At 42.5% G+C, this 288,358-nt stretch overlaps 6 protein-coding genes across 6 annotated transcripts in view; 5 read left to right on the top strand and 1 right to left on the bottom strand.

Moving 5' to 3' along the window:
• Window positions 1-11,764: 11,764 nt before the first annotated feature.
• Window positions 11,765-181,523, top strand: ttn.2 (titin, tandem duplicate 2; the record flags this gene model as incomplete). Its single annotated transcript, XM_080536777.1, is given in 220 exon segments — window positions 11,765-11,855; window positions 12,255-12,458; window positions 13,056-13,343; window positions 13,889-13,977; window positions 14,071-14,291; window positions 14,488-14,752; window positions 16,545-16,766; window positions 16,878-16,986; window positions 17,365-17,612; window positions 17,957-18,022; window positions 18,164-18,422; window positions 18,756-18,825; window positions 19,229-19,444; window positions 19,533-19,675; window positions 19,802-19,974; window positions 20,104-20,334; window positions 20,430-20,674; window positions 20,802-21,034; window positions 21,129-21,293; window positions 21,415-21,583; window positions 21,867-23,563; window positions 23,981-24,262; window positions 24,381-24,647; window positions 24,790-25,062; window positions 25,162-25,425; window positions 25,632-25,892; window positions 28,939-29,199; window positions 29,302-29,565; window positions 29,665-29,925; window positions 30,096-30,356; window positions 30,453-30,713; window positions 30,810-30,951; window positions 31,050-31,218; window positions 31,314-31,545; window positions 31,709-31,993; window positions 32,548-32,673; window positions 32,947-33,135; window positions 34,566-34,616; window positions 50,400-50,678; window positions 50,891-51,454; window positions 51,634-51,915; window positions 52,007-52,285; window positions 52,420-52,701; window positions 52,794-53,072; window positions 53,163-53,450; window positions 53,564-53,842; window positions 53,939-54,220; window positions 54,310-54,588; window positions 54,685-54,963; window positions 55,063-55,341; window positions 55,439-55,726; window positions 55,831-56,109; window positions 56,199-56,480; window positions 56,589-56,867; window positions 56,970-57,248; window positions 57,355-57,633; window positions 57,739-58,026; window positions 58,124-58,402; window positions 58,682-58,963; window positions 59,110-59,388; window positions 59,483-59,764; window positions 59,852-60,130; window positions 60,222-60,509; window positions 60,628-60,906; window positions 61,028-61,309; window positions 61,417-61,695; window positions 61,833-62,120; window positions 62,246-62,533; window positions 62,744-63,034; window positions 63,275-63,562; window positions 63,694-63,822; window positions 63,905-64,190; window positions 64,291-64,474; window positions 64,637-64,720; window positions 64,830-65,097; window positions 65,215-65,475; window positions 65,919-66,128; window positions 66,231-66,308; window positions 69,973-70,371; window positions 70,576-71,556; window positions 72,313-72,423; window positions 72,788-72,880; window positions 78,577-80,337; window positions 80,883-80,942; window positions 81,343-81,738; window positions 82,060-82,329; window positions 82,451-82,726; window positions 82,824-82,963; window positions 83,054-83,180; window positions 83,330-83,596; window positions 83,798-84,064; window positions 84,294-84,557; window positions 85,097-85,236; window positions 85,339-85,465; window positions 85,833-86,099; window positions 86,190-86,456; window positions 88,545-88,811; window positions 88,904-89,043; window positions 89,230-89,356; window positions 90,064-90,206; window positions 91,365-91,488; window positions 92,109-92,375; window positions 92,485-92,582; window positions 92,738-92,906; window positions 93,003-93,269; window positions 93,400-93,666; window positions 93,987-94,265; window positions 94,365-94,773; window positions 94,906-95,038; window positions 95,120-95,384; window positions 97,030-97,299; window positions 97,682-97,981; window positions 98,064-98,366; window positions 98,978-99,165; window positions 99,288-99,402; window positions 99,514-99,798; window positions 99,890-100,041; window positions 100,157-100,304; window positions 100,446-100,623; window positions 101,454-101,575; window positions 101,787-102,074; window positions 102,258-102,554; window positions 102,823-103,009; window positions 103,590-103,705; window positions 103,822-104,121; window positions 104,207-104,506; window positions 104,596-104,701; window positions 104,791-104,987; window positions 105,294-105,599; window positions 105,722-106,000; window positions 106,117-106,416; window positions 106,524-106,826; window positions 106,945-107,114; window positions 107,325-107,538; window positions 107,685-107,987; window positions 108,093-108,392; window positions 108,651-108,947; window positions 109,424-109,708; window positions 110,122-110,415; window positions 110,531-110,830; window positions 110,966-111,274; window positions 111,365-111,555; window positions 112,603-113,032; window positions 113,180-113,485; window positions 113,566-113,747; window positions 113,896-114,025; window positions 114,156-114,455; window positions 114,552-114,869; window positions 114,990-115,286; window positions 115,419-115,718; window positions 115,820-116,134; window positions 116,509-116,723; window positions 116,812-116,962; window positions 117,161-117,442; window positions 118,425-118,727; window positions 118,956-119,258; window positions 119,363-119,644; window positions 119,743-120,042; window positions 120,130-120,432; window positions 120,524-120,832; window positions 120,947-121,228; window positions 121,335-121,634; window positions 121,728-122,021; window positions 122,240-125,188; window positions 125,279-125,605; window positions 125,726-126,010; window positions 126,175-126,474; window positions 126,567-126,869; window positions 126,965-127,240; window positions 127,331-127,630; window positions 127,763-128,065; window positions 128,156-128,452; window positions 128,825-129,112; window positions 129,678-129,980; window positions 130,380-130,682; window positions 130,774-131,103; window positions 131,243-131,530; window positions 131,633-131,923; window positions 132,351-132,638; window positions 132,828-133,415; window positions 133,664-133,768; window positions 133,884-134,081; window positions 134,171-134,467; window positions 134,557-135,144; window positions 135,385-135,687; window positions 135,773-152,869; window positions 153,746-154,042; window positions 154,217-154,804; window positions 154,913-155,221; window positions 155,336-155,632; window positions 155,746-156,033; window positions 156,175-156,474; window positions 156,559-156,861; window positions 156,958-157,263; window positions 157,366-159,132; window positions 159,248-159,541; window positions 159,643-159,930; window positions 160,270-160,569; window positions 160,674-162,740; window positions 162,833-163,135; window positions 163,243-163,554; window positions 163,645-163,935; window positions 164,148-164,447; window positions 164,646-164,951; window positions 165,222-165,524; window positions 165,682-165,963; window positions 166,054-166,647; window positions 166,737-167,027; window positions 167,142-167,441; window positions 167,532-167,834; window positions 167,993-168,295; window positions 168,407-168,991; window positions 169,087-169,392; window positions 169,979-170,278; window positions 170,408-170,983; window positions 171,090-171,395; window positions 171,507-172,100; window positions 175,030-180,744; window positions 180,861-181,136; window positions 181,228-181,523. Coding segments are annotated over 220 exon segments (89,688 nt in total).
• An 11,151-nt stretch (window positions 181,524-192,674) lies between these two features.
• Window positions 192,675-193,787, top strand: LOC308162634 (C-X-C chemokine receptor type 1-like; the record flags this gene model as incomplete). The annotated part of the gene is made up of 1 exon (XM_080536778.1): window positions 192,675-193,787. One exon carries the CDS (start codon window positions 192,675-192,677, stop codon window positions 193,785-193,787), a length of 1,113 nt encoding a protein of 370 aa, XP_080392904.1.
• Window positions 193,788-199,256: 5,469 nt separating this feature from the next.
• ccser2a (coiled-coil serine-rich protein 2a) lies at window positions 199,257-222,031 on the bottom strand (the record flags this gene model as incomplete). The annotated part of the gene is made up of 10 exons (XM_080536779.1): window positions 199,257-199,354; window positions 200,391-200,478; window positions 202,705-202,755; window positions 203,342-203,455; window positions 205,281-205,346; window positions 207,405-207,597; window positions 208,209-208,320; window positions 211,893-211,992; window positions 219,562-219,788; window positions 220,735-222,031. 10 exons carry the CDS (start codon window positions 222,029-222,031, stop codon window positions 199,257-199,259), a joined length of 2,346 nt encoding a protein of 781 aa, XP_080392905.1.
• A 15,952-nt stretch (window positions 222,032-237,983) lies between these two features.
• sparcl2 (SPARC-like 2) lies at window positions 237,984-249,217 on the top strand (the record flags this gene model as incomplete). The annotated part of the gene is made up of 6 exons (XM_080536780.1): window positions 237,984-238,056; window positions 240,050-240,161; window positions 241,326-241,444; window positions 241,806-241,960; window positions 247,335-247,447; window positions 249,115-249,217. 6 exons carry the CDS (start codon window positions 237,984-237,986, stop codon window positions 249,215-249,217), a joined length of 675 nt encoding a protein of 224 aa, XP_080392906.1.
• Window positions 249,218-258,042: 8,825 nt separating this feature from the next.
• Window positions 258,043-269,423, top strand: ndnfl (neuron-derived neurotrophic factor, like; the record flags this gene model as incomplete). Its single annotated transcript, XM_080536781.1, has 3 exons — window positions 258,043-258,212; window positions 265,817-265,941; window positions 267,955-269,423. 3 exons carry the CDS (start codon window positions 258,043-258,045, stop codon window positions 269,421-269,423), a joined length of 1,764 nt encoding a protein of 587 aa, XP_080392907.1.
• An 11,630-nt stretch (window positions 269,424-281,053) lies between these two features.
• esyt3 (extended synaptotagmin-like protein 3) overlaps window positions 281,054-288,358 on the top strand; it is a gene marked incomplete at both ends in the record, with an annotated part of 15,143 nt that continues 7,838 nt past the window's right edge. The window contains 6 exons of the mRNA XM_080536215.1: window positions 281,054-281,284; window positions 282,974-283,015; window positions 283,208-283,342; window positions 286,025-286,101; window positions 286,782-286,851; window positions 288,217-288,306. Of these exons, the coding sequence (XP_080392341.1) occupies window positions 281,054-281,284; window positions 282,974-283,015; window positions 283,208-283,342; window positions 286,025-286,101; window positions 286,782-286,851; window positions 288,217-288,306 (645 nt within the window). The remainder of the gene's footprint in view (window positions 281,285-282,973; window positions 283,016-283,207; window positions 283,343-286,024; window positions 286,102-286,781; window positions 286,852-288,216; window positions 288,307-288,358) is intronic.

The following is a 288,358-nucleotide window of genomic DNA, read 5'->3' on the forward strand; positions in this document are numbered from 1 at the left end:
ATGATGACATTTATGATAATTTTTGGAATCAGTAATGATTAGATTTAGATTAGATTACATTTTGTCACCTTCCTTCTTGCTAGTCTTCACAGCCTAGAATATGACACACCCACTGACGTCATGGTTCTAGTTTTTGGTTTGCGCTGAGAACCACTATTTTCTGGTTCCAGCTGCGAACCAACTTTTCAGGCTCCTAATTTATTTTCGGTCTGAACGCGCCAGCCTGTTCCAGACTGGGTTTGGGAACGTGAACCAGAACGTTTCCTTGGTGGTGTGAAAGCCCTATGATTGGAGCCTCCTGGTCCTGGGAAGAGACTTGGGGCCTCATTTATAGAAAGTACTTTGGATAAAATTTGATCTTACCCGTGTCGTACATAGAAAACCACGTCAAAGTGGTGATTTATAAAATGTCAACGTGAGTCAATTTGACCGTGGAAACGATCCTAGCTCTACGTCAGGTATTAACTTGCGTACGCACATTACCTACTGGTTATGCAGAGTTATTACAGGCATGTGAGCCGCACTCAAACAACACAGCCGTGAAAATGTGTTAAATTCAAGATTTAAAGGGAACTGATGATTGTATTTCAGTCTACAAGGCTATTGTAGGGTGTAATCATTCTAAATTGAGGCGTGATAAAGGTGAGATTCATTGTGATTCCCCAGGATTCCTCTGTATTTAGCATTATAAGCCCTGTTATAAGGTTATTTAAATTACGATCATATGGGTCCATAATATCAACATTTTGACATACACAATGGATCTGGATGGGCGTACAGAAAATCCTTAAAAAAACACCATAGCCCGCAGAGCAGAGCGCATAATATATTATGTCTAATTGAGTCAACTGGTATTATGCTTCCCACATATATTTATCATCATATTTTTCAATATAAAATGGAGGTATGATATGGCATATACAGTATATACAGTATATGGTACATGGCAGTCCCACGTGCCCGTCCCACTCCAGTTCTGCATCCAATTGAATGCATGCAATGATTCAAGTAGATCTATAGACTCGTTTTCAAAGACGGGAAGCTCACCGAGTGGTCACTGGTGTCCGCACTAGTGACAGGGCGTAAATACAAAGCTCATTCACCTGCGTTCAATTTCAAGTATATTTGGTATTTATAGAACGACAGACGTACACAGTTTTAAACAAGCGCAGCCCGTTTTATAAATAATGCTTATGTCCGTTTAGAAAAATCTGCTTACGTGCAAGTCAAAGATGACCTTCAAGTACTTTTTTTTATTTATTATAAATGAGGCCCTTGGTTTGGTCTGTCGAGGTGTTTTCTTTGAGTCAAGTCAGGTTGACCCATCACTTTGGGACACACACTCGTACCCTCGCTGAAAACCCCTATTCAATCTCACCTGGTACATGCCGGTTACACTTGTAAAGGTAGCCAGTGTGGCCCTAGCGTAAGTGGACGTTTCTGTGGAAAGACAGTAACTTTGTATTTACTGCAAAAGTATGTCACAACAGTAGATACGTTCTGCTACTTACCAGAATTCAACACAATTGGTATCAAAAATGGTGTTTGCAATTAGTGGTGATGGTTCAAATGAATCCCAAGGAAACAAACAAAGTAATAGGTTATTGTGTAATGACTATTCAGCCATGTGGTTTCTAAATACTTAAAAATGGCTGTAACTTAAATAACGTGCTACTAATCAAACAGTACCATACACAATGCGGTTTGGTCTCCCCAGTATATGCATCTGCTGCTGCTCACTTCCTCTCGGAGGCTGGAAACCAGGAGGTGGGAGAGGACCTCCAGCTGGAGTGTGTCATGTCAGAGAAGTCTGCTCCGCGGGTCATGTGCTTAGAGGATAGTGTTGTAGCTTGTGGAGAAAGCATGGTGAGTTGTCTAATATATAAATAGCCTCAGCGTTACATGTTCAAAACATATTTATAAATACATGTATGAAGAGCCGAATTCCAAAACACTAAATTGTTGGTCATGTGACATTTATCATAGAAAATCGCAACAATCCAGATGGATACATCTTCAAGAATATTATTATTATGTAAATAAATAGCATGACATGGCGACTGTCCTTTCAAATGTATACTACATGATATACATTTAATAATGATGTTATGTTTTTCCCTCCAACTCAGGTTGAAAGCCAAAGTGACACTCATGTCCTGGTAAAGAGGGCTGTTGTGTCAGACTCTGGGACGTATGTGTGTGCTGGCAAAAACCAGGAGGACGAAGCTTGGTGCTTAGCACAGGTGCTAGTCACTGGTAAATGCCTACCTGGTACTACTGTATAAACTGAGAAAGTTGTGTTTCATCAAACAACAGTGCCTATAGAACTACACAGAACATCTACAGTGCCTGGAATCAAAATACATTCAAGTATGATTTTTTCCTACTGATCGACATCGTTGTTCGACACATCAAAGTGAAAGAAAAATAACAATTATAATAATTTATGAAAAATGCACTCAATAGACTCCATTCAACTTAGAGAAACATGTTGAAGACATTTTTACATTTGAGCCAATTTTAGGAGAGCCACAGCAAGGAGGGTATAGACGTTTGCAAACACGTCTTCCCTGTTTTTCTTTTTTTATTATTTCAAATGTTTAGAATGTTTCTTTCTCATTCAAAGTGTCCAATAGGCTGTATAGATCAGTGCAGAGAAAATCCTAATTTAATGTATTTCGATTCCAGGCTGTGGGGTATCAAAAAGTGAACCTTTTGAAAAAGGTTGTACACTTTCAATAGGCACTGTAGGTAACAATTATTTGTCCTAAACTGTACAATATCAATATAATGATATCTCAACTGACCTGTGTTGTACCTGTGTGCCTTGGTAGAGCTGGAACAAAGGGTTCCAGAGCCATCTGAAGATTTAGAAGAGACAACAACAGGATATTTACCACAACCAACTGTAACATGATCGTAAATCAATATGAGCAAGAAGTGAAATGTCTGGGAGAGAAAATACCCTTATTCAAATAAGGAATGGATTTATCGATTGTGGTTTTACAGTGCACACACAAACTTTGTTATGTCCAAAATTAACAGTAAAGCAAAAATTGTATAATTCACCAATCCATTGCCGCCAACAATCAATAGCTGATTCATTGCTTCTATTTCAGAGTGCTGTTGATTAGTAGAGATCTTTTTCACAAGCAGATGTGGTTTTCACTTACCTCTCCTGTACATTATCTTTGTTCTTTCGTTGAATTATTACAGATGTTGGGCTATATTTTAACAGTGTAAAAACACAGGTGCTGGTGGGGGTGGTGACAGTATGGGATGTGTCTGAAATGTTTGTGCTATTTTCAAAGTGGAATTGATCACCTGATGGCCTTTGACATGCTTGACCTGCCTTTTTAGGGGTGCTTGAGCAATTTCACCTCAGCACCCCTACATTTAAAAAAAAGAAAAAGAAAAAAGAATATTCATTAATCATTAATCATTAATTATTATTATTTTCAGATGTTATTATTATATATTATATTATTATATTATATATTTTTAGCCCCATTACAGGTTCAGTGCTTTATTTAAACTGTTTTAATATCCAGTGTTCTTGATGAATCTCATGATGTTACACACTCCAGTACAGTACCCTACGTACATGCACCTCGTAGGTGACGTCAGTCCGCCTTCTCTGCCTCCACGCTTCGCTTCCCGCTGCCAGCGCTGGAGAGAACTTCTTTTGTTTTTTGCGCGAGTGTGCGCGCGAGAGAGAGTTTTTGCCGGTTGGGATGTCTGCAGATGAAAGTAAGAAAGTTTAAACGTTAGCAAATATAATTGCTGAATGTTCTGACAGAGAAAGTTGGTTCAAATGGGTCGTTACGTGACCTGGCTAGCTAGCTCAGAGGTGATTAGATGAGCTAGTCTGCTAGCACACTTTCCAGCTAAAGAGCTAACTGGATTCACTTTATTATTTTTGTTTAAGTAGTCACAATGTTTCTAATTTGGATAGAATTGGGCTTCATGGTATATTTACAGTACATGGACAGTGGATTGAAGCACCCTCACTCATTGGAAATGTCTGTTTTTCGATAGATGGACATCAAAATGACATTCCCTGACTGCATTGCCCACAGCAACCCAATATTAAATTAGAATAATGTTATACATTGATATGGATACCTCTTATTAGATTATAAATACTCTAGTGAAGTTGTTATGCATGCCTTTTGGGATTTTGAGAGAGAGCAGGATGGAGTCGACACACACACACACACACACACACACACACACACACACACACACACACACACACACACAGGTGTGAAAGTGGACAGGTAGTCAAGACCACTACTGTAGTTATAATGCCAAGGCAGCTTCAGTTTTGCCCACATTCATTGCAGTGGACTCCACAATGATTTCACATAACTATAGCAGTGTATTGATATACTGTTATATCAAATGTGGATTCTCCCCAACCTCCTTACATGTATTTATGTCACAAATACTCTGTTTGCTTTATTTATTGTCAGATTATATGTCATTTTCTATTTGAAAACAATATCTTTGTGTGTGATTGTCAGTGCAAAGAGGGAGAGAGGAGGATGGAAATGACAGAGAGAGAGAGCAGGAAGAACCAGGTGAGAAAGTGGACAGATAGTGAAGTCAAGATTGTTATAGTAGCAAAACAGTAATTAGCTGAGAGAAAAAAACATTGGGGGAATGTATGGATTTGTTGTTGAGTTGTGAAGAAGAAGAATTGCTTAATGGAATTCAGGCGCGCTGTGAGCATGTCTTGAACAGCACCACCCTCTCTCTTGCGCCTCAGATAGTTTTTTGGCAAGCATCACTTCCACTGACAAAAGTTCAATATGGTAATGCAGTGCCAGTTTTGACAAATGTGGCTCAGACAAGAAGTGGACTGAGGTTGGACAGCACGCCTGACTGCCATTAAGCACACCAGAAAAATGCTTTTCAAGTTCAGAGACCATTCTGTCCAGACAAGGAAATAACTTCACTACCTGCCCCACAAGTCAACTCAACAACAAATCCATACATTCCCCCAATGTTTTTTTCTATTATTTGCACACAAACAACACAGACATAAGGGGCCGTATTTTTAGACGCCGCAAAACGGACTCAAGTCCAAACACAGGCAGGCATGTTGGCAATTTGTGTCTGTGGGAACTGGTGAAAATACCACAGCACTGAAGCGCTATCTCGCCTGCGCTCAGATGGGTGGAGTACTGGCAGGGGTTTAAGATCAGACCTTTAGGGGGGCTCAGCCCCTAGAGCACAAACTGATTTGCCAATGTGTACACAACTGCATGTGTGTGTGTGTGTGTGTGTGTGTGTGTGTGTGTGTTACTATGTGTGTTACAGAGTTGTCAATTTGTTCAGCTACTCTGCTGACCATTGTAGACTTGTTAATAAAAGCATTTCCTCTTACATATATTATACAATAAAAAATAAACATATCTTCTTCAACTATTTTGTAAGCTTACAATCAACTTACTTGGGGATCAAAACACCAGCCCCTGTCACAACTAGATACATGTATTACACTTGTATGCTGAACCTTCACATATATTTTGATAGGTTACACAAATTCCGACCTAATACAAGAGGTAATACAGAAGACTGACACTGGACCGATTCTTATCATAAACTGTGGCCAATGTCGGCATTGAGGCACACACGTTTGACAGCCATATACACACCAATCTCAAAGTGATCTCAATGTATGCATTAGTTTAAATATCACAGACTGGTAGTCTTTATTGTGTGCTTTCATAATTATGTTGATTAAGAAATGCATTTGTTACAGTTATAATGTAGGCCTACACAAAACACTTTATCTGAAATGTAGACTTTATGCTGAGCGGTAAAAAGAAGCTTGATCTTTTTTCCCCCTCAATAACATGGACCACAATAAATGAAGACATTCACCGGTGTCCATGTTTATGTAAAAACAATTGTGCACTTTGTAAGTAATGGGACAGTGAAGCATTGTTTTCTTCTTCTTTCTATAGTCCAAATCAAACAATTACTATTGAGGTTAAAGTAGTAGTAGTAATTCTAAGCTTTTATTTGATGATATTAATGTATATATGAACTAATAACACTTTTTGCACTTTTTATACATACCCTATTTCAGCAACGTAACGGGACATATTTTTACCTGAAATGTTGCTATCAGGAAATGTTCTGAGTGGATTTATACAGTGGGGAAAATAAGCATTTCCCAACTTCTTACAACCTCACAAAGAAAAACCTCACAAAACCTCACAAAGAAATGAACAGTCTATATTCATTTTAACAGTGAGAGACAGAATATGAAACAAACAAAACAGAAAATCACATTATATGAATTTTGAAAAATTATTTGTGTTTTATTGAGTAAAATAGGTATTTCACCCCCTAGCAAAACATGACTCAGTACTTGGTGGAGAAACCCTTGTTGGCAAGCACAGTGGTCAGACGTTTCTTGTAGTTGGTCACCAAGTTTGCGCAGATCCCAGGAGGGATTTTGGCCCACTCCTCTTTGCAGATCCTCTCCAAATCCTTAAGGTTTGGAGGTTGTCGCTTGGCAACTTGAAGCTTCAGCTCCCTCCACAGATTTTCTATGGGATTAAGGTCCGGAGACTGACTAGGCCACTCCATGACCTTAATGTGCTTCTTCTTGAACCCCTCCTTTGTTGCCTTAGCCATATGTTTTGGGTCATTGTCATACTGGAACATCCATCCACGACCCATTTTCAGTGTCCTGGCTGAGGGAAGGAGGTTCTCACCCAAAATGTCACAGTACATGGCCCGGTTCATCCTCCCCTCGATGCGGTGAAGTCGTTCTGTCCCCTTAGCAGAGAAACAGCATAATGTTTCCACCATCATGCTTGACGGTGGGGATGGTGTTTTGGGGTCAACGTCAGTATTTTTCCTCCTCCAAACACGGCGAATCGAGTTGATGCCAAAGAGCTCGATTTTGGTCTCATCTGACAACAGCACTTTCTCCCAAGCCTCCTCTGAATCATCCAGGTGTTCATTGGCAAACTTCAGACGGGCCTGTACATGGGCCTTCTTGAGCAGGGGGACCTTGCGGGCACTACAGGATTTCAATCCATTGCGGCGTAGTGTGTTACCAATGGTCATCTTCGTGTCTGTGGTCCCAGCTGCCTTGAGATCATTAACAAGCTCCTCCCGTGTAGTTCTGGGTTGATCCCTCATCTTTCTCACGAGGTGAGATCTTGCGTGGAGCCCCAGACTGAGAGACCGGGAGATTGATGGTCAATTTGTGTTTCTTCCATTTTCAAATAATTGCACCAACAGTATTCTCCTTCTCACCAAGATGTTTGCCAATGGTCTTGTAGCCCATTCCAGTCTTGTGCAGGTCTACAATCTTGTCCCTGATGTCCTAAGACAACTCTTTGGTCTTGCCCATGGTGGAGAGGTTGGAATCTGATTGATTGATTGATTCTGTGGACAGTTGTCTTTTATACAGGTAACCAGTTGAGATTAGGATTACTTTCTTAAAGTGACACTGTGTGCCTCATGGTCACATAACCGGTCTGTGGGAGCCCGAATTCTTGCTAGTTGGTAGGGGGTGAAATACTTATTGTACTCAATAAAAAAAATTCTGGGATCTTAAATGAACCTACCATCAAAGGTTCATTTATTTGTAAAATCAGCAGGGGGTGAAATACTTATATTCCCCACTGTATCTGAAGATTGACTTGGCCAGTCAAGAACCTTCCACTTTTTGTTCCTGAAAAACTCCCTATGCTATAGCAGTATGTTTGGGATCATTGTGTTACTGTATGATGAAGTGCTATCCAATGAATTTGGAGGTATTTGTACTCGAGCAAACAAGATGTTTCTGTACACTTCAGAGTACATTCTAATGCAGCCATCAGCAGTGACGTCATCAATAAAGACAAGTTAGCCAGTTCTAGTTCTAGTTCTACTGTACAAGCCTAACTATAACACCCCTCCCCCATGTTTCACAGACGAGGTGGTATGTTGCAAATCTTGGGCACATCTTGTTTCTCAAAACTTTACTCTTGTAATCACTCATGACAATATTATGAGTGATTGAGTGTGAGTACTTTTCTCACATAATTCACTCAGAAGTAAAAGAAGGAGAAAAAAAGCACCTACAAAAGCCTGGAAAGGCATGTTTTTTTTTTTTTTTTACTTACCTGATCGGATAATTAGTGGTTTTCAAGCTAGCCTAATTGTTCTATTACTTTTGGTGTCCTGAAATAGGGGGACTATGTATACAAAGTGCTTCCATTTGTAAATGGTGAAACCAATGTACACAAATACCATTAAATAAAAAATATTATATATTAACCTCATAGTAATTATTTACTACTAAACCAGTAATTACTACTAAACTAAACTTTTTAGAATAGAGCCAAAAGAATAAAAAAATGTTTACTGTCCCATTACTTGCGCAGGGAAAAGATTTAGCTTTGCTTGCCAAGACCTACTTCTGGTCATCGGTGAGATTAAAACATTTTAGTTCTATGTTTGTGGTCCATTGTCAATCTGTAAAATAAAGCGGGAGGGCTCTGCAGCTCTTGTGAATTCACAAAACAGTTGACGTAGGTGAGCTACAAAGGGTTTCAACAAACGACTTACAAACTATTTCACGAAGTAGACCTACTTGGCGCTACAAAGCTTTAGAGAAACAGCTCCTGCTCGATTATTAGATGAATGTGCAGAATGTAATGTACATGTAATCAAATAAATATAAATGTGAATCAGCACTGAAACATTCTGGATTTTATTGGTTGGTATTGTGTGCAGGGGAAGGAAGGGGATTTTCAAGAACTTAAAGCCTACATTCACATGTAGAACTAAGTTTCATGCAACCCTTTTCTCACATAATTCACTCAGAAGTAAATAGTAATCCAAATCTTTATATGTCACTAAGACATCTACATTTGCATACAATACGTTGGCACAGCAGTTCTTACAATACCTCCACCGGTGTATTTACTGACATTTGTAAACAATGGTCTTTAAAGGCAATCCATTTCCTTCACCGTCTCTGCTGGCATCATTTATCCCTGTCTGGCCACTGATGTGATGATGGGGGTAGTGTAGTCCAACACTTGAGTGACAGCAACAGCTTCTTTCCTTTTGGTCAATCTATAGATGACAACAGAGATTGCCATGGGGATAGTGTTAGGAAAGTAAAGTGTGGATCGTTCTTATACAGAAATGGAATGTCATATAAAAAATGTTTTCTGTGTAAAACAACTGTAGTTGACCCATGCAGTGACAACAGTGCCTGGACAATGTTAAGTAAAGTGAGTGACAGATGTGAGGTTGCATAAAATGGCCACCAACACCCATAATGCCTCTGAGCAGCAGACCAATGGGGTGGGCAGATGCCCTGATGATGCTGAGTTGCCCAGGGGTATATAAAGTAACACAACCATATTGTCACTTCTGAGCAGTTGGAGCATTCCCAGCCTTGCCTCAGGTGTAGGGATTGCATCGGAAGAAAAAGCAAAACTACACGGGTTACACACTGTGTAGTTTTGTTTTTTGGGTTTCGTTAGGCTAAACTGTTCTCACATTTGGATTTTCCAACAACATTTCTGGATAAGGAGATTGTTTTTGAAGACACAAAACTTCTGGGCTTAGTCCCATCAATTCTAGGCACCCTGTGGATACAAGTAAGTAACTTAAGTTCATTAAACTTTGACCCTGTGCCAATGCAGTGTTTCACTATTCATATTTGATTCTTATATGGCTTGAATTGACATAGTTCAAAAGAATGATATGAGACAATGTGTGAACCTAATTTGGGACAAGTGTGTCAATTATGCTATGGGAAACATTAAAGGAGGTTTTCTTTTTAAGTTGTCAACTTTTTAAGACTTTTCATTTTCAAGGTTATTATATGGTGCAATGATTTGAGAACAGCCAAGAATAGCCCCTGATAGCATTAGAGTGGTGTCCCAGATGGGTCATGATGTCTTTTTAAGGGAATCAGCAGCAGGGCTATCAGTTGCACCTCCAGCTATGTGCCACATGGTGACTGTCAGTCAAGCCTCGTCCAGGATATTTTTAGATTCTGCTGTTTGAGTTACATAGACCCACTGTTATATCGGAAGTTTACAGTGCTGAGTGGTTTTGCTATTCAAATCCATTGTTAACATTGTTAATGGATTAGAACAGTGGGTGTTATGGCCTTTTTTTGAAGTGTTTATCCTGTAATGAATGAATGGTCTTTATTGTCATTAATACAGTACAGGTACCATACAACGAAATTTGGGAGGGGGGGCTCCCCTCGTGCTAGGAAAAAAAGAATACTAAAAACAAGAAGGGAAAAGAGCTGGTTTACATAAATAAAGGCTATATACACTATCCACTATACTATACTATACAAATAAAACACTGTGCTGTACTCTATGCTATGCTATAAATATCCTAACATTTCCTATCTCTGAACCTTATGTACCCGAGGGTTGTCATATTGCACATAGTGTTATTGCACATTCATTTAAAGTGTCGCAGTTTGCAGGTTTGAAATGTTCACAGTTGTGTTTCAGTATTGCACTTGATTACAATCTAGTAGCTGCCATCAAATTGTCTAAGTGATGAACTAGATGAATTAGATTGTCAATGAGATGAATGTGGCTGGTCAAAGTTTAAATTGAGTTAAGTCAGTATCTGTCAAGTGATACCTGCTGGCTACTGTATCTATGGATGACGAATTATTGTGCTATGTTATCTTTATTTGTACCATATTTCATTGTGTCCTTGTTCATTGATTAAAGAGTTTTCACACTCTATGGATGTTTGGGGAATCCAAGGGGCCAGTTTTCTGTAAATAGATTAAGCCTAGTCGTGGACTAAACCACACTTTCAATTGATACACCATGCCAGTCCTTTTAGTCTAGGATTTGGCTAAATATAGGTCCCATAAAAAATGCTCCATATGTACTTAGATAAGGATTGAAGTACTGCCCAATTCCTATTATTGTATGGTTGAATAATGCCTGCCAATCTAACTCCTGCTTTGTCAAAATGTTCAATCTATAAATAAGCTCTCAAAGGGTATTTGTAACTTTACTCTTGCAATGTTTGGTATTTACGTACATTGTAATTTGGATTTTCAACTGGTCATCTAAAATGAATGAATGAAATCACGTTTTGGTTCACAAAAATAATCCACCTGCAACTTAAAATTGAATAAATTGTCTTGTAATTTAACCGCAACAAATAGTTTGGAACTTTATGGATTATGGAACTTTATGGATTATGGAACTTTATGGAACTTTATGGATTATGGAACTTTATGGAATATGGCCTATGGATAAGCTTAGTTGTCGTTATATAGCATCTATTATATTTTCACAAATGTACTCATTACATGACATAATATCATTCTGGTTGTGTATGCTAAATGAGTGTTGATGGAAGGCTTGTTGGACAGCTGTTGTTTAATTGAGTGGGGGGGATGATTGTCCTGAGTGGTGAGGCTGGCCAGTTGTTCCAGGCTTGTCTGTGAGCTGTCAGGGGGGAGCAGTGTCCCAGTGTTTGACCTGACACCCAGACCCCGTGGAGCCGCTCATATCTCAAGTGACAGGCTCCTTTAAGCCAGGTGCTGGATGCAACACTGCCATTAGAACTCTCAGCAGCTAAAAATAAAAACTATGAGCGCAGATGGAGATGCTTTGAAACTGAGGTTTTCCTGTAAAATTCAGAGATGAGCTGAGAGGTAGATATCTCTTCTATCTCTTCTATCTCTTTGTTGGTTTGGTGATGTTTTGCTTCTGTTGTGTCTCTCAGGGTGCCTACCAACATGTCAACAACAGCGCCAACGTTTACACAGCCGCTACAAAGCGTCGTGGCACTAGAGGGTAGTGCCGCGACGTTTCAGGCTCAAGTTAGTGGTAAGCAGACCTCTTATGTCCTTAAACTGTATCCCACTCAAGAAATAGCAAACTTAAAGGGACTCCAAAATCAAAGTTTGTGAGATATAATTTCAGATTTCAAAATCTGTCTATTGTCAGGATGATTTAATGTCTCACACCATCTGTTGTGTGGATGCCTCATCATCAAATAATGGAAAAGATCAGCACCAAATAATATCAGGAAATGATGACAAGTTTATGTATCCATACATTGATAACAGATTTACAATAGACTACTTTTGAGGTCTGAAAATATTTCACAAACTAGTTTTTTTGGACTGGAGAGTCCCTTTAAGAATGTCTAAACAGAGGTACTCTATTATGTTTAATGAATCAAGAATTAGTAGCAAAACACATCAAATGTTTCACCATCAACAGGTGCTCCAGTTCCTGAGGTGAGCTGGTTCCGTGATGGCCAGGTTCTTTCTGCTGAGGCTCTGCCCGGCGCACAGATCTCGTTCAGCGATGGCCGCGCTGTTCTGACGATCCCTGCTGTGACCGCCGCACACAGTGGAAGATTTTCTGTGAGAGCCACCAATGGAGCTGGACAAGCCACTAGCACCGCTGAACTTCTTGTTACAGGTGAGAGGGGCCACAGGAGAGCTGGTCTTCTTCTCTCTCTTCTTCTGTTCAGTAACTTGAGTATATGAATGAATGAATGAATGAATGAATGGTCTTTATTATCATTGATATAGTACAGGTACCATACAACACAATTTGGGAGGGGGGGCTCCCCTGGTGCTAGGAAAAAAAATACTAAAAACAAGAAGGGAAAAAGAGCTGGTTTACATAAATAAAGGCTATATACACTATCCACTATACTATACTATACAAATAAAACACTGTGCTGTACTCTATGCTATGCTATAAATATCCTAACATTTCCTATCTCTGAACCTTATGTACCCGAGGGTTGTCATATTGCACATAGTATTATTGCACATTCATTCATATACTGCTGATATAGGACACATTAAGTCAATATAACTTAATGTGGTGAGGTATCATTTTGAAATGACCATGTAATGAGTGCACAAGTTACTATTTGATATAATTGTTGTTTTTAGAAGTAATAACAGTATTATAACACAGCTGCACAGCTATCGTATCACTCCCCCTTTAGCGCTGGGCTACAGCCAAACACTGTACCTTATTCTAAATGTGATTTAAATTTCACAGCGGAGACTGCGCCACCCAACTTTATTCAGAGACTTCAGACTATGACCGTGAGACAAGGAAGCCAAGTGAGACAGGATGTTCGTGTGACAGGAATCCCTACACCTGTGGTAAAGTTCTACAGAGAGGGAGCTGAGATACAGAGCTCCGCTGACTTTCAGATTATTCAAGATGGAGACCTTTACAGTTTGCTAATTGCCGAAGCCTTCCCAGAGGATTCTGGGACATACTCAGTTAATGCTTCAAACACCAGTGGACGGGCTACCTCTACTGCTGAACTACTGGTTCAAGGTGAGTAGAATGGTTAATGCATGCAGTTATGGTGTATGAGTTAGTGTGGTGGTAAGTTTGTGTGTGTGTGCATATAGCCTTGTTTATACACGCGTGATTGAGTGTCCATGTCTAGTATTAAGGCATGGCTACAAGAAACAAGATAAAATAGAACTGTATTGCCACACAACAGAGATAGGTCAAATTAGTTTCCAGTATGGTGGGGAGCTCTACATTCACCGACATACAGCTATGTGACAGGACAGACAATACAGTATACTGTGTACATTATTATGGAGAAATGAGTGTGTAAGGTGCAGTAAGATGTGCAAGACTGAATGTTTCACAGGTTACAGTTTGATGTGGTGTGGTATCATGTTGAAATTACTATCGGCCTACAACATGAGTTACTATTTCATGTAGTTTTGTTGCTAAATTAACAACAGATACAAGGTACAAGACAGTGTTAATACACAGGTATGGAGCTATATAGTGTTAGTGATGGGTTAGAGGGTGGGGTGATGATGGGTGGGGTGATTTCCTGTCAACATATTCATTGTGTCTAGGTGAAGAAGAAGCCGTACCTGCTAAGAAGACTAAAACCGTCATTTCAGCCTCCCAGATTTCTCAGTCTCGCCAGACCAGAGTTGAAAGGGTAAGAGAAGTCTTACTTATGGCGATGTTCATGAGATAAAATGCTTTCAGTTGATTAAAAACGCGCATTCTTATTGTTCGGTTTGGTTTTCAGAGTACTCATATACAGTCCAGCACTTCAGCCATGATGGAAATGCACGTTGAAGCGGGTGTCGTGACCCAGCACCTATCACACAAGACTCCCCCACGTGTGCCTCCAAAGCCAACCTCCCAGTCCCCGAATCAACCATCTCTGGCATCCAAGGTCGGAGGGGGACGTCATCAGTCTCCCTCACCAGTCAGACATGTGAAGGGGCCCACTCCGACCCCAGTCAGGTAACACTTTACTTTCTAATCAGTATTACATTTACCAAAAAGTGAGAGGATGTGCTTAGGTTTTCTTTGAGTGCAATGGTATTATTTAAGAAATAATATTAGTAGAGCATTTCCTTCAGTCCTCAAAAGGAAAAAAGAACATTGTATCGTAGAAGGACAACTTGAGTTTTAATCGCTGATTCATTTTCTCCCTCAGACCTGTGTCCCCCGCCTCGAGACTCGCCTCTGTCTCACCCATCAGACCTGTGAAATCACCCCTGACCACACGTAAACAGACGCCGCAGGGTGCGGACGTCCTTCCGCCTTGGAAGATGGGAGAGTACATGGCAGAGGCAAGCTACACTAGCATGACTTCTGGATCCACCAGCGTCAAGACCTCCGCCACCCATGTCCACATGGAGCAGCACTGGGAGGGCTCCCAATCACAGCAGCAGCAAGTGTCTGGTGGCCCTGTCAGAGAGGTAATAACATCCCCCTTGTGCCACCTCCATTTTGTCAGAGGGCCATCCAGTGGCGTGTCTGTGTATGTGCATGACATTTTCTATGGCTTGAAAGATTGCTCTGTCTCTTTCTTGAGGAAATATGTTTGAGTGAGCATAATGTCAAACATTTAATGGATCTTGAATATAACATGACTTATTGTGTAGTTCAAATGATGTGACGATGCCTGAACATTTTTTATTTCTGACGGTTGGATCCTAATTCCACTAATGTATATATATCAGGAGCAGCATAACCAGGATGATAAAACAGTTGCGGTTGCCACCGTGGTAGCTGCAGTGGACCAGGCACGCAGCCGCAAGCAGCAGTCTGGTTTTACAGAGCTGTCCAGTACACAGACAAGCACCTCTACTGTCCACTCACTGTCCACAGGGGAACAGGTAGAGAAGGTCTACAATCTACTGTACAACCCTGTCACCTCTTCACTTCCATCCAATAGTCCCCTCACTCTTCACTCTTATCCCCGGCAGACCTTGAAAGTTCATCTGAAATCTCAGTTGATAACCTACAGTTGATCATCTTTCATATTTTTATATTTTCCTTTTTTTCCGTTTGCTTGGCTCCCCCACATGTTCATATCTGTACCGTTATCATCCACCTAATTGTATTCTCCTCCCCTCGGCCATGTGTGTCATATAGATTACACCAGACTTGTTTTTTGAGCAAGACCTACAGACACACACTGATGAGACTGTGGTAGAACACAGAGATTTGGAAATCTCCACATCTTCCACATGTACACTGATGACTCAGGAGCAGGTAGTTTAACTTCAGATGACACGTCGAAGTGAACACTTCTTTGATCACGAAACTAAAACCACACTCTTTACCTGTATACTGTATGAGCAGCATTTACGTAGACACCACAACAGTCTCTGTCTTCTCACTAAACAGAGCACTATCTGCACTATCTGCACTTTTCCACGTTTGACAAATAAGGTTGGTGTTGTCAAGCATCAGTGATGTGATCAGACCTGGGTTCAAGTAGTAATTTGTAACAGCAGCTGGTGAAACCGAGAACAAGTCGGTAACCAATCAAATTGTTCTGACTTTTGTTCTGAACAATGTAAATAAATGTCAACGTTGTTGAAAATCAATGACACACTCGCTAGTCAAGCCAAAATAAATATTGCAATGCAATGGATTTGATGAGTAATCCCCACTACTACCTAGTTAACTATAACACTACTTAACATTGTTAGCAGGCTCACAAAACAAGCTGTGTTAGTTGACTAGCGAGTGTGTCATTGATTTTCTACAACCTTACGGTCGAGGACTGTGTAGCTGCCGTACCAGGCGGCTGGTCTGTAAAAGTTTGGAAGGATCTGGGGGTCCATACCGAAAAATAGCACACTGATGTCTTTGAAACAATTTAAAATATTATTTGAACCCAGAACTAGATGTGATTAGAGTGTGCACACGTATAGGTCTTTCCAAGTCTGAACTACATGTGACTGAATTCCCGGTAACTAAATTGAACAACTGGATGCATCATGTTTGACACAACTCAACTCAACAAAACTAACATGATTCCATTTTGATGGTTTCCCAGATACCGACTTCAACTGAGCAATCTAATGGCGGGCATGGCTTCATTTGTGTCATTTGTGTCAGGAAACTGTCCCTACGCTGCTTTACAGTGTTTGTGTCATGTCAATGTCAATCTGTTTGCTGGTTCTGTATCAACTGCCATGGATGAGATGAGATCTATGTGCTGTATATCTATGTACATTCACTGCTTGTTGTCTCCAGGGTGAGGGTGGGAAAAAGGCAGAGGCCGTGGCTACAGTGCTCGCCGCTGTCGACCTAGCACGCGTTCGGAAGCCTGAGCACGCAGAGGTCGGTCTTGCTGAAGAGGAAATGTTAGAATCTGATCTGAAACAGCAGACGATGCTGATCACTGAGCAACAGGTCACTGTGAAAATGCCCACTGCCATTCACACTTCTGATGAACAGCGTATTCATATGGCTCAGGTTTGCTATCTTTCCCCAGAAAGAAATATACCGTTTTTCTCAGAGAACATGATATACCAAGTTATTGAATGAGTTGGTTCTCCTCTCACCATCACCCTCTGTTGAATTTAGATCCCTACCACCCATGTGGACACTGCTCTAGCACCATCCCCAATTCCACATTTCACAGTTTCAAAAGTTACTGTCCCTAAACCTGACCATAGCTATGAGGTAAGCATAGGTACAACTATATAGAGTTTATGTATAGGTAGTAATATTTACTTTCTGTTTCTGTATAAAAAACATAATTTCATCTTTCATCTCCCATATTCAGTTTGCACCGTCGTTTTGCGTAGGGTAAATTGTACATTCTGAATAACTTAATCATCATCTCATGATAATCCATCAAATTCAGTCGGGCAATATTATTTTATTTGATTCAGCTAATATCGCGCATAAACTAATAATCAGAATTAGTACCCATTGTCATTCACAATCTTTCTGAGTTCTCACTTAACCCCAGTGATCATACTCATACAAAGCAAACATTTCATAATGCTTTGTTATGGTTTGTGATGATAATGCTGTTCTCCTTGGGTTGGTCAGGTTTCGACAAGAGCAGGTTCTGCTATTGTCACACTGCAGAAAGAGCTATCCTCTACCTCTGCTGCTCAAAAGATCATCAAGCCAGTCAAGCCTCCATCTCATAAGGTTGTGGAGACAAGAGTGATGGCAGAGTCGACCCCACCGCCATTTAAAGATATCACTGAGAGATATCAGACGCAGTTCGACACGCAGTTACAAAGTCAGATAGGCGCTACATATACAGGGGGCATGGAGCAAATGTATGAGGATTGGGAGCCACAGGTTTGTAGTCTGGACTGTTGTTCTCTCTTCGCCACAATAACATTGTGTGGACTCTCACCTGTGTGTCACTCTCACCTGTGTGTCACTCTCACCTCTTCTTTCACTATAACTCCACAGCCAGCTGTCTGTTCAGACCCCATGGAGGAAACCCACCCTGCACCTCTCTTCCTTTTCTTTTCTTCCTCTCTCTGTTCTCAGCCTGTTGCACCACTGGTCATTGCCTTCAAGGATTCAGTCTAACTTCCTTCCATTTCATCCATCTTACACCGTTACAGAGTTTGAATTGAGATGGTGAGCTTATTGTCTGGGACTTTCTGGGACTGATATGCATTTCTTTTCCACAGGTTGAGGAGACACCAGCAGTTACTTTGCCTGCTAAAGAGCCAGCTGTGCCACCCACTCTATTGGCAGTGAGTATTTATCGTATGGCTATATTCCAGGTCTAACAACTTATTGTTATCTGATTAATAATATATTGTGACTGTATCTTTTCTTTTCCATATCTTTCAAAATGGCAACAATCTCATACAAATATTGCATTTAATTTCCAGGCATTAAAGAACACGACTGTGACTGAGGGTGAGTCTGTGACTCTGGAATGCCAGATCACTGGCCACCCTGCCCCTGGCATCATGTGGTTCAGAGAGGACTACAGAATTGAGAGCTCCATTGACTTCCAGATTACTTATGAGAGCACATATGCTCGTCTGGTGATCCGTGAGGCCTTTGCAGAAGACAGCGGTCGCTTCACTTGCACTGCCACCAGCGAGGCTGGAACAATCAGCACTTCCTGCTACCTGCTGGTCAAAGGTAATAACAGAACAACAAGGTCAATGACTTGTACCCCTGATAGAATAGGCTTTTGCTAGATCAATGGAATGAAACAATAATATTTGACCAAACCTATAGAGGTATAATGGTTGTAAATGGGGAAATTATGCACTCCTGTATTTTGAATGAACAAATGATCAGCTCTCAAATCAAACAAATAGCAGTCAAGTCATATTTCACAATTCAAGTCATGAAAACAACCATTCGACCAACTGTAATTACATGTGTTTAACAATCAAATCAAATGCTGTTTAATTGGGGATGGGGGTTATGAATAAGCTTCTTAAAACGTTATTAATTTCTTCGTTCTAGTATCAGAGGAGATTGAGAGCCGAGAAGAGTTGACAACAGTAACTGAATTTGGAACTACACAAGAGAAACAGTAAGTCATTACATTTCAGTCCACTACATTGAGAATCTTGGCCGATTCACAGAATAGTGTCATTATGTGGACTGAGCAAAAGATAGTCATGTTATATTGCAGATCAAATATGAATTGGTCTTGACAAAGATGTTGCTATACATTTTGCCTGCTAGGCATTTACATATTGGACACTGGTTGGAACTTGAGCCTGACTGCAGAATTAGCTGCTCTGTACACAACAAATTACAAACATTGATGTTGCACCCGACTCTCAATTCAACATTATTACAGACAAGCAAATCATAGTGAAACTATGCGAAGCTAAGCGAAATTCCTTCATTGAGCTATGGAAATGGAAATGCCAAATGAAATAATCTTATTCAAGCACTGTTTAACATTTGCCCTAATTATCTCTTCCAAGCTTTGCCATGGAAGCAAAGGAGGAAACCATGTCGGAGGTGAGTGGCGTTGCAGAGTCTGTGGAAACGACAGCTACCACTCCCTTCTTCATTAAGAAGCCAACAGTACAGAAGTTGGAAGAGGGTGGACGTGTGGTCTTTGAGTGCCAAATCGGAGGCAGCCCCAAGCCTCATATTTTCTGGAAGAAGAGTGGAGTACCCCTTACTACTGGATACAGGTACTGCATTTTTCATTAGTCTTAATTTTCACAACTGAGTGTAATGATAATTGATTGTGCTAACTTGTATTCTATATTCATCTAATAGATACAAAGTTGCCTACAAGAAGGAAACTGGAGAGTGTAAATTGGAGATCTCCATGACATTTGCTGATGATGCGGGAGAGTACTCCATCGTTGTCAAGAACCAGCTTGGAGAAGCCTCTGCCTCAGCCAGCCTGCTTGAGGAAGGTTAGTATTTAATATTGATATGACCACATTATGAAATAAATAATACAATTCAAATTGTACAGTAAATCAAAATGGCAAAACATATATACACCTAGCTCATTTGATCATCTTTATTCTTGTTTACAGAGGAATATGAAGCCTACATTAAGAAACACGAAGAGACATTTAAGACTGAAGTGACTACAAAAGTGGTAGATGTACCACCTGTTGTTGTGAGTGAATATGACCAGGAACAGATGTTCATGCAGAGGAGAATGGCCCAGCAAGCACAGATGAGGCAAACCTTTGTGTCTGAGCAGGTATTTAGATCAAAATAAGTCCAAAATTAGAATTGTGATGTGTTGAAGTTTGGTTGTTCTTAGCCACTTCTATCACCATACAGAAAATGCAAAAAAAGCTTTATTATAATGTGATCACATTTCTTATAGGAATTCCAAATATCTGCATTTGAGGAGAGGATTATCCATGAGATTGAGTTCCGCATCCTGAAGATTACCTACCAGGAACTGGTGACTGAGGATCGGGAAGAGATGGTCATGAATGTGGCAGAACACGAGTCCGTGCAGTCGACATTTGACACACCCGTGAAAAACTACAGGATCATGGAAGGAATGGGGGCCACTTTCCACTGCAAAATGGGAGGAAATCCACTGCCCAAGGTAATGAAGGAATGGTATCAAAATACCATGTAGCAAATGCCACTAACTGTTAATATTGAGTTCTATCAAGCTTATTTCTGTTTTGTCTTTCTCAGATTGCATGGTATAAAGATGGCAAGCGCATCAGGCATGGCGGCCGGTACCAGATGGAGGTTCTTCAGGACGGCAGAGCCAGCCTCCGTCTCCCTGTGGTGCTGCCAGAAGATGAGGGGGTTTACACAGCATTCGCTAGCAACATGAAGGGAAATTCGGTTAGCTCTGGCAAGTTGTATGTGGAGCCCACTGCAGCAGGTGGAGCTCAGCGATACACACCTCAGCCAGAGGCAATGCAGAGAATTAGGTGAGATATTTTGCTACTGTTCCATATGCAACATGTTCTTATGCATTATATTTCAACATATTGTCATCCGAACAACTTAGGAAATACATTACAGAAGCATGACTGATTTTGATATGAATTTGCTCAGGTCTACATCCCCACGATCTCTCAGTCGCTCTCCCGGTCGCTCCTCCAGTCGTTCTCCTGGACGCTCTCCTGCACGTAGGCTTGATGAGACTGATGAGAGTCAGCTGGAGAGGCTGTACAAGCCTGTGTTTGTCTTGAAGCCATCCTCATTCAAGTGCTCTGAGGGGCAGACTGCAAGATTTGACCTGAAGGTGGTTGGTAGACCCATGCCTGACACCTACTGGTTCCACAATGGTAAATGACGTGAAACCATGGCTACCTTGGCAAGATACAAAAAAATGTGTTTTGTTATTTTCTTTAAAACATCTATTTGTTCATTTCCTTACAGGACAACAAGTTGTCAATGACTACACCCATAAGATAGTTATAAAGGAAGATGGAACTCAGTCATTGATTGTAGTTCCAGCCATGCCCCATGACTCTGGAGAGTGGACAGTTGTCGCTCAGAATAGAGCTGGAAAAACCTCTGTTTCCATGACTCTGACAGTTGATGGTAAAGTTTTGTCAAGCAAGCTTTCAAATAATTTCTTACTTGCAAGTGCAAAATCAATTCCTATTATTAATAGCCTACATTATATTGCATATATTTATTTAATGTGTTTCACCATTTACAGCTAAAGAAAACTTGGTTCGACCCCAGTTTATTGAGAAGCTGAAGAACATCAGTGTTAAGCAAGGCACTCTGGTTGAGCTGGCTGTCAAAGCCATCGGAAACCCCCTCCCTGACATTGTCTGGCTGAAAAACAGTGACATCATCTCCCACCATAAGCACCCAAATATAAAGTATGTGTTTTTGCTAACTTATTACTATAATGGGTTTCCCTTTACATTACGTATCAGTGTAGTAATGCTGTAATACAATGTTGTTACTAGAGTAATCACAGGTTAATGCCACAATGCAAGTATTAAGTAAATACCTCTCTAGTCATTTCGAGCCTGTTTCCCATGCACAGATTGAACCACGATTAAGCCTAGTATAGGATTAAATAACATAATCAATAGGAAATATCAATTCATCAATCTCAATTCAATCATGACAATGTATTAATTGACATGTTTGTTATAGGGTTGAAGGTACCAAAGGAGAAGCCAAAGTCCAGATCCCATCAACAGCAGGCTCTGACAGTGCTTGGTACACAGCCACAGCCATCAACAAAGCTGGAAGAGATACCACTCGCTGCAGAGTCAATGTTGAGGTTGACTTTACTGAACCTCAACCAGAAAGGAGGCTAATTATTCCTAAGGGAACTTACAAGGCCAAGGAAATTGCAGCTCCCGAGTTGGAACCCTTGCATCTACGTTATGGCCAAGAGCAGTGGGAGGAGGGTGACCTGTATGACAAGGAGAAGCAGCAGAAACCTCACTTTAAGAAGAAGCTGACCTCCGTCAGACTGAAGCGCTTTGGTCCTGTCCATTTTGAATGCAGGCTGACCCCGATTGGCGACCCCATTATGGTGGTTGAGTGGTTGCATGATGGCAAACCCCTGGCAGCTGCTAACAGGTTGCGCATGGTTAGTGAATTTGGCTACTGTAGTCTTGACTTTGAAGTTGCTTATGCCAGAGACAGTGGTGTCATCACCTGCAGAGCCACTAACAAGTTTGGAGTTGACCAGACCTCGGCCACACTGATTGTTAAGGATGAGAAGAGCCTTGTTGAAGAAAGCCAGTTACCTGAGGGTAGTAGGAAGGGAATACACAGAATTGATGAGATGGAGCGCATAGCTCACGAGGGAGGTCCTGCGGGAGTCACTGTAGAGGAAGGTACTGAGAAGTCAAAGCCTGAAATTGTCCTTCTACCTGAGCCAGCAAGAGTGCAGGAAGGTGACATAGCAAGATTCCGTTGCAGAGTGACCGGTTATCCAACACCTAAGGTCAACTGGTACCTCAATGGACAGCTCATTCGCAAGAGTAAAAGATTCAGACTTCGCTATGATGGCATTTATTATCTTGAGATTGTAGACATCAAGTCGTATGATACAGGAGAAGTCAGAGTGTTGGCTGAGAGCCCGCAGGGTATAGCTGAGCACGTTGTGAAGCTGGAGATCACACAAAGAGAGGACTTCCGGGCCGTCCTTCGCCGTGCACCGGAACCAAAGGCACAAGAGTCAACTGAACATGGGAGAGTTTCCTTTGATGTTGTGAAGGTTGACACACCTAGTGACCCCAGCCAGCCAAAGGAGGTTGTCAAACTGAGGAAGACTGAAAGAGTCATCCATGAGAAATCCACAGAGGAGACAGATGAGTTGAGGAACAAATTCAAGCGCAGGACTGAGGAAGGTTATTATGAAGCTATCACTGCTGTTGAGCTGAAGTCTCGCAGGAAGGATGAGTCCTATGAGGATATGCTTAGGAAGAGAAAGGAGGAACTACTTCATCATATGAAGCAGCTCTCTGAGGCTGAGAAGAGAAAAGAATTGGAAGAGGGCCAACTAACTATTCCCATAATCAAACCAGAGAGAGTACAGCTCTCTCCTAGCATGGAAGCTCCAAAGATCCTGGAACGCATTGCAAGTCAGACAGTGACTGAAACTGAAGAGGTTCGATTCAAGGTCAGAGTTGTTGGTAAACCTGAACCTGAGTGCCAGTGGTTCAAGAATGGAATTCTGCTGGAGAAAACAGAACGTATTTACTGGTTCTGGCCTGAAGACCATGTGTGTGAATTAGTGATCAGAGATGTCACAGCTGACGACTCTGCTAGCATCATGGTCAAAGCCGTCAACATTGCAGGAGAGACTTCAAGCCATGCATTCCTGTTGGTTCAAGGTAAAGTATCTGTTTCTACTTGATTTCATGCAAGGATTATATTAATTCATGTCTCAAGAAACTGACAATTCTGTTTCAATACTAAAACTGGTAAATATGTGCTTAAAGGTGTCGTTCACTCTAAAATCAAATTTCTGCAATGAACCATATGCCCTCACTCCACATCACACACCAAAACATTTAAAATATTAATCCTGGTTACAATGGTACAACTTCCATTGTATTGGAAAATGTGGAACTAAGTTACTAAATAAAGGAGGATGATGACTTGTGTCTCAATGGATTGGACTATAGTATGTGGTTAATCCCAGAAATTAAATTTTAGAGTCAACTGTCCCTTTAATTTTAAGTCAGCCAGTATAGTCCTCCATACGAGTGTAAAGTATATCAACTATGAATTTCTGTATTTCATTTCAGGCAAGCAAGTTATCACATTTACTCAAGAACTGGAGGATTTGAGTGCCAACGAGAAGGACTCCCTGGTTACCTTCGAGTGTGAAACAAATGAGCCTTTCGTTAAAGTCAAATGGATGAAAAACAATGTGGAGGTTTTCTCTGGAGACAAATACAGAATGCACTCAGACAGAAAGGTTCATTTCCTGTCTGTGCTGACCATCAGCATGAGGGATGATGCAGAATACACTTGTGCCGTCATTGACGAGGACCACATCAGGACAAGTGCTAGAATCCATGTTGAAGGTTGGCTATTTTTCTTAGTAAACCGCTTTCACTGGAGTCCAAGTATGATTTATATCATACTAACTTATAACTATGTTAATTATGTAAGTTGTACAATGGCTGATTGTCTTTTGTGCAGGTGCCTCACTCGAAATTGTGAAGAAGCTGGAGAACATTGAGGTGCCTGAGACCTACTCTGGGGAATTTGAGTGTGAAGTGTCTCGGGAAGATGCTGAAGGAACATGGTTTTTCGAGAACAAGGAAATCACTCCCAGCAGCAAATATGTGACCACATCTCGTCGTGGACGACATTCATTATCTGTGAAAGATATCAAGAAAGAAGATCAGGGAAAATATACATTTAAAGTGGGGGATCACAGCACAAGTGCTTCCTTGAAGATGAAATGTAAGTACCTTAGTGATTTGTCTACCTATCTCTGATTCTCAAGTTCACTGTCAAGGCAACTATTACCCTCTTAAGGTGGTGTAAAAAGTTAAACAACGTCTGCATATGGGGTGACTTTATATTAATGTTTCTTTTCCGTAAGTGCGTCCTGTGACACTGATGCAACCCCTCTCTGACCTGACGATCTGTGAGGGTGACATCGCCCAATTGGAAGTGCGGTTTTCTCAAGAGAACGTTGAGGGCACCTGGATGAAAAATGGCCATGCCCTCTCTGCCACAGATCGCATTCACATTGTCATTGATAAACAGATCCACAAGTTACTTGTTGAAAATGTGACCAGAGATGATGCTGGATCTTACTCCTTTGTTGTCCAATCTCATGATATCTCAACTTCTGGAAAATTGACAATTCAAAGTAAGCAACTTAATCAACTTGATTCACAACATTTATTTGAATGGTTTTATTGTCAATGATTTGACTTTTAACATAACCTCTCTTCTTTGTATATCACAGCAATTGATATAGTGACCCCACTCCAAGACGTTACTTCAGTTGAGGGCACCAAGGCTGTTTTGGAGGCAAAAATCTCTGCTGCAGATGTCACCTCAGTGAAATGGTACCACAATGATAAGATTGTGACGCCCAGCGATAGAGTCCAGATGATTGCAAAAGGATCCAAACAGCGTCTGGTGTTCAACAGGACCTTTGCCTCTGATGAAGGACAGTACAAGCTAGCTGTTGGCAAAGTTGACTCCAGCTGTAAATTGACTGTTGAAAGTAAGATTTGTTATTGTGTGTGAGAGCTTGAAAGTGATTGAGTACAGACTTATGCGGGCTCAAATTTATTTTGTTATAATAGCAAATGTGCTTAATTCTTCTCACTATTTGTTGTTTTGGGATATATTTATGTATGTATACTTCACACTGATTTATGGTTAAAAACCTGCTTTGACTAACCTTATTCAACATATTTTGTTCTACAGAAATTCAAATCGTGAAGCATATGGAAGACCGTGTATGCACAGAGACTCAGAATGTAACGTTTGAGGTTGAGGTGTCTCACACTGGCATCGATGCTCTCTGGACCTTCAAGAAACAACACCTTAAAGCCAGTGGAAAGTACAAGATGGAAGCCAAGGGCAAGCGCTACATCCTAACTGTCATTGATGTCATGAAGGATGAAGAGGGCCAGTACACATTTGCCGCTGGTGAAAAGACATCCAGTGCAAAGCTTACTGTGTCAGGTAAGTTTGTTATGTCTGCAAGGAGTATGTATACATACAGTAGGTCAGTGTTAAAGAGGATCATACTGCCATTGCAACGCTGGGCTACCTCAATGCCGCCTCTGTGGCAGACATGAGTTGTAAAGACAGACTATCCTTCACAGCTCTTACCGCCTACTTGTGGTGGCTTTTGTCATTTCTGAAAAAGATCCATTTGATCGTTTGAAAAGATCCATCCTTCTGTTGGTATAAATTACTGACAGAGCTGATATTATTGGTGTTCCCTCCAAATAATCACAAACATATGCAGATCAGATCATAAATGACAGAGGTGAAGAGGATAATGGTTTAAATATCAGATTATCTTAATGAGGACCAAGCAATGGGACCAACTTGTGTTTTTCAAATATCCTTATCATACCGTCATCATGCATTCTCTCAGAGGCCCTACCGTATGCGCAGGCAGCAAGCAACATGCAACAGTCCGGAGAAGCGGAGGAAATGTTTTAGCTCAATTTCACATGAATAATGAATGAGTCAGCTTTTAAAATGCAACCTATGGATTACAGAATATTCATGCAAGACAGGTGTAAGGATTTTGGGTTTCAGTGGGATTCAGTCCACAGTTGATTATAAATGTGCCCACCTGACCTTCCCCCAACTCTGGGCCTATATTCATTGCCCATTACAGACCCATGAAACACTCCCTTTGAAAAGAGATTGTTCTGTCTGTATATACATTTATATATATATATATATAAATGAAGACACCACTCACTGAAGACACCATCCTTTATGGAACAAATACACATATTAAGCAGGCTCAATGATAAAGGAGGATATGGGTCTTTTTTTTTTAATAGGGTGCCATTTGGACTTCATAACTTGTGAAAAATATATTGTAGATTTATCTATTTTAATGTTCTATTATATAAAGGACATATATAGCTTGCTGAAAAACATAGTGGTCGAGCTCAGGCACCTACAATTAAAATTGTATTTAAATTACCCTCTGTTAGTTGAATAGGGCTAACAGAGTGGACATTAACAGGGTGGACACTAACAGGGTGGACATTTTGAGTTAAAGTTAGCCTTTAGCCTGCCTGTGTTAGCATAATGCCTAGAATGACCATGAATACTTGATGAGGAATCTAATTTGCACTAAATACTTAAAAAAAAATAAAAATACATTTGATTGATCTCCTCAATATTTAGGCCTAACAGGGTGGACACGTTATGGTCAACCACATTAAATTCACTTGATAAAAACATCAACATCAGATGGTAAAAGAGGTAGAAAATCACACAGCTTACCACATTTGAAATCCCCTCCACTGATGTGATGTCACCTCATGAGAGTGATGTGATTGAGAAATATGGTTTTCGTTTAAAAGGGACATTAACACAGCTTAACAGGGTGGACAATGACCGCAGGGACAAACATACAACCTTAATTTTTTGTACAAAATATTTTATTTTTTAAAAATAAAAACTATATTAATAGATATAATATAATAATATATTTAATAGATATTGATCAGGAAAATGAAATAATAATAACATATTTGGAAATGTATATGTTTTTAATAGTTATTTTTGGGATTGAAGTTGAATGAACAACACTGGGGACATGGCAAAATCCCATTTACATCTTTAACCAAAGCTTGTAAAATGTAAAAAAACAACAACTTAGAAGCCCAAATCATTGTATTCATAATAAATAACAATTGACTATACATGAAAAAACTAATGGTACTAGTATTTGGCCAGATTTAGACAAAATACAACATGATTTGTACTGGGGACGGAAAAGGAATATATATATTTCCTCCTTTATCATTGAGCCTGCTTAATATTTGTATTTGTTCCATAACGGATGGTGTCTTCAGTGAGTTCTTAGAACTTAAGAAAAATGAGATCTATTTAGGGTTAGGGTTAGGGTTAGAACAAAGGCTTGTTCTATACACTCAGTGGAGACGTTTCAGCTAAACTTGTGGCATAATCATTGACGCTAGCATTCATAATCGTAATCAGGAGGGTCTGGAAATGATTTCAGATTGTTTTCCTCGCACAGGAACTCCAGAGGATGACAGGGTGATCACTTTGACAGACTTGCAATTCCTCCTCTTCATCCTGGTCGCCTTACTTATCACAGCAGAGATACTCATCATGGTTCTGTGATGTGAATAATAATAATAGGAATAAATATTTCATTTACGAACACTGTTTTGGACTGGAAAAAGTGCTTTCTAAAATAACGTGTGGTACTTGACACTCGGTTTGTGTATAAACATGTTGTAACTGCCAGGGGTGTTCTAAGGGGAGTGAACTCATAGATGTTCGCCTGTCTGTCTCTGGTGGCTGTCTTCTCTAATTGTGTGTGCATACAACAGCTAATGTTCGACTACTAAGTACATTTCTGGGGGTTATATTATTATTAGGGAGGATGTTGTTTTTCGGATATTCGCACTGAATCTCGCCACTCCTTTAAATCTGATTGCAATAAATGTTATGATTTTATAAACATTATCATGACTATCATGACTCAAAGTTATCAAAGATAAAGTTGGTTCCTTATTTTCCTAATTTTAAATGTGCAGGATTGCCGTACATCTCCATTATCCTTCAAACGTTCACATTTCTCCATGTTCCTTTCTATATGTGACAGCAGCTGGTGAAAGCGGGAACAAGTCGGAAACTGACCAAATGTTCAGAATCTTATTCTGAAAAATGTAAATAAATGTCAATGTTGTTGAAAATCAATGACACACTCGCTAGTCAAGCCAAAATATTGCAATGCAGTGGATTCGGTGAGTAACCAAAAAACACTCCTACCTAGTTAGTGTAGAGTAGTGGGGATAACTTGACTAGCGTGTGTCATTGATTTTCAACAACATTGACATGTATTTACATTTTTCAGAATACAAGTCAGAACAATTTGGTTGCCGACTTGTTCCTGCTTTCACCAGCTGCTGTCACATATTCAACCTTTCACCTTTTTCCATGTTCATTTATATACGTATATACATTTATATATCATTTATTTATTGTGTCCTCATGTTACCAGGTGGAGCTATAAACCGACCCCTATGTGACCTGACTGTTGCTGAGTCTCAGACAGCTGAATTCGAGTGTGAGGTGGCCAACCCAAGTACTGAGGGCAAATGGCTTAAGGATGGAAAACCTGTGGACTTCAATGACAATGTCAGGAGTGAGAAACTCGATGCAGTGAGACGTCTTGTTATTGTCATAACCAGACCCCAGGACATCGGTGAATACACTTACCAGGTTGCAAACTCAAAGACAACAGCCAACCTGAGAGTTGAAGGTACGTTTTTATCTTCTGAATGGATTTAATACTTTTTTTTCTGAATTGGTGTTATCAATCAAGAATGCTGTGATTTAAAGCCAATGTTGATTTTTTTCGTAGCTGTGAAAATCAAGAAGACCCTGAAGAATCTAACTGTCACTGAGACACAAGAAGCAATTTTCAGTCTGGAGCTCACCCATGAGAACGTGAAGGGCTCGCAATGGATTAAGAATGGAGTAGAGATCCACTCTGGTGATAAATATGACATCACAGTTGTTGGCATGGTCCACACTCTGAAGATCAAGAACTGTTCCACACAAGATGAGTCTGTGTATGGATTCAAACTTGGAAAGCTTTCTGCAAATGCCAGATTGAACGTTGAGTGTAAGTTAAGAGTATTACATTATTTACATTGTCATTCCAAAACACCAAAAATATGAAATCATGTGCATCTTTATGACCTCTTCTTAATCTCTCTTTCAGCAATTAAAATTGTGAAGAAGCCTAAAGATGTGACATCACTGTTGGATGCCACTGCCTCTTTTGAGCTGAGCCTGTCCCATGACGACATCCCTGTGAAATGGATGTTCAATAATGTTGAGCTTAAACCAAGTGAAAACATTAAAATGTTGTCTGAGAGAAAAGCTCATAAGCTGATCATCCAGAATGTGAACACTCACCATGCTGGAGAGTATACTGCTGTCGTCGGACATCTGCAGTGCAGCTCATCTTTATATGTTGAAGGTACTGTATAGACAGCTAGAGCATCATATGATGGTTTTATGCAGTATATAATGGAGTAGCCTACATCAAGACACATAATTACATGATTTAGTTATATCGTTGTGTTCTATATTCATTCATTCATTACACCATTGCCTTATTGACTACATATTTGCATTTGATTTCTCCAGCCCTGCGTGTCACAAAACCCATGAAGAGCATTGCAGTCCCAGAGACTCAGGTGGCCACCTTTGAATGTGAAGTGTCACATTTCAATGTTCCATCCACCTGGCTGAAAGATGGAGTGGAGATTGAAATGAGTGAGAAGTTCAGGATCGTGGTGCAGGGCAAACTTCACCAGCTCAAGATCATGAACACTAGCAGAAACGATTCTGCGGAATACACCTTTATCTGTGGAAATGACAAAGTCTCGGCAACTCTGACCATTAGCCGTAAGTTCACTCTTTACTATTATTCAATTACACAATTACAATAACAAAATAAATATTCTATAATGATTTCCTGTAACACTTTCCTTTGTTTCTTAGCTATTTTGATCACCTCCATGTTGAAAGACCTCAATGCCAAGGAGAAAGACACCATCACATTTGAAGTGAATGTCAACTATGAGGGCATCACCTACAAGTGGCTCAAGAATGGTGTTGAGATTCGGTCTACTGACAGATGTCAAAGTCGCACTAAACAGCTAAACCACTCGCTTACCATCCGAAATGTTAATTTCGGTGATGGTGGAGACTACAAGTTTGTGGCTGGTGCTGCAGCGACATCAGCTAACCTTTTTGTTGAGGGTAAGTTACTCTTCTGATTTGAGGATGGATTTTAGGAAGGTGTCAATACATTTAAAAACGTTTTAATTCCGTTTGTTCCCTGTTTCTGTGCTCTAGCTCGTGTGATTGAATTCACCAAGCATATCAAAGATATCAAGATAACAGAGAAGAAGAAGGCCACTTTTGAATGTGAAGTTTCTGAGCCCAACATCCAAGTGACATGGATGAAAGATGGACAGGAGCTAGAACTGTCTGAAAGGTATTTCTAATTAGTATTATTATTTTTTGCATAATTAGAGACCCCTTCAAAATACTCCAGTCTAATGACCCTCTGATATCTCTAAAACACCTTTACAGATTCACAGCCTCCACTGAGAAGTTTCTGCACCGTTTGATGATTCAGACAGTTCGCATGTCTGATGCCGGTGAGTATTCTGTGGTGGCCGGTGCAAGCGTGTCCAAGGGCAGTCTCACTGTGGAGGGACGTGATGTCCGGATCGCAGAGCCAGTGGAGAAGGAAATCACGGTGAATATCAATTGACATGCTTCTTTAGAATACCAAATACAGCAATGATTTTTCTATTTGTATTTGAAATATTAAAATCGAAACTTGTGTTCTAGGTTGTTGAGAAACAAAAATCAACATTTGAGTTTGAAGTTAATGAGGATGACATTGAAGGCCGTTGGCTTAAGAATGGCGTTGAAATCCAATTTGAAGTTGAAGACAGATTCAGCTATGCTGCCATCAGAAAAATCCATCGTATGACAATTACTGAGACCTTCAGAAGTGACGCTGCAGAATACACTTTCATAGCTGGGAGGAACAGAAGTGTTGTGACACTTCATGTCAACAGTAAGTGAAACTTAATGGTCTTGTTGTTATGACAAAACTTTCAACTGGGTTGTTACTTATGTTTTCTTGGTTACCTGAACACAATCTAACAGTAATGTATAGCTACAGGTATACTGTACACCAAACAGCAGGTCAGGAAGTTTTCCTTCATTCTCTCCTTTAGTCCCAGAGCCACCTCAGATCATCCAGCACATGCAGCCTCTGTCTGTGGAGGCCGGCAAACCTGCTCGCTTCTCAGTGGAAGTGACAGGCGTCCCTGAGCCCAAAGTGTTCTGGTACAAGAACTCCCAGGCTCTCTCCGCTGGGTTCAAGTGCAAGATCCAGCGTGAAGGAAACGTCCACACACTGCTCCTTATTGAGGTGTTCCCAGAGGACGCAGCTGTCTACAACTGTGAGGCCAAGAGTGACTGCGGTGTTGCCACCAGCTCAGCTGCACTGAATGTGGAAGGTAACAATTAGATTTGATCTCTTTTTATTTGTTATCAAAAAAGTAGAGTGGAAACTTTTCTTATTTAAAAAAAGAAACCAACAACTTTATTGAGATGGTAAGAATGGAGGAGAGAGACGGGTGAAGAGGGAGCGCAAATTGTAAAAGGAGGGCATACTACACGTATTGGAGGTTTTGCTTGGCCAGCACGTATTTAATGATAATGCAACATGGATTGGATAATGGAAAACAACTTCATATACAGACAGAACGTTTTGAATATATGTTTAGCTGACGCTTTTATCCAAAGCAACTTGCACTGCAATGCATACATTTTTCGGCATATATGGCCCCAGCGGGAATCAAACCCACAACCTAAGCACTGTTAGTGCCATGCTCTACCAACTGAGCCACAGAGGACCACACTGAAAAAAAGTGTACATGGTGAAGGTTACATCCTGTTATGAGTCCTGATGATAAATGGTCAATTCTGTTGAATGTGGGGAAATGTCTGATAGCTATTAATGGGGTTACTCAGTTCAAGGGGGTTAAATGACCTTACTGTGTTTGTCTAGTTCCAGAGGTGGTTTCTCCTGATACCGGAGCTCCTCTGTCTCCTCCTGTGATTGTGTCACGCATCAGCAACACCTCAGCCGGCGAGGGCGAGTCTGCGAGGTTCCAGTGCCGGGTTTCTGGAGAGGGTATGTTTCTTATCACATTGTTGGGTGAAATTGTGATTGAAATGACAATATCTTTATTGGTTTCCTGTGGATATTTGTATGGTTATTGATGTTTATCATATATAGAGTACCAGTCAAAGGTTTGGACACGCTTTCCCATTCAATTGAATGGGGAAGTGTGTCCAAACTTTTGACTGGTATTGTGTATGTATATATATATATATATATATATATATATATTATTATTATTTATTATATTTTTTTTACAACAATTCTGTCTTTTCCATTCCACAGATATAAAGATAACTTGGTACTGTGGTGAAAAGGAGATCAAACAGTCCGACTTCTTCAAGATGTCACAGTATGATGATAACTGCCAACTGGAGATTGCCAGAGTTTACCCTGAAGATGAGGGGGAATACACTTGTGTAGCCAGGAACTCAGCAGGAATGGTCTCTTGCTCTGGAACTTTGAAACTTGATGGTGAGTTTGAAAACCTTTCTGTACCAACAAAGTTTCCTATTAAGTGAATTTGTGCATATATACGCTTTGGTTGGCCACATGTGTTGTCGCTGTTACTTTTAATATATTCACTAGGGACCAAAGACAACTGATTTCCTTTTCTTTCTTTTTTTTATTTTTACTTACCTTACTTCATATGCAGTCGTGTTTATATCCACAACATGCTACAAATCATTAAACATGCTTCCTTGCAGGGCAAAAACAAAGTGTGGATAATGCATCAAAATCTCAGAAGCATGTCTCAACCAGCTTGTCAAGTGTAAGCTTGTCAGGTGTAAAAAAAGAGCCTAGTGGCCAGAGACCCGCTTTTATTCATCCAATAGTGAGCTGCACAGTATCACATGGGGAAGTGGCGAGGTTCCATGCTTGTGTGTCCGGCATGCCAAAGCCAGAGATAAGCTGGTTTCATAATCAGCAGCCAATTAAGCCTACAAAAGATATTGTCTTTCATTTCGATGAGATGACAAATACTGCCACGCTAATCATAGTTGATGCTTTCTCTGAGCATGCTGGACAATACACTTGCAAAGCAACCAATTACGCAGGAGAAGCGGTGTGCACAGCTACCCTTGCAGTAACTAAAGAAGGTAACTTATTATTTAGCTATTAATTAGCTTGTTGTCACACCTTATTCATCTTTTAATCACACTTTTCCTTTCAACCCAAGCTTTACATGAAATCAACATGCGTCTTTTCCATATTTACTTATACTAACCTCACCAAAAAAAGACTATAGTGCTTATATACACCGAATGTACAGTAATCAGCTTTAGTAGAACACCTCCTAATTTTGCCATTTAGCAGACCTCCTCTTGTCATTCTCCTCACTCTGTCACCCCCTGTACTCCTTGGTTGTGAAATCACTTTCAGGGAAAACTATGTGCTTTGCATGCTGTATGTATGCCATCTCCTTACCTTGGCTTGAGTGAAACTGGCATGCCATAAACTTTACATTATTGTAACATGTGTATTTGACAGTAATATATCAGATACAGTGATATTTGTTGCCATAACATTGTATCATCACAGTGATATACATAATACTTCACATTGCTCTTATACAGTATCTGTGTAGTACTATATAACAACATTGTATGCACATGTTATACAATACTGTAGTAATTGCTTTGTATATGGCATAGTAATGGAGTTGAGCATTTTTGTTATTAAATTAATGATAAATGGTTCTTATGTGACATCTGGGAAGCAGCATATGAGATTTAAGTCTGCTAGTCACATCCAGATTCGATGGGCAGTATTGAGTCCTGAGAATAGAAGGCTTTCACAAACAGAGAGGCTGAGATGAAACCATCATGGAGGAGCATTGTTCTCCATAATTATCTTACAAAACGTGCCTTGGCTGACAGCAAGTATCCTCATTCCCTTTACAGTAACACATGTGAGAGAGGAAATTGAAGCCAGAATTGAGGAAGAAGTAAAAGGTAAGATTAATAAATATTTCATTAATTCCATATATTTTCGAGTCTTCAGATGATTGACATGTATACCAGCATATTGTTGAATTACTTCAGAATTGTTACAATGCATGCAAGCAATACACATGTTTTGATGTTTTTAAAAATGTTCAATGTATGTGTTCCTCAGTATTGACTGTTCTGTCCTCATATAATGAATGTTCTTCATTGCAAGCACTGATTAAAATGCTTGCTGTTAGTCGTCTTTAAAAAGTGAGGTTTGCATCTATCAGTCTTATCTGAATGCATGAAGGTTATTACTGGATTGTTCCCCCAAGAGGTGCAGGATGTGTATCTTTTAAAGTTTCCAGACCACAGGAAATTGTTCTTTAAAAGATATGGAGTAGCCACATCTTTTTATTGCTTATGTTTCTTGCATCTGGAACTCCTTCCTCCTGTAAATATTCCCTAGACTGGCTTGCAGATAGTGGTATGTGATTAATGTTGTTTGCTTTTTAAATAACATGATTACACCTGTAAACTATATTAGTTCGAATAAACGCCTTCTCGCCTTCAATTCTAGAGCGACTTTTACAAGTTTGACTTATTTGTATCATTGGAGAGCCATGTTTCTCATCAATGTCTGAATAATTTACCCCCTATCAAAGGATTAGAAAGGGCGTTTATTCATCTTTCTGCAAGTCAGGTAAGGAATATTTTAGCATACACATAAAAGCAGATCAGTTTATTTTGGAAACATTTATGCTTTTTAAGAAATTTATGTTTTGAAGAAATGTCCACAGAAGAAGGAACAAAACATCCAGCAATTTTCGTGTCAGAATCTTTAAAAAAGAATCAAGTCTTGCGTTTATTCGAACAAATATGGTGAGTGAATTTTTTTTTTGGCTTTGTGACTTGCTGCATGTATTTAATATTACCATTAATATTCATTTCAAATATTGGTATTTTTCCTTTTTTTTTATCAAAAGGGAATTTTTTAAATGTAGTTTAGTTTAGTTTAGTTTATTAGTTTATGATGTCGTGGACAGTCCCCATTAATTAACTGTAACAACAGTAAATGGAGCAGCTTTAGCCTACATGGCTAATTTCCAGCTGTAGTCCCCGGGCCAGTTGACAATAGGCTCCCTAAAATAAAATACATTAGTTTAAAAAATTACAATTGCAGCAAACACAAACAAATGGAGCAGGACATACAAACATATCAAGCACAATTGGAGCAAGCACAAACATGCCGGGGAGACAAGACATTCAAGCACAAATGGCAGCAACATCAATACAGTACATGAGATAAGAACAGTACAAAGGGGACAAAGGAAGAGCAAATAGTCATAGCAATATACAGACATAGCAGCATACAGACACAGCAACATACAGGCACAGCAGCATTCAGACATTGAAGCACACACAGACATATGCAGGCGGGTAGAAAAGATAGAGGTGTACATACAACACACACGTCACATCTGATAGAAATTAATGTATGCAGTTATAGTTATTGCAAAGCCATGCCTTAAGGTGTGTTGTGAAGGTGGAGTATGTATGTATATTTTTTATGTAGGTAGGTAGTGAGTTCCAGTTTTGTATTGCTATAACAGAGAATGATAATTGACCAAATGTACTTTTCCTAAATGGGACTAGAAATTGAATAGTTATTTCCTTTCTTTTTCAGAGTTGTTTTATACGGAAAGAACTGAGTACATGGAGAACAGAGGACATCTCCGTGGGGCTTTTTCAGACACAGAGGACTGCTTGGATCATGGTCTAATTTCAGCAAACAGGTGTTCCAGCAGAACATCATCTATCAGTTCATGGACTGAAAACATTAAGCCATCTTTTACTAAAAAGCTGAAGTTTCAGTCTGTTTTAGAGGGGGATCCGGCTGCTTTGAAATGCAAATTAGTAGCATCCCCACCCCCGACTATATTATGGTTTCATAACAATAGACCAATCCAGAAAGAACATCGTCGTAAAATATGCACAGACAGTAAGATGCATATGCACACATCAAGTTTAATAATTGATAGTATAAAAGACAAAGACTCCGGCAGTTACAAAGTAATGGCTATTAATCCAGAGGGATCCGCAGAATCCACAGCATCACTTCTGGTTTCATTAAGGGAAGAACAAGATGCCAATTATTTGAGCTTTGTGAGACGGTCAACAAAAACACATGAAAGCATAGATTCAATGGTTGAGCAAAGACGAGACAGAAAGTTCAGGGTAGACCTCAGATGTGTTGGATCTCCATTTGATAAAATGTCAAAAGTACAAAAGGGGAGATCCAAGTCTAAGAACGCACTAGTGCGCACTGTGTATTTCGGAACCTCTTCACAATCAAAGGTGCCAGAGAGTCAAACCCTTGAAACAGCATCTGAACGTGCTCGCTCGCCACCTCCCATGTTTGACAGGTCTGAAAAGTTTAATGACAGATTAAGTGATATTTACTGTGACAGATACACTGGTCGTGACAGATTTAGTGACCGATTTAGTGACAGGTGCAGTGATAGATACAGTGACAGATTCAGTGACACAGAGAGTCTTCATGGGGAGGTAAAAGCCAAGCTCAGCATGTTACAAAAAGCGGTCAAACGAAAAAAGAGGCTGTCTATCTCCACAATGTCATCATCTGAGTTTGACTTAGAATCAGTTGCAAGTGAACCCAGCTATGCAGATTACGTTGACCGATTACGGGTCAAACCAGCCTCCTTACCTGAGATGCAGCATGCTGCTCGGCCCTTTGATCATGGGGAAATTAGAGGTAAAGGCTCTTCAGAATTTCAAGGTAGATTTGATAGAATTACTGGACTTGCTACTCACCGTGCAGAAACGGTGGAGCCACGTGTAAGGCATTCTTTTGAACCTCAGTCTCGAACTAGGGCCATTAAAATGATGAAAGGCGAGCTAACGGAGAAAGCAAAAGAAGAGGAAGAATCTTTGGAAACACATAAGGGTGTAAAGGTCATGACTCTGGAGGAACCCGAGAATGTAGTTGGATTCAAACATAACAGGGCTGAGGACTTAAGAAGTCAAACTGCGTTGTCTGGAAACATGAAGACTAAGTTAGAGGAGACCTCTGAAACAAGAGAATCTGTAAGAATAGCTGCTAAAGAGAACTCTTCAGTTGATGAAGCTCATAGACCCAAGCCAATCAAATCAGCAAAGGCAACGTTTCTGAGCAAGAGTATTAAACAAGAGGATACTGTGACAAGTTCAGAGGAACAATTTGAACAAAAGCCTGTCTCTGTAGAACCGTTTTATGAGAAGAGCCTGGACGCTGAACGTATGGAGTGTGAGGATAAACTTCTAGCCTTGCGCATTAGAAAATGGCAGAAAGGAATGCAGATGGAGCAAGATGAAGAGTTTGAACTTGAACCTGGTCTAACAAAGGGAGAGGAAACACAGTATATGCAATCTGAAGGTCATATTCACCTCGAAGAGGTAGAGCAAAAAACAACAGAAGAAATGCTGACGCCGTCATCCCAAAAATCACCTCGATCCAACACCAAAGAGAGGCATGTCAGTGAGAAAAAAACACAAGAGGAAAATGAGCTTCACTTATCTCGGGAAAATATCTCTGAATTGAAGAGTGAAAGTGAACAGTTTGTGAGTGAAGAAGAGGCCCTGGCACATCGAATCATGAAATGGCAACAAGAGGTTTTGACTGAGCACGAGGGTGCTGTAGATCCGGAGTCTGACTGGGTCGACTGGGATAAAAAAACGGACAAATCAAAAATGGGTGCAGAGGGGGCTACGCTTAGATCAACAGCACACACAGAAGCAGAGTCAACGAAAAAAAGGAAGTCTTCGCCAGAAAAGACAACAAAGGAAATGTTCTCGGGTAAGGATATAGCCCATGACTACAAAGATGAAAGTTTTCATTGGCACTCTCATCAACACATCATTCCCGAGGGGCGTGAAACAAGGCTGCAGACCGACAGTGAGTATTTTGTGAATGAAGAGGAAGCTTTGGCTCAACGCATCTTAATATGGCAGCAAGATGTTCTAACTGAACAAGAAGAAGCTGTTGAATTAGAGTCCAATTGGGCTGTGGCTGATCCTTCACAACACCCAAATAGGAAAACTGATGCCAGCGTGCCACAGGATGTTAGTGTACTACGTGATGCCAGCTTACCACACGATGCCGCTCCATCTCATGGTGCTAGGGCACCTCATGATGTCAGTGTACCCCATGGTGCTAGGGCACCTTATGATGTCAGTGTACCCCATGGTGCTAGGGCACCTCATGATGTCAGTGTACCCCATGGTGCTAGGGCACCTTATGATGTCAGTGTACCCCATGGTGCTAGGGCACCTCATGATGTCAGTGTACCTCATGGTGCTAGGGCACCTTATGATATCAGTGTACCTCATGATGTCAGTGTACCCCGTGGTGCTAGGGCACCTTATGATATCAGTGTACCTCATGATGTCAGTGTACCCCATGGTGCTAGGGCACCTCATGATGTCAGTGTACCCCATGGTGCTAGGGCACCTTATGATGTCAGTGTACCTCATGATGTCAGTGTACCTCGTGGTGCTAGGGCACCTTATGATATCAATGTACCTCATGATGTCAGTGTACCCCATGGTGCTAGGGCACCTCATGATGTCAGTGTACCCCATGGTGCTAGGGCACCTCATGATGTCAGTGTACCTCGTGGTGCTAGGGCACCTTATGATATCAGTGTACCTCATGATGTCAGTGTACCTCGTGGTGCTAGGGCACCTTATGATATCAGTGTACCTCATGATGTCAGTGTACCCCATGGTGCTAGGGCACCTCATGATGTCAGTGTACCTCATGATGTCAGTGTACCCCATGGTGCTAGGGCACCTCATGATGTCAATGTACCTCATGATGTCAGTGTACCCCATGGTGCTAGGGCACCTCATGATGTCAGTGTACCCCATGGTGCTAGGGCACCTTATGATATCAGTGTACCTCATGATGTCAGTGTACCCCATGGTGCTAGGGCACCTTATGATGTCAGTGTACCCCAAGGTGCTAGGGCACCGTATGAAGTCAGTGTACCCCATGGTGCTAGGGCACCTTATGATGTCAGAGCATCTCACCTTGACACTGCACCTTATGGAGCCCATGCACCTTATGATGCTAGTGAACAGATGTCTGATGCAAGGGCACCTTATGATGTAAACAAGGAGGCTTATGCCAGTGTACCTTATGAAGGTTCCTCCTATGAACCTGTCTCTCCTCAAAGAGAGGAGTCTAGTAAAATGTCCTGTGAGTCCTCCCCTGTGAAAGAACATTTACAAAGTCATCAAGGCTCTCAGGAAGTTGTAGTGAAAAGTAAGACAAAGGGTGATGTTTCTATGCTCAAGGATCAAAGTAGCAGTCAGCGGCTCCAAGCAGAACTAAGCAAGGAAGGGTCCATCAGAAAAGTATCTGACTTGAGTGGACAGGATGAAAAACACCTGGTAACTGTAAAAGCAGTAGAGAGGAGAACAGGATCAAAAGAATTACAATTAAAAGATGGCAAACAATCAACTGTGAGTTCAAAAGAAGACCTCCCCCAAATGGAGGTGCCTCACAACATAAAAGAAGGGTCCCTACCAATCTTTGTGAGAGAAATGTTATCCATGAAAGTAAAGATAGGTGAGATGACTGAATTCATATGCCGTTTCCGAGGAGAGCCTCGTCCAACTGTCAGTTGGTTCAAAGATCACCAACTTATCACTCGTCATCCAGATTATGATATTCTTATCAAATCTAATGAATCCAAGCTAACTATCTACTATCCCACCATGGACCATGTGGGGACATTTGATTGCGTTATAACCAATAAATATGGAAAATCAACTTGCTCAGGCACACTGGAAGTAACTGAGAGTGAACAATTAGGTGCATCGCAAGCGACCTCACAGGAAGTGATAGTCACAGAGGAGTTGGAAATGAGTGATGATCATCTCGAAAAATTGATTGAGGAGGAACTTGAATCATATTTGGATGGGAAGTCCACATTGCAAGTGCCTCAGGCTGTGTTGCACAGACCGCGTACATCTAACTCATCTTTTAACTCTTCACCTGTGGAGATCAGGATCACTGCTGCAACTCCGGTCCCGGAGATGATGGAGGAAACCAAAGATACATTGGAACCTATTGACAACACCTCAGAGACATCAACTGATGACAGCAGCTCTCAGTCTATGAAACACAAATTCACTTTCTCCTTTGATGTTGTGGCTCATGCCCCTCAGGTAGTCAGTGAGTTGGGGAACATCAGTTGTTCAGAAGGCCAGACAGCCCTGCTTGAATGTGTTGCCACAGGTGAACCTGCTCCCAATGTCAAATGGTACCATGATGATTCACGCTTAAATATCACCAAGGGAAAGTATAGATTTGAGGAGCATGACAAAATGTTCAGATTATACATCGACAACTTCACACATGCTGATGCTGGGATATATACATTCACTGCTAGTAACACAATGGGAAAGGTAGAAAGCATTTCTGATGTGTCCTTCCAACTTGCAATGCCTATTGCTCGATTTTCAGAGGATGACATGGTAGGAGATAGTGAACAACAATACATACCATACAGCACTTTTGGAGATTTGACACAGTTTCCTCTATGCGATACTGCTGATATTACTGGTGCTACATCCATGAAAAGGTTGGATGCATTTGCAGGTTCCCACAGCCCTCAACAGAATTGTCCAAAAGTATCAAGATCAAGAGAAGCACCCACCATAAGTGGTTGTGGTCTGCAGTCATCAGCTGCAGTAGTCAAAGTGTCAGCAATAAAGCAAGCTTTTGAGGTACCAGCATCACCAGTCACCTCTTCTCCCAATGAGGTGAAACAGTCTGCAGAGTCATATTTCCCCGAGGAGGATATCCCAGATTTTGCAATCCATCCTGATCAGTATGAACAGCCATTGGCTAAAGACATTGTCAGGGAGCCTCCACTGCAGCCCAAACAAGTCACCGTGTTAACAGAATGTTCCCCCAAACCTATTCCAAATACTGTCCAGAGTTTTTCTTGTCAGGAGGAAGTTGAATTTTCAAGCACAGCTGTGGTGGAAGCTGGCACAATTGAGACCCGCAGTCACTTAAAACATTCTACTTCTCTCTCAAATGTGGAGGAGATGCAGCAGTCACCACAGCTGGTCACACCAGAGGCAGTTATGGCAACAAAGACTAGACAGTCACCAGAAAGTGTGGAAACAGGTTTAGTAGATGATAGGATGAAAGAGGACAGTGGCCGTACATTCATCAGGACAGGTAGCAGCTTCATTCCTCCTCAGAATGTCTCTATGGACAAGGCATTGGCCAATGTTTCAGCATCAGTTAGTGAAGATGTGAAGCCAAAAAGAATATCTGAATCATATACAGCTCCTGACATCCAGAGACCAGACACAATGTCCTCTCCTGTTAGGCATAATGTGAAAGATGTCAATGAGGACATTTCTATAACTGAACCCTCAAAGAGTACAGCGGTTATCAGTGCTAGCGGGACACTGAGTGAAATTGAAGAGGCAACAGGAGAAATCAGAGCACAACCTGTGGCTGAGAGTGATGTCCTTCAAAAACAGTCAAAAACAGTGAGAGTCAAGCCCAAAGTAGAGAGTGATCAAACATTTGCTGTCTCAGATTATCTTGCAGCACATGATTCACAACAGCAACCCGTTTCTAAACCTGATAGCACTACTCAGGTGAAGGCTGTTGGTCATCTTGGTGCAGCTGGAGTGACTTCACTAGAGGTGGAGGAGGTGACATTCAGTGCTGTTTATGACTACTACAACCCCCCAGCAGAATGGGCAAGACCTCTATCACCAGAGTCTGAGATGTCCATTGAGATGGGTAGCACATTTAGTGATGATATAGCTGAAATTGAGCGGTTCTATACCCCAGCTTCTTCTACTGAAATTTCCCAGCTCCAATTTCACAAATCTCCTGAATCCTTTCACACTCCGACTGAAACTCCTGGTGGTTTTATGACGCCTCCTGAATATCCATTTTCTCCTGCTGAGCCTAAGAGGCTATCGGTTGATTCCAGTGAGAGATTCTTTTCTCCTGATAAGTTTTTGAGGTCACCTGATGACGAGGGTATCGAGACAACCCCGCCAGCATTTGGTTTAGATGAAGGAAGCTTCCTCACAGAGGGTTGTAGTTCCCTTGGCCTCGGTGCACTTCAAGAAAAGGTCCAGGGTATACCTCCTGCTTTCCTTAAACCTCTCACTAAAAAGAGAGTTTTTGAAAATGACTCTCTATTCTTTTATGCTGAGGTGTTTGGGTTACCCTCTCCTGGGGTAAAATGGTTTAGAAACAAAACCCAACTGGTTGGAGATGAAAGGATTAAAATGGAAAGAGATGGTGACAATATCACGCTTGAAATTCAGAACATTATAAAAGCTGATCAGGGCGAATATATTTGTGAGGCTGTGAATTATGTGGGAGAGGCTAAAAGTGTTGCGCTAGTTGTAGTTATATCTCAAGAGGCCAGGTATATGCCAGCACCACCAGCAGTGACCCACCAGCATGTGATAGAGTTTGATGTTGAGGATGATGACTCATCAAGGTCTACCTCCCCACAAGAGATCTTACTCGAGGTGGAACTGGATGAGCATGAGGTGAGAGAGTTTGAGAGACAAGTGAAGATAATCACAATACCAGAATACACGGCTGACAATAAAAGCATGATCATCTCACTCGATGTTCTTCCAAGTATGTATGAGGATAGTGCAGTTGACTTCATCACTCAGGAAAACGACAATTTAAAAATTGCTTTTGAGGTAATAGAAATGCCGCCTCGCTTCATAAATCCTATCTGTGATATGGAGACACCTGAGAATACAACTGTAATGTTTGAGTGTTCTTTGATGGGGATTCCCTCCCCTATAGTGTCATGGTTTAAAGGTGACAGAAAGATCCCTCATGATAACAAGAAATATTTTAGTTCATCTGATGGTGACAATCATTTCCTGAAAATTCGTAAAGTCAACACTCAGGATAGTGGTGTCTACACCTGCAGAGCCATTAATGTGGTTGGAGAAACACTGTGTAGGGCATCTCTGCTGGTGTTGAATCCTAAAGCATTCCTAGGAAAGACAAGGGGAAGAGAGCTGACGGCAGTGTCTCTCGGCAGTGCTAAAGTTCAGCCTCAGAAGTTTGACTTGGTTGTTGGGAACTCATCTTTTGATGGCGAGCAGGCATCAGAGATAGAGTTGGAATTTGAATTTGAGCAAGACGCTGATGAGTCACAAAAAGCAGTGAGACTTGTAGCCATGACTGACAACGAGATGAGTGAGCAAGGAGAAAGATATGTCAGCATCAACTTTGATGTATTTGCAGAACCTGCAAAGGATGATAAGATTGAATTTAAAGGTAAATCCTCAGGAACATGTAGTTTTCAGTTTCAAGTTACTGAAACTCCTCCAAAATGCATTATTCCCCTGGCGAACGTGACCGCAGCATTAGGAACACCAGTCGTTCTCCAATGTTTAGTCAGTGGTAAACCTCATCCCACTGCAGAGTGGTACAAAGATGGCGATCCGGTGAAAAACACAAGGTACATGATTCAAGAGAAGGCATCTGGGCATTTTAATCTGATTATAACAAATGTCAACCAAAGTGATGCTGGGGAGTTCAAGTGCATTATCCAAAACAAAGCTGGGTATATTGAAACAACTGCTTTGTTGAAAATATTCTAGTCTCAAAAGTGGATGTGGATTCAGAAGTCAATAAAGGATGTTTATGTTTGGAAAAGTGAAAATGATGTTGCCGTTTCAAGAGTTTTTCAGTAAACTGCCTGCTGATTATAGTAGTGAGTTCTCCAAAGTGATTGTTTTTCAATTTCAACCCTGATGTTCAGAAAGTGTGTTTTATTAATTACTATATGATAAAGTATATTATATTGTGAACAATATTACGTGACATTAGGTGAAGATCGATATATTATAGATATATAAGATATATTATATGTTTCATAAAGGACATAATCTACTGTCTATCTTGGCTCCAATGAATGTTTGGTTTTGCCTTTTTGTTTAAGAGGTTACTGTGTAGTGTGTATTGTTTGGTAACACTATACAGTGAGGTCCTCTTCTGCTTGTCCAGTAACAACATTGCATTAGAATACATAGTAATACAATTGCTTTGTACTGAGAAGTTATTGTCATTAGAGAACTTTAAGGAATAGCCACTATTTGACTTGTGTAAAACCAAAACCACTCAGTCCATTAATATGCAATTACAAAGCAAAATACAAGGTTTTCTTGTAACATCATGTTGATAGTTACTGGTCCTAATTACAACATTACTACACAGGTATAAGGGCAACTCACAACAAATTATTATGTTGCCTTATTTACTGCTATTTGCACTGTTGTAGATATTAATCACATACATATTACAACAGGTGTATGAATTTGCTACGTCTACCATTGAATATTCCCAACATGGTAATCACTACAAGACCAAAGAAATGCATAATGATCCAAATTGTGAAAGTAATGAAAAACGTAAAATGTTTGTTGCCCTAATCAAAATATTATGGGAGTTAGCAGTCCCTCTGCACTGCCGCCCTCATATTTCTATAATTAGTATTAGCAGTTTTCGCTATACAATACTGTGTTATTAAAACGATCAAAAGAGACTGCTATTATTTACTGCTATAAACTAAACTTTCATTGTACCATTTACAATGGTTATATAATTTTGGCCATCTATCTCAGTTATCACTCGCTCAATATATTGTTTTAGTTTGTCTCCTGTCATAGATGCAGTAATTTATTAATCTGTGATAGTTCAGTGTTGTTAGCATGATACATTATGTTATGATTACTTGGTATTGATTAAGATAAAGAAAATTATTCTTTGTGAATTACTTTCTCTATCTATCATTTGATTCAGAATTTTGAGAACTATCTGGTGAATAATTAGAACATTTTGTAAACGTTCATTCAAAACATAGTCTTGAGTGTGAAAGAAAAAAGAGGAAATGTTATATACATATACATTATGTGTTGTAAATATATCTATCACTGTAAGTTTAGGAGGCAGCTGTATTCTGAATGAATTCTGTATATTTAGTACAGTAGATTACCCAATTGGTCAGCTCTCAATATTGACAATTCATAAAAGACTAATGCAGTGTATTCATTTGGAGATTAGAATTATTGAAATCCATGATTTATTTGTACAGAAATCACTTCAGTTTGTCTCTAACAGTGTTTATATGATTATATAAATGTATAAATAAATGAGTTAATATACTGGAGTATTCATTGTTGGGTTTGTGTTATGGGTTTGTGTTATTTTGAAAGTAAACTTCCTACGTTACCCCTAATCGTGCAGCTCTGGAGCTTGAATGCATGAATCCATCATGAATCCATCTGTTATGGATATTCTTATCAATCTTGCTCATTATTCTTTACGCAGAATGTTCTGTGACGACTAAGGAAGAGGAACAAGAGTCCTACTACACTGGCCTCCAATTACCTGAAAAAACAAAAACACTTGAACTCAAGCCAGAGTCTAAACGCTATTCTACTACATTAGAGAGAAAAAAAGAAAAGCCTGTTTTTTTGACCCAACTCTCACCAGCAGCTGTTACTGTTGGGGACACAGCTAGGTTTACTGTCACAGTGTCTGGCTTTCCGAGGCCTAATGTCCAGTGGTTTCATAATGGTTGTGTTATAACAAGTTCTTCGGTTTACAAATTGGTACAAGAAAAAGATGAATACACATTAATAATCTCTCAGGTTAAAACAGAGTATGAGGGTGAGTATTCTTGTACGGTGAGTAATAGATTTGGCAAGACAACCTGTACTACTTACCTGCAGGTGAGAAAGAGTGATTTGACCACGGCAGAGCAATGGGTTGAGAAAATGTTCAAAGTCACTGGACAACCACCTACTTTCATGGTTCAAATCGAACCTGTGAGATGCACAGAGGGAGTGGAGGCTTACTTTAGGTATACAGTCACTGGTGATCCAATTCCTGACGTACAGTGGTTTAGAGGAGCTTTTAAAATTCAGCCCAGTAAGTATTGCGTTATGGTGAACAACCCAGATGGATCTGGCTTCATCAACATGAAGGGCATCCAACAGGAGGACAGTGGCGTCTACACATGTAGGGCTTCCAACCTATATGGAGAGGCCTCGTGTAGTGCTGAGCTAGTTGTGTTCAGAGAGTCTGTCTCTGTATCTCGTCACCAGGAACAGCCAATGGTAGTTCAAAAACAAAAAGGTTATAAAGTATCCATGACTGAAGAAGCTACAGAGTCCCGCTTGTATATGGTCAACCTTCCTGGAGAGGCCAGGGCCAGCCTCCAGGCAGGACATCAGATGGTGTACACCATTGGTACTGAGGACAGACAGGTTGTTTCCAGTGAGCAGGTGGACACCCTCAGAGAGCTGGATATCTCTGCTGCTACCCTTCAAAGAGAGCAGGTCACGCACCAGGCTGCAGTGCTGCATTCTCATGAGGTACAAGAGAGAGTGTCTGTGGCTCCCACCCATCCACCTAAAGTTTCAGCAGTTCCTACCAAACAGCTTCATATGGCTGCTTTTACATCTGCTGTTCAAGAGCGCCGAGACCTCACCGAACAGCATTGTGACCGTATCCAAAGTCCAGAGGTCGTAGAGCTTCAGTCTGCACAAGAAAAACAATCTCAATTAATGTCTGCCATTGCAGAGGAGATAACCACCTTGTCAAGTGTAAGCACAGACTCCTTAAGAGACAGGATGGTAGATCAGATACAGCCAAAGTCTGAGCCTAAACATCTCATCAGTAGTCATCAAGTTGAAGCCCAACTATCAATTTTAAAAGAGGAGTCACACGATATTCCGAAGCCAAAACAGGAAAAAAGTTATAAAGTAAAAGAAGGTGTTAAAATACTGTATTCTGCTACGTCGACAGAAAAACAGCTGATTCCTGAGGGCCATACCTCGGAATTGTCCACAGCTGATTCAGCTATACAATCACCAGTCATAAAAGAATTGTTCAAACCAGTTCTTGCGTCGGTTAGTGAGACTAAACAAACATTAGCAAAAGAGGATACATTTTCCATGCATAGACCGGAAAAGGAGATGGCTCTAATCCGCAAGGATGTCATTGTCAAATCAGCACTTACAACTGAGGAGAAGCAGGAGTTACAAGCTGAACACACACAACAACTGCAGAGTTTAGACAGTGCCATCACAGTGCAATCTCAAGTAGAAGGCGACCAGGTCATGCATTTGCAGGTTATCACAGACCAGGATCCTCTACCATCTGAGGAACGATTTACTTGTGAGAAACCAATTGCTGAACAAGCTGGTAGTAGAAAAAGTCCTACTCTTTTCCATACAGTGACCCAAGATGAACAGAGGTCTATAATCTGTGAGGATACGTCTGAGTTTTCGGCCAAGACTAGCACAATTTCCATACAGCCCCAAAAAGAGGGCCCTACCCTCTTACATCGTCAGTCAGTTCAGCCAGTAACTGCATTACCCAAAGAGGGTATACTTGTCATTGAAAAGCCAGACCAACAGATGGCAGCACAGAAACAAGAAAAGGCCAGAAGACATGCAGCAACCTCAGAGGAGAGAAGGGAGCTTACTGCCGATTATCACAAAGATCTTGATGTATCAGTGACAGGGGTTCAGTCAGAGCTTAGAACAGAACCAAGACCTCTAAGCATTCTTCAGGTCACATCAAAGCCCATGCAGCTTCCAAAAGAAAGTCCATTAACCAGTGATGTTAAACAGCAACGTGCATTAATCCAAAAAGAAGAGCGCTGGAATGTCATGCATGTAATGAGTGTGGCAGATAATCAAGCATTGCAGGAGGGACATACTGATAATTTGAAAGCCGTGGACAAATACACATGCCAATCCAGAATAGAGGCCAAAGTACCAACTGAGCCTATACAGATAGAGGGAAAGGAAGTCTCAACTGAGAGTAGTGCACCTCTAGAGTCTGCAGAGCAGGACTTTGCAGTCCAAATACAGGAAGGACAGTCAGTTAGACAGTCAATACTGATGGATGAAAAGCATATCTTGACTGGTGAAAAGTCTCAGGAAATAACCAAATCAGAGTCAACCACTGTAAACGTAATTACTCAGCCCAAGTTGCCTTTTGTGGTATCTGAGTCTGGAGAAAGTCAAACTCTTCCAAAGGAGCTTACATTTGTTATTCAAATTCCCAAACAATTGAGTTTAAATATCAGACATCAGTTGAAAAGTGCACTCCAGTCTGCTGTGGCGCGCGACCAGACACTTTTACTGGCAGACGTTGTTGACAGTTTAGAGGCTGTGGAGGTCCAGGAAGTGAAGGTACGCAGAGAACCCAGATGTGCAATGTTCACATACCTTATCACAACAACAGGTGCCCCCATGGAAATAACACTCGCTTTTGAAGGTGAATACCCTCAGACTGCTGATCTGAGGACTGAACTGCAGGCAGCTTTCCATGCTATAGTTTATCGAGAGCAGCATGTTCTTACATCTGAGCAACCTGGCACAATGCAAATTGACAAACCCCAGAGATTACAGGTTAGCAGTGCACACTCCAAAGAGATGCTGTCATCGATGGTGGAGACTGTGCGAGTAGCAGAGAGTGTAGTGGATTTTGCATTGCCCAAAACTCAGTCTGCTGCACTAAAAAGTGAGTCTAAAACTCAACATGAAACCGTAATAGCTGAGCAAGAGGTTGTTGTGGTAGAGTCCAAAGCAGCCCAATTCACACAGTCCACAAGTTCTCAAATAGTGAAAATGACAACAGAGTCACATGTTGAGTTTGAACAGTCCATACAGGCAGCCAGACAGGAAGTCAGATCTGTGACAGTAAAAAGCTATGAGAGGGATGTTGGTGCTGGTGATGTCACCACTGATATGCCCCTAACATCCATCCCAACTGAACAGTGTGTAGATATCCTCATCCAAAAGGAACACAGAGAGGAGTTCTTCACAGAAGAAGTCACTAAATCTAAACCTCCAGAGCAGATCAAAGGCTACCCAGTCATTACATCGTTTCTGGAGGACATTGCCACAGAGGAGAATACCAAGGTTACATTATCTGTGACTGTAAGCTCTGTTAAAAAAATAAACTGGCTTTTCAATGGACGATTGGTGAAATCTGGCAAAGAGTTCAAGTGTTCCAAAGACAATGACACATACACACTAGTAGTCAACAAAGTTATCAAGGAGAAGCATCAAGGAGAATATATCTGTGAGGCAGAGAATGAAGCTGGCAAGACAACAACATCGTCAAGACTCACAGTTGTCTCAAGAGGTTGGATGATGGGGATGTTTTATTGTTACTCATCACTGTACACAAAAACTAACTAAATCATTCATATTTTCAATTCATATTTTCACTCTGCCTTCCCTTTAGTCGATATGAAATTGAACACATTTCAGCATGTTTTCATCTCACTCTCAAATCACCACCAATTCACTTGGGTATCTCTCAATTTCATTCCCATATCCACATGCTTGTTTCCTATGGTTTCCAGGTATTTTCACTGTCACTTTAGCGTGCCTATGAAAATAGAGCCGTTGTCACCCATGAAATACATCTCACTCATGGTCCATTCTCTACTGGGCACTGTATCTGTTTGCATGCTTTCAGGGTCCAATTTGTAGTGGTTTCATTCTTCAGTCTTCTTCCTCTAACCTATCCCGCATTTCTTTCCACCATTTCTTCACAGTCACTCCTGGATTACATCCCACCATAATGTTGCATTCCATAATTTCTGTTCCAGCTCTGTGCATCATTTTATCTAATTGTCACATCAGTGTCTACTCAAGTATTTACTTTTTTTCTTTTCTTTGTGCACAATCTAGTGCCACCTGTCTTTAGGTACAAAATCACTGCCCTGGAGATCAATGTTGGCGACAATGCCAAGTTTGAATGTGAAGTTGAAGAAGCACCAAATGTGACCTTCAAGTGGTTCAAGTCTGGCACTGAGATCAGACAGAGTGACAAGTGCAGGATCATCAGTCGGCATCAGACGTCCTTGTTGGAGCTCCTTAACCCAACCAAAGCTGACAGTGGTGACTATTCCTGCACAGCTTCCAACCAGCATGGCAGTGACAGCTGTTCTGCCTCCCTGACAGTGACTGGTAAGTGCCCTATGAATATCTTATTCTGATTAATATTAATAACTATATACTTTATAACTAATATAATAACTGTTGTATGTTCATTTCATGAAGGTTTAGTTAAGATGGCCAAAAATGTCAATGAGCTTGTGTAGCCTAAACAGCTGTAGAATCTGTATACTAGGTGTTTATATTCTCCAACTTCTTTTCTTATGTTTTATTTACTACTGTAGAGATGTATCCGCCAACATTTATTACGAAGCCTGATTCAATGACATTATATGTGGACAAACAAGCAGGATTCCAGTGTGTAGTTACTGGTTCTTCACCTATGGATGTTGTCTGGCACAAGGACAACATTGCCATTTCTTCAGGGGAAAACTATCAAATATCATGTGACAAGAACAAATATTCCCTTCAAATTAAACATCTTCAGCTGAAAGATCAAGGTATTTACCTTTGCAAAGCATCAAACAGTGTTGGCACTGCTACATGCAGTACAGAATTGAGAGTTATCAACAAGCCCAGTTTTGTAAAGACTTTTGAGACAGTGTCGGAAGCTGTTGGAAATCCACTTCATCTTGAGTGTCAAGTGGATGAGGACACCGGAGTGATCATCACTTGGATGAGAGATGGAAAAAAGATTCATCAATCAATGGATAGTAAAATCTCTTTTGAAGACAAGGTCGCTGTTCTTGATATTCAAAAGGCGAAACTGAAAGATTCAGGCAACTATGTCTGTACAGCTACAAATGATGCTGGAAGTGAAAGTTGTTCTGCTATGGTCACAGTGCAAGGTAAGATCATTAAGTTGATTCGTCATCTTTTGAACATTATGCACAACACAACACTATGCAGCAACGTCATCTTACCTTCCTGTTTCTTGCACTCTTCCCTTTTGACGGTAATGTACAGTAGAGATGTTTTGTTTGTTTGACCACAACTATGCTGCTTTGCAATACAATACTTCTTTCAGAGCCCCCTACCTTTGTAAAAAAAATGGAGCCAAAGATTATGTGGAAGCAAGGAATATCTGCTCGGTTACAGTGTACAGTCAAAGGATCACCTGAACTCCACGCCACCTGGTTTATGAATGACAAAGAGCTCTGTGAAGGAGACAAATATAAAGTGACTTTCAAGGGTGGTCTTGCAACTTTGGAGATAAGCAATCTTCTTGTATCAGACAGTGGAAGCTACACATGTGAGGTGTCTAATGGAGCTGGCAGTGAGAGCTGCAACACTCAGATATCTGTCAAAGGTTTGCCACCATTCTACTGAACAGTTAGTAACAGAAAGTCTCAGATTACAGACAGATGTGTAATTTCATTTTAATGTATCTCTACTCTTAGAACCGCCTTCATTCCGAAAAGAACTGCAAACGGTAGAAGCAGTGAAAGGAACTGCTGCCCTTCTTGAATGTGAAGTTACAGGAACAGCTCCCTTTGAAATTACCTGGCTCAAGAATAAGAAACCACTCACTGCAGACAAAAAGTACAAGATCGTCTCTCAGGATTCAATCGCTTGTTTGGAGATCCACTCATTTGAAAGTGCAGATGTTAGTGATTACCAGTGTGTTGTATCGAATGATGTTGGTAAAATCGCATCTAAGGCATTAGCCAAACTGAAAGGTTAGTAGGTTAAACACTATTTTAAAATTAATGTTAAATGTATACAGTTTTCTTAACAACATTGTTGATCATTATTATTATTATTGTTATTAATAATAATGTTATTATTAATATTATTATTATTATTTGTATAGAACCGCCATCATTTTCAAAGAGGTTTGAGAGCACTACAGCAATTTTGGGAAATGCAGTGAAAATGCAGTGTATGCTGAAAGGCTCAGCCCCTATTACAGTCAAATGGATGAGGAACTCTGAGATGTTGAGAGACGATGATCCAAATATCAAAATGGTGTTTGAGAACAACATTGCTACTCTGTCAATTGCCACTGTTGCCATTAGCCTTGATGGAAAATACACCTGCCAAGCAGAGAATGAGGCCGGTCAACAAAAATGTGAAGCCACATTAACTGTTCAAGGTCTGTTCAAGGTCTTATACAAAACATACTTGTACAAGAACATCTTACACTCATACAACACCTTAAATCTAATTAATTTGACTTTATCTCAGAACCTGCCAGAATCTTAGAGAAAGCAGAATCCATCAGTGTGACTGTTGGCGATTCAGCAACCTTGGAGTGCACCATTTCAGGAAGCCCGGATCTCAAGGTGAAATGGTTGAGAGATGGCAAGGAGATTTCGGGAGGTCGAAAATATAAAATTACTCTTAAAGATAATGTTGCCATCTTAAAGATTCTTGCGGCAGAAAAAGGAGACACTTGCGAATACACAATGGAAGTGTCCAATCGTGTCGGAAAAGACCAATGCTCTTGTTCAGTCACAGTGCTAGGTTTGTTTTTCTTCTCAACTTAATTTAAAAGTTTGTCTCCATAAAAATGAAATAATGCCTCATATGAAATGTTTTCTTTTGAACAAACAGATCGGATAATACCACCTTCTTTCACAAAGTCTCTGAAAAGAGTTGATGGGACCATTGGTAGCAATATTTCAATGGAAAGTAGAGTATCTGGATCTCAGCCTATGACTATATCTTGGTTCAAAGACGAAAAAGAAATAATGTCTGGAGGGAAATATCAACCTGAATTCAAAGAAAGCTCAGCAGTATTGAGAATCACTCAGTTGGAGAAGGGTGATGCTGGAGTATACACATGCCGGGCGACAAATGCTGCCGGATTTAACGAAACCAGTGGAACATTATATATCACAGGTTGAGAAAGCTTTACTCTTCCCTTCAACCTTTGTAACCTTCAATTAGCAGTATATGATTTCTTGAAATACAATGTTGAGATCTATATTATTTTCTTCTTAACACATTTTTAGAACCTCCAGTCTTCACATTGAAACCTGACTCCCAAGATGTCATACCAGGATCTACTGTTATCTTGAAGTCTGCTTTTACGGGAACAGCTCCTCTTGCTGTTAAGTGGTTCAGAGAAGATAAAGAGATAACCACTGGGGGCTCATGTTTTATCAAGAAAGATGCCTCTTCAAGTTCCTTGGAGCTTTACTCTGTGAAACCCACTGACTCGGCTAACTACATTTGCCAAGTGGCCAACAATGCTGGGAAGGTGGCATGCACAACAGTTGTGTTTGTGAAAGGTGCCTTTTCATACAATACTATATTATCCATGTATTTTTTTCTTGTATTCTGTTAATGCTTATTACTTAATAATCATGATCAAACTCTTCTTTTAGAACCTCCAAAGTTTGTGATGAAGCTTGAGTCTACAAAACTAGTAACCAATTTCAGTGCTGTAAAATTGGAATGTAAAGCAACTGGCAGCCCTGTGATCAGTTTTAAGTGGTTCAAGAACGAGATTGAGATAAAACCAAATGACAAATACAAAATGACCTTATCCGACCTAGTGGCCTCACTGGAGATTGTCAACAGCACTGTTGATGATAGTGGAGATTACGTTTGTGAGGCGTCAAGTGACGCTGGTAGTGACCGATGCAGCAGCACGGTTACTGTCAAAGGTATGTTCAATGTTCGGCTTAATTAGGTTTATATATGCTCAAGTTGAGAACTTGGATTTTGTTTTTACTTTATTGCCATCTTCTTTTAGAACCCCCAGTGTTTATGAGGACCATTGAACACAAAGAAGTTATCAAAGGGTCTGATGTTATGCTGGAGGCACACGTTTCAGGCTCCGCTCCATTCAACGTATCATTTAACAAAAATTCAAAGCCGATCAGAAATGATAAAAGACACAAAATAAGTGTCAACAATGACATAGTTGCCCTCCAGATTTTGGCATTTGAAGTTGGAGAAACTGGAACATATCAATGTACAGTAGAAAATGAAGTCGGGAAATCATCTTGTGATTGTGAGGTGATATTGAAAGGTGGGTGTGAAGATCATGAAGATCTTGACCTGAAATGTACCAAACTGATACATTTGATAGACTCTCACATTATCATATTTATTCTTCCACTTCTAGAACCACCATCTTTTTTGCAAAAAATAGAGAACATAAATTCTCTAGTTGGCAGTGAGGTTTCTATGCAGTGCATTCTGAAAGGATCTATACCAATGACTGTATCATGGCTGAAGGATGATCATGAGGTCAAAGAAGCTGAGCATGTGAAAATATCCTATGAAAACAGGAATGCACTGCTGCATATTACAGATATACAAGCCACACATGGTGGGAAATATACTTGTCAGGCACAAAATGAAGCTGGGAGCCAAAAATGCTCTGCATTATTGACAGTCAAAGGTTGGTTAAAATGTGTGCTTGAGTTATTCTAAATGCAACTTCTTTTGGTCTTATTTGGTCTGATTATTATAACTCTTTGTTGTGTCTTGTCAATCACAGAACCAGCAAATATCACTGAACAAGCAAAATCTATCAGTGTTACATTGGGGGATCCTGCTGCACTCGAGTGCAGGTTCTCAGGAAGCAAAGTTCTCAAAGCCAAATGGCTGAAGGATGGAAAGGAGCTGACATCAGGCCAAAGATATAAAGTACAAAGCACAGATAAGAACTCCATACTGAAGATCCTCTCTACTGAGAAAAAGGATAGTGGGGAATATACCTTTGAGGTTTCAAATGATGCTGGAAGCAGTTCTTGTGAAGTTGATGTTACTGTTCTAGGTTAGCCAATTCACGTGTCTTTTAAATCAAGAATTTGAGCTTGCCATATGCCCTCTTCTAAATAATTCTAATTACTTTTAATTTGTATTCATGCTAGATCAAATACTTAAACCATCTTTCACAAGAAAACTGAAGGAAATGGAGAGCATCAAAGGATCGTTTGCTCACTTGGAGTGTCTCGTGTCTGGCTCTCTGCCCATAAATGTACTCTGGTACAAAGATGAGAAAGAGATCAAGGCTGATGAGAAACACAAATGCACATTTTTTGAAAATACAGCATTTCTGGAGATCAGTCGTCTTGACAGTGCAGACAGTGGCAGCTATACCTGCATCGCTCAAAACAAAGCAGGCAGTGACCAGTGCTCTGGCGCTTTGTTAGTGAAAGGTTTGGATATGTATTTTAGTACATATACAGTATACAGTACATCTTTTTATGTTACAAAGTTCAAGTAATTTCAGATATGCACCTCTTCCTTTTTCCATCAACAGAACCACCCTCTGTTCTTGAAAAGCCTGAATCAATGGATGTTTTGCCTGGATCAAAAGTCCAGTTTAATGTCCTTCTGTCGGGCACTCCACCCTTGAGCATTAAATGGTTCAAAGACAAAAAGGAGATCTTATCAGGCGCTGATTACTCTGTGGTAAAAGATAACACCTCAAGTTCGCTGGAGCTCTTCTTTGCCAAAGCCTCAGACTCTGGAGACTATGTCTGTGAAATACACAATGATGTTGGCTCCGACGTTTGCCAAGCATCACTCTTTGTCAAAGGTTTTTATACATTTTTATCTTTATTTCCTTGTGATTTCTTTCCAAATCAGACTTCTGTCATACTTATTTTTGGGGTTTATTTTTTATAGAGCCTCCAAAATTCACTCGAACACCTGACAGAGTGTCGGTTGTGAAACCAGGGCAAAGTAAAGTATTTGAATGCCAGTTGACTGGAACTCCAGAGATTGATATCTACTGGTTCAGAGATGGGAGTGAAATAAGCCCTAGTGACAAATACAAGATGTCCTATGCTAACTCCCTTGTAACCTTAGAGATTTGTGGTGCTGATACTAAAGACAGTGGAGTGTACTATTGTGAGGCCCGCAATGAAGCTGGCAGTGAAAGCTGCAGTATGGAATTCAAAGTGAAAGGTTAGTCGGATTAGATTGGGTTGATTATGTTACAAATAACTAGTATCTTTTTGAACATTATGAAAAATCAGATAACATTAAATCTATGATCTGTTTTTTCTATCTCAGATCCACCATCTTTTCTTAAACAATTGGTACCTGCTGATGTTGTGAAGAGCTCAAATGCATGTTTTGAGTGTCAAGTAACTGGCACTGCTCCATTTGAGATTACCTGGCACAAAGATTCAAAAGAAATCAAATCCAGCACAAAGTACAGTATGTCACAAATTAATGGCAATCTGAGTCTTGAAATACAAAAATGTGATGGTGTAGATATTGGTGAATACCAATGTACTGTAACAAATGAGGTGGGAAGCTGCTCTTGTAGGACTACACTCCACATGAAAGGTTTGTTTCTTTAACATGCACTATCATCATAAATAACATAATTCAATGACAATTCTTTTGATAATGATGAGTGCAAATAATGTATCATTGATTTTATGTTAGAACCACCATCATTTGTGAAGAAGATCCAAAACATTGCCAGTGTTTTGGGACAAATGGCTGAATTTCAGTGCGTTGTGATGGGGTCACCATCTCTGTCTGTTCAATGGCAAAAAGATGAGAACTGGATCTTGGAAGATCCAACAATTGAACGGATGTTTGAGAATAATATGGCAACCCTAAGGATTCCTGTCTGTGAAGTGTGTCACAGTGGAAAATATACCTGCCAGGTCATGAATGAGGCCGGACAAGACAAGTGCTTTGCAACTCTCTTGGTGCAAGGTGTGTCTTTGCCTGCATTTTGCCTACCTGTCTTTGAAATTGATTCTTCAATAGAAATTTGATCTCTTCTAACAGAAATGTATATATGTCTTTGTCTGCATTTTAGAGCCTCCTCAGATCACAGAGAAGGTAGAAGTCATTAAAGTGACTGCTGGGGATCCAGTCAGTTTAGACTGTAAGGTGTCTGGCTCTCCCGAGCTCAAAGTAAAGTGGATGAAATCCGGCAAAGAACTCCTTTCAAGTAGACAGCACAAACTTAGCTTTGAGAATAATCTTAGTTGCTTGAAGATTCAATCGGTTCAAATGGAGGATGGAGGAGACTATCATTTTGAGGTCACAAACCACATTGACACCTGCAGTTGCAAAGTCAAATTGGTTGTAATAGGTCAGTGCAAACATGTCACATTAAAAATAGTATAATGGTTATCATATTAGTCAGAATTAGAATTGATTATGGTTTTGATTGTTTTGTTGTTGTTATTGTGAATAGAGCAAACTATCCCCCCAAGCTTCATCAAACCATTGAAGGAATTGCAGGAAATATTGGGATCTTTTGTGAAAATGGAATGCAAAATATCTGGATCTCTTCCAATTTCTGTGGAATGGCAGAAAGACGGGAACCAACTTGCTGGTAGTGGAAAACACAAACTTATTCATGAAGACAATACTGCTTCATTGGAGATTGAACAGTTAGAGAGAGCTGACACAGGCACTTATTCTTGCAAAATAACAAATAAAGCAGGAAGTTGTGAATCCAGTGGAGCACTGAGGGTAAAAGGTATGAATTAATTTAATGACGTTTGTACTATGTCTTAATTTTATCACTTGTGATTAGCGACCTAGCTTATTAACCTGGTACACATTGTCTTCTTTAGAGCCACCAAGCTTTGTGCTGATGCCTGAATCCCAGGCTGCCCTCCTTAATGCCAATGTACGCTTTAAGAGCACCTTTAAAGGAACACCACCGTTTACAGTGAAATGGTTCAAGGATGATGCTGAACTCCTAACTGGACCCTCATATTTTACTGGACTGGAAGGCTTATCATGCTTCTTAGATCTTTACTCAGTTGGAATTCTGCAAAGTGGCATTTACTCTTGTCAAGTTAGCAATGATGCTGGCTCAGAAAGATGTAGTGCCGACCTAACAGTGAAAGGTTGGAGCTAGCTCTTTTTTAGCTCTTTGTCAACTGCTTCAATCTTTCCATGTTCACAGCTCCCTCATTTTCACAGCCTGTTCATCAACAACTGTTTGCTAAAGTACTATGCCACCTAGTTGCTTTTTCACTTCCATCTTGCCTCCCCCATCTCTAACAGATCATCAAGTCATCAACCCATCTCTTTTTGCATCTCATCCCCTGTCTTATATTCATCCACGTTTTAAAGCTCATGTGTTTTCCATCAGTTAATATTCATATATTTTTTTGACTTTACAGAACCTCCTGAATTTGTCCTGAAATTGCCACCCACAAAGTTTGTCAAGCAGGGTGAGCCACTCCGTCTTGAATGCAAAGTATCTGGCGCACCCCCTCTACGAATGTGCTGGTACAAAAATGACAATAAGATAACAGAGGGTGACAACTACAGAACATCATTTGTTGACTCAATGGCAGTCCTTGAGATCCGCACTACAAGATTTGATGACAATGGAGTCTACACCTGTGAAGCTCAGAACGATGCTGGAAGTATAAGCTGCAGCACCACTCTTACGGTCAAAGGTTAGATACTGAATGGTTGCATCTCGATGTATTCCCTATTATATTGTGGACTAGTATCTCACTAAACTGCTTGGTCGGGACAAAAAGTGACACTATTGTTGTGTGTGCTGCTTTGCCTCTAAATTATTCTCAAATCTTTTTTTTAGACCCACCATCTTTCCTCAAAGTACCCCAGCCAGTTGAAGGAACGAAAGGAAAAGATGCCAGCCTATTCTGTGAACTGAATGGCACAGCACCATTTGAGATAAACTGGTTCAAAGACAAAAAGCCTCTTAAGGAAAGCAGGAAGTATAAGATGGTTAACGAGGGTAGCTCTGCCACTCTTCATATCATTGGATTAGACGCCACCGATCCTGGCGAATATGAGTGTAAGGCATCAAACAGCGTAGGAAGTGAAACCTGCCATACGACAGTTAGACTCAAAGGTTAGTAGAATGCAGGCTCCATGGATATTTTCGTGATCATTGAATTCAAACCTTTGACCGTAAATTACTTTGTCTTTGTTTATTCTCTCTTCAGAACCACCGTCGTTTGTCAAGAAATTGTCTAATACGACAGTTATATTTGGTGAGGAAGTCACCCTAATGGCCTCTGTTAAAGGCTCTCAGCCAATGACTGTGTCTTGGGTTCAAGATAAGGATCACATTCTCAGAGATGGTGACAACCGGAAAATATCTTTTGAGAACAACCAGGTCACTCTTAAAGTTTTTAAAGCGGACGCGACCACTGCTGGCAAATACACCTGTCAACTCAGAAATGATGCCGGAGTTGTGGAATGTTTTGCTAACATGACTGTCTTAGGTTTGTAAAATTATATTTTGCTTGCAGTCGTTGTTTTTTTCTCCTTCAGGTTTGTAAGAACATCTCTGTTCATCTTTTAATTTTCAGAGCCTGCCAAAATATTGGATAAAACAGAATCTTTCAGTGTCACAGCAGGCGATATTGCTGCCCTAGAAGTCACTGTGTCCGGGACACCAGAACTGAAATCGAAATGGTTCAAAGATGGTGCTGAGCTCTCCTCTGGCAAGAAGTACAAAATCTCCTTCTCCAGGATGATCTCCAGTCTGAAGGTTCTGTCAGCAGAGAGAATTGATACAGGAGAATACACATTTGAAGTACAAAATGAGGTTGGCCGTGACCTCAGCAAAATAAACCTCACTGTTCTAGGTTGGTGGTTATTTCCTACAGTATATGATAGTATATGACATTTATGTGTATTGTGTAATGCCCTGGTTACTAATCTTGTCCTCCTAAACAGATAAAATCATACCTCCAACATTTACACGGAAATTGAAGGATTCTAATACTATTGTTGGAAAACCTGGTGAAATGGATTGCAAAGTTTCTGGTTCTCCACCTTTCACTATTTCCTGGTACCATGAGGGAGAGGAGATCAGGAGTGGACCAAATTATGAGATTGCATTCAGTGACAACACCTGCACGCTCAAAGTGACCAGTCTTAAGTTGTCAGACTCTGGAGTGTATAAGTGCAAAGCCATAAACAAGGCGGGCGCCAATGAGACCAGTTCCTCTTTCATTGTGAAAGGTCAGTAACTATTGAGTTTGCATGTAGAGTACTCGCTTGGGATTCATAGATCCTATTGCATTGTGATGTAACATGTTAAAAGTCTGCAACCTTAAAGAAATGATCTTTTTGTATTCAGAACTTCCTTCTTTCGTGGTTCAACCTCAACCAATGGAGGCCATGCCTGGTACAAATGTTACTTTCTCAGCCATTGTGAAAGGAAGTGCTCCGATGAAGCTCAAGTGGTTCAGGGGCAGCAAAGAGATCATGTCTGGACGGAGTTGTGAAATTGCTCTGCGAGACAATAAAGCCACTCTGGAGTTGTTCAAAATCGACAAATCCCATGCTGGAGAGTATACATGCCAGATTATTAATGATGCTGGGAAGGAAAGTTGCCCAGTTAACCTGTCTGTGAAAGGTTTGTTAACAGTTCTAATCTACCAAAAGCTCATATGTTTTCATTTTACATTTCTATTCCTTTAAAAAAAAAAAAAAATGCTATGTGGTCTAAGTATTTTTTTTTTTATCGTTTTACTCAGAATCTGCACGCTTTGTTAAGAAGCTGAAGGACCTTTCAGTTGAAAAGGGGAAACCATTGATGCTTGAATGCACATACACTGGAAGCCCAAAGATTTCTGTTATCTGGTTTAAGGATGGTCAACAGATATATGCGTCTTATAAGTACAACGTCACCACCACCGAGAGCTCCTGCATCTTGGAGTGTTTAAACTCTGATAGTAAAGAAGCAAGTGGGAAATACACTTGTGAAGTATCCAACGATGCTGGAAGTGACACCTGCCATGCACAAGTGTCCATTTTAGGTCTGTTCACCTTCATTGATCTTGTAGTATACTATAATTATCCTAAATATGTTTCTTTTTTCCATTTGATTGTTGTTTTACTTAATGGTGTATATCTGTCACTTCAGAACCACCCTATTTCATTGAGAATTTGGAGGCAATGGAAGTGACTGCGGGTGACGCAGTTTGTTTGAAATGCCATATCGGAGGGACCCCCGAAATAAAAGTGTCTTGGTTTAAAGCTGATGGGAAAGTGCGGTCCACGCCTACTTGCAAAATAGAGTATTCCAAAGGCATTGCCTGTTTGAAATTAAGCAAGGCATCAAAGTCGGATATTGGTGAATACACCTGCAAAGCTGAAAACAGCATAGGATCTGCCTCTTCCATCTGCCGGCTAACAGTCCAAGGTGATCTTCGTCTTTTAATTAGGACACTTTCATAGTTTTAATTCATTGTGTATGTACTGGGATTAAATATTCCATCCAAGACTTTTGCAGCTAATGTCATTACATTGTTTTTTTTAAAATAAATTATCCTATTCCAGAGGCAAAAACCCCACCATCATTCCCCAAGAAGATCACCAGTCTCCAACAGACTGAAGGACAGGCAGTCAGATTTGAGTGCCGTGTGGCAGGCTCCTCTCCCATCGAGACGTCTTGGCTAAAGGATGGTGACACTTTGAAACACAAAGATGAATACTCCATGTCTTATGATGATAATACTGCTGTCCTACAAATCACCACAGGAGAAAAGAGGCACTCTGGGGAGTACACTTGTGTTGCTACCAACAGTGTTGGAACTGCCTCCTGCAGAGCCAAACTCACTCTTCAAGGTCTGTCTGGTTTTCGCTAAGAAATAGTTTACTTGCTGGCAATGTGAGTGTGTTTCATTATACCGTTGTGCATGTTTTAATGTTAAAGTTTGTTCTATTCTCCCACTCTTCCATTGAACTTCTAGAACCGAGATACCCCCCTGTCTTTGATACAAAGCTGTCGCCTAAGGATGTTTCAGTTGGAGATAGTGTGGAACTAGAATGCCACATGACGGGGTCTTTGCCAATAAAAGTCACTTGGTCAAAGGATCACAAAGACATCCGCTCAGGGGGAAACTACAAGTTTACCTGTGTGGACAACACCCCACATCTTACTATTCTGAAGGCAGATAAATCAGACACTGGGCGCTACTTTTGCCATGCCTCTAATGAAATTGGAAAGGACTCTTGTTCCACTGACATTTCTGTGAAAGGTATTTGACCACTTGCCACCGATATCAGTGTGTTTGTAATAAGGTCCTCTCTTCTATTTTAGTGGATAGCACGTTTTTGTTGTTTCAGTCATCATTGCAATTATTTTTCTAATAATAGTTGCTTTAACTGCTTTAACCTTTCTTATTGTCCTACTTCATATGAACATTACTCTTGTCTCATAACCAGGAATGCGTTTATTTCATTTTCAGAGCGCAAAATCCCACCCACTTTCACCAAGAAACCTGCAGAGACTATTGAGGACACAGAGGGCAAGTTGGTGAAGCTCGAGGGTCGTTTATCTGGATCTCAACCCATGACCATCAGTTGGTACAAAGATGACAGTGAAATCTACAGCTCCGATAATTATGAAATGTCCTTCAAGAGCAATGTAGCTGTGCTGTGTATCAAGAGCGCCCACATCTCAAATTGTGGCACATATACCTGCAAAGCCACCAATGAAGCTGGTACTGCCTCCTGCAAAGTGTCAGTTAACATAACTGGTGAGTTCATAGCATCTTTTGTTTTATGCCTTATGTCATTTCCATAGAAAATAAGACCTAGGTAACATATGTAATAATTGTGTGATACATACAACACAATAATACCCATACAAAACAATCACCCATATCACCCATAAAACAGCAGACAATCAACCAGTTCATGCTGATGGAGGTAAAAATCGGGAATTGATACAACTGAAACCAATCATATTTTCCCATAACTCTTTCCTCTAAATCCAGAGCACAAGAAGCCTCCTACATTTGACATCCCTCTCAAACCTGTGACTGTGAACGAGGGTGAGAGGCTGAATCTCAGCTGTCATGTTTGTGGAGCCCCTCCTCTGAAGATCCAGTGGATGAAGGACAGGAACGAATTAAAATCATCTGGTAACACTAGAACCACTTTTGCTGATGGCACTGCCTCTTTGGAGATCAGCAACACATCAACAACAGATGCAGGGGACTATCTCTGCAAGGCTACCAATGATGCTGGCAGTGAATTCTGCAAGTCCAAAGTGACAGTGAAAGGTACTTCAATGTTCATATGATTGTTTTTTTTCAAAGTCATTTTTTAACAGTCATTGGATTAGTTGTTGGACGCCATGTATTAGTGTGAATATGAGCATTACATTTAAATTGTTAAAATGACGTTTTATTAGCAAAACCTGGAGCAAAACCTGGAGCAGCACCTTCACCCGCTGAGGCAGCTCCAACACCAACAACACCTGTAAAGAAACTGGACAACTTGTTCTTCATTGAAGAGCCCAAGACTGTTCATGCATCTGAGAGTAAGTATGCGTAATTTAAGTTTATCATTATTGAAATATTCATGATGAGTGATACCTTAAATGACTTTGTATTATTTTACAGAGGGTACTGCAACGTTCATTGCCAAGGTTGGAGGTGATCCTATTCCTAATGTCAAGTGGATGAAGGGCAAGTGGAGGCAGATCACTCATGGCGGTCGCATCGCTATTGAGCAGAAGGGCCAGGAGGCCAAGATGGAGATAAGAGAAGTGACAAAATCAGACTCGGGACAGTACAGATGTGTCGCGTCTAACAAACATGGAGAAATTGAATGCAGCCCTGAATTGAATGTTGATGAAAAGAAAGAGGCTGCTGGACTTGATGGAGACTTCAGAGCAAAACTGAAGAAGTGAGTGAATTTTTCTTTTTGTTAATAATTCTTATTTAACTTTGTCAGGAAACAACATTAACATTAGTTTCCCATGTGTATCTCCTTATTTACTCTACAGGACACCATCCAAACAGAAAAGTCCACAGGAGGGTAAAGACATTGATATAGTGGAGTTGCTCAGGAATGTGGACCCTAAAGAGTATGAGAAATATGCTCGCATGTATGGAATCACAGACTTCCGTGGCCTTCTTCAGGCTATTGAGCAGCTGAAGAGGGAGAAAGCTGAAGAAAGTGGAAGACCGGTAAATTAACGTGATGGCTTGTCTGAGACATATTGTTGACGTCTGTATGCAGTTTGTCTTTGCTGAAAGGAACAGCATATTGGGTTATGTGGTCAACATATCAAAGCATTACATTCTTAATTCTTAATTCTTCTAAGCTCTACTGTCTTTTGTTTGATTAAGGAAATGGAACAAGCAGATCGCGAATCTGACGAGGACATGGCAAAACTTGTGGCTGATCTACAAAAGAGAATGGAACATACTGAGGTTGGTTACTGATTATCTATATAATGAACATAGTTTGATAATGACAATAGTATTGATATGTACTGTGTTTACATTTCTGTCATAACATCAGTAAAATAATTCCTTGCAGCCTGTCACAGTGATGAAGGACATTGCAGATCATGTTACAATCACAAACAAGGAGGCAGTCTTTGAGTGTGACATCAAGATCAACTTCCCAGAGATCACTTTGTCCTGGTACAAGGGAACGCAGAAGCTTGATAACAACGACAAATATGAAATCAGCATTGTCGGTGACCGTCACATACTGAAGATCAAACAGTGTCAGATCAGAGACCAGGGCAATTATCGTGTTGTCTGTGGCCCACATATCTCTAGTGCCAAATTAACGGTGATGGGTGGGTATCCATACATTTGAATTTGATATCCTACACTAATATTAAAGTTATACAGGTCTTCTTATCTGTCACTATTAACTGACATGCACCTTTGTTATTGTTCTTTCTGTTTTACAGAAGCTGAAGTTGAAAAACATCTACAGGAAGTTGCGGGTAAGGAAGGGCAAACAGGCACACTGACTTGTCAGTTCTCTATCCCTAATGTAAAAACACAGTGGTTTAAGAATGGAAAGCTTTTAGAACCAAAAGGCAGATTCACATTTGAAGTGAAAGATAAGATTCAAAGGCTCTTCATCAAAGACCTCCGGCCAGAAGACCAAGGACGTTATTCCTGCAGATATGACAAACTTGAATCCACTGCAGATCTATGGGTTGAAGGTTTGTATTGATAAAACATAAAATAACTTGCATCGGTTGTGGATTAGACAAAAACAGATACTAACCTCTTTCAACTCAATCTAAAACAACTCAATCTAAAACATATTTTATTCATTTTAAAAATTAACTTTATTCATTTTCCCGTCATTTCTTCTTTTTGCTTTTTTCATTTTCCATGATCTTTCTTGTGGATTTCTCTATATATTTTTTGGGGCATTCTCACACATTCTTTGATCTTGCAACGTTTCAACAAACCAATGTTTCACTTTCTCTCTGTCTTTGTCCATCTTGACTTTAATTTTCATCCAAACACTGTCATCATGCATTGTGGAACACATTCTAACCTCACAACTAATTGGATATTTGGCAAATCTGGACAAAAATGTGTTTGAATTTGAATTGTGAGGATAATCAGAAACATTCCCACATCTTATCTGTTATAGCTGAACAAATTCACTTCACCAAACGTATCCAGAACATTGAGGTCAACGAGCGCCAGTCTGCCACCTTTGAATGTGAGGTGTCTTTTGACAATGCAATCGTCACATGGTACAAAGACACTTGGGAACTTAAAGAGTGCCCAAAGTATAACTTCACAAGTGATGGCCGGCGACACTTTATGATCATCCGCAATGTAACCTCTGAAGATGAAGGTGTGTAGAGTTACATCAAACCAGACCTTTCCAAGATATTCTCGTCTTCCTGTTCCTGTTATGTGAATGGATTTTAAACAATCTTCATTACTAATCCTTTAGGCGTTTACTCAGTGATTGTAAGATTGGAGCCCAGAGGGGAAGCTAAAAGCACAGCTGAGCTTTATCTATCAGGCAAAGGTTGGTACAGTTACTAGTTAGGTATAACCTTTTTTAGCTGTTTGCACTTCTGCTACATTTAGTATTTAATATTCAACCTTCCCTTTTCACAGAAATTGAATTAGGAATGGTACCTTATGGTAAGTATTTTATTTCTGCCTCTAAATCCCTAAATGTATCATCATTACTGATCACATTTCTAGTCAATTGACAATACATAATATCCTAACATGGAAACATATTTATGTCCTTGACATTAAAATCAAATTCAACATCCTTTAGATGTCCCAGATTCATCAATACAAGGGCCTGATGTGCCTTCTTCAGTTACTATTAAAGGTAAGAAAGGGACATGCAGTAAGATCGGCATTGGACATCGATACAAACCTAAATACAACTGAATATTACAACTCAATGCTCTTGTATGTCTTTTAAAGAGTCTTCTGAACGCTATCATTATGAAGAAGAGATGGAAATGAGAGGTATATGGCATTTATTTTATTTTATTGTATTAATCAAATTATTTCCATCACCCTCATCAACCCCCTGTTAACCTTCATAATGTAACTCGATATTGTTCAATGGTTGTTGTGAGATTAACATCATAAACATAATTTAATATCATCTGCGACAATTAAGCCATCTTTACGTTTGTACATGTCTGTGTGTTGTTTTTCCACATTTTGTACACATTTGAAAATATTCTTCTTCTTTGTATTATCACCTCACCAACAGTCCCTGTCTTTTCCATCTTTCACATGTGCTTCATCCATCTCATATTTTATATATATATAGAATTCAGCCTTTTTATTATTATTATTTTCATTGTTACCCTTTGCTAGAGTATGAAAGCTGGACAGAAGAGAGAGTAATAGAGGAGATTGAGATTTCTGCAACTACAGGTATCCCATAGAACATGCCATTGCAGTTCTAATTCACAAGACTGGAATATCTTTAACCCCTTTTCCACCTTAACACGTTATGTTACTACATTAAATCTGCATACATATACTTTACTGTATGTGGTGATTAAAATGGTCATCATCTGTTTGTTTGTTTGTTTGTTTGTTTGTTTGTTTGAGCCACTCTTTGAACATATCTTTGTATACTGTAGGATGCATGGGTTCCTTCTTCTTTGTCTTATCATTGTGCCTGAGTGTTTGTTTGTGAGGTACACATTCACAAATCTTTTGTCTTGTCCTTTTTCCCCATAACAGTTTATTTGTGTGTATATTTGTGTTTTATGATCCATAACTTTCTCTTTATTTACTTCCCTAAATTAGCAATTAGTCTAAATCTATGATCATTGTTTCATCAGCCCCAAGAGTGCCTGTGGAAGAGTCTGTCCAGAGTACCGCTATTGGAATGAGGGAGGAAGTTCCAACCAAAGGTATCAAAGCTTATGACTGTCTTGGCTTAACACTAGAACAGCTGTGCCTTTTTTACCTACTAAAAGAGCTGCCCTCTTTACAATGCTCAAGCTTCTATTTACACACAACAACCACTAGTTGGCCGCTTGTAAATTAGCCTGCTTCCTACACAGACAACGGCAAAATAGCTTTATATTAGCTTATCCTGATGTGATTTTGAAAATGTAAGGATACTGGGTGGTGGTAGAACGCACATATCTAGGAAAAGGAGGGTCCTGAAATTTGATCAAGTGCAAAGATATAACATTCTTCTTTACTCACAGGCCCCCTCATGGCTGATTATGTGTTAATGCAATGTTCTAGCAAACACATTTTTAGTCTTGTTCATGTATCATTTATTACACTCTTTTACAGCTTGGTTTTGTTATAACTGTCTTTAACATTGTCCCTGTTGTGCTTAAGTTATTTTAATGTGATAATCTAACCATTGTTTTGTGCTGTCAGTTCTTGTGCTCTTTTAGTCTTTACTCTTAAATTGATACTCTGTAGTGGCTTTTTGTTTGTTTGTACTGTCTTACTTCTCATGTACTGTCTTACTGTACATGCACATGCATGGGTGTTTTTATGAGCTTTGCTATGTTGGGCTAACAGAATAAGTGTCTTTAAAGTTCCCGAAGCTCACAAGAAACCAGAGGACAAGCATCCTAAACCAGCTGTGCAAGAGGCACCAGTACCACCTAAAGGTATCCAAATATCTCTATGACTGAGTTTCTTCTGTGTTAAATGTCATTGATATGTTCACAGTTGTTGATACATTATCTTACAGTTTTGTCTCTCCTTTACTGAATGTTCTCTACCTTTATCTATGTAGTTGTTCTCTGTGTAAAGTGACCTCCAGTACTGTATGTGGAGTCATTGTATGTATGTATGTATATTTTCAGTTATAACACAAATAGGGTCAATTCACTTACTTTGATAATATTTCCATGTACCTGAAGCCAAAAGACCTGTTGAGGAGACGATCTCTGCAGTAGTTGTACCAGAGAAAGAGGAACATCCTCCTCCGAAAGGTACAGTTGTGCATCAACAATGATGTTACCCTCTCACCATCTTGTCATATTTGTTCTTATGTCTTGAAAACCGATCCGTCAGTTTTGTTGATTGTTTGACTTTGTTTTCTTGAATGTAAACATGTTTTTTGTCATTTTGTTTCTTTACTTTTCTTGTTTTGCATTGCATGACTGCTATAACAGTAGCACTACTCTTTGTATGTCTGTGTGTTTAATTTCTCACTTTCAATATCTTAAAAAAGAATATGAAGAGGCTAAGAAGCCAGTCCCCACACCCGGTGCAACAGACAAACCCATACCGACCCCATTAAAGACAGGTATATTGTGTTTTTGCACTCGTATACAGTACAACTTAAAATGTTGAGTATTATGTTCTGTCAGATCTTAAACTCTGTGTTCTGTGTGTGGTTTGTGTCAAAGCTTCTTGACCTTTCTTTTCCACTAAATCTTATGAGCAATGTTTTTGAACACACTTCGGTGTTCCTTCTAGCAAATATGTTTGTTCCTGTCTGTTACTTGATGTGTTATTGTCCCTACTACTTAAAATGTTTAATACTATCTTCTGTCAGATCTTAAAATATGTGTTGCATTGCATGAGTGCTATAACAGTATCTCTACGGTTTGTATGTCTGTGTGTTTAATTTCTCACTTTCAATATCTTAAAAAGAATATGAAGAGGCTAAGAAGCCAGTCCCCACACCTGGTGCGACAGACAAACCCATACCGACCCCATTAAAGACAGGTATATTGTGTTTTTGCACTTGTTTTATTGTCCATACAACTTAAAATGTTGAGTACTATGTTCTGTCAGATCTTAAACTCTGTGTTCTGTGTGTGGTTTGTGTCAAAGCTTCTTGACCTTTCTTTTCCACTAAATCTTATGAACAATGTTTTTGAACATACTTCGGTGTTCCTTCTAACAAATATGTTTGTTCCTGTCTGTTACTTGATGTGTTATTGTCCCTACTACTTAAAATGTTTAATATTATCTTCTGTCAGATCTTACAATCTGTGTTCTGTGTGTGTTTTGTGTCAAAGCTTCTTGACCTTTCTTTTCCAGTAAATCTTAGAAGCAATGTTGTTGAACATACTTCGGTATCCCTTCTAACAAATGTGTTTGTTCTTGTCTGTTACTTGATGTATAAAGTTTAGTTTTCTTAATCTTGCTCTTGCACATGCTTTTACTATTTCTTGACAGTCTGTTTCTGGTATCATTGCTAATGTTTATGTTTGTATTACCTGAAGATGTGCCTCAACCTGCATCCCATGTTGTTCCTGAGCCAAAACCACAAGTCCCACCAGAGCCGAGAGTGGCACCTGGGACTAAGGTTGAACCTGCACCAAAGGCTGCAGCTGTAGCCAAGGTTGAACCTGCACCAAAGGCTGCACCTGCAGCCAAGGTTGAACCTGCACCAAAGGCTGCAGCCAAGGTTGAACCTGCACCAAAGGCTGCAGCCAAGGTTGAACCTGCACCAAAGGCTGCAGCCAAGGTTGAACCTGCACCAAAGGCTGCAGCCAAGGTTGAACCTGCACCAAAGGCTGCAGCCAAGGTTGAACCTGCACCAAAGGCTGCACCTGCAGCCAAGGTTGAACCTGCACCAAAGGCTGCACCTGTACAGAAACCAGAGGCTCCACCAGCCAAAGGTATTTTCTGTCTTGTCTTGTTGTGCGGAGTATCTACTCTATTTTGTCCTTTCTTGTGTTTGTTTGAATGTAATGTATGTTTATGTATGTAATATGGTCTTAATTTAGCTTCTAATAGAGAAGCGACTCTTTCATCTTACCATTCTGTGCAGCTGTGTTATCTTGCTATATACAATCTAAATCTAAAGTGCATGTTACTTTAAGTCCATGTGGAGGTCAAGAAACCTGAACTTGCCAAGACAGTGGCAGTTGCCAAGCCAGCACCAGCAGTGGCGAAACCGGAAACAGCAGTTACGAAGCCTGAACCAGCAATCATAAAACCAGAACCAGCCATTACAAAGCCAGAACCAGCAGTTACAAAACCAGAACCAGCAGTTGCCAAGACAACATCAGCCATTACAAAGCCGGAGCCAGCAATTGCCAAGCCAAAACCAGTGGTTGTCCAGCCAGAACCAGTGGTTGCCAAGCCAGAACCAGTGGTTTCCAAGCCAGAACCTGTGGTTGCCAAGGCAGAACCAGTGGTTGTCTACCCAGAACCAGTGTCTGCCAAAGCAAAACCAGTGGTTGTCCAACCAGAACCAGTGGCTGCCAAGCCAGAACCAGTGGCGGCCAAGGCAAAACCAGTGGCTGCCAAGCCAGAACCAGTGGCTGCCAAGCCAGAACCAGTGGTTGCCAAGGCAAAACCAGTAGTTGTCCATCCAGAACCAGTGGCTGCCAAGCCAGAACCAGTGGTTGCCAAGCCAGAACCAGTGGCTGCCAAGGCAAAACCAGTAGTTGTCCATCCAGAACCAGTGGCTGCCAAGCCAGAACCAGTAGCTGCCAAGCCAGAACCAGTGGTTGCCAAGCCAGAACCTGTGGCTGCCAAGGCAAAACCAGTAGTTGTCCATCCAGAACCAGTGGGCGCCAAGCCAGAACCTGTGTTTGCCAAGGCAGAACCAGTAGTTGTCCATCCAGAACCAGTGGCTGCCAAGCCAGAACCTGTGGCTGCCAAGCCAGAACCTGTGGCTGCCAAGGCAAAACCAGTAGTTGTCCATCCAGAACCAGTGGCTGCCAAATCAGAACCAGTGGCTGCCAAGCCAGAACCAGTGGCTGCCAAGCCAGAGCCAGTGTTGACTAAACCAGCACCAGCTGTTACAAAGCCGGAGCCAGCACCAACTGCTCCAAAGGAGGTCACCCCCAAAAAAGGTATTGAAGTTTCTCATGAGAGAGGCATTTTTGTTGGGCTTAAAAGTCTTTTATGCAGTGCTTTCCAATACACTTAGTTGTCGCAACAGACAACATGCTTGTGTGACTACTCTTTGTTCATGTCTGTGGTGTGGTATGAAAAGTGGTCTAAATCTTGCTCTTGTACCAGCTTTAACTTTCTTAATAGGCCTTAGTTTTCATCAACGCTAAATATACAATGTTTGTCTATATAAATTCAGCTTGTCTAAAATGTGTCTGTCTGTCTGTCTGTCAGTCTGTCGGCTGTCTGTCTGTCTGTCTGTCTGTCTGTCTGTCAGTCTGTCGGCTGTCTGTCTGCCTGTCTGTCTGTACTATGTCTGTCTGTCTGTCTGTCTGTAATTGAAGTGCATTCTCTTTGGAATTTCAAGAACATATGTATAACATATTGCTTTACATAATTCTTGTACTCTATGGGAGAGGAATTAGTGTCATCACCTACATTGAGAAAACTGCTGTAACTGCATGTGCATCATCGTTATATCTATTCTTATATCTTTCCCAATCAATTTGTTATCAAGCTCTGCATCCATGATGACATCACCGCAACTCAATTCACACATTATTTCTAACCGATCGACAGTATGTAGTAACTGTCATAATTTGTCTTATTAGTGTATAGGGATCCATTTGTTATTTTCTATTTGTCTATCATGTTTGGTTGTTCTCTTCTTATCACAACACATATCAGTATCTGATCATTTCTATGTTCTTCTGAAGTGCCAGAGGCACCAACAAAGCAGGAGGTAACTCCACTGCAGCCAGCTCCCGTCCCCCAAAAAGCGGACAAAGAGGATATAGCACCTCAAAGGAAACCTGTACCAACCAAAGGTACACAAGCTTCCACTGAAGTGCTCTTTCATAGGCCATCAGTGTTTCTCCTTCCACTGAAACACTGTTTGTTCGGCCGTTCTTCCATTACTCTAACCTCTATCTTCTCAGCAGTCATGGCTTTGAACCTCACTGTATTGTTGTTGTCTGTTTAAATGTTTACACAGCTTCTTTGTAAAAAGTTACACTGTCTGTTATGTCTTTAAAGATGTGGTTGCAGACAATTCAAATCTTTCTTTTTGTCATTGTGTTTGCTTTGCACTCAATAGAGTGTGATTTGTAGGACGTTTGTGTCTGAAAACAGCTCTTGCTTGCATATGTCTATATCAGTACCTCTTTTAACAAACCTGAATGGTCTTTTAAGTTCCCCTGGATGAAAAGAAACCAGAACCTTCAAAGGCAGCCAAACAACCAGAAGTGCTTACTGCCACTCCAAAGGAGGATATGCCACAAAAAGGTACAGATTTATATGTTTGATCGCCACATCGCCACATGATGCACTGACCTCTTTTTCTAGAATTCTTCTTTGCCCTCTGTTTGTCCGTCCTTAACATTGGGTAATATTTTACTTGAACTGCTGTCATCAAGCTGACTTCATTCTGTCACAACATGACATAATGTCAGACTTATATTCCTTGGCAGACTGTAGGTCATGAAGACTGCTTCGGACATGATCATTTCATGTTTATGACAATAGTGGCAAGATGGTTTAAGTAAAATATTACACCTGTCACCACATGACAAATTGTCTGATTAGACAGATATGTCAAAGCCTCTGTATTGTACTGTCATGTCTTATGTGTGTCATGTCTGCTTTAAGTGGTGGAGCCAAAACAAAAGCATGTACCTGCTGAGAAGGCACCTGAAACGGTACCTGAGAGGCTACCTGAGACTAAGCCTAAAACGGTACCTGAGACTAAGCCTAAAACGGTACCTGAGACTAAGCCTAAAATGGTACCTGAGACTAAGCCTAAAACGGTACCTGAGACTAAGCCTAAAACGGTACCTGAGACTAAGCCTAAAACGGTACCTGAGACTAAAAAGAAGGAAGAAGCTCCTAACAAAGGTATGATTGAGCCAAATTAACTCTCTTAAGTAACTTTTCTACTTTTGTTTCCATGGTATTTGTAAACAAACTGTTTTACTTAGTAGACAGTTCAATCAGATGTGCCTACAGCTACCAATTTCATTAGCCTAATATATAACTATGGCTCTGAAGACATGCTAAAAAGGTGGTTAATTTAGTTGCTCTATACCTGTATTCTAATGCTAACGTTACTCCAGTATAGGGATTGGCAATCTGCCAGATTCCTGTAAGCATAAAATGTCTTAATGAACAGTAGGAGAAAGTCTGTAGATATTGACTACTGTATGTTAGTTAACATGACATGCAGCTCCGCCAAGACATGATAGAATGCCAGTGTATCACAGCCTATTAAAATACCTATCTAAAACGCTGTATGTGTGATGTTCATGATCTGTATTTTGTTATTCAATAGCTGCTCCAAATAAGCTTTGAATGTCCCTTTCTCTAACATTAGTTGCCAATGTTCTAGTGACAACATTGTATTAACATATAAGCATCTTCCAATGATGATAATAATAATAATAATAATATTAATAATAATAATAATAATAATAATAATAATAATAATAATAATAATAATAATTACATGGAAACAACAGTGGTAGAAGCATGGCTGGAACACACTCAGATTGCGTGGCCGGATCTTTCTGTTCAATAGTAGTGTTACTAAGTTTAAGAGCAACTAGGTTTTATCATACCTACTATGTTTTTTTTTTTTTTACCATACTAGTTCTAGGGGGCATCCTTTTGCTGCTAAATAATTCTTTGACTTTACGTTTACTGGACTGTTTTGACTTAATTGACTGTTTACTTTATAGTTGTCTTTGTGTTTTAATGTTCAGTTGTCTTCCATGTATAATGTCAAAGTGATAAGCTTTTCGACATTGAGTCTCTTGAGTTAAAGTATACTATTCTTTAAAGAACCTGATGCTATGAAGACTCCCACGAAAACTCCTGCTGCACCAACTTCAGAAATAGAAGTGAAGCCACAAAGAAAAGGAACTCCGACAGATAGAGGTATCACAGTGCATTGTGCATTCTTGAACAGCTGTAAATGTTCTTTACATTTACACTATATGTTGAATATTCTAAAATCTTAATTCACCTGAGATTTTAGGCATCAGGTGAATTATACAAACCATTACTACTTTACTACTCTTATCTGTGTTGTCCTTTTTAAACCAATGTTTGTCTTTGTTGTGTTTTGTCACAAACTCTTGACACTGCCATTTGGTGGAAACTCTTGAAACCATCTTAAATCTTCAAGCGACTACTTGTCTTGCGACGACTGAGCCATGGACTTCAGCAGCTCAACAGATGCAGGAGGTTTCTTGCGTAATGGAGAGAGGTCTTCCTTCAGATGAAGCCTTCCAGGATGAAAAAATGGCACACAAATATGCGGATGTGTCTTTTGAGGAGCACATTATAACATCAAGACAGAAGGTTCCAGAGAAGTCCAAAGATACTCTAGAGAAAAGCAAACCAATCCAAAACAAAGAGGAACCTGATCTGACACCTAAAAGGGTCAAGAAAGATCCTGCTAATATAGTTGTAATTACACAGAAAACAAAGCAAATTAAGTCCACAATTTTACCAACAGAACAGGGTAGCGCCCTTATGAGGAAGTCTTTGCGGGAGGAAGGTATTAAAACAAAAGAAACTAGTTACATTGATGAAATTGAATTGAAGAAACAATCTGTTGCTATGGAAGATACATCAATCAGCCCAGCAGTTCAAGCTAAAGAAGAATATTGGATTAACAAAGTTGATGCTCCTAAAGAGGACAATATAGCTATGAAAAAGGATAATGTGTCAGACAAAAAAGAGGACAAAAAAGTTATTCAACAATGTGAAGAAACTGCTGTCACAATCAAAGGGAGTACTAAAAGTAAAACTATGCCTATCAAAACTAGGAAGGTGAAGGAAGATGAAGTCAAAAATACAGATATTACTCTCAGGAAAGTAGACCTAAAGAAAGATGAAATTACTACGACAAGTTTATTAGACAGGACAAATCTGCCAGCCAGAAGAGAGGAGATTCCTCTTAAGATAGATGAGAGAAAAGTATATCCTCAGAAGATCCAAGACAATATTGCAATAAAACAAAAGACACCTGATATGGAGGGTTCTCTTACAGTTGAATCACATAGGGAAGAAATATCAAACCGTGAAGCTAATGCACACAAAGACAAAATACAAATACCTTTATCAGAAGAATTTCCTTCCAAAAAAGTAGTAGCACCAAAAGAGAGAGGGCATGAATTATCTAAATCTGAAGAGATAGATTATACAGTTGACAACATACCTTCAAATAAGCAAGTTATTAAAAAAGGTGAACCTGCCAAGGTCATTGCTTCCAGTGGGGAAACTTCAGACAATAAACTTAAAACAAAACAGATTGACAAAAAGGTGGACAATGTAGCAGACACACCCAAAACTTATCCAATTAAATCTAAAGAAACTGCCAGAGAAGCTACTACAAGAAAAGATGTAACACCTTTACCAGAAAGCGTTTCCCATATGAAAGTAGGATCACCCAAAAAGAGAGGACAGGAATTATCTAAATATGAAGAGTTACCGTGTACAGTTGAGGTCCAAAAAAAAGGCAAACCTGCCACAGTAGTTTCTCCCAAGGAGAAAAGTCTAGAGACAACATGTACAAGACAGGAACCTACTGCAAGAAAGGATGCCATAACTAATGAGAGAGATAGCACTCATGAAAAATTGTTGATTGACAAAAAGGTGGACGATGAATCGGACACACCTAAAACATATTCAACAGTTGAGGACATCCAATCAATGAAACATGTTACTAAAAAAGCAGAACCTGTCAAAGTAATTCATCCAAAGAAGAAACCAACTGCCATTGATGAAGACTCCACAGATATTCCTCATCAGAGAGAGAGAATATCACATAGAAAGAAAGAAGAGGTCAATAGATCTGAAGATAGTCTGCCAACTACAACACTGCCCTCAAAAAAAGAAGAAAAGGAGGAGAAGGTCTCTCCAAAAGTATCTTCTAGAGGTAGACAACGTTATGTGTTTCACTCCTTCATTGGTCTATTCCATTTCATACTTTGTTTGGATACAAACTCAACAGTCTCTTATTGGTTCACGTTTCATGTTTCATCATTGTGTATTTCATTTTGTCTGTCAAACCATTTGTGTGTTTTTGTCACTACTCTTGATATGTATTGAACGTCAAGATCCACGATTTCCTAAAAGTGTCTAAGGTAAAGAATGGCTACTGTTGAAGGGGGGTCTCTTTCAGTTAAAGAAGATGTTTTGCTCTGTAAAGGACACTCCAAAATACACCAATCTTTCTTCAATCTTAAAATCTTGCTATTCTGTCTGTTGTTTGTGTGTATGTTATGTGACTTGACTTGAACTGTATGTCATGTATGTCATATATGTTAGGTTTTCATTGGGCAGTTCAATGTTAACCCCAATCTGTGGGGCCATGTTTTTGACTATAGTATAATTTCATTTCAAGCACCTTTAAAGGAGAGGGAATCACCTCCTCAATCCACTGAGCCACTGGCAAAGACAGTGGGTCACCTTGCAGGTATATTGCTGTTTTGTGTTGTCATTTGTGTTCTTTTATGTGATCTCTTGAAAGACATTTATACACAAATGTTTCTTGAGCAAATCTGAATCTTAAACATTATTTTGAAGCCCCACAAGACAGGACAGAAGAGGCAAAGCCTAGAATCCAGGTGCAAGAACAAGAAGATACAAAGCCAGGTATTCAGCTCATAACATTCAGTGTCATCTGAACATAAAATGACAAACTAACATCTTGCTTCATATTTAGAATACTATAACACGTTTTTCTTATATCATATAAAGCACTCTCTTCATCTTTAATGTAGGATATCATGTGTCTGTGTGGTTGTACTTTTTTATAAAATGAAATTTACATTTTGTACTTAAAGCGAGCAAGCCAGAATCTGTCTTAAAAGTTCAAGAGCAAACAAAGAAGCGTGAAGATGAAGACACAACTAAGATTGTAGAGGAAAAGATCACTCCACTAGAAGGTAGAGAAACATACCTTGAAGCAAATATCTTTTTGCTTGGGTTTTATTCCAAGTCATCTCACCTGTTCCAAACAAAAATAAATGGCATTTATGGTTTTATGGAGTTTCCTCTTAATTCCATAAAAGCAGCCCTGTTCTTTGTTTGTCTCCCCTTTAATGTTGTACTGTTTTAATCAGGTGGGTATTACCTCTAACTGCCCCCACAGTGTGTGTTGGTATGCTGTGGTACTGTACAGTATGTCTTGTTTGTCACATTGTGTCTCTTACTAAGTTCTCATCCTTATAAATGGGAGCATGATGTCATACATCCCCTCTTGCACAACATCTTTGATTCGGTTGTGGGAGGAAACAGCCCTGGAACTCAATATACTGTATTGGTTCCTTAAGGTAAATGTCCAATACCATTCACAGAGAAAAGGGGATTCATCATCCTAGATGAATGATATGAATACGATGATGAATAAGTAATTGGGCAATGTCTCTTATTTACATCTCAATGTAATCACTCTATTGTCAACCATGAAACAGCACATTGAGGATTGAAATTGTCACACTTCCACATCTTAAGAAATAATTAATGCTTAATGCAAAACGTAGAACCTTTTCTCTCTGGTGGTGTTTGGCTACATCCTCAGATTGTGTCGGCAGTTCTCTCTTAAATCTTTGGTTATATGTGGTTCTTTGGACTAAATAATGTTCACTCTAATTGCTGTATTAGATGGAGACAAGGGACCTGTTCAGGCACCTGGACCAGCTAAAAAAGGTAGGATGACTACTCAAAGTTTTTCAGGTTGCAACATGTTTCATTATCACTTGCATACAAAATATTGATATCAAAATGAATGCACAGCAGTTTTTTATTATTGTTTTCTGTGAAATTGTTTGTTGTGTGTTGTCTTATTTGTCTTAGTCTATTCATGAATGAGGGAAATCCTCAGTGGTTCAATAATGTTTGATGTGAAAAGTTAAAATCTTATTTTCTTTGTTAAGTGGGCTGTTATGTGTAATGTGAAACCTTTAATGCCTCAGAGAAACCAAGCACAGCACAAACAGTCCGCCAAAAAGGGACAATTCACATTGAGGAAGAGGAGATGCCAGCCTTGAAGAAATCAACCAGAATATCGAAGTTCAAGGAACAAGAGCAAGAAATCATATCACTGAAGAAAGTGCCTGTAGTGCCCTCTGAAGATCTGCCAGAACAACAACGCAAAACTCCTCAGAAAGTTACGAAGACTACAATCTATGACACTGAAGAGAGAGTGTATGCAGAGGCTGTAACAGAGGTAACAAGAACTGAAAGTTATGAAAGAGAGAAACACATTCAAACAGATACCTACAGAAAGAAACTGGATGGAACACCTAAAGGAGTTGAATCAAAAGATTCTACTGACGACTCCATGGTTCATCAGAAGAGCATAGATGACAAGGTAGAGGAGAAAACTGCTTTTAAGAAAACTCCCAAGGGAGTGAAAAAAGAGGAACCTCCACAACCCAGTGTAGCCCCAAAGAAACTGCCATCAGATGAGAAAGATCAAGAAACGGTTAAGTTGAAACCGTTTGAAAAACCTGGTAAACCAGGGATTATTGAGTCAGAGCGGGACAAAGAGCACAAGGAATCTGTTGCTGCCAAAAGGGGTGAGGGGCCCTCTAAAGATGAGGTTAAAGAACCTGTTGGTCACAAGAAAGCTGACAAAGTGCCTAAGGGTGAGGAAGAGCAACAGGAAGTGGTGTTGAAACCTGTGGCTCAAGCTCAAAAAAGCCCAGAAGTCCAAGACTCTGATAAACCACTGACAAAGGTCAAACGAATACCAACACAGGAGAAAGACAGGGAGAGTGTTACACTGAAGCCATATGAAGGTGAGGCTGAAGGCGAAGCTGTGAAAATCCCCTCAGAAGGAGAAGATAGGAAGCCTACACTTGGCAAAGGGCCTAGTCAAACTATTAAAGATGTATCCCCAAAAGAGGCTGATTCCCGCCTTAAGAAAACTGACTCACATGAAACGGCAGACAAAGAACCAGAGAGGGTGAAAGAGACTGGAACTACGCAGCAAGAAAAAAGTTCTCCAAAGACAGTACCTTTAAAATCCAAGAAAAGCCAAAAGAGTCCTGAAGAGGAGAAGCCAGTGCTGCTGAAAAAGCCTGGGCTCTTGCCAAAGGAAACAGATGAGAAAGAAAAAGACATTTCCTTGAAGCCCATGGAGCACACCAAGAAAGGCATAGAGCTGAAAAAGACACCCTCACCTACAGTTGAAAAACCAAAGCCAAAAGCCATTGAATCAACAATTCCTGTTGAGAAGAGGCCCAGTGAAGAGATTTCCCAGAGGTTGCTCAAAAAGGTTTCACCCAAAGATGCACTTGACAAGACGCCCAGTGGAGAGATTTCCCAGGGGCTGCCCAAAAAGGTTTCACCCAAAGATGCAGTTGAGAAGAGGCCAAGTGGAGAGATTTCCCAGAGGCTGCCCAAAAAGGATTCACCCAAGGATTCAGTTGAGCCCTTTACTCTTAAAAAAGTTCCAAAGAAATCACCCCCACAAGAAGAGAAGACTTCCTATGACCCTAAAGGAAAGGTGCCCGCAATGAAAGAGCTTTCTCCTGGAGCAGTACAGCTAAGAAAAGTCCCAACTCAGCTGGAGGAGGAGGTCTTTGAGGAGGAGCTGGAGGAAGACGAGGAAGACGAAGAAGAAAGTTGGGGATGGGAACTTGAACCACGGGAGAGTTATGGATCCTCAGAAGATTGGGAGGGTGAATTAGAGGAAGGGGCAGTCGAGACCCCAGGGATGACCAGACGAGGTGAGATGGCGGCTGCAGAGATTCACCATTGATGGATCAGAAAGCATCTTTCACCCTGAATCATTTCCATTCATTTCCATCTTAATATTCTCAAGTTATAAGTGTTTGTTTGTGATCATGTTGCGTGTATTGTCATCATTCTATGTGTTAATAATACTGTCATAATTGTGTGTTGTTTGTCATCATGTGTGTGTTAATGTTGGTCATCGTTCCGTCTGGTAATATGCCATATTAATGTTTGTCACCATGTGTGTGTTTATGTTTGTCATCATTTGTGTTGTTTCTCCATGTCAGTCAATATTTTTCCATCCATACAACATGTAAATGATTTCAGCATGCTGAAATTCAATGATAATCCATGGTTTGTGGCATGGCGTACAATGTTCCCATCATCCTTTATCCATATGTCACCATATTCATCTCTTATCTCACAATATTGCATGTCAATTCAGAATAAATACAAAATGTTTAAAAGGATTTGAATCTTAAGATTGGAGTATAATAATGTCTCTATATGGGATAATCATGCAAACTATTTTAAACAGACGGACAACCAGCAGAGGATGCTGCAGGTGCAGCCAAAGGTAGAGGTAGAGGGCTTAAAGGTAAGACCGTTTGTTGGCGACTTGTTCCCGACTTGTTTCACCAGCTGCTGTCACTTATGTAACTTTACTTACATCAATACAGCTTTTTGATGCTATGTATACTATAATTTAACATTTTAAAGCTAATGACCTAACAATGCATCCTCTGGTCGACTATAACCTTGCTTTGAGACACTTTCTATCAATGTTGTCTTATCCACTTTAAATCAAATGAATATTCATAATTAATTATTCCATTGCAATCTATTATCCTACTTAGCCGCTGAATTGCTTCAACTACAGTATGAACCTCTCCCACTATACATATCCAACTATAACTCCTAGAATCCTATGCTCATAAACATTAGCAACAAGATCTTAAGTTAATGCTTGCAACTGTGCAACTCTATCTGAATTTTAGCCAAGCAGACCCCGTCCCCTGGAGAAGGAGGCAGGGGTAGAGGAATGAAACCTGGAGGCAAACCCCCACCTGAAGAACCCGGATTCGGAGGTTTCAAACTCAAAGCCGTTCCTCTGAAGTTCATAAAGAAGCTCCAAGACATAGTGTTGCAGGAAGCTGAGTCAATTGGCTCCGCTGCCGTGTTTGAGTGTGAAGTTTCACCTTCCACTGCTATAACTACATGGATGAAAGATGATAGCAACCTACGAGAGAGCCCAAAACACAAATTCACCTCTGATGGCAAAGATCGCAAACTGGCCATTATTGATATCCAACTGAATGATGCTGGAGAATATACTTGTGTGGCTAAGAATGCCGGCAAGGAAATAACATGCACTGCCAAACTCATAGTTGAAGGTATTCACATTTGTGTTATTCTGAAAGTATTATTATATTATTATTATTATTATGTAATTATTAATTAATTATTAATTACAATTACAAGAAGTGTAAAGTAATTACTGGGTAACAATTTATATGAACTCACTCATGATACATTAGGTCTGTAACTACAACATCACTATGACTGATACAGTTTCATGTAGAATTATAAAACCTTTTCTTTTGTTGCAAATGAGTTCATGATTACCAAGTTATTAACTGTGTTGTTGTTGTGGTGTTACAAAAGAAAATGTGTAAGGGTTTGTCCTACTAATGTTTTTCATTATTTGTGTGTAGAACTGCCTGTGAAGTTCATAAAGGAGCTGGATGAGGAGACGTCCCCCCTCAAGGGGCAGCCTATGTACCTGACCTGTGAGTTGAACAAAGAGAGAGATGTCGTTTGGAAGAAGAATGGTCAGCCCCTTAAAAAGATCGCTGGCAAGGTGGCCATCAATGTAATTGGAATGCAACATGCTATTACAATCCAGAACACAGGAGATGACGATGCTGGTGTTTACACTTGCGAGTGTGATGACATCAAGACAGAATCACGTGTCAAGATAATTGGTATGTGGTTGTACACACAGAATCCCCCAAATAAATAGTTGATCCATTCAAAGCACAGCATGTTTGTTCTGCTGCATATTAAAACTCACATTTTAAACATAAAATGTTTCCTTCCATAAAGAAATCATCAAAGACTGGTTGGTGAAACCATTGAGAGACCAGCATGTCAAACCCAAGGCCGCTGCCACATTCAAATGTGAGCTCTTTAAAGAAACCCCCAACTGGAAGTGGTTCAAAGGGGACGAAGAGATTCCTACTGATCCCACTGATAAGACTGAGGTCAAGAAGGACGGAAAGGAACTGACTCTTACTATCAAGAACGCTCAACCTGATGATGTAGCAGAATATGCCATGGAGGTTGAAGGCCGCAGATACGCAGCTAAGCTAACACTTGGAGGTTGGTTGTGTGCCATACATTTTTGGGGTTTTGATGGCTAAATAGGCCTATCTACATGAAGTGAGTGCTAATAATTATAATTAAAATACTTTTACAGAGCGTGAAGCAGAAATCTTGAAGCCTCTCGCCAGTATGGAGGTAGTAGAGAAAGAGGATGTATCATTTGAAACTGAGATATCAGAAGAGGATGTGGCTGGAGAATGGAAACTCAAAGGGCAGGTTCTTACAAGATCACCGGTAAGATTAGTGACTCGATTTTTGTATATACTAGCAAGTTGTTGAAATAACATCACAAAAACTTTTTTTCACATTGTGTTTTAATTTTAGACATGTGACATCAAAGCTGAGGGCAAGAAACGTTTACTCACTCTGAAAAATGTCCAGCTTGACCAGTCTGGTGAAGTGTCTTATCAAGCTCTGAATGCTATCACTAATGCTGTGCTCACAGTCAAGGGTAAGTCATAGCCAAATAGCACAATTTGTATGTACTCTGTGTGTGTCACAAAGGGTACTTTGACTGATGCAAGCATGTGTGCAAAGATGAAAGCAGAAAATGTGTACAGGTTAGAACTGTCATATTTAATCATTATTCGTACCTCCCAGAAATCGAAATGGACTTCACTGTCCCCCTGAAGGACGTGTCTGTACCTGAAAAGAAACAGGCTAAGTTTGAGTGTGCCATCACAAAGGATGTGCCTAAGGTCATGTGGTTAAGAGGTTCTGACATCATTACACCAGGCCCAAAATATGACATTATTGATGACGGAAAGACACATATGTTGGTCATAAACAGCTGTGAGTTTGATGATGAGGCACAATATACTATTGAGGTTTTGGGCAAACAGTCAACCGCTAAACTCACTGTGGAGGGTAAGTGCGTTACAACTGTCATTAGACATCCGTTTTGAGTGTTTATCTGTTTGATATTGTCATGTCATGAAAAGGTTTTCTCTTGTGATTGATTGATTGATTGATTGATTGATTGATTCATTCACATCTCTGGCAGCCCTACTTGGTTGCTTCTTTTACCTAAGTGTAACTAAGTTTATGCACTCACCTAATATATTATAGGTATGAGGCTCAAATTTATCACACCACTAAAGGACCAAACTGTGAAGGAAGGTAAAACGGCTCGGTTTGAGTTTGAACTCTCTCATGAGAATGTACCAGTGACGTGGTACAGAAATGAAATAAAACTCCATCAAAGCAGAACCGTGTTTACCCATGTTGATGGAAAGAAACATGTATTAGAAATGAAGGAGGTGACTCTAGACGATACATGCCAGGTTAAGGCAGAAGCTAAAGGAATACCCACAATGGCAAACTTGACGGTGATAGGTAATCCCTATTATGTACCTCTCTTTCTTTCTTTTCCTAATGAACGATACTCTTTGTCTGTTTTGAACTTGTTGTTCATGTATGCAATGTTCTTGTTCATTGTTCTTCTCTGCTATGCCACATACCGATGCAACCATGCAAGACAGTGCTATACTGTATTGTCTACAGTAAAAGGGTCAACTACTTGCTCCTATACGTTGGATTTGATTGTAACCTTTTACGGTTCCAGAGGGTGACGCATACTTCACAGTGAAACTGCAAGATTATACTGCAGTCGAGAAAGACGAGGTGAATCTAGACTGTGAACTCAGCAAAGATGTCCCTGTCATGTGGTATCACAATGAGACAGAAATTAAAGCCTCTAAGATGGTTACCATGAAGGCTGAAGGGAACCGAAGAGTCTTGTCCATAAAGAAAGTGGAGGAAAAAGATAAGGGACAATACGTATGTGACTGTGGGACAGACAAGACCATGGCGAATGTTACCATTGAAGGTTAGTAAGCAACTAGATCAAATCCCTTTAGAGAGGTTTCTCACGCTTCACTGTGTCTAATTAGAAACATCCACCTCCCAAAGACCATGCTGGTGAATTTCTATACGGCCATCATTGAGTCCATCGTCACCTCCGCCATCATCATCTGGTTCCCCGCTGCAGCGGCCAAGGACAAGGCCAAGCTGCAGCGGGTGATACGCTCGGCGGAGAGGGTGATTGGCTGCCCTTTGCCCCCCCTTGAGGCCCTGTTTAAAAGTAGGGCTTTGGGTAGGGCCAGGAAGATCATGGCTGACCCCTCACACCCAGGACACGGTCTCTTCGCCCCGCTCCCCTCAGGCAGGAGGTTGCGATCACTAGAAATTGTGAAGGCCCGACACGCACATAGCTTTTTCCCCACAGCCATCTGGCTCCTAAATGCTGCTGGTCCCCCCCCCCCCCCTGTAAACCTTGCTCCACTGTCCCAAACCAAATTCCTAACATGTTTACATGTCATGGCAGTCTTCTGATTCAGATTCTTATTTTCCTATGCTCAAATGCAGCTCGCGATATCGAGTTTGTTCGCCCAATGTATGGTGTTGAAGTTTTCGATGGTGAGACGGCTCGTTTCGAGGTGGAGATCTCTGAAGACGATGTCCATGGACAGTGGAAACTTAACGGAGAAGTCCTTGCACCCTCTCCAGTACGCTACATAAGACAACATTCTTTTTTTCTTTTTTTTTAAATGTTGTGTTTAGGTTGGGTGGGATATATTTCAACATTAATGTTGCATTATGATTTGCAGGATATTGAAATAATCGAGGACGGTGCCAAGCACACTTTGATTATGTACAACTGCAAGGTGCCCCAGTCAGGCGAGGTGGGCTACACCGCTGCGAATGCTAAGTGCACGGCTAATTTGAAAGTGAAAGGTGAGATTCCCCCTGTGTTCATCATTTGTGGTGATACTCTTTCCATTTGGATTAGATTAGATTAGATTAAACTTTATCGTCATCGCAGAGTACAAGTACAATACAACGAAATGCATAATGCCATTATCTTCTTTTTTTGGGGTTCTTTTTTATGAGTGGGGTAGTCCCACTCATATTTTTCATTTCATTGGACAGATATAATGAAGACAAACAGGAAAGTAAGGGAGAGAGGGCATGTCAGCAGGGCATGGGCCGGATTCAAACCCATGCCGACATGGGATACGTGTGCACTGTAGACCGCAGTGCTAGACCACTGGACCACCCAGTCCCCAGGCCACTTGTATTTTACTCTTCTTCTGAATTACAGAGAATCCAGTGTCCTTCGTCACACCTTTGAGTGATGTGCACGTGTATGAGAAGGATGAGGCCAGATTTGAGACTGAGGTATCAAGAGAGCCTAAGGCCTTCCGCTGGCTGAAGGGCTCTCAGGAGTTGCAGGCTGATGATAAGTTTGAGATTCTACATGAAAGGATGAGACACACTCTGGTGATCAAATCTGCTGCATATGAGGATGAAGCTAAGTACATATTTGAGGCTGAGGACAATAGAACGACTGGCAAACTAGTTATCCAAGGTAATCTATATAGAATAAAATCTTGTTAAAGGATTCAATTCCTTTCAAGTGACTGAAAGTAAGACTTACGTTTTGATGATTTCTCACCAGGAATTCGCCTTAAGTTTGTCAAGGCCATTAAGGATGTCACTGTCAAGGAGCGAGAGACAGCTGAGTTCAGTATTGAACTTTCCCATGACAAGATCCAGGTGGTCTGGTACAAAAATGATGTACGTTTGCATCCCAGCAAAGTTGTGCACATGTCAGAGGATGGCAAGGTGCACACGTTGGCTTTCAAAGAGGTGTCCATTGATGACACATCCATGATCAAAGTGGAGGCTCTGGGAAAAACCTCAGAGGCCATGCTCACTGTTCTCGGTTAGTACAATCACTCCATCTTGTAAATGCTTTGCTTAGCTAATATATACAGTACCGTTCAAAAGTTTGGGGTCACCCAGACAATTTCGTGTTTTCCATGAAAACTCACACTTTTATTTATCAAATGAGTTGCAAATGAATAGAAAATATAGTCAAGACATTGACAAGGTTAGAATTTTTTTTTTTTTTAAATAATAATTTTGTCCTTCAAACTTTGCTTTCGTAAAAAAATGCTCCCTTTGCAGCAATTACAGCATTGCAGACCTTTGGCATTCTAGCTGTTAATTTGTGGAGGTAATCTGAAGAAATTTCACCCCACGCTTCCTGAAGCACCTCTCCAAGTTGGATTGGCTTGATGGGCACTTCTTGCGTACCATACGGTCAAGCTGCTCCCACAACAGCTCAATGGGGTTGAGATCTGGTGACTCCGCTGGCCACTCCATTACAGACAGAATACTAGCTGCCTGCTTCTTCCCTAAATAGTTCTTGCATAATTTGGAGGTGTGCTTTGGGTCATTGTCCTGTTGTAGAAGGAAATTGGCTCCAATCAAGCGCTGTCTACAGGGTATGGCATGGTGTTGCAAAATTGAGTGATAGCCTTCCTTATTCAAAATCCCTTTTACCTTGTACACATCTCCCACTTTACCAGCCCCAAAGCAGCCCCAGACCATCACATTACCTCCACCATGCTTGACAGATGGCGTCAGGCACTCTTCCAGCATTTTTTCACTTGTTCTGCGTCTCACAAATGTTCTTCTGTGTGATCCACCTCAAACTTCAATTTGTCTGTCCATAACACTTTTTTCCAATCTTCCTCTGTCCAATGTCTGTGTTCTTTTGCCCATAATTAATCTTTTCCTTTTATCCGCTTGTTAAGTCGTGACGTGTTTCCGGGTCCAACGTTGGCTGAGGCGCTGTCTTCGAAATGCCGAAATAATAATAATAATTAATTATATTTATATAGCGCTTTTCCGAGGCTCAAATACCCTGACAATATGGAGAAAACGGGAAAGTGCTGTGTCCCTTGTTGTATGAATAGATCCGAGTCTAAAAAACGATTTAACTGTCATTCTACCGCTGTAGTTCACAGGTACTCTGGTGCGGGGAATTTCTGGTTTGGACTCGGAAATGGCTAAACGTCACTTTTGACGTCAGACTTAACAAGCGGATTGGCCAGTCTCAGATATGGCTTTTTCTTTGCCACTCTGCCTAGAAGGCCAGCATCCTAGAGTCGCCTCTTCACTGTAGACGTTGACACTGGCGTTTTGCGGGTACCATTTAATGAAGCTGACAGTTTAGGACCTGTGAGGCGTCTATTTCTCAAACTAGAGACTCTAATGTACTTGTCTTCTTGCTCAGTTGTGCACCGGGGCCTCCCACTTCTCTTTCTACTCTGGTTAGAGTCTGTTTGTGCTGTTCTCTGAAGGGAGTAGTACACACCGTTGTAGGAAATGTTCAGTTTCTTGGCAATTTCTCACATGGAATAGCCTTCATTTCTAAGAACAATAATAGACTGTCGAGTTTCATATGAAAGTTCAGTTTTCTGGCCATTTTGAGAGTATAATCGAACCCACAAACGTGATGCTCCAGATACTCAACTAGCTCAAAGGAAGGCCATTTGTATAGCTTCTCTAACCAGCAAAACCGTTTTCAGCTGTGCTAACATAATTGCACAAGGGTTTTAGCGATACGGTTCTAGCGATTAGCAAACACAATGTACCACTAGAACACTGGAGTGATGGTTGCTGGAAATGAAAAATCAATCAATCAATCAAAAATAAGGAAATTTTTAACCCCAAACTTTTGAAAAGTAGTGTATATATATATATATGTCATCTTTTGGGCCTGGTATAATGATGTCAGAACCTCTTAACCACATGACCTTAGGCACATCCTTTGTGATGGCACACTCAAACTTCAGGTACAGACACGTCCTTCAGGGGGACAGTGTATATACAGTATATATATACTTTTTATAATACTTTTTTTTTTTTTTTACTAAACACTCTTCAACCCTTCAAAGCAAATATGATGGACATGAGCTTTTGACTTGGTGAGTTTCTCCTAATGTTTCTTTTTCATGAACAGAGGCAGAGGTTTATTTCACGACCAAATTACAAAACTACACTGCAGTTGAGAAGGATGAAGTGGTATTGGTCTGTGAACTGAGCAAGGTGTCTGCTGAGGTGAAATGGTTCAAAGATGGCGAGGAAATCATTCCCTCCAAGAATGTGATCGTCAGTGACGATGGAAAGAAGCGTAGGCTGACAGTTAAGAAGGCAGAGAAAGGCAGCACTGGAGAATACACTTGTGACTGTGGTTCTGACAAGACCAAAGCCAAGTTGAACATTGAAGGTATGGTATTTGTACAGTAGCATGTTAGTAATATATTAGTATGTATTGTTCTTACATTAATGCAAATAAATGTATTTGTATTTTTTATGCAGAGCGGGACATTAAGGTCGTCCGTCCGCTCTACAGTGTTGAAGTGACAGAGACTGAAACTGCTCGGTTTGAGACAGAGATCTCAGAGGAGGATGTGCATGGTCACTGGAAGCTCAAAGGAGAATCTATTCATCAGTCTCCAGTATGATCATTTTATATCATTATCACTATTATTATAAAATGTACCGTTGCTCACTATTTTAAGGGTTGTTACGAATTACGTATTTCTTGTGCTGTTTTTGACAAAGAAGGAGCTAGGCACTTGAAACATGTTTTTTTTGTAAGTATCAATTAAACTCAAGGCGCTTTTTGTAAATTCTCCTGCAAGGATTGTGACATTAGCCAGGAGGCCACAAAGCACATACTGATCCTGTACAACGTCCACATGGATCAGATGGGAGGAGTTGACTTCTCAGCTGCCAATGCAAAATCCAGTGCTCAACTTAGAGTTAAAGGTAAGAATGCTATAACACACATAGACGCGCGCGCGCACACACACACACACACACACACACACACACACACACACACACACACACACACACACACACACACACATAAATATAATATACAGCAATTAACACGCTGTTAAAGAGGTATCTCAAGTATTAGGCCATAAATACTGTGGTTAGTTGTTAATCCAGGCAAACATTCTTTATTTTAAGATCCCTTGCTTATGAAACACCCAAGGTGTTGTGTTATGACATGCAACCCTTTCCCCATGATGTTTTAAAGTTGAGTAACATGCACCTCGACATTCTCCTTTTCCTGGAAAATTCCAGGGGGTTGATTGACAGCAACATATTGCCTAGCCTGGTGGTTTGGCAGGGGTGGGCTTACGGCCAATCAGGTGTGGTGGCTATTTTAGAAGCCACATGCCTTATCTAGAGTGGGCGGTTAGTGATTGGCAGAGCTACAACATGCCTCCCTCCAGCGTTTTTTTTGCTGACCATATACATCTCAAGGAAACGTCTTGGTATGCAAATGAGAAAGGCCCCCCAGTGACAAGTCCCTGTGTGCTAGTCCACAGTTGTCCTGGGGGCTCACAGTGTCAGTGGCCTACCATTAGTTCAACCGTACAATGAAGATTAGCCGCTAAGGATTTACTGATCTCTCGTGGGAATTGGGGGTTGACTAACAATGTCTTCTCCTCAATCTAAAGCACGGGTGATCGGCCTGCTACGGCCTCTCAAGGATGTTACTGTTACCGCTGGAGAGTCTGCCACCTTTGACTGTGAACTGTCATATGAGGGAATTGCTGTGGAATGGTTCCTAGGGGGTACAAAGTTGGAGCCAAGTGACAGAGTAAGTTAAATACACCATCTTGAATATTGACATACTCGCTACATCGACAGCCCTTCAATGTGCTTTTTAACCTTTATACACAGGTTATCGATATGTTTGTTCATATCCTGCAATTATCCTGCAAAAATGCTGCCATTCTATTCAAATATCTGAAATACAGAAATGTTTTAACATTATTTTATATATTCTCCATCATTTTTCTTATTGTGACTGCAAGTTGTTGAACTGAAAATGTATTTCAGTCAGACTGTCATGTTGTATTTCTATTTTACATTTCTACATTTCTACATATTGTTATATTTTATCTGCATGCTACCTACAGTACATGCTTTCTGCATATAAGGGCCTGTGAAGATCAGGATTCCAGTTGAGCATTTGATCCGGGTTTTGAGATAACTCAGGAGGCTTTTCTGCCCTGCAAGCGTTCTTCTAGTTATTTTTAACTGCTTCAAGTGTGTGTGTCCAATGGCAGGTGGCAAGAAGAGCTATTTGACAGTTATAATTTTAAAATGTGTGTTGTAATTTCATGTTGAAATTGCTTTAAATGATCTGCTAGGCCCTGAAATATCTCTGCACAATGGCAGATTAATTGATAAATTCCCATGAATTTGATATGCCTGAAAGGGTAGGCCCATGTGATCCGTTTGGCTTACGGTGTCGTTTTTTGTTGTTGTCGCTTCAGTTACCTACAGTATAAGGGAATCTATGACAACAGATTTTATGGTCATTGATTTCAAAACTATGATAATTTGATATGTCGCTGTCCTGTCTGTTTGGGAAATACTTACTTGGATGCTTCAGTCTTATAGTGTATTCATAAAGTTGTATAACATCTCAAAGGCCTGAAACTAAATTGCAACTGTATTCCTGTTTCACTTCAAAGTTATGCCATTAGGCATGTCATAATTACTTGCAATTAATACTCAAGAAAGAAATGGCAATGGTTATCCCAATTGCTATAGCAGATGCCTAAGTGATATACAGTGCTGTGCAGCTTCAGAGGGAACAGCTCTGGAAAGCGGAGTCAGATGGCAGAGTTAAAATTGAGCCTGGTCCTTGTCACCAGCTGCCCATGTTCATTAAGTCTACAGAGCAAATAGCCTGACCCCCTCTAGCTGTCATGCCCTCCTGATTTACCAATCTATTTGATTTGCGCAGGTGGTTACCAGGGCAGAAGGCAGAATTCACACTTTGACCCTAAGAGATGTCAAGCAGGCAGAGGCTGGTGAGGTAAAACTCACTGCACAGGACTTCCAGACACAGTGCAAATTCATAGTCAATGGTAGGTTCCCCTTGCTCTGTTTAATGAGGTTGTTGCTGTCGTGGGCTTCTTGCTCCATCTATGTGCTGTCTATACATTTACATTGATATCTGGTGTGTACTTTTGTTTCAATCTGTGTAAATTAAAGCAGCTATCAGTGATGTTTTACATAGTTTCAAATTATGAAATATACTCCTTGATGATGATTAATGACTCCTTAATACCTTTATGGGAGGAGAACAAGGGTTGTACAGTACCTCCTTATAACCATTTACATAAGGACTTAATAATGCATTGTTTATGTTTTTGTTGACATAGGGGATTTTGTAAACAAATGATGTATAGCTTTAAATCATGAAGTGAAAAAAGTAATGCTGCTCTCAGCGGATGCAATTCATTTGCAATTGCACAACAGATAGAATGTTTACATTTTGTTCTGTATGGAGAAATCACTGATAGCTTAAATTCACTGATACAAGAAACTAGGAAAATCTACTGTAGATACAGTTTATGGAGAAAAATAGATGAAATAATAATCATGATTTTTGATGCCAGTGGTAAAATGTCATTCATTTGTTGCAACTGCTGATGCTGTGATTTGTGGTAGCATACGTACATTATGATATTTTGCGACCAAACAGAGCCGCCAGTTGAGTTCACCAAACCTCTGGAGGACCAGACTGTTGAGGAAGAGGCCACTGCCACACTGGAATGTGAAGTCTCCAGAGAAGCTGCAGAGGTCCAGTGGTTCAGAGATGGACAGGAGATCCGCAAAACTAAGAAATATGACATAGTGGCTGCTGGCTGCAAGAGAACACTCATCATTCATGGCTGCACTCTTGATGACTCAAAGACATATACCTGTGACGCAAAAGAATACAAAACTTCTGCTTTCCTTAACGTTGAATGTGAGTAAAGATGAGATTGACTATATGATTGACTATATAGAAATAACCTTAACCCTAACCCTAACTCTAACTCTATTAGTATGTTGACAAAATGAACTTGTAATTACAGCTCCACATGTTGAGTTCAGTAAGCCACTCCATGATGTTGAGGTCAAAGAGAAGGAATCTGCCAGGTTTGAATGTGAAGTATCTCGCGAAAATGCCAAGGTAAATGTATAGTACTGTATGTACATCAGGAGAGGATGTTTGAGCTATTATAAGCCTACATGTGGATATTATTTTATTATATAATATAATAATAATATTATTATTCGTACTATTTTATTTACATTTTTAATCATGGGTATGTTTTATTGTCACAGGTCCGTTGGTTAAAGGATGGTAGTGAAATCAGAAAAGGGAAAAAGTATGAAGTAATCGTCAACGGTCGCCAGCATGTTCTTATTGTCACAAAGTCAGTCTTTGATGATGAAGCAGAATATGAATGTGATGCAAAGACCTCCAAATCCTCCGGCATGCTGACAGTTGTCGGTGAGTCATGTAGAAAAATGACAATTTATTTAGCTACCATATCATCTCAACATTATGATCGATTGAATTAATCCTAACGATGTATTCTCCTTGCAGAGGAAGAGGCTAGGTTCACAAAGAACCTTTCTAATGTGGAGGGAACAGAGACAGACAGTGTGAAAATGATTTGTGAAGTATCGAAGCCCAGCGCTGACGTTACCTGGTATAAGGGTGAGGAGGAGCTGCCCGAGGGAGGTAGATACGACCAGATCCTGGACGGCAAGAGGAGAATTCTCATCATCCAAGATCTCCACACAGACGATTGTGGAGAGTACAGCTGCAGACTGTCCAATGCCAAAACATCTGCTACACTGAAAATTAGTGGTAATGAACTCTGACATGAGCTACAGTACATGTCATTTTGTCAGCAAGACACTTGTCAGTTGAATTTAGTTATTCAATCCAGGTAAAAAAGTACATTGTCAATTCTCTGTTTTTGTTTTTGTTCCTCCAGAACTGGCTGCTGAGTTTATTGCCAGACCTCAGAGTAAGGAGGTGGTTGAAGGAGAAAAGGCAGAGTTTGTTTGCTCCGTCTCCAAAGACACCTATGAAGTCAAGTGGTTCAAAGGCGACCAGGAGCTTCAGACTGGAGACAAGTATGACATTGTCTGTGAGGGCAAGAGAAGAATACTTGTTGTGAAGAACTGTGAACCAAAGGATGAAGGAGGCTATGTTGCTGTTATCGGCTCCACCAGAGCCACAGCTGACCTTATTGTTCTTGGTGAGTGATTTTATACACTATTTGTCTATCCAATGACGTTACATTACATTTTTAGCATTTAATTTAGGCGCCTTTCTTACAACAAGTGACTTACAACAAATACATTTTGTCTAAGTAAGTGAATCATCTATCCATCAGTCATCGCAAGAAAAGTAATCTCTGTCCGGGCTAGGGCAGTCATAATGTTAGAAAATATTTTATTTTTGTTGTTGTTAATATACAGTAGAGAAACTGAACAGGGGGATGGGGAGGTTTCAGGAGTGACAGCTAAGATGTAGGTGTTAAGGTGTATACTAACTTTTGGACATTGCATTCCACAGAAAAACTCAGGATCATTACACCACTCAAAGACACAGAAGGTGGAGAAGGACAAGAGATTGTCTTTAACTGTGAGGTGAACACGGAGGGAGCCAAAGCCAAGTGGCTGAAGAATGAGGAGACGATGTTTGAGAGCAGCAAGTTCGTCATGGTTCAGAAAGACAACGTGTTTTCACTGAGGATCAAGGACGCTCAGAAGAAAGATGATGCCAAATACACAATAACATTGACAAACCACCGTGGGGAACATGCCACGAGCTCTGCCACACTCACTGTCAAAGGTGAACACATATTGTTATTGATTCCATCCAAAGTTGATAGATCATAAATGTATTTTTTATTTTCGTACGTGACTTACCAGTTATCTTTTTTCTTTACAGAGGAGAAACTCAGGATCACTGTACCTCTTGAAGACTGTGACACACAAGAGAAGAACTCTGTCAGTTTTTCATGCAAGGTGAACAGACAGAATGTTACACTGAAATGGATGAAGGCCGGTCAGGAGATCACCTTCAACAAGCGCATCCTGTACAGGGTGGACAAAGACAAGCACACACTGACCATCAAGGACTGCAGCCTGGCTGATGAGGGTGAATACACTGCCGTCGCTGGTGATGACAAGTCTACTGCTGAACTGATCATCAGTGAAGCACCAACTGACTTCTCAGCACAACTCAAAGACCAGACCATCACTGAGTTTGAGGATGCCGAGTTCACCTGCAAGCTCACCAAAGAGAAAGCTGATGTTAAATGGTACAGGAGTGGCCGTGAGATCAGAGAGGGCCCAAGGTAAATCACTAGTGGAATGCTATGAGATACCGGGTTTTACTGTTTTAACCCGACTCTTTTAGTAGGTAAAAAGGCACGGCTGTTCTCGTATTAAAGGCATATTGTAATATCATACATTTCATCTTTTAAAAGATACCAATTTGAAAAGGAGGGAAATACTTGCAAACTGCGCATCAAAGAGTGCCGACCAGATGACGAGTGTGAATATGCCTGTGGAGTAGAAGACAGAAAATCCAGAGCCCACCTCTTTGTTGAAGGCAAGCTTTGTGAATGTAAAATATGATTTTTAACCGTTTGCACCAAACAATTTTCTCACTAACTCTATTTCTTCCATTTGATTACAGAGACCCCCGTTGAGATCGTCAGACCACCAGCAGATGTGTTTGAGCCTCCAGGTTCAGATGTCGTGTATGAGGTTGAGTTAAACAAAGACAGAGTTGAGGTCAAATGGTTAAGGAACAACATGACCATTGTGCAGGGCGACAAGTACCAGATGATGAGCGAGGGCAAGATCCACAGACTCCAAGTATGTGAAATCAGGCCTCGTGACCAGGGCGAGTACAGAATCATTGCCAAGGACAAGGATGCCAAAGCCAAGCTGGAGCTTGCTGGTATGTCATCATTGCTAGTATTCTGTGTTTTTTGGGGGGCTACGGGATATTCTTGCCTTGGCCTAGGCTATATAGTATACTACATTAACAAGCCACATTTTAAATATTTCAATCATCCCAATGAATCATCTAATTACCATAAATGACTCTAAGCATGTGGATTCACATCAAAGAAAAGTAAAATGTCAATGCTAAACACGTAAAACGTCTGTCTTACTCAATGGACAATACACATTTGATCAATGTTCACATGTTTTAAAGTGGACAGAGCCCCTTAGAGTTCACCATGGAGAAAGACATATGTACAGTTGTGAGTTCCAGTGGGGCTACTGTCAACTATACAGTGTTTTGGCTGAGTGGTTCAGCTACAGCAGATGAGAAAGGAGTGGTATCAGACAGCATAAGCTACTTATACCCTGTAGCTCTCATCTCATACTGAATATCAATGATCATACATATACATGAACAATGATCACTTCAGTATAGCCATCACTGATCAATAATAACAATTCTTCAGTATAGGCTAGAGCAAGAATCCGATGTGCTGGTGGTATTGCCCTCAGATATTGTACAAGGACACCCTCGTATAACAACCAGCATACCGTAACAGCTCAGCTTCAGTCTGTCTGCGGAGCTATAGTTAAGTGTTTGGCTGAAGACAAAGTTACTGTTGAGATGAAAGCATGCATACAGTGAAGGATAGCAATTTAAGCTACAGGCGCTACTACAAACAGACTGGATATAGAATCAGAAACCTGTTCTGTGAGTTCAGTAGGAGCTCAATAAGTGTATGGCAGATGTCCCACTGTTGCCTACACTTTCTCTGATAGTGTGATCAATTATAGCAGTCACACGGTCTACACAGTCTAGGATTAGGGTTAGGGTTAGCTATACCACACTGCCCAAGATGTGTTAGCGGAGTTATGTGTAATAACCCATTCACTACAATACCACAATACTACTTGCTAACATAGCTTTTTATAGCTTTTTATAGCTTTGCAATAATCCTACATTTGACACACCACTCAGTCTCTGACAGAAGATCCCCTTTCCTAATGGTTCTCTTGACAAGTTGCCATAGCTCTGCATAAACATGTCAAGTTTTGACGTAGTTTGTTTAGGTGACAACTTGCTGCCATGTTTTCTACCGAAACATAATTATGATGTCCTTACTTATTACTGAATGGACCTATCGCTAAGCCACGCCCCCTTTGAAAACTCGGACAAACAAACAACGCTTCACGTGACTGACTGACCGACCGTGACTGAATGACATTCAATGACTTACAATGGCGGGAGTTGGCCAATTTCTGATTTCTGATTTACCACAGCAAGTAATAGACATGTTTTTTTTTAAAGATGACAAGAATATTTAGTCTAGAAGCTTTTCACCATCAGATATTAGCGAGTTGTTTGTCCGAGTTTTCTGCCTGTAGTGACTTTTGCTGTGATATGATTGGACAATTTCTATTTTGGGGCGTGGCTTAGCGATAGGTCCATTGGACTTTTTAGTCGGCCTATTCACCTTTATCTGAATAATGATTTACAATGGCACCTCAAAATCGTGTGTTGAAAAGCTCCAAACCTTATTTTCAGGAATTAATTCACTCTTTTTCTAATGTTCTGAATGTTTATTTTATTACAGCTGTGCCAAAGATTAAGACTACAGATCAGACCCTTGTAACTGACGTTGGAAAACCCATCACGATGGCTGTCCCTTACAATGCGTATCCGAAAGCTGAGGTTGACTGGTTGTACAACAACCTCAGCTTGCCAAAGGACAACATCCATACATCTTCGGACATAACAGAGTACAGGGTGAAAGACCCCAAGAAGTCTGATGAAGGTCGATACAAGGTGGTCATTAAGAATAAACATGGACAAGGAGAGGCATTCGTTAATTTGCAGGTCATAGGTAAGTTGTCAATGAAGATTCCAATCTTGTTACTTGTACAAAAGAGTAAATGTTGCCTGCTCTCATCATAAGCAAAATAAAACTACAGATGCTATTTCAATGATATATAATAACTGACATCCATTTGAGTGTTTTTTTCTGTGTAAAAGCTACCTCTGAGAGACCATGTTGGTTATTTAATTAAGGGTTAGGGTTAGGGTATATATATATTTGGGTTAGGGTTAGGGTTAGGTATAGGGTTAGGGTTAGGGTTAGTATATATTTGCGTTTAACTTGCAGATTAAATTCTTAATTATTATTTTGATTGTGTCAATATCTTGGATATTGTTCTTGTCCATATTCATCCCATTGATTAACTTCTTACTTATTTTGTCTTCTCCAGATGTCCCTGGACCTGTGAAGAACTTCAGTGTGGTTGACACAGCTGACGGTGAGGTAAGCCTGGCCTGGGACGAGCCAGAGAGCGATGGTGGCAGCAAGGTCATTGCATATGTGGTGGAGAGGCGTGACGTCAAGCGTAAGACATGGACGCTGGCCACTGACCGTGCTGAGGCCCCAGAGTACTGTGTGACAGGACTCCAGAAGGACTCCATGTACCTCTTCCGCGTCTGTGCTCGCAACAGAGTGGGCAGTGGCCCAAATGTTGAGACAGACAAACCTGTCCAAGCCAAGAATAAGTTTGGTAAGCATTAAATAACATGCCAGTTTGATGAAAGTTCATTCATTGCAAAGCTGTGAAGTCATAACCCTTCCTTGTGTTTTAGATGTTCCTGATGCACCCCAGAATGTGTTGGTTGGAAATGTCAGCAAGTTCGGTGCAACTGTCTCCTGGGAACCTCCACGGTCTAATGGAGGATCTGAAATCACGTCCTATATCATTGAGAGCCGTGATAGGACCTCTGTGAAGTGGGCTGTGTCAGTCGTGACCAAACCAGAGGATCGCAGCGCCGTTATCAATGATGTCATTGAGAACAAAGAATACATCTTCAGAGTCAAAGCTGAAAACAAGGCTGGAATTGGCAAGCCAAGTGCTGCCACTAATCCAGTAAAGATAATGGACCCCATTGGTAAGTTATCTAGGTTCGGAAATACCGTAACACTGCCAATGAACACCTGTCTCCAATAATAGCCAATCCACTAAAGACATTGAAGCAAATAAGCACCTGTCCCTGATAAACTGAATCATCAGTTTATCAACTGATAAACTGAATCAAAATGAATTGTTCATTCTCTATTGATACCAACAGATGCAACAGATTTTGATTTTGAACGACCATTGTTACACTACTGGTCATATCAACAGTCTTGACAGATAATTTGTATGGAAACAATAATAATAATTTACCATCTGTCAACGATAGATATGTGTTTCACTGAATAATGTTGGTGGATATTTGTTCTCAGTGTGCTATGATATATTCAGCTCTGTAATATTGCGGGTTTGAGCAGCTGTTTGGCAACAGTGGCGGGGGTAACTGAATAAATGTCGGCCTATAATAATAGCCTGTCTCTAATAATAGCCTGTCTCTAATAATAGCCTGTCTCCAACAGTTGCGGGGTTCACTCCCATGGTTAAAGCAAATAAATGCCCGGGATATTTAAATTAGTTTTACGGTATGTAAACTTGAATCTGAAAAACTTCAAATATGTCAACATTGCATTATTTGTATTATTCCAGAGAGGCCAAGCCCACCACTGAACTTGGTGCCCTCAGAACAAAACAAAAACTCTGTGCAGCTGACATGGGAGACACCATTGAAGAATGGAGGCAGCATGATCACAGGCTACATCATTGAGAGATGTGAGGAAGGGACAGACAAGTGGCTGAGGTGCAACGCCAGGCTCTGCCAGGACCTCTGCTACAAGGTATTCCCTTACTAAAATATGAACCTGCAAACAGTGCTAATAGATATTGCTACCATATTATACATGTATATAAACATATATGTATGTATAACTTACATTTTGTACAATGTTCTACTTTCTAGATATCTGGCCTGAAGTATGGACAGCAGTACAATTACAAAGTGTTTGCTGAGAATGCAGCTGGTGTATCTGACCCCTCCAACACCATCGGACCCCTGCTAGCAGACGATACACACTGTGAGATTGATTCCAATGTCTTTGATCTTGCAGGTGTTTATTATTCATTGTTACTTTAAATGCTGTGTGTTTGTCATTACAATGGTGTTCTTTTTGTTATTTAATTTATAGTTGCCCCCACAATGGACCTCAGTGCATTCAAGGATGGCCTAGAGGTCATTGTTCCTCATGCCCTCACTATCCGTGTCCCTCTCTCTGGATATCCCACACCCACCGCAAAGTGGAACTTTGGCGATAAGGAGCTCACTGCTGGTGACCGTGTGTCCATGGTTACGAAGAGCACCTACACAGAACTGGTTGTGACTCCAAGTGTGCGTCCAGATAAGGGCACTTACACTCTGCATTTGGAGAATGATGTGACTGCCGTCTCAGGGGAGATTGAAGTCAGTGTTATTGGTAAGTGATCAATACGCTTGTGACATTTCATCCGTATCTAGATCATCATATCAAGTCCTCTGTTCCTTCATGTTTGTCTCTGTTCCCTCAGCATCCCCAAGTGCACCCAAAGACTTCAAGGTTGCAGAAGTGACAAGACAGCATGTGCATTTGATGTGGGACCCACCAGAGCACGATGGAGGCAGCCCGCTGACTGGCTACCAGATAGAAAAACGTGACGTGTCCCGTAAGACCTGGGTCAAGGTATGGATGAACATAGGCCACCAACAAACCATCCAGCTACATATATAAATATAGATATGAGATTGAATAGGATGAATATATACTGGGATGTGAATATGTCAATATCTTTTCCCAGGTGATAACTGGTGTTCAGGACCAGGAATACACCGTCACTGATGTAATTGAAGGCAAAGAGTATTTGTTCAGAGTAACAGCCTGCAACAAATGTGGCCCGGGAGAGCCTGCCTACATTGATGAGCCAGTGAACGTGTCCTCCCCTGCCAGTGAGTATTTCAGCAAGGACAAATGTCTATGCTGTATTCACTCAAGTTGTGGGAGCCTGATGAGTTTTCTTTGGGGTGATTTGAGAATACAATTTTGCAATTTTACATCTCGATCACATATCCCTGTCATTTTCATTTTAGCCGTGCCAGACGCCCCCGAGAACCTGAAATGGAGGGACAAATCAGCGAAGGGCATCTTCCTGACCTGGGAGCCACCCAAGTGGGATGGCGGCACGGGCATCAAGGGATACAATGTAGAGCGTTGCCAGCGTGGCACTGACAAGTGGGAGTCTTGCGGTGACCAAATACCTGAGCTGAAGTAAGTAGAACCCAATAAAAGGCTCTGTCAATGACTGCGTTTACATGCACACCATAATCCGATTAAGGTCAATAATCGGGTTATTGGAATATTCCGATTAAGGTGTTTACTGTAGCAACTGGAGTATTCTGTTTACATGTTAATTGGCATATTCCGATTCGGCGGGAGGGACAATAGTTGTTACTATAGTAACGTTAGTGTTGGTAGCTTGGTTGTGGTCGTTGAGCGGGCATTAACCCACAGCTAAGCCATAATGCTTGTTTCCAACATAGTCCTCCGTTATTGTGTTCTCCTACTTGAGCTTTTGAACCACAATTTAACTACAACACTCCTGCTGATCCACTTTGTCCTCAACATTGGAAGACAAGAACGAGAAGAAATGGCGAACAAGTGTATCACCTTCCGGCTTGCTATGCTGTCCCTAACAACAACAAAACCCCGATTCGAACAGGCGTACGCCAGGGGTCTTAATCGGAATATTGCTGAATCGGCTTAAGGCCTTAAGCGGATTCGGTACGCGTTTACATGACACTTGCCCAATCGGAATATTGAGCATAAACCACTTAATACAGGATTATGGTATGCATGTAAACGCAGTCATTGTGTGCTACTACACACTACACATTGTGTGTCTTACTACACACTACACATTGTATGCTAGTACACACTACACATTGTGTGTCACACTACACTTTGTGTGTCATACTACACACTACACTTTGTGTGTCATACTACACACTACACATTGTGTGTCATACTACACACTACACTTTGTGTGTCATACTACACACTACACATTGTGTGTCATACTATGTATTACTTTCCCGTAGACTACAGGTGACTGGCCTGACTGAGGGACAGTGGTATGCCTATCGTGTGAGAGCCTTGAACAGACTGGGTGCAAGTAAACCCTGCAAGGCCACGGATGAGATCCTGGCTGTAGATCCCAAAGGTAGGCTGTGTAAATACTCTTGTTTGTAGCATAATAATAATTCATTACATGTAGACTATATAGTGCCTTTCTATAGACACCCAAAGGGCTCACAATTGTAAGGGGGGAGAACTCATCACTACCATGTGGAGCACTAGCACCCACTTGGGATCAAACAGATCATCCTGTATACTTACAAAAGTATGAATACATTTTCTGTGTGATGTCACAGAGCCTCCAGAGATTCAGCTGGATGTGAAGCTGCTTGCTGGATTGACGGCCAAAGCCGGGGCAAAGATTGAGCTTCCCGCTGATGTGATGGGAAAGCCAGAACCTAAAGTGAAGTGGACCAAGGCTGACCTTGTCCTGACAGCAGATGATAGAGTGGCTATTGATGACAAGCCTGGTCACTCAACAGTTACTATTGCCAAAACCGTAAGGGAGGACACTGCCACCTATATCATTGAAGCTGTCAACAGCAGTGGCCGTGCAACTGCAACTGTTGATGTCAACATTCTAGGTATGATATATATTGTTTTACTTATTGGTAAACATTCTCTCCTACCTGTGTAGTAATTCTGACATTTCTGTCTCAACATTCTATTTACATTTTCTTACATACTGCATTTAGTGGAGTAGCATGGAATAGGGACTGCTTTTTATAAAAACTGTTTTTACATTCGTTTCATATTACCTTCAATAGATAAGCCTGGCCCTCCAGCTGCCTTTGATATCTCTGAAATTACCAACGAGTCTTGCTTCCTGGCCTGGAACCCTCCCAGAGATGACGGAGGCTCCAAGGTTACCAACTACATCATAGAAAGACGAGCTGCAGACAGTCAGATCTGGCACAAGCTCTCCTCCACCGTGAAACAGACCACATACAAGGCCTGCGGTCTGGTGGCCTTCAAGGAGTACATCTTTAGGGTATTCGCCGAGAACCAGTTTGGTATCGGCCTGCCAGCAGAACATGTGCCAATCATCGCCAGATATGCCTTTGGTATGTAAAATCAACCGATAGTATGTGATGTTTTTCCTATCAATCATCATTCTTTTGTTTACAGCTAATACACAAATATGCAATATACTCAAATGACTCCCATTTGAAATTCCTTTCTCCCTGTCTCAAAGCAAATCTGTATATGGGGGATGGGCTAGTTCAAGGAAACATACACCCACACAGCCTGGTCTACGCTATCTAAATATGTCAGGGAGTTGAACCATGTTCCTTGTTGTTTTTAAATGTTCTGTAAATGGTTCTGTTTCAGACTCACCTGGTGCTCCTACTAAGCTGGAGCCCTCTGACATCGCCAAGGATTCCCTGACTCTGACATGGATGGAGCCTGATGAGGATGGTGGCAGTCCCATTACTGGATACTGGGTGGAAAGATATGAACCAGACAATGACAAATGGATTAGATGTAACAAGTTGCCAATCAGAGATTCAAACTTTAGGTACAGTAGGATGTTGGATTACATTTAGGCCATAAAGCTAGGGATGCTCCGATCTGGATTTTTGGGGCCGATACCGATACCGATTTTTTTTTAAATACATAACTGTAGGCCTACTGACTGGATAGCCTACATATTTTTTGCTTTTTAGACAAAAGTTTTGATCCATTAGGCACCAAGCAAACGCAGACCCATTTTTATGGCATAGTAAAAGTCTGGCCTATCACCCAGTTAGGGCCTGAAGCCCAAGTCAGTGATATGGCTGTATAAAATACATCATAAACGTGGCCTTCATGGTTTACATACTGTTACGTCCTCCTATGTTTTCTGTTCAGTTATCTGTCTTCCCCAGGAAAAAAAAAAAAAAAAACGGTTTTTGCGATCGGCCATTTTTGCCGATCACCAATCGAGTCATTTGGAGTGAAATCGGCCGATTTAAATCGGTGGCCGATAAATTGGAGCATCCCTACATAAAGCTACCATAAAGAATGTGTTGATGGGTCATTAAAGGCAGCTATTTTGATATTTGATATTGCTTTATAAATGACTCAGCTTTATAATGTGCTTGTCCCTTGCTTTACAGAGTTAAAGGGTTACCGACCAGGAAGAAGTATAAGTTCAGAGTTCTGGCTGAGAATCTGGCTGGACCTGGAAAACCAAGCAAAGAAACCGATCAGATATTGGTTAAGGATCCTATCGGTAATATATACCACTACTTTAATTGACTACAAAACCTTCCAAGCAAATAGATACACTTAACATTGTATCATTATAAAAGGCAAAACTGGTCTGAAACGATGTGTCTTCTATTCCAGATCCCCCATGGGCTCCTGGTAAGCCCACTGTCAAAGACGTGGCCAAAACCTCAGCCTTCTTGATGTGGACCAAACCTGAGCATGACGGCGGAGCCAAAATTGAGGGCTACATCATTGAACTTCTGAAGAGTGGAACAGTGGACTGGGTTCGCGTCGCAGACGGAATCAACATCGTAGAGCACTTCCTCAAAGGACTGATGGAAAAGCAAGAGTACTCATTCCGGGTTCGGGCCGTCAATGTCGCTGGGGAGAGTGAACCCAGTGAACCAAGCGATCCAGTACTGTGCAAGGAGAGACTCAGTAAGTCAATTAGACAGTGTCTATCAAAAACGGCTCTGTTTTTCGGTGGTCGAGTACTAATGATTCATGTTTTGTCCTTTCTCAGACCCTCCCTCGCCTCCACGCTGGCTGGAGGTGGTCACCATCTCCAAGAACAACGCTGAACTGAAGTGGACCGCTCCAGAGAGGGATGGTGGTTCACCCGTCGTCAATTACGTAGTGGAGAAGAGAGATGTCAAGCGTAAAGGCTGGCAGGTCGTAGACACCACTGTGAAGGAAACCAAATACACCGTCACTCCCCTCAATGAGGGCTCTTTGTATGTGTTCCGTGTGGCTGCTGAGAATGCAGTTGGACAGAGCGGATTCTGTGAAATGGAGGACTCTGTTCTGGCTAAGGATACTTTCAGTAAGCTCAAACTACATATGACAGATTATCACTTTTGAACACTTAACCCATGCCGAAGTACTAAGGATATATTTATTTTCTCTTTTCAGCTACCCCTGGAGCGCCCTATAATCTGACTGTGCATGGGGTGACAAAGAGATATGTGGACCTGGATTGGGAGGCTCCTCAGAATGATGGCGGTAGACCTGTTCTGAGGTAAAGATTGATCGATGTCAGCTTTGTGAGGTAATGTGTCACATTACAGTAAGGCCTGTGTTTAACATGTGTTTCTCAATTTCAATAAGATATTCCATTGAGAAGAAGGAGAAACTGGGAACCCGCTGGACGAAGGCTGGCAAGACCTCAGGACCTGACTGCAAGTACAGAGTAACGGACGTCATTGAAGGAACTGAGGTTCAGTTTGTAGTCCGTGCTGAGAATGAAGCTGGTGCTGGACATCCAAGTGAACCAACAGAGATCCTTACGATAGAAGATCCAACAGGTGTGTTGTTATTGATAAATGTATTTGCTGGAGTTACTTGCACTCTCGTTATATAATGAATTATTTAAACAATTTTGCACATATTTTTTTTCGCCCTCTTTGTGTTAACTGCAATAGTACACTTGACCAAATTGGTCACTTCTTAGTAAAAAATCTGTAATTGTCTGGTACTTGATGAAGGGAAATAGATGTGTACAGGTAGTTCTTACATAATTGTTATGTAATTATGCTCGAACTGTAGTTTCAAAATTCCCTTCCCATTGAAGCAACCCACATTTCTAATTTGTGTATTGGCTGTTTCCATAGGTGCACCCTCCCCTCCAATCGATCTCAACATCACTGGTGCCAGCCGTGACTTCATCGCCTTTAGCTGGAAAGCACCAGAGAGGAATGGAGGCAGCCCAATCACTGGTTACAACATCGAGCTCTGTGAGGCTGGGACTGAGAAGTGGATGAGAGTCAACTCTCGTCCAGTCAAGGAACTGAAGTTCAGGGTAGATGAGGGCATTATCCCAGAGAAACAGTATGTGATGAGGATCCGTGCAATCAACTCTGTTGGAGTCAGCGAGCCGTCGGACATCTCTGAGAACGTCTTTGCCAAGGACCCTGACTGTGAGTAAAACCTTACATAATGTTCAGAATATCTATTCATATGTACTCACAATCATATTCATTCAAATGGTATATTTCAGAGACTAAGTGATTATGACAACTGATTTTGTTTTCTCCTGAAGGCACCCCAACCCTTGACTTCCAGACAAAGGACATTGTGGTTGTGGAGGGGGAGAAAATGCATCTTCCCATCCCATACAGCGCAGTGCCACAGCCAAAGGTTACCTGGCACAAGGATGGAAAGGAGTTGAAGGCTGATGAGAGACTGTCCTTCAGATCTGACCACACCTCCTGTCACCTGGAGATTGCTAGCTGTCTGCATGCAGATGCTGGCCAGTTTAAAGTAACTCTGGAGAACAAAAATGGAGCAGGCAGTGGAACTATCAATGTTAAAGTTGTTGGTACGTTTCAATGTCATAATTACATTAATTTATTATTAAATGAATTGTGTACCTTATGGAATAATCGCTGAATATGGCATGACCACTCTATAATTCCATATGTTCTTTTCATATAGGCCTTCCCGGTCCATGCAAAGACATTGTTGCCAGTGATATCACCAAAGGTTCATGCAAGATATCGTGGGATCCTCCAAACTATGACGGAGGCAGCCCTGTGCTCCACTATGTCCTTCAGCGTAGAGAGGCCGGTAGGAGAACCTATGTCAACATGATGTCAGGAGAGAACAAAGTCAGCTGGCCTGTGAAAGACCTGATTCCCAACGGAGAGTACTACTTCCGTGTCAAAGCTGTGAACAAAATCGGTGGTGGAGAGTACATTGAGCTCCACAACCCCGTGATTGCTGAGGATCAGAAGCGTGAGTAAAAAAAAAGTTGTTGATTTTTTTCTTCTCACTGTGAAGGTGCAAAAATACCATGTCAGTTGTATACAATTTTATTTTATGTTTATATTTCTACATTTCAGAGCGCCCGGACCCACCAGTCGACGTTGAAACTAACAATCCTACTTCCAAGACTGTGACCCTAACATGGAAACCCCCTATGTACGATGGCGGATGCAAGATCATGGGGTATGTCCTGGAGAAGATGATGAAGGGAGATACAGAGTTCGAGAGATGCAATGACTTCCTGGTCCCAGTATTGTCCTATACTGTGAGGGGTCTGACGACGGGCAAACAGTATCAGTTCCGTGTACGGGCTGAAAACGCTGCCGGAGTCAGTGACCCATCACGCAGCACACTAGGGGTCAAGGCCTCTGACGCTGAAGGTAAGGCTCATTCATTCAACTCTTAACTCTATCACCCTCGCAACTTCTCCAGGTTATTGCTGCAAATGAGGATATAAGAGGTATACAATGTGACATGCTGTTGTTATTTCCCCATAAGAACCACCAAAGGTGTTCCTGAGTGGAAGTCTGCAGTCTGGCTTGAACGTCAAGAGAGGATATGAGATCAGACTGGACGCCAACATCTCCGGATGCCCCTACCCCCAGATCACATGGATGAGGAATGATATCATCATCAGGCCAGAGGCCTTGAGACAACGACCAGAGAAGCCCATTGTGAAGAAAAAGGTTGAGAAAAAAGAGGACAAGGATGCTAAGGATGCTGAGGCTAAGGATGCCAAGGATGTTAAGGAAGCCGATGCTAAGGATGTTAAGGAAGCTGATGCCAAGGATGTTAAGGATGCTGACACTAAGGATGTTAAGGAGCCTGAGGCTAAGGATGTTAAGGAGGCTGAGGCTAAGGATGTTAAGGAGGCTGAGGCTAAGGATACTAAGGATGCAGTAGAGGTCGTGGAGGAGGAGGAGCTGCCTGACTACCCAACCCTCCCGGAGCGTCTCACCATTGACGACAAGAACAGGGGCGAGTCCTGTGTCCTCATCAGAGACACCATCAGGGGAGATCACGGAGTCTACACTATCAAGGTGGAGAATGACCATGGTATTGCCACTGCAGTCTGTGAAGTCAATGTGCTAGGTAAGCTATTGTATTTTACTAATTGTATTAGTCTACTTATGATATCATACACGTTGTTGCAATACAATATTCACATTTCCTAATTAACTTTGGTTTTCGGCTTTCATGTATGATTCAATTTTCAAATATGTTATCTACCCACACAGACACACCTGGGGCCCCAGTCAAGTTTTCATTTGAAAAAGTCAGAAAAGATTCAGTTATATGCAAGTGGGAACCTCCACTTGATGATGGCGGCAGTGAGATCTTGAATTACACCCTGGAGAAGAAGGACAACTCGAAGCAGGAGATTGGATGGGTCACTGTCACATCGACGCTCAGGGGTTGCAAATACCCTGTCACCAAGTTGATCGAGAAGAAGGAGTACATTTTCCGCGTCACTGCTGAAAACAAGTTTGGTGCTGGACCATCATGCATCTCTGCACCTCTCATCGCCAAGAATCCATTTGGTAAAGGACTTTTAAATGTTATAATGAGGTAGAATGAAGTTAGAAATGTTAGAATTATTGGTTATGATTCTCTAATTGTCTTACTATGGCCATTTTCTATTTTAGACCCACCTGAGGCTCCTGAGAAGCCGGAGATTGACGACATCACAGCCAACAGCATGCTGGTCACCTGGATTGAGCCAGAGGACCACGGCAGCCCTATCCTGGGTTACTGGGTTGAGAAGCGTGAGATCAACAGCAGCCACTGGGCCAGAGTGAACCGCAACATCCTCGCTGGTCTGGAACTGAACGTTGAAGGTCTGCTGGAGGGCATGACGTACATCTTCAGGGTCGCTGCCGAGAATCAAGCTGGTCCTGGAAAGTTCAGCATCCCGTCTGAACCCAAGACAGCACAAGCACCCATCTGTAAGTCAATGACATTACAACTAATGCTAACGCTTTACACTTAAGTACTCTTTATAAAGGGTTTGTAAGAGTCTATAAAGAGTTTATGAGATGTTTACAGTCTGTCAATTATTACTTCATAGATTGCGATAGACTGATGTTTTATGAGGTAGTTATAGGCATTTACAAGTGTTTAGAATATTGTGAAGTGTGACATGATTGATTAGATCATTATGTAAGCATGATAAATGTGTAATGATTATCCTGTTGTCCCCATAGTGCCACCTGGGCCTCCGACCCCAAGGGTTCTTGACACCACTGATTGCTCCATTGAGGTGGAATGGGATCCTCCTACTGACAATGGAGGTGGAGAAATCCTAGGCTACCATGTTGACAAGACCATGGCAGGCACCAAAGACTGGTCACGAAACACAGAAAGACCTTGGAAGAATCGCACCTTTACTGTCTATGGAGTCAGAGAGGGGGCAAAGTACATTGTCCGCGTCATAGCAGTCAACGCTGCTGGTGAAGGTGTTCCTGGCATTACTGAGTCAGTCTTTGTCAGAAATCCTCAAGGTAATCCATCACAAAGCTTACAGTAACACAGACTTGATATTTAGTACACAGAGATATAGATAACTTGAATGTCTTACCATTAAATCATAAATCCAAGCTGTGATAGTCCTGTGTACATGGACTACAGTAACCTTAAGCTCAAGCCACTTTACTACTGTGAACTCTATTATCACTAGTGGCACCACTAGTATAACCTGTCTTGTCTTACATTCACTATTGACACCTTATCTTGTACTATGCCTATTCTTTTTGGTCACTTATGTCCTGTACTACTGACAATTTTTATCTTGAATTACGCTTGATTTATTATGCCCTATGTCTTGTGCTGCAATGCAATGTCAGGATCCGAAGCCTAAGAATTTTACTTTTACAGTGACGTAACAATAAACTTGAAACTTGAACTTGATAGTTTCACATCTAAAGTAATGTATGGAAAAGACAGAAGGTAAAATGGTGTCTATTGATTTGATCTACAGAGGTTCCAGTAGTGGAGCTGGATATCACCGTGAAGAATGGTGTTGTAATCAGAGCTGGAGAGACAATGGTTATTCCTGCTCATGTGACTGGCAGACCAACTCCATCAATCAAATGGACAAAAGACGATGGTGAACCAGAAAAAGAACGTGTTGAAGAAACAAACGTTGGACAGGATTACATTCTCACAGTAAAGAATGTCGCGAGAAAGGATTGTGGCAAATACCAGATAACTGCAGCCAACCCCAGTGGAATAAAGTCTGCATGGACCAGGGTTGAAGTCATGGGTGAGTATTTTTCTTGATCCTGCATGGATCACTGGAATATGTGACAGCAGCTGGAACCAGGAACAAGTCACCAACCAATCAAAATGTTCAGACTTTTATTCTGAAAAATGCAAATAAATGTCAACGTTGTTGAAAATCAATTACACACTCGCTAGTCAAGCCAGAAATATTGCAATGCAATGGATTCGGTGAGTAATTCCCACGACTACCTAGTTAGTGTAGTGTAGTGAGGATTACTCACCGAATCCATTGCATTACAATGCGAGTGTGTCATTGATTTTCAACAACTCTTCAACAAGTATGTCAATGTTTCAACCGACTTGTTCCTGCTTTCACCAGCTGCTGTCACCTATAATACACTTGGAATATTTCACATGTGGTACTTTGATGTAACAGCCTGAATCCTTTGTCAGATGTTCCTGGGCCTGTGCTGGACCTCAAGCCCGTTGTGGTGACCAGGAAGTTGATGATGCTGAACTGGTCCGATCCAGATGATGACGGTGGCAGTGATGTCACCAGTTTCATCATTGAAAGGAGAGACGCCAAGATGCACACGTGGAGGCAGCCCATGGAGACCCCCTCATCTAAATGTGAGATCGTGGGTATCGTTGAAGGACAGGAATATGTGTTCCGTGTTGTGGCCAAGAACAAGTATGGCGCTGGTCCCCCTGTTGACCTCGGCCCCATTCGTGCAGTAGATCCACAAGGTAATGATATTTTTTAAATATATTCATCACAATATAAAATCGTTTTTAAATGTAGTTTATATTTAGTTAGTTTTTTTTGTTATTGAAGGACTAAGTTAATTCTGTTTTGTTGAAGGTCCACCAACTTCACCTGAGAGGTTCCACTACACTGAGAGGACCAAGTCCTCCATCAGCCTTGCTTGGAGACCGCCACGCAACGACGGAGGCAGTCCGATCCTCGGCTACTTCGTTGAGAAGAAGAGGAAAGACGCCGCCGCCTTTGAACCCTGTAACAAGGAGATATGCACCATTCTGACCATGGAGGTGGAGAACCTGGATGAGCTCCACCTGTATGAGTTCAGAGCCAGGGCTGTTAATTTGGTTGGAGAAAGCGAGCCCTCAATCCCACTCAACGTCGTCATTCAGGACGATGAACGTACGTCCTAGTAGTTTTTGAGAGCAGTCTTGCTCCTGTCCTGTATGATTTGAAGTGGTATACAAATTGAGGCAAAGCGGTTAGACTAAGTGATATGTCATTGAGTTGCTCATTTTGTCTTTTTTTTTTTTACAGTTCCCCCAGTCGTGACATTGTTGAAGCACTCTAAGGGAGAGACCATCACTGTCAGGAAGGGACAGCCTGTTGAAATTCCTGCTGAGGTCACTGGCCTACCAGTGCCAAAGGTAGAATGGCAAAAGGATGACGTCATTATCGAGGAGCCAACTGAGGGACTGTTGATGGAAACAGCAGAGGTGAACAGAAGCACGGCAAAGACCAAGCTCAGCATCCCTGCAGTAACCAGGAAAGACAAAGGCTTCTATACAGTGGCAGCTTCAAACCGTCTGGGCTCAGCGAGCATCACCATAAGGGTTATGGTACTAGGTGGGTGTTCACTTATTTCCTTGCGTTTCTGAACAATAACATTGTTATTACAGTAAAAGGGTAATGGTTATTATAATCTCTTCTTTACAGATCGCCCTCTTCCACCAAGAAGCGTAAACATTTCTAACATCAAGGTTGAGTCTTGCTACCTGACCTGGGATGCCCCAGAGGATGATGGTGGAAGTGAGCTCACCAACTACATTGTGGAGAAGAAGGACGTCAATGCAGAGACTCCTGACTGGGTGGAGGTCACCAATAGCATCATTGAGAAGAGATTTGGGGTGAGTATAGAACTTGTAATAGGAAACTACCTTTTGAATATGGATCATGTTACTTTTATTATAAAATAGTACAAAGGAGCATACCTACAGTACATCCTGGTTCCACTTGATAATACGATGGCCAACATCTCCAAGTCACGTCCTGAGGCGCGATTAACAAAAGCTCAAAAGCTTTTGTGTGTGTGTGTGTGTGTGTGTGTGTGTGTGTGTATCAAATAAATTAATTGCAAAAAAACGGAGAGAGGAGCTTTCCACCGTCTGTCAAAAATGTGCAGCACGGGGAATGCAGGTGACAAATGAAGAGTGAACCAACCCTCAATCTTTAATGCTCTCCATATTTTACCACAGGTTGAAATACATTTGTCAGTATTATATTCAATATGTAGCATTTTAAAATACAAAATGTGCTTTTCAAATGATTATTAAGTCCTGTGACTAAACACAACCAGTGCATCCCTTTTTAGATAGTATTGATATAATTCAATGATTACAGTTAGGTAAACAAATGGACTCTACTTTGGTGAGTAATGACAGCTCAGGCTTCTAGTGTGACCACAATGTGAAGATACACTTCCAAAAGGGTTGTTCGGCTGTCCCTGTGGAAGAACCCTTTGAAGGTTCTATGTATTGTAGAACCCTTTTCAGTTCCATGTAGAACCTTCTGCGGATATGGTTCAACATGGAATCCAAAAGGGTTCCCTCACAGCGACAGCTGAAAAAACCTTTTTGGTTCAAGGTAGCACCTTTGTGTCCTAGCTAGATTAAAAATCCAATACATAATTGTAAGCATGTGTTGAACACCTCATGTATGACAATTGATTACAAAAATACCCAGGTATATATCTATGTCTTTGTCAAATGGCATCCTTCGGTATTAGGTTGACATGTTTATTGACTATGGAAAATACAATTGGTACTCAACAGGAAACAAATCAATTAACAATGGTGACAGTGTAAATAGTGAGGTCAGCATCATAATGTTATTTGAACCATTAAATGATTAGCAAAATCATAAAATCTTACAAAAGCCCATATGTCTTTCCATAGGCTTGGAACCTGGAGACTAATGGCACTTACCAGTTCCGCGTGCGCGCAGAGAACAAGTACGGGAAGAGCGATCCCTGTGAATCCGAGGAAGTCTTGATCAAGGATCCCTTCGGCCTCCCTGGTCCTCCAGAGAAACCCACCATCGCAGAATACTACAAGACCTCCATGCTTGTGACCTGGGAACCTCCGACGGACAATGGCGGATCAACCGTCACTGGCTACTGGCTGGAGAAGAGGGAGAAGGGATCGTCCTACTGGGCCCGAGTGAACAGGGCCCCAGTGTCCAAGCGATCAATGAAGGGCTGGGAGTTCCAAGTCACCCGTCTGACCGAGGGCACCGAGTATGAGTTCCGAGTCATGGCCTGCAATGCAGCTGGAGTTGGACCGCCAAGTGGGCCCTCTGACTCTGCCTTTGCAGTTGACCCTATTAGTAAGTATAACTTAAACATTCTTTACTGATCCCAGTGCAGAAATCTTCTGATGTAAAAAAATGAATTAAAAAGAGAGAAATTACAATTGACACAGCCTGTTTCATGCCATATACTGACCTGAGCTTTGTGCCTCTGTTCTGTCCCAGCTGCACCTGGCATGCCTGCAGCTCCAGAGATTGCAGACAAGACCAAACACAGTGTCAGTCTGGTCTGGACTCCACCAGAGAAGGATGGTGGTAGCCCTATCAAAGGCTACATCGTTGAGATTCAGAACGAAGCCTCCTCTGAATGGGTCAGGATTAACGACCCAGACACTCTGTTTCCCACTACTGAACTTACCGTCCCCAGCCTGCAGGAGCTGAAACTCTTCCGTTTCAGAATCATAGCAGTAAACGACATTGGCGAGTCTGATCCAAGTCCCAAAACTGAAGTTCTTATTGAGGACATACAAGGTAATTATTTCTACTTAATCACAATAGTCACATCTTGTATTCTTATTGTTTTGATTTAATGATATTGTTTTATTTCACAGTGGAGCCCAAGATCCTTGTGGAAGTCAGTGCACATGACCTGGCCTGCGTCCGTGCTGGGTCTGCTATCAGAATCCCTGCCGTCATCAAAGGACGTCCCGTCCCCAAGGTGTGGTGGGAGTTTACTGGACCAGCTAAGAGTCACAAGAAGGAGCGCTTGCACATTCTTCCTGTTGATTCAGAGGTAAGGCGGGGGGAACCTAACATGTGGTAAAAGTTGTAATAATGCACCTTTGCTTTGATTTGATGTACTTAACTGTACAGTCTTTTATTTGCTACTTGCTGTTAATTGTTTCCTTAGCAAGACTAATGAGATTGTTGCCTTTGCTCAGGTTGAATCTACTGACACCACCTCTCTGGTAACTATACCTGTGAGTTTGAGAAGTCACTCTGGAAGATTCACCATCACAGCCAAGAACAAAGCTGGACAGAAACATGTCAACGTCAGAGTCAATGTTCTTGGTAAGTGGTCAAAGTGTTTAGGAATTATAATGCCAACAGTCCATATAAATAACATGTATTAATGTTAATAATGTGTATTAACATTTGTTGTGGATGGCATAAATTAAAACAATCTTGATCTGTTTTCTAGACGTACCCGGGCCACCTAAAGAGCTGAGAGTGACTGACATCACCAGAGCCACAATGAGGCTCATCTGGAAACTGCCTGACAATGACGGTGGTGAGAGAATCAAGAGTTACTTCATTGAGAAGAAGACAGTGACAGGGAAAGCTTGGACCAAGGTTAACCCCACGTGTGCCAGCCAGGCCTTCGTCGTGCCTGACCTCCTGGAGGGACAAGACTACATCTTCCGTGTCCGAGCGGAGAACCGCCTGGGAATGGGACCCTACACTGAGACCCCCCAGAGTGCTAGGGCAAGAGACCCCATCTGTAAGTCAGACATCCTAACACATTAAACTTAGGTTTCCACATGTTGCTAAAAATAGCATATTCAAATGATTAAGTACCATTTATTTCCATTTTCAGATCCCCCTGATCCTCCAATCAACGTCAAAATCAACCTTGTCACAAAGGACACACTGACATTGACATGGTCACCACCTAAAAACAATGGCGGTGATCCTGTGAAGCACTATATCATTGAGCGTCTGAGCTGGGACACCAGTGGCCCGGAGAAGGAGACATGGAAACAGTGCAATAAGCGTGATGTTGATGTAACCACCTTCATTGTTGAAGATCTAAAAGCGGGTGGCGAGTATGAATTCAGAGTCAAGGCAGTGAACGAGGCTGGTGCTAGCAGACCATCTGCCACTGCTGGACCAATCGTAATCAAGGATCAGACGTGTGAGTGAAAGCAAAATAATCCATTCTAAATTCTGGTAGTGCCATTTGTTTTTGTTATGATGCATGCTAGGACGTGATGTTGCGGCTGCCATTTACTGACTCCACTGTTACATTCTCTAGGTGCTCCTACCATTGAGTTGAGAGAAGCCATGGAAGGAGAAGAGGGATGCGATGTGAGCATTGTGGCTAAGATCAAAGGTTGTCCGTTCCCATCCCTGGTCTGGCAGAAGGCTCCATTGGACAAGCCTGATGACAAGTCTGCAGTGCATTATGATCAGCATGTTAATAAGCTGGTCTCTGATGACAAATGCACCCTGCTGATTCAACAGTCCAAGCGAGACGATAGTTCTCTCTACACCATCACTGCTAGTAACAGCCTGGGCAAAGCCTCCAAGGATATCAAACTTACAGTCTTTGGTGAGGGTTGTTTCTCTGAATTCATATCTGTTTTGGGATTGTATGAAATATGCTAGTTGTATCAACCATTTTGATAATGGGATAATCTAACAATTTCCTCCTGTTTTTTGTTTTTTTGTTTTTTTACCTCAGGACGACCTGGTCAACCTGTTGGGCCAATCAAATTTGAGGAAGTGTTTGCTGAAAGGATTACGGTGTCATGGAAACCACCTACACATGACGGTGGCTCCAAAATTACTAACTATGTCATTGAGAAGCGTGAGGAGAACAGGAAATCGTGGGTTCATGTCTCCAGTGACGTCAAAGAGTGTTTGTACACAATTCCGAGATTGACCGAGGGCCATGAGTATGAGTTCCGTGTCTTGGCTCAGAACAAATATGGACTTGGGCCACCACTGAACAGCGAGCCTGAGAAAGCAAGGAATCTCTTCAGTAAGTTGAATGTATCAACATAGCAGCATAATATACAGTATATTTTAAGTAAACATTATCATTATCTCTTTCTAACCATCTGAACTGCTTTTTTGTCAAAGCTGTCCCAGGTCAGTGTGAGAAGCCCACCGTTGAAGACGTGACTCTTGAGTCCATGACTGTGAACTGGGAGGAGCCAGGGTATAATGGCGGATCCCCGGTGACTGGCTATTGGCTAGAGCGTAAAGAGACAACAGGCAAGCGTTGGAGCAGAGTGAACCGTGACCCTATCAGAGTCATGCCCATGGGTGTGTATCACAACGTCACAGGTCTGCTGGAGGGAGCAGTGTACCAGTTCCGCGTGATTGCCATCAATGCAGCTGGCCTGGGCCCTCCCAGTGTGCCCTCTGACCCTATCCTCTGCAGAGACCCTATTGGTATGCTAGATACTTGTTTATTATTATTTTTTATTTTACTCTGTTGCTCTCATACCTGTGTTGTAATTCTGTAATTACTTGTGTTAAAATGACCTGTAAAATGTTCCTTATGCCCAGCTACATTACTATGCAACTGCAATTAAATCCCCCCAAATGACTATGAGGCAACATGTTAATACAATATTGTTACATGGGCATTACAATAAAGGTAACAGGGTGTTATTGCAGAAGTTATGTGTGTTGAAGGGGGGGGGGGGGGTATATTTTGTATTTTTCAGTTTGCATTTGTACAGAAATAGTATGTGTATTCATTGCTAAATATGATGATATTGGAAATGTAAATCCTGTTTCTCGTTTCCTTTTTGTGTGCTTAGCTCCTCCTGGTCCTCCTACCCCCAAAGCAACAGACTGGACCAAGTCGACAGTTGACCTGGAGTGGATCCCACCGCTGATCGATGGTGGATCTAAGGTCACTGGGTACTTTGTTGAATACAAAGAAGAGAACAAAGACGGAGAAAAAAAGAAAGCGGTAGTACTAGAAGTAGAAGAGGGAGAAGAAAAGGAAGAAGAACTAGAAGAATGGGAAAAAGTAATTACCGTAGTTGACTGCCTTCCTTAGAATCAAATTCTAGAATTTGTCTGTGAGTGGTTGTAAATACCCATTTTCCCTCCCCCAGGCTAAAGATAAGGAGATTCGAGGAACCAAGTTTGTCGTGGCTGGACTGAAAGAGCTGGGACTGTACAGATTCCGAGTGAGAGCAGTGAATGCTGCTGGTGTGGGTGAACCCGGTGAGGTCTCTGAAGTGATTGAACTCAAGGACAGAACAAGTAAGACACAATTATGATCTATTCAATCATTAATTTCTCAAGTTTGGAGATCATATTAAGAGTCTGTCATCCATCCATTTATTGTTCAACTTGTTTGAACACATGTTCAACATACCATAAAACATTCTATGTATTTATTATGATCAAATAACATGAATCAATCAATCAATCAATCAATCAATCACTCTCTTTTCTTAGTTTTACCTGAGGTGGACTTAGATGCATCTGTGAAGGAGAGGATAGTAGTTCATGCTGGTGGTGTAATCCGTCTCCTGGCATACGTGTCCGGTAAGCCGGCACCAGAAATCACATGGAACCGGGATGATGCCCCTCTGCCAAAGGAGGCGGCTGTTGAAACCACGGCAATAAGCTCTGCTCTAGTTATCAAGGATTGCAGAAGACATCACCAGGGTATTTACACCTTGATTGCAAAGAACGATGGAGGTGAAAGGAAAAAGGCTGTCGTTGTGGAGGTGTTGGGTAAGTGATATGTCTTATTCACCCATGGTTTTCACTATTACAGTAATAACCAGGTGTTTACTTCAACATGACATTGTAAAAATATATTTATACAATAATTAACTGTAAACTACCTGTTTGTTTATATGGTATTCATTAAATCAAGTGCCACTACTAGACATGGAGTAGTGTTGACTAGACAATGCTACAGCTCAGTGGTATTTTCACCTGTTACCACTGACAAAAATGGCTAAAATGCAGAGTTTGGACAACATCACCCTTTAAGAAGAGTGCAGGCAATTTCATATCAGCAGACCACAAAGTTATAAACTTAAATATGAAAAGGTGAATGGTCTTGCACAACAATTTGTATTTAATCATAAGAAATGGAGGGCTGCACCGAAAGACTTGCACACACTTCAGGCTGCTGAACCAACCACCCCAACAAAACATGCATGATCATGAGCACACATGTAATATAGATAGAGTCAAACAAGAACCAACATCACAGGTACATTGGTTAGAGATATTATGGCATAAAGAATGGAAATTCACACTTCTTATAATTTAAATTGTTGCGAAGGCCATTCAGCTTTTAAGTTTCTTGAAATGTATAACTTTGAGATAGTAGTCTTTGTAGTCTGCCAATGTGAAATTACACTGATGGAACACTGATCCTAAAGCTAGGCTACTACTTATACTTAACAATACAACATATACAAAATAGAACCAAATTTAAACTATAAAATTGAACCATCTCAGGTTCTTTAGAGATAAAAAGGTTATATACCATGATTCATAATTGGCACCATACATGGTTCATACATATTTAGAACAATTAAAGGAATCCTCTATGGTTCTTTCATAAGAAATTATTATTTAGGTGTGATTTATATGTATGACAGCATAGAACCTTTTTTGGGTCCATTTAGAACTAACCTGAAGTTGTCCTATGAGACAGAGTAGAATGGTATTTAAATCTAGCTCTGTGTTTGTCTAACAGATGTTCCTGGCCCAGTTGGTCAACCCTTCTCTGGTGTGAACCTCACTACCGACTCCTGCAAGTTGACATGGTCCTCCCCTGAAGACGACGGTGGCTCAGCCATCACTAACTACATCATAGAGAAGAGAGAGGCTGACCGCAGGGGTTGGACCTCTGTGTCCTATACAGTCACCAGGCATAACGCTGTGGTCCAGGGACTTGTGGATGGAAAGGGATACTTCTTCAGAATCGCTGCTGAAAATATAATCGGAATGGGTCCATTCATTGAGACCAAATCAGAAGTTCTCATCAAAGATCCCATCTGTGAGTTCCTAGCGATATCTAAATAAGAACTTTCTGAATCATTGTTACTGGATGAGTTCCCCCAAAAGCTTTGTAGCACTATCGTCATCTGTGTGCACATATTGCTTATCACTGACTAAAGGTTTACTTAGTGCTACAAAGCATTTGGGAAACACAACCACTGTGATAAAGTAGTAAAATATTTTCTGGAATGGGGCCTGATGAGTTTTCTGTGTCCTTGTTCACTAGCTGTCCCTGAACGTCCTGAGGATCTTGAGGTCACAGCCATCAAGAAGGATTCCATCAGCGTAGCCTGGAGACCACCTAAGTATGATGGTGGTGCTGAGGTCACTAGTTATGTGCTCGAAGCTCGTCTCATTGGGAAGGATAATTTCACTCGTATCTCAGAAGACAAGCTGGTGGATAGAAAGTTCACATATGAGGCTCTGAAAGAAGGTACCTCACATGAGTTCCGGGTCAGTGCTGTCAATCAGATTGGTCAGGGCAAGCCCTCTTTCTGCACCAAGCCAATCCAGTGCAAGGAAGAGCTTGGTGAGTATAGAATAACAGTTGCATTGCCATTTCATGTACATATTTTGGTGAAATGTTTGAAAAAATTAGTAATTCAAAACACAATTTTTTTCTTAAATTATCAGAACCTCCAACAATTGACCTGGACTTCCGTGACAAGATGATTGTGCGTGTCGGAGATGTGTGCACTCTCCAAGGTCGCTACACTGGAAAACCTGCACCAACAATAACCTGGACCAAAAATGATGAGGAGTTGAAGGCAGATGATGACATCACCTTTACCAACACCCGCAGAACACTGTGCTTAGCTATTGGCAAGGCTAAACGTGAACACAGTGGCAGATACTCTGTGGTTGTGGAGAACAACACTGGATCCCGTAAAGGCATCTGCAATGTCACTGTTGTTGGTAAGTCTGTGTGGATTTGCTTAGATTATGCATGTTTTTTCTTTGCATTAGCCCTTAATTTATTTTTTCTCATCTCATAAAACCCTTTCTTCTCTCAGATCGACCCCAGCCTCCAGAAGGTCCAGTTGTCTTTAATGAAGTCTACCATAACTACATGGTCATCTCTTGGAACCCTCCTCTAGATGATGGTGGCTGTGCAGTCTCGAACTACATCATTGAGAAGAGAGACACAAACAGAGACCTCTGGATGCCTGTGACATCATCTTGCACAAGAACATCATGCAAAGTTCCTAAGTTGATTGAGGGACGCGACTACATCGTCAGGATCTGTGCTCAGAACATATATGGCGTTAGTAACCCATTGCTGTCTGCCGAAACCAAGGCCAAGGATGTCTTCAGTAAGTTAGTAGACTTATACCGATTAGAAACATTTTATTTTAGTCATGAATGCATTTAGCTGAAACAGCATTTCTCTCCCATTATAGAAGTACCAGAGGCACCTCAACTGCCAGTTGTGAAGGAGATATACAAGGATTCAGCCCTCTTGTCTTGGAACCAGCCCGCTGATGGTGGCAAGCCAATCACTGGCTATATTGTTGAGAGAAAAGAGACCATGTCCAGTAGATGGACGCGCGCTTCGAAAGACCGCATCTATCCCAACACAGAGTACTCAGTTCCGGAGCTTCTACAGGGCTGTGAATATGAGTTCCGTGTCATGGCAGAAAATGTTGTAGGTGTCGGAGACCCCAGCCCTCCATCAAAGCCCGTCTTTGCCAAAGATCCAATAGGTAAGTCTCTTTTCTATAGAGTTTGTCTCTTTTAAAACTTAAATCACATATTTCTTTCTAATCTAACCTAATCTAATGTCTCCTCACTCAGTGATCCCAAGCCCTCCAGTGCTTCCACAAGCAGTGGATACAACTAAGGAGTCTGTCACCCTGTCTTGGAAGCCACCACGTGATTGTGGCAGAGGCAAGATCTTCGGCTACCTTCTTGAGTTCCAGAAAGCTGGTGATGAGGAGTGGCAGATGGTGAATCAGACCCCTGATTCCTGTCAAGAAACCAAATTCAAGGTCATTAATCTGGAAGAAGATGCACTGTACAGATTTAGAGTGAAGGCTGTGAATGCTGCTGGAGAATCTGAAGCAGCAATGGTCATTGACCCAGTGAGAGCAGTGGACAGGCTTGGTGAGTTTGTCTTTTACCACAATTTGAATAATTATGTATTGTTGTAAACAAAAACATGTTGTTCACTGAAATGATTACTAAGATTATAACATCTCACCTTTTTACCTCAAAAAGAACCACCTGATTTGCTGCTTGATGCTGGTATGGCTCGAGAGATTAAAGCCATGGCTGGAACTCACATCACTCTGATTGCGGGCATCAAAGGAATACCCTTCCCAAAAGTCACCTGGAAGAAAAATGAGGCAGAGGTCCCTACAAGAGCTGATATTGAGGTCAACCAAACAGGAACCAAGTTGGAGATGCGTTTCTGTAACCGTTCTGACGGCGGTGACTACTCCCTGAATGTGGAAAACAAAGCTGGATCCAAGACTGCCATATGCACAGTCCTCGTCCTAGGTAAGGCTTTCACTGACTCTGTAAACAACTTGAATGATGAGAGATCTATTTGTTTAACATGCTCAATAACACAAATTATTGTATACTTTGCTCTTTACACCACTAGATAAACCTGGTCCCATCCAGCACCTGAGGGTTTCTGAGGTGAGAAGCGACTCTGCCTATCTTTCCTGGAAAGACCCAGAGGACAATGGAGGAGCACGTATCACCAACTTTGTTGTTGAGAAGAAGGACGTGGCTGCTGCCCAGTGGGTCCCAGTCTGCTCCTCGTCCAAGAAACGCAGCTTGACAGCCAAGCACCTGATGGAGGGAACATCATACATGTTCCGTGTTGCTGCAGAGAATCAGTTTGGCAGAAGTGAATACATTGAGACCACCAAGGCAGTCAAAGCCATTAATCCTCTCTGTGAGTATCAATTAAAGCAAATAGGTCATTGTAGGTCACTTGTATATTGTCATACATCTGTACCTTGATAACTAATGTATGATCTATTTTCAGTCCCCCCTGGTCCACCAAAGGACTTACATCATGTAGATGTGGATAAAACAGAAGTCTGGCTGGTCTGGAACTGGCCAGATCGCAATGGAGGAAGTGACATCACTGGGTTCTTAGTTGAGTACCAGGAGGAAGGGGAGAGAGCCTGGATTGAGTGGAAGAATGTCAGCATCCCTGAGAGCCATATTACTGGTCTTGAGGAAGGAAAGACCTATAGATTCCGTGTGAGAGCAGAGAATGCCATTGGACTGAGTAGACCCGACACCACTGTTCCAGTTCTCTGCCAGGAGAAACTTGGTGAGATATCATTATAATAATATTCATGAAATTCAGGTTGCACCTAACATTACTATACCTGGGTAGTAATGTAGTAGTTACTCTAGTGATGTTGTATTAACATGTTGTTACTTGGTACCTTGTAATGCATAGTAGTAATTGCATTGTAATTCACTTGCATATGTTATCTCTATAAATAAGGAATAGGGACTTAAACTGGTATCTCCATCTTTTAACAGTGGCTCCAATCATTGAAGTGGATGAGAAACTGATTGAGGGGATCATTGTGAAATCAGGAAGCACAATCAGGCTTCCTGCAATTATGAGAGGCATTCCTGTGCCTACTGCTAAATGGTCCATTGATGGAATAGAAATGGCAACTGAAGGCAATGTTACTGTTGACACTGACAACTTCTCAACAATTCTCAGCGTTAATGAGTGCACAAGAAACGACACTGGAATCTATCTTCTCACAGTGTCAAACGCTGCAGGAACCAAGACTGTTGCTCTGAATGTGACTGTTCTTGATGTGCCCGCTGCTCCTATTGGCCCTGTCCATGTCTCAGAGGTGACTCCTGATTCTATGGTCATTGACTGGCGGCCACCGAAAGATGATGGTGGAAGCCCTGTTATAAATTACATTGTTGAGAAAAGAGAATCAAAGAAGGAAACTTGGGGAGGTGTGAGCTCTGGTAGCACAAGCACACAGCTGAAGATCCCGCGTCTGCAGACAGGTGTTGAATATGTTGTGCGTATTCGTGCACAGAACAAAATGGGTATCGGTGCTCCTCTTGAGAGTGCACCAACCGTTGCCAAACACATGTTTGAGCAACCAGCCAATCCAGGCAAACCAAACACATCGGACATTGCAGAAGATGCTGTTACTGTGGGCTGGACCATGCCATTGTTTGATGGTGGCAGTCCCATTAGTGGATACATCGTTGAGCGAAGGCACAAAGGTGGAAAATGGATCCGTGTCAACAAGACACTGTGCAAGGACCTCAGATACAGAGTACTCGGTCTCTTTGAGGGAAATGAATATGAGTTCAGAGTTTTCGCTGAAAACATTGCAGGTTTCAGTGGACCTTCTCCTATTTCAGACCCGTGCAAACCCTGTCGTCAAATCACAGTTCCTAGCCCTCCAGTCAATCCCAAAGTCAAAGACTACAGTAAGGATGACGCAGACCTTGTCTGGATTAAGCCCACCAGAGATGGAGGCAGTCCAATCATGGGCTACATTATTGAGTGCCAGAAAGTTGGTGACGAATGGGTAAGAATCAACAAGGATGACCTCATTAAGCAGTGCGTATACAGAGTAAAAGGGCTGGTTGAGCATTCAGAGTACAGGTTCCGTGTCAGGGCTTCAAATATGATTGGAGATGGAGAACCAAGAGAAATCCCTGAATCTATTGTTGCCAAAGACATCCTTATCCCCCCTGAGATCGAGATGGATCTCACATGCAGTGAGCGTGTGACTGTCCGCGTTGGACACAACATCAACATCATTGGTTATGTTAAAGCCAGACCCGATCCATCGATCACCTGGGTGAAGGGTGAGGACATTCTAGAAACGGGCAAGCGTACAACGATTACAGAAAACTTCCCTGTTGTTCATCTGAAAATCAAAGAGGCAACCAGAGCAGACCATGGAATTTATGTTTTGAAGGCAAATAATTATAGCGGTGAGGCTGAAGCTAAAATCACTGTGAATGTGCTGGATAGGCCAGGGCACTGTCAGAGTCTGAGGCTGACATATGTCACTAAATCCGCCTGCATGGTAAACTGGGATGATCCCGAGGACAATGGAGGCACTGAGATCACAAATTACATAGTTGAGTGCCGTGAACCCAGCACCCGGGCATGGTCAATGATCTCATCTGGCTGCACTAACCGTATGGTGAAAGCAAAACTCATGGAGAATCACGAGTATTTGTTCCGCATTTGTGCAGAGAACAAGTGTGGCCTTGGACCAACAACTGAAACTAAAACACCAATCCTTGCTATTGATCCCATTGAGAAGCCTGGTGAGCCAGAGAAGTTCCACATCACAGACATTGGCAAGAACCATGTCTTCCTAAAATGGAGGAAGCCAGATTACGATGGCGGCAGCCCAAATATTTCCTACCATCTGGAAAGCAAAACTACTGAAGACTGGGCGAGTTTACACACTGGTTTACTTACTGATACATTCTTCATGGCTGACAAACTTACTGAAAAACAGATTTATCAGTTTAGAGTGCGGACAACCAACGAGGGTGGGGAAAGTGCCTGGGTTAAGACTGGTGATGTAGTTGTCAAAGAGGAGATCCTGAAACCAGTACTTGATGTCAAGTTGGTCGGAGCCATTGTGGTGAAAGCCGGTGACTCTATTAGAATTGAGGCAGGCCTCAGAGGAAAACCACAGCCTGAGGTGACCTGGATCAAGGATAAGAGCACAGGAGATAACCCCAGACTCAGTGTTGAAACTGGAACAGACTACTCCAAGTTCTTCATGACCAAAGCCAAACGTGGAGATACTGGAAAATACACTGTCAGTGCCACCAACTCTGCAGGAACGTTCACTGCATACGCAAATGTCAATGTTCTAGATATCCCAGGCCCCGTGAGAGATCTTAAAGTTACTGGCCTGTCTGTGGACAGGTGCAGAGTGGTCTGGGATCCTCCAGAGGATGATGGTGGATGTGAAGTTGACAGCTATATTTTAGAGAAATGTGAGACTAGAAGAATGGTCTGGTCCACATACTCTGCTTCAGTTGTCACACCATATTGCAATGTCACCCGACTGGTTGAAGGAAATGAGTACATCTTTAGAGTCAGAGCAGAAAACAAGATGGGAACTGGTCCTGCCATGGAGAGCAAGCCTGTTACTGCAAGGACTCTGTTCAACAGGCCTGGAGCACCTGAACCACCAGAGATCACCAAGATAGGCAAGGAGGAAATGACTGTTGTATGGGCCCCTCCAGAGAGTGATGGTGGGAAGTCCATCACTGGCTATATTTTGGAAAGGAAAGAGAAGCGAGCTGTCAAATGGGTCCCAGTTACAAAGAGTGCCATCTCTGAGAGACGCATGAAGGTGACAAAACTGATTCCTAACCATGAGTATCAGTTCCGTGTCAAGGCTGAAAATGAAGTTGGACTGGGAGAACCAAGCAAACCATGCAGACCAGTAGCAGCCAAAGATCCAATTGGTAAGTGCATGTTTTGTCATAATCTATCTGACATATAGTATGTACTTCAATTGTGTCTGTAATAACATTTTGTTTCTTTGACCACTGCAGAGACCCCTGGTCCCCCAGGCAGTTTGAAGGTTGCTGACAGCACCAAGACAACTGTCACACTGGGCTGGGCAAGGCCTGTGTATGATGGAGGAGCGCCTATCATTGGCTACATGATTGAACAGAGAATCAAGAGTGAGATTGACGCAGAGAAACCAGAGGAGGGTTGGAAGAAGGTTAACACTAATGGTCAGCTCGTACTTACAGAGTTCACAATTCAGAATCTGGATGAGAGGCAAGAGTATGAATTTAGAGTGTCGGCACAAAACCAGGTTGGCATGGGCCATCCTGCAACACTCAAAGAGGCTGTGACTCCCCAGGAGGTCCTTGGTAAGAGAATATTCCACTGCATTTCGATGAGATTACATACAGTTGAAGTAGAGCTAATGCAATAATGTTATGATGATCTCAATGTTAATGTATTATTTTCCTCCTCTGCATCATCTACAGAGGCTCCTGAGATTGATCTTGATGCCAGTCTCAGGAAGGGCTTCTCCGTGAGAGCAGGGTGCCCTATAAGACTCTTTGCTACTATCAGAGGAAGACCCTCTCCTAAAGTCACCTGGAAGAAGATTGGTGTTGATAATGTTGTGAGGAGAGGACATGTAGACCAGATTGACACAATGTCATTCCTTGTGATCCCTGAGAGCACTCGTGAGGACTCTGGCAAATATTCCCTGACACTCTCGAACTCTGCTGGGGAAAAGGCTATATTTGTCCGTGTTAAAGTACTGGGTGAGTTACAGATCATCAATGTTTTAATTTGGCCGTAAGACAAAACACTTAATTTAGATGTTATTCTGAACAGTCAGGTAATCAACTTGTGAATACCACACATTATTAGTATAATTACAGCACATAAATTCTAGTATATTAACCAAATATCATCCTTTCATCAGACACTCCTGGACCTGTTGGAGGACTGGGGGCTACTGATGTCACAAAGACCTCTTGTCAGCTGTCTTGGTCTCCTCCTGACAATGATGGCGGCAGTCCAATTCTGAACTACATTGTTGAGAAGCGTGAAATTGACAGAAAGACATGGACAACTGCCATCAACGATTTGAGGAAAACAAGCTTCAAAATCACAAATCTCTCTCCAGGCATTGAGTACTACTTCAGAGTTATGGCAGTGAATACATACGGCACTGGAGTAGCACAAGACTCTCCCAAGTCTTATTTGGCAACTGATGCTATGAGTAAGTACCCTATTGTATTTCATATAATAGATTTATAGAACTGGATTTTTTTTCTTCTTCTATTACTTCACATAAATCTCAAATGTTAATAGGTGAGCCTGACCCACCCAAAAAGATGGATGTTTTGGAGATTACCAAGAACAGTGCAACCCTGGGATGGCTCAAACCACTGAGGGACGGAGGAGCGAAAATCAATGGATATGTTGTAGAATACCAAGAGGATGGCCAACCTGAAGACAAATGGACGCCATACTCTGTTGTTAAAGATTTAAGCATTGTCATTGTTGGACTCAAAGAGGCCGTAAAGATCAAGTTCAGAGTTGCAGCGAGAAATTCAGTGGGATGCAGTCTTGCAAGAGAAGCTGAAGGAGTGTTTGAAATCAAGGATCAGCTGAGTAAGTATCAGAGCTTCACAATTCACTGAATAAATATGTCTGGATTCTGTTTTACTCAGAAAGCCCTCATACATGTTTTTTGTAATCTTTTTCAGTGCCACCAAAGATTATGATGCAAGATGTGGTCACAGTTAAGGCAGGATCGAAAATGGTTGTGGAAGCTCTCATTTCTGGGAAGCCGGCACCATTCTGCAAATGGAAGCAAGGAAGCGAGGATATAATGACATCTGATCGTCTCTCTGTGTACAAAACTCTGACATCTTGTATGATCACGATCAAGGACGTGTCAAGGACGGACAGTGGCTACTACAGTCTTTCTGCTGAGAACAGCTCCTCCAAGATCAATCAAATTCTTAAGGTCATAGTGATGGGTAAGTTTCATTTAAATAAGTTAAAGTGACTAATATACTGCCAGGATATGTAGAATGGATAATGACTAACTCTGTTTTCGCATTTAACAGACATTCCTGGCCCACCGGAGGCTCCTCTGGAGATAGTAGAGGTGGATATTGACGCCTGCACACTCCAGTGGGGCTCACCAAGAGAGGATGGTGGCAGCAACATCACCAACTACATCATAGAGAAGTGTGATGTAAGCAGAGGAGACTGGGTCATGGCCTCTGGCTCCTGCACATCGACCAGCTTCAAAGTGCCCAAGCTCACCCCTGGACAGGAATACGGCTTCCGTGTCCGTGCTGAAAACAGATTTGGCGTCTCAGAGCCAATTTACTCTGAGAAAATGATTGCTCGATATCCTTTCGGTGAGTTCCATGAAATAAATGTGTGATGAAATATATGTACAATGAATTTCATTATTATAATATATTAAATATAAATTAAATATGATATATAATTTCATAACAGTTGTCTATGACACCATATTTATATTCCAGATCCCCCAAGTGAGCCTAGAAACTGCGTTGTCGACAGAATCTACAGGGACTCTGTGGCTTTGACCTGGGAGACACCATCCAGCGATGGTGGCAGTCCAATTACTGGCTACTGCATCGAGCGGAAAGAGAGAAACAGCCTTCTCTGGGTGAAAGCAAATGAGTGTGTTGTCCGTGCAACACAATACTCATGCTTAGGCTTGATTGAAGGTCTGGAGTACACATTCAGGGTGTCTGCCCTGAACCGGGCTGGTCAGGGTAAACCAACCAAACAGACTGACTTAATCACTACAAGAACACCAGTTGGTAAGTAACTGCACATTTGATAATATTAATGTTTATTTATCATGTCTCTGATTTACTCTATAACTCATGAATATTGTCATCTTCTTTTAGATCCACCAGGCAAACCTGAGGTAATGGATGTGACCAAGAACACTGTTTCACTTGTTTGGACCCGTCCCAAAAATGACGGAGGAAGCAAGCTCATTGGGTATTATGTGGAGTTTATGAAGATTCCTGGTGAGATTTGGACACGTTGCAATGCCAACTGCCAGAACATCAAGACAGAAGACTATGTTGTCACTGGGCTGGAGGAGGGAGCACAGTACCTGTTCAGAGTTTTCGCCAAGACAGCAATCAACATCAGCTTGCCTTCGCTCTCCGACCCCATCCCTGTGTTTGCAGAGAATGGTATGTCACCGAAAATGTTATAAAATGTATAATTTTAATTATAAATATATATATATATATATATATTATTTTAATAATTTATTTATTAAATAGAAGCAATACCTATTGTTTTGTTTATGCTTTCTTAAAATTGTGTAAACAAATGTTGTATAGCTTCAGTATTTTTCTTGAGCACAACAGATGTGGCAATGATATCAAGTGATCACTGATATTGCCTTTAATAATGTTAAATATTATATTTGACATTTTATGACATCATAATATGATATTATGACATTTTGAAAATATTTCCTAAATTATCAATTAGAATACTTTTGTGGCCAACACTGGTGTGTGAAGAATTACTAAATGTGTGTGTTCTTGTGTGTCCAGTTCCACCAAGGGTTGAGCTTGGACTTAGCATGAAAAACCTGATCGTAGTGAAGGCTGGAGACAACGTCTGTCTGGATGCTGAGATTTTTGGGAAACCACTGCCTAAGGTTACCTGGACGAGAGACAATGCACCACTTAAACTGGTTGAGGGAATGAAGATGATTCAGAAGAGACACCAGTACCTCCTGGAACTGTTCTGTGTGACAAAGAAGGAGTCTGGAGACTACACTATCCATGCTGAAAATCCAAATGGCACCAAGTCGGGCAGCATTAAGCTCAAGGTTTTAGGTATTCAAACATACAACTATTTTACTCTACTACTAGCACTACTACTACTACTACTACTACTACTACTACTACTACTACTACTACTACTACTACTACTACTACTACTACTACTACTACTACTACTACTACTACTACTACTACTACTACTACGACTACTACTACTACTACTACTACTACTACTACTACTACTACTACTACTACTACCACTACTACTAGTACGACTACTACTACTACTACTACTACTACTACTACTACTACTACTACTACTACTACTACTACTACTACTACTACTACTACTACTCAAGTAAATAATAGTTTAGCTGTTAGCTGCTGGTATTTAACATGTTTTCCATCTTTGTTTCTTTATTTTGTACAAACTCCAAAATAGCTTTGAGCTGATATGTTTTCACATACTCAAACGTATAACAGAGATAGATGTGTAATGTAATGTCAGTGTAATGCATCTGAATACATTTACTTTTACAGTGCAAAAAGAACACAGAATACAGTATTTTAATATGTAAACTTACAGTTACTAAGTGAAGGATACACTTCTTTTCCTCAGACAAACCTGGCCCACCAGCCTCTATCAAGATCAGCAAAGTGTTTGCCGAGCGTGTGAAGCTAAGGTGGGAGCCACCCATTGCAGATGGAGGCTCTGAGATCACCAATTACATCGTTGACAAACGTGAAACAAGTAGAGCAAACTGGGCTCAGGTCACCGCAAATGTACATGGTCAGCTAACAGACTGCACAGTGGAGAAACTGATCGAGGGTCATGAATACGAGTTCCGCGTCAGCGCTGAGAACCAGTATGGAATTGGTGACCCCATCCTCACGGACGGTGTCATGACCAAGAATCCATATGGTAATGTTTCAATTTATGGATGTTTGATGTGTTTGTTTATAGCATAGTGAGACAGAAGTTCTCCTGTCTACCACTAGCATGGGAGACAGGCATACAGTCGCTAAATAATCTTTCAGATAATCTTTCAAATAATCTTTCATGATCGCAAGGTCAGCAGCTCGGCGGTTCAAACCCCGGCTGGCCACGTGCCGAACTGTCCTTGAGCGAGGCACTGAACCCCTAATTGCTCCAGGATCCTTCTATGGCTCTGATCCCTTGCCTAGAGCATAACATAAATGTTGTTGTATTCTGTGCAATGACAAAGGTTGAACCTTCTTCTTCTTAGAAGCTTACATTGAACCTTCTGCTCAGGGAATACTTATATAATCCTCTCTCTCTCTCTCTCTCTCTTATATGCAGATGTTCCTGGGCCTTGCGATCCTCCAGTTATCACAAACATCACAGGAAACTCCATGACTGTCAGCTGGAAGGTGCCAGCTGATGATGGTCGTGCTACCATTCTTGGATACCTGCTTGAGAAGCGTGAGGCGTCTGACCTCAACTGGGTCAAAGTCAACCGCAAACCGGCGATCGACAGAACCCTCAAGGCTGGTGGCCTCACAGAGGGATCTGAGTATGAGTTCAGAGTAATCGCAATGAACAAAGCAGGCCTTGGAAAACCAAGTGATGCATCTAACGCTGCCCTGGCAGTGGATCCTGTGTGTAAGTCTTACATCTGTTGTCACTCTCTGAAATGATTATGACCCAAATGTCTCCATATTTCTCACACGTGTTTTCATCTGTTTGTCTTTAGATCCCCCTGGACCTCCTGCCTTCCCTAAAGTAATTGATTCAACACGTAGCACCATCAGCTTGTCCTGGACCAAACCAGCCTATGATGGTGGCTGTGAGATCATTGGCTACATGGTTGAATGTAAGAGAGCTGAAGCACTGGACCAAGCTGAAGCACCAGCAGAAGACTGGACCAAGTGCAACGTGCCTAAGAAGTTACAAGCAACCAAGTTCCATGTTACTGGTCTAATTGAGAGCACTGAGTACCAGTTCCGTGTGACGGCTGTGAACAAGATTGGATACAGCGAGCCAAGTGAAGTTCCTGGAAATCACCAGGCCAAGGACATCCTAAGTATGTTATCAATGTTACTATGCATGTATTACAGCAATAACAGTTTATCCCATTTAAAATGTCACATTGTACATGGTACACAGTTTCTCAATATAATACTGAAAGTGTGATATCTAACCAATTTTTCTTGTGATTATAGTCGCTCCTGAAGCGGAGCTTGATGCAGACCTCCGCAAGGTCCTGGTTCTTCGTGCTGGAGTCACAATGAGACTGTACGTTCCACTGAGGGGACGCCCTGCTCCCAAGGCCACCTGGTCCAAGGTTAACGGCAACCTCAAAGAAAGACAAGGCGTCATGATTAAAACAACTGAATGGGATACCCTTGTCTACGTTGAGGATATCAACAGATATGATGCTGGCAAATATATGTTAACTCTAGAAAACAGCAGTGGATCAAAGAGTTACACTATTGTTGTGAAGGTCCTCGGTAAGATTTCTCTCCATACACATTTGAGATCAGAAGTGTTTTCATGTCAAATGTAAATGAAGCCATACTAGTCATCCCCCTTATAATGTCTTTGTTCTTTAGACTCTCCTGGACCACCGATTAATTTGATCGTGAAGGAAACATCGAAAGACCATGCATCCATCACCTGGGACCCCCCTCTTATTGATGGAGGAAGCCCAGTGAAAAGCTATGTTGTTGAGAAGCGTCTCGCAGAAAGAAAAGCTTGGTCTTGCGTCTCTGCTGACTGTCCTAAAATATCCTTCAGAATTCCAAACCTTGAGGCAGGGCAGGCCTACTGCTTCAGAGTCTTGGCCGAGAATGCCTATGGTATTGGAGAAGGCTGTGAGACTGCAGGCACCGTTAGAGCTTCAGGTATGTTTTTGGGCTTATATATTGGCTGATAATGATTTCATTGTTTTCCTTCAGTGCATCAGGATCATTTAACCACGTAACTCAGTGTACCACTCTGTATTTAGATGTTGAATGTGGTTGTAATTAGAGATGCACTCATCCGATACTGAGCATCGGTATCTGACTGATAGTGGCCTAAAATGGAATTACTGGCAGTAAACTTGCTTGTTGCAAAATGTACAAGGCAAGTGTTTCAAGGGGTGGCGGTAGCATTTTACATTTCAGTAAAACAGTCTTTTATCCGATCGGCCGATACTCAAAATTCAGTACTCGGAATAGGTAATGATAAAAGTTGTATTAGTTGCATTTACAAATGAAACATTCCATTAAATATTTAGAATCATAATTATCATCACATAATCATAATCATTATGATATCCAATTTCAGAAAAACCTGGACCAGTTATGGACTTCAAACCACAGCTCATCACTAAAGATTCCTGCACTCTCGGCTGGAAGAAGCCAATCAGCGATGGTGGAAGTCACATTGTGGCATACATCCTGGAGATCATGGAGGGTGAAGAGAAGTGGAAGGAGTTGATGAAATCAAAGGACATGCACTACAGTGCGAATGAACTGAAGGAAGGAACGGAGTACACCTTCAGAGTGAAGCCTATCAACGAGTCAGGAGAGGGTCCACCAACAGACCTTGTTGTGCTGGCTAAAGATCAGATAGGTAAGACCTAATACAGCGGTGATGCTAGAGGATTTTTTTATTCATGGCCTTTTTGATATAATCTTGAACTTTTCTTCATTTGTCACTAAGGCTCTTCAAATAACCCATAGATACTCATAGAGTTTCATTTGAGGAGTTGAGAAGTTGGTTGGTAAATGATAAGCATTAACAAAACATGTCCCTCCACAGTTCTACCCCAATGTGACCTAAGTGGCCTGCCAGATCTGTGCTACATAGCCAAGGAGGGATCTACCGTTCGTCTCAACATTCCCATCATTGGTACACCAACTCCCAATGTCACATGGAAGAAGGGTGCTGTTATCTTGTCAAACATGGGAAGAATCTCAGTTGAAAGTAGCGGTGTTAGCACAACTCTGCTCATTCGTGATTGCCACAGAGGTGATGCTGAGCAGTACACTATCAGTCTGAAGAACAGTGCAGGAACCAAAGATTGTACCATACAGTTCAAGGTGGTTGGAAAACCAGGAATACCAACAGGACCATTCAAGTTTGATGAAATCACTGCGGATGGTATTACTATGGAGTGGGGACCACCAAAGGATGATGGTGGATCGGAGGTTTCCAACTACATTCTGGAAAAGAGAAGGACTACAGACAGCAAGTGGCTTACTGTAGCTTCTGCTCTCCAGAAGAATATCATGCGAGTCATTAGGCTCCATGATGGTATTGAGTACATCTTCAGAGTGTTTGCAGAAAACAAATATGGGGTAGGAGAATGCCTCAGATCTGATCCAGTGGTGGCCAAACATCCATTCAGTAAGTTCCTAGACTTTAACAAGTAGCTGTAACATCCTAATATCACATTACTCTAAACCTGTGTAGTCATGCTATATGTTGTTTGACGTACAGTAGACCAACATACAGCACTATAGGAGGTATCAAAGTTGTGTTTTGGGAAATATTATACTTTTCACTTAAAACGTTGTTTTTAAAAATATTTATATTTATTAAATCTCTTATCTTAGTCATACTTGTCCTAATATCAAAACATACTATTTCACTAGATGTGCCCGAAGCTCCTGCTCCACCCGAGATAATGAACATTCGCCATGAATCTGCCATACTGACCTGGACTGATCCTAAGGATACTGGTGGCTCCCCAATTACAGGTAACTATCCAAATATTTTGCTTATTCATAAGTGTTCATAAATATTCATGAATGTTCCTGATATTACAGTGGAGTTTAGCAAAAGGGTAGACAATAATGTCTGTTCTCTCTGCAGGTTATTATGTTGAATACAAAGAAAGAAATAGTTTGATGTGGAAAAGAGCCACCAGCACACCTTTGAGGATAAAGGAGTGCAGAGTGACTCAACTGATCGAAGGCTTGGAGTATGAGTTTAGAGTGATGGCCATGAACGCAGCTGGTTTAGGAAGGCCAAGCAAGAGCACTGAGCCATTGACTGCCCTAGATCCAATAGGTAAGTTCCTCATCTTGTTTCTTTTAAACATTTTCAATCAACATCTTTTCTTGTGAAATAGTTAATTACTTTTTTTTTTTGGGTTATAGATCCTCCTGGTAAACCTGATGTGATAAATGTCACAAGAACCACCGTGACACTTATGTGGACTGCATCCAAGTATGATGGTGGACACAAACTGACAGGGTACGAGGTTGAGAAACTGGAACAGCCGGGGAAGACCTGGATGAGAGCCAACCATGTGAACATTCAAGGCTGTGCATTCACAGTAACAGATCTACAGGAGGGCTCCACGTATGAATTCAGGATCAGAGCAAAGAATTCAGCTGGTGCTGTTAGTGAACCATCTGAGCAAACCGATTCTCTTGTGTGCAAAGATGAGTATGGTAAGTTGTGCTGTGACTCTAGTATAAAGTGTGTTGATGCAAGAAATACGACGTCCAGTTTGACAGTAATTTCTCCTCATTTTTAACAGAGCCACCAACCATCACTCTCAGCCAAGAGATGAAGGAGGTTGTCTCTGTCAGAGCCGGAGAGACTATTGTCATCTCTGCATCCAGCATCCTTGGAAAACCTCCGCCTACAGCCGTGTGGACAAAGGCAGGAAGAGAATTCAAGAACTCTGACATCTGCAAGATTACTAGCACTCCAACATCTTCGACATTGGAGATTAAATATGCCAGCAGGAAGAACACTGGAGAGTATACCATCACAGCCAGTAATCCATTTGGTATAAAAGAGGAACATATTAAAGTGAAGGTTCGTGATATCCCTGGACCTCCAGGCCCCATTACAGCCAGCAGTGTGTCAGCTGCCAAGTGTACATTGACATGGTTACCACCAGATGAGGATGGCGGCTCCACCATCAAGTGTTACACATTGGAGAAAAGAGAAACAAGTCGTCTTCTTTGGACGAAACTTGCTGAAAACATTATGGATTGCCGATACGTTTCAAGCAAGCTGATAAAGGGCAATGAGTACATCTTCCGTGTCTCTGCTGTGAATCAGTATGGCACTGGCGATGGAACTCAATCTGGTCCAGTCAAGATGGTTGACAGTTTCGGTAAGTTCAAAGATGCTGAATTTACTGATGATGGTAACATTTTAATTACTCTAATAAAACATTTTATAACTGTTACAAAAAACGCCATTACTATAAAATAACAAAGTAAAATGTCATCAACAATCAATGCAATGTTACAGACTAATTACAGTTACAACTCATGTTTAGAACAACATGGATCACAATTATATATTTATTTAAATAAACTTCCCAATGTAATGTGACTCTCCCTTTCCCCAGGCCCACCAGGACCTCCATCAACACCAGAGATTGACCTTGTAAGCAGGAGCTCTGTCACCATTTCATGGAAGAGACCAGCTGTGGATGGTGGAAGTGATATTCGAGGCTACAGTGTAGAGAGAAAGGAGAAGAAAGGTTTTAGATGGGTGAGAGCTGCAAAGAAGACCATCTCTGACCTCCGTTACAAAGTCCAAAGCCTGTCAGAGGGTATTGAGTATGAGTTCAGGGTAACAGCCGAGAACAAAGCTGGCTTTGGAGAGCCCAGTGAGCCGTCTCAACCTGTGATGACCAAGGATATTGCATGTAAGCAAACATATTTATAGAATTTAAATAGAACAACGGTACCAGGGAATTACACTTTTATTAATTATAATTTTTCTTTTTTTAGATCCACCAGGACCTCCTTCCAACCCAAGAATTTCTGATACGACTAAAACAACAGCCACCTTCAATTGGGGTAGACCTCACTACGATGGAGGACTGGGTGTTACTGGCTACATTGTTGAGCACAAGAGGGATGGATATGACGATTGGGAGACAGACACAGCGACTTTGAGAATTACTGAATTTGTTGTGTCTGGTTTGCACTCTGGTAGTAAATACCATTTCAGAGTCAGTGCAGTGAATACAGAGGGGGTTGGAGAACCAGCAGAGGTTGAAGAAGTCGTTGAACTTGCAGATCGAGAGGAAATTCCAGACTTTGAGCTTGACGCTGAACTGAGAAAAACTCTTGTTGTCAGGTGTCGTGCATCTATACGCATCTTTGTGGCACTTAAAGGACGTCCAACTCCTGAAGTAACCTGGATGAAGGACGGCATACCTCTTAAAGGTCGTGCACACATTGATACTACTGAGTCATACACCCTTGTGGTTGTTCCTGATTGCACAAGATATGATGCCGGAAAATACATGTTGATATTAGAGAATGTTGCTGGTAAGAAAACCGGATTTGTTAATGTCAGAGTGCTGGATTCACCAGGACCACCTGTAAACCTGAAACCAAGAGAAATTACCAAAAACAGCATAACTCTTCAATGGGAAATCCCAATTATTGATGGTGGATCAAAGATCAAGAATTACATCATTGAGAAGAGGGAGGGCACACAGAAGGCTTACTCAGTACTTACTACAACCTGGCAGAAATGCTCATTTAAGATTCCAGACCTGGTGGAAGGCTCTGAATATTACTTCCGCGTATCTGCGGAAAATGATCTTGGCGTTGGTGAGCCAGCAGAAACACCTGACACAATCAGAGCATCCCAAGCACCCACTGCCCCTGAAAACCTCTATGTCACAGATGTAAGCAGGGACTCTGCAAGTCTTGCATGGACAAAGCCATTGCATGATGGTGGCAGCATGATAACTGGATATGTTATTGAAGCACAAAAGAAGGACACAGAACAATGGACTCATGTGACAACAATAAAGGCTCTTGACTACACAGTCACAGAGCTAATTGAAAATATGGAGTATACATTCCGCATCATGGCTGTGAATAGTTCAGGTAGAAGTGCTCCACGTGAAAGTAGACCTGCTGTAGTCAAAGAACAAACCACGGCACCTCAGTTTGATCTGCGTGGAGTCTACCAGAAGGTAGTCATCGCTAAAGCTGGTGACCATGTGAAAGTGGAAATTCCTGTGTTGGGTCGTCCTAGGCCTGTAGTTTCATGGAAGAAAGAAGATCAGGCATTAAAACAAACACAGAGGGTAAATATTGAAACTACTCCAACCTCAACTATCCTCAACATCAATGAAGTCAAAAGGACAGATGGTGGTCAATATTCAATGACCGGCATGAATATTCTTGGAAGCATGACAGAGAACATCACTCTTCAAGTCCATGATATTCCAGGGCCTCCTACAGGACCAATCAAGCTAGAGGAAGTTTCTTGTGACTACATTCTAATGTCATGGGAGGGTCCTGAAAATGATGGAGGTGTACCAATCAACAACTACATTGTTGAAATGCGAGAGACCACAGGCACTTCATGGGTGGAATTGGCAGCAACTGTTATCAGAACAACATTCAAAGCTGCTCGTCTCACAACAGGAATTACATATCAGTTCCGTGTTAAAGCCCAAAACAGATATGGTATTGGTGCTTCAATAATATCCGAACCAGTGGTGGCTGCTTATCCATTTACTGAGCCAGGGCAACCAGGTATTCCTCAAATCACTGCTTTCACCAAGGATGCAATGACACTTAGCTGGAATGAGCCAGCTTCCAATGGTGGAAGCCCAATTTTGGGATATCATATTGAGAGGAAAGAGAAGAACAGCATCCTGTGGCAGAAGGCTAGCAAAGCACTTGTAGTTGGAAACATTTTCAAATCAACTGGCTTGGTGGATGGAATCGCATATGAATTCCGTGTTATTGCTGAAAACATGGCTGGCTTGAGCAAAGCAAGTAAGTCATCAGAGACAACATTTGCTCTGGATCCAGTAGACCCACCTGGTAAACCAGTGGCATTGAATATAACAAGACATGAAGTGACTCTACAGTGGACAAAGCCTGAAGGCGATGGGGGATTTTCAATAACTGGATACGCAGTAGAAAGGAGAGAGCTACCAGATGGACGCTGGCTCAAGGCCAACTTCAGCAACATCCTAGAAAAAACATTCACAGTTAGTGGTCTCACAGAGGATGCAGAGTATGAATTCCGTGTTTTTGCCAGAAATTCAGCTGGTGCTCTTAGTAACCCATCAGAACTATCAGAAGCTATCACCTGCAGAGACGATATTGAAGAGCCAAAGATTGAGGTTGATTCTATCTTCAATAATGTCCTTCTTGTGAAGGCAGGAGATGTCTTCAGACTTGATGCCAGTGTTGTAGGTAGACCATTACCATCAATTGTATGGACCAAAGACGGTAAGGAACTTGAAGATACTGCCAAGTTAGAAATCAAAACGTCAGACTTTGCTACAACCATACTCAACAAAGACTCCCTAAGAAGATGTGGTGGTGCTTTCACTTTAACCGCCAGCAATCCTGGTGGATTTGCCAAGCATGTGTTCAACGTGAAGGTTCTTGATAGACCCGGACCTCCAGACGGACCTCTTGCTGTTACAGACGTCACTGCTGAGAAATGCATCCTGTCATGGCTGCCTCCATCACATGATGGTGGTGCAAAGATTTTACATTACATTATTGAGAAACGTGAAACAAGCAGACTGGCATGGACAAATGTAGCATTAGACTTGCAAGTTAATAGGTTTAAGGTCACCAAACTGCTGAAGGGTAATGAGTATATCTTCAGAGTTATGGCCGTCAATAAATACGGCATTGGAGAGCCCATTGAGTCTGAGCCAATGATTTCGGCCAATCCATACGTGCCAGCTGATGCTCCACAAACTCCTGAGGTGACATCCATCACCAGCACAACCATGGCTGTCAGCTGGGGACATCCTGAGAACAATGGTGGTAGCAGTATCTTCAATTATGTCATTGAAAGAAGAGACAAAACTGGTCTACGCTGGGTGAAATGCAACAAAAGAACAGTAAATGACCTGAGGTTCAAAGTGTCTGGGCTCACACCAGGACATGAATATGAATACAGAATTATTCCCGAAAACTCTGCAGGTCTGGGTACACCAAGTGCTTCAAGTCCATTTTACAAGGCTGTGGACACAATATTCCAACCTGGACCCCCAGGAAATCCAAGAGTCTTAGACACAACTAAGTCATCCATCACACTTGCATGGAACAAACCTGTTTATGATGGTGGTTCTGAAATCACTGGATATATTGTGGAGACCTGCCTCCCTGAGGAAGATGAATGGACAATTGTTACTCCTAAGAAGCCATTGACTGCTACATCATTTACAATCACAAACCTGACAGAAAATCAAGATTACAAAATTAACATTTCAGCAATTAACTGTGAAGGGGTTGGAGAGGCAGTAACCGTGCCTGGATCTCCAACGGCAGAGGATAGGCTGCTTTCTCCTGAGATTGACCTTGGTGCAGAGCTCCGCAAAGTGGTTTGCGTTAGGGCTTGCGGCACATTGAGACTATTTGTGCCAATTAAAGGAAGACCGGCTCCTGAAGTGAAGTGGTCCAGAGAAAATGGAGAGCCTCTAGAAAGAGCAATCATTGAGACCACGTCATCATTTACCTCTGTTCTTGTTGAAAATGTTGACAGATTTGACAGTGGAAAGTATATGTTGACAGTAGAAAACAGCACAGGAAGCAAAACACAATATGTGAATGTCAGAGTGCTTGATACACCTGGAGCACCACAGAATCTCATCATCAAGGAGATAACCATAGATTCAGTGTCACTCATGTGGGATGCACCCCTTATTGACGGTGGCTCTAGAATTCGCAATTACATTGTGGAAAAACGTGAGTCAACTAGGAAAGCCTACTCAACAGTTAGTGATAGCTGCCATAAATCCAGCTGGAAAATTGGTGGCCTGCAAGAGGGAATGAACTATTTCTTCAGAATTTTGGCTGAGAATGAATATGGCGTTGGCCTTCCAATAGAGACTACAGAGTTTGTAAAGGTTTCTGAGAAGCCACTGCCACCAGGCAAAGTAACTCTCAGTGATGTCACAAGCAACAGTGTTGCTTTATCTTGGGAGAAGCCAGACCATGACGGAGGAAGCAGAATCTCAGGATATATAGTTGAGATGCAGGGAAAAGGAAGTGAGAAATGGACCCAGGTTATGACTGTAAAAGTTACACATACTGTTGTTGCTGGACTGACTCAGGGTGAAGAATACATGTTCCGTGTGTCCGCAACCAATGAAAAAGGAACCAGTGATCCTCGCTTGCTTAGCGTGCCTGTAGTAGCCAAAGACCTTGTCATTTCCCCGGTATTCAAGCTACTGTTCTCCACATTCAGTGTCTTGGCTGGAGACGATCTCAAGATAGATGTGCCATACGCTGCTCGTCCCCAAGCAGCTGTGACTTGGCTCAAAGATGGTGTCGCACTCAAAGAAACCACAAGAGTCAATGCTGAATCCACTGATAGACATTTATATCTGGTTATTAAGGAAGCCAGCAGAGAGGATGTGGGTCAGTACACCATCAAACTGTCAAACTCGGCCGGCGAAGCAGCGACAGACATTGGAGTTGTTGTTCTTGATAAGCCAGGTCCTCCAACAGGCCCGATCAAAATTGACGAAGTCACTTCTGACAGTGTTGTCCTAGCTTGGCAGCCACCAGAGTATGACGGTGGCTGTGCCATCAATAACTACATTGTAGAAAAGAGAGATACTTCCACCACAAACTGGCAGATTGTGTCTGCAACTGTCGCAAGAACCACTATCAAAGCAGCCCGGTTAAAGACCGGCTCTGAATATCAATTCAGGATTGCTGCTGAGAACAGGTACGGAAAGAGCTCACTGCTTCTGTCAGAATCTGTTCTTGCACAATATCCATTTGACTTACCGAGTGCTCCGGGCACACCAACTGTACAGGCATCTACTAAAGACAGCATGGTTATCGTATGGACAAAGCCCAGTAGTGATGGTGGGAGCAAAATCCTGGGATATCATGTTGAAAGTAAGGAGAGAAACAGTATCCTTTGGATGAAACAAAACAAACAATTAATTCCAGACGAAAGGTTCAAGATCAGTGCGCTTGAAGAAGGTATTGAATATGAGTTCAGAGTTTATGCTGAAAATATTGTTGGTATTGGTAAAGCAAGCAAATTGTCAGAAATCCGTGTAGCAAGAGACCCATGTGATAGTCCAGGCAAGCCTGAAGCTGTGATTGTCACTAGAAATGCTGTGACTCTCCGGTGGACAAAACCAGAGTCTATTGGCACTAAAATCACTGGCTATGTTGTTGAGAAGAAGGAAGGATCTGAAGGCCGTTGGATGAAGGCCAGCTTTGCCAATGTCATCGAGACTGCATTTGTTGTGACTGGATTAATTGAGGAGCAAATATATGAGTTCCGTGTCATTGCAAGGAATGCAGCTGGTGTTTCCAGTGATCCATCTGACAGTACTGGGGAGATCACAGCAAAGGATGAAGTGGATCCTCCTAAAATAGACTTGGACTCACAGTACTCTCAAACTGTTGTTGTAAATGCAGGTGAATCATTTAAACTTACAGCAGGTGTTTACGGCAAACCAGTACCCACAGTGTATTGGATGAAGGGAGGCCAAGTAATTACAAATGCAGCTCGTCTTGAAATAAAGAACACTGATTTCATAGCAAACTTGAGTGTTAAAGAGGCAATCCGTGTTGATGGAGGCCAGTATACACTACTACTTAAAAACGTAGGTGGAGAGAAGTCTGTGCATATCAATGTCAAAGTCTTAGACAGACCTGGACCACCCGAGGGCCCTATTTCTATCTATGGAGTCACAAGTGAAAAATGCTGTATCTCCTGGAAATCACCACTACAAGATGGAGGAAGTGATGTTTCGCATTATATTGTTGAGAGGAGAGAAACAAGCAGATTGGTTTGGACCGCTGTTGAACAAAAAGTGCAGACCCTCAATCTTAAGATCACAAAGCTTCTCCCTGGCAATGAGTATATCTTCAGAGTGATTCCTGTGAATAAATATGGAATTGGTGAGCCCCTTGAATCTGAGCCAGTAATTTCAAGAAATCCATTTGTGGCACCTGATCCACCAACAGAGGTTGAAGTCTCTACAATCACAAAAGATTCAATGGTGGTAACCTGGGAGAGACCTTTAAATGATGGTGGCAATCCCATCTCTGGATTTGTTATTGAAAAACGTGACAAAGAAGGTGTGCGATGGACCCGGTGTAATAAGCGCACAGTGAGTGAAGTTCGCTTTAGAGTTACAGGTCTTCTTGAGAACCGCAGTTATGAATTCAGAGTTTTAGCAGAGAATGCTGCTGGAGTTGGGAACCCAAGTGTACCAACTGAGTACTACAAGGCATTGGATCCTATTTTCAAACCGGGCCCACCAAATAATCCTAAAGTGGCTGACTCGTCAAGATCAACTGTTACTATGTCATGGGGCAAACCCATCTATGATGGTGGCTGTGAGATTGAAGGATATATTGTTGAGACCTGTGAAGGGACTTCTGATGAATGGACAATGTGCACTCCACCCACTGGAATCGCAGAGACACGATTTGTAGTTAAAAAACTGCTAGAGAAGCATGAATACAAATTCAGAGTTTGTGCCATAAACAAGGTTGGTGTTGGGGAGCATGCTGATGTCCCTGGATCAGTTCTCCTTGAGGAAAAATTGGAAGCACCAGATCTTGATCTTGACAATGATCTCAGGAAGATGATCAATGTCAGAGCTGGAAACACTTTGAGAATATTTGTTCCTGTTAGGGGACGGCCAGCTCCTGAGGTCAAATGGGGGAAGATTGATGGGGAAATCAAGGATACAGCAGAGATTGATATTACAAGCAGTTATGCCTCACTTGTGATTGAAAATGTTGACCGATTTGACAGCGGCAAGTATACTCTTACTGCAGAGAATGCCAGTGGAGTGAAATCTGTCTTCATAAGTGCCAGAGTACTTGATTCACCTAGTCCACCTGTGAATTTTAGTGTGAAGGAGATAACAAAGAATTCCATCACTCTAACCTGGGAGCCACCTGCATTGGATGGTGGGTCTAAAATTAAGAATTATATCGTTGAGAAACGAGAAAGCACTAGAAAAGTATATTCCCCTGTCACAACCTGTAACAGGATGTCATGGACGATTGAAGAACTTAAAGAGGGCAGTATCTATTTCTTCAGAGTTCTTGCTGAGAATGAATATGGTGTTGGATTACCTGCAGAGACTCCAGAACCCCTGAAAATTTCAGAGGTACCTCAACCTCCTGGTAAAGTGACAGTAGTTGATGTCACACGCAACAGTGTCTCTCTTGCCTGGGAGAAACCAGATCATGATGGAGGCAGTAAAATATCCTATTATGAGGTTGAAATGCAAGCCAAGGATACAGAGAACTGGTCACTATGCGCTCAAGTTAAAGCAATTCAAACTACTGTCACAAACTTGGCCACAGGTGAGGAATACACATTTAGAGTAATTGCTGTTAATAGTAAGGGCAAGAGTGACCCTAGACTTCTTGCCAATCCAGTACAAGTGAAGGACCTTGTCATTGATCCTGCTGTTAGACCTAAATGCAGCAACTACAGCGTACAGGTTGGTTATGACCTGAAAGTAGAAGTTCCCATTGCTGGTCATCCCAAACCAGTCATTGCATGGACAAAAGATGGTTCGGCTCTGAAACAGACTACAAGAGTTAATGTTGCTGACAATGCACACCATACAAAGCTCACAATTAAAGAAGCAACAAAAGAAGATGGTGGAATATATGGCATTTCTGTGTCTAACAAACTTGGACAAAAAGATGCAACCATTGAAATTATCACTCTTGACAAACCAGGCCCACCAACAGGTCCAATCATGCTTGATGAAATCAGTGCAGAGAGCATCACAGTTTCCTGGGAACCACCAGCATACACTGGTGGTTGCCAGATTTCAAATTACATTGTCCAGAAGAGAGATACAACAACGACAAACTGGGTTGTCGTTTCTGCCACTGTTGCAAGAACGACCCTGAAAGTGGCAAACTTGAAAACTGGTGCCGAGTACCAATTCAGGATCTTTGCTGAAAACAGATATGGTAAAAGTTATGCAATCGATTCTGAGCCTGTCCTTGCCCAGTATCCCTTCAAAGAACCAGGACCACCAGGGACACCCTATGTCTCTTCATACACTAAGGATTACATGGTTGTTGAATGGCACAAACCCATCTCAGATGGAGGAAGTGTGATTCAAGGCTATCACATTGAAAGAAAAGAGAAGAACAGCATCCTCTGGACAAAGATTAATAAAATGCTTGTTCAAGACCCAAGATTTAAATCTGCTCCTTTAGAGGAGGGAATTGAATATGAGTTCAGGGTTTCTGCTGAGAATATTGTTGGCATCGGCATATACAGCAAACTCTCTGAAGGATGCGTGGCACGTGACCCATGTGATCCACCTGGCACCCCAGAAGCTATCATTGTAACCAGGCACTCTGTGAAGCTGAAATGGACAAAGCCGCAGTACGACGGTGGCAGTCTGGTTACTGGTTATGTTGTGGAGAAACGAGATCTACCAGAGGGACGCTGGATGAAGGCCAGTTTCACTAATGTCATTGAGACTGTATTCACAGTTCTTGGTTTAACTGAGGACTGTAAATATGATTTCAGAGTCATTGCTAAGAATGCAGCTGGATCTATCAGCAAGCCCACTGAGAGCACTGGCTCCATCACAGCAAAGGATGAAGTTGAACCACCGAAATATGAAACTGATCCAATGTACAACCAGGTTATTGTGGTCAATGCAGGAGAAACATTTACACTTGAGGCCAGTGTACAAGGAAAGCCAATCCCAACAGCTCAATGGTTTAAGAGTGATGCAGAAGTGGAAATTTCAACAAGAAATGAGATCCAAAACTCTGATTTCAAGGCCAAGCTTGTTGTTAAAGATGCTATCAGAGTGGATGGAGGTCAATACTATTTGGTTCTGACTAATGTTGCTGGAACAAAATCTGTACCGTTCAATGTGAAAGTATTGGACAGACCAGGACCCTCTGAGGGACCCCTTACTGTCAGTGGTGTTACATGTGAGAAATGCTCACTGTCCTGGCTTCCACCCAGACACGATGGTGGCAGCAATGTTTCCCATTACATCGTGCAAAAGAGGGAAACTAGCCGTCTTGCATGGACTTTGGTTGCTAGTGATTGTGGAGCCACAATGCTCAAAGTCACCAAACTTCTAAAAGGAAATGAATACATATTCCGTGTTCTGGCAGTCAACAAGTTCGGTGACGGTGAGCCTCTAGAGTCAGTGCCAGTTATAATGAGAAATCCATTTGTTCTTCCTGGAGCACCACAAGAACTAGAAATAACAAATATAGCAAGAGATTCCATGACTGTATGCTGGACTCGACCAGAAGCTGATGGTGGAAATGAGATTGCTGGGTACATTGTAGAGAAAAGAGACAGAGCTGGAGTCAGATGGACAAAATGCAACAAACGCAGAGTCACAGACCTCCGTTTCAGAGTGACAGGCCTGACAGAAGATCATGAATATGAATTCAGATTGTCTGCAGAAAATGCTGCAGGAGTTGGCCAACCAAGTCCACCAACTATTTACTACAAAGCCTGTGATCCAACATTTAAATCTGGCCCTCCCGCTAATGCCCACGTGGTTGGCACTACCAAGAACTCAATTTCAGTAGCTTGGAGTAGACCAATCTATGATGGTGGCTGTGACATTCAAGGATATGCTGTGGAGATCTGCAAAGCTGATGAGGAGGAATGGACCATCTGTACTCCACCAACTGGGTTGAAGGCCACTTCATTTGAAATCACCAAACTTGTTGAGCATCAAGAATATAAGGTGCAGGTGTGTGCCATCAATAAATTAGGTGTTGGTGAACCAGCAGTTATTCCAGGAACAGCAAAACCAGTGGATAAAATGGAAGCCCCAGAGATAGAACTTACTGCAGAGCTAAGAAAGGGAATTGTTGTTCGTGCAGGAGGTTCCATGAGGATCAATATTCCATTCAGAGGACGTCCTACCCCAGAAATCAGCTGGTCCAAGGATGAAGGTGACTTGCCCGCTGGAGTTCTAATTGAAAAAGGCGCAGATTACGCTCAACTGTCAGTAGACATCTGTGACAGAAATGATGCTGGAAAATACACTCTGACCTTGGAAAATAGTTGTGGTTCCAAGTCCGCATTTGTTTCTGTAAGAGTGCTTGATACACCGGGAGCACCCTTAAACTTTACAGTGAAAGACATCAAGAAAAATGGTCTCACTCTTGTCTGGGAGCCACCACTTATTGATGGAGGTGCTCGGATCACTAACTACTTGGTTGATAAGCGTGAATCCACTAGGAAAGGTTATTCCAATATCACAAACAAGTGTACAAAAACCAGTCTCAGAGTGGGAGATCTCACAGAGGGGGCTATCTATTTCTTCAGAGTTACGGCTGAGAATGAATATGGAGTGGGTCTGCCAGCAGAAACACTAGACTCTGTGAAGACATCAGAGGTCCCTCTGCCTGTAGGAAAAGTCACATTGACTGACATAACAAAAACATCTGCCTCACTGTCATGGGAGAAACCAGACCACGATGGTGGAAGCAGGATCAATGGATACTACATAGAGATGCAGACTCAAGGATCAGAAGAATGGGTGGTGGCCACAACCACAAAGACATGTGAGGGAACTGTCACAGGTCTGAGTTCCGGTCAAGAATACCTCTTCAGAGTTTCAGCCTTCAATAGCAAAGGAAAGAGTGATACAAGGGCATTAGCTGCCCCTGTTACAGCTAAAGATGTGACTATTGAACCCTGTTTCAAGATTGATTCCAACGCATTCAGTGTCCAATGTGGCGAGGATCTGAAAGTAGAAATTCCAGTGATAGGTCGTCCAGCACCAACGGTTGTATGGACTAAAGATGGGCATGCAATTAAAGAAACAACCAGACTGAATGTCTCCAGTACACCCACATCAACACTCCTTTTCCTCAAAGAGGCAAACAAAGAAGATTCTGGCAAGTACACAATCACAGCTACTAACAGTGCAGGGACAGCCACAGAGGACATTGGAATTGTCATTCTGGATAAACCTGGTCCACCCACAGGACCTATAAAGATTGAAGAAGTGAGTTCCAATTTTGTCACCATCTCATGGGAACTGCCAGTGTATACAGGAGGTTGTCAAATAAAGAATTACATTGTGGAAAAGCGTGACACAACATCCACAGCATGGCAGATTGTGTCTGCTACCATTGCAAGAACAACAATAAAAATTACCAAGCTAAGAACCGGCACAGAATACCAGTTTAGAGTGTTTGCAGAAAATCGTTATGGAAAGAGTCCATCATTGGATTCACCTTCTGTGGTTGTACAGTATCCATTCAGTGAACCTGTGGCACCTGGTACTCCATTTGTGTCATCAGTGACAAAGGATCACATGGTTGTTGAATGGAAGCTACCAACCAGTGATGGAGGAAGTCCAATCCTTGGCTACCATCTTGAACGCAAAGAGAAGAACAGCATTCTCTGGACAAAGTTAAATAAGATGCTCATCCCTGAGGCTAGATTCAAAACAAATGAGCTTGAAGAGGGCATTGAGTATGAATTCAGGGCCTATGCTGAGAACATTGCTGGCGTGAGTCCATCTAGCAAGATTTCTGAATGTTGCGTTGCCAGAGACCAATGTGATCCACCTGGTGCCCCTGAGGCTATAGTTATTACCAGGAACCTCGTCACACTACAGTGGACAAGGCCCCAGTATGATGGTGGTAGCGCCATAACAGGCTATGTTGTGGAAAGGAAGACGCTGCCTGATGGCCGATGGATGAAGGCTAGCTTCGCAAATCTAATTGAAACTCAATTTACTATCACAGGTTTAACTGAAGAGCAATGTTATGAGTTCAGGGTCATTGCAAGGAATGCTGCTGGCATTTTCAGTGAACCCTCTCAAAGCACTGGAGAAATTACTGCCAAAGATGAAATTGAAGCACCAACAGCAGAAATGGATCCAAAGTTCAGGGATGTTGTTGTTGTCCATGCTGGTGAAACATTCACGATTGATGCTGATATCTGTGGGAAACCAGTCCCTGATGTTATGTGGTTGAAAGACGGGAAAGAAATTGACAAAACTACCCCAAGAATGGAGGTCAAAACTACTATCCAACGCACAATTCTAACAGTTAAAGACTGTATCAGAGTAGATGGCGGACACTTTGTCCTGAGTCTTAGCAATGTTGGTGGAACAAAAAACGTACCAGTCACCGTGAAAGTTCTTGATAGGCCTGGTCCACCTGATGGTCCACTCAGGGTAACTGGTGTCACTGCAGAGAAAGCTTATCTTCACTGGAGCCACCCAACACATGATGGGGGTGCTAGTGTTTCTCATTACATCATTGAGAAGAGGGAGACTAGCAGACTGTCATGGACTGTAGTTGTACCTAATATCCAAGCTGTCAGTCACAAAGTGACTAAACTCTTGACTGGCAATGAGTACATATTTAGAGTCACAGCAGTAAATAAGTATGGCGTTGGCGAACCTCTAGAATCAGATCCTGTTATTGCACGCAATCCTTTCACGACGCCCAGTCCTCCTTCAACACCTGAAGCAAGTGCTGTAACTAGGGATTCAATGGTCCTCACATGGGAGCGCCCAGAAGAAAATGGTGGATCGGAGATTGATGGCTATGTCCTGGAGAAACGTGATAAAGAGGGCATTAGATGGACAAAATGTAACAAAAAAAGATTGAATGACTGTCGGTTCAGAATCACTGGACTCATAGAGGGACACTCCTATGAGTTCAGAGTAGCTGCTGAAAATGCAGCTGGCGTGGGAGTGCCGAGTGAACCATCTGAATATTTCAAAGCTTGTGATGCCACATATCCACCCGGTCCACCAAACAACCCCAAAGTGACAGACCACTCTAGCACGACTGCTTCTCTTGCATGGTCAAGACCCATCTATGATGGTGGCGCACCTATCAATGGATACGTTGTGGAGATGAAAGAAGCAGCAGAAGAAGAGTGGACAACCTGCACACCACCATGGGGTGTAAAGGAAACACACTTCACTGCAAAAAAACTGAAGGAAAATGCTGAATACAATTTCCGCATCTGTGCAATTAACATTGAAGGAGTTGGAGAGCATGTTGATGTCACCGGATCTGTGATTGCAGCTGAAAAACTTGAGGCCCCTGAGATTGAATTGGATGCAGACCTTAGGAAGATGGTGTCCGTACGTGCCAGTGCAACTTTGCGTCTGTTTGTCACAATCAGAGGAAGACCTGAACCTGAGGTCAAGTGGTCCAAGGCTGATGGCCCTCTCACTGAGCGTGCTCAGATTGAGGTCACCAGCTCCTACACAATGCTTGTCATTGACAATGTCAACAGATTTGACACTGGCAAGTATGTGTTGACTCTTGAGAACATCAGTGGTTCAAAGTCAGCATTTATAAATGTCAGAGTGCTGGACTCACCAAGTGCTCCTACAAACTTTGAAGTCAAAGATGTGAAGACAGATTCTGTAGCCCTATCCTGGGAGCCTCCACTGATTGATGGCGGAGCTAAGATCTCACATTACATTGTGGAGAAGAGGGAAACGAAGAGAATGGCATTTACAAGTGTTTCAACTAACTGTGTACGAAATTCATTCAAGGTTGATGAGCTTCAAGAAGGGGGCGTTTACTTTTTCCGTGTACTAGCTGTCAATGAGTTAGGTGTAGGTTTGCCAGCATTAACAACAGAACCAATTAAGGTGTCTCAAGCTCCTTTGCCTCCTGGGAAAATTACACTTGTTGATGTTACTCGTCACAGTGTAAGCCTCTCATGGGAAAAACCTGACCATGATGGTGGAAGCAAAATCACATGTTATACAGTAGAAATGCAAACCAAAGAGGATGACAAATGGACTGTATGTACAGAGATCAAGGCATTGGAGGCAACTATTGATGGACTAACAACAGGCGAGGAATATTCATTTAGGGTCACTGCTGTGAATGACAAGGGCAAGAGTGATCCTAAGCCCTTGGGTGTGCCTGTTGTAGTAAAGGACATTACAATTGAACCTATTATTAATCTGATGTTCAACACATACAGCGTCAAAGCAGGAGAAGACCTGAAGATAGACGTTCCATTCAGAGCCAGACCTGACCCTGAGGTTTCTTGGAAAAAGGATGGCCAACCACTGAAGCAGACAACGAGAGTAAATGTTCTATCATCCAATACATCATCCAAAATTGTAATTAAAGATGCAACCAGGGAGGATGTTGGAAAGTATGAGATCACTTTGAGCAATACTATTGGCACCAAGTCAGCTGAAATAGTGGTTGTCATCTTGGATAAACCTGGCCAACCAGGTGCAATCAAGGTAGATGAAGTGAGTGCTGACAACATCTCACTTTCATGGGATCCCCCAGCCTACGATGGAGGATGTCAAATTAACAATTATGTTGTGGAGAAGAGAGATACTACCACTACTACATGGCAGATTGTTTCAGCCACGGTTGCCAGAACATCAATTAAAATTTGCCGCTTGACACAGGGTACCGAATATCAGTTCCGTATAGCTGCAGAAAATCGCTATGGCAAAAGCCATGCTGTGGACTCAGCTCCAATTGTTGCACAGTATCCTTTCGAGCCCCCTGGCCCACCCACCAACCTCCATGTTGCCCATGCCACTAAGACTGGTATGTTGGTTGAATGGAATAAACCAGCCAGTGATGGTGGAAGTGCAATCATTGGCTATCACCTGGAATGCAAAGATCATAGCAGTATTCTCTGGACCAAGATCAACAGAGGTCTCATTGCTGAAACACAATTCAAAGCGACAGGTATTGAGGAAGGCTTGTCATATGAATACCGCGTCTATGCTGAGAATATTGCAGGCATTGGACCTTGTACCAAAGCTTGTGAGCCTGTAGCTGCACGGGATCCATGTGATCCTCCCTGTCAACTTAAAGTCACTAACATTACAAGGACTTCAGTCTCCCTCTCTTGGGCAACGCCAGAGTATGACGGTGGAGCCAAATTGACTGGCTACATTGTTGAACGCAAGGAGCTTCCAGGTGGTCGTTGGCTGAAGTGCAATTTTGCCAACCTCCTAGAAACATCCTTTGATGTTACTGGCCTTACTGAGGACCTAGAATATGACTTCCATGTCATTGCAAAGAATGCAGCTGGATTGCTCAGTGTGCCATCAGAAGCCACAGGTGGTGTCACTGTTAAAGATGATGTGGATCCACCTGAGATCGTGTTGGAAGACAAGTTCAAACAGTTAGTAGTTGTCAAAGCTGGAGATATCCTGAGAATTGATGCAGACATTGCTGGGCGTCCACACCCAGTCGTATCATGGTCTAAAGATGGTAAAGAGATCGTCGCCAAGGCAAGAGTAGAAATTACTTCAACAAACACCACCACTACATTGATAGTCAGAGACAGTATCAGAAGAGACTCTGGCCAGTATGTTTTGACACTACGGAATGTTGCTGGTACAAGGGCAATGGCTGTGAACTGTAAGGTCCTTGACCGCCCTGGCCCATCGGCTGGACCACTGGAGGTAACTGGTCTTACCGCAGAGAAATGCACTCTGACCTGGGGACCACCTCAAGAAAACGGTGGTGCCGAAGTCTCTCACTACATTGTTGAGAAACGTGAAACCAGCCGCCTTGCGTGGATTTTGGTATATGGAGACATGAAGGCTACAACTTGCAAAGCCACCAAACTGCTTAAAGGAAATGAGTACATCTTTAGAGTCAGAGGAGTGAATAAGTATGGAGATGGTGAAGCCTTGGAGAGTGATCCTGCCAAAGCCAGGGATCCATTCACAGTCCCTGCAGCACCAACAGATCTGGAGATCACCAGCGTAACAAGTGAGGCAATGACTATCTGCTGGGAGAGACCTGTTTCAGATGGAGGGAACAGCATTCATGGCTATGTTATTGAGAAGCGAGAGAAATCAGGATTGCGCTGGGTGCGTGTGAACAAAAAGCCTGTTTATGACTTAAGGGTCAAGGCATCCAACCTTCGTAATGGATGCGAGTATGAGTACAGAGTTTATGCAGAGAATGCTGCTGGATTGAGTGCCCCAAGTATTCCAAGTCCTCTTACGAAGGCTGAGGATCCCCAGTTCCTACCATCCCCACCAGCCAAACCAAAGGTGATTGACTCAACCAAGTCCACTGTTTCTCTGGCATGGAATAAGCCATTGTTTGATGGTGGAGCTGCTGTGACTGGATACTGTGTTGAATACAAGACAACTGAGGAGGAGGACTGGAGTGTCGGCGTTCAAAACACTAAGAACACTGAGTTCACAGTTGTAGGACTTTCATCTGGAGCAGAATATGTTTTTGTTGTCAAATCAATCAACAAGATTGGTCTCAGTGAGCCGAGTCCTGCCACAGATCCTCAGGTGGCCAAGGAGAGAGAAGAGGAACCAGTATTCGATATCAGCAATGAGATGAGGAAGACACTCATTGTTAAGGATGGTAGTTCATTCACCTTGACAGTGCCATTCAAAGGCAAGCCAGTTCCTAATGTTATGTGGAACAAGGCAGATGTGGATCTGAGAGTGAGGGCAACTATTGATGTCGCTGATACATTCACATCCATCACTGTGGAGCAAGCAACAAGAAACGACTCTGGGAAATACACAGTGACATTACAGAATATTGCCGGAACAGCTACAGTGACATTAAATGTCAGGGTTTTGGACTCTCCTGGTCCTCCAACTCATGTTGCGCTCAAGGATGTTACAAAGAGCTCTGCGACAGTCACATGGGATACCCCAGAAAATGAAGGTGGTGGTCCTGTCAAGAACTACCTTGTTGATCTTCGAGAGGCAAGCAAAAAAGGATGGACCAGAATCACAGATACATGCCATCGTCTGACTTATAAAATGACAGACCTGAAAGAGGGAGAGGTGTACTACTTTAGAGTCACTGGTGAAAATGATTATGGAATTGGCGTCCCATCTGAGACCAAGGCTGGAACAAAGATTACAGGTAAGATTTTACTGAATAACTACATAGCTACCCTTACTATTATTTTTGCTGTTGTTCATGTGTATTAACATACTGTTGCACAGTTATTAGAGCTGTCGCGGTTCGGAATTTCTCTCCCTGTGATTGTTTAAGTGGCTTAACACTGCAGCTTGTGGTGGAACCACAATAAAAACATTTAAACCGATGTTTACAGATTTAACTAGAACTACATGTTTTATATCCATTTCAATTTGTTTTAAAAGTCAAAATCATACATAAAAATCATACTAACCCTAACCCTAAATATACTTTTCATGCATTAAAATGATAGATAGAGCTTTAAGTTCGAGATGGAGTTGCTAGCTCCTTACAGTAGCAACTAAACTCATTGGCTAGGTAACTGGCTGTCTTGCATTACTGTGAACATAGCCTGCTAGCTATGTGAACTGTTTGATGTCAGACATTTGAGCTGTATGGAATGCGAAATTGATTACCTAAAAAATAGAGTTTACTTCAGGAGTGGGTTTTTCCAAATTCATGTTTCAGAACTCAATATATGTTTAGGGGTACAAGCGACTGAAAATTATGGAGCATGTCAAAATACTCTAACCCTGCGGGTGGCTTGACACAACTGCCGTGGAGCGGTGGCACAGTTAGTGTGACAGCCCTAACAGTAATATGTGATTGTTTGTTAAGCACACATATACCTCCTCTCCCAAAGGTTGTGGGTTCAAACCCCACACTGGCCTATTCTGTCCTGTCTTCCCTCTCATTTCCTACTGCCTATATAAACAAACGTTTGACATATCACTGGACTGGGCCTTTAAGTGTTAGCTCAAATGGAAATGTAAGTCAAAACAGTTTGTATTATGATTTAACTGTCTCTTCTAATTTCAGAAAAACCAAGCCCTCCACCCAAGCTGGGAGTCACTGATGTCACAAAAGACAGTGTTTCGCTTACATGGAGTAAGCCAGAACATGATGGTGGTAGCAGAATCACTAGTTATCAGGTCGATGCTCTGGAGAAGGGTCAGACCAAATGGGTTAAATGTGGTGTGACCAAGACTGTCCACTTTGTTGTCTCTGGCCTGAGGGAAAGTGCTGAATACTTCTTCAGAGTCCGTGCTGAAAACCATGCTGGCCTAAGTGAAGCTAAAGACATGGTTCTCCCTGTTCTTGTTAAAGATCAATTTGGTAAGTATTTATTTTAAGTCCTATAACCCTAACCCTAACCCTAACCCTAAGTTAAACATAGGACATTGTATATTTTAGGGAGGAGGTGTCTGCATGTGTCTGAAACTAGTAACATATATAGTGTTGATTTATTTTCATTCTAAACTCAGTAATATGCTTAATTCTTCTTTACAGAATCCCCAGAGATAAACATGAAAAACATCCCTCACAATACTGTCTATGTCAGAGCGGGATCAAACCTGAAGGTTGAGATCCCAATGAGTGGCAAACCTTTGCCAAAGGTTTCTCTTTCAAAGGACAATGTTGCACTGAAGTCAACTATGAGATTCAACTCTGAAGTCACTCCTGATGGTATTATCATCACTCTTCGTGAGAGCATTGCTAATGACTCAGGAAGGTATGACATCACTGCCTCCAACTCCAGCGGAACCACAAAGTCCTTTGTTAACATTGTGGTCCTGGACAGACCAAGTGTCCCAGTTGGTCCAGTTGAAATTTCTGATACGACAGAGGACACTGTGAGTCTCAAATGGCTCCCTCCTGCCTATGATGGTGGAAGCCCCATCACAAACTACATCATATACAAACGAGAGACAACAACAGCCCACTGGACTGAGGTGTCCTCAGCCGTTGCGAGATGCACCATGAAGATTATGAAGCTTAAATCAGGAAAGGAGTATCAATTCAGAATTAAGGCTGAGAATCGCTTCGGCATCAGTGAGCATGTTGACTCCCCGACTGTCCGCGTCCAACTGCCTTACAGTACGTTTTATATTATTTCATGCACATTTCATATTTAAACTTTAAGTCTAAAAAGTAACAAGGTGTATACAAGAACATACCCTAACTTTTCTTTTTAATGAATTCCAGCCATCCCTGAGGCCCCAGCGGCTCCATTTGTAACAGCTGTGACCCGAGAGAGCATCACTGTCAACTGGAAGGCGCCTGCTTCTGATGGAGGAAGCCATGTCTTTGGATACCACCTTCAAATGAAAGACAGAAACAGCATTATGTGGCTGAAGGTTAACAAGACTGTCATCCGTGCCGACCACTTCAAAGTGACAAACGGATATATCAATGCTGGCCTTATCTATGAATTCAAGGTTGCAGCAGAAAACGCAGCTGGACTCAGTCCTATGAGCCAGATATCTGATGCAGTACTTGCAATTGATGCTTGTGGTGAGTGAATGTCAACATACATTGTTAACATTGTTAGTGTTCAATTGAATATCACAGTACAGTAAACCCTCAATCTCAACTGTCTAAACGTGTATCTTTTGCTTTTTTTTTCAGAGCCTCCAACCAATGTCCGCATCAGCGACATCACCAAGAATGCCATCAGCTTAGCATGGCAGAAGCCTAATTACGATGGTGGTAGTAAGATAACAGGATACATCATTGAGAAGAGAGAGGATGCCAAAGGCAGATGGACAAAGGCCCACCTTACAAACATTACCAGCCTACAATTTACTGTGACAGGTCTCACTCAGGATGAGTCTTATGAGTTCAGAGTCATGGCAAAGAATGCAGTTGGATCCATCAGCAATCCATCCATAATTGCAGGCCCAGCAACGTGTGTGGACACATATGGTGAGTTGTATTACTAATTGTGTGGACAATAAAATGTTGTATTCCATTCAGCAGTCCAGGTAGGCAGGTCTTACCTTAAATAACATGCATCATTACTGTGTGTTGTCTTACAGGTGCTCCTGAGATTGAACTGCCTCTAGAGTATCTGGAAGTTGTGAAACACCCTGCCGGAGGTGCTCTTGAGCTGAATGTTGGAATCATTGCAAAGCCTCTGCCTACAATTGAGTGGTACAAGGATGGAAAGGAGCTTGAGTTCGGTGTTCATTTGTCAACGAAAACCACTGCTGACTCTGCAAGTCTTCTCATCAAGGAAGCCACCCGTCTAAACTCTGGGACTTACGAACTCAAAGTCAAGAATTCTTTGGGCTCAGCCTTTGCCTCCATCAGAGTTCAAATTCTTGGTATGTATTGCCTCCTTCATTTCTACATCTTCATCTGCATGCCATATTGATAACGGCATGACACATTACAAACCCACCTTTAATTATAACATAACCCAAAACATGAAAACTACATTGACCAATGTGAAACTATATTACCAGATAAACCTGGCCCGCCTGCTGGTGAGATTCAGTTCAAGAAGATCACAGCAGACAACATCACCATCATGTGGGAGCCTCCAGCTGACGAAGGTGGAGCAATGGTCACACACTACATTGTAGAGAAGCGTGAGACCAGCAGGATCCTTTGGTCCATTATATCAGAGAAACTGGCGGAGTGCATTGTGAATGTTCCGAGACTGATCCAAGGAAATGAGTACATATTCAGAATTCGGGGTGTGAACAAGTATGGAGTTGGAGATCCACTGGAATCTGAACCAGTGATCACAAGGAATGCATTTGGTAAGGAAACTATCTTTCATATTCCCTGTTCAATGTGAACACATGATGACCCCAATGTGATCTAACACACTTTTATTTTTGCAGTTCCTCCCAGTCAACCCTCAAAGCCTCAAGTTGGCATGATTACAAAATCGACAATGACAGTGATATGGGAGAGACCTGGACTTGATGGCGGAAGTGACATAGATGGATATTACCTGGAGAAGAGAGAGAAGAAGAGTCTGAGTTGGTTCAAGGTGGTTAAAGGAGCCATTCGTGACACAAGGCAGAAAGTTAGCAGCCTGACAGAGGCAAATGAATATCAGTACCGTGTATGTGCTATAAATAAGGCAGGAGCAGGCCAATATTCAGTGGAATCTGACTTCTACAAAGCTGCAGACCCAGTTGGTAAGTGTTGTCCTCATTGTTATTAGAATATGAATACTAAGTTCAATGGTTTCTCATTCATTGCCTTTATCTTACACCATGTTCTATCAATTTTAGACCCACCGAGTGAACCAACCAAACTTAGAGTGGTTGACTCTACCAAAACATCTATCACCCTGGGATGGGTGAAGCCTGTGTACGATGGAGGCAGCGAGATCACACACTATATCGTTGAACAGATGAACACTGAAGATAGGGAATGGGTTGTCATCAGCTCGAAGGGTGAAGTGAGGACAACAGAGTATGTTGTGTCTCATCTCAAACCTGCTACCTACTACTTCTTCCGTGTGTCTGCTGTCAACTGTCTGACAGCAGGTGAATCTATCAAGATGTACCAGCCGGTTCAAGCCAAAGACATTCTCGGTTTGTATTCAAATATTCACTCAATATTCTATTTTTATTTAGATATTGCAGTAACAAATATCTCACTGTCCTAATGTCTTCTTTTTTCTTTATCTCTAACAGAGGAAGCCGATCTTGATTTGGATGTTCCAATGACGACTCAATATACTGCCAAATCAGGAAGGGATGTCGAAATAATGATTCCACTGAAGGGCAGACCAGCACCAAACGTCACATGGAGAAGGGGAGACAAAAACATTGCTGGTGATGCCAAGTACACGATTCACAGCACAGAATCTTCAACTATCCTCATCATTCCTAAGGTCACCCGTGATGACTCAGGCAAATACCTTCTGGAAATTGAAAATGGTGTTGGTGAACCAAAGATCATAACTGTTTCTGTCAAAGTGCTTGACACCCCATCCACTTGCCAGAAGCTGATTATTAAGAATGTCACCAGAGGCAAGTTAACTCTGAGCTGGGAAGCTCCTCTCATTGACGGCTGTTCTCCAATCACTAACTACATAGTTGAGAAGAAAGATTCTACTATGAGAGCCTTTACCGTCGTGTCATCAGAGTGCCCCAATACATCATACAAAATGGAGGGTCTGTCAGAAGAAATTGCCTACCTCTTCCGCGTATCAGCTGAAAATGTGAATGGAACAGGTGATACATGTGAGACTACAGTGCCGGTCAGGGCAACAGAGACACCTGGCCCTGTCAAAGACCTGGTCATGACGGACTCTACTAAAACATCAGTGACACTGCAGTGGACAAAGCCTGACCACGATGGTGGTAGCCACATCTCTGACTATGTCATTGAGAAGAAAACTAAAGAGGAGGACACATGGACTCTTGCCGGAACATGCAAGCGTTGCAATCATGAGGTTGCAAATCTGAAGGAAAATTCTGAAATCTACTTAAGAGTGTTCTCTAAGAATGAGAAGGGCAACAGTGATTTCTCCCAAGTTGGACCAATTACAGTACATGACTTCCTCATTCCGCCTGAGGCAAAACTTACCGATTATCCAGGGGGTGAACTCAGCGTTCGCATTGGTCAAAATGTGCATATTGAGCTACCATTCAAGGGTAAACCCAAGCCTTCCATTCAGTGGATGAAAGATGATGTTCCCTTGAGAGAGAGTGAAATGATTCGCTTCCGTACAACTGAGAATAAAGTTGCTCTGACTGTCAGAAACTCAAGAAAAGAGAACGCAGGAAAATACACATTGGTTCTGGACAATAAAATTGTGAAGAACTTCTTTGACATTAATGTCATTACTCTTGGACCACCCTCTATTCCAGTTGGTCCAGTACGATTTGATGAAATCAAAGCCCAAAGCATCATCATATCTTGGGATGAACCACAGGACAACGGAGGTGGAGAAATCACCTGCTACAGTGTGGAGAAACGGGAGACTTCCCATGCTAACTGGAAGATAGTCTGTTCAAGTGTAGTGAGAACAACATTCAAGGTATCCAACTTGGTAAAAGGCACAGAGTACCAATTCAGAGTACGAGCAGAGAACAAGTATGGCGTCAGTCAAGCTTTGAATTCACAAGATGTGGTTGCCCAACACCAATACATGCCACCAGGTGCACCAGGAAAGCCTTTGGCATACAATGTTACAAGTGATGGCATGACTATTCAGTGGGAAGCACCCGGCTTTGATGGTGGTTCACCAATCACTGGCTATCATGTTGAGAAAAAAGACAGAAACAGCCTTCTGTGGACCAAAGTGAATTCCACAATAATATCTGCAAGAGATTACAGAATCATTGGACTATTAGAGGGACTGGAATACTCATTCAGAGTCTATGCACAGAATAATGCTGGCTTGAGTCCTGTCAGTGAGCAAAGCAAACATGCCCTTGCAATCTCTCCAGTGGGTGAGTAGTTCAAATGGTTTCTCCAATTCCTATCACAATTCATAAATATATGTTATAAGGTATATATAATATAAGGTATATTCTTTGGAAACCTGACATTTCCTTCCCTCCATAGATCCACCCGGTACTCCTAACTGCATTGATGTCACAAGAGACTCTGTCACCCTCAAATGGGATGTACCAAAGAGAGATGGAGGCAGTAAAATTGTGGGATACAGTGTAGAGAGACGTCAAGGGAGAGCGCGCTGGCTGAGATGCAACTTCACTGATATCTGTGAAACCCAGTTCACAGTAACTGGGCTTCCTCCTGGTGATCGCTTTGAATTCAGAGTGATTGCCAGAAATGCTGTTAGCACAGTTAGTCCACCTTCCCAGTCCTCTGGTTACATCATGACCAAAGATGAGAGTGGTAAGCATGTAAAGAAAATATTTTTGTATCTGATGTATGTATTGGCATGTCTATGTGGCGATGTTGATCACTAATTGTATGTTTTTTGTGTCTCTGTTTAGTCACTCCCAACATTGAGTTTAGTGCTGACCTGGTCCCGACAATAAAGGCTGGTGAAAACGTCACCCTTAGCTGCAGTATCACTGGACGACCAGTGCCTCAGGTCACATGGTATAAGGATGGTAGAGAGATTGATAGGAAGGTGACGATTGATATTGAAATCACAACAGCCATCGGATCAAGCTCCCTTTTCATCAGAGATGCAGATCGTAGCCACCGTGGTGTGTACTCTGTGGAGGCCAAGAACAGCTCTGGAACCAAGAAGGAGGACGTCAATGTCAGAGTCCAAGGTTGGTCATTGAATTATTGGTTAACACCTTTACATTAAGTTGTTCTATAACTGTGTATTAACGCTATGATTACACTAGAAATAATGCTGTATAATGTAACATATTGTGAAATGGTAATTTAGTGATTTAGCTGAGCGGTTTTTATCATTACACAAGTGGAAATAGGACGTCCCTCTTCCATTTGAGTTTTGGAGACGGAGAAAAACTGAGAATTATGATGGAATTACAAAACTTTAAATATCTATTATATATGTTTTGCCTTTTAAATATGTAGTCTCTATTTGTAAAGTAGATATTGCTAGATTAATGCTTAATATAAACTGTTTCTATTTTCTTTAGATACCCCTGGACCACCTGAGGGGCCTGTGCGTTTTACAGGTATAACTGCAGAGAAGGCAACTGTCTGGTGGAACCCTCCGGAAAACGATGGCTGTGCTGCAATTACTCACTACGTGATAGAGAAGAGAGAGACATCTAGGATCTCCTGGGCACTTTTGACCAGCAAGTGTGAGGCTTGTTCATTCAATGCCACCAAGCTGATCAAGGGCAATGAGTACCAGTTCCGTGTTTCTGCTGTCAACAAGTTTGGCGTCGGACGACCACTCGACTCGGATGCAATTGTTGCAAAAATGCAATTCAGTAAGTCCTGCCGAAAGGTCGAAAATCAATTACCAATGACATTCATAGAATTTGATGATCATCTTTTAAAAGAAAAACAACTAATGTTTTATTTTGTTTCTCAGCTGTCCCAGATGCACCAGGTACACCTGATGCTACTCATGTGGCTGGAGACAGTATCACTACGTGCTGGACAAGACCTAGATCAGATGGTGGAAATGAAATAAAGCACTACATCCTCGAGAGACGGGAGAAGAAGAGCCTGACATGGGTGAAGGTGTTCTCGAAGAGGCCCATCACTGAGCTCAGACACAGAGTAACAAAACTGACAGAAGGTTATGAGTATGAATTCCGTGTGATGGCTGAAAATGGTGCTGGAATAGGACCCGCAAGCAGCACGTCAAGGCTTTTCAAGTGCAGAGAGCCAACAAGCGCACCAAGTGCTCCCACTATGGTGAAAGTCACTGACTCCACCAAGTCATCTGTCACCCTGGGATGGACTCAGCCCGTGTTTGATGGCGGTATGGAGATTATTGGCTACAACATTGACATGTGCAAGGCAAGCCTTGGAGAATGGCACAGGGTTAATACAGAAACCTGCATCAAGACCAAATACACTGCTAAAGGTTTGGTGGCTGGTGAGGAATATAGGTTCCGTGTGAGTGCAGTAAATGGCTCTGGAACAGGGGAGACAGGGGAGATTCCCAACGCCGTGCAAGCTGCTGATAGACTAACATCCCCAGAAATCAACTTGGATGCAAACTTCAAACAGACACACATTGTGAAGAACGGTGGCACTGTCTGTCTCCATATTAATTTCCGTGGGAAACCTGTTCCTCTCGCTACATGGGCAAAGGTAGACGGAGAGCTTGGTGTTATGGCAGATGTCAATACAACTGATACATACAGCACCTTGACTATTGAGAGCTGTACTAGGTATGATGCTGGAAAATATACCTTATCTCTTGAGAACAACAGCGGCCGAAAGGCAATCACATTTACAGTTAAGGTGTTAGACACACCTGGGCCACCAGCAGGCATCTCCTTTAAGGATGTGACAAGAGGGGCCCTGACTCTCATGTGGGATGCCCCCGGTACTGATGGCGGAGCCCGCATTCATCATTACATAGTAGAGAAGCGGGAGGCTAGCCGTCTTAGCTGGCAGGAAGTAAGCACCAAGTGCTCACGTCAAATCCTTAGAGTGACTGACCTAGCAGTCGGTGTGCCATATCTATTCAGAGTCATTGCTGAAAATCTGTATGGTCAGGGAGAACCATATGAGATGACTGAGCCAATTGTTGCAACTGAGGAGCCTGCTCCACCCAAGAGGCTTGACGTCATTGACACAAGTAATTCAACAGCTTCCTTGGCCTGGCTGAAACCTGAGCATGATGGCGGCAGTCGCATCACTGGTTACATTATTGAAACTAGAGCAAAGGGCTCTGATCGCTGGATTGTTAGCGGTCAAACAAAGTCACTGAAGTTAGTCATCGAGGGCTTAACTGAGAACACAGAATATGATTTCCGTATCAAAGCTACAAACGATGCTGGTGTTAGCCACCCAAGAGATGCGTTTGCCTCCGTCGTCATCAAGGAGCCTCGCATTGAGCCAACCGCTGATCTTAGTGGAATAAACAACCAGCTCATCACATGCAAGACTAGCGATAAATTCATTATCGATATTCCTATTACTGGCAGACCAGCTCCGAAGGTTACTTGGAAACTTGAGGAGATGAAGTTGAAGGAGACTGATCGGGTGTCTATCAAGACCACCAAAGAAAATACCACCCTAGTGGTAAAAGATAGCAAGAGAGGGGATAGTGGAAAGTACTACATCACGCTGGAGAATGTGGCAGGTGTGAAGACCTTCACTGTTACTGTCAACGTTGTTGGTAGACCCAGTGCAGTAACTGGGCCTGTTGAAGTCTCTGGCATCTCATCAGAGTCCTGCACACTGGCATGGGCACCGCCAGCCGATGACGGTGGCACGGAAATCAGTAACTACATCGTTGAGAAACGTGAGTCTGCATCCACATCCTGGCAAGTGGTGAACTCCAGTGTAAGGCGCACCACCATCAAAGTCACCCATCTGACTAAATACATGGAGTACACTTTCCGTGTGTGTGCTGAGAACAAGCATGGCGTAAGCAAGTCCATTGAGTCTACAGCTGTGGTCATTGAACATCCATTTGGTGAGTAATGCAATATTTTGGTAACTTGATTTAATTTGACATGAAAATGTGAAGATAATAATGATTTAATTCTGTCTCATTTTCATTATCAGTTCCACCAAGTCCACCAACTCGACCAGATGTAGTGTCAGTATCTGCAAGTGCCATTTGCATTAAGTGGGATCTGCCATACGATGATGGAGGAAGTCAGGTGACTGGATACTGGATTGAAAAGAAAGAGAGAAACACCATCCTGTGGGTGAGGGAGAACAAGATCCCATGCCTTGAGTGTCGCTACAAAGTCTCCAGTCTCATTGAAGGTCTTGACTACCAGTTCAGAGTTTATGCAATGAATATTGCTGGTCTGAGCAAAGCCAGTGAAGCCTCAAGACCCGTGGTGGCCTTAAACCCTGTCGGTAAGATCATTATTCCAGTCACCTTTTTGGATGCCCAAGCACAGAGGTTTTTAATGATTTGTTTAGGTTTCCCATTTACTCACTTTTCTAATTTTCTCTACATTCAGATCCTCCAGGCAAACTTGAAGTGATTGATGTTACAAGATCTTCAGTGACAGTTTCTTGGTCTGTACCATTCAATGATGGTGGCAGCAAGATTGTCGGATATGTTGTTGAGCGCAAGCTATACAGCGAAGATGAGTATGACGAAGAACGCTGGTTGAAGTGTAACTACACTACGATCACCGAGACCCAATTCACTGTCACATCCCTGGGAGAAGCAGAGGTGTATGAATTCCATGTCATTGCCAAGAATGGAGCTGGGGTTCACAGTGCACCATCTGAATCAACTGGGCCGATCACATGCAAGGATGAATACAGTAAGTTCCTCCTAATTACAGTTAACGTGTATATCTCAACATTAGGGAAAAGCAAGCACATTTATTATTCTTGTATTTTTTTTCATGTAGCTCCTCCTAAAGCTGAACTTGACAGCAAACTCGTTGGAGAGACAGTTACCATACGGGCTGGCTCCGACTTGGTTCTTGATGGTGCAGTTGGTGGTAAACCTGAGCCTCAAGTATTCTGGGCAAAGGGTGAGAAGGTGTTGGAGCTGGGAGAGAAGTACTCCCTGACATACACCAGCACCAGGGCCATGGCCATCATCAAGAACTGTGACAGGAACGACACTGGGAGGTACATTCTCACCGTGAAGAACGCCACTGGAACAAAGACAGTGGCTGTCAATGTGAAAGTACTCGGTAAGAACACAAATTAAATATACAATTGAATGGGAAAGTGTGTCCAAACGTTTGACTGGTACTGTAAATCAATATAAAGTAGGAGACTGAAAAATGATCAAACTTTAAGAGGCCTCATCGTCACTACTAATGGCCTCATAGTCACTACTAATGGCCTCATCGTCACTACTCATGGCCTCATAGTCACTACTAATGGCACCTTTGTTTTGCAGACACACCCGGGCCACCGGAGGGCGCTGTCACTATCAGCAGGGTGACCGAGGAGAAGTGCTCAGTGTCATGGAGGATACCTCTGGAGGATGGTGGAGACCTTGTCACTCATTACATTGTTGAGAGACGAGAGACCAGTCGTCTCAACTGGGTGATCATGGAAACAGAGTGCAAGACTCTGGCCTGTGTCAGCAGCAAGCTGATCAAGAATAATGAGTATGTTTTCCGTGTAAGAGGTGTTAACAAGTATGGACCTGGTGTGCCACTGGAGTCTGAGCCTGTCATTGCAAGAAATGCCTACAGTAAGTGTCGATTAATCGAATTTTTCATTCCAGCATTTGAGAATTATTTTTTATAGTCAAAGATGTTGATTTGATTTCAAAGTGCATTTTACGCATGGCTACAACAGACTTTATATGACGAGAAACACGATTATAAAAATAACAAGGATAAAACCAAAAAACTTAAGGCAAACCCTAACATGAGTTAATTCATTACAGCTATTACATCACCTCCTGGAGCTCCAGAAATCACCACTGTTGCAAAGGAACATGTCATCATTGAATGGCTGAAGCCTGAGAGTGATGGTGGAAGTGAAATCAAGAATTATCTTGTGGATAAACGTGAGAAGAGTGGTTCCAGGTGGACCAGAGTGAATAAGACCTTTACCGTCTATGACACTCGCCTGAAGATCGCCGGCCTCCTGGAGGGAAGTGACTACCAGTTCCGTGTGACAGCCGTAAACGCAGCAGGAAACAGTCAGCCAAGTGATGCATCTCTATACGTCTTATGCAGAGATCCAACCTGTAAGTATCACCTATAATAATCATTACTTCATACTTCATACACATGATGTCAACCTATATATTCCTTAAGATTTGTATGTACTGTAAGACATTGGTGTGTGCCTACATCGTAATTATACTGTATCTACCATGTATAACCACTATTATGTCGGTAAACCGGTTTTAGGACAATTAGTAAAGTGAGAGCAAACATACTGCTTATCCACATTTTTTATCTCAAACACTGCCAATTGAGGAATAACATACTATATTCTTATTTTCCTCTTCTAGACACTCCTGCCCCTCCTTCCATTCCTCGTGTGACAGATTCTACCAAACATAGCATTAGCTTGGCCTGGACAAGGCCAATGTATGATGGTGGTTCTAGTGTCACTGGCTACGTAGTTGAGATGCTGGAGGAGGGAACAGAACAGTGGTACAGAGCTCATCAACATACACTGAAGACTACAGAGTACGTTGCTGCCGGTCTTGCCAGTAACAAGAAGTATAGCTTCCGTGTGGCAGGCGTTAATAGCCAAGGCACTGGGGAATTCAGTGAACCAAGTGTGGAAACTGAGCCTATGGAGAAAATTGGTAAGTTATCACGATTCTATTGTCAATCATCCATTAAGGCAGAACTTGTTTCATATAAAATCTTACCAAAAGATATCTGCATTGAATCTTAGACTTTGTTATCACAATTACATGTACCTGTATCTGAGCTTTGTCCAAATGTTGTTTGTCCAAACAGAAATCCCAGATCTTGAGCTGGCTGATGACCTGAAGAAGATTGTCTGCATAAGAGCTGGTAGCACCCTGAGGCTCTTTGTTGCTGTGACAGGACGACCTACACCAGTAGTGACCTGGAGAAAGGCTGGTGTGGACCTTCAAACCCGGGGCTTCATTGATGTCACTGACAGTTACACAACTTTGATTGTTGAGAAAGTCCACCGTTATGATGCAGGAAAATACACCGTTGAGGCTGAAAATCCATCTGGCAAGAAGACAGCAACTGTTCTTGTCAAAGTTTATGGTAAGTAATGTGAATAGGTTGACAGACTTAAGATGATTGAATGGAGTTATACTATCTGACCAGTCCGTTAATCTGTTCTCAATTTTTCAGACACTCCTGGACCACCTGGTGCAGTTAAAGTTAAAGATTACACCAGGGAATCGGTGGTCATTACATGGGATGTACCAAGTGTTGATGGAGGAGCACATGTTAGCAACTACATCGTTGAGAAACGTGAAGCTTCAATGAAAGGTTTTAAAACAGTTACAACCGAATGCAGGAAGACACTATTTAGAATCACTGGACTGGAAGAGGGAACACACTACTTCTTCAGAGTGTTGCCAGAGAACATCTACGGTATAGGTGAACCATGTGAAACCGTTGAAGCGGTTTCACTCTGTGAAGTTCCCTCAATTCCTCAGGACTTGGAGATTGTGGACGTGACCAAGACCACAGCCATCCTGAAATGGGAGAAACCAATGCATGATGGTGGCAGCAGACTGACAGGCTATGTCATCGAAGCCTGCATTGTCGGATCAGACAGATGGACAACAGTTGCCACTGTGAAATCATCAGTGTCTCAGCACACTGTCACTGCTCTGAATGAAAATGAAGAATACTTTTTCAGAATCAGAGCTACTAACAGCAGAGGAGTCAGTGAGGCTAGGGACATTATGGCATCTGTGACTATTCAAGATCAGAAAGGTATGTCAAGTTTTGCTTCATGCATATACACATGGATAATAATGAAAGATATTGAAAGTCCTAAAATGTCTCTTTTTTCTTTCCTACAGAGGCACCCAAGATAGATCTAACAGGTCTTCCACAGAAGATTGTTCATGTGCCCGCTGGCAAACCAATCACCCTCCATATTCCTATTAAAGGCAAACCTCTTCCAGCTTGCTCATGGTTCTATGGTGGTGCTAAGATGAAGGACAGTCTTGAGCGTATCAAGATTGAGACCACTGCAAAATACACCAAACTGACTGTCCGTGAAACAACAATTGATGACACTGGTGACTACACTCTTGAAGTGAAGAATGTCACAGCAACCGTGAGAGAGGTCATCAAAGTAATTATTCTCGGTAAGTGTTTTTTTCGGTGTATTTGTGACTGTGTTGGTGAACACACACACATTCCCATACATCTGTAAGAACCTTTTTTTAAGTAGTGCTCATCTTCACTTAATCTCAATCTAGATAAACCTGGAGTACCTGTTGGACCTGTGAGAATTGATGAGGTTGATGGCACATCAGTAACTGCAAGCTGGGAACCACCAGAGAAGGATGGCGGTGCCAACGTCAGTGGCTATGTCGTTGAACAGCGTTGCGCTCATCGTCCTGGATGGCTACCTGTGTCAGAATCTGTCACGAGACCCACATTTAAGTTCACCAGACTAACTGAGGGAACTGAATATGTGTTCCGTGTTGCTGCTACAAACCGCTTCGGGGTTGGAGGATTCTTACAGTCTGAAGTTGTTGAATGCAAGAGTCCTAAGAGTAAGTTATAAACTCATGTCAAGCTCATTTAATTGCATCTTGTGGGTGATATATTAGCTATAAATGTTCTAATTTAAAATATCTTTCCAGCCGTACCAAGTGCACCAAGCCAACCAGAGGTCGTTGATGCGTCCCATGAAGGAATGACACTAACATGGCAACCACCAGAGGAAGATGGCGGCTCCCAGGTGTCTGGATACATCATTGAGCGCAAGGAGACCAAGTCTGACAGATGGATGAAGATCAGTAAGAATCCAGTAACAATGACCAGATACAGATCATCAGGTCTGATTGAAGGCCTTGAGTATGAATACAGAATAACAGCCATGAACTCCAGAGGCTCTAGTAAACCAAGCTTAAGCTCTAAACCAGCTGTGGCCATGGATCCTATCGGTAAGTGTCTACAAGCTTCATCTATGCAATACATTGAATTTTGTTTCTCAAAATTAGCATTTTGCTCATTTCAAATACATGAATAATTCTAAATCCTCTGCAACTTAGTATCTATTTTGAAACGCACAACCATAACTACTGATTTTAAATCTCAACAGAACCTCCTGGCGTACCAGTTCAGCCCAGAGTTACAGACACTACTAGGACATCAGTGTCTCTGGCCTGGCTTCCTCCTGAGGAAGAGGGAGGTTCCATCATCACCGGTTACCTGATTGAGATGCAGAAGGTTGATCAGGTGGAATGGACAAAGTGCAACACAACACCAACAAAGATCTGTGAATACACACTGACTCACATGCCCCAGGGAGCTGAGTACAAGTTCCGTGTTATGGCCTGCAATGCTGGTGGACCAGGAGAACCAGTCGAGATTCCAGGAGTCGTCAAAGTTATAGAAATGCTTGGTATGGGAACAATACATTTATTATGAAGAGCTGTATGTATTGTGTTCTAATATCTATTTTGTTTGTGTGTGTCAATTTTGACCCGCTTTAACTTGTATTGTTTCATTTCAGACTATCCTGATTATGAACTCGATAGCAAATATGAGGAAGGCTATGTCGTCAGACAGGGCGGGGTCGTCAGACTCTCTGTGCCCATCAAGGGTAAACCAGTCCCTACCTGCAAGTGGACAAAGGAAGGCCAAAACATCTCTCACCGAGCTATGATTGCCACCAGTGATGAACTCACTGAGCTTGTGATCAAAGAGGCTCACAGAGATGATACCGGCACATACGACCTTGCACTGGAGAATAAATGTGGCAAGAAGGCTGTCTACATCAAGGTTAAAGTTATTGGAAGCCCAGATGCTCCTGAAGGTCCTCTTGAGTTTGATGATATCCAAGCACGCTCTGTCAGAGTGAGCTGGAGACCTCCCTCAGATGATGGTGGCTCTGATGTGCTTGGTTATATTGTTGAAAGACGGGAGGTTCCCAAAGCAGCATGGTACACTGTTGGCTCAAGAGTTAATGAGCATTCGCTGGTGGTCAAGGGACTGAAGGAGAATGTGGAGTACCACTTCAAGGTGACAGCAGAGAACCAGTTTGGTATTAGCAGATCTTTGAAATCAGACGAATCTGTGACACCAAAGACACCTCTCTGTGAGTAGCCTATCATTTATGATTTACTACATTGTTCTACCGATAAGGAGTTAATGTATTAATAATCTCTACGTCTACTTCTTCAATGACTACAGGTCCACCAGAACCTCCAAGCAACCCAGCAGAGATTATGGATGTCACCAAGACCACTGTTGCCCTATCTTGGTCCAGGCCAAAGGATGATGGTGGCTCTCGTGTTACAGGATATTATGTTGAGAGAAGAGAGGTGTCCACTGAGAAGTGGGTGTGTCATAATAAGACGCACATCACTACCACAATGTACACTGTCACTGGACTCATCCCTGATGCTGAATATATGTTCCGTGTCGTGGCTCAAAATGACGTTGGTCGGAGTGAACATGGCCCTGAGTCTGATTCAGTTGTGTGCAAAGATCCATTCGGTGAGTAATGGCCTCATAACATGTGTTATAATGGCTTATAACACTTGAATAAATGTTTTATCTCACTATACTGTTATTATACGGATTGATTTTATCCACGTGGATCAACAATAATCCGCAAGGACACATCTTGTCTTCCTTTACTTTTACATTGCGAACACATCAGTCCGGCAAGGTTGTGTGTTGTAATGTTAGCTATACAATCTTAATAAAGCCATGTTGGTGCAGTAAAAATGCCTACATACATCTATACAGCTGGACAGTTTTATTTTGGGAAATATACAAAATATGTACAATATATGTATATATGTAATATAGCAACTTCTACAATGCCATGCATATTATCCGATATTTTACAAGAAAAGATCACCCCATAATGCCATGTGTGGAGTCACAACCGATTGCAAAAGACCACCTATTTGGGAGGTCTGCCAAATGACACCTCAGTCCACTAGCGTCCGCTATCTTTTCCCGCTCAGAACCTCAAAATAGACTGTTAGTGGACTGATGCCATTTTTTTGGCAGTGTGAAAGCTCCTTTAGACATATGGACGCAATTTAATTGTCAAATCTCTTTTTGTACACAGACAAACCAAGTCAACCAGGCGAGATTGACATCATCTCCATCACCAAAGACCAAATTACTATTCACTGGCTGCGGCCAGAGTGTGATGGTGGGAAAGAGATCCTTGGTTACTGGATTGAGTTCAGACAAGCAGGTGAAAGTGCCTGGAAGAAATGCAGCAAGGAGCGACAAAAAGACAGACAGTTTACCATGGGTGCTCTTATGGAGGCTACAGAATACGAGTTCAGAGTGTTAGCTGAAAATGAAACCGGACTGAGCAGACCACGCAGAACTGCAATGGGTATCAAGACCAAACTGAGCGGTATGTTGACACATTATGTTGCTGTCCATTATGATAAGATACTGTAGGTGCCTTACCAGATTAGCATGATCAGAAATTATCACTTTTAATTGTATAAGTAAAGTTCATGCTATGATTATGTTTCAACAGTTGGAGAGACTCCAAGTCTCAAGGGAGAGATACAAGATGTCACCACAAAACTTGGCGAATCAGGGACATTGAGCTGCCAGATTATCGGAAGGCCCCTTCCTGAGATCAAATGGTACAGATATGGCAAGGAGCTGATCCAAAGTCGTAAATACAAAACAAGCTCTGATGGTCGTAACCATTCATTGACCGTAGCCACTGATGAACAGGAGGATGAGGGCCTGTACACTTGCAGAGCCATCAACGAAGCAGGTGAAACAGAGACCAGCGGCAAGTTGTTCTTGCAGGCTGCTCCTCAGTTACATCCTGGATTCCCATTGAAAGAAAAATACTATGCAGGATGTGGAACAAGTCTGCGTCTGCATGTTGTCTACATTGGCCGCCCTATTCCACAAATCATGTGGTTCTATGACAAGAAGCCTCTTAATGCTTCTGCAAATGTTATCATTGAGAACACTGAGAGCTACACTCACCTGGTTGTGAGAAATGTACAGCGCAAGACCAACGCAGGACGCTACAAGGTGCAGCTGAGTAACAAATTTGGTACCATCGACACAAGTCTCCGCGTTGAAATCCAAGGTAAAATACTTTACTGCGATCATTGCGAGAACATCATTGTTTGCTGGTGAAACAATGTCATGAAAATGAGAGGACTTTTAACTCAAATGTGCATTTTTGTTTTCAGATAAACCTGAAATCCCTGAGGGACCCATTGTTGTGGATGCTCTATTGAAGAGCTCGGTGATCATCAGCTGGAAACCTCCCAAGGATGATGGTGGATCAATGATCACCAACTACATTGTGGAGAAACGAGAAGCAAAGGAGGGAGAGCAGTGGCACCTGGTGTCTTCATCAGTGTCAGGAACAACTTGTCGCGTTCCCAACCTCATTGAGAGTGCCGGATATTACTTCCGTGTTTCTGCACAGAACCAATATGGTGTTAGTAAGGCACTGGAGATTCCAGCTGTACTCATTATCAAGAGTCCATTTGGTGAGTATGATGGCTATGATATTTATATATCAATAGATAATAATACATTTTATTTAAATATCAAGTGATGAGAGTGCAAGTAAAAATGACCCTTTTTCATTTGTCTCTTAGAAAAACCTGGAATCCCACAACAGATTGTTGTCACTGGGGTCACAAAGGACTCTTGTGTTGTGTCTTGGAAAGCACCAATCAGTGATGGAGGTGCAAAGATTAAGAACTACTTCCTGGAGAAACGAGAAAAGAAACAGAATAAATGGATCGCTGTGACCACTGCTGAAATCCATGAGACAGTCTACAATGTTACAGGCCTGATTGAGCGATTTGAGTATGAATTCCGTGTCAAATGCGAGAATATGGGTGGTGAGAGTGATTGGAGTGAAATTTCAGAGGCCATCATTCCCAAATCAGATACCAAACCACGTCCTCCTGTCTTCAAGGATGAGCTAAGAGACATGAGTGTGAAATATAAAGCCAATGCCACATTTGTCTGCAAGGTTGTTGGAAATCCTAAACCTTTGATCAAATGGTACAGGCGTGGCAAAGAAATTCAACCAGATGGACAAAAGATCAAAGTGCAAGAATTCAAGGGAGGCTATTACCAACTTGTTGTCACTGCTGCTGTTGAAGAAGATGCTACAGTATATCAAATTAGGGCAACAAATGAACTGGGATCAATCTCTACAACTGTGAACTTGGAGGTTGAAGGTAAGCATTTGATAGGCTGTATGACAGTATTGCACTTTACATTATTTGCCTTTAAGGACACTTAAAAAGTGTAATTTCCCTGAAATTAGACCCTTATTGAAAGGGGCAAAACTGTCCATGCCCATGAGCAAAAGCTAAGGATTAAGGTCATTTGTTTAAATTGATTCATATATATCTTATAGTGTTTTTCACATATATCTTATAGTGTTTTTCACATAAGACATTTCACAACATCAACCCCAGTAGATGCTTTTATTATATTAATTATAATGAACTATTTCATGATCTTGTTATAATCTAATAATAATGCATGCATTAATACAATCAAAAAAACATATTTAAGATAAGACTTCATAACAGCTTTTGGTAGCACGACAGCTCGGAATTTGTGAATAACAACATGGTAATAACCAGTAATTGCCTGTAGTTACATGTAACAAGAAAGACAATTACCCAATGAGTTAGCTACATTTTTTGGGATGATTTTCATGCACTTAATATAAAGGTAATCTGCCCTTCACTTGTCGCTTCCTGTCAGTTGCTCAAACAACCATAATACAAAACACCTAATTATAGTAATAACTTTTGTTTGATGGTCACCAAGGACTATTTTCAAAGTTAAAAGCTACATAGTTACTTAGTGGGGAGCCTGGATGACGTAGCTCACTATGGCGCCTGCCATGTAATCGCAGGGTCCTCGGTTCGATTCCAGCTACCAACCTATCCTGCATGTCATCCCCCCTCTCTCTCACCCATCCTTCCTATCAATCTCTACTGTCTCTATCCCAAATAAAGCAGAAATGCCCTAAAAACATATATATATATATATATATATATTATTTATTTATTTTTAAGAAAGTAAGCAAACATTAGCCTCAGTTGAAAGTAGAGAGCTCTAACATTAACTGTGGAGCATAGCTGTGGAGCATAGCTAGCTTTGGATTGTAAGGTCACAAATATTGAATATTATGTTGTGTTAATGAATTCATATTTGTAGCTAACGTCTTTTTCACCTTATTGTTGTGAATTCAATATTGTGGTGAATATCATTGGAAACATTATTCAGTCCAATAGAAGAGCCAACTCCATCCAACTACAAGAACAAGTGTGATGCATTCTCCACCCACAAACGATTACATACAAAGCAACACAACACAACATACTTGACAGCATATTATTACTAATGTCAACATCTCAATGTGGAAAATGTACATTATATTTGTATGCCGTCATCCATAAACCCTTTATGTAGGCCCAGACCCAATGGGGAGCTTATTGCTGTGTTTATACAGTAGATACAGTGAAAGCATGCTTACTGATCTGTCTAATCATGGTAAACATGGGGCCTCATTTATAGAAAGTTCAAATTTTGATCTTACCCGTGTCGTACGTAGAAAACCACGTCAACGTAGTGATTTATACAATTTCAACGTGAGTCAATTTGACCGTGGAAACGATCGTAGCTCTACGTCGTGTATTGACCTTGCGTACGCACATTACCTACTGGTTATGCTGAGTTATTACAGGCATGTGAGCCGCACTGCCTAGTATAATTCATGCAAGTGGCTCGTAATAAAATTAACGATGTTGTTATCAGCCGAGAAAATGAGTTTAATTCAAGATTTAAAAGGAACTGATGTTTATGATTGTATTTCAGTCTTCCTTTATATCCCTCCGGAGCTGTCTATCTCCCCTTCAACATGCCTAGTGCGTTCCACAACGGACCTTGCCCGGCCACGCGCTAAATTATACTGGATTTTCTCCGGTGTCTGGGAGCCATATAAGAATAAGATCACCTGATAAGAATAAGACCATTATATTATTACAGTATAAGCAGCACTCGAGTTGAGGGGGGATGGCATCCCCCAGAAATAAAAACAGTCAAAATCGTCCCCCTCTTTCCATACTTAATGTAATTTTATCAATGAAGGTGGTATTACTGCTATTTCAAGGTGCGAGGGGGCACGCACACATGCAATGACATTTTTACCAAGTTACTGACACTGAAGTCACTGACACTGAGGGGATGCTAAAATTGTCCTCATATGATAAAATCCACCACCTCCCCTGATTTTCTTTCACAACTTGAGTACTGAGTATAAGCATGTGCCTGGTTAGTTGTCATGATCAAACGTTACAAATGCAACTTACCGGGAAGCCACCCTTCTCTGCCCTGTCCCGCTTCCAGACAAACGCCTACCCTATATTATAGCACTTGTCTTAATTCAGCCGCTATAATTGAGCCGCTATCACAGGGCGTTAATACAAACCTCGTTCACCTGCGTTCATTTTACCTGCGTTGGTATTTATAGAAGGAAGCACGTACGCAACTTTAAACCATCGCAGCCCGTTTTATAAATAATGCTTACGTCCGTTTAAAAAAATGTGCTCACGTGAAAGTCAAAGATGACGTTCAAGTACTTTTTTATAAATGAGGCCCATGGTCTTACTTGTCTGGTTAAGATGGGATACAAGGGTAGATCAACATGGAAATAGGTAACATAGCCTGTTCCAGTGCTGATACTTTTTCAATAGTAACTATCAAATTAAATATACTCAACAGTTTCAATGATTCAAGAACTATAAGGAAACGGTGTAACAATAATAGACACAAACATCTTTCATGCTAAATAATTAGGTGGAAACTACAGTCTGCCTTACCTTGTAATACAAAAGTAATTATCTTTCTTGTTACTGGTAACTATCACTAATTACTGTTAATTACCATGGTTAGTACCATGATTACCTACTTATTTCGAGCTGTAATTTTAGATGCTAAAGTGCTACTCAGCTTTCAATAATAAGCGATTACACATGCTTACACATTCAAGCTTAATACATGGTTTAGAAATTTGTAATGATTTTTATCTCATAATATATATGATAGATGTATTCATAAATTATGTATGTTATTTCCTGTCTCTTCTAGTTCCTGCCCAGATTCATCTACCCGAACATCTTAAAGGCATGGGAGCAGTCCATGCAGTCCGTGGTGAAGTGGTTACCATCAAGATCCCCTGCACTGGCAAACCTGAACCTGCCATTATATGGCAGAAGGGGGCAGAAATCATTGCTAACTCTGCTTACCATCAAGTGATCTGCACAAGATCATTCACTTCACTTGTTTTCCAGAAAGGAGTTCAAAGGAAAGATGCAGGCTACTACATCATTACCGCCAAGAACCGATTTGGAACTGACAAACAGACAATTGAACTTGATGTAGCAGATGTACCAGAAGCTCCTAAAGGCATCAAAATCAGTGAAATTACTCGGGATTCTATTACTCTTACCTGGAGTGCCCCTGAAGATGGTGGAAGCCCTATCATCAACTACATTGTGGAGAAGTGCCCCACTACAGCTGACAGATGGATCCGTGCTGGCCAGACCACTGAAGCTCGTTACACTATGATCAATGTGTTTGGCAAGACAAAATATCAGTTCCGTGTCATTGCAGAGAACCAATTTGGTGTAAGTGGGCCATCAGAAGCAACTGAGCCAGTTACAACAATTGAGGATAAATCAGTCATCAGAAACTATGATGAAGAGGTTGATGAAGCTAGAGAGATCATCAAAGGGGAGGCACCACTCGAAAAAATCAAGACTTTGATGACCAAATACACAATTTCTGAAGAGCTGGCTCGGGGACAATTTGGTATTGTTCATCGCTGTGTTGAAACCAGCACCAAGAAGACATTCATGGCTAAGTTTATCAAAATCAAGGGTACTGACCAGGAGCTGGTTGCTAGAGAAATGGAAACACTGAATCTGGCCAGACACAAGAACATAATCTACTTCCATGAGGCATTTGAAAGTTTTGAGGAAATGGTCTTGATCTACGAGTTCATCTCAGGTGTGGACATATTTGAACGACTTGGCACACCCAACTTTGAGCTTTCAGAGCAGGAGATTGTTAGGTACATGAGACAGGTGTGTCAAGCACTCAAGTTCTTGCACAGCCACAACTATGGCCACTTTGATATCAGGCCTGAGAACATTGTCTACACCACAAGAAAGAGCACAAACATCAAGATTATTGAGATGGGCCAGGCTAGACTCCTGACTCCTGGAGACAATATAAGAATCCAGTTCACTTCACCAGAGTACTGTGCACCTGAGGTCCACCGCCATGATCTTGTCAGCACTGCAACTGACATGTGGTCAGTTGGTGTGCTAACATACGTGCTCCTCAGTGGCCTTAACCCATTCTCTGCAGAGTCTAACACCAAAATGATTGAGAATATCTCAAATGCAGAATACATCTTTGATAGTGAGGCTTTCAATGACACCAGCTTAGAAGCTATGGACTTTGTGGACAGACTTCTGATCAAAGAGAGGAAGTATCGTATGACTGCTGCTGAAGCTTTGGAACATCCTTGGCTTAAAATGAAGATAGAGAACATTAGCACTAAAACGATAAAGACATTGAGACACAGAAGGTATTACCAAACACTGGTGAAGAAAGAGTGGAACACAATTGTCTCAGCTGCACGTGTTGCCTTTGGTGGTGCATACAGAAACAGCAGAGGTGTTGCACTCGGCAGGGTGAAGGTTGGACAGCCTGCTCAAGGTCTGCGTGCTGGTCAGATTATGCATGGAGCTGCTGAGGAAGGTGGACATGTCAGATTTGTTTGCAACATTGAAAACTATGACAATACCACGCAAGCAACGTGGTACTTTGGCACTCGGCAACTGACTGCAAGTCACAAATATGAAATCACCTACAGTAATGGTGTTGCTAGCATCTACGTCAAGGACATTGAAACATCAGACGATGGTGTCTACAGATGCAAAGTTGTCAGTGAGGACGGTGAAGATACTGCCTATGCAGAACTGTTCGTCGAAACTGTGAGATGCTACCGTGAACACTACATTGGACGCACAGTCAAGAAACTGAAAAGGAAAATTGACAAATCAGCAATTATGCAAAGGCCACCTGAGTTCACCCTTCCTCTGTTCAACCGTGCTGCTTACATTGGTGAAGATGTGCGTTTCGGTGTAACCATAACAGTGCATCCAGAGCCACAAGTCACATGGTTGAAGGCTGGACAAAGAATCAAACCAGGAGACAATGACAGGAAATACACTTTCATCAGTGATAAGGGTCTTTATCAGTTGATGATCCACAATCTAGACCATGATGATGATGCTGAATATACTGTTATGGCCCACAACAAGTTTGGTGATGACAGTTGCACAGCCCGTCTCACAGTGACTCCTCACCCTGTTACTGAAGACACCATGAAGCCAATGTTCAAACGACTGTTGGCCAATGTGGAGGTTGTTGAGGGACATAGTGTCCGTTTTGACCTGAGGGTGTCAGGAATACCTGCACCCACTCTGAAGTGGGAGAAGGATGGTAAGCCATTGCAATTTGGACCACAGATTGCAGTTGTTCAAGAGGACGTAGACTATCATGTTCTGCATGTCAGGGAAACTCTTGTTGAGGACTCAGGGGTATACAAAGTTACTGCAACAAATTCCACTGGATCAGTGAGTTGCCAAGCCACCCTTAAAGTGGAGCGCATTACATACACAAGGAGAGAATATAAGAATGAAGAGGAAAGACAGAGATATGTTCAGAAACAAATTGACAAAACTCTGAAAATGGCTCAACGATTCTCCACCGCTGAATTCACCACACTCAATGATGCTGCGCAAGAGGCGTTAAAACATGCTGCGGACATATACAAACCAGCAGTCAGCACCAAACATGTCGAAGGTGAATTTGATATCTCACAGGAAACCCAGGTCAAAAAGACAAGGGTAGAGGAAACAATAATTCGCATGCCTTATCAAATTCCTGAGCCACGTGTCCATGATGCAACTGCTCTGGACGAGGACATGGGAATTAAACACTTTGTCCCATTGTCTGATATGAAGTGGTACAGGAAACTCAGAGATCAGTTCGAAATGCCCGAGAGGATGGAGAAAATTGTACAGAAGAGACAAAAACGCATTCGTCTCTCCAGGTGGGAGCAATTCTATGTCATGCCTCTTCCTAGAATTACTGACCAGTACAGGCCAAGATGGCGTATTCCAAAGCTCACTCAAGATGATTTGGAAACTGTTAGACCAGCAAGGCGTTCACCTTCCCCTGAATCTGAGGCATCCTTCAGACAGAGAAGACGGTCTCTTGGTGATCTCTCAGATGAGGAACTTCTCATGCCCGTTGACGATTATCTAACAATAAAGAGATCTGAGGAGGAAAGGATCGGACTGGAAGAAGAGCTAGAACTTGGCTTCTCTGCTTCCCCACCAAGTGGCAGCCCTGTCCATTTCGAATTGTCTTCTTTGCGCCATCGATCACCGAGGCATGTGGTTCATGAGGAGAGGAGACATGTTGCAAGAAAAGAGAAAGAAATGAAAGTTTCGTCAGTAGCTGAGGGGGTCAAAACAGAGCAAGTTCGCACCTCCTCCTATTTCTCGAGGAGGAGAAGATCATTGTCTCCCACATACATTGAGCTGATGCGCCCTGTTTCGGAGTTGATCAGACCACCACGTGCACGTCCTACTGTGGAGGCAGAGGGAGATGTCCTGGAGAGGAGATCACCCACCCCTGAGAGGACGCGCCCACGGTCCCCCAGCCCCCCTGCGTCCGCTGAGAGATCCTCCAGGTCATCATCCAGATTTGAGAGGTCAGCAAGATTTGACATCATGTCTAGATATGAGGCCAGAAAAGCTGCACTGAAATCTGAGAGGACGTACCAAGTTGTAACGCAAACACCCTTCAGCCTTGACCACGTCCCTCGCATAACTGTAAGGATGCGTTCCCACCGTGTCCCAAGTGGTCAGGATACAAAATTCACACTGAATGTCCAAGCAAAGCCAGAGGCTGATGTCCAATGGTTCCATAATGGACAACAGATTCAAGAAAGCAGCAAGTTCCATTTCATCAACATGTGTGGAGTACTGTCTCTACAAGTCCTTGACTGTCATGCAGAGGACAGTGGCACTTACCGTGTTGTCTGCTCAAACTCAAAGGGAGAAGCTTCAGACTATGGTACCCTTGATGTGTCTGGGGGTGAATTCTCCACATATTCATCACGTCGCAAAGATGAGGAAGCTCCAACACCATTTGTGCCTGATATCACAAAGACAGATCATTACCATACAGCATCCTTTAAGGCAGCTTCCTCATCAAAGACACACATGGAAGTCCATGAAAGTAAATCAAAGTTGACTGAAACACGTGAGGTTGTTTCACATGACAGATCTACATCTGAGAGACATGCCTCATCTGAAAGATATGCATCATCTATTAAATATGCATCAACTGAGTACTTATCATCTGCATCATATTCTTCGTCTGCAACATCTGACAAGTTTGCATCATCAGAAACAAAAATGAAGGCTTTGAAGTCCACAGCTGCTGAGGAAGTGACTGTTCGTAAAGTGAAAGCTACTCTAGCAGCCAGAATCCTCACTAAACCACAGTCTCTAACAGTAAATGAGGGAGAGTCTGCTCGATTTACTTGTGACATTGATGGCGAACCAGCACCAACTGTTACATGGATTCATGAGGGACAAACTATTGTATCCTCTCATCGTCACCAGGTGACAACAACGCAATACAAGTCTACTTTTGAAATTGCCTCAGTTCAGTCTTCTGATGAGGGCAGCTACACACTGGTGGTTGAGAATTCTGAGGGCAAACAGGAGGCTCGATTTAGCCTAACCATTTTCAGGCCAGCTCCCAAAGAGGTCACTGTTAAAGCTCCTGAGCCTAAAGTCATGTCACCAGAGCCCCAGGTTAAATCTCCAGAGCCTAAAGTCAAGTCACCAGAGCCCCAGGTTAAATCTCCAGAGCCTAAAGTCAAGTCACCAGAGCCCCAGGTTAAATCTCCAGAGCCTAAAGTCAAGTCACCAGAGCCCCAGGTTAAATCTCCTGAGCCTAAAGTCAAGTCACCAGTGCCCCAGGTTAAATCTCCTGAGCCTAAAGTCAAGTCACCAGTGCCCCAGGTTAAATCTCCTGAGCCTAAAGTCAAGTCACCAGTGCCCCAGGTTAAATCTCCTGAGCCAGAGGGAATCAAATCTCCAAGGAGTCTCAAGTCTCCAGAGCCAATCACCTCACCTCTGAGGGTGAAATCCCCTCCCCCGATCACCTCACCTCTGAGAGTGAAATCCCCTTTTACAGTCAAGTCTCCAGAGCCAATTATGTCACCTCAGAGGGTGAAATCCCCTCCCCCGATCACCTCACCTCTGAGGGTGAAATCCCCTCCCCCAATGAAGTCGCCTGAGCCAATCACCTCACCCAGGAGAGTGAAATCTCCACCCACTGTCAAGTCCCCAACTCCTTCAAAAGTGGAGAAGCCCCCAAAGATTGTTCACCAACTTGTAGCTGAGGCATTTGAGGACAAGGTGAAAATGTCCTGTGTTGCTGAAAGCAGTGTGAGAGAAGTTGTGTGGTACATGAATGGGAAGAAACTGACACAGAGCAGCCACTACCAGTTCCATACCTCAGTTGACGGGACTTGCTGTATCATTATCAGTGACCTCTCTGACAGTGACCAAGGTGAATACTCCTGCGAAGTCATTGCAGAGGGAGGAGTTTCCAGAACATCATTCTCTTTCGTTGGCCAAGTGTTTAAATCTATCCGCACAAAAGTGACAGCTTATGTGGAACAGCAAATGGCCATTAGGCAAGGTAAGTCTCACTTTCAAACTAATTGAAAAAGTAATTTAACTAAATACTCTTCATTAAACTAAATATATCATTGTTATGATGGTTCTAATGGCTCTTTTCTTTTCATTGTATTTCAGGATCTGTACAAATGACAAGTCAAAGTGCTGCTCTCAGCAGCATGCATGAAAGCTTCTCATCCCAAGCAGTCCACATGTCTTCTTCTATGCAAGAGACCTCTTTCAGCAGCTCCAGCATGGCTGAAATGAAATGTGAAACAATGTCTTTATCTAGCATGTCTAGCACCTCTATGACATCGGAATCGTATGCCGTGAGTTCCAGCAGTATGACAGAAATGGCAAGTCACTCCCATCTTGAGGGATTCTCCATGAGAGCCATTGGGCATAGTATGCAAGGTGAGATGGTATTTCTTTAGATTTTCTGTTGTCAATTGCAAATACTATTGCATTTCAGTTGTCTAAGTATTTCATTTAATTGTATCCGAAGGTGCACCACCAAGAATTGAGGCTCTCCCAGAGGATATCAGTATTGAGACAGGAAAGGTCCTGACTGTAGCCTGTGCCTTCTCTGGAGATCCTGCACCTACCATCGAGTGGTCCCGCTCAGGGAGAACGCTGCCCTGTGAGCATGATAGCGGCAGGTTCCACATCGAGACCACCGAGGACCTCACCACACTCATCATCACCAGTGTGAAACATGAGGATGCTGGAGCATATACCCTAAAACTATACAATGAGCTTGGATCTGACACTGCAACAGTTAACATTAGCATTCGATCATAAAAAAACAGTCAACATAATTTCTATCCTCCCCTTTCCTCCTTCCATGCCTTTTTATTTATTAATTGAACAAAATAATCTTACTTGATAAAGACCTGGATTTCTGTTCTTGTAAATATGAACTATTTTTATACCAAACTTGACATTAATTTATGCCAAACTAGACTAAAGTCTAACGTTGTTATAAAATGTGCCATATTGGATAATTATGACTTAGGATTTTTGATCCATTTTTCTGTGACATGTACATAATGTATATAGCCGAATTTAACGGTTATGGAAAATGTATGCATTGTTATTTATGACAATATTAACTGAAACAAATGAAACTGAATGTTTAAAAGGAGAAAGTTTCGCATGAAACGAATACCCTGTTAAACCTGAAACTAAACTCTGTGCCTCAACAATAAGTTGAAGTCTTAAGATTGCCTCAACAGGTAGAGAGGCTCCCTGTTGAAGTTCACTAAATCAGAGAGACAATGTCATACACTGTACATTGTTATGTGCAGTGATATTACCGTACTCCTATGACTTGTAACATGACCATAAGACCTTGAGTGCTGTTTGCATATTACCCTCATGTAAGCAGCACAACTAGGTCTTGTGCTCTGACTGACTATGTCATACCACCATTTTAATGACATGCTCAAAGTGCGAGCGGCCTGCACTCAATGAGCTGAAATGTTTTGTGCTCTTTTTCTGGCAAATGACTGCTTGAATGGACTTTTAGAAGTAACATCACCTGGCCATTCACATTGAAAGTCCATCCTGTATTTGTTTGCAGAAGCAGAGCCATCTCTTGGAGGATTGCTGTGTGTTTGTGTGTTAGCTTTAGAAGTTCACCTTGTCAGTCGTTGGGGCAAACTTTAAAGAAGTGTACCACAGTCAAACCACCTGCTGTGTTAAGTAATGAGAAATGGATTAGCAGTTTGCCCTGCACTTTGGTTTGATTGTAATTAGAATTATAGCATTATCTATTTATGCAACCTCCTTGAGTTTTATTCATGATTGATTTAATAAAGCATGATATCAGCACTAAATGTGTCTTTCTGTGTCTTTAATGATTTGTTTGTATACTTTCTTTACACATGAGGGGCTCAACAATAAGAGTGAGCAATGAATAAGTCTTAAAGTATTTTCATTCGATCACGGTAGGCAGTATACACATCCCACATTTACAAATAGACTACATATGCATGGTGATGAAATGTGAGACCATTGCTATAGTTTGATCATCGCCATGGCATTTTCAAGCACTCTCAGGCATTGTTCTTTTTTCTTTGATGACTTGTTTGATCGATTGATAGAGTAAAACTTCAGTTGTGAATGAATCGCAAGCGTCAATGCTTTTCTATGACACTACTGATGACGTATCAGGGTCTTGAAGGGTTGTCCCATTTCATAGGGAAATATTTCAACCACTATGGCTTGTGGCTCTGTTCCGAGGCCTTGGCTCAAAAGCGAGTGGCACTCAAAAAACAAGCCGTAGGGGTAGGAAAGGGAATCGGGATTGGGCCTAAAAATGTTAAATAAATGAAATTGGCTAAAAATTACAATTTCAGCACTTTCTATCTTTATTAGAGTGTTCTGTATACGACTCAACAACGTTCATTGTAAGAATGCATTTGACCCTTTGTCAAGACCCGCCCATAGAACCGCCCTCCTAGGTTACTGTTGCTAGGTGGGACAAACACTAGTCTCGTGGGGGTTCACTTCCATTGGAAATAATAGAAAATACCGGGAGATTGATCTTGCTTACTTGAGATTTAACTTAACACTTAACACTAATCTTGCTCATAACTCTGATCATTCGGTCAAAGACGTGGTGTCAGTGATAAGCAAACGTGGCTACAAATCAAATAAACCCCTGGTTAGCATTATTATTTGTTCATTATTTGGACAATAACCTCACAAAAGTCAATGATAATTACCTTTATTGTCATCATTGAATCTTATGAATTCAAGATAAATAACACAAAAAATGCCATAAAAGATCAAAAATACATAATGATGTTATTAATATAATATAACAATATCAACTCAATGCCTAAAAAATTACAAATACAAATAAAAAACTATATTCATTAACATGTCCTGGGTAACAGATATTTGTTATCCAGAGAGGACATATTGTTATCCAGGAAGGACAAAATCCTTTTAATTAGTTTTTGCCTACTGTGGAAAACTATAACTTAGCCTTCAACACATCAATGTCACATTTCACATGAAAGAGGCAGTTTTTAAATATAAAAACAACATAAATTTTTTATTAGCGTTATCCAGAAGGACACATCATTTTGCTACATAATGCACCAGTGACCGAAAAGGTCAAAATATCAAAATTTTAAGAGAGACTTAATGACCTTTCAATGTGTTTAGGGGGTCCTTCAGAATCTTCCTGATGATGCAATAGCCTGTCACATGACTATCCAAATGTATTATGAGTAATACATATGTAAATATGTCTGTTACTCTGGAAGGACATTAGGGAAATCCAAATATGGTGACAAAAGTATTTCTAGCATAAAAATGTAAATAAGCTATAAGTAAGTATTGTTACTATATTTGTAGGTATCATTGCAAACATCAACACAATTATGCCCAGGTAGATAATTAATGCTTTTATATTTTTTAAATATATTTTTGGCATACTATAATAACGAGACAGAAAATGAGAACCATTGCAAACACTGCACTGCGATTTGTAGGGCAAGGAAGTGTCCTGGGCCAGGGGTGGAGCTGAACCTGGACACGTATGTTGTCACCCCCACTGACCCCGTGGCGTGAACCTGTAACATGTGATCTGTGATGTTGAGCATGGGATAAGCATGTTAGGAAACATGAAGGGACAGACACGTGTGTCAACAGAAACGCCAGTCATGAGCTGACTAGTTCCTTAAAAACACATCGTGGGCAATTTGTCTCTCCCAGCTGTGTGTGTGTGTGTGTGTGTGTGTGTGTGTGTGTGTGTGTGTGTGTGTGTGTGAAAAACAAAGGTTAATATGACTCAATATGTGTTTACAACACAGTCCTTTCTTCAGTCCTGTTTCGGTTTCAATGTGAATGCTGTGACCACCAGCACCATGGGTTATGGCCACCTCTGAGGTGTCTTGTGACTGAGTCAGGACGGCACTGTGGCCTACTTGAACGTGACCCAGTGATTCCCGCAGAAATGAAATATACTTTGGGGGAACGACCCCCCCGTGAAGAATGTTGAGATTTTTTTTCTCAATTCCTGCATTCTAGTGAATTTTCATAGTAACACTGCACTTCCCTTCTCTTCCCTGAGCCCCACCCCCTCTGCCCGCTCACACCTCTCTGTCTCAGAGAGAGAGGTGAACCGCCTGTTCAAGAGACAGAACCCCCGGAAGGCGGCCGGTCCGGATGCTGTCTTACCCTCCATGTTGAAGTTCTGCGCTGACCAGCTGTCCCCTGTGTTCAGCAACATCTTCAACTCCTCCCTGGAGTGCTGTCAGGTACCAGCCTGCTTCAAGACCTCCACCATCATCCCTGTCCCCAAAAAGTCGAGGATCACAGGCCTGAATGACTACAGACCCGTTGCCCTGACCTCTGTAGTCATGAAGGTCTTTGAACGCCTCGTCCTTGCCCACCTGAAGTCCATCACAGACCCTCTCCTAGACCCCCTGCAGTTCGCGTATAGAGCCAACAGGTCCGTGGAGGACGCGGTCAACATGGCTCTACACCATGTCCTGGAACATCTGGACACGGCCGGGACCTACGCCAGAATCCTGTTCGTTGACTTCAGTTCAGCGTTCAACACTATCTTGCCACCCATACTGGAGTGTGGGCTCTCTGCACTGCAGGTGCCTGACTACACCTGCAGGTGGATCACGAACTTTCTGTCCAACAGGACCCAGCGGGTGAAGCTCGGGAAGTCCATCTCTGAGCTGAGGACCATCAGCACCGGTTCCCCGCAGGGCTGCGTCCTGTCTCCCCTCCTGTTTTCCCTCTACACCAACTGCTGTACCTCCAGCCACCAGTCGGTCAAGCTCCTCAAGTTCGCGGACGATACCACCCTGGTAGGGCTCATCTCCAGGGGAGATGAATCTGCTTACAGGAGCGAGATTGACTTGGTGGTCTCCTGGTGCACCCGGAACAACCTAGAGCTGAATGCTCTTAAGACAGTGGAGCTGATAGTGGACTTCAGGAGGAACCCACCCCCTCCCTCTCCAATCATACTGGGAGGCACTCCAGTCACCACAGTGGAGTCATGCCGCTTCCTTGGGGTGACAGTCTCTCGGGACTTGAAGTGGGGGCCCAACATCGACGCCCTCACAAAAAAGGCCCAGAAGAGACTGTTTTTCCTGAGGCAGCTCAGAAAATTCCACCTACCAAAGACCACGCTGGTGAACTTCTACACGGCCATCATTGAGTCCATCGTCACCTCCGCCATCATCATCTGGTTCCCCGCTGCAGCGGCCAAGGACAAGGCCAAGCTGCAGCGGGTGATACGCTCGGCGGAGAGGGTGATTGGCTGCTCTTTGCCCCCCCTTGAGGCCCTGTTTAAAAGTAGGGCTTTGGGGAGGGCCAGGAAGATCATGGCTGACCCCGCACACCCAGGACACGGTCTCTTCGCCCCGCTCCCCTCAGGCAGGAGGGTGCGGTCCCTAAAAACTGTGAAGGCCCGACATGCACACAGCTTTTTCCCCACAGCCATCCGGCTCCTAAATGCCGCTGCCCCCCCCCCCCCCCCCCCTGACCTGACCCCTATCTATCTACCCTCCCTCCACCCCCACCCAGAGAGCTTTGGACTGTCTGGATATGAACACTTGATCTCTGCACTTTATATTTATATTAATGTTGACTCTTGCACTATGATGTTGGTTTGCACTGTCTTGTCCTGTCTTGCACCTGTCCTGCTGTAAACCGTGCTCCACTGTTTACATGTCATGGCAATAAAGTCTTCTGATTCTGATTCTGATTCAGACAACCTACAACTGGTGATGGTGTCTAGGTCTTTAAGTGTTAAACAGCTGAGAGCAGTCACTGATGTTTTTTGTGGTCTTCTTTCACACACACATCTTACCAAGTGTGTATGAACATCCTCACAAACCAACAAAGAACATGATCTATATCAAATCAAAGCGTTTTTTATGCTAACTAGCTTCATGGCTATTTTGTAAGTTGCACCCACCTTTATTTCTCTCCAAAAATATGAAAAATCTCCAAATCTCAAAAATCTCCTCTAAAATCTCCTCTAAAATCTCCTCAGAAATCTCTCTAATTTAGGAGCGGGGCTAGTCCTGGTGGGCTACCCAGGCTGAGTGACAAGGTGGCATCCAGGAAACTGAAATGTGCAGGTCACTGCCTGCCATCGACACCAGGAACTTCCAGCTGGCAAGTTAGTACTCTGGGAGCCAACACATGGGCACCCGAGGGGCATCTTTTTACTCACTGAGCACACATTTTACTTTGGGGGGAGCCATTATACTTTGGGGGCCCCCCAAAGTATTAACATGCTGTGGGAATCACTGACGTCATCTTTGACTTTCACGTAAGCACATTTTTCTAAACGGACGTAAGCATTATTTATAAAACGGGCTGAGATGGTTTAAAGTTGCGTACGTGCTTCCTTCTATAAATACCAACGCAGGTAAAATGAACGCAGGTGAAAGAGGTTTGTATTAACGCCGTGTGATAGAGGCTCAATTATAGCGGCTGAATTAAGACAAGTGCTATATAGGGTAGGCGTTCGTCTGGAAGCGGGAGAGGGCAGCGAAGGGTGGCTTCTCGGTAAGTTGCATTTGTAACGTTTGATCATGACAACTAACCAGGCAAATGCTTATATTCAGTAGGCTACTCAAGTTGTAAAAGAAAATCAGGGGAGGTGGTGGATTGTATCATATGAGGACAATTTTTGCATCCCCTCAGCGTCAGTGACTTCAGTGTCAGTAACTTGGTAAAAATGTCATTGCATGTGTGCGTGCCCCCTCGCACCTTGAAATAGCAGTAATACGACGTTCATTGATAAAATGACATAAAGTATGGAAAGAGGGGGGTGATTTTGACTGTTTTTATTTCTGGGGGGATGCCATCCCCCCTCAACTCGAGTGCTGCTTATACTGTAATAATATAATGGTCTTATTCTTATCAGGTGGTCTTATTCTTATCAGGTGGTCTTATTCTTATATGGCTGCTCACTCCCTTTGCGAACTCCCAGACACCGGAGAAAATCCAGTATAATTTAGCGCGTGGCCGGGCAAGGTCCGTTGTGGAACGCACTAGGCATGTTGAAGGGGAGATAGACAGCTCCGGAGGGATATAAAGGAAGACTGAAATACAATCATAAACATCAGTTCCTTTTACATCTAGAATTAAACTCATTTTCTCGGCTGATAACAACATTGTTGTTTTATTACGAGCCACTTGCATGAATTACACTAGACAGTGCGGCTCACATTCCTGTAATAACTCCGCATAACCAGTAGGTAATGTGCGTACGCAAGGTCAATACTCGACGTAGAGCTACGATCGTTTCCACGGTCAAATTGACTCACATTGAAATTGTATAAATCACTACGTTGACGTGGTTTTCTACGTACGACACGGGTAAGATCAACATTTTATCTGAGTACTTTCTATAAATGAGGCCCCTGGTCAGTGGTCACTTTAGGGTCGAGGGTGAGTTTCCCAAACGCTTTGTACTACAGTAGTACTTTAGGAGCCCTAGGAGCTCTCCACGACCAGCAATGTTTTCATTTTAACCTGTAAATAGTAGAATCGGTACTCCATACGGCTGGGTTGTGGGGAGGAATGGAGTACTGCTTTAGCTATGGAGGGAAACTGACTCCGGGTCTGTAGGCATGCCCAGGAGTTGGGCACCTCAGTGTCTGTCTCACTCAGGTAGGTCGTCTTCACCTCAGGTAGGTCGTCTTCACCTCAGGTAGGTCATCTTCTCCTCAGGTAGGTCATCTTCATCTCAGGCAGCCAGAAACACTGTGTGTAGATTACATCAGACGTCATACGTCACAGTGCTTTATCAAGACCTTGACACAAGCCTCTTGTCTTTACATGACAGTTTCAGACAGTAGGGAAGTGCTGAGGTCACATGATGGTGTTTATTAAAGCTTCACACAGCTGGGCAAACAGGGAAGTGTGTGTGTGTGTGTGTGTGTGTGTTAGTGTGTGTGGTGGAAGGCACTTATGATGCAATTCCTCTGTCCTTCTGTCAGACAGCCTCTCCTCATTACCAAAGCAAGACACCACAATGACAGGTGAGCTTATTCATACTGTATAACAAGCCTTATAGCAACATTATTATTATTATTATTATGATTATGATCATGATTATTATTATTATGTATAATGACTATGATATAGCATATAGTTGTCATAAAGTGTAAACAATAATGTCAGGTTGGTGATTTCAGGGTCAGTTTCCTGAACGCTTCATACTTCATTCCTCCTGGCAATCCTGCCTCAACGCTATAAGAAAGAAACAGTTGTAAAATCTATGTCTGTCGATCAATCTTCTGTGCATGAGCTGACGAAATGTGTTAAATGAAGAACTTTACTAGTCTAGGGGAGGAGTGGGCCTGAATTTCTTTTCATCACAAATGATTATATGTTAGTTTTTCCTCAATTGCTTCTCATAGCAATAATATACTGTACATGAGCACAAATTACATTGGTCATCAAACCTTCAAACTTGTGGTGTGGCAGACAGGAGAGAATAGATTACATACATATTTTTGTTGCCACTTTTTGTGTTCTACAGTAATGCGGTTTTTGTCAGATACCTGCAGGATTCAGAATATTTTTGATAAATTGTATTTATATTCATAGTAAGCAATCATATTTTTGGTAACAAGCACAGTACTACCATAACTATAGTGCAACGTTTTTCTGCAGTGCTTTCATTTGCTTTCAAATGAAAGTTGTTCAACTGGGAATATTGATGGTTACTATTTAGTGTGTCATTATGAAATTAATGGTGAAGTAAACTTTTATTTTCTGTTTTGATGAATTTGATTTGCTTTTGGGACAGATTTCTAAGTTTTGAGAGTTATAGTGCATTTCACTAAATAAATGTGTTATTTTGGCAAATGTAACTGTCTCTAGGGGAATGTGTTTTGAAAAGTTAAATACTGTTTCAAGAAATATGCTCAAGCAATCAAGAAAAAACATATCCAGTACTAATTCCTATGATACAGCATATATATAGTAGTATATAGTAGTCATAACTGTTCATATAACTATGACAACTATCATTTACATTTTGAATACAACTTTGGCTACTGGGGCCTCATTTCTAGAAAGTACTTAGATCAAATTTTGATCTTACCCGTGTCGTACGTAGAAAACCACGTCAACGTAGTGATTTATACAATTCCAACGTGAGTCGATTTGACCGTGGAAGCGATCGTAGCTCTACGTCGGGTATTGACCTTGCGTACGCACATTACCTACTGGTAATTACCTTCTCTGCCCTCTCCCGCTTCCAGACTACCCTATATTATAGCCCTTGGCTTAATTCAGCCGCTATAATTGAGCCGCTATCACAGGGCGTTAATACAAACCTCATTCACCTGCGTTCATTTTACCTGCGTTGGTATTTATAGCTTGCACTGGGCCTGGTCTTCAAGATACGCTACACCACAAAGACACCCAAGTACCTGTCAACATACTTCCAAAAAGTGAACAACGTCCACACATACAACACCAGAGGAAGCTCCACGAACCACGTTCAACCGCGTTGCACCACAAACAAGGGTTTAAACTCGTTTGCAAACTATGCAGTAAAGATGTGGAACGCCCTTCCTATAATCTTAAAGGAGTGCAAAACACTGCCCACCTTCAAAACCACTCTCAAAAAACATTTACAGGAGGCTGCAATCCGTAACTGGACCCTCTAAAACAAAAATCAGATTAAAAGACCCGAACTACCCACTGTACATACTTTGTGTTTTGTCCCCCGCCCCCACCTGTGGTGTATGTCCCCACCTGTCCTACCCGCTGTACATACCTTATGTTTTGTTGTATTGTTCTTCCCATGATGGATGTACGTTTATCTTGTAGATAGTAATAGTTATTTGTCTGTATTATCTTGTAGATAGTACTAGTTCTTTTCTTATGTCTGTCTTACATGTAACGATGAATTGAAAATCAAGGACCCCAATTGAAATAAGCCAGTGGCTTTCTTGGGTTTTTATCCTTTTAGTTTGACCTTGTATGTAATATGTACTTTCATGTACCTACTTCTGCAAACCTTCTAATAAAGTTTTCAATCAATCAATCAATAGAAGGAAGCACGTACGCAATTTAAACCATCGCAGCCCGTTTTATAAATAATGCTTACGTCCGTTTAGAAAAATGTGCTTACTTGAAAGTCAAAGATGACGTTCAAGTACTTTTTTATAAATGAGGCCCCTGGTCAGACTGGATTAATATGTAATAGATGTGATGTTCTACCATGATATTGGATGACTGATAACATCAGTTCTACAGGTCACACACCGATTGAAGTGTGTGACGTGTGAAGGATGTTGCAGATTTCCTGCTGTGAGATCTAGAGGAAACTAGAATGTTGCTTCAACTAACCTCAGACCGTCTTCATCTCACACACTCACACTGAACCGCATCAACATACTGTAAGTCATGGCAGTTCAGCCGAAAGTGTGAAGTAATGGATGGTTGAACAATTTGAACCATTCCCACGTTTGGAAAGAGGACTACATTATGTTAGGATGTACTGTACTTCCTTCCTTTGTAAAGCATTTTTTGTTAGTCTATATGTAGTGGAGTTGGTTTGGAACCACACTCTCCTGATGAGGTAGCCCTGTCTGAGACATGTAACTCAAGTGTTGCCTTTGGACCTTGAGGATATCCTTTGGCCGAATGGTAGACACTTGTGTCTTCCACCTGAAACCTGAATTCAAACTCCATGGGCCTCATTTATAGAAAGTACTCAGATCAAATGTTGATCTTACCTGTGTCGTACATAGAAAACCCTGTCCACATAGTGATTTCAGCGTCTTTGAGCCTCGGAAAAGCGCTATATAAATGTAATGAATTATTATTATTATTATTATTTATACAATTTCAACTTGAGTCAATTTGACCGTGGAAACGATCGTAGCTCTACGTCGGGTATTGACCTTGCGTACGCACATTACCTACTGGTTATGCAGAGTTATTACAGGCATGTGAGCCGCAATGCCTATACTGTAATTCATGCGAAGTGAACGTGACTCGTAATAAAATTAACAATGTTGTTATCAGCCGAGAAAATGAGTTTAATTCAAGATTTAAAGGGAACTGATGTTTATGATTGTATTTCAGTCTTCCTTTATATTCCTCCGGAGCTGTCAAGGCAACGCCATCTCCCCTTCAACATGCCTAATGCGCTAAATTATACTGGATTTTTCTCCGGTGTCTCCGGTGTCTGGGAGTGAGCAGCCATATTTTCAATGTCACCTGATAAGAATAAGACCATTATATTATTACAGTATAAGCATTTGCTGGTTAGTTGTCATCAGCACTCAAGTTGAGGGGGGATGGCATCCCCCCTGAAATAAAAACGGTCAAAATCATCCCCCTTCTAAAACTGCCATTCCCCTTTCCATCCCTTATGTCATTTTATCAATGAACGTGGTATTACTGCCATTTCAACATTTAGTTGTGCGCATATTGAGTAAAATACTGTGGGCGAGGGGCATTTTTTACCAAGTCACTGACACTGAAGTCACTGACGCTGTGGGGATGCAAAAATTGTCCTCATATTATAAAATCCACCATCCCCCCTGATTTTCTTTTACAACTTGAGTACTGGTTGTCATGATCAAACGTTACAAATGCAACTTACCGAGAAGCCACCCTTCTCTGCCCTCTCCCGCTCACTTGGCTTAATTCAGCCGCTATAATCGAGCCGCTATCACAGGGCGTAAATACAAAGCTCATTCTCAAGTATATTTGGTATTTATAGACTTAAGTACGTACGCAATTTCAAACAAGCGCAGCCCGTTTTATAAATAATGCTTACATCCGTTTAGAAAAATGTGCTTACGTGCAAGTCAAAGATGACGTTCAAGTACTTTTTTATAAATGAGGCCCCATGCCTGTCACACATAAACTTAAATATTTGTTTTTGGATAGTGTTGACATGTTAGTTGTACAGTATGAATTCTAACTAGTATGATCTTCTTCTCAGACCCAAACACCTCTTCCTTCATGCTGGACAGCTTTTCGGATTACTACGACGCGCTGAACTACACTGACCCCTTCAATGACACCGACTTCATCATCGACAAGAGCACACTCACCTGCGAGGTCGTGCCTCTCTCCCTCCCCGTCACGGTCGTTGTGTGTGTCTTCTACATCCTGGTCTTCCTATTGGCTGTCCCTGGGAACCTGGTGGTGGGCCTTGTGATTGGCTCCAGCCGCCAGGCCCTGTCTCCCTCCGACCTATACCTGCTGCACCTGGCCCTGGCTGACATCCTATTGGCCGTGACCCTGCCGTTCTGGGCCACCTCGGTGATGGAGGGCTGGGTGTTCGGAGACGTGACGTGTAAGATTGTCAGCTTGCTACAGGAAGTGAGTTTCTACAGCAGCATCCTGTTCCTGGCATGCATCAGCGTGGACCGCTACCTGGTGATCGTCAGGGCGAAGGCTCGCCGTGCCAACTGCCGTCTGGTCAGCTGGGGGGCCTGCACTGCCGTCTGGGTCCTGGGGGGGTTCCTGTCCCTCCCCGCCCTCTACAACTCTGCCTTCCTGCCCCCTGGTGGCCAGGGCGAGAAGAGCAGTGCGGTGTGTGCGGAGCGTTACGACCCCGGCACGGCTGAAGAGTGGCGTCTGGCCACCAGGGGGCTCCGCCACACGCTGGGCTTCCTGCTGCCCCTGGCGGTGATGCTGGTGTGCTACGGGATCACGGTGGCCCGCCTGCTGCGGACCCGGGGGGGCTTCCAGCGGCAGCGGGCCATGCGGGTGATCGTGGCGGTGGTGGTGGCGTTCCTCCTCTGCTGGACGCCCTACCACCTGACGGTGATGGCGGACACCCTGCTGCGGGCCAGGCTGCTGGAGCACAGCTGTGGGGCGCGGGCAGCGGTGGACACGGCCATGTTGGCCACCCAGAGCCTGGGGCTGCTGCACAGCTGTGTGAACCCGCTGCTCTACGCCTTCATAGGGGAGAAGTTCAGACGCAGTTTGGTCCACAGGCTCCACAGGAGCGGGGTGATGGACAGAACCATAGGTACCAGAGCTAGCAGGTCCACCTCGCTCAACTCAGAGGCCACCTCCACACTCATGTGATACACCTGTGTGGAACTGTGTGTGTGTGTGTGACAATCTATATTTGCTGTTAAAGAACTATTTTGCATCATTTGTTATTTGTATATAGCTGTTCATCTTATTGAATTGTTTTTGGCCGGAGGGTTCATGATCATAGTGAAGTCTGAAAAGTAATTTCAAAGTGAAAGAAACAAAAACAAACTTCTTTCACCCCGGTGGATGGAGCCAAAAGAGAGTGGGAAGGGGCACGCTAGCACTTTGTGTAACCACTAATGTTTATTACGACAGAATTAAAATCAAGTTTGTAACCCTGTTTGTTTGTTTGTTTTTTAGTAAAAGGCATGAGTACTGTTTCACAGCATCTTTACATTGCAGTGCATTCCTGATCCTGAAGGGGGCGTCAAATGACCACACGAGTTGAGCGCATGCAGATTCACTGCCTCAGTCAGAGATGTCCACTACAGCAGGTTAGAAAAGGGTCCCTGAAAACTCGAAGGATTTCATGGAGATATGAACTGATTCATATTAGGCTGCAATGCACATCTGTAGCAAACTACTTTACTACAAACTACTACCAAATGTCTAGAGATGGGGATCTGGTATATAGCCTGAAAACAAGAAGGAAAGCTTCTGAGACAATGCACAACATTAAGCAATCAGCCCATGTCTACAGTAATTAATAAAACATAAACAGACACATACTCATTCACACTGTTTGTTGCGCTCGAGGGAAACCCTAATGTACCCTAATGTTTCTGTCCCATGTACAGACAGTCAGTAAGAGTGGTTGATTTCTGTCCCATGTACAGACAGACAGAAAGTTCTTGGGAAGCTGAACCATGAGATCAGTTTGGATCAGGGAGTGTTTAAACTGACTGTGAGACTACCATCAGACGAGGCCACAGGAGGAAAGGTGGTACAAGCATGTATTTTTATTGAATACTATCTGTGCTCACTGATCTGTATACCTATACTGTTTCTAGATCATTGTCTGTGCTGTCTGTCATGATTCCCCCACTGAGTCTGTTTTGATCACATTATGATTCAGAGTGTTGTGTTATTGTATTGCATACTGTAGTATTACGTGTTGTTTTTATATAACCTAATTCCTCTGTAAAATAGATGTTTTACTTTCAAAGTGGCCCACATAAAGAGAACAAACATACAGAAATAGATTTGAACATTATTCAACATGCCCAAAACAACCAACTATCCAGCAACAGTTAAATAACAATCTTTTTTTTCTTTTTTTTTCAGATTTGATCCCCTTTTTCACCCAATTTGGTATCCAATTGAACCCAACCTAGCATCCAATTATCCCCTGCCTATTGCGTAGGATCCGCCGCACGACCCCGTGGCCGGCAGCCCCAGAGGAGATCGCCAGGCAGACTAGCTGACTGGCTCCTCGAGCCCAGCACCGTTATTCCGGCACCCCGGGGGCGCTGTTGCGCGACGGATCCTTGTCCGGAAATAGTCCTATACCGCCCTCTGGAGCGGCCACTCAATATGCCGCTCCCTGTGTGCCTCGGCCATATCCGGGTCTGGCGAGACCGGGATTCGATCCCAGTCCCCGGTGGGCAGCTTGCACTAGTGGCTAGTGCTTAGACCGCTACGCCACCGCGGGGCTCAAATAACAATATCTTTTAATGTTTAGCAGACATCTGCTGCGGTGTCTGCTGCCAAGTCTGGCAAAACACGTAAGTATGAAACATTATCTCATATATAACACTTGACTTATCAAGAGGCATCAGGACAAAGAATAGAATATATATAATCAGAATAATATATATTATTTTTATAAATAAATAAAACAGTGAACAAGTATTTCAACCCACAGTCAAATGTGGAGCGCATAACAGATGTGTCCATACCAAACTTGTCAGGCTTGTTCGTACCAAGAAAAAAGTGCTGGAAAAAATGTCTCATCAACAGTGATGTTGTCTCCTGGCTTATAACAACCAGTTGAGTTCTGCCCAATACATCAAATGTCTGAAATCAGGGCAGATGTGTCTCTGTGAGTGTGGGTTTGGAGTCCTTATCATCAAAACGCAGGAGTCGCATTATTTCACTGAAGCGGTTCGGTGACATGGTGTCTGGGAGGACAGGCATGCGCCCATCATTACTCCTCTAGCACTTCAAAAAAGCACCTTCACTTTCATAACTGTAAGGTTTGTTTCAATAGAGAAGTAAGCTCAGTAACTGTTTTCTCTTTGTTTTAAACAAGGATACATGTAGCAATGACACACACACACACACACACACACACACACACACACACACATACACATACACACACGGGAGCAAATTGGCTGTCCAAGTTCTTAATTATGCTTGATTTAATCTTTATTGGCCAGTCATTCCCTATCAACTCTGCAATAAGGAACAGCTCTTTAGGTCACTCATTGGCAAAATCACAGAAATGGTAAAAGAACACATATTATGCCACCCAAAAGAAAAACATAAAATGTAGAGGGTGCCTCGATCCTCTTGCCAGGATGACAGAAAGATCATCTGGTGAAGAATTGGGGCAGAGTTCATATACACTCTTGCCAAGTGAAGCTTAAAAAATAGTCTGTCTTCAAAGACGCTGGTTCCTCGCCTGCCCTCAATCACATCTCTGGTAATGGAATTCCTGCTCCTTTGAATAGTGCCAAGCCACAGCTTGCATTCATGCAAGAGAACATTCATCCTCAAAATGATGCTGACTACCCCTTCATCTTTCCAACACCCCTAAAAAGAACATTCAACACAGTATCATTGCAAAATATCTTCATACCATGTCTAGGCAATGTCCTATTTTGTCACAATTAGATCAAAAAACTAAAAAACTGTTAGCAATGACTAATGGGGCCGTATTGGTTAACTTTGCATGGTTATGGTAAAGGTTAGGGTTAGGGTTTTGTATTAACTGTGAATGGTTGGGGTTAGGAATAGCTTCAAAGTGGTTATGTTAAGTGTAAGTAATCAAGAGAAGGTATTAGCAAACACTAGCAACAAGAATAAGCTAACAAAACCACTATTTCTGGTTTCCCGCAACAACCTCCAACCTACCAAAGCATTCTTTCTTTAGTATCATCACTATAATAGTTACGTCTTATTATGTGGGCTGGATCATTCTGACTTGGGACTTTGAAGACATCACTGTAGCTACATCTGTTCATATTGACAAGGAGGCAGCTTTTCACCGTATGTTAGTGTGAGGAAATTCATCATAATCAACCAATACACCCACATCTTCTCTGTGTTCATTTAATCTGTCCACAACGTCATACGGCAGGAGACAAACGTTAAGGAGGACGACCGCAGATCAGTGTCCTCAACCCCACACCTAAACAGTCACCACTGTCTCTTTCCCCTGGTTCTAGAATCTTCTAGATCAATGAATGTCATGGATTGGCAAAGCGGCCCATATACTGTACTCATCCAGAATCACACAGGCATTAGGAGGCCAGGGAGGGAACAAGGCAGACGCCGACAGCATGCCTAATAAGGTGTGCACCCCCTGCACCCACTGCTCACCAAACAAACTCTGTCTGCTTGACCTGATCCACTGTAAAGTAACCTAAAAACAGACTTGGCAGATGTTGTACAGCTGTCTCACACAACCTCAAGACAGTAGACACAGGGAGAGGAAAAAACAACACAAAACACAAAGTCTTGCAAAATCAAAACAAACTCAAGTTTAGTGTTCCTTAAGCTTCAACTGACCTCTGGCTATCTTAATTTAAGAAATTTGCATACAGGCAACAGTTGCTAAATATGTGACAGCAGCTGGTGAAAGGGGGAATAAGTCGGCAACCAACCAAATGTGGACTTGGGGAAATAAGTATTGAACACATCAAAATTTTGTCCAGTAAATGTATTTCCAATGAGCCTGTTCAAGTGAAATTTGCACCAGACATTGGTATTAACTCAAACAATCCAGACAGAAAATCTATACATTAAAGTCCATATGTAAATAAAGTTATGTGTACTGTAATATGTGACGGCAGTATACTACTGTTTGAATGTTGATATCGACATCAGTTAGTTCTTGTTTCTTATAATATTGTACCTTATACAATGGGGCAATGCATTACAGCTGCAAGGGATTGATGCTGCATATGATCTGTCATGAAATACAGGAACGAGAAATAGAATTGTTTCTAGTGAACATTTTAAACACATGAATAACTCTCACAAAAGTTGTAAATAAGCCAGAGCGAGAAACGAAAACCAACACCCATTTTAATCTGCAGTGGTGTAGTGGATGAACAAGGGCTAAAATCACTCAGCCCCCCGTGTGGTTATCACTCAACCCTCCATGCCACAGAAAAAACAGCAGGGAGAAGACTCAGGGCCTGGTACACCCATAGGGCTTTCACACCGCGAAGGAACCGTTCCCGTTCCCGTTCTGGAACCTCCAAACCTTGGTGCTGTTTGGCGAACCAGCCCACGTTCATACCAGCGTAACTGGAACCATCAATGTTGGGTGACGAAGGGGCGGGATAAACAAAAATGTTACAACAAGATGGTAGAAATATCTTCCACTACAGTATCTGAAATAAAAACTATTTTCTATGAAGAAAAAAAAATACACTTTCTAAACATGTTCTCTTATGAGCCAGCTGCTCCATTTTTGGAATTGAAATAGCTTACAAAGTTCACGTTCACGCAGGTGTGTGTGTTTGCTGAGCATATGAGGAAGGCTCCGAACCAATTTAGTTTCGGTCTGAACGCGCCAGCAGGTTCCAGACTAGGTTCGGGAACGCAAACCAGAATGGTTCCGTGGCGGTGTGAAAGCCCTATCAGTGTTTTGGACCAGGTGCAATTGCCACCTGTTTTCCAATGAAAGATAAAACACCAACAACACAACTGAACATGACTGCTCCCTTTGTGTGAATGCTTCCAAAACTAAAACACTGTTCTAAAGAACAGATAAACAGAATACCCAAACACTCGTACTCTCCCCAAGTCTACTTAAAAATAACCTTAACCCTGGAGGGTTTTCCTAGGAGGGGGAGCCAGAGAGAGATCGCACACTCATACACGTACGTATGTACACACACACACACACACACACACACACACACACACACACACACACACACACACATTCTACTAAAACTAGACTAGGCATTGGAACTGTGTCAACAAGTCTGTTCCTTGTGTGTCTGTATGCACACAGAGAGCTTAATCCTTAACTTAATCTTACATCTTTGTGGTTGGTAACATTATGGGAGCTAATTCCTTGCTGACCTCTATAAATATTATCAACATAATCTCGCTAGTCCGCCGAACACAGTTCCGCTGAACTCCTACACTGGAGTTCAACAATGTCATCACAACGAGTCCCCCAACATTAGGGATGCGTTTAAACCCCCATGCACACCCAGGGCATGTTACCCAGGGAGTCCAGCAGGGGGGGTTAGAGGCCAGAGAGTCCTGGAAACTGCCGCTCCCCCCCTTTTTTGCAGTGAGTCCTGGAAGCTGCCGCTCCCCCAGGGGGACTCACTGCGGCCCTCGGTGGGGGCTGTTTTTGCTACTCTTCCCTGGGTGTGCTGCTCGCTGAGGCGGAGGCGTGGGCTGGAAGGCTGTGGTACTGGAGGCTGTGAGGTAAGAAACACAGAGACATACACAACATTCTAATCAACGATGCTGGACGTCTAAATCCCCCACATGAGGTATGTTGCATTAGTGGAATTGTTCACAGAGAGAGAGACATGGGAGGATGCCCCCCCCCCCCATACACACAAGCTCTGCTCTACCCATTCTATTTTCCAGTTGCCACTTTCCATTCACTTTCCTACTTGTGAGACCCCCCATTGTTTGTTTACACCAAGCGTTGATGACAGCAGAGGATTCAAACAAGACAATGTGACTCCTCTCTCTCTTTCTCTCTTTGTCTTTCCAATCAGTACTGTTTTATTGGCACGACGATGTGCATAACACATCTCAACACATCCCTCTCTCCTCCTTCTCATCGCAACTTAACATTTTAAAGGCCTTTATTGGCATGGGAAACATACATTTACATTGCCAAAGCAAGTGTGAAGACAAGAAAAAAATTTAAAAAATAAAAATAATGTAGTGTACGACTAGAATTAAGAAAGTATTAAACACAGCTGTGTATACATATATATATATAGAGAGAGAGTATAGAGTATACAGGTAAATAAAGATAACTTAAACGTGTGAAGACAAGAAAAAAATAGATAGAGTATACAGGTAAATAAATAAAGATAACTTAAAATATAAATAGACGCCACGCTTTCATTGACAGCCGGGGCGCTCAGCTGCGTTTCAGTCCAACCCAAACCAAGCAGAGATGCACTAGACACCGCCCCCAGGGTTGTGGAAGCTTGGCCCTGTCCTGTCCTGTCCCATCCCACCACTTCGCTCCACACCCCGCAGAGAGAGTTGAAAGAGGCACAGAGTGGAGTCACTCTTTCTCTCTCTCTCATTTTTTCTTTCTCTCGCAGCTACTCACAAGCAACACACAGGAAGCACACTACCTCCTCCAAACATTGCTGTGGCGTTGCGCAAGGGCCAACATAGGGCCAACCTCATTTTTATCAGGGTTGCACTAAATTCATCACAGTAGCCATAGAATAGACTAATAACAATCAATATTTAGTGACTCACTCTGTCTGCGCTGGGGCATATTGGCACGGGGTGGCCCATGGTACTGGCTCTGCCAGGGGGAGATGAAGGGGGAGGCGGGCAGTACACCCTGCGCAGAGAAAAGACCAAGAACGGGAGTGATGCCCACACATGCACATTATGTCCTTCACAGCTATTCACGTGAAATTTAGACCAGACATTGGTATTATCTCAGTAAAATTACACAGCGAAAGAAATTGTAACACTCCAATCCATAAAAAAGTTATGTGCAATAAAGGGGACTGACACAGGAAAGTATTGAACACGCTAACTGAAATGTATTTAATACTTGGAGGAGAAGCCTTTGTTTCCAATGACAGCTTCAAGATGCTTTCTGTACGAAAAAACTAATCTCTCACATTGATCACGTGGGATTTTGACGTCTGTAACCAGTGCCATTACTAAGCTGCACAACACTCTTGTTGCGAAGGTCTTGGGAGAGCTCTTTGCCTCTAACCATCATGAGATGTTTCTTGCAGGAAAGCTTGGTGACAAATTATTTGATTACTTGCATTCAGAGGTGGGAAACCCTTTTTCAAAGAGTGGAAGTTCATACCCACCAACATGCACTAAACCAGATAATTCTCATTAGTACAGGTAGGAGAACTCATTAGTGGCATGAGCTGTTTCTTACTGTGTTCAATACTTTTTATCTGTTTCATTCCACTTTATTGCACATAGCTTTGTTTTTTGATTGGAATTACACTAAAATACCTGCTAATAAACACAGTGCTATCGCCACCATCTACTCCAAGTATGGAGGTATGAAATGGACACCAATATGCAATTGATATATGAATATGATATATGAATATGTAAGGAGTGTTGCAGTGTTTCCCCTAGGTTTGCTGCCTTGGGGGGGTGACATGGACCGTGGCATGGACCCCCCCCCCCAGGGGGTAAGACCCTGCGACATACCAGCGTCATGTCCAGGGAGTGTACTAACTTGTACATTAAGCTGCCTCACGCTACGAAAACAGGAGATAGGCTCCTGCCCTATGGGCCATTAGGCTCGAGAACCATCGGTTCTTAAGGCTACTTACTTATGTGGTCTTGACTACCTGTCCACTTTCTCACCTGGTTCTTGCTCTCTCTCTCTCTGGTGTGCCGACACCATCCTGCTCTCTCCTTCTCTCCCTCTCTATCCTCCTCTCTCCCTCTTTTGCTGTCAACCAAAAGGCAAACATAACAACCAGAGTATTTATAATCTAATAAGAGGTATACATTGATCCATATCAATTCATAACATAATTATAATTGAATATTGGATTGCTGTGGGCAATGCAGTCAGATAATGTCATTTTACTCTCTCACCTGAAAAAAAATCTTATGTCCAACTATAAAAAACAGACATTTCCAATGCTTCAATCCACTGTCCATGTACTGTAAATATGCCATTATGGTATTACCATAAAGCCCAATTCTAGCAGAATAAGAAAGATAGTATATCTACTTTAAGTAAAATAATAAGAGTTAGCTCTTTAGTTGGCATGTGTGCAGCAGACTAGCTCATCTAATCACCTCTGAGCTAGCTTGCTAGTTCTTTGACACTATTTTACATACCATGGAACTATAATCAGACACTTTCTAGTCAAAATAATAACGACCAATTTGAACCAACTTGCTCTGTTAGAACACTCAGCAATTATATTTGCTAACGTTTCAACTTGCTTACTTTCCATCTGCAGACATCTCACCCGGCAAAAACTCTCTCGCGTTGCGTGCACACTCGCACACAATCTTGTGTGCGAGTGTGTCCAGCGCGAAGCGAAGTGTGGAGATAGGTTTGGCTATGCGAGACTACTGGCGGACTAACGATACCAACGAGCGCATGGGCTTGCCACTCGCCAGATTCGGGTTGGGTTTTTAAAAAAGCGGATATTTTAGCCTGCTTGTCAGATGTTCGGTGTCTACGTCCGTAATAATTCCTCTTTCTTGGGGGGGCGGGGGGTTCCGTTGGGGCGGCGGCCCGCCCCCCCAAGCCAATGGTAGGGGAAACACTGTGTTGACAGGTCAGGGTGGTGCTAGGTGAGAGAGAGCAGAGTGTGTCAGTGAGGGGACTCTACGTAGGCCACAGGTATGGACACAGACTGGGTAGTGCCAACTCGAATGCTTGTGACGACCCTTAACCATTTTTAAATCTCAACTTTAACGGGTTGACGTCAGAGTCGGGCTGTCCCAAGCATACCAGTTAGCATCTGCCATAGAAGACTGGTTGTGGCGTACAGAGGATGGATGCAGACTGGCGGCGTGGAGGTGTTGTCCTCTCCAGGGGGTCTGGGTGGCCTTGTCGTACTGTGTCCTTCTGTCCCCTCGCAGCGATGACGCCCTCTGGTGGCAATGACACCTGCCAGGATGGACATGAGCAGGCTGGGGGCAGAGAGAGGGCAATGCCATTAACGACTGTACAGAATTAATTAATAATGAATGAATACAAATTCGATTTGGGGCTACATTTCACATTGCAGACGAATCCTGAAATACCACTACTGTATTGTATCATACAGGAATTATATAATACTCCATTATATACTGTAATGTTATGATACAAAATATCCGTAGGAAAACGTTTACTTAGCCTATATTTAAATTCTGATATGAGAGCAACATGGGAGACTCAAGTGAGGGTTTGTGCTCAAGGAACTAGAGGAGCATTGCTGCCTTAAAACGACTGATCATTGAGCGATCATTGATCAAATCGGTAATCAACCAGGGGGTTATAATATATTTAATTTAAAAGCGCCTTTCTCAAACTGAAGGGTACTGTAAACAAAGAAACAGAAAACAAATAGACTAAAACAAACAAAACCGGAACAAAACACACAGATAAAATAGTATTAAAAAAAAGAAATATGAGATTTCCAGTCGCTAGGGTTGTTGTTGTAGGGTTGCTGCTGGCTGGTGGTTGACCCCTGACCCCTGGGGACACTCACCGTCTGCTGCTGCTGGAGTTGTTGCTGCTGCTGCAGTGTGAGCTGAGCGATGGTCCTCTCTTCACTCTTCAGCTCCTCTCTGAGCTCCCGCACCTCCCTCATCAGGTCCTCCATCTGCCACACACACACACACGCACACACACACACACACAGACACGTACACAAACATGTGCACGTACACAGGCACACGCACACACACACGCGCATGTGTACGCACACATACAAAAACACAAACCTAAGTTACTTTGACAGGATTTGGTCAAGCAATTTCTATGCCAACTTTGCCCCTTTCATTTCCATTGTCAATGATTGCAGTTGTTACAATAGATGATAGAGCGACACATAGAGCTACACACATAGAGCTACACATGCTAAAATGACAGAAAGTTTTAAACCTCAGCAGTGACTGGCTTCTCCTAAATAGAACAACTGCACGGCTGTGGCAGTCATCTCTCGGTGCTAACAGCTACGTTATCACTGTTTGCCAGTGGCTGTTACTAGTTATCAATATATTATCTCACGTTGAAGCTGCTAAATTGGCTTGGCATTCAGCCTGGTGATAAACCGAACTCTTTCTCTCACACACAGACACACACAGATGCACAGACACACACACGCACACACACACACACACACACACACACACGCACACACACACACACACACACACACACACACACACACACACACACACACACAGACAAAACACTGCTTCTGGCATCAACAACAACAATGTGGCGACCCCCAGGACGCTAGCCAGTAACATAGTGTAAGACCCAGTAACCAATGCAAAGTAACTACACTACACCAACTACACTTTGTTCTTAGCTCACTGTCTCTAGAGTGTAGCAAGATCGTTATTATTATGTGCTGAATGATAGCTACAAATATTACAGACTGATTCACAAAAATATTGAACTTGATGCACACTACTCTATTGCAGCTAGCAGCTGGCTTGTGAAACTTGTTGTGTACTGTCATTTGATACCGGGTAGTCCATGGAAAATACAGGCCTAACAATCCGGACCACACATTGACAGCAAACATTGTCTGAGACAATTATTGTACCGTAAAATTTGTATTAAACACATTTATGCTCAAATAATATGGAGAATGGGACCAGTTCATCTAGGAAATAGGTGAACAGTGTGCAGGATAGGCTTATCATAGATGGATGGTGAAGAGCTTGACTCAAGACAGGATTTATACTGTGAAAAACACCTCAAATGTGTTTGTTTATGTGATTGACTCTATATACGGTAATGATAAAGGCTTGCAGAGGAAATATGACTGTACTGCCCCAGGGGATGAGAGGGCACATGGGACATGGCTTCAGTTTGTGTCATGAGAGTGAGTTAACACCAGTATTTTCAGTGGAGTAATCATCACCTTGGGATATTCGACCAAGCTAGCTGGAAAGATAGACAGTTTTGCTGCCCGGTAAGATGACAGGTTATTATACTAATTAGTATGAAAATCTAACTAAAACACTTAAAGTAAATGAAAACGAAAAAGATCTCCTTATCTCTCTCCTCTTACTAAATAGAGTGCCTATAGAACGTCATCATACCCCTTCACTTTTTCCGCCTTTTGTTGTGTTATAGACTCAATTTAAATTGATTAAATGAAACAAAAATGTCATCAATCCACACACAATACCCCATAATGACAATTTCAGCAAATTTATTCAAATTGAAACACAGAAATACCTCATGTGCACAAGTCTTGAAACATAAACATGAAAGAATAAGCCTACAACAAAAACCAAGGTTAAACCACAAAAGGAGTCGAGTAATTTAGAGTTTTTGCTACTTAAGCTACAACATGAATGAATGAATGGTCTTTATTGTCATTGCTATAGTACAGGTACCAAACAACGAAATTTAGGAGGAGGAGCATATTTTTGCTCTCAGTCTGTGTTCCTGGTGGTGTGTATTACCTGTAGGGCTGTGCTGTTATCCTCACTGTCCACCACAACATCTGGGACAGCCCCTCCTTCCTCCATCTACCAACACAACAACAACAACAACAACACTGGGTCAACACTCCTCAAGCGCTTTATACAAAACATTTACTGTGCAATACTGTGACAAAAAGGGAGGAGGAGGAGGAGGAGGGGGATAACAGTAGCTGCATTTTGTCTGTTTGTTCATGATACCAACAGCTGCTGGGTTATGTCTCTTCACATACTGTTGCAGAATTTCAAATCAGAGCATTTTTCTGTGGATTTTTTTCACTAGTGATTCTACTGAATCCAGTTAAAAAGAGTGAGACCTTAAAGATATGTTACAGCATGTTGTATGTTTTCAGCCAAAAACGAGTCCTGGAAATAGACTAGACTAGAAATATTGTCAAGAAAAATTCCCACCACTATGAGCAAAAGCTTACTTTGCGCAAGTATGTTGCCATTACACTTAGGACTGTGTGTTATTAAATAAGATAATAAATCCATTCACATTATATCATGAACCATACAGTCAACACCTCAGCCAAAATGTTGAATGTCTTTGATGTGAGTAATTAGTGCCAACAATCCTGTAGCATCCCTCTGATTGAACACATGATTCATTTACACAACAATTCGAAAGGCCAGGTTCCAGAGGATGTAATAATATATGTGATGCATAACGATGCACCCTAAACCTGCAGTGTTCATTATTCTTCTGTCTCTCAGGTAAAGCCTGTATTGCTGGTGTGTGCTACTTTATAGCTGGCTGAGCAGTGCGCACACCCATACCGCCTGCCTTTTGCTTGTGGCGAGATCAATTATGATTAAACTAGCTCCTCATTGTACAGCTGCTGCCCACAGCACCAATTCACATATACAATTAAGAAAATAACAAGTAATGGTCCAACGAAATAATGGTTGTGCTCAAGGGAGCCGAAACGCCTTACTAATTAAAGCCAATACAAAAACACTACAGTGGCCTCTGGGCCACCCCCCTGCACCCCCTGGCGAAGACCAACTCCAATTGAATGTTGAAAAAATAAAAATCAAACAAGTCATCGCAGTGATTAAAACCCGCGATCTCCTGGTTACTGACCAGGCGTTTTAACCAACTGAGCTACAGAGCTTATAAAGAGCCTTTTCAAAAGTTAGACTTAGTAGTTCAATTCTCCCAGTCACTTTGCATTTTAATATCTCTCTATCTCCCTCTTTCCCTCTGTCTCTCTGTGTGTGTGTGTGTGTGTGTGTGTGTGTGTGTGTGTGTGTGTGTGTGTGTGTGTGTGTGTGTGTGTGTGTGTGTGTGTGTGTGTGTGTGTGTGTGCGTTTTTCAATTGTGGCAGTTTGTTTCTATGGCAACACACACAGCTGAGCGTTTTTTCTGTCTTGCGAGGTCTGAAACAAACGGCTCAAACTCAAAAACTATGTTGATATTTTGACTGACAGTGAGAGTCGCTGAACGTTGTGATGTAAACATTTTGAATATAGACACACAATTGTTGCCATGCGAGCAAGTTAGAAAATGTGTAAAATGTTGTAAAAAAACGATCTTCACTCTGACAGTTGAACATTCCACCATTCATCCCTATGAACAAAAGGTCCAATTGTGGGAAAACCGTATCCCGCAACCTTCCACCGGACAATAGCAATGCGAGTGGGAATGAGCCGCACGTTTTGACACCTCTCATGTCAGTGAGAAGCCGGTGCAAATTTGCATACTGCAAGCACACTAATAATTGTGACGTAATTGAACCAAAACATTGAAAATGTAACTGTTATCATTTATTTAACAAAAATGCACAATGATGCCAATTCCTACTGAGGAAAAAGTTAGGACACCCTATGCCTTTATAGCTGCCCCCTTTGGCTGAAATAACCTCAATTAGACGTTTCTTATGTCTGTCTATCAGTCTCTGACATTGACTGGGAGAACGTTTTTCCCACTCCTCCATGCAGGATTCTTTCAGCTGTGTGATGTTTGAGGGGTGTCTTGCATGCACAGCCCGTTTCAAATCACCCCACAGCATCTCAATAGGATTAAGATCCAGGCTTTGACTTAGCTATTCCAGAACTGAGTGTGTGTGTGTGTGTGTGTGTGTGTGTGTGTGTGTGTCTTACCTGTAGTAAGGTCTTAAGTTTGAGCAGCTGGTTTTTCACCGAGCTGCAGTCCTGGGCCAAGTGTCTTAGGGTGAGCTCATCCAGGGGGGCCCCCATGTGACCATCCAGTCTCCCTGCAGGGGGGAGGGGCCGAGGACCACCCCTGAACGCCCCCAGTCCTCCATAACCATCAAACTGCTGGAGGACAGGACCCCTACAAGAGAGAGAGAGTGGGGGGGGGAGAAATAAATAAATAGAGAGAAAGGTCAGTGACTCAGTTGGTCAATGAGGTAATGTTTTGGAATCCCTGCCATCAACACAAGAGACTACAGGCTGACTCTGAAGAGGGAAAGTTTCCATTGTTTCAAGTTAAGCATCCCCCGGAAGGGAAAAGGCTGTGGGTTCTGTGGAATGTCTTGAGGTGTCAAAGCGGTGACGTCATCAGTTCAGATTCAATAAGATGAATGATGATTGGTTGCCTCCTTACCAGCTGCTCCGAGTTTCAATACTGTGGTTTTTAAGACGTTATGAAAGCAGAGGTCAGGGACTAGTTCTGGTTGTTTCTCGACAACGGACCATGATTGCCCGATAATATCAAGCTTTTGGGTGAAATAATCACCAATGCCACTTTGCACATGGAGTCAATGGGCAAACGAAGTCATTCATAAAATGCTTTACTCTTGCAATTTCTAGAAATTATTTTGATAATACTTATTACGGCCAATCATATCTTAGTCTGCAGTTTTCCATTTTTACAGAACAAAATCCTACATCGGGTCAGGCTTTTAATCATGCTCAAAATCTATGACAGCGACTGAGACTGACCTGTTGTCATTGTTGATGTGATCCGGTCCATTCCAGGGACGCTGTCTCCTCCGCCAGGGTCCCCGGCGCCCCCCCCTCTCTGAGCTGTCAGAACGGGCCATCCTGTCAGAGTCTATACAGAGAGAGGTCACATCCTGTCAGAGTCTATACAGAGAGGTCACATCCTGTCAGTGTCTATACAGAGAGAGGTCACATCCTGTCAGAGTCTATACAGAGAGGTCACATCCTGTCAGAGTCTATACAGAGAGGTCACATCCTGTCAGAGTCTATACAGAGAGAGGTCACATCCTGTCAGTGTCTATACAGAGAGATCACATCCTGTCAGAGTCTATACAGAGAGGTCACATCCTGTCAGAGTCTATACAGAGAGGTCACATCCTGTCAGTGTCTATACAGAGAGGTCACATCCTGTCAGTGTCTATACAGAGAGGTCACATCCTGTCAGAGTCTATACAGAGAGGTCACATCCTGTCAGAGTCTATACAGAGAGAGGTCACAGTGTTCACCTGTGTGTGTATGTGTGTTGCCTGTGTCCAGAAGATTCTATAGAAGACCTGAGGTGGGCGTGGTTTATAGTTGTGTTAAATTGGTATTATTTTTAACTAAACTAAGTTTTATGAACTTTTATGAACTTTTATGAACAGAAACTGAAAAAAGTATCTGTTTTGCATTGTAAATAGAAACTATTAATAGTAATAGTACTGCCAAGTAAAGATAGAAACGTGTGCCAATAAAGATAGAAATGTATCCTTCAGTTGAAGGGAATAATCTTAAATTCCAATGATGCTGCATCAACCTTAGTTACTGCAGTTCGCTAGGTAAACGTGAATTACTACTTGTGATGCGAGAGTTTCGCGTTGAAGCAGCACTGACGGGACAGCTACTGAATAGCGATCACTTTTCAAAAATGTGGAGTAAATGAAACGACTAGTTAGTGAAATCAAACTCTTATGTTGCAAACAGAATGGGCATTTTTATCTGAATCGATTTGAAGAAACATAATGGCTCACACACAGACATGTCAATCATGGCTTTTTTCCAATAATAATGAGCAACTTCGGGTAAAATCTGTATCTGTTTCCATCGCAATATTTGATCTTTTTCGAATAACGTATTCGTATTATTACGTATAGTACACACCTACACATACTACACTATATGGACAAAAGTATTGGGACAGCCGAACATCACACCTTATGTGCTTGATGAACTTCTCGTTCCAAAACCATGGGCATTAATATAGAGTTGGTCCCACCTTTGCTGCTATAACAACTTCCACTCTTCTGGGAAGACTTTCTACTAGATTTTAGAATAATGGTTGTGGGGATTTGCTCCCATTCAGCCACAAGAGCATTAATGAGGTCAGGCCCTGATGTTGGGCGAGAAGGCAGTCTGCGTTCCAATTCATCCCAAAGGTGTGCGATGGGGTTGAGGTCAGAGCTCTGTGTTCAGGCCAGTCAACTTCTCCCAGACCAAACTCGGCAAACCATGTCATTATGGACCTCACTTTGTGTAGTTTTTGTTTGTGCATTTTTTCCCCAAAGTGTCGCCACAAAGTTGGAAGCATACAATTCTCTAGAATCTCATTGTATGCTGTAGCATTAAGATTTCCCTTCACTGGAACTAAGGGGCCTAGCCCAAACCATGAGAACAGCCCTGGATGATAATTGTGTCCACATACTTTTGTCCATATAGTGTATTTCTCTTCTCAACAGAGCAAGAGGAAAAGTTCAATACAGCAAGACTCTATTCCACATAGCCATGAAATGAACCATGACCGACATTGATCAACATTGAGAAGAAAAGAGAGGGAAGCTCCATTGAAAATAAATTGGACCCCAGTCGAACAATAACTCAGTCTCTAATGCAATTGTTGCTACAGAACTATGCCAAAGGAGGCGCAAAAAAAAAAACAATAGCCACAACAAGAGACAGACAGACAGACAGACAGACACAGACACAGACATGGTATTCACCTGTGGACTAAACACAATACCTTACCCTGACTCTCTCAGTTTCTTACACCACAGGGGAAGACAAGCCTGTCCAAATATAGTCAGCCCAACATACTCCACCAGTGACTCGCTACATTCCAACTCTCTGTTTGCTAGGTCCGTCAACTCCTTCCCAAACCAGTAACAACTCAGAAACAGCAAAATCCTCAGTGAAAAGTCCTAAAGCGGCAGAGCTGGGAGTAACAAAAACAAACAGCAGAGGGCTGGAGCAGCTGGTCAGCTGTTAAAGGGCACGTGAGAGACACCCTCCGCCCTGTTGACTGTCTGTTTCTTGGAACTCCCCAGGAGCCAGGAGGGAAGTCCGTGGCCAGGCTGGGAGTCACCCGTCTGGGCAGGAGGGAGGGGGCGGGGGGGTGAGCGGTCACTGGGCCACTCTTGTCATGGGAGAAAATACTGCAGCGGGGACTTCTTTTCCTTATTTCGACTCCCGTCCTCCCTTCCCCTCCCCCCTCCTCCCCATCCCTTCCTGCTCGGCTGACAGAGCCACAGTGTCCATGAGAGGGAGGGAGGGAGGGAGGAGAAGGAGAGGGAGAAGGAGGGTTGGCCTTAGGCTAGGCTAACAGTCAAGTTCCCTCCTTTCTTGGCCTGTCTCTAGGCCTGGCTCTGCGGACCGGTCTCTCTCTCTCTCTCTCTCTCTCTCTCTCTCTCTCTCTCTCTCTCTCTCTCTCTCTCTCTCTCTCTCTCTCTCTCTCTCTCTCTCTCTCTCTCTCTCTCTCTCTCTCTCTCTCTCTCTCTCTCTCTCTCTCTCTCTCTCTCTCTCTCTCTCTCTCTCTCTCTCTCTCTCTCTCTCTCTCTCTCTCTCTCTCTCTCTCTCTCTCTCTCTCTCTCTCTCTCTCTCTCTCTCTCTCTCTCTCTCTCTCTCTCTCTCTCTCTCTCTCTCAGCTACGACCCCTAGCCATGACAGAGCTATATATATATATATGACCGCTTCCATATACAGAGGTGGGAAGAATGCAGGTAGGATTCAAATCCACAGTCCGTCATTAACAAAACAAGGCCATAGCTGTTTACACTGAGACAACACAGAACTAATTAACCTTTTCTTTTGCGTTTCGTAGTCATAAAGGGATCCTTGTTAGTAATCCCCCCCGGCAAGACCGCTCGGTCGTCTCACACGTGTTTTTTCCAGAGGAGATAACCTCACTGCCCAGGAGACATTTATAGTACAGTGCTACGGTGCTTAATTTGGCGGCAGGCATTTGGAGTCAGGCAAAGAGTTTTGACATGTACTGTACCACAAAACACACATATATATATACACACACACACACACACACACACACACACACACACAGACAGACACAGACATCTCAGAGTTCTTCTATTCACAAGGCCTATTTGTGTGAAAATGTGTTCTTGTTATCTAATCAACACTTCTGACAAAGTGTGGCGACTTGTGGTTGTCGTTTACATGAGTGGACCATGATTATATTGCTTTTTCTGTGCCCCATGGCCTGCCTGAATGGATGCAATTCTGCTCTGCTCTTTGTGGTGACACCAAATTAATAGAATAGTTTTTGCACATCATTTTAGTGTTGTGCAGCGCTCTTTAGTGCTCGAAAATTGGGACCCTCTGTCTGTCTGTCTGTCTACTCACTATTATGCAGTCGACATCATATTTGTTTGTCAGTACGTCTGTCTATCTGTCTGTCTGCCTGTCTGTCCTCACCGTTGTGTAGAGAACCATCTTCGGGCAGGTCCACATCCAACATGAGGTCATCATCTTTCAGGTCATCTGGTTCCAGGTTGTCCAGGTTGGTCAGAATGTCCTATCAGGAAAGGAGATAGGTGAGAATGTCCTATCAGGAGAGGAGAGAGGTGAGAATGTCCTATCAGGAGAGGAGAGAGGTGTGAGAATGTCCTATCAGGAAAGGAGAGAGGTCAGAATGTCCTATCAGGAGAGGAGAGAGGTGAGAATGTCCTATCAGAGAGGAGAGAGGTGAGAATGTCCTATCAGAGAGGAGAGAGGTGAGAATGTCCTATCAGGAGAGGAGAGAGGTGTGAGAATGTCCTATCATGAGAGGAGAGAGGTGAGAATGTCCTATCATGAGAGGAGAGAGGTGTGAGAATGTCCTATCATGAGAGGAGAGAGGTGTGAGAATGTCCTATCATGAGAGGAGAGAGGTGAGAATGTCCTATCAGGAGAGGAGAGGTGTGAGAATGTCCTATCATGAGAGGAGAGAGGTGAGAATGTCCTATCAGGAGAGGAGAGAGGTGAGAATGTCCTATCAGGAGAGGAGAGAGGTGTGAGAATGTCCTATCAGGAGAGGAGAGAGGTGTGAGAATGTCCTATCATGAGAGGAGAGAGGTGTGAGAATGTCCTATCAGGAGAGGAGAGAGGTGTGAGAATGTCCTATCAGAGAGACCGATATGCAACTTGCTTGGCACACTCCCAACCAGTCAAAAGGCAGTTCAAAACATCAACTTTTTATTTTTTCCCCCATGTGGGTAGTGTTAAAAAAAACACTGAAGCAACAAATGTAAAAAAATACAAATAAAAAGAAAAAAAGCTAATTTGATTGGCTAACACTGACTCATTTGCTCTTTCCAACAGTAACCAAAAAGGAGAGGGGATTGTTGTTCTCGAACAACCTGACAGATTTGTGGATCAATTTCTATGAATATTGTTCTCTATTTAACAGAGCAGATTCTGAACGAACAGGGGGAAATAAAATATAGTCTTTATTAATATATAGTCAAAACATCAAAATCCAGACAATAACACAGGCATTAATTTCTCTGAAGAATGTGTGATGTAATGTCACGGTATTATTACAGCTGAAGAAGTCTGCTGTTTTGATTATGTTGCTTTCTTGTAGAATTCAAAGCTTAAAAGTAAAACAAAAAAGTACAAGTCAATACTTCAAAGCATGAATTAAAAAGGCAATTGTGAGCCGTGGCACAAAATGAAAATAAATTGCAAGGCCTCGACTTTAGATATACCCACAATGTAAGGGAACTCATCTATGAATATGTCTTGTGTGATTCATGATAATAGACTGGTAACCTAAATCAAACTGTCTGGCGGAAGAAAGGAATATTGATAGAACACGAAAATGTCTGCTCCACTCTTTAACTCTGCACGTTATGGGGGCCTAGCTGAACAGTAGCACGGCTGTTCAATCTCCAACACATGAATTACAACGCTAAATGAGTTCTACAACCAAATTGAAAATATTAAAGCAGAGTGGAATTATTAACTCATTCATTAATGAATTGGAAAGGCTTGCAATTTGGTCTGATCTTGGCTGGGCAAACCGCACACCCAAGTTAGAAATGACCCAACAGTCAAGAGTGCGTTTTAGCTGCTACAGGCGTATTTATTGTCTGGATGTAAGCTCGGGTCCAGGTGCGCCCATTTGGGATAATTGGCCTTGGGTGCATTCTATGTGGCCACCTTCCTGATTGGCCGATGCAGGGCAGCTGTCAGAATGGATATCACCTGCCTCCTATTACGTGTCAGAAGGGACATCATCTGCCTCCTACGATGTCCCCAGGTGCCTGTGTGTCTGTGTGTCTGTGGTGCTGCAGGGCTGCCTCCCCTCTGCAGGAACGAGCGTCGCTACACTTCCCCACCCCCAGTAGAAAGCCGGGGTCTCTGTGGACCGTCCATAGACCCGGGTTGCAGCGTGATAGTGTGTCGGCATTTGCGTGCGCCTTCCCCCGGGCGGTGGTCCACCAGGAAGTGGAAAAGAAGTTGCCAGTGGCCTTCCACTTGATGTGGCCTTCCTCTTTCTCAACCATCGAGTAGCCCAGGGGTCACCAATTACATTTGTCCAAGGAACCAGAATTTTTCTAAGCATACACCGTGGAGGCAGGACTTTAAAAATATATTAATAATAATTAAATATTCATAATTTATATTAATATGTTTTATTATTATTTAGGCATAATTAGCATATTGTTGTTTAATATTTTCACTTTCTTACAAAGTTTTTCCTTTATCAGTTTGAACAGATCGCTAACACCTATACTGCAGCCAGCTATCAGGGGGTGATCCAGATATTTTGGCTTCAGCAGAGCTGTTATTTTGTCCATCAAAATAATTTAAATAATAATTTACCATTTAGCAGACGCTTTTAATCCAAAACGATTTACAATTAGAGATTACAGGGACATTCTCCCTGCAGTAATTTAGGGTTAAGTGCATTACTCAAGGGCACACTATTTTCAGGCGGCAGTCGAACTCATGACCTTCCGATCATCAGTCCAATTCACTATCCACTAGACCAGACCACCTTCAAGAACCTGGAGCATAACATTGATGTGCAAAACCTCAGCTTTATTGAACAATGGACTGACAACTATACATTCATCTTGCCAACTTTCAGTAACGTAAAACCTGTATGCTTCTTCTGCACTGAAACGGTAGCTGTTGCAAAATAATACAATCTTCGCCGTCACAATGGGGAAGACCATATGACCAGTCATAATAATAATCTTTCACTCCTGCCATGTTCTAAAATCATATTGGAATGATGTTCATACAGATATAAAAAGACACAGAAGATTAATCTTGGGGTGGGTGTGATGGGAGGGTAGTGGAAGGATGGGGTTAGACACATTAAAGGGGGACTAGAGCCCCCTTCCGCAGCACCTTTATGTTCAATTCCAAGTGCAACACTAAGTCAGGCTGATGAGCATGAGGGATCTTGGTCTGGAGCTATTTAGGTGCTTTCCTGCATTCCGAGTAAAAGACTAAAAATAAGTTTAAAAACAATCTATATTCCCAATGTGATAGTATCACTGCTTTGGCTTGGACAGAATTCTGCCTAGTTTCTTGCTTCGTTTGGAAAGTGTCTTCATCATAGTCTCATGATAAATCTTAACCCTAGGATTACAATAACCCTGTACCAGACCAATTACCTATCATTAAGGTAATATTAAAGGTGTGTTCCCTCAGCAAACATAACAGCTTTTCATGATCAGTCTGGTGCGCCATAGGCCTATATCAACAATGCACATTTCATGGTTTGATCTCATGGCCTGCTGTCACACTGCCATCCCAACTCCAAAACGAAATAATCTTACTCTCCTCTGGTTTGCATCCTGATGTGCATCCTACCTGGTTGGATCGCTGTCCTCTCCATGAGCCCTCACCACCGGGGTCCCCCAGGGCTCCATCCTAAGGCCTTTACTATTCTCCCTCTACAACAAATCTCTCTACCAGGCGGCAAAGGGTATTGCCCCTTCCTACATGCAGGCAATGATCAGCCCCCATACGCCTGCCCGTTCACTCCTCTCCTCCACCTCCATATGCCTGCCCGTTCACTCCTCTCCTCCACCTCCATATGCCTGCCCGTTCACTCCTCTCCTCCACCTCCATACGCCTGCCCGTTCACTCCTCTCCTCCACCTCCTTATGCCTGCCCGTTCACTCCTCTCCTCCACCTCCATACGCCTGCCCGTTCACTCCTCTCCTCCACCTCCTTATGCCTGCCCGTTCACTCCTCTCCTCCACCTCCATACACCTGCCCGTTCACTCCTCTCCTCCACCTCCATACGCCTGCCCGTTCACTCCTCTCCTCCACCTCCTTATGCCTGCCCGTTCACTCCTCTCCTCCACCTCCATATGTCTGCCCGTTCACTCCTCTCCTCCACCTCCATATGCCTGCCCGTTCACTCCTCTCCTCCACCTCCTTATGCCTGCCCGTTCACTCCTCTCCTCCACCTCCATATGCCTGCCCGTTCACTCCTCTCCTCCACCTCCATATGTCTGCCCGTTCACTCCTCTCCTCCACCTCCATATGCCTGCCCGTTCACTCCTCTCCTCCACCTCCTTATGCCTGCCCGTTCACTCCTCTCCTCCACCTCCATATGCCTGCCCGTTCACTCCTCTCCTCCACCTCCATATGCCTGCCCGTTCACTCCTCTCCTCCACCTCCTTATGCCTGCCCGTTCACTCCTCTCCTCCACCTCCATACGCCTGCCCGTTCACTCCGCTCCTCCACCTCTGCTGGCCAACTTGCACCACCGCCTCTGCAGGGTTGCAACGGAACTGCCAATGGCGCCTGGCCTGAGCATAGATTACTTTTTTCCTGCTGATGGATAGATGATTCACTTACTTCAAACGTCAAACGTATTTGTTGTAAGTCACTTTGGAATAAGGAGCCTGCTAAATGCCAAAAATGTTGATGTACCAATGTCTGTAAATATGTTGAATAAAAAAAATTGTTGATGTGTTGAATACTTATTTCCTCCACTGTATAGTATAATACAATCATGACAGTGGTGAAAATCTAATGAGCGAGGGAGGGTCATTTTATGATGCTTGCCACTTGTTTCTTAACCTCACACTAAACAGATTAGAACAACCTATTGTTCACCTATATAAAATAATACAAATCACCTATTTATTTTCTATATGTTGTACGTTGTAATATACTGTATCTGATCTGACGGCTTGGAAAATATGAAACAGTATTTTGTCCTTAAACACACACTCACACACACGCACACACACACACACACACACACACACACACACACACACACACACACACACACACACACACACACACACACACATACATCTCTCCTTTCTTTAAAACTGTCTCAGCTGTGGAAAAGACATGCCTCCAGTACATGGTGAACCCATGACAGACGCCAAAACTGATTAACCATTTCAAATCCTGCTCATTAATTTAAGCTCTTTAAACATTCCGGAGAGCCAAGCACCATGGCACCATAACACAGAGAGGGAAGAACAAAAGAGCTGGAGAATAACAGTCAGATTATCTTCAAGGAGATTATAATCAGCTTTTTAAAGAGCTATGGGGTCTGCATTCCAGATTCTGGGAGCTACTGAAGGAGGGAGACTGTGGTTAGGAATGAGTGTTGGCAGTCTGTTCATTCACATTCTCTTTCTGTCAGAGTATTTGTTCCTCTAGCTTAATCACTCATGAAAGCAGCAGGATAAACTGGAAAAGGAAGTTGCTGAAGAAACTTTGTGGGATTGCAAATTCTTATCTTGGTAGTTGATACAGTTAAAATATGATTTGGACTATAATAGATAGTCTGACGGATAGATAAATAGATAGATCCCAATTATGTAGGGGTAGGGCTTGTGGCGGAATAATACGCCTGATAAGACATTTTATTTATTGATAAGACATTCATTACTTTTGAGACTGAATTCACAAGAGTCACTGGACAGTCACAGACTGTCTGGGCAGAATTAACACATTGACGACCCCAGTCTAGTAGACAATGAAAACCAGTTTCTCTACTTGAAGCTTGACATTGGCTAGACAACAGACACATTTAAACGATTACAAAGATCTGATTGCTGATACACTAGGCATACATCCATTTCACATAGCACTCACCAGACCCAGGGGTCAGGTCTCAGCTCTTTATTCCATCCTGGTTAAGGCTTCTTTAAAACCATTACATATTGACAGAATATGGAAAGAGACTTTATCACACAACAATTTAAATGGGCAATTAATCTGGCAAAACATTTTTCAAAACGCTTTCCTCCAGAAATCCCAACCACCAGGTTATCCATTTCAATGTTATTCTTAGGACATACTTTACTCCATATCTGCGACATAAAATAAAGACCATAAAGACCTAACTGTACTCTGTGTACACAAAATACAGTTGGCACCTTTTTACATATGGTATGGGAGTGCCCTGGACTGGAGTTACTGATTTCTGGAGGACGGTTTGTGATACATTGTCCCTCATCCTGTCCAAACAGATCCCACACTCACCAGTAGTCCTATTGCTAACTGACAGTTCAACCCTGGATTTAAATATCAAACAGAGACGCATCTGGCTTGCCGGCCTCACAACGGCCAAAAGGCTTATAGCTTGCAGGTGGAAGTCACCCCATTTCTTGACCACGCAGAGATGGATCTTAGACTTCATAGACATAGCCAACATGGAACGCTTTGTTATTCTATTTCTCTTTTGTTTATTTATATGTCACCACTCCCTTGTACCATTCCCTGAAGAAATAATAATTTTTAAAAAATGGTCACAATGTTATATCATTTTAATAATTGATTGCTCTTTTTTCTCTTGACCTACACCTAGACCAGGCCGAGCAATCTAAAGCAGTTCCTGGCCTTTGTGTTCCTCAGGCCAAACAATCTAAAGCCAGACCAAACCAGTTCCTGGCCTTTGTGTTTCCTTTTCCACCTTGGTGTCTCTAAGAGAACATGGGGGTCAATCCCCCCATAATCTCTTCATAATTTGCATCACAGCTAGCCCCTCCTCATACAGGAAATGCCTGTGATGGGTTTGACCTCACCTGAGGGTGGGTTTGTTACCTGTGTGTATAAAAATACATCTCCCCCCTCTGTCTGGCTGACAGTCTGACTTTTTCTGAGGACTTTTGACTGTCAGACCTTGCTTGTAAACTGTCCTCCTTTTGCAAAAGATAATTAAATACCTTTTCTGTACAATCTGAAGAAAACAGGCTGCCTTTTGCTATTTTATATTTAGATACTTAGATAATTCCATAACAGGCTAAGTGGAAGGGCTACATAGTCCCCCAAACAGAGTTTTCTCAGATGCACACTCCGAACGGAGTAACAAACAAAGTGTTATGAAATCCCAGAATGTCTTGCGAATCATCGGCAAGAAAATAACAAGCAGGAAAAGAAAACCACAAATGCAAGTATTTTCTTTGTTAATAAAGATTTTTTAAATTATGATAACCATTGCATTATCTTAGTTTAATGTCATTTCAATGTATCATAGACCTTTTCTTTATAACAAGCATAGCAAAAGAATCGCTATTATTCCAATGTGTCTAGCTGTGTGTCTAATGTTAGCTATCTAATGTTACATGTTTTAAGGCTGGTTTGTGTATGACAGTCCCACATTTTGACATATTTCCATGTCACAATTCCCCCCTTTGATGGCATATGACACCCGAAATGTGATTAAAGTTCAGCCGCAAAGTTGTAGGAGCATGGGTTTCTAGCCTAGATAGCACCGCTATTCTGTCATGAACTGGCCTGGTAATTAAGCATTGTTAATTTTTATGTCATGACTTGTTTGATCGATTGAAGCGTGAAACTTAAGTCCATGTTTTTCTACGATACTACTGATGACGTATCAGGGTCTTGAAGGGTTATCCCATTTCATAGGGGAATATTTTCAACCACTACCCCTTGTAACTCCGTTCCGAGGGGCAAGCCGAAAAAGCGAGTGGCACTCCAAAACGAGGGGTAGGGGTAAAAATGAGAAATGGTATTGGGCCTTAGTGTAGCGGGTCTATGCTGGAGGGTATGGGGGCAGGGTGGGGGTGCAGTTTTGGTTGTAACCATGTTAACAGTTCAAATTCCATGGTGTCACATCCTGTTGCCATTCAAGCATACTCACAACGCTGCTGAGACCAGAGTGGTCGTAGCTGTGGCTGGGGTGTGGGCAGGGTCCTCCCCGGGGCTGCATGCCCTCCTCCTCCTCCTCCTCCTCCTCCTGCCACATGTAGGTAACCCCAGAACTGTTGGAGGGGTTCAGCTCCAGAGACGAGCCCCGGAGGAAGTCTTCCCCTGAGGACAGGACCGAAGGCCCCTGGGACGCTCCCACGCCCCCCTCCTCCTTCCTCCCTGCACAGGGTGGGACACAAGCACAGGGCAGCGTTAGACATGAAAGAACCACCAATAAAACTACTCAACCCAGCAACTAACCTAGTTGGACTCAAAAGATGCCTAATAGATTTCCTGCTGTTCAAAATGTTGTGAAAAACATGTTCACATTCAATTTAACATTCAATCTAAAATGTTATTAGATTCAACTTTTTTGTCATTGCACAACAAAATGTATTTTTTTCTCTAGGCACAGGGTCAGCCATAGTCAGAGTCCCAAGAGCAAGTGTACAACAGTAGTGGTAGGCACCTTATGTTGCCAGCAACCCTCCAGTCACCAGCTCACATGCAGCTCCCTCTGAGGCGGGTATCGAACCAGCAACCTTCTGATTGCTAGCTGGCCTCTCTAATCTCTAGGCTACCTGCCGCCCCCATGACAGTATGACAGATGTATGACAGATGTGTACCAAATTTCAACAGTATCGGATGAAAAACATGGCTGCCACATGTCACTCAATATTCTGCATTTCCATTTTTAAATGTACAAAAAATAACGGTTAAAAATCTTCTTCTCATGAACCACTAGACCGATTGACATGAACATTGTTACGTAGCATGCTTGTACGAGTCCCTGCAAAGTTAGCAAAGGACAAGTTTATACTTGTATATGCAAATTAATATGTACCATGAATGGGGACATACGCAAAGAGGCCTATGTCAGTCATTGTTAGTCTAATCAATCTCAAAGTTGGTGTGCTTTGAGACAGTGCCATAACATAGATGTGTGCCAAATTTGAGGTTAAAACATGCACCCTTTAATTGCCGCTTGCTGCTATATAAAAAAGAAAATCCAATGTACAGTAGTAGTAGTGGTAGTAGTAGAAGTAGCATAATTGTACTGTATACATAACTGTGATGTATGTTATAGGCCCCTCCCCTCCCAGTAGAGTACCTGATAAGCCCCTACCAGCCCAGTCCATGGTCTCGTTTAGGAAGCTGCGGAGGCGCGTGTGAGTGGCAGCACCCCGTTTCCTGTTGTGAGGGACATCCCCGTCCCCAAGCCCCTCCCCCCCAGGGCTATCCAAGTCATCCAGGAACTCTTCGTTTGTGTCGTCACACTCCAGAGAGGAGGCCGAGGACAGAGACATGTCTTCTTGGCCTTCCACTGCGGGGATGTCCCACGCCACCGTCCCCCCGGCCCCCCCTCCAGCTCTGACCTCTCCCTTCCCCCGCCCTGTGAACAGGGGTCTCTGCTGCTCGGCCGGGCCGAGCCGGGCCGAGAACTTGCTGCCCATGACACTGTTAGGTAGCAGAGGCTTCTTCAGGGCACTGGGGTGAGTAGAGGGGAAGGTTAAGGGGGTGGAGGGGGAGGAGGATGGGGATGGGGAGCAGCCTGAGGAGGAGTCCTTGCTGCCGTACTGAAGACCCCCAGGAGCCCCCAGCCTCGTCCCAAGGCCCATCTCCCACCCCCCCAGCCTGCTATTGGCCTGGCCTTGCAGCGCCAGCGGTCTCAGGAGGCTGGTCCTGGGGGGTCGCAGCTGGGTGTCAACCAGGGGTTTGGCCAGCTCCACCACTCGATTGAAGGAGAAGGAGCGCGTCATGGGCAGGCCGGTGGGCGACGGCGGGACCTGCTCGAAGTGGGTGAAGCTCCGCGACCGCGCCATGTTGTCCGGCGCGAGGGGCTTCAGGCCGTCGCCGGGCCGGGAGAGGCTGTTTCCGGAGCTCCCGCGGGGAGAGCTGGAGCCGTCCCGTGGCCGGGTCAGCCCCGGACACGAGTCTGACGCGTGACCGGCGGACGGGGCGGAGCCAGGGTGAGCTGCTCTAGGGGCCCCGCTGTGGGGGCTCGGCCCATGCTTGGCCCCTACCTTTGGGCTCGTCTTCAAGGAGAGCCGAGGGATGGCCTTAGGGCTGGAGGCTGAGGATGCGGCAGAAGACCTCGAGCCTCCCTTTGCCGTCGGAGGGGAGGGTTTGGTCCTCTCCGGGTATCTCCAAGTCGGGGAATTGTCCCCATGTTCGTCTGGGCTGGTGGGAGTGGTGGTGGGGGAACTCCCAATCTCTTTCCTCCATTTCAGGGAGAAGGAGGGGGTGTGGACCAACCCGTTGGGCCTTCCCGAAGGAGCGGTCTTCCCCTCTTGGATAGGAGGGGTCGTGGGACGGGCGGATCCGTTGGGCAGGGGGCCAGTCACCCCCGTAACAGGTCGAGGGGCACCGAACTTAGGAAGTCTGGACACCATGGCAGTTTTGACAGAGGCCTTCTTTTCCATCAGCTGCCAGTACCGTCATGGAGGTGCACAGTGTCACACAGGACTGCAGAGAGAGAGGGGAGATAGAGAGAGATAGAGAGAGAAAGAGAGGAGGCGTTAAAAATTACATTTTCAGATTTTCTATGGTCAACATTAAACTAATCCTGGATTGTGCCTTTAATGCCTGTTCAGAACATGTTAGCCTCCCTCCCTCCCTTCCCACACTTCCACTTCAATGATGATTAAATGAGGTGTGTTGATCTACAGAGGCTGACAACAGGGTAGTTATTCCTAGATTAGCCATTGGTTCATTGGATACATTTTTCTGTAGGATAGCTGCATCCCTGGGGCGTACAGAATAGAATCGAGCATGGCTGGACCCACTATCATTCTTGTCTTGCCTTCTCTGTACCCAAACTCATTTGTTTGCTGTGTCTAATGCTACATGTGTCATTGTGTTATTCCTCCCTTGTATGATTACTTAAATAAACAGATAGATGTGGGAAATTCTGCAGCAACAGAATGACCCTGGGATTTCATTTTTCACTTTCAAACATGCAACAAAAACCCTTGTTAGCAAAGTTAAACAAACTACACAAGGAATGACATACAGTGGGGGAAATAATTTGCTATGCAACACATCAACAATTTTTCAATTCAACATATTTCCATTGCAGCTATTCACATGAAATGTAGACCAGACATTGGTATTCACTCAATAAAACTACACTGCTAAAGAAATTGTAACATTCCATCCATAAAAATGGTATGACAACGAGAGGGCTGACATGTTATAAAAACATGTAGGCTATCTTAGATCAATGAACACTCTCAGATATTTTCTGCTCTAAAAGTCTCTTAACGTTTTCTTTTACTTGCACAGCCAAGTCAAATGTGACACGTTGTAGTGTTTTGGTCCACATGTCGGCATCCGATTTAATGTTCAGTTTCTTTTTTTTTTTATGTGTACATTTCTGCGTTGTTTAAAATCAATGACACATCGCTATTCAACTAACACAGCTTGTTTTGTGAGCCTGCTAACAATGTAAAGTAGTCTTATAGTTAACTAGGTAGCAGTGGGGATTACTCACCGAATCCATTGCATTGCAGTGTTTTGGCTTGACTAGCAAGTTTGTGTTGTGATCTTCAACAGCGTTGAAATGTATTTCCGTGTTTCAAAATAAAACTCTGAACATTTTGATTGGTTGCCGACATACAGACCAAAACACTAGAATGTGTCACAAATAGTCGCAATATGCGATGAAATGGTCGCACTCTGGAGCCCTACACACGCGTTCGCACACACACACACACACACACACACACACAAAGCACAAAAGCAGTCATTGACAGTACTAATGATAACAATAATAAGGGCTGACCTGCCCTTAATACCCTACTACTGCTAAATGTGCCTGTTCCCTTAAGAAGGTCACAGGGTCACATGGTCACGGAGGAGGGGGAGGGGTTGGTTTGCGTGCGCAGCTGATCAGACCAAAGGGGATATTGTGACGTATGGTAGGATGGTCTAGGTTTAATGACCATACATGACTCCGTTGGGTTTCAATTGTCCATTGACATCGGAGAAATCTTATCCTCCGAAAACGGTTCATTTGTATCCAGTACAAAGAACAGAATCCAGTAAGAACAGGACTTCAAGGAAGCTGGAGATGTCAACACAGAATGTCCAACTCCGGAAAAACAGACAACATGCTGATGAAAATAAAACTAATTCTGATTTGGTTTTCAACCACATACTGTACAGAAGCAAGTAAAGGCTAATCGGCGGTGTGTGTGTGTGTGTGTGTGGTCTGTGCTAACTTGACTGACCCCATGGTCAGAATCACTGTTAGATTTCTCAGTAAACCATTTGGTAAACCAGTGCCACTTCACAGATTAATCTACGTAGAGTTTACATTAAACTAAAGGGTGGGACAATGGTGCAGTAATCCACACAGCTTGGGAGGGCAGAGTGAGTGTGTGTGTGTGTGTGTGTGTGTGTGTGTGTGTCTCGTGTCTGGAAACACCGACCTTGCACCACACACTGACCCAGATTCCTCTTCACACACTGCCTTTATAATGGACCATGGAGGTTCCTAAGCCAGCCTCACTAATCTACACACACACACACACACACACACACACAGCTTGGCAACCATCCTCAGTTGTCTTTAAGGCAAATTCAAAATAAATATATTTTTGCATCACACTATTACCTACCTTAGAACTACATTTTCATCCATATCAAACATGTATTTTTGTGTTGTTCATGAACATGAACACTTTTAACACATTATTGTTAACACAATTAACTCTTAAGTCTACACACACACACACATAAATAAATGCCATTGTGTGTCATTAGCATAACCTACATGTGTCAGTGTCACCAAAACTAAGGCTCGCATTCAAGCTGAGACTGGTCCAAACATGTCAACATAGCCTCAATAAACATCATAAAATACAAGAATCCTCCATGATAAGCACGCCAACTGACACACATACAGAGTTAGCTTTAGCCACCAGCAGCCTGGCCTGACCTACACCATCTGTCACTCCCTCAACTCACTGCTGATATCTACGTCCCTCCCCCTCCCCCACAGCACTGGGGTGGATAAACATCCCTGAACTAACACACAACACCAAGACCTGCTCTCCATCCCTGAACTAACACACAACACCAAGACCTGCTCTCCATCCCTCCACACTCTCACCATGGGAAATGAAACCTTGATGATGTACTGGAGCCTATCCAATCACAGCACAACTCCTGAATATAGGACACTTTATTAGGAACATTACTAATACTGGGAAGGGCCTCCCTTTATTAGGAACACTATACTAATACTGGATAGGGCCTCTCTTTATTAGGAACACTATACTAATACTGGGTAGGGTCTCCCTTTATTAGGAACATTACTAATATTGGGAAGGGCTTCCCTTTATTAGGAACACTATATACTAATTCTGGATAGGGACTCCCTTTATTAGGAACACTATACTAATACTGGGTAGGGCCTCCCTTTATTAGGAACACTATACTACTAATACTGGGTAGGGTCTCCCTTTATTAGGAACACTATACTACTTACTGGGTAGGATCTCCCTTTATTAGGAACACTACCAATAGGCTACTGGTAGGGCCTCCCTCTGCTCTCAAAACAGCCTCAATTCTTCGTGGCTTTGATTCCACAAGATGTTGGAAACATTCCTTTGAGATTTGAGAGGGGGTGGTTGTGGCTGTGGCTCAATAGGTAGAGCCAGCGTCTCTCTTCCAAGTGTAAGGTCGGCAGTTCAGAGGTTCTATCCCCGGCTGGCCACATGTTCTTGGACAAGACACTGAACCACCAATGAGCTCCCAATCGGCGCCTTGCCACCATTGGAGTGTGAATGTGTGTGTGAATGGGTGAATGAGAGGCCATTGTAAAGCGCTTTGGAATACTGCTAAGTGTAGTCCATTTACCATTTACCAGATTCTGGTCCATGATTGCATCACACAATTGCAATAGATTTTTCAGGTACACTTTCAAGCTGTGAATCATCTCCCTTTCTACCACATCCCAAAGGTGTTCTGGTGGTTTCAGATCCGGTGACTGGGAAGGCCACTGAAGAACACTCATTGTCATGTTCAAGAAACCAGTTTGAGACATATTTTGCTTTGTGACATGGTCACATGCTGGAAGTAGCCATTAGAAGATGGGTAGGCCTACAATGTGGCCGTGAAGGGATGGATATAGTCAGCAACAATACTCAAATAGGCTGTGGCATTCAAGTTTCAGGTTTCTTGTTCCATCCCATTATACAAGTATACAAGAGAAAGATTCTTAGACTTCAGTTCCTCAACATTGCAGCAACAAGAGAAACAAAGTGGTGTTCGTTATAAGAGACCTAGACAAGTAGTAAGACAAGTACAAATAATAGAAATAGCGTACTGCACTGTGGGTGTAAGAAGTAGTATTGAGTAAAGTATGCTTAAGGGTAGGTAGTCTCTTCAGGTTACATCTTAACTGCTCCTCCTGAGACATCTTCTGACCCTCACCACTACGTCTCCTAAAGACACCCGCTTTCCCCTCTACTGTGTCCCTAAGAACTTCTATTGCCCCCCTTGTACTGTTTCTCAGTTTCTCCAGTAATAAAAAATAAAAATAAAAAGTTTTAGTAGAAGGCGAGAATAGGGAGAAGGTTTTTCCTTCTATCAGTGGCCCCGGGCCCGAGCTAGAGTACTCTTCCTGCAACGAATGGTGGACTGCTGATTCACATGCTTAGTATTCAAATGTATTGATTGTAAGTCGCTTTGGAATAAGGCGTCTGCTAAATGCCAAAAATGTAAATGTAAATGTAGTCTGTGTACACATATTGATTGTAAGTCGCTTTGGAATAAGGCGTCTGCTAAATGCCAAAAATGTAAAATGTACATGGGGTGTGTGGGGATAAATAGTTGTCCTCAGTGTGGTTTAAAAGCTTGATCGCCTGGGGGAAGTAGCTGTTAGTTAGCCTCTGAGTTTTGGCCCCAAGCGATGATTGATTGGTATTAACGGGCCCAAAGTGTGCCAAGAAAACGTTGCCCACACCATTATACCACCTGAATGAATGAGAAGATGTACAGTTGTTCCTAATAAAGTGTTTGGTGAGTGTAGTGTGCCCAGCGTAAGTAATGGGACAGTGAAGCATTTTGCTCTTCTTTTGACTCCAAAAGTCTGGATTTTAAATCAAACAATTAGCCTACTACAGTACAATTAGGGTGTTATGGTTTGGCCATGTACAGCTGCCACTAGAACTGGCTTCATTGATGATGCTGCCGACAGCTGCATAATGTATTCTGAAGTGTACAGAAACATCTCGTGTAAGTGTAAGAAAACGCCTCCAAATGCAGGTTTCATCATACAGCAAGACAATGACCCAAAACATACTGCCATAGCAACTAGAGAGTTTTTCACAGCCAAAAAAGTGGAACGTTCTTGACTGGCCAAGTCAATATTTAGACTCAAAAGGATTTAAATGATTTTGAATAGGCATTTAATTTCCTGATGATAGGATTTTAGGCAAAAGCACCTCAAAACAAACAACAATTGAAGATGGCTGCAGTACAGGGGTTATTCATCCGTTGCTAAAGGAAAATCCAGGCTCGCTAATTTAAGTGAGAGTTCCGTTCCCTGAATGTGGCGTAAAGAATTCCCTGCTCAGTAGCCAAGGTAATTTATAACACTGAACTAGCCTGCTCCGTAGCGGGCTAACTGTCAAGCTTAATTTAGCTGAGTTTCAAAGAAGAAACAAAATCTCAAAAGACAGTTCCATCAAGTGTCTTTTCGCGATTAGCCTACATCATTGGTGTCATGTCCTTTCGGAAACATAAGTTCAGACCTTTTTCTCACAATGTGACCAAGCATGAATTTACATCTTTACTTAAGTTCCAAAGAACATATTAATGAAAATAAACAAGTTAAGAAAATTACCACTTTCACTGTCTTCAAAAGCCGATAGATAGATAGATAGAGAGAGAGATAGAGAGAGAGAGAGAGAGAGAGAGAGAGAGAGAGAGAGAGAGAGAGAGAGAGAGAGAGATAGGTACTTTCAGGGTTCGATTACGGGAGGGGTCAGAACCCCCTAAATAAGACTTCCCCCCCCCCCCAAAGAGGTAAAAACAACTGGTCAGTTGGGTCGAAACATTATACATTCACACTCCTTTGGATTGCACTTAGGCCTAGCGCCTTATTCCAAAGTGCTTGTCCTCAGTGGTATTATTCCAATACAACAGCCTCTCATTCACCCATTCACACACACGTCAATGACGGCAAGCTACCATGCAAGGCGCCGGCCTGCTCACTGGGAGCAATTTGGGGTTCAGTGTCTTGCCCAAGGACACCTCGACACATGGCCAGTCGGGGAACAAACCGCCAAATTGCAGACCTTGCAATCATTAGACGCCGGCTCTACCTCCCGAGCCACAGCCACCCCCAAAATCCTGTTACCCTGGCAGTTGTTCACAGAAATGTCCATTTCAATGACAGCCTTACACAAAGAAGCAACTGTACTATACAGAGATAGTGTTTCACTTCACCTTATCTGCACAATATCACCACTGCATCAACCATTCTTAGTCATACTGAGCTATTTTAAATTAATGCTCTGCCAAGCAAAATGTGCCACATCACTGAAGGTCACCCTCTAGGCTGTCAGATGATCTGCGATGGAAGTTGCCTGATATCTAATATTGAAGCAAAATGGTCTAGCTCTGTCCATGATTCCAGAATTGTTCAAGCATCATCACTGTCACAGAGGTTCTCTCTCACTGTGTGTGTGGGAGGGGGAGGTTGATGGCTAATGGTAATGGTACATATTTACAGATCAACAACTATTTACATTTCCCATTTCATTGAAGTAACAACGACAAGTCGGCTTACAGGGATGAGGTCCAGCATCTGGCAGTGTGGTGTGCCAACAACAACCTGGCCCTCAATACCAAGAAGACCAAGGAGCTCATTGTGGACTAAAAGCTAGGGGTGCAACAATCTACATCTACATCAATGGGATGGAGGTGACAAGTCGTGACGTTAGAATTATAAGGTCAAAATTAGGTGTTTATTAATGCCTGTGTGGTGTTATTTTAAAAATGTTTTAGTTAGTAATTAATACAATACAAAGATTCCATCTCACAAAACATAATGGAATGTAAAAACTTTGACGCTCAATATCTCTGAACTACCCTAAACGGACTCATCTAATGTTGTTATTCGGCAGTTTTGAGTTTGAATTTGAGGTCCAATATTTTTCTGATCAGGCATCTGACATAAAGGGTCTATTATAATAATTATTATTATTATTATTATTATTATCATCATAATACAGCAGTGAGGTGGAAATTAGACAAATTTTAAAATATGCCACTATTATCGTTGTTTTACTGTGTGAGTAATAATTTTTTTAAAAAGTTATAATAATAATAATGCATCCCTATAGATGGATGTTGTGGTGAGGTAAAAGGAGGACCCTCAACTCTGAAACACAACACAGCTTCTCTCTTATCCCATTCTACCATCTAACATTCTAGTTAAGTTAGAAGATTAGAAGAACTAATTAGTCAGTCTGATCGATTAGAAGAACTAATCAGTCAGTTTCTGATCGATAAGAAGAATGAATCAGTCAGTCTGATCAATAACTATAAGCTCATTATGATAGGGTTGGATCTCCAGAACCGCCCCAAACACACACTATCAGTCCAGCACAGCTCATCCAAATCTGCCATGGCCGCTCCCAGTCCCTTCCCCTGGTTCTACAGAGGAAAAGGCTCCCAGGCCGCTCCCAGTCCCTTCCCCTGGTTCTCCCAGTCCCTTCCCCTGGTTCTACCAGTCCCTTCCCCTGGTTCTCCCAGTCCCTTCCCCTGGTTCTACATGGCCGCTCCCAGTCCCTTCCCCTGGTTCTCCCAGTCCCTTCCCCTGGTTCTCCCAGTCCCTTCCCCTGGTTCTCCCAGTCCCTTCCCCTGGTTCTCCCAGTCCCTTCCCCTGGTTCTCCCAGTCCCTTCCCCTGGTTCTACAGAGGAAAAGAAGGACGTCCAGTCTTGAGGGCTGCCAGAGAAACAACACTTACTCAAACCATTCTCAAAGGGAACTCCCAACTCACCATCGAGCTGATGCTAATCGAATGAGACGGCGAGAAGGGCTACACTGACGCTATGCTTACTGACGCCTATTGAATGAGCGAGGAAAGCAACACTCAACACGCTTAGTGACGCTAATCGAATGGAAGGGCATTGAAACCTATGCTAGGTGCTCCATCTGACCAGTACACACACTCACACTCGCACTTGTACACGTACACACGCACGCACACACACACCTCTCCGTCTCTAACTGACTCAACGACAGAGACTGTTACAGCCCTCCATACATAACAAACTTACAGCAGAATTTTTTATTATTATTATTTGCCATGCAATCAACTTGTCAGTCAATTGTTGGAATGTGGTATTTTTTGTTCTAGGCACAGGGTCAGCCATAGTCGGCGCCCCTGGAGCAATTAAGGGTTAAGTATCTTGCTCAAGGGCACGTGCACCTCCCTCCTGATTGCTAGCCGGCATCTCTAACCTCTAGGCTGTCGCCGCTGTTACTCCCCGGGCCCCCACTGGTGCCACTTTCATGGGAGCAAATTGAATTATATTTTATTATATGTAGCGTCGCCTCCTCTCTCCCTCCCCTTGCTCAATGCAAAACTACTTCTAACCCGAATCAATGAATCTGTCCATCATGCTCCAGGCTCCAAGGCAGTACAATAGGTACACACAATGAGCCACACACATGCAAGTTGCAGGTTGCACTCCCACAGTGATAGATTCCTACAAATGTCCATTTTGAAAAAGCATATTCAGGCAGAAGGGCAGGGTCGTGGTAGGTGTATGCACTGTCACAGACTGCAAATGTATCAGAAGTAATGATTCAGAATAGTTATTTAGTTTCAAAGGGAAAAAAGCTAGCCTACATATGACCCTTTAAATCAAATCAAAAATCAAATTTTATTTGTATAGCGGTCTTGGAGATGGTAACATTTATTGACTTGCCAGATTCTTTGCCAGATTTTCTCTTTCAATGACACACTCATTTCTCACTCTAAAGATGGCCTCAATGTTTGTTTGGAATGAGACTAGAAAGGAAATATTTTCCATTCCCATGATAACCATTCACACACTTCATGCCTATGGTGACAGACTGTTAAGCCTTTGCAGTTTGTTCTTATGAAATGTGTGACTGTCTGATTCACAATGGTAGCTTAAGAAGCACAAGGTCTTGTTTAAAGGCTTGGGGGTAATGTTGGGGTACCTGTATCTTTGGTGGTAATGTTTTGAAGTATGCAATGGATTGAGGGCAATTCCATGGTAACAGACCCTGGGACTTTCAAAACCTATGCCAAAAAAAAAACCTTGACAGTTAAAGTTTAACAACTCAACGCACTACAACTACTTACCAACTGGACTTACTAACCCTAACCCTTACAGTACTTTAAGAACTGTGCTTCAGATGTAAAATAATGAGCATAAGTTATTATGGATACATATCTGCTCCAAATCTTGTTTTCACATCACATTAGAGAAAGAGACACAGAGAGAAAGAGAGCATATATGATAAATAGTTGCTACTATAGTGGCTCATGGGATCCGCTCCCACAAACGAACCATCCACTTATCCTAATTTCTCTGTTAAGCCTCCTAATGACTCTGATGTGAGGTTTGGTTCCTGACACAACAGCCAAATTGCACTGATGCAGCTAGTGGAGGCAGAAATTGGAGGATAGGCTCATTGTAATGCCTGGAATGGAATGAGGAATGGTATCAAGCTTGTGTGTGCAGGCATTGAAGTGATACACAATCTGTTATGCATTAGCCTACAATGAGTCCATCCTGCCTACACCAGGCTCCCCTAAGGCCTCATTTATAAAGCTTGCGTACGCAACTTTGACAGAAATTTGGGGATTTATTACAAAACAACGTGGCGTTAAAATGTGTGCTCCTCCACACACACTTGGACCCATGTGTGTACACGCACAGAAACTGGAGAAATTAGCAACTGCGACTCCGCTGGCAGAAGGATGAAACTGGAGAAACGTAGTTTCAGACATCCTTCATGTCATCCCTCCTCTCTCTCACCCATCCTTCCTAATCAATCTCTACTGTCTCTATCCCAATGAAGCAGAAATGCCCTAAAAACATTACAATTTAAAAAAAAGAAAAAAAAGAAAGTGAGACAAAAAATTAAAAATAAAGACATTTCACAAACCTGCCCATATCGCACTGTAAAAGACATCATGACATCTGGTGACAAGACACGCACCCCGTCCCTCAGTACATCACAGATTAAGGTTGAAGTAGAACCTTGCCCCACAAGTTTAAGATAACTTTTATTTGTTTTTAAAAATATTGGCAAGTGAAAATGTTCCTGTTCTATTGGCAGATAATTTTGCTTAGGCCTACTTTAAGTGTTCCCCCATTTGATAGTTTTTGAGAGCTGACTTTTTGCAACGTAGAGGCCAGACACACACACAGCACACAGTCACCGTAACTGCAGCCTCTCTTCCACCACTGATGATATCACTCCAATATGAAATACAAAATGTAGTTGACACACCCCTCTTATCGTTTTCCTGTGTGTGCCTTGGACAAGCTGTGTCCCCTATGAGTCATCTGGTTGCGAAACACTAACTGCTAGTAGATGGGCCAATACAGATATGAGAGATGTATCCAGCTTGAAGCAAACACACTGGATGCAGTACACCCAGGCAATAACTCACAACGGTAGCCGAGAGGTTAGACAGGCCGGCTAGCAATCAGAAGGTCGCTAGTTCGATCCCCGCCTCAGGAGGGAGCCGGATGTGAGCTGGTGACTGGAGGGTTGCTGGTCTTGCTGCCTACCAGGGCTCCAGGGGTGCTGACTATATGGCTGACCCTGTGCCTATAGCAAAAAATACTCCCTACGGGTTTCATCCTGAGTGATTACAGCACAGGTGAACTTCCTCTCCTCTCTGTAACAGTGTGCCAACTGACTCATCCTGAAACTAAATGTTTCTCAATGTTTACTCAGAACCACACAATGTTTAACTTCCTATCTATGCATTTCTCCTTATCTGAAACATCCTATCGGGAGCTCATGGTACTGGAGCCTGCTTTTGAATGCCATTTCCAAGTCTAACCAGAGGTGATATGGAGTAAAAGTCTCACCCAAGACCTCTCTTTTGTCATTTAACAGGCTTGGCACCGGTGGGTGAGAAATATGACTCCTATCTGATAATAGAGAATACCTGGCCCTGTCTATTGGCAAGAGCTGGGGGAATAGCAGCTTACATGGCATTGTTGCAGGCAGCACTGTTGAAGAAATCTACAAGAGCATTTGAAAAGGGCAGTAGGCTGAATCAGGTCAATTTTTAGAATGACTCAAGAGTTTAGTTTAGCTAGTCGTGTATTCACTAAACTCACATCTTGCTCAAATAAAACGAATGAGGCATCTTGAGGCAACACCCACACCCACACACCCCCACACCTCCACACCCACACCCACACCAACTCAATCAATCAATCCAGGCCCAAAGAAACACACAGCCTAAACAACCCAGTGGGTTGATAAACATGGCTGAAGATAGCCCTGATGATAGGCCCCATGGAGAGTGTGGAGACTGAGGTGGAGAGGAAGAAGCAGATCAGGCACCAGTCACATCAACCCTCCACACCACAAACCCTGAATAACCAGACCAGTCCAGAACCATCCTGACGTGTGATACTATCATTTAGCTATGTAGTTATACAGAACCATAATTGTGTGTTACATTATGTTCTCCACAAAATGACAATAACACATGACATTTCAAGATGTTCAAGAAGTAAAATAGTTTAAAAACTTGTGAGCTTAGAATGATAAGGTTCTATCTCAGTTTAGGGCAGTTTAGAGATATTGAGCGTCAAAGTTTTTACATTCCATTATGTTTTGTGAGATGGAACCTTTGTATTTTATTAATTACTAACTCAAAAATTTTAACATTTTTTAAAAAATAACACCACACAGGCATTAATAAACACCTAATGGATCAGATTATGTAAAAAAACTCAATTTTGACAAAAATTGAGATAGAACCTTGAGAATCAAGGACCCCAATTGAAATAAGCCAGTGGCTTTCTTGGGTTTTTATCCTTTTAGTTGACCTTGTATGTAATATGTACTTTCATGTACCTACTTCTGCAAATCTTCTAATAAAGTTTTCAATCAATCAATCAAACCTTATAATTCTAACGTCACGAACTGTCCTTGAAGCAACTGTCCTGAAGTTGACGGACAAGTCCTTTGCAGCTAAAGCCAAGTCAAGGCTGTAGTCTAGGTAATGAATGAATGTTCTTATAACTTATATAAGTTACTTAATAGTTATAAACACTGGAGGAACCAAGTCGCAGGTTGCAGCCAGGGAAGCTAGAGTAACATCTCTGCTACTCAACTACAGTTTGGATACCGATAAGTTATGCTCAATGTCTTAAGTGAGTGCACGAGTGCATGTCTTCAGGTTAGGTCTTAAGACGACTTAAGACATCTTGACAGACAAAATGTCTTATTTTGATTAATTAAGACATCTTAAGACATCTCAAGACAAGGTGATGGCTGGGTATGTATAACGAGTACCGCGCATGATGTTCGGTAGCAAACGACATGCAGACGATAAACAAATGCATAAGAGAAACAAATGCATAAGAGAAACAAATGCATAAGAGAAACAAATGCAGACGAGAAATAAATTCAACTCACGTCTCCTCTGCAAAACATTCGGTGAAAGCAGCAATGTTTCAGTAGCCTACGGTTGAATTCCGAGAAGATCTCACGATGCTGCTTTCTCAGTCCACCATCCTCTGCTGGACTCCTGCTGGGAGGAGGAGCGCTCAGGAGTCACCTGGACCAGTGCTGCAGACAGACAGACAGGGGCATCAGGCATCTAAAAACTACTGTGCAATTGGACAGTTGTATTCGTTTGTTTCAAATTGTGTCAGTAAACCCTCTGTTTGAATAGGGAACTGAATGCATGGATCGAAATGCATGGATTTGTAACGTGCTTTTCAGCCTTTTCCTTAATCCTAACGTGATTTTCAGCCTTTTTCCTGACCCTAACGTGTTTTCAGCTTTTTCCCTAACTCTTATGTGTTTTTCAGCCTTATCCCTAACCCTAGGCTGTGTTCGAAATGGCATACTAGCATACTGCATACTAGCATACTCAATTAGTATATACTGCATACTAGCATACTCAATTAGTATATACTGCATACTAGCATACTCAATTAGTATATACTGCATACTGCTTACTAAATTCATAATAAGTATGCCAATACCAGCTGACCGAAAATCTAGTATACATTTCTTGCATACTCCAATTTCACATACTCTACAGTGTGAACGCACTGCATACTCAAAATCTATGTCATATCTAGTATGAGTAGTATGCTAGTATGCCATTCCGAACACAGCCCTAGTGTTTTCCAGCCCTCCCACCTCCCCCTGGTTGACACTGATGACGTCAGCCGTCAGAATTTCCTTCCTCCGCCCTCAGCCTGAACGTGCGCGTTCACTGGCCAGGAGCCGCGCATGAAGACCCTCAAAACTAATTTATAATGAATTGTATTAATTTTGCCATTTAGCAGAACTACTGATAAAAGTGAATGAACAACATTTTGAGATATAGCTTCATACAAACACATAACGTGAATAATAAAATGTACTCTAAGATACAGACACATAACACGAATAACAAAAGGAATGTCAAAAACGTTCATGCGGGCCTGCCCTGTCCCTTATGATGACAGGCAGACAATGCTGTGACAACTCTTGCATTTGAAATGTCTTTGAAATGTCTCATGTCAGGACCTTATGATGACATTCCAATAAGTAAGTAAGTAAGTAAAGCTTTATTTATATAGCGCCTTTCGTACATGAATAAGATAAATGAATAAGAATAATGAATAAGATAAATAATAAGATAAATGAATAAGAATAATGAATAAGATGACTGACTATGAATGAATGAATGAACGAATGGTCTTTATTGTCATTGATATAGTACAGGTACCAAACAACGAAATTTGGGAGGGGGAGCTCCCCTGGTGCTAGGAAAATAATAATAATAATAATAATAATAATAATAATAATAATAAACTAAAAACAAGAAGGGAAAAGAGCTGGTTTACATAAATAAAGGCTATGTACATTGTACACTATCCACTATACTATACTATACAAATAAAACACTGTGCTGTACTCTATGCTATGCTATACCTATTCTAACATTTCCTATTCTCTGAACCTTATGTACCCTAGGGTTGTCATATTGCACATAGTGTTATTGCACATTCCAGTGTTGTACAGTATTGTGCAGATAGTCGATGCCGTGACACTGCAATATGTCAATGGCCACTTGGGGTACCTTATTCGTGTATTGCCATTTGTGTGTAAGAAGTACACAATGCTACTCAAAATATATTGTTGATAATCATGGCCACTAGAGGCAGTGATGAGCTTCTCCCTAATTTGGCTGGGATCGGCTTTTACTTTAAAATGAGTGAAACGTTAATTGATGATTCTTGAATAATGTACATTATTCATGCTTTAGAGCATAGTTCAACAGGCTTATTCCATTACAACCCAAAATATAAGTTTGTTTTATGAATGAATGAATGAATGAATGGTCTTTATTGTCATTGATAGTACAGGTACCATACAATGACATTTGGGAGGGGGGGCTTCCCTGGTGTTAGGAAAAAAACTAAAACTAAAAAAAAAGGGGGAAAAAAGAAGGGAAAACACTTTACTCCATTGTTTGTAACAACATACACATATCCAGCAGGCTGGACTTTCTGCCAATTAACGGACAGACAGACAGACGGACAGACAGACAGACGGGGAATACTACAACTGGGGGTGACACAGCATTTATATAAACATCATATCCATCTATGATTGTAGTCCATTATTCATTATTTCCATTCACCTGGGGCGGGGGGGGGGGGGGGGGGGTAGGTTGGTTGGTGAACACATTTGTAGGGAAAAAAGAGAAGACTGCTTCTCATTGTGTTTGGCACTGGTCCAAAAGCACAGATTTACAAGTCAGAGAGAACACATGGAGATACAGTCATACAGTGCTCTCTCTCTCTCTCTCTCTCTCTCTCTCTCTCTCTCTCTCTCTCTCTCTCTCTCTCTCTCTCTCTCTCTCTCTCTCTCTCAGTATACTTTGTCTGCACATCACATCACTTCTATTTTCTTCTTTTTTATTATTTAACCTTTATTCAACCAGGAAGTCTCATTGAGATTACAACAGTGTCCTGGCCGCACAGTTAGCAGACATAAAAACAATGTACAACAATTTATAATGAAAATAAAGGAGAGAAAGGATCATGAAATATCAAAAATATTAATCAATATTCGTCACAAGTCATCAACATCAGGGACCAAACAGGTGCAACATGAATCAGTCAAAACATCTACAGCCAGATGTGTCTGCCTCCAAATAATTTAGAATGACTTTAAATTCATCCAGTGAGAACAAAGCTCCTGAAGATTCAGGTAATTTTGCAACTATCTTTTCTCATGACAGTTGCTTCTAATTGTGTTTTTGTTTGTCTTGAGTGTTTTTGACTGACTGACTGACTCAAGGTGCATCTGTTTGCCCTGAGTCATTTGGCGGTGGGAATGTTTCATCAAGGTAGAGAGGGGTAAAGGAGGAGGGAGGTGAGAATGAAAAAAATAGACGATCAAATAAAAGGAGGGAGAGAAAGGAATAGACAGCAGAGGTAGGCCATAAAAAAGAGGCCTTGAAGGAGCTGGTGAAAACGAGAGAAAGGTATGCAGCCGGCACGGAGGAGAAGAAGAAAGAGATAAGAACAGAGGAGGCAGGAGCAAGGGAAACTGGTAAGATTTTTTTTTTTAAGTAGAGTAGTCGGGGTAAAATGACTTGTTACATTATAGTGACTTCTTCTGTTGACAGTTGAATCGGTCCTCTCCATGTAATTCAATCCAGCTCCTACTGTAATGGGGAAAGCATGGCTTTATTCTGACTGGAATGCATGGTTCTCTGCAACATTATGGGATGACTGGTAATAATGGAGGGAAATTACTCTAAATATGCTCAATTGAAAGGAGACATTAGAAATATGAAAGGATACATCTGTTATCCAAGGAGCATATCTGGATAATTGACAATCGAGAAAGCTATAGTTTCACTCTTTTGATAATGGTTGTTTTACAAAACAAAATGTAAGGGACATACAGTTGGTATGACCGTTGAGATGAAAGTTTGTTTGAATCTTGATTTGTCGTAGTCTGTTTAGAATGGATCATGTCAGTGATGAGGTGGTCATGTTTATAGTGGTCATGTTTATAGTGGTCATGTTTATAGTTGTCATGTTTATAGTGGTCATGTTTGGGTTTTACTGCTCCTGCAGGACTGTTAGAGACGTATAACCGTTACCATGACCATGCACCTGACCGCAACCCTGCTCTTCATCCTGGTCGCGACCTTTCACCCTGACATGGGCATGGTGAGTATCACATCACCTCCACTTTCTCACAGTCGTAGGGACCAGAGAATGAGAGGTTCACAAACAGGATAAAATGACTTTATGTACGTTTATGCACATACTTACTGTATGTAACCCTGCAACTGTATAGCTGCCATATAGCAAATCTAAGCATCTACCAAAAGAAAAAGTTAGTCAAAACATAATGTCAAAAACATTTGGTCAAAAAGACTGTTAGTTCATGCAATACTCAGATGGATTGATTGTCTCAGATGTCAGATGTATAGGTCAACAAACAAGTTATTGAGAAGGGTGGTTTGATAAATTAGTTTTAAAAGGAGTCCTAGAGTGGATCTAGAGAGGCTACTGCTACTGTGGGTCAAAATGCACCTGTTTCTCATCAGAATGGCGTGTGTGCTCAGGGCAGATGTGGGGTTGGGGTTGGCTCAGACTACAAAGGAAAGGAGGGGGACTTGGGTTGTGGGTTAAGGGGGAGGAGGGAGGGAGGCAGGGGGGGGGCGGCTAGAGAGGCCAGCTACAATAGGAAGGTCGCTGGTTCGATCATCGCCTCAGGATGGAGCTGCATGTGATCTGGTGACTGGAGGGTTGCTGGCGTCATATCTAAGGTGCCTGCCACTGCTGTTGTGCCCTTGAGCAAGGCAATTAACCCCTAATTGCTCCAAGAGTGCTGACTATGGCTGACCCTATGTCTAGAGCAAAAAATACATTTCATTGTACTGTGCAACTCTGTACAATGACAAAAAAGTTGAATCTAGTTCAGTGTCTTCCAGACATCCATACATTAAAAGGCCTGACACAAAATAATAATCATTCACAGATGTTGTTATTTTTTTGTTGTCCAGGTGTCTTCTATGACGGAGGTATGCTGTGCTGCACGCTTTAGACAGTGATAGTGGGGACATGTACAGATGGCTATTTTCATTGTGTGCCTGCCTGTTGAATGCTTGAATCAGTCAGATAATTCATTGAGGTTTAAAACTATTGGATAATGGAGCTGGGCTATTTTTAGGTTTTTTTTACACAAATCCTTGTCCTTGACGAGACAGTCATGTCATTTTCAATCTGAACTGGTCGTTTTGATGCAGCACGAAATATACTGTACTCCAAGAACATAACAAGGAACAGGGCATTAAAAGTCAAACACATGTTCCAGGTCTTTCTTAGTACAGAGTATTAGAACTGTGTCTGTGTGTGTGTGTGTGTGTGTGTGTGTGTGTGTGTGTGTGTGTGTGTGTGTGTGTGTGTGTGTTTGTGTGTGTGTGTGTGTGTGTGTGTGTGTGTATGTGTGTGTATTTCAGGGAAGCAGAGCCCAGCGTAGACAGAGACAGGCAGATGTGTCTCTGAGACCATATCTTGGCAGGGTGGATCCAGGTAACACATCGCTACTCTTACAAATGTTGTCAAATGTTGTCCACCATGTTTGTAGTTCTTTTGGACTACAAATCAGCCATTTTGTAGTTCCCCACCATCTACTGATTCTACTCCCATCCACTGTCAAATGTTTGTTAGACAGCAAATGACTGGGCAACACATTCATTAAGGTTCCCTTATATATAGGTATAGAGTTTATTCATTATATACATGGTTTATAAATTATTCATAACTAGCTTACAAACTATTGATAATTTGTTTATTCAAATCTTTAAACAGTTATACTACTGTACACTTGTTATAAAGCATATACAAATAGCTATAACTATTAGTAATCAAGCATCACAGGGTTAGCAGACAATATAACTAATGATTATACATTATGTGTTAATGGTTTATAAGTGAAAAAACGAGTTATAATTAATATATAAACCTTTTATACAGGCCACCTTATTGTTAAGTGTTGCCAATGATCTACCTGATCTGTCTCTCCACCCACTGCTCCTCCATCACTCCCTCTTTTGCTCCAATCATCTCCATCCTCCATGCACACCCATCTATCCCTCTCTCTTTCTTTTTCTCCCTCCCTCTTTCCCTCCATCCCTCCCTCCCGCCTCCTCCTGCAGCCCAGCTGTGTGAGTTGATGAAGTGCCACAGCCCGGTGGGCTCCTGGTGTCAGGTGGTCTGGGAGGACGGGGTCCACATCCCAAAGTGTGTGTGTCCACAGACCTGCCCACGGTAATGGCTATAAATCACTCACAGACCTGCCCAGGGTAATGGCTATATATCACTCACAGACCTGCCCAGGGTAATAGATATATATCACTCACAGACCTGCCCAGGGTAATGGATATATATCACTCACAGACCTGCCCACAGTAATGGATATATATCACTCACAGACCTGCCCTTGGTAATGGATATAAATCACTCACAGACCTGCCCTTGGTAATGGATATAAATCACTCACAGACCTGCCCAGGGTAATGGCTATATATCACTCACAGACCTGCCCAGGGTAATGGCTATATATCACTCACAGACCTGCCCAGGGTAATAGATATATATCACTCACAGACCTGCCCAGGGTAATGGATATATATCACTCACAGACCTGCCCACAGTAATGGATATATATCACTCACAGACCTGCCCTTGGTAATGGATATAAATCACTCACAGACCTGCCCTTGGTAATGGATATAAATCACTCACAGACCTGCCCTTGGTAATGGATATATATCACTCACAGACCTGCCCTTGGTAATGGATATAAATCACTCACAGACCTGGTCTTGGTAATGGATATATATCACTCACAGACCTGCCCTTGGTAATGGATATATATCACTCACAGACCTGCCCTTGGTAATGGATATAAATCACTCACAGACCTGCCCTTGGTAATGGATATATATCACTCACAGACCTGCCCTTGGTAATGGCTATATATCACTCACAGACCTGCCCAGGGTAATGGCCAAAAATCACTCACAGACCTGCCCAGGGTAATGGCTATATATCACTCACAGACCTGCCCTTGGTAATGGATATAAATCACTCACAGACCTGCCCTTGGTAATGGATATATATCACTCACAGACCTGCCCACAGTAATGGATATATATCACTCACAGACCTGCCCAGGGTAATGGATATATATCACTCATTAAAAAAAAAATGGATGTGCCAATCCCAGATTGCTCCATTAATGTTCTCACACATAGAGGCTCTGCTCAAATAAATCGACAAAACATTACAATTTCATTCACTGTATTACATTGCCATTGTCAGAGCTGTTGTATTACTATTACACTTCACACAGTGACGTTCTAACTAAAGAATACTGTCAATGTCGGCAGGTGCATCACAGTGAGGTTGGATGTGCTTGTGTGTGTCCAGTCAGGGGGCGGCAGTGTGCAGCGTTCTGGGAAAGACATACGGGAACAAGTGTCTTCTGCATAAGGAAGCATGTCGCAAGAGACGTCGTATAGGGTTTGCCCATACAGGAACTTGTCTAGGTACCATATGCACACACACACGCATGCACACGTGCACGCACACACACACACACACACACACACACACACACACACACATTATCTTGAAGAGTCAATAGGCTAGGTGCACGATCTCCACTACTTCCTGAAAGGCACCTTGCATGAACATATCCTGTCTCATCTATTGGTTTAATTGATTAATCAGCTGTGCGGTAAACTGTTGGAACACACAGTGCACAGCTGATTAATCAATTAAACCAATAGAGTGAGACAGGATAATATGTTCATGCAAGGTGCCTTTCAGGAAGTAGTGGAGATCGTGCACCTAGCCTATTGTGTGTTGCTGCTGTTCCCTTAACTTAACTGTGAGTTCTGACACAAGTTCCCAAGGCAGACTGCACAGAGGCGGAGCTTGGCCAGTTCCCGTACCGCCTCCTGGACTGGTTCCTCCTATTGAGTCGCATGGGGGAGTCCTATGCCCCAGCAGCCCCGCCCCAGAGCTGCCTAGGCCACACCCAGCGCACACAGCTAGCCCAGGTAAACACCACACAGCTAGCCCAGGTAAACACCACACAGCTAGCCCAGGGGGCTATTCCACGTACAGTGATTAAATCTGATCCAGGTTTAAATCAGATCCGGGCGCTAATTTCAGCTTGCGTTCTGTTCCATCAATGTGGCTCAAATAATGTACTGCTTGGTTGCTATGCAACCACTCCTTCAGAACAAACCTGGTAGCGAGCAGGTTTACAGGCTGGTTTAGGTAATACGTGCGTCAAAAATGTCTCACAGGCGGAAACTACATCCCGAACGACAGTTCCGTCAAGTGTCTTTTATATTAGTTCCCACTTTTTACGAGATAGATAGATAGATAGTTTGATTGTGTGATAAATAGATAATTTGATATTTTTAAAGTGTGATAGATAGATAGATAGATAGATAGATAGATAGTTTGATTGTGTGATAGATAACATATATGAACATAAAACAATAAGTAGACGCTAGTATGACCTACGCATTTAATCGGTCAGCAATTTCTTGCCAAACCATTTCCCTCGCCTTAATTAATTGCGGCAGTATTGCACTATTTTACATCTTATTTTTTCAATAAGTAGGACCGCTGCGTTATCACGGTCCATTCTAGTATCTTCTTTTCGACAATCGTTTCTTCTGGGCTCCTTCAGCCTGCGGGCACTCGCCCATATCGAGAATTTCCAATTCGGGTTTGTGTGAACATTGATGACACAAGGCTGATCCTCATTCGAGGAATCACTTGAGGCTTGAATCCCAATCACAAGTTGCCTGAACAAGGCTTTTCTTTTAATCGCGAATATACTAATCCAAAGTACGTGGAATAGCCCCCAGGTAAACACCACACAGCTAGCCCAGGTAAACAGCTAGCCCAGGTAATGTCTCAAGGGCTTCGTTCACACGGCAGTGAAATCCGATTTTTTGTGATGTGAATCACAAAAAATGTGAATCAGGTCTGATTTATGCATGACCATTTGAACAGCGCAAGTCACATGAAATCTGACTTTTTTAAATCCGACCTGGGTCGCGTTCAGAGGTGGTATTACATCGGATACATATCTGATATTTAGCAACGCGCCCGCCGTCTGAACTGTCAAGTCGCGTTTGATGCGACTTTTACGTTACTCTAGCAGGGTTGCCAGATGGGATTGACAATACAGCCTAACCAGTCTATAACCGCTAAATCCAGTAGCCCATTCGGCGGTAACCCGACCCATCTGACAACCCTGCACTCTAGACGCAAGCAGCGAGTGCTCTACAAAAAGCCATAGCTAAGCATTTGGCTCTCTTTTTCCTCACCCTTCTTCTTTTGACCACTTGCTCATATCTTTGCCGGCTTCCGCTGCACAAAAACTTGAAAATGAAACCGGTTGTAACGTTATCATGTTATCCATGGTTACTTCCGTAAACAGTGCGCTGCGACATCCTGACGTCATTGTTATTGTCCTTCTGCACATGCGGGTCTGTTCAGGGCCATGGAATGTTCACATGGGAGTCAATGTAGGTCAAATATAGGTCACATTTTAAAAGTAATGTGAACTGCCAAACAAAAAAAACTGATCTGTGTAAAAAATCAGAACTGAGCATCAAGACCTGCCGTGTGAACGAAGCCATAGACTCCCATTCATTTTGGGTGTCATACCAGTGGGTGCCAGTGGGCACTAAAAAGTCCCAGCACAGCCTGTCTCACTCCTCTGCACTCTGAGTCTCACCACTCACCACTCACCACTAGGGGGCACACCTGAACCACACTGTGCTGGCTCCCATTTTCTCATTTCACATTGGCCTTTCCAGCACTAAGGTTTCAGCAACTATGGCGGATGCGTAACCAGGCCAGCCCAGTACGGTTCAGTTCAGCTCCGCTTGGGCCCAGTAGTGTGAATCAGGGTTTAGAGGTGGGCAGCTCTGGATCTGGAGGGCCACAAATCAAATCAAAGTCCAAGCTTTTTGCAGCCCAGTCTAATATGGAAGCATATAGTAGACCTAATTCAAATGCTAATGCAATATGAGATTGCAATTGCATGTTCCACTTTTGCATGCATTCTTTCAGACAATATTCAAATTCAAATGCAATTCTAATGATTTTCATTTTCATTTTCATGTACCTGATGTGCACATTCACTGTCAATATTAAAATTATAATGCAAAGCCATTTGACATTTAATTTTCAAAGTCATGCGCTGCTTTGTAGCTGACAAAATTCAAAAGTTCATTCTAATGTGAAAATGACTATGCAATCCCAAAATAGCATATTCATTTGCCACTTTTGCCTGCGTTATTTGAGTCAATATTCAAATTGTAATGCAATAATGTGATACATTTACATGTTCGAGGAAGCACATCCGCTTTACAGCTGACAAAATTCAAACTCTCTATGCAATTCTCATGTTCTACCGGCCTGTCAGTCATTCTCTGGGGGCAGGACAATGTTTAACGCCCCGACCAGAAATAGCGGCAATTCCCCCTATCACCAGAATGATCACACCCCTTTTTGGGTGATAGAAGTGTAGAAGTTTGGTTTTTGCAGCATCTGCACACTCAAATATGTGCAAAAAAAAAAATGTTTATTGCAAGCTTTCGGTCCCCAGGCTATTGGACAATGTAAACAAAAGCTGTATGTCAAGTTTGTATGACGCAGTTTGAAGAGGCTGAAAGCGCACAGGGTTGCCAGATGGGATTGACAATTTACAGCCTAAACTTTCTATAACCTCAAAATCAAGTAGCCCATTCGGCGGTAACCCGCCCCATCTGGCAACCATGGACGCAACCCTGCAAGCCTGGACGCGAAATGCATTTTGGGAAAGAGTACCCGAGCTAGTGTCCATCGTAATTGACTTTAATTTTCCAGGAAGTAATTGCTCACATACTAAATGTCTCGCATACTCAAATCTCGCATACTGTACAGTGTGAACGCACTACATACTCAAAATCTACGTCATATCTAGTATGAATAGTATGCTAGTATGCTATTCCGAACACAGCCCTAGAGAGTTTGAATTTTGTCAGCTGTAAAGCGGATGTGTTTCCTCGAACATGTAAATGCAATTGCGTATCACATTATTGCATTGAATATTGACTCAAATAACGCAGGCAAAAGTGGCAAATGAATATGCTATTTTGGGATTGCATAGTCATTTTCACATTAGAATGAACTTTTGAATTTTATCAGCTACAAAGCAGCGCATGACTTTGAAAATTAAATGTCAAATGGCTTTGCATTATATTATATATTTTAATATTGACAGTGAATGTGCACATCAGGTACATGAAAATGAAAATGCAAATCATTAGAATTGCATTTGAATTTGAATATTGTCTGAAAGAATGCATGTGTTAAAAGGATCATGCCGGCACTGGAATCGCCGGGTAAATAGCTTTAGCTTCAGCCATTGCGTTCGTGATAGCTAGCGCGGTCCGTCTCAGCAGTAACGATAGTTATCAGAATGTTTTTTCGTCTTTGGGTATGTTATTCCCTTCTTCTGTCGTTTGCCGCTGAGTCCAGTTCTGACACCATGTTAAAAGGATCATGCGGATACGGTTATAATCAAAGTCTCTTTACTCGCAGTTCAAGGACAATACAGAACGTACATCTTATGTCTGTGCTAGCATAGTAATGAATGTATCAACAAGCTCAACAAGCTCAACAAGTTCACTCATAAGTAACACTCACTGCAGGTGGTGCCACCTGCAGGTCAACTCTCGTAACAGCATGCAAAAGTGGAACATGCAATTGCAATCTCATATTGCATTAGCATTTGAATTTAGTCTACTATATGCTTCCATAGCCTTATACCCCATACATAACCCTAATTTACACTACAGACCCGAACCAAGCTGGGCTGTACTGGGCTGTACTGGGCTGGCCTGGTTACACATCAAACTAGTTGCTGAAACAGTGCTGGAAAAGACAATGGGCCGGTTTCAGAGACAAGGCTTAAGCCTAGTCCTGGACTAAAAAGCATCTTCAATGGAGATTTTACATTGAAAGTGTGATTTAGTCCAGGACTAGGCTTAAGCCTTGTCTGTGAAACTGGCCCAATGTGAAAGGAAAATATTGAGCCTGCACAGGAGGGCTCAGGTAGGCCATGTACTGTAGAGTGTAAAGTACTGTTTTATTCAAGTTCAACACTGTGATATGAGGCGTATTTCAGTCAGGCATGAGAGTGCAGGGCTGTAATCAAAAGGGTGTTTTTATAACATTTTTGTAATGTGTATTATGTGGCAGCTGGTGAAAGCGGGAAGAAGTCGGGCAACCGACCAAAATGTTCAGACTTTTATTCTGAAAAATGTAAATACATTTCAACATTGTTGAAAATCAATGACACACTCATTAGTCAACTAACACAGCTTGTTTTGTGAGCCTGCTAACAATGTAAAGTAGTGTTATAGTCAACTAGGTAGTAGTGGGGATTACTGACCAAATCCATTGCATTGCAATATTTTGGCTTGACTAGCGAGTGTGTCGTTGATATTAAGAATAAATGTCAGAACATTTTGATTGGTTCCCGACTTGTTCCCGCTTTCACCTGCTGCTGTCGCAAATGTCTTTTACACAGTTACTAAACCAATTGCCGAAGAGCGGGACTATAACGTTTGAATCTGAAGCCTGCACACACAGCATTCCATAGATCTATCTGTTCTATATCTATGATCCCGTCCCTTGAGAAGAACTTCATCAAACCTGTTATAGTGTGTTGTTCATTTGTGCTAGTGACCACTCAAATCAATGCCTTTGCCTCTAACAGGAATATGCTTGGTGGAATTTGTGGTGTGAAATTGATACAGCTCCCATGATGCCCTCTCATGTTCCTGTTCTGCTGTGGTTTTCCATAGTGCAGGATGAGGGGGTGTTTTAGGCACCTCTGTATAAATAGACCCTTGTCAATAATCACTAAATTATTCAATAAGAAAGTGAACACGGTGGTCATATTATATCCCTATCCAACCACTTGACGCCTCTCCCTGGCCGCTCATCTCTTGAACTTACCACATATTTTTACCCTCTTCCCTTCACTCCAAACCCTCTTCCCTTCACTCCAAACACTCTTCTCTTCTCTCTTATCTTCTCTTCACTCCAAACCTTCTTCTCTTCTCTCTTCTCTTCTCTTCACTCCAAACCCTCTTCTCTTCTCTTTTCTTCACTCCAAATCCACTCACATATATCTATCTATCTACCTTCCTACCTACCTACCTACCTATCTATCTCTCTCTCTCTCTCACTCCGTCTGTCCCCCCATCTCTCTCTCTCTCTTTCTCTCTCCCTCCGTCTCACCCCATCTCTCTCTCCCTCCATCTGTCCCCCCATCTCTCTCTCTCTCTCTCTCTCTCTCTCTCTCTCTCTCTCTCTCTCTCTCTCTCTCTCTCTCTCTCTGGGGTGTGCCAGCGGAGGTTTGTGCTGCTGGACCGTAACCAGGATGGGAAGCTGAGTCGGAGGGACCTGAGGAAGCTCCAGTATAAGAGGATGCCCCTGGAACACTGTGCCACATCTTTCTTCCAGTGAGACACACCACATACACACTCACCACATACACACTCACCACACATACACACCCTTTCTTTTTTAAGTATTTTTTTTATTTTTTTAACTAGTCAGCTTCAGACAGGTCTTTCCTTTTTCTTTCAGCATAATTTCTAGTGTCTTTTTCTTTAAATATAAAAATAACCATAATTGAATATACATGATTATGATGTTTTGATTTTGTTTGTTTTCTTTTTTTGTGTGTTTGTGTTTGTCTCCTTGCCAATAGGGTAGTAGGGTAATGTCTTACCTACCCAATAATAATCTCTGTTCTTACTCTGTTCTTACTAGGCTGTCTAAAAGGTTTTACAGCTGGTCTGGATGTGTGTGTGTGTGTGTGTGTGTGTGTGTGTGTGTGTGTGTGTGTTAACCTGAGATGTCGAAGTATGCGGGCCAGGCTGGAAGTGATGTGACTTGGGGAGGCAGTGGGTTATTTACCTGGATCAGCCATCCCAAGTGGATGGTGGTTGTTCCCATGGTGATGAATGATAATACACACAAAAGACACACAAAAGAATCCCAAAGAATAGGTCCAACTTAAGATAGGAAACAAAATCCAGATTTCCCAGACAGATCGGGACAACACAAGTGGCCAGTGGCGGATTTTTAAACCGATCCGGAGATCTCGGGGCTTGGGCCGTGTCACTGGTGGTACCCAATCCCACCCCAGGTCCTAGTCCTCCTTTACTTATTCACCATCACAGTTCACCGTTCAACATCAGTGAAGGAAGGCAGTACATTTGATATTGAACACTTACAGCGTGAACGATTTTTCGTTGTGGTTGAGATCTTTCACTCCACATTTTCAATTTTATCAGGTGTTTGCTAAACTATTTCCGGAATTGATGGGGTTACTGTAAAATGTCTCACCGTGATGTCATGCCATGTTACACCTCCCCTACCCTACCCTGCCCATCCACCCTAGCCATCCACCCCCACCCTGCTAATCCGCCTCTGCTCTCTGTCTCCCCCCACTCCTCTCTCACCTCCCTCCTCCCACCCTCTCCTCTCCATTAACTCCAATGGCCTTCTCCCGCCATCTCTCTCTCTCTCTCGCTCTTTCTCTCTTTCCGCTCTCTCTTTCCTGCGCTATCTCCCCCTCCTCTCTCTCCCCCTCCCTCTCTCTCTGTCTCTCCCTCTGCCAGTGACAGGTTTTGTGGGAGTCGAGCTGGTCATCTCAATGTCACACACACATACTCACACTCACACACACACACTCACACACACACACACACACACACACACGCATGCATGCATGCATGCACGCACACACGCACACACACACCCACACTCTTTCCCAGCAATGCTAATGTGTATTACCCACTGTGCCTCCCGCCGTTTACGGATTAGCACAAATTGAAACTGTACCCTTCAAAGATAATGTTTTTGTGCAGGGGCGAAGACAAAAGTATTTTTGTACATGTTGTATGGGAATAGATATATGTGTTTGCATATGGCCTTTGTGTGAGTGTGTGTGTCTGTGTGTGTGTGTGTGTGTGTGTGTGTGTGTGTGTGTGTGTGTGTGTGTGTGCGTGCGTGTGTATGTGTACATTGTTTATGCATTTGACTCTTCATGTTTTCATGTTGACGTGTGTGTTGTCAGTGTAGGTTTGTTAATGAGGTCATTCATGTGTGTCTATTGCAGGTCATGTGACAGGAACAGGAACAGCAAGGTGACCCTGAGTGAATGGACGTCCTGTTTGGTGGATCGCTCTGAGACCTGGTTCCACAGCTTCATGTGTCAGTAACCTTCTCAGTGCTACATACAGTACACCCTTTGAAGAGAGTAGAGTTCACTTTCTTACAATATGTTACATGGTCTGGTGAAAAGGTCCGCATATAGGCAATTTTCATTAAATGTTTCATATTACGAATGTTTAAGTGTTGAGCCCACTCAATATAACAAACAACAGTTTTAGGGTCACTAAATATGTCACTACCGGAGATTCTCCGGTATTTGGTTTGAGTTATAACAACATTCAAATAAGCATATCTTCTCAACTATTTTCATATGTGACAGGGTCTGGTGAAATAGGGCAAGGTCATTTTTCAGTTTTACAGATTATGAAAGTGCATATTGTAAGCTTTCAAATGATGTGTCATACATTAGGGTTGCTTAAAAACTACTGCTTAGGGTGCTTGAATACCAATAGGAACACACAAGCCCAGTGACACAATCATCCTCTCTTTCTGACAGCTATGAAAATGGGATCTCGTAAGCTGTGTCCCATGACCACGGACAGTCACCTTTGAGCTGGAAACGACCGCCTCTCTCTCTCCTCACCTGTGCGTCAAACACGACCGTCCGCCAACATCACTGTCACCCATTTCTCCATGTTTTTCTACTGCGAGCTGTGGAGAGGGAGTCTGTCCACTCCAGCCTCCACACTCTGACTCTAACCGTCACACTCGGTACTGCTTTGTGTTTGCTATTGATTTATGACATCATCTGTTCTGAAAGTGTGTTTCGAAAGTTCCTCAGTACATTCATCTGCGTGGAAATGTGGTCTGTAATAAACTATCCCTGGTTTTGTTACTGTGAGTGTCTTAATGTGTATTTTATTGAATTTGTTATAGAGGTTAATTTAAAAAAAATGTCGCATGGATCAAGCATCCAATGAAAACAGGGGAAAAAAGTCAGTCATCCAATGAAAACGGAGGGAATGAGGAGATAGGGAAGAACGTGGAGAGACTGTGTGTGTGCGTGTGTGTGTGTGTGTGTGTGTGTGTGTGTGTGTGTGTGTGTGTGTGTGTGTGTGTGATACCGTCAGATAGAGGGGAGAGACGGAACGGTGGTGAAGGTGAGAAGCCGTGACTGGGGAAGGGAAAGAGGGATAATAGCGGATAAGGAACCGGAGGGGGCGAGGGGATTTGGGGGGAAGGAGTAACGCACTGTCAGCGAAGGAAGGAGGGAAAAGGTTAGAGTGCATTTGTGAAAGGAGGGGGGGTAGTAATGCACTGTAAGTGGAAGTATAGACGGGGGGGGTCAAGTAATGCATAAAGGTATATGACATACTACACTACATAAATGAGTATGACATACTACACTACATAAATGAGTATGACATACTACACTACATAAAGGTATATGACATACTACACTACATAAAGGTATATGACATACTACACTACATAAATGAGTATGACATACTACACTACATAAAAGAGTATGCCATACTACAGTACATAAAAGAGTATGCCATACTACACTAAATAAAGCAGAAATGAGAGCAACATGACCTTATAAGGTCAAAGACACATCACCAGACTCACAGTCCTGTGCACTTCATCATACAGAGACATTCCAGCTGACCACCCCATCCTGTCTCCTCACTGCTCCTTTTGGTTTGTTTTGGTTTGTTTTTGTGTGTATGTGTGTGTCTGTGTCTGTGTCTGTGTCTGTGTCTTTGTGTCTGTGTCTGTGTGTCTGTGTGTCTGTGTTTGTGTCTTTGTGTCTGTGTGTGTCTGTGTGTGTGTGAGAGAGAGACAGACTCAGAACAAGAGTGTGTGTGTGCAGTGTGTGTTTTCATGTTTAAGAGAGAGAGAGACTGTGTGTGTGTGTGTGTGTGTGTGTGTGTGTGTGTGTGTGTGTGTGTGTGTGTGTGTGTGTGGGTGTATTCTAAAAGATCAATAGGGGATGTGCATGGCCCAGGGTGGGTTCTCTGGTGCCACTAGCAACTCTGGACTAATTAGCCCTCGCATTTGCTTTGCCGTAAGGATGGAGTGATGGAGTGAGAGAAAGAGGGAGAGATGGAGAGATGTTTCAATATTCAACATAACACGCAGAAGCTTCTAAGACACGAGGCTAAAAACTAAAAAAAATCAAAACACGACTTTTTTCCCCCTGACTTTCCACATTCTTGAGTCCACCGGAGGGAGGAACTCATCTCTGAGTAAAAAGAAAAGAAAAAAGAGAGGAGATAAAAAAAAAGAGGGCAGCTCTAAATGAAGAGATACGGGAGCGTGGCGAGAGGCTAGACAGAGCTAGCTGAGGGCATGCTGTATCTTACTAAGGAGTGACCTCCAAACCATGCCCCCCCCCCCAACCTCCACCAACCTCCCCATCCCCAGGGAACAACTCCTATGAATTGTCGGGGTCACCACTGGAGCTCCTTGCTTCCCTTCCCTCCCCTCCCCTCCCTCTTTGTGTTTTCATTGCCTGCATTAATAGACCCCCCCCCTCTCCCTCATGTATCCCCACCACCATCACTTCCTTTACCCTCCCCCTATGAAGTGATCTGATCTGAGATAGGGAGATGAGCTCTCCTCTCTCTCCCCCTTGCTCTCTCTCAATCTCTCTCTCTCTCTCTCTCTCTCTCTCTCTCTCTCTCTCTCTCTCTCTCTCTCTCTCTCTCTCTCTCTCTCTCCCAAGGGACTCTCTCGCCAGCTCAGGAGCAGATGGGCAGCTGGTGATGATATGTTGTTAAAAATAAAGATTCCTGTTAACCCGTTGTCAGCTAGCACTCTTCTCTCCCTCTCTCTCTCTCTCTCTCTCTCTCTCTCTCTCTCTCTCTCTCTCTCTCTCTCTCTCTCTCTCTCTCTCTCTCTCTCTCTCTCCCCTCTCTCTCTCTCTCTCCCTCTATCTCTCTTCACTAAACGCCCACGCAACACTCCACAACACAGTAGCAGAACACGCGTTCACTGCTACATGCAGTCCCTCTGCCAACACTGCACAGCCTTCCCATACCGACTGAGACCCTGACCATAAAAACATGATATTTAATACATGATAACGTCATAAAGACGGCCTCTGCATTATGCATGACTGGTAAGCAGACATAAATAATGAATGCATGGGGGCAATTTTGCTGTTTCTTTCATGCAATTATTTAAATGAAATTTAGCACTTGGTTTTCCTCACTCTCAGCCCAGTCAGTGACTGTTTGTTTGTCAATGAATTATTAAAGGCAACACAAGAGGGGGAAAAGCTATGGGATCAAAAAGAAATATCCAGGCCAGCTCTCGTACCATCAGAGAGAGAGAGAGAGAGTGGGAGAGAGAGAGAGAGAGAGTGGGAGAGAGAGAGAGAGAGAGAGAGAGAGAGAGAGAGAGAGAGAGAGAGAGAGACAGAGAGAGAGAGGGTGTCTGTCAACCCCATATCATACATCCATAACGGGACAACAGATCGAGTCACCCCAGTCAACCAGAGTCGACGTGAGAGTTTTCAATGTGAAAACGGACCCTGGCTGACGAGGGCAGAGATAACAGTTGTTTGTTCTTTCTCTTCATAGCTTTTACAATGTCACTGTTAATAAAAAGCTACAGCAACAAACATGTATCTAAAACAAGAGAGAGGCACTATGGTATATGAATACTCATTTAGCTTCAATTTAGTATGATATGATATGGTACTATCTTCCTAAACAGCAAAGCAAAAGTGATCTAAATATATACCCAGTTGTATATAGGCTATATCTCCAGAAGGTCAATCAGAATCCTGCAGTCAAAAGTATCAGGCATATCGTCTCTGTCAGATTGTCAACTTTCAAAACTTCTGAAGGATTCTAAAGTGGGCCAGAAAGAGAGAGGGAGGGAGAGAGAGGGAGGGAGAGAGAGAGGGGGGGGAGAGAGAGCGGATAGCTTTGAAAAGGAGCCCAGCTAGCAGTGAGGGGTCTTTACTAAAAAGAAGAACTGATTTGGCCACTGCTCCAATTATATTTTTACTAATATATTCATATGAGGGTTTTTCTCCAGGAGGTATTGACTTCGGCTCTCATATGACCAGAGGAGACTCTCAGGTTTGCGTAAGGACAGACAATATCCCCCTCGGGTGGAGAGCTTCCATTCACAGCTCCTCAATCAGCCCTGCTGAAAGTACCCTGTAAATTGCTGAGGAAAAGACCGACCAGGGAAAAGAGAGGGGAGTTAACATACACACAACGCCACCGGCCTCTTTCATTGTCTGACGGTATTGATTAAAGAGCAGAGGAGAGAGAGACGTACATGAGTCTCTCTATTGTGCATCTTTGTGTGGAGATGAGAGGGATGGGTGGGTGTTGGGGAAGCACTTATATGAATGTGCTCCTTGCTCCTGTGAAAGACGCACTTGACATATGTGACAGAAGCTGGTGAAAGTGGGAACAAGTCACCAACAGACCAAATGTTCTGACCTTTATTCTGAAAAACTTAAATAAATGTAAACGTTGTTGAAAATCAATGCCACGCTCGCTAGTCAACTAACACAGCTTGTTTTGTGAGCCTGCTAACAATGTAAAGTAGTGTTATAGTTAACCAGGTAGTAGTGGGGATTACTCACTGAATCCATTGCATTGCAATGTTTTGGCTTGGCTAGCGAGTGTGTCTTTGATTTTCAACAACGCTGAAATGTATTTACATTTTTCTGAATAAAAGTCTGAACGGTCCGTCAGTTGCTGACTTGTTCCCAGTTTCACCAGCTGCCCCCCCCCCCACCACCACTGTCATCAGATGGGGTGTTGTTAGCATGGAAGTGACATGATCGCTGTCTGAAATGGTTATAGTGTCTTTTAAAAGCCCTCCATCTTGTCAGACTGCCATACTCAACAGAGATCTGATCCGATCAGCCAATGAATGGTTAATGTGGGCATCACCCCCCCCCCCATTCACACACAAACACACATGCGTCTACCCCCCACACATACATACACACATGCATCTGCCCAGTTTGATTTGTGTTGCCAATGAGCTCTTCTAAGATCTGGACCGGAGGAGAGTGACGGAGGAGAGGAGAGAAAGAAGGGAGGAATTGAGAGAGAGAGAGAGAGAGACAGAGAGAGAGGGGGAGAGGGAGAGAGAGAAAGAGAGGGGTGAGAAGACAGTGGAAGCTTCGCCAACATTCACAGAGCGATCACAGCTCTCTCCCAGGATACGACACTGACTCTCCACGTGTGAGAGAGTGGGGGATAAGGGACACCAGATATCCCTCTGCCTTGGGACATTCCACCTGGGAGTTGGAGCTGGGACAGCCGGACGGACACCCCCTCCACTAAGGAGTAAGCCCCAAGGGAGAAAAGGAGGGAGGGAAGGAGGGACGTCAAAAACTGGAGTGTTTGCTCACGCTCCTCCTCTCTCTCGTCTGTCCCTCATCCTTCTCTTCTTCTTACACGTCTCTCATCTCGTTCTCATCCCTCGTTCTCTGCCATAGAGTGAGAGAGTCTGAGCTTTGAGGTAAGAGCAAGCGTGTTGTCGTTGTGCAAGTGTCAGTGCATGCGTGACATTGAAATTGAAACGGAGATAGGATGGTCTTGATGTTGTTATTCAAACAGTTGTTCTACATCAGAGCCGTTGTTCTTTGTGTACATTTTTCAAATGTATTTTTTTAAGCTCTTTGAAGCTTTCGGGTTTGGGTGTACTTTGCGTTTGTTATCAGTAGGACAGATCCATGACGCAGATGGTGGAGTTTTCATTTGTCTTTCCTCTTCCTGTCACTTGACGTCTTTGAAACATCCCATCTTCTTTTCTCTGTTTGTGTGAGTCTGTGTGTGTCACTGCCTGTCTGCCAATCATTCATCTGTCTCTCTGAGTGTCAATCTGCCTTTCGTTCTGTCTTTCTATCTGTCTGTCCCTCAGTCTGTGTCCTGTAACCGCCTGTATGTCTCTGGCTAGCTTTAAAGTAGGATTGAGTGGCAGGGAAGTGTTCGCTGTAGGAAAGAGAGGACATATGTTGTCATGGAGAGGACATCAGAGAAATCCAGAGATTGAGTGTGTGCAAGAGGAGGGGTGGGGGGTTAGGTTGGAGATGAGAGGGGGGGAGGGAGGCAGGGTGGGAGGGAGGCAGGGAGGGAGGGAGGGAGGGAGATGGCGATGGCTAACACATTCAGACACACTGCCCCCCCTCCTTCGCTCCAGATCTCACGTTGCCAAAGTAGCTATACTCTGAAACTCACTCAGGACACTGGGACGTAGTGGTTGTTGAAAGATACACAGCAAGACATAGGGAGTGGGACTAAAAAAAACAAATGTAAAAAGTGCCTTGCTCAAGGGACAGCAGTGGTAGGCATCTTAGATATGATGCTAGCAACCCTTCAGTCACCAGCTCACATTCAGTTCCCTCCTGAGGCGGGGGTCGAGCCAGCGACCTTCCGATTGTTGGACAGTCTCTCTAACCTCTAGCCTACCAGGGGCAGTGACTTTGACTGTCGCTGAACAGTTTAAAACAGAAAGGAAAAAGCAATGGAGGGAGATGTAGATGTCCTGTCGCTGGAGTAGCAGATGCAGTGATATACCATCAATGTTTTTCCCAAGTAGGGCAAGGTCATTTTTCGTCTTTTTTTACAGATTATGAAAGTGAAGATTTTTCGACATTCTCAAATGAAGTGTCATATCTACCGGAGAAACTTGCTCTGAATCAAAACAGATGCGTTTTCTACCATCACGTTGGTAGCTAGCTTGCAGCAAAAAACCCACATTGCTATGGACATCTAACTGTATGTTTAGCACATCACAACATGCTGATAGAACATGCTTAAAACACATAACTACACATAATTAGACACAGTCACACAGTCCTTGCTTTTGAACACGTCCTAAAACGTAAGCTTACCCAGTAGCCTATGGCAGACGATACAGTGAATCCAATTCGTAAATTAGAAGTATTTAGTGATCCTAAAACTGTTGTTTGTTATATTGAGTGGGCTCTTCAACACTTAAACGTAATATGGAAAAAGAAGAAGAAGAAGAAGAAGAAGAAGAAGAAGCAGCTTTTTGGTCATTTGCGCGACTTGAGAATTGCAGACATGTGGACCTTTTCACCAGACGGTGTCACATATACCATCAGTGTTGTTAGCAGTAATATACCATTAGTGTCGTTAGCTGCTTGTTCTCTAGAGAGGGTATTTATAGAGTGTGGTTAGTTAAGTTCACTAAGCTTTCTCTCTCTCTCTCTCTCTCTCTCTCTCTCTCTCTCTCTCTCTCTCTCTCTCTCTCTCTCTCTCTCTCTCTCTCTCTCTCTCTCTCTCTCTCTCTCTCTCTCTCTCTCTCTCTCTCTCTCTCTCTCTCTCTCTCTCTCTCTCTCTCTCTCTCTCTCTCTCTCTCTCTCTCTCTCTCTCTCTCTCTCTCTCTCTCTCTCTCTCTCTCTAGAACCCGGCCCTTTTGCCTAATTCATCGGCCATAATTTGCTGAGGAGTCACATACATATTTTATCAGCAGGGGCATTTTATAGAAACAAGCGTGCCAAGCTGTTTTTTGTCTACATCTCTATCAACATTGAATGAGAGAGAGAGAGAGGTGGAAAGAGAGAGAGACAGAGAAGGATAGAGAGGGGGAGAGGGGAGATAAAGAGTGAGAGGGAGAGGGGGAGGGAGAACATGGAGTAGCAGAGCCCTGGTAATGTGTGACACCAGTTATGAACCCATTAGACACAGAGATGAAGTCAACACCAGTCAGCTTCATTTCTCTGCCTCTTTGCATCACCCTCTCTCCTCACCATATCTACCCCTCTCCCTATCTTCATTTTCTATCACTCTGTCTCTCGTTTCCATCTCTCCACAATCCTCCTTCTTCCCACCCCATTCTCTGTGTAAAACCTTTATAGGTTGTTCACTCCTCTGCAAGGATAATGAGAGCTTCTTCCACACTTTGTATTAATGCAGCTGCTGTTGAGAACACGGAGGTCCCAGGGCCACGATATACACACTTGTCTGTTTGCCTGCTGCCTGTGCTATGCTGATTGTCATCTGATCTGCAGGGCACAGCCGTGATGCTGACAAACACACATTGTCAAGGGGACATGTTTTGAAGACTTTGACTTTGAACAAATGCGTTTTCCCCCTGGGGACGAGAGCCCAATACATGTAATCACATCACACAAAAATCATCACACGAGCATCAGGGTTTCAATTGGATTATCCTGAAGCAGCTCCAGGTGTAGTTTCTGTCACTCCTTCACTAAGTTGGCGGCTTTTCTCTGATAAAGGCCCTCCCTTCTATTTAAATAACAAACCCATATGAACTCCATGACTATAAATACAGATATAGATTCAAAGGAATCTACTTCTGAGTGATGTTTGCAACCCGCTTCATGTTTTCAGAGTCGTGCTGCAATGAGTGATTTTTCACCAAGTGTCAAGCTGCCTGCGCCATACAGATCCCAGAGTAATATAGCATGGCAATTTATTTTTTCCTGCATGAATAATTCCGTCTGAATAGTGGTGAGATGTTTCCTCATATCAATGAATCATCAGCTGCTAGACCGCTTCAGAGTTCCATGAACGGGAACGAGAGGAACTGTGGATGTGAGCTGACTGATGGGATGCTTCTGACCTTTCCTCCCCTGCTCTTCCAGTCCCTCTGAGACATCAGAGTGGTGTGTGTGTGTGTGTGTGTGTGTGTGAGAGAGAGAAAGAGAGAGAGAGACAGAGAGAAATAAAGAGAAATAGAGAGAGAAAGAGAGAGAAATAGACAGAAATAGAGAGAGAGAAATAGAGAGAGAGAGACACACAGAGAGAGAAATAGAGAGAGAGGGAGAGAGAGAGAGAGACAGAGAGAGAGAAAGAGAGAGAGGGTGAGGGAGAGAGAGAGAAATAGAGAGAGAGAGAGAGAGAGAGAGAGAGAGAGAGAGAGAGAGAGAGAGTGTGGGACTGGGATGTCAACGACAATGGTCCTGTCCTGGTATGCGTGTGTGGCTGTGGTCCTGCTCTGTGGGCCCCCCTGGCCCCAAGGCCTATCATCTCCGGCCCCAGAGAATGAGGTGCCACTCCAGCCCACAGCCTGGCTGTCCGAGGGGAGGCTCACAGCTGTATATCTTCCCAAAGGACGCACCCGGAGGTAAGACCACACGCCCAAAGGGGGGGGGGGGGCTGAAGTCTGCAACCCATATATTTTCTGGTTATGCTCCGCCATGCCTGAACTGCAGCCATATTCAGTTGTTGTTTGATTTGAGGTCTTTTTGTCTTAAGTTCCCTTTTCAGCAAATGCAATGCATGTTCAATAGACTACACACACTAGGCTTTGTGACATACTTCCCAATCAAATTAATCCGGTCCCTTCGTCAGCCGCTTAGCTTGTGTGAAAGTCTCATCATGAGTGTGCCTAAACAGTTAAAGACCGGACATTTTCAACAACTGGAGAAGAAATACTCAGAGCATTGCTGTGTATCACTTTGTTTCTACATCGGCCAAGTTTAACGGACTACTACGTTTCTTTGGCTTTCCGAGTTCGACCGACCCCGACCTGAGAAGAAAATGGCTAGTAAAAATACGCCGGGATGATTTCACGATCACCTCTCACACGAAGGTCTGCAGCACACTTCGCCACTAATCGGCTCATAGAGCCAAAAACCCGTGATGGTTGATGAAGGCTTGTTAAAGGTGCCGTGCCGATGCTCTTTGAATGGAAGACCAGGTCATGACCAGGTTGGGGAGACACAGGCCATAGCCAGACTGAGGATGCATGTGGAGTATTAGGAGGATCAAACAGAACAAGCTTTTTGACAGCGTCATCCCCGTATCACATGCCTACAACATCAACCAGCTGTTTTCAGTAGCATGTATGCTGTCAAATTATCAGAACAAGGCATTAGTTAATGGGCTAAGTGAGATAGAACACATGGATTAGGGCTTCACTACCGGTAGCCCCTAGTGACCAGGAACAGCACCCTCCTCCCAGATGACGAGTGTACATTAAATAGTACAGGCTAGAAAAAATAGTTTGGGTCAATGTCATGATCACAACTGCAAATGATGAGTGAAAATGAGCTGTAATTAAAGAGTTGAATAAGTAGAATAATTAAAATATGATAAACAAGCCCTAAGGAGAAAATAGAGTACCGGTACACATCATTGTACATGGGGAAATAAAAGTACATCATTGTACATCTCTATTTGCAGAAATATGTACGTTTCTATATGAGTAATTCTGATTTGTCAAAGGGTCAGATTCACTTCTTATATAAATTATAATAAATGACGGTACAGATTATACATATGCAAATAAAGAGACATTGTACAAAAAGATGGACTCTGACCAGTACTGTACTGAGCTCTCTTCTTCATGGTCAACTCATTTATTTACACTGTAACAATTCATTCTTGTGCATTACATTGTAGCCTACATGTGTGGGAATTTGGAAAACTTCTGGTCATCACCAACACCTGAGCATATACTATATACAGGGATTTACACATACATACACCTACTCATCTATCAGGCTGCATATCACAGTACCTGCATTCCTTGTATTCCCTTGTAGTAACACAATCAATAATCTGAATACTATCACTACTCAACATATATTCAGTAGGATGCAGGGTTGTCATGTGTAACGTATAGTAAACCTATGGTAAAGCATAAGTGAGAGATATGGATACTGATGGCAATGGTCCATGGAGATGGGAAGGTTACAAGTTCAGGGGCACAGCTGTCATATTAAGTTGAGAGTAATATGCAGTTTGGAACAGCAATGCCACTGTGTGACTGCACAAAACAGTCTCTGCCACACAGGAGCACCGGTTGTGTCAACACCACTGGCGATGCATCACATAGCGAGATCTAAGAAAGAAGAAAATACTGATTAGAAATATATCCTAATGCCGGCTAATGGTGTATATCAGCAGTGGTCAATTCATGTATTTGATTAGCTAATGCTGAACCCCACTGAACGGGGATGAACAGTTCCTCAGCTTCCTGCCTGCACTCAAACGGCGTGGTGTCTCAGTCTTCCTCATAGACCTGGAGCACAAGGCTCTCACGCAGATCTCCCCTGTCAGCCTGTCTTTATTGGACACTGAATAAAATAACAGACAGTCAATAGTTATTTTCTTACCTTCGTAGTTGTGAATGTACAATGTCACATATAATGTTAAACCTTTCTCCAAATTGCTGGCTGGGGCTTTTGTCCCGTAGCAAATCTTGTGAACGTCCGTGATACTTACTTTGGGGAGGTCCTGTAAACAGTGGGTGGAGAACAGCGCCATTGCTGGACCGGAAACTAACAAACAGCATTGAGTAGAATGCGGAAGTGATTGTGTATGTAGTCTATATTGGATTTAAATCTGGAGATTGTTAAGATTTCTCTCATCTTTCCACAATACCTTTTTCCAGAACTCTACAGGCTCTTTTAGGTACTTTTTAGCTAACTGTAATCTAGCCATCCGGTTTCTGTTGCTAACTTGTTATTGCTCTCTTGCAGTGTAGCCTCTCCACCTCCTGGAGATTGTTCCTGCTCTGTGTTGTTTTGGTGGTTTTCTTAAAAAAACATTCTTCATCTTTCATCCTCTGTAGAAGGAGCAGACGGTTTTGGAAAGGTTCATGATTGATTTCACAGCTCAATAATGGTTTCCTTGACTTGCAGTGACAACTCTTTGGTCTTCATGTTGACAGACACCAATAGGAGACCCCAAAGGAAAACGTAAAGGCTAGAAACAATACTGGACAGACAGCTCTCTTATGGTTGCACAAATGATGTGACGGAACACCCCTGACTAACCAGAAACACCTCTCAAGTACATTTTCCACCATACATACAAGCCAATTTTCCATACTACTGGTTCACTGAAATAGAGGGACTCTGTATAAAAAGGGTTATAATTTCTAAATGGTGAAACCAATCTGAGAAAAGAAAAAAAAAAGCTGAGAATCATAGTAATGATAGTAATTGTTTGATTTCAAATCCAAACTGAGTATAGAGCTAAAACAAGACAAAATACTTCCTCTTTCCAATACAGTCTTTTTATATGCAGCATCCGGAGCCCACTAATGTATATTGTGGCAACCACTACAGGCCGGGGAAAACACGCACCCAGAGTACAGAACGTCCCAGAGTCAAGACCAGTTCAGCCTCTCTGGGCGTATTTAATAAGTTGAATAATAGTTCACTTCAGGTATTGTTCAACAAAAGCCTCCCTCGCCGGGAGGGCGAAAAAAGGGGATAAACCAACTCAAAGGGTCCTCTTCTACTGGAGGGACAAAAAAAGAAATAATCCTCTTAAGGGGTCCTTGTCTGGGCTGGGACAGCTGTGTCCCTCTGCGAGGTCTCCCACCGGTTGGCCACTCCCAGGCCATTAATAGGGAGGTTAGATGACAGCGGTATTTCAGTACTGCCAGTATCCGGCGCTCACCCTCCTCCTAGCTGCCTCCCGGTCACCTGAACACTCCCCAGCCAGGTGTTTTAAAAAATAGAATAAATTATTAAACCTTTATTTAACCAGGTGACCTCATTGAGATAAGGAATCTCTTTTCCAAGACAGGTGTGTTCACTCCGTGGCCCGTCCTCACCTCAAAGGGAAACAAGGGCAAAATCTGAACGATCGTTTGCTCTCGTGTGTAGGGCGAAGCAGGGGGAAAGAGGGGCCCGGGCACCTCTCGCTAGGCCGAGCCGCAGGCTCTCCTCTGGGCGTCTCCGGTCGGCACTGGGGAGATTGAGTACAGCACGTTAGTAACCCCAGGTATATCTCCCCTGCCGGGTTATGCTCACCCCTCTCTTGCTTGCTCGCTGTCTCCCGGCTGCCCCACTCTCAGGCAATCGCCACGTTCCGGCTGGTACGAGACCTGGCTCTGGTCACAACATGGCCACATTCCTTCAGGTAGCTGAAGAGCCTCTTCTTATGCACTGCCACCCGCCGAGGCACAGGTGAGCCCGCTTAGGATGAGTAGCACCGGGCGCACTCCCGGCTGATTGGCCGATGTAGGGCACCTGTGTAGGCAGATAGTGTTGTAGCCCCACGATTTTTTATTCATTATTGATTATATAGAGATATGAGATATATAGATATAGGTATAGATATAGATCTTTGACTCACTCAAAGTTTGGATTTGAAATAAAACAATTACTATCAGGTTAAAGTAGAGATTCTCAACTTTTATGTTATGGTATTCGTGTACATATTGGTTTCACCATTTAGAATTTACAATCTTAATGTCTAGTATTCATTCTTTTTAAGTTCTTAAGTTTTGAGTTTGCCTTTGGAGTCCACTATTGGTTTCCACACGAGGACCAGAGACATGAAAGAAAGGAATGCCGTTATGAGACTGAACTATCAGAACAAATCCTCAGAAACATCCCCAAAACCATAAACCTTCCAAAAGAACAGTTTGGACATCATTCAAAGTAAAAAGGTTTCAAACGGCCTAGTAGGCCAAGGAAGTCTTCTACAGGGGGGCTCAGACAACCCGAACGTGCGTCTTGCCACCCCTGTGGTGAGATCTTTTGGATTCGCATTGCCGGCCTTTATGCCAATGAATATCAGGTTCGAAAATTTGCCTGATTTAACGTGAAGTCTAGTATAGACCACGCCCACCTCTGGTCTATCTGAATACAGATACTGAGACACAAAAACAGGATGGCCGGGTTATGTTTTGTTAAAAAGTACCTAAATGAGTCTGCAGAGTTCTAGAAAATGGTCTTGTGGACAGATGAGACAATGATGAACATGTACCAGAGTGATGGCAAGAGTAAAGTGTGGAGAAAAAAAGGATTGCACAATATCCACAGCATACCACCTCAACTGTAAAATGTGGTGGAGTGTTATGGCTTGGGCATGGATGGCTTCCACTGGAACAGGCTCATTTGTCTTCAGTGATGATGTAGCCTAACTGCTAATGGCAGCAGCAGCAGAATGAATTCTAAAGTGTACAGAAACATATTGTCAGCCCATGTATAAACAAATCCCTCCAAACTCTTTGCACAGCAGTTAATCATACATCAGGACAATCATCCAAACCATATTGCCATAGCAACTAGGGAAGTTTTTTTTTCAGGGCCACATTGTTTTAAGTTGGTCAAGTCAATCTCCAGATTTACATTTAATTGAACATGCATTTGCTATAGAAGAGTCTTAAGGCAAAACATCAAAACAAACAACTGCAATATAGGCCTGGCAGAGCATCACCAGAGAAGATACCCAGCATCTGGTGGGATCTATGGGTCACAGACTTCAGGCAGGTATTGCATGCAAAGGATTGTCAACCGAATAATAAACATGCTTAATTTGGACATTTGATTAATCTAACTTTTCTTGTCCTATAAAAGGGGGACTATAGCTAAAATGTGTTGTAATGTGTTCATGGTGATAGCAACAGAAACCCCTTCAATAAAAGCTGAGAATCTTTACTTTCACCTCATAGTAATTGTTTGATTTCAAATCCAAATGTTTGAAGTATGAAGGCAAAAGAAGAAGAAGAAAAGACAGCTTCACTGTCCCATTATTTACGTAGGGAACTATATATATATATATATATATTTTAAAAAATCACGACTACCCTCTATCAATGTAGCATTTTGGTCACTTATTGGTGCCATCCTGGTGCCAACACAACACTATGACAACTTGTAATACCAAATATCACACCTGAATCAATCAAATATTGATAATACAACCTAATGACAACTTTGTCTCTTGGTTATCTCCTCCTGGAAGGCAAAATGTTGCACAGTTAAGCTGTGACGATCGTTAAAAGTTTTTCATTTGTATATTATACCTATCTTTTCACAACATTGGCCACACTGTGACACAACATAATGTCTTCATGCTCAGCACGATTCTAGAGCCCTACAGTGAGGAGATATCCATCTGAACAACACAGGTCGATGTAATCTTATCACAATCGCTCAGGTGACCTTTTCTGCTATCAAAGGGCACATCAGCTTATTGTGGAAAAGGGAATCAACAAGTGAAATTTCTAATGTTTGCTCTGTCAAAGTACGTGTTTAAGATCCTAGCAATCCATCTATGAGAGAAATGAATAAATGTGAATGTATTTATCAAATAATTTTATCATTCAGTGTCTTCTTCTTCTTCTTCTTCTTCTGCTCCGTTTTGTGCGTTCACGTTTAGGGGTAGTGGTGTCCCAATTCATTTTTCATCGAGGGCTAGGGGTAAGGGGGAGGGCTATCCACGGCTCCGTTTGGAGAAATTCGTGAGGCACGTTTCATTCGGAGCCATAACCCTTCGCCCCAGAATGCATTGCGAATCATCTACAGAAATGATTTCGCTCTGATTTCGCTCTAGTTAATACGGAACATGTCATTTACTTTTTCTGTAAATACTTATATTAATAGTGCCCCGCGGTGGTGTAGCGGTCTAAGCACTAGCCACTAGTGCAAGCTGCCCAACGGGGACTGGGATCGAATCCCAGCTCGCCAGATCCGGATATGGCCGGGGCACACACAGGGAGCGGCATATTGAGCGGCCGCTCCCGAGGGCGGTATAGGAATAGTTCCGGACAAGGATCCGTCGCGCAACAGCGCCCACGGGGTGCCTGAATAATGGTGCTGGGCTCGAGGAGCCAGTCAGCTAGTCTGCCTGGCGGTCTCCTCTGGGGCTGCCGGCCACAGGGTCGTGCGACGGATCCTACGCAATAGGCAGGGGATAATTGGATGCTAGGTTGGGTTCAATTGGATACCAAATTGGGTGAAAAGGGGATAAAATCTGAAAGAAAAAAAAAAATCATAATAAAACGTATTAATAAAGATTAGAAAAATTATGATAACCATCTTATTATCTTAGTTTAATGTCATTTCAATGCATTATAGACCTTTTCTTTATAACAAGCATAACAACAAAATCGCTTTTACGTCGAGGTGCTGTGTCTAACGTTACTTGATTGATTGATTGATTGATTGAAAACCTTTATTGTCCCCAATGGGGAAATTTTGTTGTCAAAAGGCTAGGTTACAGGCTGATTTGTGGACGACAGTCGCGCAAATGGACATATTTCCATGTCTGATGGCATATGACACCTACTAATGTCATTTCAATGCATTATAGACCTTTTCTTTACAACAAGCATAACAAAAAAAAATCGCTGTTATGCCGAGGTGCTGTGCCTATGCTTAACATAGAAAGTTCCACAGTCCAGCGCGCTCAGGTTTAGCACTTCCATTAGACTACCAAAGCAAGACACGGAGCACTCATATCTGCGCGTTTGTCACAGTTTGTCATAGGGTGCCTCAGCCTTCCCCATAGAAATACATCGGTGCGCTATTCACATTTCAGAGATGTACAATCATGTTTATTTAGAAATAAATTATTACCTGTGGTGTTTGACAGTGGATGATGGTAGACATATTTAATGTAAAGTTATCTATCTAAAGTTAGGCTGATATGTGCATGATAGGCGCGAATTTTCCCCCCTTGGTGGTATATGACGCTATAGTTGTATAGCGGCACTTATTATACCAAAACAACCCGCAATCTAATCCGAGCAGTTGTTATTATGTAATATTATCGATGGATGATTCTTATCCACCCTCCCAAACTCGTGATTTGTCGGTATTAGGTGTCCGTCTATAGAAGACCCTCCCTGGGAAATGTTTTCTCACAAGCTGGACCTATTATTTCCAGATGTACCACATTAGCTGGTACGGATGGGCTCAAGACAGTTGCCCATACTCAACGAGATTGTCCTGCTCCTTCTGGTGGCGCCCTCTACAGGTTCTACTTCACACTGCAGAAGAAGGCTGCTGTGATGTCAGTGACAGTCAACCCCTGTGACGTAGCCATTGAGTGGAGCCTGGCGGCCCGAACCCTGAAGGACAAACCTCATGAGACACTGCACTGTGAGTCACAATTACTGATGAACATTTATACAATAACAGCAACGACAGTACACATAACAGGTCATATTAATGTCAGTTCACTTCTGTTCCGCCGAAATACAATTCACACCAGAGCCAAATATCTGTCCCCTCTAGAGCTAACCCAGCGCAATTGGAGAGGCTTAATCAACATCTCTCTCTCTCAGCACTCCCAAGATAGTGAAAAGAAGGTTTATCTTGCAGTCCAAGCGTTTTACCAATTACTTTCCTAAACTTCAGAACAACAAAATAAGTGTGATAAATCTAAATTCCACAAATACAGTACAGCGTAACAACAATAGGGCTAAAATGTAATGATGTTTTTTTTGTGTGATCATATTGCCTATACTAATGGTGATGAATTTTTACATTTGGCATTTAGAATAAAACATACACAGAGTAGCTGTGTAGCGTTACTGTGTAGCTTTACATTAAATTACTACTTCAGTATTTCAGTTTATGTGTGGAATTGCGATCGGCATTCAAGTAAATCTTGGCATATGTGTGCAATGATTCAAATTACATGTGCAGATCTCAAGTTTAAGTTTAAGTTTAAGTTTAAGTTTAAGTTTAGTTGTCAACCTAAAAACACTGCATCCTGTCTTGATCCAAAACAAGCTACCTGATAGTTGATTCTATTTTTTCCTGTAAACAAAAATCCCAAAATAGAACATCACTGGTGAAAAATTCTCCATGTTGGAAGAAATGTAAAAGATAAAACAAAAGTGTAAGTACATTCCATTGTGTACAAAAAGGATGTTAGTATCTTCGTTAGTTAACTAAGTGGAGTTAATTAAGTTTATATTAAAGATAGGAAAACAGCATTATGATGTTATAAAGTGGCACATACAGTGAGGGAAATAAGTTATAGCTTATATTGCCTACCCTTTATACATGACATATGTTTTTGTTTAACAGTTTTTATTGGTTACATGTCATATCAAAACAAGACAAAAACAAAACAGCAGCAAAAAGAAAAACATAAACAAACCAAAAACAAAAGTTCCAAAGCTTTCATACATAATCATTATTATACTTCCGTTTTATATTTATTATCATATTTTTAAAAGAAAATGTAACTTGTAGATTGAACTATTTTGTTGTCACAACTATACAAGTTCCACAGGTTTAATAGATTTTTTTTAATGTTGTTATCTTACCCGTGTTTTTAAAAAACATATCTATTCCAAGCTCATACTGGCTCTCTAGTTTTAAACACCCCCTGAATGCAAAAAAAAAAAGAAAATTATTTTGTGGCTTGTACATTATCTGTATTATCAGTTAATATCTACTAAATCACAACATTTTAAAGCATGTAAGCTAATAAAAATGATGTTGGTTTTAGACATTTTTGTTTTTACATGAATGTTTTAGAAAAATCTAACTTTTCGGCAACAAACATCATGTTTGGAGGAGAAAAGTCTCTCCTGAGACATCTACTACCCCCCAGCACTGTGTCTCCTGAGACACCTGCTTCCCCCTATACTGTGTCTCCTAAGATTTCTACTTCCCCCCTTGTACTGTTTCTCCAGTGTCTATTTATTTAAAAATATATATACAGTATATATATATATCATGACGACTGCCAATGCTTAATGGCAAAAATGTAATGAATTTCTTTTTTTTGTGAGCAGCAATAATAACTCATTAAACTATTACATAGCAAGAACAACAGATGGCGCAGGCGCGAGACTAGACTAGATGATCGTGAGTGAAGATATTATCAAAGCGTACGGGTGATTGACAGGCGCGTGCGCTTTGATAATATCTTCACTCACGATCATCTAGTCTAGTCTCGCACCTGCGCCGTCTGTTGTTCTTCCTGCACACAGGTAAAAATATCTGGGATCTAGCAGCGTCGTTGTGCTCGCGCAAACGAACCCCGCGAATGTTTTACTTGCTCCGGGCAAGTAAAACAGCGTTACTGTCGAACCCTGGTGATGAGCTTTTGCCATAGTGATGAGCTGTTGCCTAACCATATTGTCCCCTGCACAGGGAGCACCAAAAAGAGCATGCCGGAGGTGTGGTGGAGAGGGCCTGGAACAGAGACCAAGATACACACCTACACTGACAACACCATCAATACCTACATAGGTCCCTCCTATGCCCCTGCATCCATTTACATCCTGAGGCTACGGTCAAAAGAACAGGCCACTAGAGCTACTGTGTATCTGCATGAGGGCTCTGGGCCTTCCGGAACCTTCCCGGAACTTCCCCCTGACCCCCGTGTCCACACCCTGGGCGTGGGGATGACCAGCGTCACACTCAGCTGGGCCCCGAGCACCTCCCTCACGAGGCTCCCCCACAGCCACCACAGCTACGACTACTGTGTCCTCGTCAACCTCCAACACAACTACCGCAGCCTCTGCGCCGCCCGTGAGGGCATCAGGAAAGAGCGGGAGAAGAACGAGAAAAGAGAGAAGAAGAAGAAGGACAAACAGAGGAAAGAAGTGACCGTGTGGCCCATTCTCAAGGACTGGTGGTGGCAACAGTGGGATGCCTACGCAGAGCCCCAGTCTCCTGCTGCCCTCCCAGACGAGTCTGATGACCTGCGGTGCGTCTGCAAGGGCACAGAGAGTGTGTGCACGGTCTCGGAGCTCGTCCCGGACACGCAGTACTACTTTGATGTATTTGTGATTGACAGGCTGAATGGCACTAGTGCGGCGTACACAGGGACAGTCGCCCAGACACACGAGGAGGCCCGGCCGCCGGCGGTCACCCCGCTCAGGGAGGGGGAGCCCAGGTGGGTGACTTTCCGAGAGGGAGGAGGATCGTCGTCGTCTGGGGAGGTCTTCAGCTTCCGTCCCCGGGGCTGGCAGCAGAGTGGCCTCCTCACTCTCCAGAGCTGTGGTGGAGGAGGTGGCCAGCAGGTCAAGGTGACCGTGTCCAGCCAAGGTCAGGTCATGACCTCCCAGGCGGTAGGAGAGGAGCTGGCTCAGATCTGGCTTCAGGGCGGCTCCTTGTACCTCATCCACCTGGAGAGAGAGGGAACCATGGCCCTCTCCAACAAACAAGCCAACCCTGGAGCAACGCTGAAGGCTTCGGTGAAGATACAGGCGTCCTCTGCTTACCATCGCCAGGGGGTCCCCTCCGTCCCGGCCACCCTGCAGATCAAGTCCTTCAACAGGCTACGGAGTTGCGAGGCAGTCACCCTGGCCTGGATGGGCACAGAGGAGAGGAGCCTGTACTGTGTGTACTGCCGTAAGATGAACGGGAAGGGAGACAGTGACAGGGGGCTCGGAGGAGGCACAGCTCCCTGCCTTGGGCCAGAGTCCCGCTCTGACACCGAGAGGGTTCTCTGTAAATACTTCCAGGAGCTCAACCCTCGGCGGGCCGTTACCACGGCAACGATCGGGGGCCTGGAGCCTGGGGTCGCCTACATATTTGACGTCTACCTCATGAGGCGCTGGGGGATCCCTGTGAAGTACACCAGCAAGACAGTGCGAACCAGGAAGGAGTGCTGAAGGACTGCTGCTTCCCCCTGGAGGAGACTCCTAGTTTTGCAGCATCAGCAGCAGCAGCAGCAGGAATGGACTCAACACACACAGGTGATTTACAAAGACTTACCATAACAAAGCTGTTCTACTTTGGAGACTGTTAGCAAATGACGATAGGCCCTATGCACGCACGGTTGCACACTGGTATCCAAGGATACAAGGTACTTACGAAGAGTCTAAGAGGTGACCGCACACCAGCAAATTCATGACATTACAGTAGCCTACGTTGTTGCCATGCTTTTTGTCTTTTTGTTTCAGTAGTTCATGACGTGCCAGTCATCCAAGTGCTTTTTCAATATACTGAGATATGTGTTTGATGACATTAACAACAATGACTGTGCCATATTGCAACCGAAACGGATGGAGACAGGATTTAACTTGACAGACTTTACAGAGGGGGAAAAGGAACATACACGTTAGTGATGCTTTATTTTGTTCGATATTGTACAGGCTTAAAACACAGATATTGGGAATAGAAATGTTTAGCGCAAAGTCAATTTGTATCTTGTGTTCTGCTTTCGCATGAAGCAGAGAAGATGAGTTAGATACTAGCTTCATTATCATTGATGTATTCATGATTGTATATCGATTGTATACTGTGCTACTTCTAATGCACCAATAACCACACATAAAATGATGTATTGGTATCAACTTGAAATACAGTAATTGTTTCTGAAAGATGGCTGACAAATCTCTATTAGACAAGGAGTATGGATGTGTTGTTTGAGGTCATGTAGGCTATAACATTCCTTCAAACATGGATACATTTCACCTGACCAGAGGCTATGTTATTATATGGCAAGACAGTCGTCAGTTAGAGGCACACACGAAAAAGTATTTAATTGCGTTCCATATTTGCCGACACAAAATATATCTTATATGGAGGTTTATTGAAGCACAAAATAAGTAATCACAGCGAAGATGGAGGTAGATCATAAAATACTAGTTTACACAGTTGTCCCTTCAAATGGGGCGTGGGCTAGCCAATAGGAGTGCATGTGCATCGATGATGCCATGGACTGACAAGCTGTGATAATGTTACTATTATTTTTACACTTATACAGCAAATAAACAACACACGCTATACACAGCAGTGAACAATTCTTTTAAACAGATAAACAAACACAAAAAAACAGACGTATGATATTTCTGATTAAAAATTTGAATAAATAAACAACAACATTATCTCAAGATCCAAAATAAATAAATAGCCTAATAAAACCAATAATAAATTAACATACAAAGATACAAATACAGTGCATTTTGTTAATTATTTTTTAAACCAAATCAATATAGGAGAAACCATTAACGAAACGACAAAGGTAACAACATTTTCCTTATATTTGTTGAGACTGGACAGATCAGATGGTATCCCAAAAATAGCTATCAGCGAACAGGAGGCCAATGGACATGGAGAGCTGTTGACATGGTACTCATTTAGTCCAGGACAGGTGTAAAACATGAGTATGGTCAACAGAAGAAAAGGAACACCTGTCATGTGTCATGTGTCATTTGCGTCTGAAAACAATTTACTAAGTTTGGCCTTGGAAAAGTGAATCCTAGAACTTAGAACTGAATGAGGCTCAAATGAGCACATGAGGAAATAGAGGTAACTCTCTAGCAAGTGAAAACAAATCCTAAACGTAGCAACAAGGTAATTACATTTACATTTTTGGCATTTAGCAGACACCTTATTACAAAGTGACTTGACAAAGGTCCAAAAACAAATCATAAAAGTGGCAAGACCCCTTTCTTTCCACAGAGCAAATGCAGGATCAAGAGTAGATGGTGTATAAATATAAATATATGATTGTGTCAGTCTGGACTCAAACCGTTTTGTGTTGTGTGACTTGGTTTGCTGTGAATTATATTTAAGTGGTTTGCAGATTGCTACCTTTTTCTAATTTGGTGTGTTTACTTGGGTTGCAGTGAATTATAATAATATATTTCTTTATTATAATATTATATGTTTAATTGCCATTGTGCCAATGGTATTTTCTTTCTATGATAGTTTTTGACATCAATGTGGCTCAAATAATTTGCTGCTTGGTTGCTATGCAACCAATCCTTCTGAACAAATCTGGTCGCGAGCAGGTTTACAGGCTGGTTTCGGTAATATGTGCGTCAAAAATGTCTCACAGGCGGAAACTACATCCCGAACGACAGTTCCGTCAAGTGTCTTTTAGGAAATATTAGTTCCTATTTTTTACGAGATAGATAGTTTGACTGTGTGATAGATAGATAATTTGATATTTTGAAAGTGTGATAGATAGATAGATAGATAAATAAAAAAGTGTAAAAAAAAATAGGTATGTCTATCAACTTGCATTGCCATCAGCACAGTGGTGTGTTTGGCGCAGGGGTTAAGGCAGCCAGCTAGAGCTCTGAAGGTTGCCAGTTTGATACTTGATTTAATTTAATGTTGTTGTAATGTTTTTTTACATTTAACCGAAGCCTTCATGCAAATCGATTTACAATATACAGTATATACGTATATATTTGTCTAAGTGAATCATCTATCCATCAGTAATCATAAGAAAAAATTATCGATGCCAAATCCAGGGTCCAGTTAGAAGAACATCATTTACTACTCAGAAAGGCTTCAACACCATTGTAATTGTGTCAGTTCTTGTAAATTAGCCTACACCATCATTTTATGGCCTCCATACTTTTTTAGATGAGATTTTAGATTAGATTCAGACAACGAAATGCAGTAAAAAGTGTGTCAGAAGAGGGATTTGAACCACCGTCTTAAAATGACAAATAAATACAATAGCAGCAGTCAATACCACTATGCCATCATGACAATATGACTGTATGTAGCCTGCTGCTGATATCACCACAGTAGTAAATATTCATTTATTAAAATATGAACTGGGGCTAAGACCTACGCATTTAATCGGTCAGCAATTTCTTGCCAAATCATTTCCCTCGCCTTGTTAATTGTGTCAGTATTGCACTATTTTACATCTTATTTTTTTTAGGACTGCTGCACAATAAGTAGGACCGCTGCGCAGGGTAGTATCTTCATTTAGACAGATCGACTCTTCGGGGCTCCGGTGTTCTGTGAACAGTGATGACACAAGGCTGATCCTCGTTTGAGGAATCACTTGAGGCTTGAATCAAAATCCTAAATTTCGTTGTTTGGTACCTGTACTGTAGCAATGACAAATAAAGTCCATTCCATTCCAATCCCAATCACGAGTTGCCTGAACGCGGCTTTTATTTTAATCGCCGATATACTAATCAACGTGGAATAGCCCCCTGGTCTCAAATCAACCATTTCGCCATTCAAGATTCACCATCATCATTCACTGTTGAACTGTTCAAATATAACAATACGCAACAAACACGCATTAGCTTAATACAAACTACAATTTAAATGTGCACGACAAGATACATCACATGACGCTAGGCTAGTTAACATACCTCACTGGCTGCACACGACCGAGAGGGAATAAGTCCACATGAAAGTAAGTCTTCAAAACCAAAACATAAATCTACTATCGTATCGTAACAATCTTCAATTAAACTTATGCACTTCTTCTAAATGCTAGCAACTTAAATTACTTGTACTTGTTAGTTAGATAAACCAAAACGGCACACCTTACTTGTCTCTCACGTGTGGTCTGTGATGAACTGTCACACTTAACTCAAAAAGGTACCTGTGCAACACTGAATGTAAAATAAGTTCATACATAGTAAACACAGTAAATCAATATCCATAAAATAAAATACATATGTAACATCAACTAAAATGAGAATTTCAAGTAAAATTAATGTGTTTTTAAAAAAAAGCACAGCTCAAAAGCACTGATATTTTGTATATTTTATTTTGGAAAAGTGCTATACAAATAAAAGTTATTATTATTATTATAACAACAAAAAATGACATACGTAATATTTATGGTAGTTAAAATTGCCTCATTGACCCTGAGAGACAGTATGGGAAGGCGTGGGAGCCTATGGGGGTTGGACACTGCTCTGTACCTGCATAGGCTATAGGTGGCTCAGGTCTGGAAAATAAATCTGAAGGAGAAAGACAGACGAAGTGGACGCTGGCCAGGGTGCCTGACCACTGCTGCAGAGTGACGGGAAACAGACACACAGAGCACGAACATGCACCCACAAGGCTCCTCGACACACACCTGGGTAGGAGGCAACCGCTTACTCCCAGGCAGATCGTAAGTAGGCTCGATACGGTTGTCGTGTGTTGCTGTGGGTGTACTGGGGAGGAAAGAGTGCTGGCTGTGGGTCTCTCGTGCAATGACAGAGCAGGTGCGGGTCCCAAAAGGGACCAATTTCTACCTGACCATTGGTATGGCTCTGTCAAAGACTTGTTGTTTGTGTGACCATCACCACTGGCCAGTTTGTCTTTGTGTTGGCAGTCACTTTTATCTGCAGCAGGTCTGGGGGGAAGCAGGGTCAGGTGGATGTCACCAGCCAGGGTCAGGTGTCCAAAGTCTCCCTGCCAGATGAGCCCTCTAGGGATCACTACGACAACAGCCTCAATATCAATATTCAGCTGTCAATGTTGTCTATTAGATTCATCACAGTCATACCAGTGTTATATTTTACATGTTAAAGGGATACTTTACTCTAAAATACATTTTCTGTTCCTTTTCCACATGGCCAAATTTCCAGTGTTAAAAACATACATGATTCATTTCTGTATACAGTACCTGTTGCTTCCATCTCTGCATACTGTAATACTAAATCCAGCTCAACAACAGCACTGTTTCAGGCTAAATGATCATGTACCAAAATTGTTTTGGCAGCTGCAGTGTATGGAGATGGCACCTATTTTGCCACTAAGGCGAGTTACTCTGCCCTACCCAGATACTCCAAACCAGATACCCAGGGGTATTGGTTCATGTACCTGTGTCGAGTTCTGACTGGAAACTTCACTCAAGGACAACAGGGCATGAAAGCTCCTCCAGCTATAAGCCCTGCTTCACCTTCTCATCTGTACGACAGCTTGACTGACGACCCAGCTAATCCTTCTATGTTCATAGTCTTCCATGATGTACAGGTGTATCCTCGATCACTTTCAGCTAGACCACGAGAACAAAATCAACGTAATCATCAGTCATATTTATGGGGAGAACTAATGGCTCTTCCTTAAGAAAGAGAGGGTGTTTCCATTTTGTTTTGTTTCACTTTATGTTTCCATGTTGTGTGTTTTAATGTGTGTTTTTTATGCTGTGTTCTTATACCGTTTTTTATGCTGTTAGGGTTAGGGTTATGCTGTTTTATGATGTGTGATGTTTTGTTTTATTCATTTTATGATTCCATCGAGGACCACGTTGGAAATAAGTGTTTTAAATAATGCTTTCAAGTGCCATCCTCTGGGCATTACTTAGTGTCATGATGCGTAAATGATTCTATTGTAAATTCCTAATAAAAATAAAATAAAATCAATCACTTTATTATCTTCACTTTTACTTTCAATTCGCTTTTATTTTTTGCATTCTTTTGATTTTCAGGACCTATGTATGACTATGTTTGTAAATTGTCATGGGAACATTAAACAATTCTTTCTTTTATGATAACTTAGTCAGTTTTCACTTGCATGGAAATCATCCTCTGGTGGGAATTCACTTGAAGAACACAGTCAAGAAGCTCCTGATTGTTTTCAAGTTTCTTTTTCTCATAAAGTTGAAAATAATGTAGAATGCTGGTGGAGGCTTTGTGGAAAGACATGTCTCTGTGTGAGTGTTATAATGCAATGAAACACAAATAAATAACCATATTGCTAGTCCGGCTGCACTGTAGCTATCTTCATTGGTTAAAGCTAGACCACATTTCTTAAAACAGTATTCAACTTTTCAAAACATGCTGGGCGGCACTAAGAGCTGGGAGGTCGCCGTAGGTCGTCACACTGCACATTCTGGAGATCCTACATGTTCATCTTGCATCCCGCTACACACTGGGGTCTGCCATCCAGTGGCTTCCATACAGTAGTTACACATACAACATTTCTTTGTAATTTGTATGGACATTTGTATAATGTTGCACTATACAGCATCAACATTCATGGTGAAATGGATGAACATGGTTATTTGTTTTACATTTTTGAATTTTCTCACTTAAATTCTACCACCTGTAAGCCTATGCTTACTTATGTGACAACACACTCAATAGGTGATACATTTACTGTGATAACAACGTTTGTGAATAATCTTCCTTTACAATAGTGCTGAACTCAATATTCATCACCAGACTCATATTCCTGTTCATTCATATTCCTGTACTATGCAACGTTGTGGATAAGGCCAGCTTTGGTCTCTAGTGTCACCTGCAGGTGAAAGAGTAGTACAGTGGCTGTGTTCGAAATGGCATATTAGCATACTGCATACTAGCATACTCAATGAGTATACGGCATACTGCATACTAAATTAATAATAAGTATGCCAATACCAGCCGACCGTTTAAACTGCAGTATGCATACTGCATCCCAGAATGCATTTCGCATTGTAGACCGTGGCAAGTCCACCCTCCTGGGAGCGGAGTGGATGAACAAGAACGCCCACCGGCTGTAAGGGAAGGTCCAGGAGCCTGCTTTTCTGCAATTGGATAAAATACAGAGAGAGGAAATAGAGGCTAAATTGACACTGATTGAAGACGAAGAAGAACGTCAAGAATTGCTGGAAATATTTTTTTTTGAATTTGAACTTAAGATGATTTATTTCTGTTAGAGGTCAAGGACAATCTTGGCATCCCTGTGTGCGCAATTTTCAAGGCTCCCAGTTCGGAAGAGTGATTGATTAATTAGTGTGCTTGCAGTCGCAAATATAAAACTGAATCTGAACAGTAGTGTGAACTACATGTTGGTCACATTACCCCAAATGATAACGGTGGATGACCGATGGCCTTATTCACTTATTCCTTCCAGCTAGAGTCTGGATCTAGCTAGAGTTATAGTCATGTCAGAGGGAGGGGCTTTTGACACGTGCATGCTGTCTGAGTCAGTCCATCCTCTCCATGGGCGTGGGTTAGATGTGGCTACAGGCCCCAAACATTTCCCAAATAAGATATATATGTATATGTACACATGCTATATTTCGGTTAACCTACACAATGTTTTTACTTGATTCCAGCTAATCTGTGAATGAATACGTGTTTGTTTGTGTATGGTCAATCCATTTTTATGTAAATATGGTTTCATGCTGTATTGATTTACAATAAATTAATTGCATTTCATTAAATCGTGTTGCTTTACTACAAAAAACACATCTGATTGAGGAAGACTACAAAACATTGAGAAAGGATTTGGTAAACCAAGTATTTCTTGCGTCATATGGTAAGAAGAGGGGTGTGGCCATAGTAATTAATACATCTCTACCATTCTCTGAAGAGAAAGTGATAAAAGATAATAGGAGAAGATATGTAATGGTTGACCCTATTACATTAACCATAGCTAAAGGTAATGAATCTTTTTTTCATTTCATACCTATTAGTTTACTCTAACGAATTAAAATGATTAACAAGCATAATGGCACAGAGAATGCAGAGATGTGTATATATACAAAGGGTTGAAATATATGTTATTATTATTATTATTACTTTATTATCACATAACAGCTATTTGAAGCAAACTATGGAAAATGTATAACTGAGTAGTGAAATACTCAGAAATAGTGAAATACATTCTTAGAAATGTCTACCGTGTCATGATTACAAAGATACCACTTGAACACACACACTGTCGCGTGGGCACACACGCGCGCACGCGCGATGCGCGCGAAACACACACACAACACACAGTTTCAGATCTACTAACGGGTCTTCGTTGTCATCGTTGTCATCGCGAATCATAGCGAATCATAGCGCTACCTATGGCCGGAAAGGGCTGAACCTATGACCGGATCTGGTAGGGTCGGAAAAACCTCTCGGGTCGGAAACTCCGGTACTTACAACTGCACACAACGCAGCTATAAAAGGAGCGCGCGGCTTCAGTCTGGCCACTAGTATGACTTCAGAGCTACAGCAAGGTAAGCGCTCGTGGCCGAACGGAGAGAGAAAGGCCTCCAACAAAAGCTCCACGATATGGAGCAAGAGAGGAGTAGCCTCCTCCACAACATCTCTGACCTGGAGAAGGAGAGGCGCCAGGCCCTCCTGGAGGTGAAAGAAGGCAGACTTAGAGAGAGCAACCTCCAACAAAAGCTCCACGTTATGGAGGAGGAGAAGAGGAGCCAGGCCCTCGCTGCAGAGCGAGAAATGGATAGGAGGCTGGCCAAGATCAGGGCCGAGGTCAGGGCGACCCTCCTGGAGACCGGAGACGCCAGGGCCAAAGAGAGTGAGGCAGCGCTGGACCTGGAGAAGAGCAGGGATGAGGCCTGCACGAAGCTCCAGGAGGACAGAGGCCGGTGGGAGAAGGAGAAGGCCTCCCTCACAGCCGCCCACCTGCGCACCGCTGAGGCTGAGGAGAGGAGCAGGGCGGAGGTGGACACGCTGAAGACGGACCTGGTCACCTCTCGTCAGCAGCTCTCGCTCTTAGGGGTAGGGTTAGGGTTAGTGTTAGGGTTAGGCTTTGGGTTAAAACGTTTATTGGGTTAGGGTTAGAGAAAGAATAGAAAAGAGAGAAGAAAAGAGAGAGGAGAAGAAGTCCAAAGTTCCCTTCTTTAAATGTTTAGGGTTTGGGTTAGGGTTTGGGTTAGCACATTTAATTCGTTAACATATTTTTGGGTTACTTGGCATATTTATATGGTGTTTGGAAAAAAAAAAAAGTGTTTGAATGACACACACACACTTGCCAGAATTTCTAGCTTTTCAATAAAAGCGTGCTATTTTTTTTTTAATGTGAGACTTCATTTTCAATTTTATGTGAGATTTCATTACAAAAGTCAGTAATCAGTGTGCTTGCTGTAGGCAAAGTCAACCAGGACTATATACATGTGTCCGACAGGTCTAAGAGCACCACTGAGACATGGGAACTGCCAGCCCTTTCTCTGACAAGACAAGACCACGTGGAAAACTTGAAAAACACAAAACATGTGTGTGCCATTTCTACAGATTTAACAATACGATTTTATACGATTTAATACATCTCTTCACACTGTCACTCCACATCTGAATATCTAAGCCATAACATTAATAGTTTTCTGTCTGTTTGTTGGCTAGCTAACACAGTGGCTTTGACACCCGGTTACCACGGTAACGGTCTATGGTCTTAACATACGGATGGGCAACTTGGATGGTGGTGGGGGCCACAGAATGTATGTACTGGTGTAACCGAGTTAAACATGTGTGTACAGTTAGGTCCATATATATTTGGACACAGACAGATTATTCTTTTATTTTAGCTGTTTACCAAAACATCTTCCAGTTACAGTTATATAATGAATATGGGCTTAAAGTGCAGACTCTCAGCTTTAGGGTAAGGGTATTCACATCCAAATTGAAGGAAGGGTTTAGGAATTACAGCTCTTTAATATGTAGGTCAAGGGACCAAAAGTAATTGGACAATTGACTCAAAAGCTGTTTCATGGGCCAGTGTGGACTATTCCTTCATTATGTGTTCATCAATTAAGCAGGTAAAAGGTCTGAGTTGATTCCAAGTGTGGCATTTGCATTTGGAAGCTGTTCACAGGTTAGTCACCCTCCATGACCTCCTGTACCCATGTAGGTACTTGCTCTAGGTGTTCTATGCGGAAGAGTGGTACCAATGAAGGGGTCAACTTTCTATTGGCCCAAACACCAAGTAGTTCCTACATGATACCAACAGAGCATGTTGCCTGACAACTGTTTGTTAGTCCAATAAAAAGTCAATATTGGGTAAATCAGGACAGTTTAACCAGGAAGCTATGTGGAACTATTTGAAGCTCATTGGCGCCACTCTTCTAACATACCACTCTGCTCAAGGCTACTTGGTTGCTGTTTTTCTGTTCAACCAGTTCTGCGTGATCTATTTCTATACCCACTCACATCGCTCTACTCGATAGCTATTGCAAACTATTGACTGTTGACAGATAGCATGTCTACCTCATCTATTTCTATGCTCTGTCTTTCTGTCACTTATCCCATGCACTGTGTGTGTGTGTATGCGGCAGGCTGGACTGTACCATCTGTAACGTCACCCCCCCCAGCCTGCTGGACTCTACCATCTGTAACGTCACCCCCCCCCAGCCTGCTGGACTGTAACATCTGTAACGTCACCCCCCCAGCCTGCTGGACTGTACCATCTGTAACGTCACCCCCCCAGCCTGCTGGACTGTACCATCTGTAACGTCACCCCCCCAGCCTGCTGGACTGTACCATCTGTAACGTCACCCCCCCAGCCTGCTGGACTGTACCATCTGTAACGTCACCCCCCCAGCCTGCTGGACTGTACCATCTGTAACGTCACCCCCCCAGCCTGCTGGACTGTACCATCTGTAACGTCACCCCCCCCAGCCTGCTGGACTGTACCATCTGTAACGTCACCCCCCCAGCCTGCTGGGCTGTACCATCTGTAACGTCACCCCCCCAGCCTGCTGGACTGTACCATCTGTAACGTCACCCCCCCAGCCTGCTCCACTTCCACCACCCGACACTTTCCCAGGGAGAACGACGACCAACACATCATCAGGTTTTGGCTTCAGGCTCTCAAGAGGGCCTTCATGATTGGACTTCTGTCTGTGTTGTGCTCGAAGTGAACATCACCCCCGCCCCCCCCCCCACACATCATGTTTGGTCTGTCATCAAATGTGGGGACTCGACTTGAGCTTGTCCTTCTACTATCTCCCTCTGAACTTTCTCCGAAGCAGAGAGACCCAGGGCCCCGTATTTTGAGTTGTGTAAAAAATACGCCCATAAAACCATAACCATTATGGAGGAACAAGTCTGTCAAAATTAACAATAAATATATATACATAAATGAATGTATGAACAAATAAATGAATGAATACACACAGTATAACGAAATACATTTCTATATTTATTTATTCTTTTACGCATTCATTCTTTGTTTTCCACTTTCAATCTTTGTTTTCCACATTCTTTTCCACATTCATTCTTTCTTTTCCACATTCATTCTTTCACACCATTTCCTTAATCATTTGAAATCGCAGTCTCAGTAGGGTGACGTCAGAGTCGGGCCGTCCCAAGCATCCCGTTTAGCATGTACAGTGCCACTCCCATTGACCATACACACGTGGCCCCTCCCCGGGGGCGCACCTCTCCTCCCCGCCAGGTGAGATGACTAGCCGGGTAAGGATTTGGAGATTTTAGGGAGTGTCAAACACCGGAGCATAAACAAGGAAGTCCAGTCTCTTACGCGCCACGAATACTACTACAGCCAACGTTGCTTTATCAATGTGAGACTGATTCGCATCGATATAAGCGCGTCATGTACATGCGAAATATCAATAATAATAATAATAATATCCATGATTTGACTTGAGGGCAGAAATTAGAATCACACGGCGGAGTACAGCAGCAGTGGAATGCGACGGAGAGACGCATCTCTGGCGGAGCGCAGTAGACTTCAGCAGAGCTCCAGCAGCATACAGCCCACGTCCACTACGACCGGTACCGGAATGTGTCCAGGTGCCCCCCAAGGACCCGTACAGGGAAGTACGGAGAAGTTGAGCCCCACCGCGGTGAACCACATGATGATGGAGTTCCTGATGTACTTCGGCAGAGCGCTGGCCCTCTTCTACCCCGTGTACCTGACGGGTTACCTGGGCCTGAGCGTCAGCTGGCTGCTGCTCTGCCTGGCGATGGTCACCTGGTGGAAGAAGAACCGCCAGTGGAAAGACCTCCGCATGGGCACTGCCCTAGAGTTTCTGGATAACGAAGCACAAGTGATCACCAATGAGTTGAAAGCCTTGAATATGGCAACTTGGGTATGTATGTTGTTGGGGTGGTATAGTATGGCCGTGACACTTGAGAGGTTGTCAAGACAAGTCCCCATCCGTGTGGAGATTGTACACTCTATGCTACCTAATCATTCTTTCCTGACATTTCCTGACCGTAGATGTAATTACAAAGAGATCTCAGGATAAGCATCGACTAAACTACAGGAATGTTGACATTGTTTTGTATTGTGTTGTTTCTCTGGTCCACACCTTGTTTTAACCACACCTGGTCACCCAAACCAAACATGACTAATACCTGCATAGAGAGAGTGAGACATGGACAGAGAGAGAGAGGGAGACTACAGGGGCTGCTGGGGATGTTGAGCCTTTTGGAGAATATTAGTGAAGTCCCCCATCAGGAAAGATGAAGTGTGAGAGAGAAAGAGAGAGAGAGTTCAACTTATCCTCTGAGGTTTCACTTGACATACATCTTTACACACTTTAAATCTTTTGATTAGTCACCAGATCTTGCCAAACCAGTTCTCTGCAGACATCTTTGATATGAGAAGCACCGGCTGGCTGTAGACAAGGAGAAGGCTAGTGCTGTGTCCAAGGAGGAGGCTGTGTCCATTAATCCACTTAAATATCACCCCCCTGGCATTGTTAGTAGGTAGAGCTGACTAAAACCAGTGTCTCAAGTCTCTGAAACCCCTTTCACACATACAAGCCTTCCCAGTACATTCCATGGAATTTACCTGGTAAGGTGTATGTGTGAACGCGACTGTACAGGGAAATTTTCTCAGGCAATTACCCTGGTCAGGACCTTGTATAATTCCATGGAATTTAGAGGGAAGGTGTAGGTGTGAACAGAAGCCTGAACATTCCCTGGTCCGGCACATAAAGGGTTATGTATGTCTGACGCAATAAGTGTTCATGTGGAACAAGTTAACCAATCACAACGAGTAGTTTCTTACTTTGTACTTTTGGTTTGCTCCGCTGTTGTTACAGAGTTGGCTAGTTAACCCACATCACATCAGTCAAAGTAGTGATCAATATAATTCCACAACAAGAACAAGAGCCAGCTGGAGTGTGAAAAAGACGTAGTAGAGATGGTTACACAGTACAGCCTTATGGTATCACCCCCCTGAATCAGAATCAGAATCAGAATTCTTTACATTTGCACACACAGGAAATTGACTTGGTGTGGTTGGTGCATAGGACATAAAGATGCAAACAACAATATAATAATAAAAAACTATGTAATAAACAACAATATACAAGCAAAAATAGTTTAAAAAGAGAATGACAGAAAGGGGCAGTAGAACAATAATTATGTAGGCTGTAAATTAGAGTACCGTATGTAAAACTAATATAGTTTGGCATTGACATTGTTAGTAGGTAGAGCTGACTAAAACCAGTGTCTCAAGTCTCTAAGCAACTGGTAGAGAAACATGAGCCAGCTGGAGTGTGAAAAGACGTAGTAGATATGGTTACACAGTACGGCCCTGAAATCAACGTCTAGGGTTGGCTCCAAGACACAGATTAAATCTGGATTTAATAACAGTTTCAATAGAAAAATCACCATTGAAGATGCGTTTTAGTCTAGGATTAGCTTAATCTGTGTCTGGGTAACCAGCCCATGTGTGTTTACTCAAAATGTCAGTCTGATCTGAGGTGTGACCATTCAGAATGTTATTGTCTAATACCACTGTCTCCTCTCCTCTCTCTCTCCCTTAGGTCCACTTCCCTGAAGTGGAGAAGGTTGATTGGCTCAACAAGGTAATGCACAGTTCCTCTCTGTGCCCTCCGCTGTGCTTGTTAGGCTGCTGGGGTCTTCATCAAAATCAAATTCTGTGTTTAGGACACCATGAGCTGCTTTGACATTTGCATGTGAAATGACACACACACACACACACACACACACACACACACACACACACACACACACTGTTCTCCATTGTATGTGTTCAGGTGCTGCAGCAGGCCTGGCCGTTCTTCGGCATGTTTATGGAGAAGATGCTGAAGGAGAAGATCCAGGCAGCCGTCCGGCTCTCCAGCCCCCACCTCAAAACCTTCACCTTCACCAAGATAGACTTCGGACACACGGTCAGTCATCCTCCAGGCTAGGGTCAGGGTCAAGGGTTAGGGTTTGCTTTAGGGTTAGGGTTTGGTTTAGGGCTAGGGTCAGGGCCAGAGTTAGGGTTTGCTTTAGGGTTAGGGTTAGGGTTTGGTTTTAGGGTCAGGGTCAGGGTTAGGGATAGGGAGTTAGGATGTGTTTTTAGGGTCTGGGCTAGGGTTAGGATGTGTTTTTAGAGCTAGGGACCAGTCACTTCATACCCTTCACATTTACCAAGGTCCACTTTGGACGCATGGCCAGTCAGGCTATGAATGAATGAATGAATGGACTTTATTGTCATTGCTACAGTACAGGTACCAAACAACGAAATTTAGGAGGGGTGGCTCCCCTGGTGTTAGGAAAGGGAAAAAAAAAAAAAACTTTTAGAAAAAGAATAAAATCACAGGAAGGTAAGGAGCTGGTTTACATAAATAAAGGCTATGTACACAATCCACTGTACTATACTGCACAGATAGTCAACTAGGGTTGTCATATTGCACAATAGTATTTTTTCACGTTATTTAAAGTGTCACAGTTTGCAGGCTTGAAATGGTTACTGTATGTCCTGTCAAGTGTTTATTAATCAGATCAGGGCTAGAGAGGTCAGTCATGTGTGAAGTTGTCTCCTGTCAGGTGGCAGTGTTGAGGACCAGTCCATCTGTAGGTGGCAGCGTTGAGGACCAGTCCATCTGTAGGTGGCAGTGTTGAGGACCAGTCCATCTGTAGGTGGCAGTGTTGAGGACCAGTCCATCTGTAGGTGGCAGCGTTGAGGACCAGTCCATCTGTAGGTGGCAGTGTTGAGGACCAGTCCATCTGTAGGTGGCAGCGTTGAGGACCAGTCCATCTGTAGGTGGCAGTGTTGAGGACCAGTCCATCTGTAGGTGGCAGTGTTGAGGACCAGTCCATCTGTAGGTGGCAGCGTTGAGGACCAGTCCATCTGTAGGTGGCAGCGTTGAGGACCAGTCCATCTGTAGGTGGCAGTGTTGAGGACCAGTCTGATCTGTAGGTGGCAGCGTTGAGGACCAGTCCATCTGTAGGTGGCAGTGTTGAGGACCAGTCCATCTGTAGGTGGCAGTGTTGAGGACCAGTCCATCTGTAGGTGGCAGCGTTGAGGACCAGTCCATCTGTAGGTGGCAGTGTTGAGGACCAGTCCATCTGTAGGTGGCAGTGTTGAGGACCAGTCCATCTGTAGGTGGCAGCGTTGAGGACCAGTCCATCTGTAGGTGGCAGTGTTGAGGACCAGTCCATCTGTAGGTGGCAGCGTTGAGGACCAGTCCATCTGTAGGTGGCAGTGTTGAGGACCAGTCCATCTGTAGGTGGCAGTGTTGAGGACCAGTCCATCTGTAGGTGGCAGTGTTGAGGACCAGTCTGATCTGTAGGTGGCAGTGTTGAGGACCAGTCCATCTGTAGGTGGCAGTGTTGAGGACCAGTCCATCTGTAGGTGGCAGCGTTGAGGACCAGTCCATCTGTAGGTGGCAGTGTTGAGGACCAGTCCATCTGTAGGTGGCAGCGTTGAGGACCAGTCCATCTGTAGGTGGCAGCGTTGAGGACCAGTCCATCTGTAGGTGGCAGCGTTGAGGACCAGTCCATCTGTAGGTGGCAGTGTTGAGGACCAGTCCATCTGTAGGTGGCAGCGTTGAGGACCAGTCCATCTGTAGGTGACAGTGTTGAGGACCAGTCTGATCTGTAGATGACAGTGTTGAGGACCAGTCCATCTGTAGGTGGCAGTGTTGAGGACCAGTCCATCTGTAGGTGGCAGTGTTGAGGACCAGTCCATCTGTAGGTGGCAGCGTTGAGGACCAGTCCATCTGTAGGTGACAGTGTTGAGGACCAGTCCATCTGTAGGTGGCAGCGTTGAGGACCAGTCCATCTGTAGGTGGCAGCGTTGAGGACCAGTCCATCTGTAGGTGGCAGTGTTGAGGACCAGTCCATCTGTAGGTGACAGTGTTGAGGACCAGTCCATCTGTAGGTGACAGTGTTGAGGACCAGTCCATCTGTAGGTGGCAGCGTTGAGGACCAGTCCATCTGTAGGTGGCAGCGTTGAGGACCAGTCCATCTGTAGGTGGCAGTGTTGAGGACCAGTCCATCTGTAGGTGACAGTGTTGAGGACCAGTCCATCTGTAGGTGGCAGCGTTGAGGACCAGTCCATCTGTAGGTGGCAGCGTTGAGGACCAGTCCATCTGTAGGTGGCAGTGTTGAGGACCAGTCCATCTGTAGGTGGCAGCGTTGAGGACCAGTCCATCTGTAGGTGGCAGTGTTGAGGACCAGTCCATCTGTAGGTGGCAGTGTTGAGGACCAGTCCATCTGTAGGTGGCAGTGTTGAGGACCAGTCCATCTGTAGGTGGCAGTGTTGAGGACCAGTCCATCTGTAGGTGGCAGTGTTGAGGACCAGTCCATCTGTAGGTGGCAGTGTTGAGGACCAGTCCATCTGTAGGTGGCAGTGTTGAGGACCAGTCCATCTGTAGGTGGCAGTGTTGAGGACCAGTCCATCTGTAGATGGCAGCGTTGAGGACCAGTCTGATCTGTAGGTGGCAGCGTTGAGGACCAGTCCATCTGTAGGTGGCAGCGTTGAGGACCAGTCCATCTGTAGGTGGCAGTGTTGAGGACCAGTCTGATCTGTAGGTGGCAGTGTTGAGGACCAGTCTGATCTGTTGAACCATTGTATGTTTCAGCCTCTCAGAATCACAGGGGTTCAAGTTTACACTGACGAGGTGGACAAGAGAGAGGTGATCCTGGACCTCAACATCAGGTACTGGGACCTCCATGTACACCATGTCTGTGTTTTACTGTTCTAGTGTTTGTTCATGGAGGCTAGTATGTCGTAGTGAGTTTTGTGGTGTTTCATCATGTGTACACTCGGGTGGAGGCTGGTGGAGGTAACAATCGGAGGACCGGCTCATTGTCAAGTCAAGTCAACTTTATGTATATAGCACATTGACATGCAGCAGCAGCTGAACCAAAGTGCTTCACAGGCGGGGAGCAAAGTAGGAGCACAAATGTAAAGCAGGTAAAGTGCAGGATACTAAATAAAATGCAACACAATACAAGATATGTTAACAATTAAAAGGAGAGAAGATAAAAGGACTAAAAACAATAAAAGCCAGGGACCTAACGATGGCTAAGTGGGGGGGGAAGGCCAGGGAAAACAGGTGGGTTTTTAGGAGGGATTTAAAAACCTCCAGGGTCTGAGCGGCCCGTACATGGAGGGGGAGGCTGTTCCAGAGCTTGGGTGCAGCAGCCGCAAAAGCTCTGTCTCCCCTGGTTTTTAGCCTAGTTCTAGATCTAGCCTAGTTCATTGTAATGCATGGATGAGGAATGGTATCAAACACACCCTCCGATATCTACCTCCACCAGCCTCCCCTGACTCCTACAGTATGTCTAGTGTTCCCCTTAAGACATGTTGAATCCCAGTGACTGTTTCTCCCTCAGTTATGATGGCGATGTGGACATCGACACGGCAGTGAAGTCACCAATCACAGCTGGGATCAAAGGTCTTCAGGTGGGCATCGGATGGTCCTGTGTGACTCTTAAGGCCAATGCACACAGCGTGCGATTTCTGTTGCGCGACAACATTCCATTGCAACGCACACGGCGTGCGATGCGATTTTGTTGCGCCGCAAAATTCCATTTTCAACTCACACCATTGAAGTCTATGAGAAAATCATAAAAAATCGCATCCCAATGCACACGGCGTGCGATGCAATTTCTGTTGCACCTCAACATTCCAAGAAGATGAGGTTTACCAAATGGCATCCATTATCCGTTGTGTCCAGTATGTATTTGAAATATATGATATGAAAATGAAATGATAATGTTGTACATCATAAACCCTTCATGTACCGTAGGTGTATGTACTATATCAGACCTTTTGGGTCAGACCTTCAGCCTTTAACTTCTTTCAAAAAAGGAGACAGTCAAAAATGTATGCTCCAGTCTCTCTCCCCGTTATGAGTGACTCAATTAATTTAGATAGACCAGTTGAAGTTTTCCCAATTGTCCCATTGTGATGCAATAATCCGTCGCACCACAAACTTTTACAACATTTGCAAAATTTGACAGTGCGACAAAACTCGCACGCCGTGTGCTTTGTCCCATTCAAAATGAATGGAATCGAATTTTCGCCGTGCGATTAAAATTGGGGCTGTGTGTGTTGGGATGCGATGTTCTCATAGACTTCCATTCAAACTTCAAAATGGAATGTTGTCGCGCAACAGAAATCGCACGCTGTGTGCATTGGCCTTTAGACTACCCCTCTATCACCATGTAGGCTGGCACAGCGTAGTACCTCCCTACCCCTCTATCTCCATGTAAGCTGGCACTGTGTAATACCCACCTGAGAGGTGGAGCAAATCATCTGTCTCTGAAGGGATTGGCTGATAAATTAGGTGATTTTATCCTTGTGATATAACATGTCTTGCTGTTCCAAAAGCGTTTAGTCAAGTAACACGTTTATTGTCCAAGCAAAATACAAGTGGAAACACAAGGAAATGCAGTTTGGCATCTGACCAGACCTAGTGCAAAAGCCATAAAAGTATGAACAGATATATTGTACGGTACACCGAGTATACCAGGTAATGAAAGGCTGTTCAAATACAATTACATTAATTAAGAGACATACATCTTGTTTGCTGACATGAAAGTAGGGGTGGTTAACAATTCCTGTCCACCATTCAAGCAGCAAACAGCTGTTTCAGAGGTGTCCCTGAGGCCCCTTTTTCACTGTTCCCACGGTGACTAGACAGCCCTGTTTGATAGCATTATCATTGATCACATTTACTTAAAATGCTCCCCTCAAATGCTAAAGGATGTTGTGAATGCTTTCATGGGTGTTTAAATGACAAGATCATGGGGATTCCTTTTTCAGTTTGGAGGGATGCTGCGTGTCATTCTGGAGCCTCTGGTTGGCCAAGCCCCGTTGGTGGGAGGAGTCACCATGTTCTTCATCCGCCGGCCAGTGAGTTCTGAAACTACTACAGTAGTCTCCAGATGAAGCCGTTTTCATGACC

This window comes from Nansenia antarctica (assembly GCF_963989245.1).
Source record: "Nansenia antarctica genome assembly, chromosome: 7".
NCBI lineage: Eukaryota > Metazoa > Chordata > Actinopteri > Argentiniformes > Microstomatidae > Nansenia > Nansenia antarctica.